The 258,564-nt window shown below is 39.9% G+C and overlaps 4 protein-coding genes and 2 long non-coding RNA genes across 14 annotated transcripts; 5 read left to right on the top strand and 1 right to left on the bottom strand.

The window, feature by feature from the left end:
- Positions 1-12,365: 12,365 nt before the first annotated feature.
- On the top strand, positions 12,366-38,545 carry man1b1b (mannosidase, alpha, class 1B, member 1b). Of its 5 annotated transcripts, none has more exons than XM_031300904.2 (14): positions 12,366-12,420; positions 13,572-13,692; positions 15,323-15,422; positions 17,093-17,193; positions 21,350-21,480; positions 21,566-21,675; positions 21,950-22,129; positions 23,170-23,318; positions 26,458-26,646; positions 27,793-27,983; positions 33,719-33,839; positions 35,242-35,436; positions 35,771-35,902; positions 36,523-38,545. In XM_031300904.2, exons 2-14 carry the CDS (start codon positions 13,588-13,590, stop codon positions 36,724-36,726), a joined length of 1,908 nt encoding a protein of 635 aa, XP_031156764.1. In that variant the 5' UTR covers positions 12,366-12,420; positions 13,572-13,587; the 3' UTR covers positions 36,727-38,545. The 5 variants fall into 5 exon arrangements, with proteins under 5 accessions (XP_031156764.1, XP_035852362.1, XP_031156766.1 ...); XM_031300906.2 differs by having other exon boundaries at positions 12,382-12,702; positions 13,570-13,692; positions 17,102-17,193; XM_031300905.2 differs by having other exon boundaries at positions 12,382-12,702; positions 13,570-13,692; positions 21,953-22,129.
- A 302-nt stretch (positions 38,546-38,847) lies between these two features.
- Positions 38,848-56,641, bottom strand: dpp7 (dipeptidyl-peptidase 7). Its single transcript, XM_031300914.2, has 14 exons — positions 56,464-56,641; positions 56,037-56,163; positions 55,814-55,953; positions 54,871-55,034; positions 53,619-53,754; positions 53,384-53,465; positions 47,212-47,378; positions 46,129-46,189; positions 45,270-45,388; positions 43,961-44,117; positions 43,043-43,107; positions 42,888-42,958; positions 42,650-42,775; positions 38,848-39,065 (listed from the first exon to the last, which is right to left on the bottom strand). Exons 1-13 carry the CDS (start codon positions 56,548-56,550, stop codon positions 42,664-42,666), a joined length of 1,488 nt encoding a protein of 495 aa, XP_031156774.1. The 5' UTR covers positions 56,551-56,641; the 3' UTR covers positions 38,848-39,065; positions 42,650-42,663.
- On the top strand, positions 43,927-47,670 carry LOC116050682. The gene is made up of 3 exons (XR_004105132.1): positions 43,927-43,937; positions 45,753-45,755; positions 47,567-47,670. It is a non-coding gene; the product is annotated as an uncharacterized LOC116050682 (long non-coding RNA).
- Positions 56,642-59,505: 2,864 nt separating the features above from the next.
- On the top strand, positions 59,506-81,575 carry LOC116050668 (NADPH oxidase activator 1-like). 3 transcript variants are annotated; one of them, XM_035996432.1, is made up of 17 exons: positions 59,536-59,716; positions 60,006-60,045; positions 60,722-60,896; positions 62,037-62,119; positions 63,808-63,916; positions 65,732-65,866; positions 67,058-67,165; positions 67,319-67,378; positions 67,464-67,501; positions 67,622-67,760; positions 68,753-68,821; positions 69,415-69,502; positions 75,331-75,437; positions 77,381-77,541; positions 78,047-78,155; positions 81,129-81,252; positions 81,414-81,575. In XM_035996432.1, the coding sequence occupies exons 3-17, from the start codon at positions 60,723-60,725 to the stop codon at positions 81,518-81,520; spliced, it is 1,611 nt and encodes a 536-aa protein (XP_035852325.1). In that variant the 5' UTR covers positions 59,536-59,716; positions 60,006-60,045; position 60,722; the 3' UTR covers positions 81,521-81,575. The 3 variants fall into 3 exon arrangements, with proteins under 3 accessions (XP_031156773.1, XP_031156772.1, XP_035852325.1); XM_031300913.2 differs by lacking the exon at positions 60,006-60,045 and having other exon boundaries at positions 59,506-59,716; positions 75,346-75,437; XM_031300912.2 differs by lacking the exon at positions 60,006-60,045 and having other exon boundaries at positions 59,506-59,716.
- Positions 81,576-88,169: 6,594 nt separating this feature from the next.
- On the top strand, positions 88,170-89,029 carry LOC116050679. Its single transcript, XR_004105129.2, has 3 exons — positions 88,170-88,339; positions 88,502-88,581; positions 88,979-89,029. It is a non-coding gene; the product is annotated as an uncharacterized LOC116050679 (long non-coding RNA).
- A 20,981-nt stretch (positions 89,030-110,010) lies between these two features.
- Positions 110,011-257,985, top strand: LOC116050660 (whirlin-like). Of its 3 annotated transcripts, none has more exons than XM_035996324.1 (12): positions 110,011-111,271; positions 175,669-175,845; positions 208,787-208,912; positions 224,361-224,635; positions 229,605-229,641; positions 231,155-231,340; positions 235,372-235,563; positions 240,131-240,205; positions 241,274-241,952; positions 243,288-243,460; positions 244,074-244,202; positions 253,437-257,985. In XM_035996324.1, exons 1-12 carry the CDS (start codon positions 110,570-110,572, stop codon positions 253,611-253,613), a joined length of 2,928 nt encoding a protein of 975 aa, XP_035852217.1. In that variant the 5' UTR covers positions 110,011-110,569; the 3' UTR covers positions 253,614-257,985. The 3 variants fall into 3 exon arrangements, with proteins under 3 accessions (XP_035852217.1, XP_031156758.1, XP_035852220.1); XM_031300898.2 differs by having other exon boundaries at positions 235,372-235,593; XM_035996327.1 differs by lacking the exons at positions 244,074-244,202; positions 253,437-257,985 and having other exon boundaries at positions 235,372-235,593; positions 243,288-243,703.
- Positions 257,986-258,564: the final 579 nt, after the last annotated feature.

Here is a 258,564-nt window from a genome sequence, read left to right as displayed (position 1 = left end):
TGGCTGTGAGTTTTTGTTTATTTTCTCGTTCTGTTTTGTTCTCCACGGTTAGTTTCTCTGTTGGTCCTGCCTCTCTCTGTGTTTCCTCTGTTTTCTCCCCCCTCCCCTCCGGTCTACTGCTGCCAGCTGACGACGCGCACCTGTTTGCCATCCCATCATCACCTCTCCTGCCGTACACACCTGCATTGGTCATCTACAATCAAGCTCAGTATATGAACCCCGGACCAACTCACCATTTTCGCTTGATCGTTGTCTCGGCCACCCTCGTGACTTTCGCTCTAAGCGCCAGAGGAAGATTCTGTACTTACCTTTTCTCAGCTTGTTGTTGTTGCCTGTACCTTACCCCTTCTTTGTGTTTGTTTCTCCGCAGTCATCTTCCACCTTCACGCTGTCTCCAGTCAGCTGGCTCTACCATCCAGTCCCCCCCTCACGGCTCCCTGCTTCGTTCCACCTCCAACCTCGCTTCCAGCTCCAGCTCCTCGGCTCCCTCCTCCAACCTCGCTTCCAGCTCCTCGGCTCCCTGGATTCCAGTGCCTTTCCCTGGGCTTCCTCGGCCCCGGTTTCCCTACGCTCTCCTGTGTTCCCTCGCCATCCTACCCTGACTATCATCCCTCGCCATCCTACCTCTGCCCTCTTGCCCTAGCTCCTGTCCCTGATGGACGCCTCCCCACCTCATTCCCTTTGAATTATTTAAATAAAACTTTGTTTTTGTGAAGCCTTTTATTTGGGTCCGTTGTCTCCATCATAACAACAAGGTGTGTGTGTGTGTGTGTGTGTGTGTGTGTGTGTGTGTGTGTGTGTGTGTGTGTGTGTGTGTGTGAATACCATGGATATAGTGCCAGGCATGCCAAACATTTAAATATGCACTTCAATATTCAATGGAAAACACAGCGCTTTCAAGCCAGAGAGTGGCGTTCACTTTGCGGCGAAAACAAAATACTTTCACCCAGGAAACTCTTGTTCGTTCCTCGGAAATGTCTTAATCCAAACCACGTTCTGATAAATCTTTTCCCCACCGGGGATAAAAATAATTCAGCAGAGGCAGGGATATGTTAAGCAGAAAGGGGGAAATCCCACACATCTCCTCCTGGCAAATCACACCCTGTACATATATTTAAATTCTTAATAGAGGGCAGGTTGGCACCAGGGATTTATTCTGCAGTCTTGACTGTCTGTTCCTGCCCTGTTTGGTGGCTGATCAAGAGAGAGAACTGGGTTATTGCAGTATAGAACTGGAACAGCAGCTCCTGAGGCAGTCTGAACTAGCTGAGCTGGCGCTGATAATAGAGTCTATGTTGGACCTCCAGGGAGATTGTGGATCCCAGAAACCTAAAGGCTTCTGTAGTATATGACCATTCTATAACTTTCTATAAACTTTGCTTAAAGGTTTGTTATAAGGGAGTCCTATGAACTTTACTCTACACTTACTGAGAACATCTGGAAAATGTTAAGCAGAGCGGAGGTCCCCCCAAGACAGAAGAGACCTTTTTTGGAGTTGTGCCAGATAACAGGCATTGATTGGCTAAGTTCTGTGTCGAACCATGTATTCACACATATCACGCCCTATGATGATACCATGCATAGGATATATACGTTGCTCACACAAAGGAAAGGCAGAACGACTTTTGGAAGAATTTGAGTTGGTCGTTCTCCAAGCTTTCTGCAGGAGTTTGTTAAATTGATGCTGAATCTTTGCTTGTAATAAACCTTTTTATAATCAAGATCAGTGTCGGCGGATTCCTCTTCATACAGCATCACAGCATTACTATTTAAGACACCACAATTTTGGCGACGAGGATGGGATCGGTTGCATCTCCCAGGTCATCGTTTCATCATGGGCACTGAGGACTGACCTGACTGGTCGACTATGAGGTGAGCTTTCTCACTATTTGGGCGCTGGTCAGTTCATGTGTGGCTCTGTGTGTGCGTTGAGGGATTGCACCGTGTCGAATCTGTGTGTATTTTGTGTAGTGATTGCTGTGTGATGGGGTTCCGTTTTAAATTATTTGTGTTAAAATCAACGCAGACAGAGGGAAGTGTGAGTTAACATATGAGAAATAAGAAGAAAACAAAGCAAATGCTTTAAGCAAGCTAGAGAAACAGAGAAAAAGGAATATGAGACAAATGAAGCAAAGGCTTAAGGAAGTTAGAGAAACAGAGGAAAGGAAATTCAAATGAAGAAATAGAGAAAAGGGAGAAAAAAGTAAGGAATTAAGGAATATTCACATAGACGATGTGAAAAGATTTTAAGGAATAGGCAAATTGGATTAAAAAAAACAAAAAAAAAAAACAGTTGATAACCCTGGCCAGGGCAATTCGGCTTAAACAACATAAAGAAAGAAAAAGGAAACAAGAGAAAATAAAAACAAGAAGTAATAAGGAGAAGAAAAAGGAAATAAGAGAAAATAAAAGAATACAGAAAAGAACAGGAACAATAAAGAGAAACCAACAAAAACAAAGAATAAAGGATAACGCCGTTAATCTGACATAAAAAGCCCTTTGAAAAAAGGCGATCACAGGATGGGCCGTAGTCTTGAACTTTTATTAGGTGAAAAGTTTGAGCCAGTTCTGAGAACTGAGGTGTAGACTAACAGTTCAATGGTAAGTTTACCAATCGATGCATTGTTGACGAATAATGTTCGAAACAGACTCCATTGGGCTTCTATACCTAGGTAGCAAAATAACAAAAAAAAACAAAAGACAAAAAAAAACAATACGGCGGAAAGCAGACTCTTTTTAGGAATTACATGCATGAATGATGTCGACTTTTGTGTGTATGAGAGAGAGTGTGTGAACAGCGGTGTGTGTGTGTGTGTGTGTGTGTGTGTGTGAACAGTGGTGTTTCTGCTGTGTGTGATAGGCTGTGCATGCGTGATAAGGATATCCTATATTAGATATATATGAAATATTCTGTTCAATATGGCTAAAACTATGAGTCTCTTTTTGAAGAGAACGTTTTCAAAAGTGTTAAAATGTATGAGCCTTCTTTGGGAGGACTTTTGTTTAATAATCTTATGAGTCTTCTTCGAAGAAGAACGTTTTCAAAAACATATAAAAACTTATGAGCCCCTTTATAGGTCAATAGGTCTGTCTGTTGAGAGAATTTGTAGGAATCATTAAGTTTTCTCTGATTTCTTTGAGATTGTTTAAACTGCTTTATGATAGCATATTGCTATTTGCATTATCTGCTGCTTTGAAACTACTAAGATTAAGAAATTCTGTGTTAAAGTACGCTGAGTGATTCTTAGTTATTTTTTTTGGTTGAGTGTGAGCCTAGGTTCCTTAACTCCAGTGGAGTTCCTCTCACTGTGGAATCACACTGTTGACTGATCTGCGCATGTCTAGGAATGCTAGGAATTCAAGTCTTCACAGAAAGTTTAAGCCACTCCTTACCTGCACTAAAGGGCAGAGATGGAGCGGCTAAAGGAGAAAGGGGGGTTCAGTGTAGCTTAGTAAAACATTAAAGTGGCTGTTGCTTGACTATGAAACTATGCGATTAAGATCCATTAAATTATAAATGAGAGTTATGTTGATAAAAAAAAAGCGAGAGAAAATGTCATAAACACCTAGAGAAATGGCATTAGAATTTGAAATGTCCTTCTAATTAGGAAGCCTTAATTATGCTTGCTTCTGAAGCATGAAAAGAAAAATTGGGAGAAAGATTTGAGGATAAAAGTAGGATAAATAAGGCTCAGGCCTGAAAGAAAAAGGAAAAAAGAGAGATTAATAGCTGGCATAGGTGATTTGCTGGAACTCAAATCAGTGATTGATCTCCCTGGATTAAGAAAAGTCCAGCCTCTATACCTCTATTGAAAGTAAGAGATGAGAGGACTGATTGATGGGCTTCAGGATTGTCACCTTTGCCATTTTAAAATGTTGGATCACTTGTTTTGAGTGGCGAGGCATCTAAAATGATTTTACTTTGAATAAAACAATTCAAAATTTGATTTTTGTTTTTGATTTTGCTAAAGTTCCCTACTGTTACGTGTGGTTATGTCATTGCACCAAGGAAATGAGTGACATTTGTGAAGGTGGAAAACAGAATGAATGAATCTGATTCCTGTGAAGAAACAGCGAGTCAATTCAATCCTAATCAAACAGTTAGAGTTAATAATGGGTAACTATTGTTACAAAAGATGGTCAGGAAAGCTGAGAGAAGAAGTGTATGCTGTAGAAAGGGAAAAGAAAGTTTTATGGGATAATGGAAAAAAGGCATGACTTTAAGAGAAAGTTAAGTGTACAATAAGGTACTAAGGTGGTTAAAGACAGAAAGAGAGTGTTGAGAAAGTGACAGAAAGACAAAGAAAGAGATAAATGTACTTTTGAATTAGGATACTGGAGTTCATACTAATATTGTTGTTACAGAGACAACTGTAGCATTGGGGTTACAATCTACAGGAGGGTAAATGTTTTGATGAAAATAGTAAAAACTGCTATATCACAAGCACCAAAACCTAGGGAAAAGAGATAAATTATGTAATTTTCAGGAATGACTAGTGGTAATTTCCAAGACAAATTGCTTTTGGATATTACTGCAATCTGACATATCATAAAAAATGAATTAGGATTTGTGAGAACAAACATATTTTTCTACATTGTTACTTTGATACTTTAAGTACATATTCTATGATACTTTTCTTACTTAGGTAATATTTTTGTAGCAACATTTTGAATCAATGATGTCATACGTTAGGATTAAAAGTATAAGTAATGCTTCTTGGAGGTGTTGTGTTTTGTGTTTATTCAGTGTGCCTCGATGGATGTCAGAGCAGACCTGTCTTACTCCTCTACAAGCTGATTTGGTAGTCAACTTTGGTCCCATCCCCCACCACTTGCACCAGAAACTGCATCTGGAGCTGGAGCAGCAGAGAAGGAGGGGCGACAGATTTACAACTGTCCATGATTAAGTGACTGAATTGGACACCCAGATGGCTCTCAGGGCATGACCAGAGACTGACATTAAAGAAGTAACGTCACACATGCCTACAAAGTACTTTGGTGAAACATTCACAGATAACTAATAATTGAGAAGCTGAAACAACCATAAAGATGAATCCAAGCTCCAAAAGTAAGAAGAAAATGAAACATCTGGAAACTAAGGACAGACTGAGGTTTAGCAAGACAAAGGATGATGATGATGATGATGATGATCAGAGTGATTCAGAAGAGTGTGATGAAAGTGAAGATGGAGACAGTAATGAAGATTTGGAGAGCAGAGGAGCTACAGGACTTCATCCTGCAGCGATTAGCATAGAAGAGATTGAAAGAGACATGGAGCAATTGGAAGAGCACTTGGAGAAGCTGAAGATACAGAGGGAGAAATTGCTGAAAAAAGGGTCCCCAAAAGTGAAAGAACAGGACCGAGAAACTCTTAGAAAACTCAATCAAATGCAGCTGGTGGAGAATAAGAAGGACAAGAAGCAGGTTTTGGTTGTGCAGAATCAATGCCCACCAAATCAACATTCGCCGCCACAACTTCAGCCGAGCCACGTCCAACCGCAGTTGCTCCAACCACCATTTGTGGTTCCAGTTGTTTTATATCCACAGCCAGTTTTTGGACAGATACAGAACTGGAGAGGAAGAGGACGAGGAAGCTTAGGCAGAGGAAGAGGAAGAAGATTTGATTCATACTCTATGCAATCACCACAAGCGAGTTTTAATTGTGGACAGGATGGACACTTTGCCCGTGAGTGTAATAGACCAGGAAGAAACTCCAGAGGAAATTACAGAGGAGGATACAGAGGCCAGTCAAGGTCATTTGGAGGACCGATGAACCCTTATAGGAGTCTGGAACCAGGATTCTAGAGATGCCCAGAAGATCTGAAAGGGGGGTGTCAGCTGGTGTCATCAGGACCAGAAAGAGATCCAACAATTGAGGACAAGGACAGTCACAAGTTGGTACAGATCTGCACAGATGAGCGTTGACATCAGCAGACTGACCAGAGAAAGAGGGAGGAGTGAGAGAGATTGGATTTGCTCTGACGCATCGACGCATCGACACACTGACGCATCGACGCATCGACGCATCAACGCATCGACGCATTGACGCACCAACACATAAAAAGGAGGTAATGCACCGACAAACACACAATTTGAAAATACAATTACTCTAAAGAAGTAATTATTTTTACTTTTAAAATAGAGTTACTCCTATGTGAATACACCTATGTGAAGGGTTAAGACATCTAAATTAAGCAAATTGGTATGGAAAACCTTATATTTTGTTAGTATCTGGTGAAATCTATTTTGTTAAAGTTGTAATGATTTTCCTGTGACAGCTTCTAACAAGACTAGTGACAAATATGCTACTTTGGTTGCTGTGTCAGGAAATGTTAAAAGAACATTTCACTGTTTTATTTTTGTGCTCTAATGACATTTAGTTTACAACTTTTGAAGATGTTTCTATTGTTTGAGTGTTGCCCAGATAATTTATGGGGAAGTAATCTCATGTATGAATTTGAATTGTTACAAACAGCAGATTAAGAGTGCTGTTCTCAGAATTTGATTAAAAGTAAGCTTAGAACAATTGTGTTACTATAAGTAAAATAGGGATGCATAGAGAATGCATAAAAACATTAGCAGTGATAATGTGAGAAAGGATAAGACAACTCCCAATCATAGATATAGTCTACTCAAATTAAAAGTTGTTTGCATTGGTTAATTTGTTGTTTATAGTGTACCAGTCATTTGTTCATGACTTCTCTCTAAGATTTGCGAATGGAAATCAGTTATTATAGCCCAATGATGGACCAGCATCTTTTGTTATTGATACAGAGGTTTAGAAATCTGATTTGAATTTCACTATTCTGCATGAGTTGCAGTGGTGTTACTTAAGGCTGTAGAGTTAAAGGGTAAAAACCAAATAATAATAACTTACAAAAACTCCAGAGTGAAGCTCTGTAGTTTATTGAATTTTGATAAGTGATTACAATTTAATGGAGAGGAACGATTGTACTGCATATTACATTAGCAACTAGACATGGTTTGTCTTGTGTTCAGGATGAAAATGTAAAGATGTTAAATGTGAAGAGTTTAGGATAATTTTCATAGTTTAAGATGGCTACACTGATGTGTTGAGATGTTAAAGTATCAGTCTAAATTTTGATGAATGCTTGCATTGGACAATTGAGAATTCAGTATTGACTAACACATGCATGGTTATAACTTTACAATGTGGCAAAGTGGCTGCATTCCTTTATGCTAGTATATTGCTGTGTCATGTTACCTTTCGGCCTTTGTCTAATTTAAACAGGAATGTCACATAGATGAGGTTGACAGAGTTGGACATAAGGAGATTTATTACACCCACCATCTGGTAACCAAACAGTGAAGAGAGACTTTTGTGTGGTACTTTGTAGAAAGCAAGTAATTACATGCTATAAAATGATTGGCTCTTAAAATAAGTTTGGTCTTCTCTAATCCCCAATTGACTACACCAAGACGTGTTAAAAAGGGATGTTTATGATTTGTTTGATTTAATTTGTTGAAGGTGTGATTGATGCATCAGGATAAGAGTTATTTTTTAGAAATGATAACTTTTGTTGCTGACTATCAATGGTCGGCGAAGAGGGAATTAGACATTTTGTTTAAAATGAGGGTTTGGTTTAATTTTTTAGTTTTTTACTGTATGTTTTTTTTTCACATTTCTTTGGATTTTGTTATTAATCAAAGGGGGGAAATGGAAATGGAATGTGATTCATATTATCATATATTATTTTTGATATTATTAATTTCTTATTCTTATTTGATGTTTTTAATTTTCATGTGTTGTTTTGCAAACGATACTGGTCAGTGTTTTCTTTTCTTCCAGAGCATATGGGGTAATGTGCAGAGGGAGATACAGATACAAATATGGACAATATGAAGGAACTAGGAGACTTCTGAACCAGGATGGTGTGGATCTGTTCAGATTTCACCACATCAACATTGCTGAGAAGCTGCAATGTAGTGGACTACATTCCTGTGTTTGTCTGATATATATATACATGTTTGCAGAGTAATACATACTTTGTATAATATTCTTGCATCAATTGTTTGAAGAATGATGTTTTTGTCATGAAGTGAATATATGGAGACCTCAGATGTTTTTCTTTTTTGTTGACGCTTAGGGAAATGGGGTCTAGGCAAGAAATAGGAGTCTTTTTTCAGATCCGAAGGGTCGACCTGCCTGAATTTGGACATTGTTTTGATTTTATTTCATTTTCTGAGGTTTTCACATGTATTTGCTTAAACCATAATTCTACATAAACTGATAAAGATTTAGTTTCTAATTGATCTGGAGTACCAAGGTGGTCGCCTAGGCAGAGGGACCGTGAGAGTTTTCCTATCTTGATTGATTGATGGTTACTTGAAAAGACAGCTGCCAGATGGGTTTTTCGCTCTCACACTCCAACGATTTCATTTTGTTACATTCTATAAATTTGTTTACACTCCGAAAGTTATATTATAAGGAACATGTTATAATGAGAAATGTTATTCCTACTCTTCTTGTTTTTCGAGACTTTATTAAGTCTCGAAGGGGGGAAATATGTAGTATATGACCATTCTATAACTTTCTATAAACTTTGCTTAAAGGTTTGTTATAAGGGAGTCCTATGAACTTTACTCTACACTTACTGAGAACATCTGGAAAATGTTAAGTAGAGCGGAGGTCCCCCCAAGACAGAAGAGACCTTTTTTGGAGTTGTGCCAGATAACAGGCATTGATTGGCTAAGTTCTGTGTCGAACCATGTATTCACACATATCACGCCCTATGATGATACCATGCATAGGATATATACGTTGCTCACACAAAGGAAAGGCAGAACGACTTTTGGAAGAATTTGAGTTGGTCGTTCTCCAAGCTTTCTGCAGGAGTTTGTTAAATTGATGCTGAATCTTTGCTTGTAATAAACCTTTTTATAATCAAGATCAGTGTCGGCGGATTCCTCTTCATACAGCATCACAGCATTACTATTTAAGACACCACACTTCCACAGCAGACAAAGTGCTGCTGAGTATGGTGATGGGGGGCAGTATTGAGAGGCTCCTCCTGAAGTCCACTGTCATTTCCATGGTTTGAGTGTGTTCAGCTCCAGGTTGTTATGACTTGTTGTGTCGTCTGCAAACTTCAGGAGTTTAACAGACGGGTCTCCTGAGGTGCATTTGTTGTTGTAGAGGGGGACGAGCAGTGGGGAGAGCATACATCCTTGGGGATGTCAGTACTGATTGTCTGGGTGCTGGATGGGATTTCCCACAACCTCACCTGCTGACTCCTCAAGTTTGTGATCCACTGGCTGGCACAGTGAGCTGGGTAAGTTCGTAGCGGAGGACTTCTGGGATGATGTTGTTGAATGCCAAGCTGAAGTCCACAAACAGGCGTATGTCCCTGGGGGAGTTGAGGTATTGCAGGATGCAGTACAGTCTCTTATTAACTGCATCATTCACTGACCTGTATGCCTGGTCGACAAACTGCAGGGTGTCCAGCAGGGGTCCTGCGATGTCCTTCACGTGGGCCAACACCAGTCTCTCAAAGGATTTCATGACCACAGACATTAGGGAGACAGGCCTGTAGTCATTACATTTTAATTAATAAAGGCTTATCTTATTTTATCTTATAAATTAGGTTAGAGAGAGTGTCTTCAACCTAAAAGGTCAAAGGTTACAAACACATACATCTAAATAAAATCACTCTTGTGAAATCTTAATATTGACAAGATAAACAAAAAAAAAAGAAGATTAACGTGACTAAAATGTTGCTTGATTCCACAATGTTGATATGCAACAAAGTTAATGTCTCCAACTTATTTCTGGATTGATTAGTATCTTAAAGGTGTACAGCATTAGTACTGCACTTCCAAAATTAAATTAAATTAAATTGCTGCTTGTAGTTTCTTCAATTTAGAATCAGAATCAGATTTAGAAAAAGATGTATTGCTAGGAAGTAGCATTTACTAGCACTTATCTAATAATTTATTATGTCATTTCATCCATGCATATTGTATATCACTCTTTATTTTGCAATTAATATCTCAGGAGCTCATGCATATGTCAGACAAGCCCAACTACATCCTGGTCCAGACTCTCTTGGACTCCCTTCAGAGAGAGCGTCACTGGCTCATATAGCCACCAGATGGCAGCAAACAACACCCAGCTACTACATGTCTGGAGCTGTGGCTCACTCACCCCAACTCCACTAATGGTAACACACTGACACTGGATCATTGACTGATGTTCTGAATAATTACAAGCATAAAGTATTTTAAGGGAATAATGTAAACTGTTGCTCCTCTTTAATTAATCATATACCATCATTATCAATTATCTGTAGTGAGGCAAAGGAGTATGTTAACAACATGTTTGTTGTTTGTACTGTGTTGTAATTTTGTAAATACATTTGAAAATTCATCTTCCTCAGGGATGTATTACATTGACCATAACCAGGGTAGCCCAGCTGATGCTTTTCAAGTTTACTGTGACTTCACAGCAGAGCCAAAGACCTGTCTGTCTCCACTCCAACCTCAGGTATCAACAACACACACTACAATATCTACTACTGTAGCATTTAAAACATGATCATTTGGAGATCACATGCAACTGTAAGATGTAAGCAGGGTTGGGTTAGATTACTTTGAAATGTAATCCATTACTGACTACAAATTACATGGCAACTTTTGTAATCAGTAATGTAATCAGTTGGATTACCCAAAACATGTAATGTAATCTGATTACTTTAGGATTACTCTTAGATCACAGTAAGTTAGACTACTACCGCAGAACACTGCTGTATTAACGTTACCTATGCTAACTAACAAGTCGAGTGATGTTACAATGAATCCGAGGATAACGTTAAGAGAAACATTAAAAAAATCCAAAATAACATTATGAGCGGTCGACATAACGTTTAGCCTAACCATCGCTACCATGATCAATACTGATGTGGCAAATGCAAATTTAACCTTCACTAAATGGTGAAATAACTGAAACCATTAGTTTATCATCATTGGACCACCTGATAGCTAGCAATGTTTGAACGATGCCGAGCATGTTCCTGTAATGTTAATGTTAATGTTCAACTTACCTGCAAGTGTTTTTGAAGTAGTTGTTAGCGCCGTTGACAATACTTGCACTTTTGGTTTGCACAACTTGCACACAACATACACATTATTATTTTCCACTGTCTTTAAATCGAAGTTGTGGCGATATTGCCAACTAGTAAACGCATTTTTCCCAACTGAAACGGGTCTGTCTTTCGAGGTCGATGGCTCCTCCATCTTGAGTTTTGATTTGAACCTTTTTCTTGTCAAGAAATTGGATGATAGTGACATCTAGTGGACAAACGAATGAACTGCTTGTCAAATTAAAACAGGCTATCATAAAAAAGTTGCATTGATTACATGATATGTAATCTAATCAGGTAATCCTCAACAATGTAACTGTAATCTGATTACACATTTTTTTATTGTAATCTGGGTTGATTATAGTTACTTGATTTTTGTAATCCGATTACATAATCCAGATTACATGTAATTCAATACTACCCAACCCTGGGCTGTAAATCAAAAACATGGGATTGAGGTTAGGATCATCTAAGTAAGTCTGAAACTAGTTGAAATAGCTTTCTGGATAAATGTTGCTACTGTCACTTCCACTGATGCCACACAAGTACTCTGATATTTTGGGAAATACTCTTGTTTGTTTGGTTATAGAAGTACTCATCCTAGCTCAGTAGTAAACTGAGAGCAGGAGAAAACATCAACCTGAGTCATCATGTCTCAAGTCTTGAGTCATTAACTTCCAAGTCCAAGTAGCAAGTCATCGAAACGGTGACTCGAGTAGATTCAAGTCCAAGTCACTAAGTCTCAAGTCCTCATCTCTGCATGCAAGTACATCTACTTCAGCAAATATGCTGAATTGCTTCAAGTGCTACATTTAGAAACAATAAGAGGTAGAGAAAGAGGTTTTGAAACATTATTTTATGTCTGAACAGATGGATTTCCACTCTGCAACAGAAGATGTGTAAAGTTTCTGCTTTAGTTATAGTTGCTAATTTAAATATGTATAAGCCACTATTACTGTGTTTATTGTAAATAACAGTGACATAATTATTAGTAGTCACTGTTTGATAACGAGTTGTTTTAAATATTGATATATTAATTTATTATTTGTCAGAATAGGCCTACTACAAATGACACTATAGCCTAGTGATCCCTCTGTCACAATATGTGAACCTGAAAAATAATTCTGTAATAATTTAACAATCTATGTTATTATATTATTAAAAAAAATATACTGACAGTTTCAGAATCACTTAAAAATAAAGGAGTGTTTTTTTATTAATTTCTTTTGAAACCATTCAGAGATCAAAATACCGGTATACTAGTATAACCTGGTGTTTACGATATTTCGAGGAAGTCACTGAAGGCAGCATGGGTGCACCTGAGAGTCACATTTGTTGTTGACAGTGAGCAACATCACATCCTAAGCTACAAGTGGATACCTTTTTTTTTTTCAATGGTCTGAGTAACAGTTCTAAAACTGCGTGGCTTTCGGTAATAGTATCGGTAAGTGTTTCATACACATAATACAGGAGACGCCCGAGGCTGTTTCATTTACGTCGAGCTAACTGCAGTTTTGACTGCTGTTAACGTTCACGTTACCCTCCTGGTGGTGGATTAGACTGGTTGCACATCTAATTTAACATTAACGCTGGATACTTTACAGTTATATATTTAAATGTTTCTGGATGCCCATTATATCCTCTGCAAAACACGTTGTTTTAGTTATAAGAATGTTTCTTCTATAACGTTACTTAAAAAGCGCTCCATGTGCCGGTTGTGTTAGGCCTCAAACCATGCCTCGGTCCAAAGTTAGGCTGTGAATCCGCCAAAGCGTTACTTCGAGCCAGTGACGCGTAGACAAAGCAGCCTCTACGGCGGGGCTAACGTTAAACCGGTGTTTCCGCCTCGTTTGTGAAATGTAAAATAACGTTAGTATGCAATTACAATTAATTACTTTGTATGTAACGTTAACACCAGCAGCAAGAGTTATATCGACTGGATATGCAATGTTTACTGATAATCAGTTTACATTTGGCTAGGTTAACACTAATATCAATTAAATTAGCCTGTTGATTAACACTTGGCATTGTGTCGTTGCATTTGCATATAGGTTGACAGCTAACGTTAACGTTATAGCTAGCTGTGTTAACCACCAACAATTATGCTTAACGTTCCATTTTCCCTGAAATGAAACGGAACGAGCATTAGTTATATTGCTCAGAATTAGATGTGCTGCGAATTTAGGTTACAGCAACTAATGTCAGCGTGAAAACCTAAGTAAGGCTTTCTCTGCAAAGCCAAATCTGTGTAAAGTGATTTAAAGTGGGGCGAAGTCTCCTCTTATTATCTAAAAATATTGTGTTAATTTGTAATCTTATCACAACTACACATACATGTATCAGTCAGTGTCACATGCAAGCTGCATCTTGTTTTCCTAGCTTGCCACCTGGCTCACCACACCTGCCATCTCTATCCAGCTAAGTTACTCTCCTCTCACTCAAACCCCTTTTCAATGTCTCTTTCTTCCTCCAGCACTGAGTTACAGACATGCACCCCCCATCTCGACAGGACTATATCTCTATAAACTTTGCTGGACAAGGAAGTGGAAGTTACAATAACAGCAAGCAGTGGAGGAGGCAGTCCTGCTGGAGGGTGAGTGAGTAGCATGTTCTGCATCCTAGGATCACATTTCTTGGACCCTAGTTTTTAGGGTAGATGCTAGAATGTAGTTACCCAAACCCAAACCCTGTCCTTTAACCTTACCCTAACCCTTCTTAGTTAGCTAGCTGCTAACTTTAGTGTTGACGTTTGAGCAGTAGGCTGTGTTGTTTCGTTAGGTAGCCAGGGTCATAAGAAATGTAGTCTATATTCCAAGACGTTCAACTTCCGGGATTGCTCCGGAAATTCCATCGGATTTCACTCTTTTCGGCCGAATGTCCGTTACCTTCCTCTTTCTTTGTGTTGGAATTTTAAACTCTGGTCAATTTATGAGGTTGCCCCCGTGTCAGCATGTTGTTGTAACAACATGCTGTTGGATGCTGTCTTCCTCTCCTACTTCAATGCCTAACAAATCTATCTCTCTTTCTCCCTGACCCCGTCATTCACTGGTTGAATCCTGAAAATATTGTAAACAAATTAATAACATAACTAATTACAATGGTCGGACCGTTCAGCTCTGTTTCAGGCGGATACCTCCGGTTCAGGCTGGTCCTTATCCTCAACATGTGCCTTTTTCAGTCGCGGAAAATACTTTTCAATAGGCTACTTATCTGGCTTGAAGCGGCAAACATTCAGTGTAAGAGTAAAAAAATGACATAACATTATTTATAATACATTTATTTGATTCACAGCTGCTACATAGTGTTTTGACCTCGACAACCCAACTGCATTTTACCGCAAACTTCCGACTAGTTAACTTTGTAAAGCAGGCACAATCGCTTGTTTGCTAAGAGTCGGGTCGGGACTCCATACACTGACAACATTGTATTCAGAATATAAAATATTTTTATAGCACTTTTTAATGTGTGATTGTGTAAAGGTGTTCACGCGATAGATACCAACCTCTCGTGAACTTGTGAATTTCGCCAGCCGTCTTCTCTCCTTTATGTCTGCACGGTGTGTGTGTGTGTGTGTGTGTGTGTGACGCAAGTGACAGAGAGACGGAGGAGAGCAGGGAAAAGAAATGCAGCTGAACGTGTTTTAAATGGCGCTTACAAAAGAAAGAAAAGAATAACGAAATGCAATGTGCGGCGGCTGGTGTTGGTCTATGTGTGGGAAACACTGCGCTCCCTGTCTCCTCCACCCTCTATGAGCGTCATATGTGCACCGATTTTCCTCAAAAGTACTAGGGGAATCGCCAATCCTGCTTTTGATTTCGATGGAATCAAAAGCTCATTTTGATCGATTTAAAATCGAAATCGTGATACCTCTAGTTACTGTCATTGTTGAAAGGTGACATGAGACACAATGCGTTATGTTATAACCCAGTCCCAGTATTATACACTGCATCAGCAGAGCATACTAAGCTGTCCCTGACTTTACTGGGGTGTAAGGTCTCTTATTAGAAAGCACAAAGGAATTCAGTTCTTAGTTGTACCCCACTTGATCAGTATACCACCACAGCGCTAATTGGATTGTTTTCCTATTCAATTTGAAAGATGGGACCTGTATGTTGCTTGTTTGGTCCAGAAAAAGTTAGCACATTTTAAACAATAGAAATTCTCAAGGAACTGGATAGAAGTTAGCATTATTATCCATCTTCCTCTCATCTGTGTGCCTGCAGAAATGGAAGCAACTGTCCAGGCTGCAGCGGAGCCTTATCCTCGTCCTCCTGTTTATTTGTGGAATTGCTTCCTATCCTGCTGTTACTGAACAACTCAGAGGTAAGGCTTTTATACATTAACATCTTCAATGATATCCCATGAGCCTGAGCCACTGGCATGCTGTTCTATTAAGGACCCGGTTCCAAATTTCTCAAAACCCGAAAATCAATAAGGTCCGAGCTTATCGATACTGCTATCGAGACTAGTGGATCATAGAACATTATGTCTAAAAATAGATATGTGCGTGAATCGGAAAAATTATTCACGAGCATGGTGTGTGCGTAACGACCATAGGTAAAGACTAGCCTCCCCACCGCAAATCATTCAAAACATAGTCGGACTGGCTACGGAGAGCACTGCTCTGTTGGCCGCTTAATCAGATCGTTAACCCTATAAGCCCGAGCTTGTTGTATACGACAAAAAATGGCATAGTTTTTGCAATAAATCCAAACTGTTACATCTAAGAATGATACACTTTATGCCCATAATTTATGAATTTTCCTTCGTTTATCTCCGCTAGCTTTTATGCTATACGGCATTTTTCTTTATCCATGCTCTGGGAGACCATTCTGACCAATCAAAAGCTTGTTTAGGTCTTGTCAACCAATGGAAGGCTGGTCCGTTATTGCAGATAAGAAAGAGTTGTAGTTGGGCTGACATATGCGAAGAGGAATCACCCGAGGGCAGAATAGTTACAAATGACCATAAGTTGTCAAAAATACTTTAGGGCTCAGAGGGTTAAAAAAAAAACAGCAACAGAGACAGAAGAAATGAAACACTCACAGATTTTGCAATAAAAGCAATAATAGTTCTGTTAAGATTAAGAATTCGTCATCTCGTCTTTCCACCAAATATTAGAAAAGTATCAATAATGGTATCGATAAAGTCTTGGATCGTTAAGCAATCTCAAAAATAGTATCAATATCAAAAAAATTAACTATCCCCATCCCTAGTCAGAGCCTTCTAGTAGCTGGAGTTGTTTAATGTAAACTAGGCTTGTACCGATTGGCTATCGGGTATCGACAATTGCAGGGATGATGTGTGATTGGTTTTCCTACGCCAATATTAAAGCAATTTTAGCTAAGTTACTATCAAAACTAAGATGTTATAAAAAAACATCTAGAATCTGCGCCCTACTGTTTCCGGTGGAGCGGCAATACAGCTCGCCGAGCCCTGTTATTAAGCACGAGTGACAAGTGAATTTTAATTCCTTGATGCCTGATGGGCTACGTTTCTTTTGGACAGTCACCCAGCCTCCCTGGCTTCCTGGCTGCTGCCACGGGACGGGAGCTAACGTTAACAATTGAGTTTCCCTGGTGCAGAGCTTTGCCTCGACCATGGCAAATAAACTACAGTTGTCACATGTACAATTATCACTATAGTAGGCAGAGGAATAGCTAAACATTTGACACGCTGATCAACAGAGAGCCAAAGAGTGAGAGAGAGAAGCCATCGCTAACTGCTAAACTAAAGTAGCCAACAGTACTGAATAGCATGCAAACAACTGTGGGTTTAGCGTGGGTTTAGTGCTTGAGTGAACTAATGTCAACAGTGTTTTCTTTGTCAAAGGTGAAGTTAAGACAAACATAGTCATTTATTAGTTTGACAGGGCTGTTGCGGGGTTGTTACCTGTGACCTTCAGTAATCATAAGGCCAGCCTGCCCCCCTTGAACAATGTTACTGCACTACGGTATGTGTTTCATGCTCAATCTGGTTGTCTGTGTGTTGAGGACTTACAGATGGAGACCCAGAGACAAAAAGTAACAGCGTCTTCCCTCATGTGCTGCCTGAGGCTGTCAAACAGGACCAACCACCACTGCCAACCTCCCAGGTTTTTATATATCTGCTTGTGTTTTTTGAAGGGTAGCACAGCAGTGTTTCCCATACATAGGTTCTACTTGGGCACCCTGCCCAGGTAAATTGACCGGCGATCTAAGAGAGATCTAAATGCATAAGAATGGCAGAAGGCAGTAGCTACTAAAAGAAAAGATCATTAAAAACCTTTAAAGGGGTGATAGAATGCAAAATCGATTTTACCTCGTCATAGTTGAAAAACGACAGTTTGGAGGGTAAATAGGACATACAGTGAGGAAAATAAGTATTTGAACACCCTGCTATTTCGCAAGATCTCCCACTTAGAAATCATGGAGGGGTCTGAAATTGTCATCGTAGGTGCATGTCCACTGTGAGAGACATAATCTAAAAAAAAAAAGTCCACCCCATACAATCAGTAAGAATCCAACTACTAACATGGCCAAGACCAAAGAGCTGTCCAAAGACACTAGAGACAAAATTGTACACCTCCACAAGGCTGGAAAGGGCTACGTGGAAATTGCCAAGCAGCTTGGTGAAAAAAGGTCCACTGTTGGAGCAATCATTAGAAAATGGAAGAAGCTCAACATGACTGTCAATCTCCCTCGGACTGGGGCTCCATGCAAGATCTCACCTCGTGGGGTCTCAATGATCCTAAGAAAGGTGAGAAATCAGCCCAGAACTACACGGGAGGAGCTGGTCAATGACCTGAAAAGAGCTGGGACCACCGTTTCCAAGGTTACTGTTGGTAATACACTAAGACGTCATGGTTTGAAATCATGGCACGGAAGGTTCCCCTGCTTAAACCAGCACATGTCAAGGCCCGTCTTAAGTTCGCCAATGACCATTTGGATGATCCAGAGGAGTCATGGGAGAAAGTCATGTGGTCAGATGAGACCAAAATAGAACTTTTTGGTCATAATTCCACTAACCGTGTTTGGAGGAAGAAGAATGATGAGTACCATCCCAAGAACACCATCCCTACTGTGAAGCATGGGGGTGGTTTCTGCACATGGGACAGGGCGACTGCACTGTATTAAGGAGAGGATGACCGGGGCCATGTATTGCGAGATTTTGGGGAACAACCTCCTTCCCTCAGTTAGAGCATTGAAGATGGGTCGAGGCTGGGTCTTCCAACATGACAATGACCCGAAGCACACAGCCAGGATAACCAAGGAGTGGCTCTGTAAGAAGCATATCAAGGTTCTGGCGTGGCCTAGCCAGTCTCGCAAAATAGCAGGGTGTTCAAATACTTATTTTCCTCACTGTACATAGAACCTCAAAATCCCATTGACATCTCTTTCCTCTGCAAATCTCACAATTTGAAACTGCTGCTGAAAACGGGCAACTCCTACCTTATTTGGCTCTAGTCTCTAGTCTTTGTCACGCCCCAACATTTACATAGGCTAGACCACTGACCTGAGGTCAGCTTAGTCTTCTGAATCTAGGTCACGCAGAGCTCAGAATTATTATACATTGTTCGTCTGCTATTTAATTACTAAATTCACTTCTGAGACTTTTTTATGCGAGAAATCAACTATGTAGAGGTCAAATATGTGCCGTTTTACGAAAATTAATGACTAATTGCAAATTTTGTCCGACTGTGTGTCGGAGTTCAGCAGGAGCTCAGCAGGCTAAGGTGACAGCGGCCGGTGCTGCCTCGCCGCCCGGCGTGTCATCCTTCACAGACCCCGGCCCGCTATGAGCTAGATGGATCTCCGTCACGGCCGGCAGCCCAGGCTCCATACCCGCGCAAAGTCACCGTTTCTGGGTTACTGGACTACCAAATGCCGAGTCCCTGACGGAGCTCCAGGGCCTGCAGCTCTCTGCTCTCTCTCCCCTCTTCCTGCTAAATGGCTGGTGTGTGTGAGTGAGAGTGCGGTCAGCGAGCTTGTTACGCCCGCAATCTCTTACCACAGGTTCCAGTTAATCTTATAATGGATATGTGTGTTGAGTTATTTAAACAAACGATCGGGGAAATAAATGCCTCTTGTCTGCGAGTGAGCTGGATGGAGCTCTTATCAATGAGGGCTAGCTTGCCTCCTCCTAATGAGACATCTGAAATTCACAAAAATGCATTAAAATGAAATCGGACAAAGTGTTAGCTAAGCTTTGTAAGACCTTAGGGTAGCTGTGATATACATGCCGTGACGAAATTCAAAGTGTAAATATACTATAGTTATGCCGAAAGTGTAGCTAGCTAGCTAACCACGATCTTTACACATAGGATTGAAGGGACACTAGCAGCTAACGAAACCCCTCACATTCACAAAAATGCATTAAATTGAATTCGGACACAAGTGTTTGCTTTGTAAGACCTTAGGATAGCTGTTATATAAGTGGCGTGATGAAATTCAAACTGTAAATATACTATAGTTATGCCGGCAGCCGGCCAGCTCCGCGGAGCCCTGAGCCCTGGTAGTCCAGTAACCCAGAAACGGTGACTTTGCCCTAGGTATGGAGCCAAGTGGGCTGCCGCTGTCTCGTCAGACTGTGTGGAGCTCATGAATTCCGACACGTCTTGCCAAATTTGCAATTAGCCATCAATTTTCGTAAAACGGCACATATTTGAGCTTTATATAGTTGATTTCTCGCATAAAAAAGTCTCAGAAGTGAATTTAGTAACGAAACATTGCAGTGTCTGAAATATGAGACCTGCTGTCTCGTCTCCAATGTATGTGTATGTGGTTCGCTCAACCAATCAGCGCGCAGCTTATCTAAATATTCATGAGCATACCATATTTGGAAGAAAAGCTTGCGTTCCAAATAGGACCAAAACACAGGGCCCATAAAATAGCAACTGGGACATTTTCAGCCAAATCAGTGTTAAATACCCTATTAGGAGACCTTAAGGAACAGTGTGAAATACCCTATATAATCATTCTATCATCCCTTTAAAGGAACACGCCGACTTATTGGGAATTTAGCTTATTCACCGTAACCCCAAGAGTTAGATAAGTCCATACATACCCTTTTCATCTCCGTGCATGCTGTAACGCTGTCTGACGGCCCCAGCGGCAGCAGCCCATCACAGAAAATGCAGGTGAATGGTTCCAGCAATCCTACTGCTCCAAATTGTGACAAAGGTGACAAAATAATGCCAACATGTTCCTATTTACATGTTGTGATTTGTAGAGTCACAGCGTGTACAAAAAACAACGTAACATGAGACACAGCCATCTTCTAATCGTAAACAAACCGGGAACTATATTCTCAGACAGGTTTGCTGCAAAACAAATCACTCCGCCCAACTAGCAGAAGTAGCAGAGCTTCGCCTTCTGAGAATATAGTTTTTTTTTTTGTACACCCTGTGACTCTACAAATCACAACATGTAAATAGGAACATGTTGCCGTTATTTTGTCACTTATTCGGAGCAGTAGGATTGCTGGAACCATTTACCTGCATGTTCTGTGCTGGCCTGCTGCCGCTGGAGCCGTCAGACAGCGTTACAGCACGCACGGAGATGAGAAGGGTATGTATGGACTTGTCTAACTCTTGGGGTTATGGTGAATAAGCTAAAGTCGGCGTGTTCCTTTAAACGTGCAGATACAGTGCTGTGAAAGGCTTTAAAACCAGACTGGAACAACTCAAGAATGCAATGTGTGCCTCTGTCACCCAACCTCTCCTGTAATAAACGGATTGCTTAACAATATAAAATTACAGTACAGACTTGTAGGAGAAAGTCATGTGCTCTAAAATTCTAAAAAACATATCTACAATGAGCTGAAAAGCTCAATATTGTCAGTACTATGCATGTATTGGAGGCGTAGTCCACGTTGAAAGATGTACTGAGAATTATACAATATGGTCATATATTATGCAAACTCAGTTCATCTACCTTTTTAAAAAGTACACTATCTCACTTAGTAGTATCTCACCATGCAGATAGTTTTAATTTTGACAGCATAACTTTAATTTTTAAGGTCATCTCTCGAATGTATTCACACCACAATTAGTCTGCCATAGTAGCAAATAATTTACAAACCAAAGGGTGTTTCACTGATAAAACATCCTTTTAAAATAGACATAGCTGTAGTATCAGCAGATTAGGCATGTGTGTTTAACATTTATTTATTGTAATACGGATCAATCCGCTTTTCTTTCTTAACAACTTGCTTACATAAAGTGAAGATTTAAATGGTTAAAAGTTGTTTATGTCGCCCATTTGTCACAGAGGAAATTATCTAATAAGAGAGGACCGCCCGTCCTTCAGAATCGTCTTCAGAAGAAGGAAAACGCTTCAAATACAGTGGTTGAGGACAAGGCATCTGACAGCAAGAAAGAAGGGGAGGAGGGAGTCATCAGGTAAGATTTGGAGTGTGATCACAACTAAAGTTAGTTTTGTTTACATTTTTAATTTTTAATTTCTAAATTCTTTGGTGACTTTCAGCTGGCGTGGGGCAGTGATCGACACTGATCAGGCCACAGAAAGCACCAAGGATGGGGAAAATAAGGAGGGTTCACCTGCCAACCAAAAAGTCCAATTATCAGTCAAGTCAGGTATCTGCAATTTACCATGTTCTGTGTTAATTATGAATAAGTAGTTTTTCATTGTGCATGTTTAACCAAATAAAAGCAATTACGTCACAGATTTAAGGAGGCATGACTGTTTAAGTGTAACCATGAAATTTGTGCGACCATGAAATCTTATATCGACTTTAGAAAATGATTATTACCCAAATATTGGTGGAACATTTCAGTCACTTGTTTCTAAATCACTCGTAGACTTAGATGGAATATTAACTGGGCATCTTGTGTGTATTGTGTGTTCCATTAGCTATCTGGCGGGAGGCGGTGCAGGAAGCTTTCAGACATGCATGGAAGGGTTATAAAGACTTTGCTTGGGGCCACGATGAACTCAGGCCTCTTTCCAAGTCCTACAGCGAGTGGTTTGGCCTGGGTTTGACACTTATCGATGCCCTGGATACCATGTGGATCCTGGGTCTTAAAGAAGGTAGACTGACCTTCCTGCCTTCTTTGAACTTTTACCTCTTGACTAGGTCATTGCTGTAAAAAAAAGTTTTTTCAGATAAACCAGCCAATAATCTTTTGAGTATCAAATACTCAACTCCTGTATACTTGAAAGGTTGAAAAATTAGGAGCTTGCAGAACATGGCAGCCGTAGTACATGGGTTTCTCCACAACAGAACTAAATTAATTTCTCCTGTAGCACAATATCCCATCTTGGCTCCAAAGTTTAGTCAGAAGTAGCATATTTAGTAATTTATTATTATTGAAATTAGGATTGTGACAATAATTAAACAGGGATAGAACAACATTTAATCATAATGACTGGGTTTGAATTTAATCTTATCCAATAAATCCACAATCTTCACCAATTTGAAAACACATGCGCAGCATTTAGAAACTACACTGCAAATAGAGAAAACACTACGACATTTCACAAAACACAACAGCAAAAGAGAAAACAAAGCAGCATTTGGTGAAATTCAAATCGGGAAAGGTAGGGACATATTGGACAATGATTCAATATACTGTCTGTCAGTCTGCGACAAACAGAAGCATTTCTTCCTTTGGATTTACGGCGGACTGGACGCATTGCGACACATTTGTAGCTCTCACAGGTGGGGATGATAAGATAAAATAAAACTTGCATTTATCCCAAGGAAAATTGCAAGAAAAAAGCAGAATGTGTGTGTGTAGTTTTCAGGCAATTCAATGAAGGTAAACGGTGAACGGTGCCTATAGATAAACTGTGATGTCAGCAGTAACTCAAGAATATTACATTAATGTTTTGTTCATTATTATTTTGTTTGATTTTAATGCTTGCTCTTGGTTTAGCTCACCCTCTACCCGGGCAGGTGGTAGGTTCCCATCAGGTGAGGGTGAGATGGTAAAATGACATTCAGTGGAGAAGGGGGAGGAAGAAGGTAGCAGCTTTCATTAGTTTTGTGTTCTTTTTGTTACTACTATTATGATTTGACACAAAATAAAATTGTATTTAATTTGTTCTGAAAAATTGTTTTGTTTCAGAATTTGAAGAAGCAAAAACATGGGTGGCCGCAGAGCTTACCTTCAACAAGAATGTAGATGTCAACCTATTTGAAAGCACCATCCGCATCCTGGGAGGCCTTCTGAGTACCTACCATTTGACTGGAGACACCCTGTTCCTAGACAAAGCTGTGAGCCAACACACGGGCACTCCTTTCAAAACTGCACAGGGTTTTCCTGGTAACGCTTTATATTAGGGTTCTTGTAATAGGCGTTTTTAGGCGTACTTAGGTAATAAGGGCCTTATACCTTATATCCTTAGAAGATGCTTATTAACAATATTATGTGTTAATAAGACTATTCAATTTTATTTTCATTTTTACTTACAGTGTAAGTAAGTTATCTCGGGACACTTTACAGATAGAGTAGGTGCAGGCCACACTATATTTTATAGAGACCCAACAATTCGCTCAGGCACAAACTTCCTTTTACCAGGCAGAAACCTTGAGCAGAACCTGGCTCTAGGTGGGCACAGCAACTAACTATGAGCTTTTTTGAGAAAAAAAAAAAAAAAGAGTTTTTTAAGCTTACTCTTAAATGTGGAAATGGTTTCTGCCTCATGAACTGAAACTGGGAGCTGGTTCCACAGGAAAGGAGCCTCCGATTCTACTTTTGGAGATTCCAGGAACCACAAGTATCTCGGATTCCAATTAATAATGCATTTCTAATAAGTGCTTATACTAAATGCTTGCTCTTGGCGGAATTACTGGAATTGTTGGGTCTTTGTAAATTATAGTGTGGTCTATCTGTAAAGTGTCCTGAGATAACTCTTGTTATGATTTGATACTATAAATAAAATTGAATTGAATTATACTAACACTATACGTGTTTATGATGCTATTATTAACATTTATATAGTCTTAACACGTAATAATGTGCATCTTATAAGGACTTATATGGCCTGTATTACCTATTATCTAACACTTATTACAAGGACCTCAATATATAACCATTGTTTTTCCTACCTATCTTATTCAAAGGCCAGCAGCCTTTGTATTATTGATCGCCGCCTTGGTTTTAAATTCCGATACAAGGGTTTTTTTTTTTACACCAATCATTTTGTGACTTTTATCAGCAACTGCTTTTATGCGCTTATACAAAGCATGCACACGTTACGCGTGTAAGTAAGCAATGACTCTCCATTATTTCTGAGGCAAAGAAATGTGTGCTTGTAATAAAAGCTATGTTAGTTTAAGTTCCTGAAATAAATATGACTGGACATCGAACCTCAATATGCTTGTGCATTAGGACAAGGGTTTTAATAACATTTATCATCCTGGTGTTCAGCAAATGTGGGTCCTCATCTTATTAGGGCTGCTCCCTCTTAGTCGATTAGTCGACTAATTGGTCGTTTTGGTCTTAGTCAACTAAGATTTCTTTAGTCGATTAGTCATGTTTTATGCTTTTTTCATGCTGAATGACTTATTTCCAAGAAACGTACGAGCACATCTCTGGTAAACGCAAGAATTAAAGTGGTGCTTTTGCATGACTCTTTGTGGAGAAACTCAGATTTACAGATCTGTCGATTAAATCAACTAATCGATTAGTCGATACAATTGAATGAGTGTTAGTCGACTAAGAATTTCTTCAATCGAGCACAGCCCTACATCTTATACACAACTCTTTCTCTGTTGCTGTTGTAGCTGACGGGGAACCCGCAGGCGGGTCTTCCAGCTCCTGCATTTCACTTCTCCCCATAGTGCGACTGACTCGCACGTCAATCAGCTTGTTGTGCTAACCTTAGCATATGTTGCTAACGGCTTAACTTTACAGCTTAAAGTTTTCGTGCAGAACTCAAGCATGTGAACTTTAGTTCTGCAGTACATGCATCTACATCTACATGCCATGTATTTTACATGCGCCTGCGTGCACCAGACCGTGATCCCTGTACCGTGAGAGTTCAGTACGAATACACAAACCGTTACTGCCCTACTAAAAAATAATGATATATATTTGTATAAATAAATATAAACAGGGTTTTCACAGGGTCTTAAAAAGTCTAAAACATTTCAAAATCACAATTTTAGGCATTAAAATGTCTTAAATTCGCTGAAGCATTGTGTTCTAGGTCTTAAATAATATCAAACGGTTCTTAATTTTCCTACGTCCATGTAACGCTACCTTTAATTGTCATTCTAACGCTTAGAATGTTTGTTTGTTTTATTCCGTGGTGTTCTAGTTCTTTCTTTTGTAGTCCAAATATAATTTGCTGTATTACGACTACAATTGAGACCTTCATTAAATATTTGATTTATAGTATCAAATCATAACAAGAGTTATCTCAAGACACTTTACAGATAGAGTAGGTCTAGACCACACACTATAATTTACAAAGAATTCCAGTAATATCCCCAAGAGCAAGCATTTAGTGGCGAGGAAAAACTCCCTTTTAGGGAGAAACCTCAGACATACCCAGGCTCTTGGTGGGCGGTGTCTGACGGTGCCGGTTGGGGGTATGATGAACAGTGCAAATTATAGTCACAATAAAGATAATGGAACTAAGACTAGAAATAGTAGTTGTAACCCTGCAGGGCACTGCAGGGCATAGCAGGACGTAGCAGAGCATAGCAGGATGTAGCAGCCGCGTAGCAGGGCATAGCAGGACGCCGAGCAGGACCACGGCTACAGCTGCAACCATGATTTTGGTGCCACCCTAATCAAAGGAAAACTGTGGAGCGAGAAAATATAACGGCTCCGGGGAATAAGCTCCCCAGAGCTAAGTTAGTAACAAGCATTACTGGGACATGAATGCACACAGATGGAAAGAGAGAGGAGCTCAGTGTGTCAAAGGAAGTCCCCTGGCAGTCTAAAACTATAACAGCATAACTAAGAGCTGGTCCAAGGCAAACCTGAGCCAGCACTATAAGGGCTGGTAGATGAATCTGACAACTATCATGCAACTTATTTTGCAGCCAATCAGCTTTTGTGTAATAGGAGTTTCTTTCAGATGGTACCATAGGCTATGGGAAAGTGCAGGTTTAGGGATACTTGGCTTGGAAAAAACTGAATTTAGGGCTTGGTTTAAGTCAGCTACTAACGATGTATTTGAAGCCTACTGCTTTTATGAAAATTTCCTTTTCTTTTTTTGATGTCGTGGTATAGGTCTTAAATTATATTCATAATGGTCTTAAAAAGTCTTAAATTTGACTTGGTGAAACCTGCAGAAACCCTGATATAATAAGTTATGTAGAAATACTTTAATTTCATTTGTGATTTTTATTGCCTTTCAGCTGCAAATGTCTGCATGTAATCTGCATTATTTCTCTGCAGAAAGATATTGGCTCCAGGCTGATGCCAGCCTTCAACACCCCGTCCAAGATCCCCTACTCTGATGTGAACATTGGGAAAGGCACAGCCCACCCCCCTCGTTGGACTTCAGATAGCACTGTGGCTGAAGTTACAAGCATCCAGCTGGAGTTTAGAGAGCTCAGCCGCCTCACCCAGGAACCACAGTACCAGGTAACTGACCAAGAGATACAGCATGCTGATCCAGGGTCTGCCCAGAAAGATTGGCACTTAGGCTCAGCTTTTCATTTATTATATTGCTTGATGTCATTATCGCACTTCTAAACAGCACTGGCAGATACCACTTCCCATCGGCAATGTGTTGTTTTAAAACTGGTGTGGAGTATAAACTTGGCAGTTCCTGAAGATTTTATTGCAAAGATGTTAGAAAGGATGCATCGGGAGTCCATCCCAATTTGTATCCGGTGCACACTTTTGTAATCGGTGCACAATCAATGCAAAATAAAATAAAATAATAAAAATAAAAATATAAAACAATTGGTTAATTGTATTTAGCCCACCCTCAGCCCAAGTATGTTTTCTGGTGGTTTTTAGGCTGGGGTCATATTATACAACAGGGCTTCTCCCAGGAGTATATAATGTATTATTTTGTGTTTATTGTTGACCAAATTAGTTTTGAACAAAATGTGCACTGAAGCACAATTAGCTAAACTAGTCAAAACATGCCTATTTGGAATGGGCTGATTGTTTGGCCTTCTGTATTGCATTGAAAATGTGTGGCGCATTATGAACACAAAATTTGACAGCGGAGACCCCGGACTGTTTAGCAACTGAAGTCAAGCAAGAATGGGAAAGAATTCCACCTACAAAGCTTCAACAATTAGTGTCCTCAGTTCTCAAACACTTATTGAGTGTTGTTACAAGGAAAGGTGATGTAATACAGTGGTAAACATGCCCCTGTCCCAGCTTTTTTGGAACGTGTTGTAGGCATCAAATTTAAAATGAGTGAATATTTGCAAAAAAAACATGCAAACAAAAAAAAAATAAAGTTTATCGGTTTGAACATTAAATATCTTGTCTTTGTAGTGTATTCAATTGAATATTGGTTGAAAACGATTTGCAAATCATTGTATTCTGTTTTTATTTACGTTTTACACAACGTCCCAACTTCATTGGATTTGGGGTTTGTATTTTGCAGACAAATAATTTGTTAAATCTGTGGCTAGGGTAGTGTGGGTCGGACATAAAAAAATAAATAAAAAAAAATGTTTTGGAATTTTTTACTATCAAGGTATTTTGATTCACAAAACAAAAATCCCCACAGCTTAACTCAACTGACCTCTGACCTTGGCTTTCCAGGCTGCGGTGGCTGAGGTTATGAAACAAGTCCACAAACTGGACGGCAAGCTGGATGGTCTCGTGCCCATGTTTATCAACACAAACAATGGACAGTTCACCCATCAAGGCATCTACACACTGGGAGCCAGAGCAGACAGCTACTATGAATACCTGCTGAAGCAGTGGATCCAGGGAGGCAAGAAGGAGAACGAGTGAGTCAGACTAAAGATACCCAGTATTTATTTCCACATGAATGAATGTGACCATATGAAGTGTTTTACTTTTAAGAGCCAAACCAGTGCTTTTGTACAATCACAAAAAACATTACTGACAACCTTTTACCAATTCATGCAAGCATAGCTGTCAATTTTATGCCTCCGTGCTGGCGATAGCTTTGGCCGGAGGCATTATGTTTTTGGTTGTCCATCCGTCCCATCCTTGTGAACGTGATATCTCAGGACCCCCTGGAGGGATTTTTTTTCTAATTTGGCAACGTCCCCTTGGACTCAAGGATGAACTGATTACATTTTGACGGTCAAAGGTCATGGTCACTGTAACCTCACGTCTTTCCCATTCTCATGAACACAATATCTCAAGAATGGCTTGAGGAAATGTGTTATATTGTGTAAATTTGGCACAAACGTCCACTTGGACTTAAGGGTGGACTGATTAGATGAAGTGATTTTATTCTTTGACCTTTACATTGTGCAATCAACATTTGCTTCATAATGATAAGTTAAAGCAAACATGTCTATTCCCACAAAAAACAGCCCTTTCTGAACTTTCTTAAACAGGGTGGCGATGTGAGATGACCATGTCAGGTTCTCTGTCAGCAGTGTGTGTTCTGCCACCTTTTTATCTGAAATCGGCAATCAGCTCCTTGGTTTTGCTCACGTTGAGCAGTAGGTCGTTCTCTATGCACTATTCTGCTGATTGTAAATTTCCTCCCCATATGAATTCTCGTTGTTGTTTGTAATATGGCTGATGGTGTAGTCCGCAGACTTCACAACTGAGTCTTTTCCATGTCTGGAATTGCAGTCGTGGGTGTTTAGCGGGAATAGGAGTGGCCTAAGAGCACACAGCCCTGGGGGGTGTGGCTGTCAAAAATCCAGTTGCAGAGTGTTGTACTCAAGCCCAGTCTTAAAGTTGCCTATAGTTTCATGGGGGAGATTGTATCAATGCTAAACTGAAGTCAACAAACAACATTCTGATGTAGCTGTTGTTATTTTTAAGATGTGTGGCGCTGAGTCGAGGGCAAGGGAAAACCCTACTAGATATATTTATTTAAAATTAACCTATATTGGACTTTATATTCAAAAACACTATATATCAGCCAGTATCATATGTAGAGTGTTTAGAGAGAGAAGTGTTTAGGCCATTCTGTACATAATTTGCCTACGTCAGCTGTCCGTAGGACTGAAGAAAGATTAATAAACTAGGACAACAATCCCCTCCAGACACTGCACCGCTTGAGGGCATAGGCTTAGATTAAGCAGCTTTGAATTTCTTAATTATCCGTTGGAAGTGTGTTTTTGTGTAATGCCTTGGTTTTGAGCTACATTAGTTGGCATTTTGAATTAAAATGGCAGTCAATAGAGTTGATAATCTACAGAGTTTTCCTCAGATCCAGATTCTAGTTGCTGACCTGGGGGTCATAATAAATAACGATGACATAAAATAAATACATTAAAAAAGTGTGCTGTTCTGGCTTTGATGCAGCTGCCTCTGATCCGCCCCTGATTAATGGTTCAGTGTTGAATCTAATGTTGTAGGTACACACAGATACGGACCCGACACTATAGACTGATGTGCACTTCCCCAGAAATGTAACTTAACTGTACAACTGGGATTAGTCCGCTTGGCCGTGAACAACATGAAATCGAGGAGAGGGTTAACTTTTCCTGCTATAGCTTTTTCACCACGGTCAGGTGAGGCACTTTGGGCCTTTCTCAAATTCCAAATTTGTACTGCCTCAAATCCTCGATCCTCTTGCTTGTGAACGGGAAATCATTCTCAGTAGAACCCTGCATTTCAGCCCGGGGCTCGACTTATTTATGTCCCTGGGGCTGGGCTTCAGGCCAATTTTCACATCAGAGGTTACTGGGTAAGAGGATTAGGGCCAGACTTTTGACTTTTTTCTGAGAATTCTGACTTTATGTGAATCTGACTTTATTCTCAGAATTCTGAGATTAAAGTCAGAATTCTGACTTTATTCTTGCGGGAACTCAACAACGTACAAAGAAAAGTGGGAGAGAGAACTGGGGATTGAGTTTGACGGAGGAAGAATGGTACAATATGTGCAAGGTACAGCATTCAACCACTAGTTCAAGGGTATGGAGGGAGTTTGGGTGGAAGAATATTATTAGATATTTCATAACCCCAAAGATAAGGAAGGTTCGCCCCGGAACAGACTAGGTGTTGGAGGCAATGTGGACATATAGGGACGCACATATTTTGGAAGTACCAAAAGATGAAAGGTTATTGGGAAGAAGTATGGGGAGTAAGTATAAAGGAGATATTAGGTTATGGGGTGCCTAAGACCGGCTCAATGTTATATCTGGGGAATCTGGCACAGGGAAACTCACAGGGTGAGGACAGGTACCTGATCAAGGTACTGCTGGCAGCCAACAAGAAACTATACAAATGAACAATGGCTAGGTGTAGTAGAAGAAATATATGACATGGAGAGATTTACCTGGAGGGGACATTTGAGATAAGGTGGGTAAAATGGGTTGAGTATAAAAGAAAGCTGAACAATACCATAAGTTAGGAGATTTATAATCAGATGTTGCATCACAAATACGGGAGGAAGCTCACATGTCACTTTGTTGATTTTATTTTTAATACCAAGTTGTTTACTTTAGTATATTATTGTTCTTTTGTTTGTTAAGTTTGTTAATGGTTTCATTTTATTATATATACCCATATATGTGTGACTTTTTTTTGCAACATGCTGGCTTTGTATAAAGCTTTTTCTTAAGGGTCTTCATCTCAATTGTTATATGCATGTGTGCAGCTTGAACGTGTACAACATTTTCAATAAAAACTTAAGTTACAAAAAAAAAGGAGAGGAATCGGGGATGCACAAAATGGGAATTGGGAAAGGGCATTTGTATCTCCGTTCCCCCTGGAGTGTTTGAGCCTTGTGTGCTCCATTATCGTGTAGAATAAGTGCAATAATTAATTATTTCAAATTAATTCATACCCAAAATATATATTCAACTAGTAACTCAAAATCATGCATCATAAGCACATACATTTGTACCACAGATGGAGAGTGATGGTATTTAATTTTAGTTATTAGAGAAAATTAGTTTATTTTAAATAACAGCATTTGAACTTTATTTCGCACGCCACCCTCATTTTAGAAAAACAGGGAAAACTTAAATTAATCAATTGAGCCTCATAATTTTAGTGCTGCGAAAGATGTTCTCCTGTGTACAGTGACTAGATGATTTAATACACACAAACCATGAAACTGAATTATTTATAAATGAGGATGTATTGAACTAGCAACTACAAACCAAACTACTAAACAAATGAATAAATGATGGCTAAGGAATAATCAATGAATAAGTTCTGTGGCGACCCCAGCCTCTCTGCCACTAGGTGTTCCTGTGTTTGTTTGCTGGGGTGTCTTGTAGCACATGTAGCTATGGAATCAAACAGACTTACACATTTGGCACAGTGACAGAAGTGCCAAGCAATTGCTCCAATCAGCGTGTTAAGGCAATACCCCGATTTCTCAAGCGCCATGTACACCTAACCCCGGTTAAAATCTGAGTTTTCATAATCCGGTTAACAGACCTAGAGAACTCCTTCAGTAACCGGGGTATTCCTGTATGTACACCTTAACCAGGGTATGATCGGTTTAAGTGACTTCTCACATTTGTTACACTACACCCAAATTTTATACTCCGCATTCAGCAGGGTCTCCTAGTTCTCATGCTTTCAGGCGTTACGGTCTCTGAGCTCAGACTGATCTCACTAAGTGGCATATGTATGCCAATTCGTATGCCATTTTTGCGTGTTATCAAGACGCATAATCGTTTTTTAGCGCGTTTCTCAACGCCGTTTGGCCTCCATTGAGCTACATTACATGTGAATTATCGCCGTAGCGAGTAGTACGAAAGGACGGAGGCTGGTTGGGGTGGTGGATGGGTAAAACACAGGACTTTCACCCGGGAGAGCCGGGATCGCGTCTTATCAACGTTTTTTTTTTTTTTTATAAATAAAGCCTTCCCCACTGTTCTTTTCCTAAACCCAAACGTTTGTTTTCCTAAGCGTGTGATGTTAGTCGCCGTCCTGTTTTTGTGTGTTACTAAAGCATTTCCCAATGTTCTTTCCCTAAACTTTTTTTTTTACACGCGTGACGTTGTTCTCGCGATAGCACGGCATGTTCTCGCGATAAGATAACACAGACACCAAGTGGTATGTATGTTTACATCCGCTGTATACAGCGTAGACATTCACATGGATAGCTCAATATGCATACAGATAACACGCCATTTGGCTTTAGGAAAGTGGCGTGTATGTTTACGCAAAGTCATGATGCCATGTTACTGAGCTAGAATCAGAAGCTTAAAGGCTCTGACACACCAACCCGACAGCCGACCGTCGGCAGAAAAGACAGTCGGACTGATCAGTCGGCTCCCGTCTCTCAAAAAAGTGCCTCGGAACACACCGAAGCGACGCCGACTTGAGCATACATTCTGCGCGTGTGCGAGACGTAATCGTCTCCATAACAGCAGGCGGCGCTAATCTGTGTTGTCGCCCAAAAAATGAAAACCAGAAATGACGGAACATCTCTCTAGACCTAGTAAACACAGAGCACGCTGTCGTCAGTCATTGTTTTTATCAGAGTGTGTTGATAGTAGTCAAGAAGGATCGTTGTTGTCATTACTCGCTGAACGGAAGAAAATACGATTGCTAGTAATAAGAAGATACTGGCGTTGTCAGCTCTCAGGCTTCTTCTTGTGGAAGCTAGTCAAGGGCTAGCACTCCACCAATCAGATTGGTCATTGAGTCCGACTGGCCACTGGCCAATTCAACAAGTCAAATCGGCCAAAATGGATGCCGACAGCTCCACTGACTGACGACGGCATGGAACACACTGAACAGACTCGAGTCACCGACCTCGCCAGACTGTCCGACAGCCGATAATTGGGTTGGTGTGTCAGAGTCTTAAGAGGTGCGCCTCCGCATAACCTCTGTGGAATTCACTCGGAGCCAGGAGTCATTTAGGATTTACTATCACCATGGCAACCTTTAATTGCAATTGCATTTTGTACCCAATGTCAATACCTAAGGAGTAAATCTCATCAGCGTCAGGCAGCCAATAAGCATGCAGCATGCTTCTACAAAGATCTAATAATGTTTGTGATTGGCTGTCTAACGTTACACGTCGTAGAGACACGCAGGAAAACTCTACGTTACACAGAGACGAGACGGGGCTCACCTAGAAGAAGCTGAAAAAATAAGATATATGCCGTAATATGTGTTGTGTGTTGTCATTTATTTTTGTTTCATAAAATTGGTATAGAAAAAAAGTATAGTTTAGGAATCGGTATCAAAGTCACGGTATTGGTATCGATACAGCTATCGAACATTTTTGAACGATACCCAACCCTACTTATTCATGCTATCAGCTAGAAACTCCTTATATTTCACTTTCATAACAATCTTTCACATCTTTTATACGTTAGGGTATTATTCAACTTTCAAAGCCAGCAATTCAGTTTAGCATCAGTTTTAAAATCCAGTATTAACGCAGCATTTTCTTCAGAAATTGCCCTCTCTTGTTGATATCATGCTCATGTTCAATGAGTTGGATTTCTTCACTCATCGAGCTGTACTCCTATCGGCACTGTGTGTTTGACTCATTTCCCAAATCATTGTTATACAAAGAATGTTCCTGAAGTGTCATTTGGTATCTGTGTGTTTTTAGGCTCTTGGAGGACTATCTGCAGGCAATAGAGGGTGTAAAGAATAACCTGTTGCAGAAGTCTTCACCTAATGGCCTCACCTTTGTTGGAGAGCTCTCACATGGACAGTTCAGCCCTAAAATGGTCAGTAATATTTAAATAAAGCTACTAGGACAACATTCCAAGTGGATAGTTTATTGCCACACAACAGACGTTTCGGGCAGCGCCCTTCCTGAGCGTGTGCACAGGCAATTACAATACTCCACACACAGGTGGGTTAATTTATACAACCGAGTAAATCATCCACAACTAGCACTTCAATCGTCAATTGTGCGTTGAGCCGACGTGTGTGTGTGTGTGGGGAGTGTGTTGTAGAGAGAGAGAGAAGTGAGAGCGTGACGGCGATTATGTTCGGAGCGAGTAGCGACTCTAGACTCATAGTGAAAGAAACAAAGTGTCTCCCCTGTGCTTTCTGACCACGGTGGGAAATCCGTAGCAGGAAAAGTTAACTCTCTCCTTGATTTCATGTTGTTTATGGAGAAGGAGAACCAGGAAATGAGTTGGGGGGGGAAATGCAACTCTACCAAGCCCTGATGTGCGTCGCCGCGACGTGTAGTTAAATTTTTCATTTCATTTCCATGTTCCCTCCTGTTGACCAACCTGTCCGAAGCGCTCGCTGTCAATGGCTGATCCAATGCCTGCATTTTGTAGTTTAATTTGGAAACAAGGTTGTCCATCCTAGACGTTCCAAAAATGTTTCAAGGGCATCCAAAAGGCATACAAAGTCTATAAACAGCAGTCAAATAAGACTTTCCCCGTCACCCCCTCTCATTTCATTCACAAAACTAAGCTACTGAACAGATGATATCCCTATTGCTACAGCCAGCAACACCGCGTGACCCAATTACCATAAGTGACTATATCTGGCTCCTACAGCCTGTATAGCTTTCACACTGCATAAGAACCGTCGCATCGGAATTCAATATAAAATCCATTTACCGATTAATACAACCATCTTCATCACCACATAAGCACAGACAATCCAGGCCACACACACACACACACACACACACACTCACATGGCTACACACACAGCTAGCACATACACACATCATCCTCGGATTGTGGTCTTTATGTGTGGTTTCTCCATTCTAGTTTTCTGGAATGTCTCAAGTGTAACTTGACATTTGAAACAAAAAAGGCACTTCTGAAAACATGTTTTCATTTTTGGGGATTTTGTGCCTAAACAGAAAGAAAATAATGATCAATTTCAAAATGGTATAACAACAAAACATCAACACTTTTGAGCTTAGTGTATGTGATTTCATTTAAGTGTTGATTGCTAATGTCCATGTTGTCATTAATCTAAGAGATGAAGATGACTAATAACTAATATCAACTAGGAAGCTGCAGAGATGAAACTGTATTCAAGTTAATCATAAAGTTAATCATCATTAATTTATAAACTAATAATTCAGGTCGGTATAGAGGACCGGAATGTATCTGTTAATACAGCTGTCTGTTAATGTACTCTGGGTTTTTTCAGGACCATCTAGTGTGTTTTCTGCCGGGCACGCTCGCTCTTGGTGCATACAACGGCCTGCCTGCTGATCACATGGATCTGGCCAAACAGCTGATGGAGACCTGCTACCAGATGTACATTCAGATGGAGACAGGCCTCAGTCCAGAGATTGTCCACTTCAACATGCATCAGGGCAGCACCCGAGACATTGAAGTAAAGGTAGGTACAGTCCGGTTCTTATTATGCTGCGAAAATGTGCAAAAAACAAATCTTGTACCTACAAACTAATTTTGTGTAAGATGTGTAATTCTGGATCAGGGCATTGTCTAAATGCCTGGGAAAGAAAGTAAATGTGACCCAAACTTCCCACTGGTCACACAAATAATTGTGTGAGGATGTTAGGGTAAATGTTCTACAGTAAATCAAACGAAGAATGTGACCGTAAACAATTGGGCAAAGGTTTAGGAAGAGTCTTAATTAAGCATTCTGTTTTAAATCAGATGTGGCTCATTATTTACAGTTTGGTTCACCTTTGTATGCACTTTGATGATAGCTTGCAGACAGGCACAACCTCCTACGACCAGAGACGGTGGAGAGTCTCTTCTACCTGTACAGGTTCACCAAGGACCAAAAGTACCGGGAGTGGGGCTGGAGGATTCTCCAAAACTTCAACAAGTACACCAAGGTCAGTAAAATGAAGGCCACTGATCTGTCCAAATCAAATGATGTAAGTATTAGGTGGCCCTCTGTAGAACAAAATCATATCAGCTGCCTGGGGACCACTCACATGATAAGGGTTGGTAATACCTGTTAATTTATATTACACAGCCACATTCAGCATACACACCATGGAAAATATATTAAATAGCATAAGTAAGGACAATTGTATATGGAAAATTGGAAGGAAACTAGTATGTAGCCAATCACACACCTACTAATTAAGCCTTCTTAAAAACCTTGTTTACATCGATAATCTGGTCAAAAGAAAAAACGGTTAAAAAATGTAAGAACTAATTATCTCCAATGTACTTCCTCACAAATATCCCTCCCTCTTAAAGAATGTGTAAGTTATATTTGTAATTGTTTTTAACTGCTCTTTAACGTTTTATTATTTTTTATTTATTTTAGTTTATTCCAATCATTTCAACTGTGGTTGTTCTCATTTACATCTTAAGTGTCAGTAAACGACTACATTTTGTCAACACTGATGGTAATTAGGGTTTAGTAAATAACCCCTTTTTATGTTCTAAAATACAGTGAATAGATTGTGTGAATGTGGACAAATCTCTGTGTCTTTCCTCTCAGGTTTCCTCCGGTGGCTACACCTCCATCAATAACGTGCGTGACCCGGACTACCCAAGCCCCCGAGACAAGATGGAGAGCTTCTTCTTGGGAGAGACCCTGAAATATCTGTACCTCCTCTTCTCAGACGATCCCAACCTCATCAGCCTAGACCAGTATGTCTTCAACACTGAAGCTCATCCACTGCCTATATGGCCCTCAAACTGAATGACACACACAGGAATTCAAATGGTAGATGCAAAACTGCATTTATAAACACAAACATCTCAGGGTTGGTCAAACACCAAGATAATTCCTACGTCTTTTGTCTCTGAATGTTGTCGAAACAACAACCCTGAACACAGACCACAAATGGAAAAAAAGATTCCTTTTTACAGATTGAATCAATGGTTTGCTATGTGCTTATATATGCTAATTTATTCTGGAGAAGCAGTGGAAGGTTTCTGCCCTCCTGACCACCCATCAGCATTAAAGACAAACCCGATTGTGACTTGAATCAAAGGTGTCTTAATCACATGTTACCAGGATGGGAAGAAGTGTCGGGCTGGACTGATACAGGTGTTTGGGAGCTGATACTGATATTTTCAGTTTCAGACTGCTCATGGCTTATATTTTGCCAACAGTTGTGCACATTCTATTTCTAACAAAAATGATCATTTTATGTCAAAGAAAAAATCCCCAAAACATTTTGTCTTTTTTTAATCCTTGCATTACATCCTTATTAAAGTGGAAACAGTTTTTTAAGCCATTATGAAACAAAGCCTGTATCTGGCGGGGGCTGATGTCTTACCGAACAGCGCTGGGAGCGACAGCAGGCTGGTTGCTTTTGTAGCATAACGTTCCCTGACAGCAGCCACCAGCTGTCTGAACTGAAGCCACTCCCTGCCTACTGCACCTACAACTGTTGCAGCTACACGAGAAGCTCAACTCCTCATCACACTGTGTGTAATATAGTCATTAAGTGCTCTGGCTAGAACAATCCTCAGATGTCCGCCATCCTTTGCTTGAAAACAGGAAATAAAGCCAAACCTCCTGACAGGGCTTGAGCTTGCCCTCGGCCCATGTATTTGCTGTCCCATGCTGTATTCATGCCATACAGGAAATCTGACTTGAGAAAATTGACTATATCATGATAAATAGATTTGGTCCATATCGCCTTCTCCTTATTATTTCTGCTTTGCTCCTGTCTTTCTCGTTGCATTGCTTTAATTGAAAACTTGAAAATATGTGATTAATAAACTCTGACAATCCTACAGAAAACTGAAGTCTGGCATATATGGTCTTTAAACCTTCAGAATGTTCCTGTTTATTTCCATGACATGAATGCAGCATCACTATCTACTCAGTACCGACTTTGGTCCGATTCCAGTTGTTGCCAAGCAGCAGATTTATTTATGAACTGTGGAGCTTTTGTTGTATGTTAACAGCAATGGGTTCTTGGCATCAATGTTAAAACAATTGTGCTGAGCAGCTGCACTTTTCACTGATTTTCCATTTCTTTCTTTCTTTGTCATTATCCTTGTTAAGGTGATGTTTGTGTGAGAGAAATGTTGAGATTTAAAATATGAATGTAGCATACTATATTCATTTGTAGTGTATATTGAAAGGTATAATTGCAGCTATGTTAATACAGTAGCTCTCCTTGTGCATCTTTGTAGTAGCAGCTTCTGATAAGCTTGCAGTCATTCCTGTAAATATTACTAGTTTACATCATAACTCTACTTGCATTTGTTGATTTCAAGAACTTTATGAATTTGTAATTGAGACCAAACTCCTTTTGTATATTCTGTGTAATTTTTCTTTAGTGTTGTATGGTTTCCTTGGTGTTTCACATGTGCCTTCAATGTTGCTTCATACAACATTTAAAAGACAACTGTTAAACTGGCTGTAAATGTCCATTTCTATACATTCAAGCTATTTCTTACATGTACATACTTTGCTGGTCTGCTACAGTATATGATCATTGTGATCACTGCGGATATGACTATTTTTTACAATGAAACAATAAAATAAGGATTTATATTTTTCCAGCAGTCCTTCAAAGCAATCATTAGGTTTAGATAATGCTAATCTCTACCAGTGTGTGTATTTAAATCCTGCCTGCAAGGGCTCTGTGTGACCTCTTCCTGGATGTATTTCAGCATAATTCCTGAGCCAAAGATATGCTGAAAATATAATCAACCCTGGTGGTTGATATTGTTTGGGTTTGTAACGATGAAAAGCCATTTCTCCAAAGCCACCGCTGTCGAGGAAAAACTGACAAAGGAGATATTTTTAGTGCAGAATGCTTTTAATAGAAGGCTACACACATCACAATACAGACATGTCATCTAGATTTTTTTTTTTATTTATTTGAAACATACAAAATTGTCACATGGTGCATAATAAACGCTGGATCGCCTTTAATTTTGTAAAAATGTAGAAATTAAAGAGATTTTATTGAACAAACTGAATATTTGTGTTTATCATTGACTCATGAAACAAAGCAGGTCTGCCGTGATGTAGTCATGGGCGTTACATCTGGTTTACGTGTTGTTTTTCATGTCCTGGAATAGAAACACACAGAACACCGCAAGATCACACCTGACATCTGTCATATTGTGAATTAATGTAATTTAGCTTTTTACTATCCCCCTCAAATAATACTCCAGTCACATGCGGCTCCTGCATTGATCTGTATCCCTTTTATCCAAATCATCAAAACACAGTGGAAGCAATAATAAACTATATTTGGATTGACTGCATGGATTTTCTAACCAAAGGCCTGGAGGTGTTGGTTTCTGGGGCCCTTTTACACAACAATGATGATGATTTGACATGGTCTTGTGTCCATTTCGACTCATATATCTGACCCAAATCCACATTATAGTAATACTGAAAGCATACACTGTAGAGTTAAAATCAAGAAAATTAAGCAGCAACAATTGACAATTGAATGATTGTTTAGGTATTTTTTCTAAGCCAAAATGTCAAGTTCTGTTGGTTCCAGTTTGTCAACTGTGAATAGATACTGGTTAGTCTTTCATGATTGTAATAAAAATATTGGATTTTGCTGTGACAAAATTGTTATGAATATTGTTCTGTTATCTGTCAAACTGCAACTTTGTAATGCTATTGCCTATTTAGCATTTGGAAACATGATGAAGAGCAGGCAAAATGTCCCTAATTCTTTTAAGATTTTCCTGGAGCTGTCTCACCACTGTCCATGATCAGTTTTGATTTCCCTCAGCTGTGAGCAGTATGGAGCTAAAAGAGTCTCAAAGATAAATGCACACACTACATTCACATATGCACACACAGGATTCATACATGCACACACATGATTCATAAATACACACACAGGATACACAAATGCACACAAAATTCACAAATACACACAAAATTTAAAAAGCACAGAAGATTCACAAATGCATACAAAATTCAGAAATGCACACAACATTCAGAAATGCAAACAACATTTACAAATGCACACAAGATTCAGAAATGCACAGGACAAGATTCAGAAATGTTTTTCTGATGCACACACAAATATATCTTGATTTACAAACTGCTTGCGGTCTGTGAACTTCACTGCATTTGTGTGTGAATTTTGAGACTGCCCTGACTTGGCTCGACACACAAATGCCTTTTTTTAAACAGGGAATGTTCTGCAACCAATCAGATATCTCCCTTGTTTTAGCCAATCACAAGAACGCACCCCACATGGGGGATTGTTTACTTATAAGCCAATCACATGAACGCGTTCATGCATTTGTGAATCTTCTGTGCTTTTTAAATTTTGTGTGTATTTGTGAATTTTGTGCGCATTTGTGTATCCTTGTGTGTGTATTTATGAATCATGTGTGTGCATGTATGAATCCTGTGTGTGCATATGTGAATGTAGTGTGTGCATTTATCTTTATTGAAACTCTTTTAGCTCCATAGAGCAGCTCCTCCATTCATGCTGTGCTTTGAATTAACATTAATTCCACTCAATTCTGGTTCTTTTCCAGGGTGAACACACTATATATTTTATAGCCACTTAGTATGCATAATGGAATTGAGACAGGGAGGTGGACTCACTGACTCCAATATTTTCTATACAACTTTGAAGTGAACTTGAATTTTGCTACAGTGGTCTTAGAAATGACAAGTTTGTTCAAATAGAAATGGAAATAATGTACCCATCAAAATAAACGGTCAAACGAGAGTGAAGCACACTACATTTCTGGGGGTACATATTGATGAATTCTTAAACTTTAAGACTCATATTGATGCACTGATGAAAAAATTGTCTAAATAATGTTGGCTTATTTTTCACGTTGAGGTTTTCTTCCATTTCAAGCACTTTTAACCTTATACAAGACTTTATGGGAGCTACATCTAAATTATTGCAATATCATTTGGTCCAATACTTTTCCCAGTTATCTTGTGAATTACAGTTATTACAGATGAAAGTTATACGTGCTATATCATGGTCAAATGTAAATGCTCCCACTGACCCTCTTTTCCACAGCTACAGTCTTCTGAAGCTTGCTGAATGTAATATATTTTCCAATGCCTGTATAATGTATAATGTTGTAAATATGCAACCTCATTCCAATCTACTCTCCCTCACATACATATAGAACAAGCAAAAAGCATCGCATTAATGGTAAAAAACGGAAACTTAAATGCACAAGCTTCAGTGTGGTGTGCAGAGTGCCACAGGTTTGGAATGAGGTTGAATACACTATAAAAGTGTCTTTGTGTGATTTCTGTTTGTTTGCTTTGTTTTCCTCGAGACCGGAGAGCTTGGGGGGTGGGAGAGGCTTTTTGTTCTCGTTCAATTTGTGTTTATCTGTTATGTGCACCATTTGCTATTACCGGTCACACGTGTAATTTGTTTTGTATGTCTGAAGGTGCCAATCAGTGTTAGGTGTAACACCAGTAACGGAACTACTTTTTTCGGGTAAAAAGTAGTGTAACGCGCTACTACCGTTTATATACTGTCTATGGCTACTACTGAAATTTTGGTAACGAAACATAGTTCCTTTTTCAATTCGGCGCAACATTACTTTTCCCAGGGACAGATTTGACAGCGACACTGCCTTGTCAGCTGCGCGCTCACAAGCTCCACACGAGACGTGACAGAGGCTGGTAGCAGAGTAATCATGGCAAGCGAGAAGCAGCCAAAGCTAACTTTTGAGAGTGTTTTAAGCTTTGTGGCTTTTTGCTGGATGGCGCTCTGAGCCAGGCAGACACAAAGCTGACAACCTCACAGATGGATGCGGTGGATACACGCAGCGGACCGCTGTCAACTTGTGTCGGTTGTACGGACACGCAAGGATTTCCAGAAAAGAGGCTTCATGTGTCTACGACAATGCACGGACCATCGTGGCTGCGTGACCGGTACAAGTCGATACAGACGTTACATAATATACACCAACACCGTGTAACGCCGATGACCTGCTGATGTGCATTCAACCCACGCTGGACTCATTCATAATGAATCAGCCGTCACTCTGTGAGTAGAGAATCCAGTCTGCAGTGTAGTTCAGACACTTCACTGATAAACCATAGATTGGCTTTACGGTCAAAGACAGTTTTTGTATAATTAACTTCAGTCTCTGCCAGAGACGCCTGCTTTTAAAAAAAGTAAAAAGTTACTTTCCATAGGGGGTAACTAAGTAAAGTAACGGATTACTTTTTTAAGAAGTAACGTGTAACAAGCAAACACTACTTTTTAAAAGTAACTTTCCCAACACTGGTGCCAATAAAAAAAATGTATCACAAAAAAAAGAAAGACTTAGACTGATATCTAGTGTCTAGTGTTTTGGGACCACTTAGGTAGGGTTAGGGTAGTTATGGTTTCTCTTTTCTTTTTCTTTTTGTGTAGGTTGTAAATGTTATTGTATAATATATGTTTACTTTTTTATCCAAACAATATGATTGTATTTATAATGTGTATTATTTGCGAGTGTCTGGGCCCCTTTACACAAGCTTTAAATAGCTTACCAGGGTGTCTCATTTCACATATCTGCATTATGTCTTATGATTGTATTTGTCTTTTAACTTTTGTGAATAAATTTAAACTTATTAACCTTATTGAACCTTATAGTTATTTAAAAGGAAATAACTGTTTTTTCATAATTCCAGTCCTGACACATACTCTGAACCTGTGCTTTAAAGTGACTGTTGTAATTTGGTCCGCTCCATCTTCACCCACTGTGCGATGAGGTCTGCTTCTGTCTTCCTGGCACTGATTACTGATACTGGATCAGCATCATTAGATCCTCTGCATAAAACAACAACAGATAAATGTCAGATAGATTTAGCTCTGAGTTAAAAAAAAGAAAAAGAAAAAAAAAGTCAAGGATGCCTATCCAGGTGCCAACCGCTTGCTGTACCTCAGATCCAGATGATGGGCTCCTCCAGCAATGTTGACAGCTATCAATGATGAGCTCAAGGACTTGCGCACCTAAAAAGCAGAGAGCTGATTGACTCAGACTGAACAATGACTTCACAGTTCGCTGAAGTGTGCTCACTTGGATTAATCTCTTACCCCTCCGTTGGCCCATGGGTCCAGATCTCCATTGGAGAAAATGATGTTGCTGGCTGTGGAGAGGGCTGAACACAAGGGGAGGGCCCATTAGAAACAATAACACTGGTGGAGACATATGGAATTACTCAGGAACTAAGTTTCATTCCAAAATTGGAAATCCATTCCAATCCAATCCAAACAAAAAGCATTTATGGCACCTGTCTGTCACTGCCCTTATACAAGGTATAAGTCACTCTCTCTGTCCACCGAGACAAAAATCCAGGAATTGTCTGACCAAAACTAACCCCAAGTGCTTTCATGACCTAAAACGTTTTTTTATTGGTTTATGTTTTCTAATGGGCTGAATGGTTCAGTTTCCACTGCACTTAAAGTCCCCTCCAGACATGTTGTTACAGTAAGATGATACAAATACTCTCGCTTGGAATAATTTCTTTTAGTTATTTTTTCCACAAAAAAAGGTTAATTACCTTGTTAAAAATTCTTTAAACTATGCTTCTCCCTCATTGAAAAAGCCAGAAAAAAATAATTATGTTAATTTAAAAGTTCAACTGCCACAATTCACCACCGTCTGAGCAACACAAGTTGTTGATGGTAATGCAAGTGGTTGATTCTACTCATTTGTTCTTTATCTGAAAATAAAAATCAACAAAACATCTGAGCAATATGATGAGTAATGTACAGTGACACAGGCCACATAATGGCCGCATTAACCAGGCTGAGCTCTGATAAACTGCCACGTTTGCAATCTCAACAGGGACTTGGGCACTGTAGCAGTTACATGAAATACTTAACATGAAAATACCATAAGTGGGGGTATTGGGACGGATCCAATGTATCACTTACACTTTCTAGATTACACCTCTAGATACTATGATATATCAGGACAGTCTGGTGCGTCTATTAGTATTCATTGCTCACCGTCACCCCAGAACTGGGTTTTGAGCCAGTCTGGTCGTGGAACCACAGCCCAGCGTTTGAAGCAGTAAAGCTTGCGGTCTGTCTCAGTGAAGGCCATGGGAGGAAACATGTCTGTCACATTGTTGCTCTCGTAGCACAGATTAATCTCGGTGCACGCCTGCAACCAGAAGCAGGTGAAGTGTTAGTATGATAAACAGTTTGAAGTTTAAACACCATAGATGAATCGGATATTTAATTTGTCCTAATGCAATTCTGACCATCAAAAATGGAAATACAAATAATCTGTATTACTGTAACTTTTTTTTTTAAACATACTGACACTTCATATACATATCACAACTCAGAGTGTACTGTTATGATATCAGTCTAGGTGTTTTAGGTAAGGTTAGCCTTTTGACAGGGTCAGTACTGACACGTCATATGAGCGGGCGTGGTTGTTGATCTGATTTAACCCAGCCCAACTGCAGGGTGTGTGGGATTCATTCAGGAAGAAAAAAAGGAGAAGCTGGAGGTTTCAAGCGGCAAGTCACACAAGAGCTGCAAACCACACGCTGGGAGAAAGACACTATTTGAAACTACTATTTTCCCCACAACACAACTTTTCGTAAATACACCTTTTAAAACCTGAACTACAACACGGGGAGCAGACTCGCCGTCGGGAGCGATCTCGTCACCGAAGCCAGCAGCCATCTTTCGTCTGCGAATTGAAGCTGCGGCTGGGTGAGTCAGTTTAACACAGCACAACAATAAAAACGTTTATGCCAAAAATAACGCCAAATATCCATTGCGTTTCCCCAAGATTCGGCGCATTGTTTTCTTTAGTCTACCAGTTACAAACACAACAACACGCTAGTGTGCTGACGGTGTCGGTGTTGAACCAGACAATATTCAGTTAAAACAGATAAGTGATGCTGTTTTGCCCTAATTGTTCTCTGTGAAGTTTGATGTGTGATGTAAATGTAGTATTTTATGTGGCACTCCACATAAAATACAACATTTACATCACACATCAAACTTGGCAATGCGCCAAAGTCTATTTAAAAAAAAATTATAATTTTAAATGCTACATTGCTTGTAAGTAATAGGCTAACCAGCTATAAAATCGATGAATTTTCTTTGTGCTGTGCAGTGGATCTAATTCATGTCGATGTTCATAAAGAGTGGTTCATTAGGGAAAAAGTAACTGATAACTACTTAAAGAAACTTTAACGCGTTAAAAATTGACAATAGAATTTGGTGTGGTGGCTTTTTGATCAGGTTGCATACACATTCTAAATGTTGTGCTGTGTGTTGGTGGCTGTTGGAGTACCTGATAGTCCCAGGCCAGGCTGTCGAAACCCAGTCCACAGCCGGTGGGATCAGCACACTCCAAATACAGACTGTACAGGTCAAAACAGGTCAGCAACCCGGTAGAGTTGTAAAAAATCCCTGCAGGATAGGATTGTGTACCATCAACTACTGACAGGAGTTACAGACTTCAATCAAGGTTATTTGAATTTCATAATGGGAAAGTTTCTTATGCGTTTATCATACTGTACAATATCAAGTTTAAAGCTAAATAAAAGCCTTTTTCGATTCAGTTCCATTAATAATTGTTGATTTATTATTTATTATAATATTATCATTACATGTTATTTTCTTTTTAGGTTCAAAGAGATTCTGGATCCTTCTCCAGGAGGAATTCTGTGATATCATGGGGAGCTAACAGACAGACCAACTCAAACTCCATGTTTCACAATCACCAGTCCACCAGAGAGAAACCAGGACAACAGAGCACACTAGTTTCAAACAGAACGTACAAACTTCTGGCTGTGAGCTTGTGAACACTAATACAGGACATATTTTTTGGAACGATTGCTAGTGATTGAATACTCTCAGAACAATAGACATTTGCAAGTGTATTGTTAAATAAAGATATGAAGCTGACCACTGCCCTCTAGTCTCTGCTGACATGAAATATATCTGATTGCCAACAGAAGAGCTTACTTCCAAACTCTACCCTAGTATCTAAAATACATACAATCAAGTCTGAAACAAAGTGGCATGGTTTTAGATTTCAGTTACCCACTATTAGAAAGATGAACAATTCTTTATCATTTTGTGCTAATAGCCATTTTGTAAGAGCTACATTCTAAGCTGCTTTGAGACACAGTGTATATTTCTTTTACCTGCAGTGTTCCTGAGGTTGGAGAGCAGGTCAGATCCACTCAGCATGGTTTCACAAGCCACCTGAAAAAAAGTAGCTTCAGCCTTTATCTGGAAAAGATCTCACCTGACTCATGTCATGCTTGTCATACTTGCTAATTTATTTTCATGTGACATGTCAATATTTATATTAATGTTACAGATATTTATATTATCGGGAGAAAAAAAAGAAACTATATTGGACACTATAAAATATAGACTAAGTAAGTGGCCCTGAGTCTGACTAAAACATACTAGGATTTTAAAGACAGAAACAATATCAATATTTGAGAGTTTCAAAAAGTCTGACATTGATATATTAGTGCTCTCTGGACAAGCTTTGTAATGGTGACACGGTTTCTTCACAAATATAATTTTTTGTTACTTATCAACCAGCATACACCTCACGAATACTGATATATATTTGCAATACGCTCATCAATATTGTTGGGAACCGGAGGGTCACTGGTTCAAGTCCCCCTACGGACCAAAGTACGGAGTGTGGACTGGTAGCTGGAGAGATGCCTGGGCACTGCCAAGGTGCTCTTGAGCAAGACACCGAACCCGCTCAGGGCGCCTGTCCAGCAGTCGCAGCCCACTCACTCTGACGTCTCTCCATTTGTGCATGTATAGGACCTGAAAACGTGTGTGTATTTCAGGCCTGTGTGTAGTGTCTAACAACAGAGTTTAAATTGTAATTTCAATAAAAATCATTAAATATTATACTTTTTTTTTTGTGGCCAGGTTGGCTCAGTTGGTAGAGCAGGCGCACATATATTTAGAGGTTTATGCCTCGACGCAGAGGTCCAGGGTTCGACTCCGACCTGTGACAATTTCCTGCATGTCTTCCCCCTCTCTCTCCCCTTTCTCACCTGTCCTGTCCATTAAAGGCGGAAAAGCCCCAAAAAACTATCTTTAAAAAAAAAAAAAAAAAAAAATATATATATATTTATTATACATTTTAAACAGTAGTTGTTAACAGCTGGTTTTGTTTGCGTATTATACAACTTGTTGTATATGTTTCTCACACATAGGTGGCATTTTACTGACTACTGATTTGCAGTTACCTTGACAGGGTTTGCGGGCATACTACCCATGAAGTGAGTGCTGTAGGGGTAATCCAGCATGGCCATCATAGTGAAGGCGTTCCTCAGCAGGCCGTTCAGATGGTGGATGTCCTGAGCAGATGATGGAGGCTTACAAAGGGAGAATTCTGACTGGATGCGTCTGTAATCTGGTAACAACAACAACAGTAGTGGATTTAGATTCCTTATTCAGAGTTACAACATCTCCATAATAACGTTCCATTATTTTCCTTAAAGGAACACCCCACCGTTTTTTGAAATAGGGTTATTCACCGTCTCCCCTAGATGTAGATAGGTGGGCAAACGTATTTTTGTCTTAGTGCATGCATTGCCTTAGTCTGGCAGCGCCGCCGCTAGCTTAGTTTAGCGTAGTGAATGGAATCGTTTGTTGCCAGTTAGCATGTTGTGAGTAAAAGTGAGCCAACAACAACAAAAAACAACCTAATTACTTTTTGTGGCCTGCGTATTCACGAGTACAAATAGCAATGCAGATTAAGACTAGACGATTTCCTAGGCAGATATTGACTTGGGACTATATTGGGTGGAAGTACAGCTGAAGCACTGCTACTTGGGCGCAGAGATATCACTCTCCTCCAGACAACTCCCAATTGTAATAATCATCTATTTTTGCCTGCTAAAATTTACCCTTGATTTGCATCCTTGGACAGGGGTGGCCTCCGATATTTAAAAGATATGTATATGTATATGTATATATATATATATATATATATATATATATATATATATATATATATATATATATATATATGTTTGCTAGCTTTGAACAATTTGCACAACCTTTAATTTGAATAGCTCAGATTTTCTTAGATACTTTCAGTTACAATCTTCCCAATTTCCTCAAATCCCACCTACTAACATCTAATTCTTGAGGCTAAAACTCTATCCAGGGGCTACATTTCCTATTTCTATAATCTTCTCTCTCCCTCTACTGACTCTATGGTTAACAAACTGAGGGCTGGCTGGTAGGAGGAATTGCAGATTGTTCTGTCAGATGACTTTTGGGGAAAAGCTTTGCAAGTAGTGAATTCTTCCTCCAGCTGTGTTAGGCTTAGTCTCATACAATTTCAAGTATTACATAAGATTCACTATAGCAAAGCCAGGCTTGCCAAGATCTATCCGGCCGGCTCGGCTGTTAATTTCATCAGACGAGACGAGACTAAATATGTTCGTCAACAACCTTTTTTTCCATGACTAAGACGAGACGATGACGAGACTGCACAAATGTCCAAAAACGCTGACTAAGACTAAATTAACATGCATTATTATTGACAAAAAAAAGATGAGACTAAAATGTTTTGCATAAAATAAAAACTAAGATAAAATCTCTCTTAATTTTCGTCTACAATCGTCTCTACTTTTTCATCATGAGATAGAATGTCCTGCTGTTACTAGGGTTGGGTAGGGTCGGTGCCTTAACGACTGTTATCTACCGGACCAAATAGCAACGCGGATTTCGGTGCCACTTAAATGCCTGCGCTTCTCTCTGGTGCTCCTAAACGGACGTTAGAGGCAACCGAAACATCGCCGCATGTTACGCTAGTATGAATAAAGTGTATTGTTTTGCATGTAAGCTTTTTGGTGGAGCTAGAGTTGTTGACACACGCTTTGTGGTGGGGTACAATAACAGTGTCTTTCAAAAACGCTGCAGCAACAAGAAACCAGTGGTTATCACATAATGCTTATCTGTTGTGGAAAGAATTAGCATCCCGCTTACGCCTTGGTAAAACTATTGACAGAACATTGCAAAGAGCCATAGATGCTGAAAAGGCTCACTGGAGATGTGTGTTAATGAGAGTGATCGACTGCATACTCTTCCTTGCAGAAAGGAACTTGTCACTGAAGGGGAAGAATAGCACAATATGATGTCACACTAGCAGAGCATCTTAGAAAGGTGGCCTCTAAAGAAACCACAGGATATCTTTCCTGGTGCACTCAAAATTAATTTTTAGATTCAATTTCAGAATGTGTACTTGGTCAAATCTGTGCCCAGGTCAAAGCCTCCAAGTACTTTGCAGTGGAGTTGGATTGCACACCTGACATTTCAAAGCAGGAGCAGGCCTCAGTAATAATCCGGTATGTTCATACAGATGACAACAAGAATGCCACCATCAATGAGTCTTTTGTTGGCTTCACAGTCGTGAAGGACACAACTGGTAAGGGCCTCACAGAAACACTGACTGGGGTGCTGGATAACCTGGGGTTGGAGTTGGCTAACTGTAGGGGGCAGAGCTATGACAATGGCTCAAATATAAGGGGTATACACAAGGGTGTGCAAGCACTGGTGCAGCAGAAGCGTCCAGAGGAACTATTTATCCCCTGCTGTAGCCACTGTCTGTGTCGAACCTTTTTTGGCACTCTCCAAAGACTGTACACCATTTTTCGGCTTCGGTGAAGAGGTGGGATATTCTGAAAGAATTTGTGGACATTACACTGAAGCCTCTGAGTGATACCAGGTGGGAAGCAAACATAGACTGTCAAAGCTGTACATTTCCAGTTAGGGGGGATTCTTGATGCTTTGGAAACGCTTGAGGAAGTGGAAAAAGATGGCAAAACTGTCTCAGAGACAAAGTCGCTCTCTGGCGAGCTTGTCAGCATATAGTTCCTCATGTGTCTCTTAGTTTGGTATGATCTATTGTCAGATATCTCGAAGGACACTGCCATTAGCATGATAGATTCTCTTAAAGAATTCTTGCTTAAGTATAGAGTGGAGGGCTTTCAACAATCCCTTGACATTGCACACCGAATAGCCATTGAGATGGATGCTTCCCCTGAGTTTAGAGAGAGACGTTTCAGAAAGCAAAAGAGATTTCATTCTGATGATTCCAGCACTGGCCATTATGAACAGGAACCCGAGACCCATTTTAGGTGCATGATTTTCAATGTAATTGTTGACACAGTAATTCAGGAGTTGTCTGACAGATTTTGCAATCTTCAGCTTGTGTCCGAAAAGTTTAAGTTCATCTTTAAAATGGAACACATGATAAAAGCTGAGCTGGATGAATCAGTGACAAGATATGCCCTGGCTACCAATGATGTTTCAAGGGATATCATTCAGGAAATGTACCCAGCGAGCCGTCTACTTTAATAAATTAAATTTCCTCCTACAGGAGAACCTTGATTTGGTTTTTCAGTAGCCCTGAGAGTTTTCCTGACAAGGTCTATGACAGTTGCCTCTGCGGAGAGATCGTTCAGCAAGCTAAAGCTGATAAAGACATACCTTCGTTCCAACATGAGTAATAATCGCTCAACCCAATTAGCAGTAATTTCAATTGAAAACAGTGTGGCACGAACTATTTCATTTGATGCAATACTAGATAAATGGGCAAGTGCAAAGGCACACCATGTTACAATTTAGTAGGAACTAAAGAGCACTCTAGAATCTTTGATAGCAACATTGTTACATAAGCTACATTATAGTTAACAGAGAGGATCTTTGTTTCTAGGCTTACTTTTGCATTTTAAGGCATTATGTTGCATTGGTTATAATGATAATGTTAATGTTTGTCAATTTGTAACTGTTTATTATTTGTTAACATTGTTAATAAATATATACATATATACATACATATATATATATATATATACTTTGTGTTTTCTATACTTTGTCAAAATTGACCCGGTCTGTTTTGCCAGTTTATAAAGCAACCTATTACCACTAGTTGTACACTACATTTTTTGAATATATGGTCAGAAAAACGCATTTATATAAAATTATACCTAATTTCTGATTTAAAAAAAGCTGAAATTATGATCTGTTTTGCCTATTTATAATGCAGTATAAGTATAGTAATAAGTATAGTATAGGTATATAAGTATAAATTATCACCCAATTCTCTTTGACACCTTCTAGAAAACTTCATTCCAACTCATTACCACTAGTTTTACACTTTTCTTTGGAATTTACGGTGAATAAACTTCATTTACATGAAATAATACCTAATTTGGGGGTAAAATAAGCATAAATTATCAATTATTTTCATTATAGTTAAGATCAGATGAACCATTGTTTATGGATAATCACTGACTGGTATATGTTAGTGATTTGTCAGGATACTGTTTTGAAACCATTTTATTATTTTTAATGGCTGCAAATAATCACACCTGTTGTCTTCCTGGGTCAAAAGTGACCTGGGGGCTATTGCACAAAACCAGGATAAGGGATTAAGCCAGGATATTCCAGTTATCCTGGATGAATTTAGCCTTGACTTGGTTGCACAAAAGCAGAGGCACCTAAGTTACCATGGAGATATATTCTGTGCAGCTAGCCTGGTACGGACCAGGCTAACAGCCAGGATTTATTAATCCTGGAGCCTTTTCTGTTCACTCAGCAGTGGTTTTACCTTATTGTTATCAGCCTGCATTAAAATACAACAGGTGCTTATTGCTGTTCATTTAAGTACTGTTATTATTTAAAGTTGTGACCATTATTTTTATAATTATTCATGTGACAGTCATTGTTACTGTTATATTGCTGTATGCAGACTGCTGTTCATATTGTTGTTAGAAGTTTGATGAATATATTACAACAGTTTTTGAGATAATTAGAAAAGGCTGATACAGTTGCAAATTTGTTTTAAATTAAGTCAGTGATGAAGGACAATATATAAAGTGCTATACACGTGTTTGTGGTTCTAACAATAGCAGACTGGTCAGGGACAAATACACCTTTAATTATTTTAGTTGATTTATTTCTTTTAGTATTCTTTAACAAAGGACCATGTATGTTCCTCTTCCATGTGCATTTAATTTGGCATTCTTAGCACACAAAGTGTGTTCTCTCCAGTGAACTGGGATTGAACAATTATTATAGATTTTTATAACTGTAAAATCCTCTCTAATTATAGTCTTAGTTCACTGGACCAGTAACTATATAGTTGAGGCTACTGTACATACTGGACATTCATGTAACAACAGGGAGAGGACACCTCAATGGTTTTTGACCTTATATTTTGCTGGGGAAAAATAACAGATGACAGCGGCCGTGTTTCTTTTTTTACAAATAATGTGTTTCACGTTGTCATAATTCCATATGAAGCTGCTGCTCACTCTGTATAAAGAATACACAATGCGTATTCTCCATTTTAGCATCAGTAAATCTGTGATCGACCTTGTGGTCTGTTAAGGAAAGCCGCGAATGCGCATCTATCCAAATTACTTCAGCCTGGCTCGATCTAGTTGCTCCTCCTCAGCCTGGCTTGGCCTTCGTGCAACGCACCAAGCCAGGCTGCACAGATTAGACTAGGTCAAGCCTTGCTTTATCGGTTATCCTGGATTTATAAATTCTACTTTTGTGCAATACCCCCCTGGTCTGCTTTGCTTGTTTATAAAGCATAGACAATTATAATTTATCACTCAATTCTGTGTTACCACTTTGATCCAACTTCATTCCAACTCATCACAACTAGTTTTACACTTATTTTTTCCCTTCATGGTCAACAGACCTCCCTTACATGAAATTATACCTGATTTCTGAATAAAATGAGGATCATCAATCATTAGTTGTTTTGGATTAATGGCTGGTATGTGACAATTATTAGCCAGGATATCCCCAGGTCAAAATAAACTGATGCAATTGTATTCACAAACAACGGAGAGCTAACAAAAAGGACAAAACTAATTTACGGAAAATTGTCTTGTCCCCATGTAGGAAAAGACACATCAATGGTGTTATAACCAGAAGTTTAGAAAGCTGTAGTTTGAAATTGTGTCTGTATGTTTGTATGTGTGTGTTTGTGTGTGTGTGTGTGTGTGTGTGTGTGTGTGTGTGTGTGTGTGTGTGTGTGTGTGTGTGTGTGTGTGTGTGTGTGTGTGAAAACGGGTCAAATTTGACCTGAAGACAACACAAGGGATATCAGGGCTCGACATTAACTTTTAAAAGTGGTTGAGGCATGAGGTTTTGGTTGCCAAAGCCAACCAAATGGTTGCCATCATTAATGGCCTGTTTATTGCAGGGTGCACGATCGTCAGATTAATTTTCTGTCTCTTTTGAAGATTCCAGAGTAGGCCTAAAGTTACTGGTATTTAGCCTCCCATGCCAGCACGAAGCTTTTTCTTTGGGGTTGAGCTTCAAAATTGTTGCTGCATACCCCTCTGACACTGGGTAGTTGCGCCCCTGATTATCACACAGATTTACCTTGATGTTCGGCTAATTCTTTCAGCTGACGGAATGCTCCCCTCACAGCATCTCTGCATTCAGGGCCAATGCTCTCAAAATCCTTTGAAAGAGTAACAGAAGGTCATTATCTAAGCTGCACAAGTGTGTGTAAATCCACACATTATTTTCTATTGGGATTCCAAAACAAACTAAATTAATCAAATATTTTGGAACCTTTGGGTGACAACAAAAAAGGGGGCATCCATGTACTTACAGCTGTAACATCTCTGAAAAACTGCCTGGAGTCTCCCAGCCCAGCAGTGGACAGTATGGGGGCGCTGGCAGCCAGCGCTCCAGCCACAATGTTTGGATACTTGAGTCTCATGTAGACCGACAGCATTCCACCATAACTGCAAGAAGAGATGAGACAGACGAACAGTTAGACAAGAGGAGCAAACACTTGTGTCATGTCTAAAATGAATTTAGTAATAACTGGGTTAGTGCCAATTTGTCCAAATATACTCGGATATCTGAAAGAAAAGGGAAACTTGTCATTGAGCCATATTCATTCATAAAAGTAAAAGCACAAGTACAAAAAGGCTCAGATCACCCTCTTAACCTGACACTGCAGCTCTTGTAGATCTGGCATCTGATTTCCAAACACAGTTCAACCTGGATATACAGGTATTTGTGGGATTATTAGATTATTATTATTATGAGTATATAAAAGTTTTCAGAACAGAAGTTTGGTTGGAAGGATGTTCTTGCAAAACTATGTAGATCACTGGTGGCCTGTTAAACTATGATGGGTGTGAAAATGATGTTTGATTTTCTGACATTTTATCAACCAAATGATTAATTGAGGAAATGATCAGCAGATTCATCAATAAGGAAAATGATAATTAGTTGCACCTCTAGTAGAAACTATATTCAGATAATAATTATCTGCCCAAACGACAAAGGTAGTCTCTATTAAGCATGGTCAAATAAGGTCTATCACCCTTTGGGTCCATTACAAATGTACACCAGTTGTCAGATTATTAGGTACAGCTATTGTAGGTAAAACACTTTCACTTTTTTAAGAGGGCAATAAAAACAAAACATTTATTCAGAAAAACAAGGTACAACCAAACAATTTTTAAATTAACAACAAATTGTAAAAGTCTAGAAAAGGTAAAACTTGTAAAACGTTTGTTGTTGTTGTTGTTGTTGTTGTTGTAATTGTTGTTGTTGTTGTTGTACATCCTCTCCTTAAAATTAATTTGTGCACCATGGCCAAAAAAAGATTTGAGGGAAAGTAATACATTGATATCGTTTGGTTGTGTGTAAAATTTCATGCCAATTGCAAAATTATAGATTTTCAAGGGCACACAAAAAGAAAGTCACATATTAAAGCTTCAACTAAACAACCAGTGTCAGACAGATCACTTCTATAAGGAATGAAAATGTCTGAGGAGTTAACTAGTGACAACAAGTCACACAAGTGGATGACATTTAAAACAGTGTTGGTCAGGTGGATCCTATACCTGCCACCAAACACGATGACAGGACAGTCTGTGGCTGCCAGCTGCTGTTTCAGCTCAGTGATCATGACAGCATAGTCAGCGAGGGCTTGCTCCACTGTCAGCAGGCCGATCTGAGGGATGTTGAAGGAGTCTTTGTCAAACGGCAGAGATTTGCCATAATACCTCTATAAACAGGGAGAAGAGGACAAAGGTGTTTAAGCTTATAAGACATTCAAAACAAATTAAGACAGTGTTAAAACTGCAGTATAGCCCAGCTCCAATGTAGGAAATCATGCACCCTTATTGAGGAAGTGATACAAACTCTTTCATTGTAATCAGTATTATGCAACACTGTTAGGGGCACTTAAACTACTTTCTGGCTTCTAGTCATGTACCTGCATATTTCATCATCCAGTATTGTATTTCTGATTGAACAGTTAGGTGACTAACTGCCCCTTCTATGTTGGTAATTATCTAAGAGAGAACATGCAGTACAAAGAAACCTGCCAAACAAATAAGTATGCATGTAAACGATAAGTCGAGCCAAGCCAATAATGCATGTATTATAATATACTAACAAGTATTGTGTGTGTGTGTGTGTGTGTGTGTGTGTGTGTGTGTGTGTTTCAAAGCCTGATATATCTTCTTCCTCTGTGCCACAGAGCTCCATTGTTGTCCAAAAACTAAGCACATCGATGAGCTACACTGTTGCACTGGGTGACATGTTCTTTCATTACTATGAACCCACACACTGTAGTTTATTTTGACTCAATCCCACATACACTGTCATGCTACCACCCACGAATACTATTTTATGTAGAATATACTAATTTATGTAGAGCTGTGTATCATGATGTTTTTCAGTATTAGTTCTGATACAATACTCAAGTTTTGTAGTAAGACCAACTTGCTTTTGTAGTAAGACCAACTAGCAACTCATGCTTTTTAAGCATGCTTTTCTTACATGTTCAGCAAATATGACCAAGGCACTGTGCTGAGCAGCTAACTCTGTGATGAATCCAGAGTTGGATGCAAACTCCCAGATGTTTCCCTCATTGCCAGTGTAGAAGAAAATAGGACCATAGCCTTTCTTCCAGTACTTATCTAAAAGGAGAGGAGACAGAACACAATGAGCCAACTGCTCATATAGGCATATTTGCTGCATTTAAATAAGATATTGGTTTCACCTGTGATCAGGTAACGCTGATTGAATGTGCCGTTCCCCATGGTGTTAAAGTTGAAGTGGTCCTGAGTCTGGCTGAAGTACTTCTCTGTGAACTGGGGTTCTGTCTTGAATCCATGATGTTTTATTGACTATGAAAATGAATAACGTTACAGCGCATATATTATACTGAATTAATCTCTTACTACCGCAGTGCCTGTTCAAAACACGCCTGTTTGGAACATGCCAATTGCTTGGCCTGTGGTAAGCAATACCATATACGTTTGTAACTTGTATGCTGAATATTCGAAGTTTGTTAAGGTTCTAAGTCATTTTCAGTCAGGCCGAGAATGACGAATAAGCACGAGACTTTTGAATGGAGTTTTTTCCAAAGCGGAACTGAGGTTTCAGAAAAACTAACAAACAACAAACATTGAAAACTAAAACGTTACCTGGAAAGAACTGTAGGGCATGCCATGCAGCACCTCAACAGAAAACAGGGTCGCCGTTACAGTGAAAAGTGCTAATATCTTACTCATATTCCAAGAATAACGTTGCAAATACTGTACAGATGACTACCAACGCGCCTGCGCGTATCGCATGTGTCACATGACACACTTACATTATGCTCTATGCTGCGTTTAAGTGCGTCTCGTAAGATCTAAAATTATTTTTAGTTTTCTAAGCAGGTGAAATAATATCAGAAAAGAGAACACGAGGAAAGCAAAACGTATGTAATTGATACAAATAAAAAAGGAAACAACTAAAGGTGAAAATACAAAAATGCTAGAATACCATTTACTGAGAATGCCACACAAACACACTCTAATGTAGCCTACCTTTTACAAACTACCATTTACTATATCAAAACGTTGTGGTCTAGACACAAATTTTGATTTATGCAGTGTTTTTGAATTTATGTTGCCTAAAATAAGAGAAATATGCCCCCTCTGAAGAACGTGTAATCTTGTAGAACATGATTTGATATTAGCAGTAGAGGAGCTACAGTACATTTACTGATTTTTTTTAATTTCTATTTTTAATTTAGAGGTGATTGTGCTTCATTCATGCACTTTTATTTCATGCTACTTATAACAATTTAACTACATTTCATAGGCAAACACTGGATCCCTTACTTAACTATAATTTGGCCTAACTGACAGCTCTGGATAAGACAAGATAGAACTTAATTCATCCTGAAGAATGTTTATGTGCCCAAAGTGCCAAACATATAATTCGCTTACATGCTTAGAATACATTACAACTAAAAGTCAAACAAATTAAATATAGGGAGATGACCAGTACAAATGTACAAATGTGGGGTACCAGTTGTAATGTTCCAAATTAGTACAATCATAGTAATATACAACATTGAAAAATTAAAAAGAAAACAGAATTAACTATATGAAGCGTTAACCATCAAACTGCATTTAGAAAAAGGTGAGGAAAACAATAGGATAATAAAAATAGGAATGGAAACAGTGGATTGACTTTAAGGCACTGTATATGATAGTAGTGCATAACAATCAATCAATTCTAGTTACTTGACTAGTTCAAATGTTATATAAAAATGCAAAACACCCTATAATATATGACATTATAAAATAAAACCCAATATTTATTAATACAGTATTTCTCAAAGAGTGGTCCGGTCTGCGAGCGACCCCTGGTGGTCTGTGTAGATTTGGTAAAATATGTTTTTAATTAAAACTCATTGTAAATTCAAACATTATTATTTGAAGCGGCTGGTTTTCTGTGTGGTCAGACTTCAGCAATGTAGCTAAACAGTTTGCAACACTGCCTGCAATTTACTTTACAAATGATCAGTGTGACATTTGAAGGAAATACGGTGTTATTTCGAACACTGAGTCACACAAAGGAGCAATAAAGTTTACAGTTACTGTCAACTGACAAGATGGATCGATTGCTTCCCTGATGTCTTAGCATAATGTCTTCCCAGGGGCGGAGCCAGATGTTGTAAACATTCGGGGCTCAGCCCAAAGCTAAGGGGGCCCGGGGACATGCTCCCCAGGGGAGTTTTTTTCCTTCCATTTACGGCAGGTATATGCACTATTTTTCAAGTAATTTATTAATAGAATGCGTTAAAATCTGTACACCAATTACAGTAGTTGCCGAGGAAAAACTGCATGGAAGTGTGTAAACATAAACGGACTGTATTTTTATTGCGTTTTCCTAGTCCTAAGGACTACTCAAAGCGCTTCAACATAGTACAAAAACCATTCACCTTTCACACACATTCATACACTATGGCTGAGGATGCCATACAGGGTACCACCTGCTTATCAGATAAACATTCACACTCCAATGGCGCAGCATCGGGAGAAATTTGGGGTTCAGTGTCTTGCCCAAGGACACATTGACACCTAACTACAGGGCCAGGGATTGAACCACCAGCCTTTGGATTGGTAGGCAACCACTCTACCAAGTGAGCCAAAGCTGTGTGTGTGAGTGGAGACTTGTGTGTACTCATTTTCATACAGATATCTGGAGGTCAGCGGTCAAGAGACCCCTTTGCAAATGGCCATGCCAGTTTTTCCCTTGCCAAAATTTGCCTAACTTTGGAGCGTTATTTAGTTTCATATTATATCAAAATGATGATTTTTTTTTTCATTAGGTAAGTGGTCCTTGGACTGAAAAAGTTTGAGAAACACTGTATTAAATGAAATTATAAAATACGATACAATCGATAGAATTACCACAGTATGTAAAATAGTGGAAATTAGCTCCATCCTGACCAGATGCAATATTAAAATTATTTATTATTTTATTATTATGTTATCATCTAATATAGTAAAATAAAACGTTGACAGGTTATATTTAGCATAAATAATAATTTAAAGTAATCAACAGTATTTAACATTTTTGAATGCAGGTTTTTACTTGTATGGGAGAAGGAGTATAAGGAGTATTTTCTACAGTCAGGCTGTAATGCCCCACCCACCACAGACAAACCTGTATACTGTGCACATTTACAACAAAATAACCTGTGCAGCAGGTTGGCCCAGTTGAGCATTGGAAATAACAACTAATTTCCTTGTTTCTAAACTTATAACCTATAACCACACCTAACCAACAACCATATGTTTCATTTTATGTTTGAAGAGCTGTGATTTCAGGAAAGCACCGTCATTTTTCTTTTGACTTCCTTCTCTAAAACATTACTTGTAAGGGGAGGTCAAAGGTCACTCAGAATATACTTTATTCAAAACATCTCAGTAATTCTATGATGGAAACCCAAAAGAGTAACTACAGCTTCCTGCAGGGTGTTAGCAAAATAAGTAGACCTGGTACAGAAACCTTAACCTCTTTTGTTACTACACAGATAATAAAGGATTTCACAGTCATTGAGTTTCTGAAATACAGTCCCTGTAGGTCAAATAATGCAAGATAAATATGCTAAAATACTATTTATTTTTACCGTTTAATTCAATCCTGTGTGACTCATGTGTGTTGTAATTGTCATGAGTACGTGCCACACCAACAGGTGAATTCCAGAGCCTGTGTGCCTCTGTGGCTCCTATCAGGGAAATGTGGATGGAGGACTTCCTGGTTGCAGCAGGGTGTAGACTAGGCTTGTTTTACTCACTCTTACTTCCCCGTTGGCAGAGTGTGGAATGCAGCAGGCATCGAGGTAGAGCTGGACACTGACTGAACTCTCACTGGCCTCTCATTTAGCAGCAAAAGGTAAGCAGTCTGAATGTAAAGGATTTTAAAGTTTCTCTGATAGAAAATGTAGCTTGTATTAGGATTCTAAAGGTACAAGGAAGTATTCAAATAAAATTGTGAACAATTTTAATGAATAACATCAGTGCACTTTCTCCGTAGGTTTTCTCTTTTATACTTTTTAATATTTATTAATTTGTTATTTATATGAGATAGTTAACAGGTAAGGTGTGGGGTTGTGTGTGTATTCATGTTTGACCCAGCCTACATATCTTTTACTCTACCTTTTTCCACTTAGCTGTAAATTCAGACAAATTCAGTAATCCACTGGGCTTATAACTATCAATATTCTAAGAATTATAGTTCATTTTGTGTAAAGTCCTTCATGTTGGCTTATCCAATTACTATTTTATCTAATCTAATATATTTATTACGTAATAAAATAATAGGAACGTGCTTTAAATTTTAATAGAAAGAAAACTAAACAGGAGCAGTAAAGAAATCCACAAAAACATACAGTGATAATGCAGAACTAAGATGCATGGAAAATGATAGTGGTGTAACATCCTATCAAATCCCACTCAAATGAAATGTATTCGAACAATACATATTGCTTCAACAGACGTAATATTTATCCCGATCAGATATTTTTGTGCTGTCACTCTAATACATGTGTCAGAGGGTGTGTTCACCTCTGTTTCTGTATTACATTTATCTAGGATCTACACCAACTTCAAAGACCTTTGGAGCTCTCTTTAATTCATGTCATGTGATAGAAAGAGAAAAAAGAAATGTGATAATAGCTTTTATTTAATAAAAAAAAAAGTAGTAGTAAAGGTAAAAGTAGTAGAACAAGGTTATAAGTTTATCCTTTACTTAAATCCAAAATGTCATCACTAATTTTACAGACAGAGACACGAAACTCATTTCATCTTCCACCATTTTTTCCACCAACTCTCAAAAAAGCGAAAGCAAAGACAAACCTCCTCTGTTGTATATTTACGTCTGTTGTATTTTGCCTTCCAGAATGCTTTACACTGAGTTACTTCGGTTGTGGGATGAGGCGGTGCAGGCGGTGGATGCCAAGGACTGGCATGGAGCTCTGTCCAAACTCGAGGAGATCAGTGAACCCACATCTCGCATTTTGTTTAATGCTGCCTCAGCTCACCTGGTTCTGGGACAGCTGGCCCTGGCCTTGAAGGTCTGTGTGTTGTGTTGTGTTGATAATGAAGAGGTTGGTAGGGGGGGATCCTGACATTTCTGTCAATACTTTGAAGTGATTCAAACTCTCAGACATCACTACTTTGCTATTTAATTATAATTCCCATTACAACCCATAACGTTTGTGGTACATATAAAGGTTTATATAAGCAACTAATGTTTTTTTTATATTTAATAAATCATTTTCATATGCTTTATAGATCAGTTATAAGCCAAGAACAACAACGCCAACATCACACTTGCTATAGCTCTTTAGTTTATCAGGAAGACCACTTCAATTGACTATTTAAGTTTTTCTGGAAAACAAAAGCAGAGACTCTAGAGTGACATACATTCATAAAAACATTATTAAAGCTATAGTGCGTAGTTTCTGTCGCCCCCATGAGGAATACTTAGTAATGACAACAAAACTGTCAGCGCGTCCACATGATACAAGCCTTACGTGATCGCGCACGCGCTCCCAACCCTCCTCCAAGCAGTTGCTTGTAGCCAAGGAGGACACGGAGGATTAAAAAAACATGATGGACTCTACAGAAGAGGTTATTATCTTCATTCGAGCTTCTGCGCGGGAAAGTCACCAGGACACAATCTTCTGAACATCGCCATACTGAGAAATACAGAGAGAGTTGTGTGGAGCCGATAGTCTTAATTAGCTTTGTAGCAACTCATTTGGCAATGGCTTGAATGTAAGTTAACGGACGTTCATTACTATCAGAAGTTACGCGCTTAAGCTTTAAGATTTGCAGCTGCAGACTGGATTATTGTAAGAGGAGATGTTTTTTAGAAGACAAGAATTAACCAAAACCCAAGTTTTACAACGCCCCATCATTATATATTTGGGATGTATGGGACTTAACAGCCTATACGGCCATGTTTGTCTGTGATGAACTCGTCTGCCATTAGTGACGTTGTTAGAGGGATCATCTTATAACTGGAATGTCAAAATTCAAGCAGCAGCTGACTCTTGATATTAAACCTCTATGTGCTATCTTTACCCTTATCAATACGTTAGAATATTACTGCTAGATATTTACACTGTCTGATTGTAAAAAAGGAAGCGTGTTGTAATACTTGTGTGTGTCCAATCTCAACTTTGTATACCCCCCTCTGTAATGTCCAGGCTTTAGACCTCGCCATTGCCAAGGATGCACGTCTTGCTGTTGGCTTCTTCCAGAGAGCAGCAGTGATGATGCAGATTGACAGGTAGGGGGCAGCACGCTGTTCTAAATACTGATTTATAATCTACACTACATTAAAGTCTTTTGAAACTACTATGGCACTATGACCGTAGTGCTTGTGCACGCACACGCTTTTTTTACGTGAACATGTGCCAGCCCAGGTCAGACATAGAGACAGACAGATTAGACACAATTTTGCCAACAGCACACGTAGGCCTACTGCTCACAACATAATGGGGTATCTCAGTTAATATTCATGAATTTTCTTGGTATGTAGCCTACATATCCAAGAAATAATAGGCTATTAAAAGACATTGAGTGAGTTTCGTGTGGGACCAACTTTATTTTTCAGAATTAAAGCATTCTTTTGGAAAATGCACCCACTGATCTTGTGAAAAACGTTGTGAAAAGGTATTTTTCGTTGCATGAATTATTTGGAACTGCTGCCACAGGCTTGAACTAAAGTTATGGTAACACTTTACGGTAAGGGTACATGAATTATGAATTCATGCATGAATTAATTTATTATCTATTTATTTGACATTAAGTGTTTCTGCTTCATTGAGGCTATTGTAAGGAAAAAGATTAATGTGGTTTAATGTACCTAAACAACGATCAGTGATCACCAAATTTCTCTCTCATATTGCTCCTCATAACCACTGAAAACTGTCAAAAAATCTAACCCAAAGTCCAATTATAATGGACGTTATCAGACATTAAGCGTTTCTGCTTCATTGAGGCTATTGTAAGGAAAAAGCTTAACGTGGTTTAATGTACCTAAACAACGATCAATGATCACCAAATTTCTCTTGAGGAGCAATATGAGAGAGAAATTTGGTAATCATTGATCGTTGTTTAGGTATATTAAACCACGTTAAGCTTTTTCACGTTTTAGAATGTCCCCATTTCCACCCAGCGCTCATCCGCTGACTTTCCAGTGGACCTGGAGGGACTAGTTAAAATAAGACAGAGGCATTGCAACAAAGTTTACAAATACAGCCTACATTGTAACGCTGGCTGCACAGATTATGCAGACGCAGACCGCTACGATTGACTGACACACACATTGTTAAAAAAAATCATACGCTGGACGCTTTATTAGTCTTTCTACATGGGTTTAGTTAATGACCGGGCTATAATAAGACCACGTTGGCTATGTAATTGCTGACAACCGGGACAATTTCATAGTGGTTGTAAACCGGGACATTTTAGCGTCCCGACAGGCTTTTGTCGGAACTCGGGACACGCAACTCAGAATCGGGACTGTCCCGGTCAAACCAAGACGTCTGGTCACCCTACTCGTACCTGCACTGTAAATGTGAAGCTACAGCCAGAAGCTGCTGAGCTTAGCTTAGTTTAGCATAAAGACTGGAAACAGGGGGAAACGGCTAGCCTTGCTCTGTCCAAAGTTGACAAGATCTGCACCTCTAAAGCTCACATTTGGCATGTAATATGGGTGGTTATGTGCTGGACAATTTTTTGCAGTCACTTCCTGGAGACTTTTCTTCCCTGTTAGGTTGCCAGGCAGCGGAGAACAAATTACTGTACATGGCAGAAAAAGTCTGTGCCATAACAACACTGTAACACCACAACATTTGTGAATTTTATTTTAGAGTTTTTGTAGATTTTGCATTTTAATCTTGAAAATCAACTGTTTTTCATCCATTAGCCTACTGTGCATCTGTGTCTGTTTTTGTGTTGCTGTGTCTTCAGGTTGGAGGAGGCTCTGTCAGACTGTATCTGGGCACAGAAGCATATGAGAGGAAACATGGTCATTGACTACAGACAGCTGGGACTACGATTCAAACTCTACAGCTGGCAGGTCTGACATTCAGCCTCATACACACGGACACACTGCACTACACACCTACATTCACACAGCGGAACGGCAGCCTTCAGCATGCTTCCTCTGACACATTACAATGGAAAAAAAGCCAAAAAAAACAATCCCATGAGGTCTGTCAGTACTGAGGAATGAAAACTGAACTGCTTTGTCATCATCTCCATTGCACCTCCATTGTTTAGTTCAAACAGTACACCTGGAAGCTAACAAAGCCTCATTGAGAAGAAAATGTTACATAACATCACACATTTCTGACAGTACAGATAAGACATGCTGTAGTTGCCCACAGACAATGCACCTGGGCTTGTTAACTATGGCTTAGTCTAGCTAACATTACAGCCAGGGTTTAAAGCTAATGTGACCATATATACATACATACATTTTACGCACAGACAGCTTCAAGGTCCAATGAAATGGACACTTAAACATACAACAAAAAAATCCTACTTCCTGTAAAAAGCTGCATCTTTAGTGGTGACCTCGTACTGGGTGTAAATCAGTGGGTGTCAATAAAAGGTACAACCAATAAAGTCATCAAAAACGTTTCATAAAGTGTGTTTAGACTGAAGAGAATTGGAAAGTTGTAACTGCACACAATTAGATGCTTTTCACCCTAGGTGCCACAAAGTACGACAAACACATGTAGACAGGAGTTGACCCAAGACTTTTTTACTCCAATTCATGAACGCACAGACAAAAAGATAAAGTTGAGCAACTAGAGGAAAATAAGACAAAGAACTGGAGTACCCGGTGAATTTAGGATTCTGTCAAGACTCTGAGCTGTCATATAAACACTCACACAGTCTACATTGCTAGCTAGATAGCTAACAGCTAATGTCTGTTTTGTAGGAATACATTTGTATGAATATCACAAGGTGGAATTTAACGTTTAGCTCAAACATTCCTGAACAATCCTGCCTTTCTGCTTCCTATTGAATCAAATTGCCTGTTTCTACATAACTGATTCAATTGAATTAATCAAATGTTAACAAGGTATTGATACCATTTCATGGGATCTTTAAATAATTATGGTTAAAAAAAACAAAAAACACGAAATAACACAATTTTAATGCGTCTTGAACTTAAACCTACTAAAATATGAAATATTGGTGTTTTCCATATCATTTGAATGATCAGCTAAGAGGCTGATACATTTTGAAAATAAATAATAAAAATACAGACTCTTAGTTGTTGAAATGTCTCCATCAGTGACAGAAGCAGCAATTGTTTTGCTGTCATCACAGGGAACCAATTCCACAGAACAATATATTAGTAATTATAGCACAAATTAACAATTGAACAAACTGAACTGGAGCATCTAAATTTATACATAAAGGACCCAAGCATCACCAAGGTAGTTTGACAACTTAAAAAAGGATAAATAATGCAGCATGCTACAGTTCTCAACAATTGTTTTGTCAAATTCTCTCCGGCTATATAAATCACTGCTCCAACAGTAGCATCGAATGCACTGACATATCACCCTGATGACTACTTGAATAATAATGCTGCTTTTTAGCCTTTGTAGCAGAAAAGGAGTTTGCTGATAGCTCCATCCTCCAGTGTCTTAAAACTTCAGTGCATGGGGAGTTTTTTTTACCAAATTCAGAAAGTAAGTTTGGAAAGACAGACATGTTATTTAAGTGTATATTAATTCATTGGTAAAGCCCCCCATATTGTGGTAAATTATGATGTAAAATCTCTGTAAGTGGGTTTTCACACAACAGTAAAGACAACAGCAGTATTACTGTAACAGGAAGGAACTGAAATGTATAATTGTGATGTGTCGCCCAGGTATTATATAATGCAGCAGCTGTGTACTGTCGGATGGGCCTGTGGGAGCAGGCCAAGGAGGTCCTGCTGACAGCCTCCCAGGAGAGAGGAGGAAGTCGAGGGGGAAACATAGAGGTGGCTTTGGACAGCGTCCTGGTGAGTGTCACAACTTTCAGAACAGACCTGAAAAAGACACGAGTTAGACTTTGGTGACAAATTTCCAAAGTCAACTGCCCCTGCACTGTTTTTATTATTTTGTTTGTTGTTTGCATTTCTGCCATTGTCATACTTAATGTACCTAGTAAGACAAAAAAAATGAAAGTTGTGTCTTTACTCTTTTCTTTAAGACACAATTAAATTGAAACTTTAACTTCCTGTGACAAGAATAACAAGTGAAAGATAACAGTGAACTGTGCTCCATTTGGTCATGCTGGTGTGCATTTACCAGGTAGGTAGCAGCAAGGGCAGCGAAAGCAATTTATCTTGAGGGCAGGTTTTTCATGCAGTAGGTAGGTATGATGCTGTACAGTTATTGAACAACAAAAGTAAATCTAAGGAAGGGCACAATTATAAAAATGTTAAAACACTGTCTTTCTACGCCACCATCACTTTTGCCAAACTTTAATTTCATCTAAAACTGACCAAACTCCAACCTGTGAAGCTTGTGTAATGAAATCCCACCTTTCTGTCCCCTCTGAGAGCAATCAGCTTTCCTCTTCTAAAGAAGCTTTTTTTCTTAGTATTTTTTTTACTTTTTATTTAATCAGGTTAAGTGTCACTGAGATATTCCTGCAGTTTTCCAGGAACGCCCTAAATACACTCACTCAGTGAAGCGCTCGATGGTGTTTTAAGCCCCCAACATCGACTTTAAGGCAGAGCTGCGACCATCAACTTCAAGGCATCTAACCCTAACCTTAATCACTCTAACCTTTAGGCCACCACTGCCGACTTAAGAATGATATCTCACTGTGTTTAGTTCCACTCAAAAAAAACGTTTTTCAACATAAATGACATTATCATAGGAAGTAGTGGGGCCATTTCATTGTGTCTTAAAGTGATAGGTTTAGGTCACAGTTTTGTAGATATTCATGGCTATGGTTATTCTAAAAAATGGTTTAACAACAATTTCACAAAACACATACAGAGTGTTTAGGTCAGAGCTTACTCCAAAAGCCCAGAGCTGAAAATTAAATTCATTTTTCCTCTAATTGCTTTTCTTAAATATTCTGACTTAAAATAATGATTTTAGAATTCTAAAAAAGACACTTGGGAAACACAGTACAGATGTACACACAATATCGTCATTTGTATTACAAAAAGAACACTTTACTCTGACTTCAATAACAGAGGGAAGAGGTACTGGCTCCTCTCCTGGTGCCTGAGGATGTGGTGTTTCGTCCCAGGAAACAGGATGTGGAGCAGTTGCAGCAAAGAGACTTCCTGGGCAAATCAAAGGTAGAGTGTCCCCATGGCAAATGTTGTGTTATGGGTGTATGGTAAGATGCTTGAATTACTCCATCTTGCTCTTGTTTACTTTTATACTACTAATGAGAGGAAAAACCAAAGCAAAATGTTGCAGAACAGTAATGTATAATGCTCTGCTTGCAGGTGATTACCTCCATGATTCCCAATGATGATTTTGGAGGCTTTGAACCTCTGAGGCTGCAGGTACGAATGACCACAGTGTCATTATGAATAAAGATAGTGTTGTCAGTCACTCCCTTTGCTAACTACCACTCTGTCTTCACCACAGAAACCTGGTTTCTATGAGCCTAAGGTGGATGGAGCTCAGTGAGTATTATCACCATACATACAGAAATATTATTAACCTGAGCTGTTGAACTACACATTATAGTATAGTAATATTGCTTGTAGATGTGTGACTGATTTTGTCTTTTCACCACCTGTAAGGGACTCTCGATACATGCGCATGCGGATCCCTTACATGGCTCAGGGCCCGGGACAGCTGACTGTGCCGGGAGGGGCCACAGTGTTTTTATTTGGCGAGGAGGACAGGGATGGGATGGCAACTGTCATCTATGATGGACAGGTGAGTAGAGAGAGAATGTATGAATCTATAATGAGACAAAGATGCAGTGTAAATCTTATAGACTGATTTTTAAGAGTTGTGTTGTGATGTTTTCAATGTCCTGAGAAAAATCATTGTTTTACTGTCCTATGTAAGGCTGATTATTTTTTTTAAGTTTATTTACATAGTCGATTAAACTGTTGATTATTTTCTCGAGTTTAGTTTTAGATTAGTTGTTTGATCTATAAAATGTCAGAAAATGGTGAAAAATGTCAATCAGTGTTTTCCAAAGCCCAAGATGACGTCCTCACATGTCTTGTTTTGTCCACAACTCAAAGATATTCAGTTTACTCAATTCAATTTAATTAAAATACTTTTACTACTACTAATTTAAAAGCATGAGGAGTAGAGTTACTGTCACAGAGGAGTGAAGAAACTTGAAAATATTCACATTTAAGAAGCTGGAATCAGAGAATTTAAACTTTTTTTCATTAAAACAATTACCCAAACTGTAATCGATTACCAAAATAGTTGGCGATTAATTTTAGTAATAATTTAACTACATGATTAATGTTTGCAGCTCTACTCTTATGGAGCTTTAACAAATAAAACTTAGATACAATAACATATAAAGTTAGAAGTTTTAAGTTTTTTATTTTTTGGCCACACATCATTTACATCTTATGACCTTTTAAAATGTTGCCCACAGTTGCCTATGCACTGTACAGATACGTAGCAACATTAGCATTCATTTGGAGTCATGTTTGTGTTCACCTGATACATTTGAGTCCAATATTCATGAAGGCATTTACAGTTTTGTAGGTCATCAAAAACACCTTAGTCTGATCTGACATGGATAGCTAAAATTGGTGTAATATGGTAAGTGGTCAACAAATGAATGCAGAAAATGGAGTAGATCATTTCTACCAACGTGGTTGGTGACAAAGCTGTATTTCACTGTAATTTAGTCTCTTTTATATTTTAGTATCTGATTTTAGTCCTTTATTTTTCAGAGAGGACTTCTGCCAATATCCCTGCTTGAACCTGCAGATGTCAAGATGTTCAAAGGCAAAAAGGAGAATGTAATGTATTGTAATGCAATAATATACTTTATGATGCTTTTCTTTTTTTGGGGATTATTTTTGGGCATTTTTAGGCCTTTATTTGACAGGACAGCTAAATACATGAAAGGGGAGAGAGAGGGGGGAATGACATTCAGCAAAGGGACGTAGGTCGGAGTCGAACCCGGGCTCACTGCGTTGAGGAGTAAACCTCTGTATATAGGCGCCCGCTCTACCAACTGAGATATCTGGGCGCCCCACACTTTATGATGCTTTGCCTAATATATTTCAGGCTCATCTTGAAAGGAAACAGACTGGGCTTCAGTTTAGAGCTTTAATGACGGCACTTCACAGATTTCTCAAAATTAGACTCATGCTGAGCAGAGCTTTCTCGGCTTCACCCCAGAGACCAGGCAGCAAAATGTTGTGTCATGGAAAATACATAACAATTTCAAATGCTACAGTTAAGCCTATCAGCCGGAACAGTTACAAGATTATTGTGCTCTTCTCATCAAAAGATGCAAGTTTCCTGCTGGGAAGATATTCTATGTTTTTCTAACCATTAGAAAAATGATGCTGTTTCTCTGACTTTCCTTTCTTGTCTTCTGCCACAGAGAGTTCCCAGTGGGATCCCTCTCCCACCAGGACTCAAGCCACCCACTCGCCCAGATGCTCAGCATAGCCCTGCAGCTCCTCCTCGAGGTAAAACATTGATCATAGTCCTCCTGGTCCTTCTACTCTACTTGCTCTAAAATCCTCCTGCCTCAAAATAGGAAGACCTTATTTCCTCTTATCTGCTCCAGGATCATTCCAGAGTCAGAGCAATATTTTTTATGTGTACTTTCTGGCACTGTGATCTATCTTGACTAGATATTTGCCTGTGGTTTTTGAAGTACAGTGCTGATAATAATAATAATAATAATAATAATAATAATAATAATAATAATAATAGTTATTATAATAATAAAAATTTGCTCCACTAGCAGCAGGGTACAAAGAACCAACACTTTGTTTCCGAGCAAGACATCTTGACTCATTTAGCGGCTGGCTCTCTGCTTCGTAACATTACTACGCCACTGCTTGTTTGTACGTTACTACCAAATTTGTGGCAAGTCGGTTTATACGGTTAGTCTGTGAAAAGTGGCTGGCACTATGACCAAATGACCATACATATCAGTCTATGCATCAGACTGTATAAGTAAAGGCAAAACATATGGATCAGCCTCTGGTGGCTGGCTGCAGTATAGGTCAAAAACAAGCTGTGATTGACTCAGGTTTGGTCAGACGGGACTTTGATACTGTGTCTCCAGCCATTCCACCACCTGATTAATACTGCGCAGATTCTGGCTCAAAAATTCCAAGATGGCGGCGTCCGTATCCGGCATATTTTTGCTTCACCTTTGTACAGTGGGATGAAGTGGAGATGCGTTCATCTTTTTTATGGTCTATGATTCTGCTGCGTTGATATGAATGGGAATGGCCTTTCTATCCATTTTATTTCTATGGTAAAACTGACCAGCTTTGCACTGACTAAAATACTCTCTAGGTCAGTGGTTCCAAAGTAGGTGCTGTGGCACTAGGGTGGTACAAGATGTGTTCAGTTCCTTTTTTTAACTTATATTTTTAATTTAGTTTCACCACACAAAAAGCAAGGTGACATATTGTAATGTTTCCAAACAAGGCATAAATGTTAGGTTAACTGGCAACTCAAAAATTGCCCGTAGGTGTGAATGTGAGCATCAGTGCATCTCTATGATTGACTAACGATCTGTTCAGAGTGGACCCTGGTATCCGCTCCAGCCCACCACAACCCGGATAAGCGGTTATAGATAATGGATGGATGGATGGATGGATAAATAGATAGATGAATGGATGGATGGATGGATTGATGGAATTACCGTTATTAAGAACCTGTAACTGTCAGAGCAGTTGGAAAGATGTGTCACTGCTTAGAACTGCAATGAAAGAAATCACTATGAAGGGGTGCAACGCTTTAAAGGGACAGTTCATCCCCACATCAAAAATACATATTTTTCCACTTACCTGTAGTGCTGTTTATAAATCTAGATGGTTTTGGTGTGAGTTTCCCAGTGTTGGAGATATTGGCCATGGACATGTTTGCCTTCTCTCCAATATAATGGAAATGTCTCTTTCCAGAAATGGGCCACGTTCAGCCCCGACAAAACGAGCAACATGTTTTTTTAAACTGAAAAGGGGTGCGTTGAACACCCCGTTGTGTGCGCATGCGCTCTGCCTTTTTATCACCACGAGTTTACAGACACATCTCTGCTGATTGTGTATCACCTGAGACACACCCAATAAACGAGAGAAAGCATAACTCAAAGCCTGTTGCACAATGTTTCACACTTGTTGTTCAACCAGGAAATCATAGACTTAACATGCCCCTGGCTAATCAAGATAATTCACAGGTTGTGATCAGTTTTATAAAGGAACTATTTTCTTTCTACGAAACTACACCCACCAACCGTATCACCGGCTGGTGCTTGTGAGCGCGAGATATATAGTATAATTTTTATCATAGTGTTTTTTTTTCTCAGTGTGGAGGTGTGGGGAGAGAGAGAGTGTGGGAGGAGGTGGTGGCTCAGGTGAGCAGGCAGGGAGAGCATGATTAGACAACTCGCTACAGCTGTGACAATCAGTCCCTCCCTGCCTGCTCACCTGAGCCACCACCTCCTCCCACACTCTCTCTCTTCCCACACCTCCACACTCAGATACAGTCATCTCACACTGTGTTGAAGGCTGAGATGTATTTCTTTAAGATCTGATAAATCTTTCCATCATGGCAGTTGTTTTTAAAAAGGATCCATCCGTCCATCCACCCATTAGCACGCAAAGTAGCAACAGTTTCAATGCACTGACTGTATAATTCAATTCAATTTTATTTATAGTATCAAATCATAACAAGTTACAAGAGTTATCTCAAGACACAGATAGAGTAGGTCTAGACCACACTATAATTGATAAAGACCCAACAATTCCAATAATTCCCCCAAGAGCAAGCATTTAGTGCAACAGTGGCTCTTGGTGGGCGGTGTCTGACGATGCCGGTTGGGGGTACGATGAACAGTGGCAATTATAGTAACAATAAAGATATTGGAACTATGACTAGAAATAGCAGTGTTAGTAGTTCATGGCGTAGCAGGTCACTGCAGGGTGTAGCAGGGCACTGCAGGGCGTAGCAGGGCACTGCAGGGCGCTGGAGGGCGCAGCAGGGCATTGCAGGGCGTAGCAGGGCACTGCAGGGCGTACCAGGGTATAGCAGAGCGTCGAGCAAGACCAAGGTGCCACCCTTATCCAAGGAAAACTGCGGTGCGAGAAAACATAAGGACTCCGGGGAATAAGCTCTCCAGAGCTAAGTTAGTAACAAGCATTTCTGGGACATGAATGCACACAGATGGAAAGAGAGAGGAGAGAGGAGAACAGTGTGTTAAAGGAAGTCCCCCGGCAGTCTAAAACTATAACAGCATAACTAAGAGCTGGTCCAAGGCAAACCTGAGCCAGCACTATAAGGGTTGGTAGATGAATCTGACGACTATGAAGAGAAGCAGAGAAGTGAACGCTGCAACTCCTCACTCCCTAACTATACATAAGCTTTATCAAAGAGAGTTTTAAGTTTAGTCTTAAATGTGGTGACGGTGTCTGCCTCCCAAACCCAGAGTGGGAGCTGGTTCCACAGGAGAGGAGCCTGATAAGTAAAGGCTCTGGCTCCCATTCTACTTTTCTAGCAACCACAAGTAACTCTGCATTCTAGGAGCACAGTGCTCTAGTGGGACAATAAGGTACTATGAGCTCTTTAAGATATGATGGTGCCTGACCATTAAGAGCTTTGTAGGTCAGGAGAAGGATTTTAAATTAAATCCTGGATTTTACAGGAAGCCAATGCAGAGAAGCTAATACAGGAGAAATATGATCTATTTTCTTAGTTCTCTTTAGCACACGCGCTGCAGAATTCTGGATCAGCTGGAGAGTCTTAAGGGACTTAGGGCAACCTGATAGTAAGGAATTACAATAGTCCAGCCTTGAAGTAACAAATGCATGGACTAGTTTTTCAGCATAGTTTTGAGACAGGATGTGCCTAATTTTGGCAATGTTACGCAGGTGAAAAAAGGCTGTTCTTGAGATTTATTTTAAGTGGGCCTTAAAGGATATATCCTGATCAAAAATAACTCAGAGATTTCTGACAGTAGGGCTTGAGTAGTGTTGCTTTCGTCAACAAAAATGATGACTAAATATCGTCGTCAACGAACCTTTATCACGTGATGAAAATGAGACGAGACGCAACGTAAATGCTGGTGCATGTGACGATGACTATAATTAAATGTACAATGCAATATTGTCGACAAATAAAAATGAGACTAAATGTTGTTTACAAAATAAAAACTTTTATTTTTATTGTCTTTTAGTCTCTTTTTAGTAATGCAATTCGACTAAATGTCATCAGTTTTCATCGACTAAAATAGTCATGGATAATTCTGACAAAAATAAGACTAAAATGTTCAGACTTTTAGTCAACTGAAACTTGACTAGACTAAAAAGAGTATGAACGTGACTAAAACTAATAAAAACTAAAATGACAGCTTGACACAAAGACTAGACTAAAACTAAAATTAAAACAGGCCGCCAAAAACAACACTAGGCTTGAGGCAACAGCAATGCCATCCAGAGTAGGATTATAGAAGGATTATAGGCCCATCGCCCTCACCTCTTTTTTAGTTAAATCACTTGAGCGGATCATTAAAACACACATTAACTCCTGTAGACATGCCCTTGACCCTCTACAATTTGCCTACAGATTGGGGAGGGGGATGGACGATGCCATTGTAGTGCTTTTAAATTATCTGTATACACACCTGGAGGGTTGTAAAACACATGCTTTTATTTGCAGACTTTTCATCAGCATTCAATACAACCCACCCACAAATTTTAGCAAACAGACTTAGAGACAACTTCCAGCTAAACTCAACACAAATTAAATGGATCTTGGACTTCCTGAGTTGGCGGCCACAAAGAGTAAGGGTTGGGGAACACACTATCTGGGGTCCACTTCACTTCAAATGGGACACCACAAGGTAGTGTCTTGTCACCACTGCTATATATATTGTACACTGACTGTTGTCGCAGTATTTACCCTGGACGTCATATCATTAAATTTGCAGATGATACTGCTGTGATTAGTTTACTGGAGCGAGATGAAACTGAACATGGTCCAGTGATGCAGGAATTTGCTGACTGGTGTGAAGCCTCCCAGTTGCATTTGAATATGTCCAAGACCAAAGAGCTGGTCTTTGATTTTAGACGTGGGGCTCCCTCACCCACTCCGACTCTGATAAGAGGAGAGGAGATAGAGATGGTGACGGAGTACAAATATCTCGGTCTTATCATTGACCATAATTTATCCTGGGATCAGTTTGCTGATGCTGTTTTTAAAAAGGGCCAACGACGCTTGTATTTTCTTAGGAAACTTAATTATTTTAATGTTGATTCAAAATTCTGACTATTTTTTACAAATCCTTTATCGAGAGTATTCTCTCCTATTGTATTGTATGCTGGTATGGACATTAAAAAATCACCCAGAGGAATAAATTGGGGAAGATTGTTAAAACCTGTGGAAAAAATCATTGGTAAGCAACAGGAAGACCTGTACCAACTATATCTGACCAGATTGGCACAGAAGGCAGACAAGGTTTGCATGGATACAACCCATCCACTTTCAGTGGAGTTCAAGCCGCTCCCTTCTGGTCGTAGATATAGATACCCTAAAGTCAGAACCAACCGAGCAAAATACTCATTCATTCCCATGGCAATAACCCAATATAATAAGACGTGGGGAGGGGTATGACTGGAGGAGGAATATAGGTGAAGTAATGTTCAGTAATTTCATTTATTTATGACATTAGGCCTTTTAGGGAAGTGCAACATACTCCTTTTTATTATATTCTATTTATTCAAGTGTGTTTGTACTGTATGTGTTAGATAAATAGTGCTGTAGATGTCTTGTTCAATGTTTGTGTTGTGGTTATGTGTTAATATGCCTGTACTGTACAACAAATTGCCTCTCAGGGACATTAAAGTTTTTTAAGTCTAAGTATATCTTTAGATAAAGAGGTTCGGAGGTGTTTAGGGCCCAGCACAATTACCTCAGTTTTGTCTGAGTTTAACATCAGGAAATTGTAGATCATGCAGGTTTTTATGCCCTTAATGCATAGGCGAGTATTGTTTGAAGACAACCTTAAAATAATGTGAACCTATCCTTTAAGCACTGCTCCGTTTAAAGCTGCTGGGGGTTTAATGGAAACTGCAGCTTCTAGACATTAGAAAAACAGGTGTGTTTGTTGACATTTATTATCATTAAATGAATGTCAGAATGAACAAAAAATACAACTACTAAGTGTTTCCCCCTTAAAATTATATATGCATGGAGGAACAGACTACCTTTCTACCTGTTTAACCTTGCATTAGACTTGTTTTGTGTGTGCTCAGACTGTACCTGTACTGTGTTTTCCCTGCAGTACATTTTACCTCAGACACTCCACCTCCATCCTACGCTACTGCCACCCACGCACCGCTGGCAGCCTCAGAGCCTCCCAAGGACCCAGCCAACGCAGTCAGCGACCAGGTAATATCTCCCTCTGAAAAGCCAGATTCATCCGTGGAAGCTGAAACTTTGAACGCTTATGACACACGTACACGCACGCACGCACGCACGCACGCACGCACGCACGCACGCACGCACACACACACACACACACACACACACACACACACACACACACACACACACACACACACACACACTCTCTCTCTCTCTCAAAACACATACACTCTTTACTCACCCTTTTCTTTCTACCTGATCTAAATATAGAAGGATTGTGTGGACTTGTGAAGACATTTCTTTGTAAGGTTGAACTTAGCAGCGGGAATGCTGATGTGTCCCGATTAAGTCACTATGACGCTCAGGGGAGGCAGAGAGCCTAGTAAGCGTCTGGATATAAATATTCATTTCTGTTTCTGCATGCCACAATGACCTGAAGAGATGAATTATTATGTGAAATAACAAAATGACTCCCTGTTCCACACTTGCCATGAAATAGTCTTGCATTGCCAAAATCTCCACAGCGCTTTGGAGTAAAGTCTGCCTCCACCACAAATACATTATAGGATAGGAGAAAAAACGCTCTGGCTTTTGAGAGGATTTTGAGAACGGCAATACACGGGGAGCAGACCTCTTATGCCACAAGCAGAAAGCCATGCTTTATCCTGGAAATGTACTTTTGTTGATCCAGACAAGCCATGACATTACAGTTTCTCTCTGTCAAGGTTACTCATAACATTTGAGTTTAAATTGATGAGGATGATGCTTTTTCATATCTTCCAGCTCAGAATGAGTGAACCATGGCAACCTGCTGCGTCTTGAAGTACAACAGCTACAGACGCCTCATTTGATAACTTTAATTAATTAGTTTAATCACGTACAACACATATACACATGTAATTAGTCTCAGTGACATTAATGCAGAAGCTTAATGAAGTTTCATAGTGCTGTAACATTGACATAACATAACATTGTCATTCATACTACTTACTTAAAATGTCAGCATGAGACCAAAATTGAATCATCGATTTGGTTTTGTTTTCATTTATCCTGGTCTATATCCTGATTAGAATATATATGTTTTTATTTCCGATGGCCGATATCAATTTTTTGATTACTACATTAAGATTTCTATATTTGTGTTTAAGAAAAATATATAGGTATCAATATATTTCGTAGATATTTGTTATAATTTAATTTACACACACTTTCAGCACTACTACTGGCACTACAATTCCTATTATTTCTAGTGTTACAAGTACAGTACATTGGCATTTTAGGGGCAGGACTAATGTTAGTACTATTAATACTAATACTAGTCCAAGTATTACAATCAACCAATCAATCAATCAAATTACTCAAACAATTATTTTGTCACATGAGTTCATATAAAATACAATTTTAATGAAATGTTAAAAGAAAACCTGTAATGGGCCAGTACTCCCCATTACTGAGTACCGGCACTTCTGAATTTTGTCCACATGAGTACTCTTATTTGTAATTGTTATCAGTATTATTAATAGGTTAATATTTATACCAAAATAAGCTATATATCATGATTTATTGAAAAAAGAAAATGCAATTCTATGTAAAATCAGACATTCACCATGCCAATATAGGCAATATGTAATGATCCTTTGTTTCATAACTACATTTTCAGACACTACAACGATTTTACTGTGAGGTTGGTAGTGAAATAAGTCTCCTTAGATCGAATAGTCAACTATAGGGGATTAGCCAAGATATACGTATGAATATAAAAATATAAGACACATATAATGATCATGTCATGCAACTGCTGAATTAGGATACTGGCACCATTTTGGACCAATTCAGCCACTGATAAAAACAACCACTTCATAATAACCATTTAAAAAAGTATTCACACTGATTGGACCAGATCAATATTTATTAATAAAAGCTGTATTTACGTGATCTTTTAATGTATTTATGCTCCTTGTTCACAGCATGATGGTGTAGTTCAGGGAGCAGAGGCGGGCTCCGTGGTGGTGAAGGTCCACTACACGTACACTTTGGCGCTGTCTGTCCCTCTAGACACACCGTACCATGAAGTGAAGGAACGCATCGCACAGAAATTGGGCCAGCCGGCGTCTCAGCTGCGCCTCAGGTAACCAAAGGCCTGCCAGCCCACCTCTGTCTCCTTGGATTTCAACAAGTGACGCTTCATTTCTAAAAAGTATGCTTTTCTTTGTCCACTCCACCCTGTGGGTCCAATATGTGTTGCGGCTAAGAAAACCTAACATGATACATAGGACACTGAGGCTGCAGCAGACATGAAAGGAGTCCTTGAAAGCAGCAATAAACAGCAGAATATGATTGAGACAGCATCATCATGGGATACAAATAAGTTACAGAAACCTTACATGACATCTAAGGATCAATAAGAACGGGACCAGTTCATTTGTTTAGCTGTTGAAATAAAAATAGGAGCTTATAACAACAAATAGCATGCATCAGAGCCCTGCTTTGATGCTTGTAATCATCTTTGTCATCCTAGAATAAAGTTGTTTTTCTATCCTCTATCTACCCATGTTTGGCCCTATGATGCCCTCAATTTCCCATCTATTCCCCTTCTACCACTCCCCCTCACCACTCCTGCTCTTTCTCATCAGACATAAGCAGCATGGTTCCCGGGTGCTGATACCTCTGGGTGGGGAGGTGGAGCCAGGCCGCACCGTGCAAGAGGTGGCTGAGGCTGGCAGAGCCACCCTGTGGTGCCAGGTGAGGATTTAAATTCACAACTACACATGCATCAGGGCTTGAAATCAGACATCAGTTGCAGGGTTGCAGGGGTGTGTCCGGGGGTCGCAGCTCTCCCCTGCCAGATTTTCCACCTACCATTATTAAAGCAGCACCAATCACAGTTTTTATAGTGGATCAAAGATGGGATATCCTGTTGTCCAAGGTGTTAAGGTGCTGACCATAAACTGCATCGTCCACCTTTTTTCAATGAAAAACTTCACTAAAAACCCACTGTACACTACCTGCCCAGCACCACAACAGCAGATAGACAAAACCAGAGAGCCAAACAAGTAAGAACATGTATCCCAATGAAAAAAAGTAGTACTTGAAGTTAAGAACATTGCACTGGCCACTCTCCACTGAGCCCCCATTAGGGTTTGGATATTGTTTTTTGTTTTTTCCGATACCGGTACTTAAATCCATCCATCCATCCATTGACATCCGCTTATCCGGGGTCGGGTCGTGGGGGCAGCAGCTCCAGCAGGGGGCCCCAAACTTTCCAGAGCCACATTTACGAGCTCTGACTGGGGGATCCTGAGGTGTTCCCAGGCCAGGTAGGAGATATAATCCCTCCACCTAGTCCTGGGTCTTCCAAGAGGCCTTCGCACAGCTGGACGTGCCTGGAACACCTCCCTAGGAAGCCGTCCAGGGGGCATCTTTACCAGATGTCCAAACCACCTCAACTGGCTCCTTTCGTCCACTGCTAAAATGATACTTTTAAAACGGTGAGAGCACAAACCGACATTTGGTGACGACAGTCAGTGACCTTAAAGAAGGCTCATCTTATAACAATAACTTATTTCAGCAGTCAATTGATGTTAAACAACAAAAAGAATTACCACTAGATGGCAGAAGAGTACTTTACAACAACATTGAATGCACCATGAGCTTACAAGTAGGGATGCACTGATACCAATGCCAGTATCGGGTATCGGTCCGATGCCGTGCGCATACTCGTACTCATACTTTCATAAAATGACTCTGATACTAACACACCCCGATACCACCTTATAGCAACGTGATATTAACTTCTCCGTCGAGCAGGTAGGCGGCGGAAGAAGAGCAATGCCAGCTGTTTGGAGATTTTTGGCTGTAAAAATAACAGTGGCCAAAGCAAGGTATCATATCTGGGTATCTTATTCCCTCCCCAGGTAAAATACCTAGTTAAAGGTAATTTGGATCCATTATTGAATAAAATCTCTTGTGATGTTAATAGATGGGTGACGCTCAATCTCTCAATAGCAGGGAAGGTCAATGTTATGAAAATGGTTTGTGTTCCCAATCTGAATTACCATATCCAATCTCTTCCTCCAGAGGTTCCTCTGTCATAATGTAAATAATGTGACTGGATAAGAAAGACATTTATATGAAATGGTAAAAACAACTGCTCCATTTTAATAAAGGGAGAATAGAGGAGGTTTGGGTCTACCAAAAATGTTGTATTACTTCTATGCTTTTAACTTAAGGCATCTGGCCCACTGGTCACTTCCTCCTGAGAGAGCCACACCCTGGTATTGTATTTCTTGCCCCATTATCGCACTTACAAAGCCTGTCTGTCAAACTGTATTGTGTGGAAAATACGCATCCGATAATTTCTTACTTAAAAGTCATTTGGACCAAAAGTGGCCTGACTGTTTGAACTGGATCCATATCTAAATACCTCTTCAAGTATTTGGCGAAACCCAAAGTTATGTGTTGAGAGATATCCCTTTTTTTGGAGGAATTAGTTGGAAAAGGGAATTGTTACACTGGGTGATCTGTTACTCGTGGCATATTGAAATCCTTTGAGGATGTGGTACAGCAAATTGGAATTCCAATTCAATTTCTCAGATATTTGCAACTTCGTCATCTTTGAGTGGGGATTTTTGGATCCAGTTCTTCAGCCCCGAAGGCACCAGAATGTTTAGATAAGGTGTTGTTGAAATATGGAAAAGGTCATGAGGCTTCTGGGTATTATTCTCTGCTTATGCTGAACCTGGGGGATGGACAGCCCTCAAGAAGACATGGGAAAGGGATCTGAGTATTACACTGGATGATGAGGAGTGGGACAGAATTTGTAGGAATATTAAAACTATGTCACGCGATGTGAGGGTGCGCCTCATCCAGTTCAAGATTATGCATCAGTTCTATCCGACTCCCTCCAGATTGTTAAGACTTGGATTGTAAGACACACCAAATTGTTTGAAAAGTAAGACAGAGGACAGCCAATCACTTCATGTCTATGGTCCTGTGATAAGGTCCAGGAATTGTGGACTGGGATACATGATAATCTATCGGTTTACAGAGACCCAGGTTCCATTTAGCCCAAGATTATTTGTTCTAGGAGATGGATCAACCCTAAACCGGAATAGATAAGCACATAAGAAGTTGAGTCCAAACTAGTTTAATGACAGCCAGACATATTCTTTTAAGAGGATGGAGGAATGAAGGGGTGCCTTCAATTCAAGAGTGGGCCTGTGAGATGGCTAGTGTGGCGGCGTTTGAAAAGATGTCATATAAACGGTTTGCCAGATTGGATGTCTACAAAGAAAATTGTGAAAAGTACTTGAGCTTTCTGGGGGGCTCCTAAGAAGCTTTGTGCTGGGGAGAGATGTGTATGATGGGCTTATGGTGTTGTCTTTATACATATGTTTATTTGGTTAACAGTTGTCTGTCTATTTTGTTATTATTTTGTTTTATGGTTTTATGTATATTGTGGTTATTGTGTCATCTTTTCTTGTTTTTTGTCTGGGTGTGTGTGTGTGTGTGTGTGTGTGTGTGTGTGTGTGTGTGTGTGTGTGTGTGGGGTATTTTTCATGCCGTCCCTTAGAGATGGGAGAGTTCCACGTTGCTTTCACCAAACCCGTTGTCCTGCCTGAAGTCACATTATGTATTTAATCATTCCTCTAGGTAATCATCTAATGTACAGCTTTGCTAATAAAGATTTCTCCTCATTGTGCTATTTTACTTCAGACAGAAGATCCCCTGGCCAACCGTCCTATCCTCTACCAGATGGTGGCGCTGTATGACTACAATGCTCAGGGCACAGAGGACCTGGAGTTCAGCGAAGGCGATACTATCGACATCCTGGGTGAAGGTGAGGCTCTGCAGGTCAACCTCATCTGAATTGTAGATGAATTATAAAGTCTTTTGTTTTTGTCAGGCACTTTAATTTGAAATGTTCTTAAAGACCTTTATACTCTGTTTAGATGTGAGTCTCACTGCCTCTTTATGTTTCTCTTTCACACTTTCTTATAGTTAATGAGGAGTGGCTAGAGGGACACTGTGCAGGAAACATAGGAATCTTCCCCAGCTGCTTTGCCTACAGCGAGAACGCTAACATCACCCAGAGCCCCGAGTTATAAAAGCAGATGTGTTACTGTGCAGTCATCTCTAATAAAATAATCTGGTGGCACTTCACAGCCTTAGAATAACCAAATAACACCCTTATAGGGGCATACAGTTGACTTAGTATAGACTTTTTCATGCTTTAAAAATGTTTCTTTCTCATATGGTATCACTATATTATTTATATAATGTAATAAATGTATAACAATATTGTATCACTGTAAAATTCCTGTTATAACCTATAATATTCAAATGAGGGTTTATACGAACCTACTTTAACTTCATGACATTTTTATCGAAAATGGTATCAGCATTCTGCTCTTGTAATATTTCTACAGGGTTATAATGATCTAAGTTCATTTTAAAAAAAAAATTAAGCTATTGTAGAAGTGCCAAAAACTTCCTTGAATAGTCACTTGAGTCTGGCTCCAAAAGCGAGTCAATCCCCATGTTAAAATGCCCAACTTTACAGCAAAAATAAATATGTTTACATCCTGGTACAAAAAATGTTTTTGGTCTCAATATTTAATTTCCCTGTTCATGAACAGTAGTATAAAACAAGGATTAAAGCTTTGAGTGACAGGTGGCTGCCATCACAGGAGGCAAACATTGACTAGACTTCGGCCCACCTCAGCCTGACAAATAATGTCTGAACAAGGTTTCAGGTTTGCCGTTACATATCTGTTTGTGACTAATAAACAGAACAAGTTTATAGATTATGGACTTATATTGGTATGGAGAGAAAAAACACCGACCATGTGGCCACTTTTCATGTCATCACCACACGAAGCAGCTAAATGATTATTTTTCCACAGTGACAGCTGTAATAGCAGTCCAAGACACATTGATGTATTAACCATTTCTTATTAGTCACTCAGAGTGACTCCGGCATGACGCTTAATGTGTAATGCAGGCAGTGTATGCACATTAGTTCCGCCCCAAGCTATTCAGAACATTCTGTAGGAGACATAACATTTATGCACATACAACTGTACAATAACTGTACTGAAATTACACACCACATAAATGAAACCTAATGTGTAGACCACAAAACATGTTAATGAACTGCTGGCAGTTACAGTTTAGTTTCAGTTTAACTGGACAAGGTGTGAATGACTTAAAGTTACAGTGGAACGCCCTCAATCTTCTAATTTGTCAACATGACGGACGGCCTTCTAATTTTTCCATCATTGTCAAAAAAGTTCAGTCAATGACGGAAAATATTCAGTAAACGCGACCAAACTGTTAGGTGACATCTCACTGTAATGTACTCCACCTTTTGGCAGTATTTTTTTAAAGATTATTTTTTTGGGCATTGTAGGCCTTTATTTCCACAGGACAGATGAAGACATGAAAGAGGAGAGAGAAGGGGAATGACACGCAGCAAAGGGACGCAGGCCGGAGTCGAACCCGCGGCTGCTGCGTTGAGGAGTAAACCTCTATATATGTGCGCCTGCTCTACCAACTGAACTAACCCGGCCACCCTTTTGGCAATATTTGATCCTTACAGAAGCAATCGCAAAAAAAACTAGAACTGCAAGCAGTTATGACTGTGTCCAAGCCACCGATGCCAGTCGCTCCCGGCGCTCCGGGGAGTGTGCAAAAGCGGAAATCAAAGCTTGACGGTGGGGAGGCAAACATCAGTAAATATTGAGAGGTGTGAGCCGCAAGGTCTGCGGTACTAGCCTGACAAGCCAGACTCACATCAAGATGTTGGGTCTGGGAACTCACCATTGGCAGGGCTCAATCCGAGGGGTGGGATAAACGGTTGTCTTTCAAATTTCCTCTGCACTCATAGGCAACCAGAGCAACGCTAGTTGATAGATTAAACTTTTGCCATATCCGGTCGGCAAAACTCCAAACACACCTTACTTTTTTAAGAATGACTTCAGTTCTTAACTCCAAGTCTTCCAGTGTCGCGGCTAAAGCCGATTCGAAAGACTGCTGTTCGCCAGTAGCAGCAGCCATCTTCTTTGTTTTCAAGTAGCAGGGAATTCACGCTGAACCGTGGCATCTCTGCCATCCTTATGTTAAGCCGGCCCACCGACTCTATACACAATGTGATTGGCCTGACCAGAATTTGGTTTTTCCAGCTCACAAGCGGAGAGTTGCTAGACTGACCCTGGCTGCAAATCACAATTGCTAGATTTCTGGGCTACTGCAGTACATTGCCGTTGCAAATGTACCGGTTTAAAAGTTCTCCTCCATGCATATACAGACTACCTTCACCAATACAAAAACGCCCTAAACACTGCCTGGTCCTACTACCACTCACAGCTCATACACTCCAACAACGGCTCCAACAACCTCAAGACTCTCTTCTCTACAATAAACAAACTTCTTAACCCCTCTGACAACATTTCTACAACCCTCACAGTGGACAAATGCAACTCTTTTCTCACACTTTTTCAATCCAAAATCAACACCATTTACAACAACTTGACCACCTCCCCTGCTCCTTCAACCACCACACCTACCTACCCCCCTCCACCCTCTCAGTCACTTTTTGATTTCTCTCTACTGTCCCCTGTGGAGCTTTCTCATTTCACCACAGGTATGAACAGCTGATCCCATCCCATCAGCTTTCATTAAGACCTGTCTACCATCCATTGCCCCGCTCATCACTACATATATATTGATTTAACACACACAGCAATAAAAGCTAAGCCAATCTCCTGTCGTTATCAGTTTTCATATGTATTAGGAGTCAAATAGTGAAAAAATAAACATTGTACCTTATACAGTGGACAAAATATCAAAATCTTTTCAAAACAAGTCCAGACGCTTTTGTCCTCATGACATTCACTTATGCCAATACTGTAAATAATAATGTCATATTTATTGATATCACACACACACAGCAATGCCACACAACCATTTGTCTTGTCTAAAACAGTTCTATATATTTGGAGTCATCCAGTGCAAAAATAAACATATGGAACATTATAACTCATGTAGAAAGGACAAACTATTTACATTTCTTACATAGAGTGTTATCAATCTTGGATGTAACAGTATGGATTATTTGCACAAAGACCCCGAAAACCTCTGGACTTCTAGGCTGGATACAAAACCTTCTGTAAGGGCTAGGAAGACATCAAAAACATCAGCAGAAAGGGGCCAGTGTTTGCTTTTAGCTCCAAAAGACCGTACGTTTCTACTAGTTATAATTATAAAGTTATTAAGTTTTGAATCAGAAGGGCCGTTTGGCATCGTATACAACGCGCACGACCTCAGAAGGGGTAAAAAGGCCCAAACTGGTCTATGTTGACTAATGGCCGATCTTTACCAAATGTGGTACAGAGCCTCAGAGCGCCATGCCGAACAAGCGTCACAAGTTTTGTGTTGATAGCATTTACTGTGGCAGAGAATTGCAATTGCAAATTTCCCATTTAAATGCATTGAGTTATTGGCCAAAACAAATAAACATTGATTATAGCGCCCCCTTATGGCCGTTCTTTGCCAAATTTGGTACAGAGCATCGTAGTGGGATGTTGAACAAAGATCTTAAGTTCTTTGCTGATAACATTTAATTTGGCTGAGATATGATATGATACCCAGTAAGCACACATACGTCGGCACGACGTATGCAATTGATCGCTTCGTCTGCAATTGATCGCGGGTCATAAAGAAGAATAATGAAGCATCGTTTACTGAGCGTCTGGAGGTCTTATTTTGATCGCAATCTATACAGCGCAGCAACGTATTAACTATGTCGGTACGATGTATTAAAAGTTCCTCAGTTGTTCACGTGTCATTTGGAAGCATCGTTTAATGAGCGTCTGGACATCTTTACTACACACACTGTTGATGTGATGGACAGTGAATCTGAATTCTGCCCAGCAACTTTTAATGTGTTAGTGTGCTATTTTCTATAATAATCTGAACTTGTGTAAATTATCTTTGAGTAGCCATATGTCTTCACATAGTAGACAATGGCAAAATAAATCAGAATGTTTTTTTGGTGAAGTGTCCCTTTGAATCATTTTTAATCATGTTAATGAGGAGTAGGCCTATGTAATAATTTATATTTATATTCACAAACAGTAGCCTATTGAAGAATTTAATTTTCAAACCCTTTATCCTATTTATATTAGACTGAAACAGACAAATAATTGTTAACGCTTTAAGTTGTGTTCTATTGAAAGGATCTAGCTACATGCTAACGAGAGCTCGACTCGGCGGAAGCATAAATACTTCAGCACGGAAGGATACATGAGTAAATCGACAGTGATCCAACTGTCAGTCTCCGTCAGTGTCGATCAAAGTCGGGAGGATGGCGCTTGGACATTTAGCAACAGAGGATTTAATCACGGGCTTACTTCGTTTTGGAATAAAGGTCACTGAAGAGGAGCAAAGTAAATTCAAAGGTAAATTATTATTTTTTTTTTATTTTATTATTAATCTGTGTTTGTGGTGTTAATATTCAAAGTTGGAAGTTAACTTTACCGTTAGCACTAGCCAAGTTCATACTCTGTCAACATTAGCTAGCTACACTCGACATTGATGATTGCCATTATTAACGTTAACAGGTTAGTTAGTTAAAACATTAGCAGTATTATGTCCCATATTGCCATTCTACATGTTACGACATGGTACTTAGCTAGCTAACGGTACTGAGCTACAGTTGACCATCGAGCTAGCTAGCTAACATTAATGTTAGCTATAAAACTATTGCGTCAGAGGAGAAAAAAGCGTTTTTGCCGCCGAAAAGTCTTTTCTTCTGACTTACGTTAACGCTAGCTATAAAACGTTAGCTGGACTGCGTCAGAGGAGAACGATAAAAAGCGTCTTTGCCGCCTAAAAGTCTTTTGTTCTGAAATATATGTTAATGGTAAAGCAAAGCCATTTGGGCGGAATGTGACTATCGGTAGCCAGTGAGGGTTTGAAATGATAATTTATTCTTTATTTTGTCGTCAAACTGTCTTAGAACCTTTTCGTAAAACCATGTAATGTTAACGTTAATTAACCTACAAAGACTAACGTCAAGTTACAACACCAGTCACGTTAACGTTAACTGACAGAACCGACCAACGGTTAACCTCCCTTTCGAGTAGCTAGCTAAGCTTAACATTTAATGTTAGCTAGCTAGCTGCTGTTTTCAAAATAACCCGATTATTATCATTAATAAAAAAAGTAAGATAGGCCTAACGTTACGTTATATTAATATAGTGTGTGTGTGTGTGTGTGTGTGTGTGTGAGAGAGAGAGAGAGAGAGAGACACTTTTCCAGCGTCTCTAATGAGGTACGCCTAAATACTTTTTTTTTTAAAGATTATTTTTTGGGCATTTTAGGCCTTTAATAGACAGGACAGCTGAAGACATGAAAGGGAATGACATGCAGCAAAGGGCCGCACGTCGGAGTCAAACCCACGGCCGCTGCGTCGAGGAGTAAACCTCTATATATATGGGCGCCCGCTTTACCAACTGAGCTATCTGGGCACCCTACTTTGTGTTTTTATATGGATATTAGGTCCGGACCAAACGGAGGATGATAGAGAAGCGTGATTGCATAATGTGCCTTTTAAATGTGTAACGTTACATTATGCTGTTACCACAGTGGTGGTTAACATTGCTGTTTTTCTTTTCTGTATTGTACGTTAGATAATGAAGTTGACGGAGAAGCAGTGGACTATGGATTGACTGAGAGGATGGTTTCATACCTCTTTGAAGGATCGTTTAAGAAGCAAGCCAAATTCAACCGATTTGTACAGCAGTGGAAAGAAACCGTGACACTAACTGTTGAGCCTGTCCCAGTACATTCAGAGATGGCTACAGTGGAATCAAGGTACCGGTAACAGTAATGTTATGTGATTGTTATAACATTAGGCCCAAGTAGAACCATGGAAAATAACTCTATAATCTCATAGACATATAAATAATATAAAATGTAAAGGTTACTACTGAAGAAGTTTTTATCTGGATCTGAATTCACCTGGCTCCGGTAGTTTATGTAGTGTAACATTATGCATTAGGGTGTACACACTGTAATGCATAATCTTGCACAGTCTTTGTAGTCCAAACGCAGGGGTAGAATGTAACTAAGTACATTTACTCCAGTACTGTACTTCAGTCTAAATGTTGAGGTACTTGTACTTTACTTGAGTCTTTTCTTTTCATTCCACTTTCTACTTTTTACTCCACTACATTTATCTGTTACAGCTTTAGTTACTAGTTACTTTAGTTACTCCACTACATTCATCTGTTACAGCTTTAGTTACTAGTTACTTTAATTACTCCACTACATTCATCTGTTACAGCTTTAGTTACTAGTTACTTTACACATTAAGATTACTGCTCACAGAACACATGTAGTTTATAAAATCTGATGTTTGATTCTAAAGTAAACTGAGATGATTAGTCCATTAAACACACAACTGGTTGGATCCTTTACACTTTCTAACATGTTTTAATGTTTAACTACATTATCTTGATAATACTTACAGACTTTTGCTTAAGTAACATTTACACTGCAGGACTTTTACTGTAACAGTATTGTTACGGTATGGTTAATTTGCCATACATTTTAAGACTATTGTTTTATTGTAAGAGTCCATGCAGGGTTTGTCTACATGTTTTATTTCCCTATATTTGTGTTGGAGTTCATATTAAATTACTAAAGGCTCTCTTTGAAATTTAATTTTAAAATCCTATGATAATGTTGTGACATGTTTCCTGTTTGTTGTTTGTGCTGTGTTGCAGAATGAATATCTGCCGAAGATTTTAAGATGGCTTTAAGATCCTAGTACCCACAGTGCTTAGACTGACTCAAAGGAAATCTCCCCTTGCACATCTGGCTTTGGAGGAAAGAGGCTGCCCTCACCGAAGATGTCCCTGGTAAGTGACTCACTGATCAGCCGTGGTCACCCCTAGTGTTGTGGAGCCATTTAAGCTTAATTTCTTTTCTATTTGTCTTCAGACAAGATAAGGCCTAACCAACCAAAATACACTGTACATTCACCTAATACACTTTCTTTTATTTTTTTACTTATTTTTCAGGGATTGATTTCAGAGCTGCAATCCTGCTGTTGCCGATCCTGTTCAGGGAGAAAAATGACATTCTCATCATACTTGGAGAGGTGTGTAATTTGCGTATACTTATTTTTTGTTTACATTACTTCACGCAGAGACTGGGAGAATTATATGCATCCCTTGGATGTCTTATTTCATAATACAAAGTTTCTAGCTGTCAATACTGGGCCTTGGTGTGGACATGGGGGAACGCAAAGCTAAATATGGGGAAAAAAAATGCATGCACAGTAAGAAAGATCTCTGATTTCACAAAAAATGTTGTAGTCTTTTGATAGGCCATTAAATGATGGTTAAGGTTTTTACTTACCGGAGATGTTTTTGTGGGTGTGTGTATATTGTGTATATACATGTGTATATATGTATTTGAACAGTTGTTTTTTATGAATGTTTGTGGTAGATTTCTGCAATTTAACTGATTGAATACTACTTTATGATCTCTTGCAGGATCAGCCTGGTTGTAGCGCTATCCTATTGCATGCAGAGGGAGTTTGAAAGACAACCGTTTATCCCGCCCCTCGGATTGAGCCCTGTCAATGGAGAGTTCCCAGACCCAGCATCTTGATGTGGGTCTGGGCAAGCCTCCAGGAAGAGCGCCGAGTCTAAAAGCCACCATGGGCTTAGCGGATAACGGTGGTACTGCACCCCATGGCCCAGAAAGACTTTTCACGTAGACTTTACATGGCAAAAGAAACGTCTATATTTCAGCGGATAATTTGTTTCGGGGTATATCAACTTACCAGCCCGAACACTGAAAGGGTCCTTGGTTAAAACGTTACATTTTTAACATTTTTAACATTCACTAGAAGCGAATCCAGAATTATTAAATTTTTTAAATATATATATTCCACTAAATTAAACCAGTCTCTTATTCACTTGCTGTGCAGAAACCATTCTATACTATATTTACCTCTATAGAAAACTGAGAAGACTAGATAAAACAAAATAAATGGTATGATAATAATTCGAATCCAACGATTTTATTACAGCAGCAGTAATGAGGAACCCGGTCCTCCAGGCGCCGACGGAAGCGGAGGCCGAGAAGGCCATCAAAGAGTTTCTCCGGCTGGCACCTAATCGCCACCACCGCCGGCCAAGATAATTCTTTATTTTAATGTTTAATGTTTTAATATTTGTTAATGTTTTTTTTTATGTTTATTGATTAATTATATAGTTCAAAATAAATGTTTGTTCAGCAAAAAGTGAGAAGTTTACTGGTCTTGTTTATACCAGCGATCCTACAGAGTGATTTAAGATGTTTTCAAGTAATTAGGTTAATAATTGTTTGTCATCTTCTAATCTAGACTATGATTTCTACAGATTAGACTGGTATTATTGGACTGTAGCTATAGTTTATTATAAAGTAGTAGTAGTTATAGCAGTAAAATGTTAATTAGGCCCCCTATCTAAAATCTTCTCGGTGTACTAAGGTAAGTAATTTGTAATTTATTTTATCAACATTTAAAGAGTAAAGGTATGTTAGGATGACATATACGGTATATAGCGCCTGACATCTGCAGACGGTATAAATGATATCTGGTGGATGTAGAGCCTGACATCTGTACTGTATAACAGGAAGATGACCACATCTGTAAGATGTATAGCAGATGTTAGAACGATGTATATAAGCCTGCATCTCTACGATGTATTGCATACGTTAGAACGACGTATGTAAGCCTACATCTCTACGATGTATTGCATACGTTAGAACGACGTATATAAGCCTACATCTCTACGATGTATTGCATACGTTAGAACGACGTATATAAGCCTACATCTCTACGATGTATGGCATACGTTAGAACGATGTATATTGCCTGCATCTCTACGACGTATGGCATACGTTAGAACGATGTATATATGTATACGTCGCGGAGAGAGCGGCTATATGCCGCTGAAACGTAGCGCAGCGACGTTGCGGGGACGTCGTGCCAGTGAGCAAACTACCATAATACTACGTATCCCTGATGCATTTTGATTACAACGCCATTTGTTTGGTCGTCAAATGCGCATACTTTAATGTAGCAAAATTCTTTGAATAAATTTTGGTCAGAGCCATCTGGAGATACTAGAGATATAAACTTTTTGTATTTGTAGCGCCCCCTAGTGTCCAATTTTCGTAAAATGTGTAGGGCACCTCCAGAGGTTCATGGCAAACAAGAATCTAAAGTTTCGCGTTGGTAGCATTTATTTTGGCCGAGATATGGCAAAGTTTTTCATAGTTAGCTACACAAATTTCTTTGTGCGTAATATGCGCAATTTTTATCCTACAAAAATTCTTTTAATAACTTTTTGTCAGGTCGGTCTGGAGATGCTACATGCCAAGTTTCGTGCAGATCGGTCGCACGGTCTAGGAGGAGCTGGAAAAAGTAGGTTTTAGATAAATCGCGATTTTTCACGCATAAAAGTCTAAGCGGAAATGGGCGTGGCCTATATCAGGAGGATATGTGTATTTTTAATGTGTGATGTACGTTTTGGGAGTTATAGGGCCAAACGTGTATCTCTGCTATAGCGCCAACTAGCGGTGGAAGTTTTTTTTGTCTGAGGTACTTGCGAAGTTTTGGACCAGTCCTGAAAATGGCACCCCCCCCCCACCATGTACAATAATCCTTAGAAAAAACAATAGGGTTCCACAGCCCTGCTGTGCGAACGGCGTAGCTTTGCTACCGCCAGTTCTTCCAGACTCAGACTTGCACCCCTAATAAATAGCAAACAGTGTTGGGAGTAACGCGTTACAAAAGTAACGCAATTACAGTAATGTATTCCTTTTTGTTGTAACGCAGTAATATAACGCATCACTCATTACATTTTGGTAATATTATACTCGTTACAATCTCAGTAACACGAGTTACAACGCATTTTAACGCAACATTTAGTGGTGCATTGGTTTTTTTAAGAATTCACCAACACCACGACACATTTCTTCACAGGAAAAAAAAAAAAGCCGTATTATTTTCCTGTCGCTGTATTCGATGGTTGAGATGACTGCAGAGACAAATACATTTGCGAGATGGATATTATTTTCAGGAGTTATTACGCTACGTTGAAGTGAGCTGTCCTGTTTCTGTTCCCGTGGTCAGAGCCAGAACCAGAGACGGTACGGACAGCATGTATGTCCCAACAGGCGACGGTACGTCAGCGGCTGACAGATATAAACATGTCGGGAATTAATGTTGAGGCTTGCTACACGTAAATATCATTGCATTTTATCAGCCGTAGAGAGTAACTATGCCTGTAGTGGAATGGCTTCGAATGACGACCAAAAACGCTTGTCTTTTACTGTGACCATTTACTGTTCAATATGTTGCAGTTTTACAAACAAGAAAGTGAACAACTTGAGCCTGATGGACATGTTGCTTCTCAGTAAGCTAGCAAGAGTAGGCTACACAACAGACAACTTCCGTGTAGCCTACTTCAAAATAAAAGCACTTCCTGTGACGGTTCGCAGTAAAACTAAATTACTGTTAAATAAGGTTGTGTAGGCTACCTTTTCACAAATCAGCTGTAAATCAAGTACTGTAAATAATGTTAATAGTGAGTTTTAATCACACTATAATTGAACATTTCCTTTAGAGTGTTTTAACCTAAACAACATGAATTTCTTATTGAAGTGCTATAAACAAACATTTTACAACAATGCCATACTTTTGAGTATTTTCATTTTCTCCTACTTGCCTATTATATGTTTTACTTATCTATTTTGTATAGCTTTAGTTACTTTGCATATTTATATTAATTATACAAAATATGAATAATCTATGATGTATTAAAGTGGATAAAGACGAGACTTTATTGATCTGGTGGTGAAATTCACAAGCTAGCTGCCAAATCAAACTTCCCCTGTTATTTTGGTGAAAGTAACTCAAAAGTAATGCAAAAGTAGTGTAACGCATTACAATTCAGAGACAGTAATATTGTAATATAACTAATTACTCTCAAATGACAGTAACTAGTAATCTATAATGTATTACATTTTGGAAGTAACTTGCCCAACACTGATAGCAAATGGTATTTCTGCTTGCTCTGCAAACAGCAAACAACGCTGCTTTAAAAACTGCTTAGATTAAATGGCGGAAAGCTGCAAGCTCAAATGGCCTCATTCTCAATCAGACATTAAAGCACTTTCCTAATGACGTTTTTGTGTGGATAGCAAGCTTTTAAAAAATAATCACCAGTGAAGATAGACAACTTTTAACATTGAAACATGGTATTCAATTTGTCCTCTGTAGTGGGGATAGTGCCTTGAAGAATACTTTGAGAGGAAAGTTTGCTGATCCGGCGGGGAGTCAGGGCGGTCCGGGATCAGACCCTCGGCGCTGGGCTTTGTGCTGGCTGATTTCGAGTTGCTACAGTCACTAACTGAAGGTCCCTCTCTCACAGCAATGAAGGATTTCTCCCTGGCTCCGTGATTGGATGATGACATGTTAATCTGAGCATCCTCAATGGCTATTCAAGAGGAAGCATTAAATGTGGGCCAAAAGTACTCGTACTCATAGGCTTTTTATGGACTCGTGTAATGATGTGTCTCTGTCTATGGAGTAATGGTGGATGTGTCCCCTTAGTGAATTTGTATTTCCTATGATGCCATAGGAATGGCCCGCCTTACTCTGCCTCTGCTAGTACTCGTTGCCTTCGTTGGTTGAATTGGTCAGGTTAAATAGAAAGTTTTAAGTTTTGAGTAGTTCATTTAAACGAATGAAATGCTATTAAGCCTATTTTTCTTTTTTTTAAACTCACTTTCAAACTATATGTTTCAGCTGCATTACAATCCTCCTCACTCAGAAATATTAACATATAATCTTCAATATTATAGGAATCATGTTCCATCAGTACAACCAATCACATCATGTGTGCAGAGTGTTGCAGTGTTATAAACACAAAAAGGACATGCAGAGGTTTTATTCTCTGACGGTCTGTTATTTCTTTATAGCAGATCATTGCTATATGTACAGCAGACTGTTGACAATAGTGCTTCCACTGCCTAGCTAATTGCTGCAGCTCTGCATGCGCACTACGCAGGTCAGGCTTTCGTAAGACATTGGTGCTCACACGGAGCTCATACTACCCAGTCCTGGCAGTGTGCAGTGCAGCGCAGCAGATACTTCCAATCAGCCAGCAAGACATGAATAGAAAGGGATGGGGTCCTCCATCATCCTGAAGGGGTTCTCTTCGCATTGTTGACTGGCTCGCTCTACATTATCCCTTACATATTTTGTTTTTTAAAGATTATTTTTTGGGCATTTTAGGCCTTTATCTCGACAGGACAACTGAAGACATGAAAGGGGAGAGAGAGGGGTAAGGACATGCAGCAAAGGACTACCCAGGCGCCTGATCCCTTACATATTTGATCAGATATACTTCAAGTTTCTGTTATGAAGAAATAAAGAATTCACTTTAGACTGACTAACGTTAATGCTGTGAAATAAAAAAAACTCTCCAAGAGACTCTCTAGTCTCTCCAACCTCATTTCAGCTAATGCTAGTAAGGGTTTGACAGTTAAACGATTTACACACAAGTTAATGTAACGGACAGAAATAACAACAATACAGATCCATCATAAAACAGAGAGAAAAAAGACGGAATGTATTTCCGTCCGTACATTTGTTTTTAAAGTCAACAAAAAGGACAAAAATCTGGATTAGGCTAATGCTAATGAGCTGAAATTAGTTCTGACTCTGACAGACCTGGGGTATAAAATGCATAATGCCTTGAAACATAAAAAGAGCCAACTAATCAATAAAAACAAATTGCCAACTATTTTAAATTGTTTTGATTAGTTGTAACGTTAGCCCTATTGCTAAATTATGGCACATTATATTATAACACAGCTACTCAATAATCTGTTATTACCATTCATCAGTTGCACAGCTGAATAAAATGAATGTAAGGTTGAACACTACCAACCTACTAAGTCTTGCGAGTTTCATTCACTACAAACATAACCAGACACAAATATCTCATATTTTGGTTTTAACCAAGTTCTGCAGTTGCTTCACTTCCTGTCGAGTCAACGAGTGGGAAATACGGACAGCACCACTCTGCCATTGCAACCCACTTTGTGGTCGGAGGTTCTATTAATCCTGAATTTTAAGGATTAATAGAACCTCAGGATTTCAGGATTAATCAACCATGCTGTCAATAGGATTCAAGCATTCTGCTGCCACCTAATGTTTATAGTTATTAAAACAAAATCTATTTGTTCAGATATTTTTTTACACATTCAAACATTTGAATTAATTTGATCAATTCGTTTTTACTCATTCACACATTTGAATGTATTCATAGAAAATGTTTTCACACATTCAGATATGATGGTACACAGCTACAATATGTTTGACCCTATTTTGTTTCCATACATTTCTGGCCTTAGTTCTTTGCTCTTTTTTATAATACTAAAGACTACAAAATCAAATTGGCACTTAGACTGAAGTATAGTCTTACACCTTGTCAATACAGCATGCATTCAAATACATTTCACATCCTCCTAACTGTGTGTCTGGGTAGTGGACTAAAGATAGCAGTCCAAGTCTCTGTATACAATATTAAGCATAGTTGGACGTGAGGCCTTGACTCCCTCAGAACCGTGGGAAGTTCACCAGCTTGGGCATTAATTGCTAGCAAGGGAAATGTCAGGTGCTTTTAGCTGTCGTCACGAATGGTAGATGTAAAAAAGAACTGCAAGGTGGGGGGAGCCGCTGAGAGCTACATATAAATGACCTATGAAACAGAGGCCTGTAATTGCTGCACTACTCTTCCAACGCATATAATCAACACCCACCTTCCCCTGCCACAGCTGCTGGAAGCAAGGATGAATACAGTGGGAGTTATATCTGCTTTACATACAGAGTGAAAGCAGTCAGTCATAAAATGACTGTTCACTGTATAGAGAGACAACACCGGGTGCTTTATATAATATTACATTTTCTTTTGTTAATATTTTCTCAGGGGAGCTAATGGTGTGCAGTATTTGAGTCACTGCAAAACATGCACACTATCTGTGAGGAGACCTCCCATCAGCCCTAGGAGCTGGACGTGGAAGGACAAGGGGGAAAGGATGAGGGATTCTCTGAAGTGATGGGAGAAGAAGCCACTGTGGCAGGTCTGGTGGATTGTGGTGAGGTTGACCACCACAGCACCTCTCCTCCCTCCTGCACCTCTCTACTTTGCTGCAGCTGGCACCCTCAAGCACCTCCCCAGGTTTCAGTCCCTCTTCAACCTCCTGCACCTCTCAAGCATAGACTGTAAAAATAGAAGCCATAGCATCCGTGACATCACCCACTGGTTTGTGGACTGCTGTTTTGAAGCCTTGGTGCCTCGCCATTTTGTTTTTTTGCAACCGGATGTGATGATTTTTTAACGAGAGGGTGGAGCTCGGGAGGATGACGCAGCCAAGCCAGTGTTATTTATGGTTGTAATACTGCTGCACTGACAAGCAGCGGGTGTCTCTCCCTTTAACTTTATTGATATTGTCCCCATGGGGCAATTTATGGCGCAGCAAGGTATACATGCAAGACAATTAGACATACAGCACAACAAAAAACAACAAAGGAAGGAGATCCACATGAAGTGGGGCACTGAATAATAAACACATGTAATACAACCTAAACTTTTCATTTCAGATCACCAAAACAGCAATCCGATTTCACTTCTGGAGTGAGGAGCACTAAGAGGTGTGTCCTGGGCTTGAAGGGCTCCCCAGCCAACACAGTCTCACTCCCTACTTGTCAAATGTCTGATGCATGGTCAAGGACCCCTGGCATTAAGTTCTAACGAAAGAGGTGTACCTTTTGCGCTGTTTTTCAACGTGGGGGTCCGTCAGATACATTCATGTTAATCACTCACCGTTGGATATAGACGAAAGAAAAAACACGGCCCCTTAACTCGAAATCTGTGGCATTATTGGTATTTTTAGCCCAATAACCGCTGTTTTAATCAACATTTAGTCACAAGATCTTATCATGGTTTATATGTATTTCTTTTAACGTTATTATTTCGGTCTATTTCGGCCAGGGAAGCTGGATTGCTTTGTTGTTTATTGATATTTTTAAAACTATAACGCTATATCTATCAACATTTATTTAGATGTTATCATGGTATTTTTCTTTATTTTAATAATATTATTTCGGTCTTCTTATCGGTGAAATATTACAGTATGCTGTAAAACAGAACACTAGGATATGAGCCGAGCTGAGCGCATTCAAAGCCGATATCCCACAGTGCAATGCGGGCATTCATTCAGAGAATCAGACAGCGATCAGCGGGTCTTTAACGACAGTAGCGCTTCAATGTACATATATATATATATATATAATCAGTGGTTTTGTCACGAGCAACAACAAGTTGCTCAGCTTTGTTCAAGTAAGTTATGCACCGTAGTAACATTTTAAAAAGTCAGCTGAAGACTCCGGAAGTGACGTGGATTTAAACAGTGAAGATAACAATAATAATAGAATACAGTTTCATGTATTTGTCTCATGTACTGTTTGCTCGGTTGGCCGGCGGGCTGTGGCAATCTGAAATGAAATGAAGCCTATTCACGGCAGACAGCAGAAACCACAGGAGTCGAACATGTCCTCCCACCCACCCAGAAGAACTACAAGTACACTAGCTTTGTAACAGGTTCTGTGGCGTGTCTCTTATGGGAGGTGTAGTTTTAAAGTGTATTGGTATATTTCTCAAAGTAGAAGTTGGCAGTGTAGAATTTTAATGTGAAATAGCTTTTTTTTTGTGATCAATTTTTTATTGAAAAATGTACAAAATATATATAATCACATCATATACACAGTGTATTCCTTTCTTTTCCTACCCAGCAATGTAACAGAAATAAAGTCCTTTGTACATCCTTAGGAAAGCAACAGTATTAGAACTCCTATAACACCCCACACCCCCCCACCCCAAGGCGACTCCCTATAACCCCCCCCACCCAGGATCTCTCCCCTAATAAAAATATAACAGAAAGATCAAGGTCGGCCATGCTGCACCCTTTCTTTAACTAACTTGTATGCTGCCTCCCATGCCTGCAGAGTCTAATAGCTGGCCCCGTGCATACGGGCAATGGACCACTCCATCAGCACAATTTCAAGAAATGAATTGGCCCAGTGCTGCCAAGCCAAGGAATGTGGCGGCACTCACCTAAGGGCCAGCATCTACTTGGCTGCTGTGAGACCCATAGAATACGTTTATGCTGCAGGGACAGATTTAAAAAAGAGTCGTCATTAAGCAGAAGTAAGGCTGGGGAGACTGGGATCCTGATCTTAAGAATGTCACTTAAAGTGAGAGATATTTCCTTCCAGAATCTAACCACGCCGGGGCACTCCCAATAAACATGCAAGAAAGACCCCTGGACATTAAGTAGGCAGAGATCACAGTTTGGAGACGTGGTGAGCTTCATAGAATAACGCCTTCTGGGGGTGAGGTACATATACACAACATAACGACCACACTGAAAGTTAAGTATTGACATTCTGTTGAAAATATCACAGATTCATGCCCCCCAGGTATTGATCCTAATGGCACTTTACAAGTGAATGAATCTGAAAATGTTTTCTGCAGGGTAACATGTAGTACTAGTACTATTCCAGTTATAATCAACAATAGACCATACAAAGTGTTGAATCCCCTAAGTAATAAGAAGTTGACTGCAAACATAGTCAATTTAGCATCCAGTTCACGTCAGCCACAACCTGCCCCAAAAAACGAGACAGTGTCTGTAACTCGACTCAGATCAGTTAAATCACAGGTAACCAAAAGAGGGGCAATACTTAACAACCTAATTGGAATTACAACTACCACTGCAATGATAGAACAGGATAGGAAAATTAGATGCGGTCTACTAAATATCAGATCTCTGTCTTCTAAAGCAATACTAGTAAACAAATTGATATCCGATAATCAAATTGATCTATTCTGTCTAACTGAAACATGGCTGGGCCATGAAGATTATGTCAGTCTAAATGAAGCCACTCCTCCCACTCATATTAATACTCAAATTCCTAGAGGCTCAGGCCGAGGAGGGGGAGTTGCAGCCATATTTGATTCAAACCTGTTAATTAATCCTAAACCTAAACTAAATTATAACTCTTTTGAAAATCTCGTTCTTAATCTTCAGCATCCAACATGGAAAACAGTACAGCCTATTATATTTGTTGTTGTCTACCGAGCACCAGGTCCATATTCAGAATTTTTATCGGAATTCTCAGAGTTTTTATCATGTGTAGTCCTAAAATCAGACAAAGTACTTATTGTAGGTGATTTTATTATCCATGTGGACGTTGACAGCAATAGCCTTAGTACTGCTTTCAACTCACTACTAGATTCAATTGGTTTCAGTCAGAGTGTGCATGAGGCCACGCACTGTTTTAACCACACCCTTGACCTTGTGCTGGCATATGGCATCAAAATTGAAGACGTAATAGTATTCCCGCAAAATCCTTTATTATCAGACCACTTCTTAATAACTTTTTCGAATTCTTACTACCCGACTATACGAAATTAGATAAAAGCTTCTACACTAGAAGCCTATCTGACAGTGCTATAGCTAAATTTAAGGAAGTTATTCCAACAGCACTAAACTCATTACCGTGCCGTAATATAACAGAGGATCTTTATGTAAACTTTAGTCCCTCTCAAATTGATAATTTCGTAGACGGTGCTACGGCCTGCCTACGGACTACTTTAGACTCTGTTGCTCCCCTTAAAAAGAAGACAATGAAGCAAAGGAAACTAGCACCTTAGTATAACTCCCAAACTGGTAAATTAAAGCAAATCTCGTGCAAACTTGAAAGTAAATGGCGTTCCACCAAACTGGAAGAATCTCGTTTAGACTGGCAAGACAGTCTGAAAACCTATAGGAAGACCCTAAGAAAGGCCAGATCAGACTATTATTCATCACTAATAGAAGAAAATAAGAACAACCCAAGGTTTCTTTTCAGCACTGTAGCCAGGCTGACAGATAGCCACAGCTCTATTGAGCCATCTATTCCTCTAGCTCTGAGTAGTGATGACTTCATGAGTTTCTTTAACGATAAAATTATAACAATTAGAGATACTATTCATCACCTCTTGCCCTCAACCTCTAATGGGTCACCTTTAACTGACAGACTGCTAGAAAGACTAGACTAGACATATGCTTAGATTGCTTTTATCCTATAAATCCTCAACAATTAATGCTAAAGGTCTCTTCAGCAAAGCCATCTACCTGTCTCTTGGACCCCATCCCAATGAGGCTACTTAAAGAAGCGTTACCCGTGGTTAACACTTCATTGCTAGATATGATAAATATGTCTTTATTGACAGGTTATGTACCGCAGTCATTTAAAGTAGCTGTGATAAAACCTCTACTGAAAAAACCCACCCTCGATTCTGAGGTCTTAGCCAACTATAGACCTATATCTAACCTTCCCTTTCTCTCCAAGATCCTTGAGAAAGTAGTCGCTAATCAGTTATGTGATTTTCTACATAGCAATAGTTTATTTGAGGACTTTCAGTCAGGATTTAGAAAGCATCATAGCACAGAGACGGCACTGGTGAAAATTACTAACGACCTTCTAAGTGCTTCAGACAAAGGACTTGTCTCCGTACTTGTCTTATTAGATCTTAGTGCTGCATTCGATACTATTGACCATACCACCCTCTTACAGAGACTGGAACATTTAGTTGGCATTAAAGGAATCGCACTAAGCTGGTTTAAGTCCTACTTCTCTGATCGATTGCAATTTGTTAATGTTAACAATAAACCCTCCAATTACGCTAAAATTAACCATGGCGTTCCTCAAGGCTCAGTGCTTGGACCAATTCTATTCTCCTTATATATGCTTCCTCTAGGCAATATTATTAGGAAACACTCAATTAACTTTCACTGTTATGCGGATGACACCCAATTATATCTGTCAATCAAGCCAGACGAAACCAGCCAGTTAGCTAAACTTCAAGCATGCATTAAAGATATAAAATCATGGATGGCCTACAATTTCCTGATGTTAAACTCAAACAAAACCAAAGTTATTGTGCTGGGCCCGAAACACCTACGAACCTCATTATCCGAAGACATAATTACTCTGGGTGGCATTGCCCTGGCCTCCAGTACTACTGTCAGAAATCTAGGAGTTATTTTTGATCAGGATTTATCCTTCAATGCCCATCTAAAACAAACCTCTATAACAGCCTTTTTTCACCTTCGTAACATTGCTAAAATTAGGAACATCCTGTCTCAAAACGATGCTGAAAAACTAGTCCATGCATTCGTTACTTCCAGGCTGGACTACTGTAATTCCTTATTATCAGGATGCTCAAATAAGTCCCTTAGGACTCTCCAGCTGATCTAGAATGCTGCAGCACGTGTTCTGACAAGAACTAAGAGAAGAGATCATATTTCTCCTGTATTAGCTTCTCTCCATTGGCTTCCTGTAAAATCCAGGATTGAATTTAAAATCCTTCTTCTGACCTATAAAGCTCTAAATGGTCAAGCTCCTTCATATCTTGAGGACCTCTTAGTATCTTATTGTCCCACTAGAGCACTACGCTCCCAGAATGCAGAGTTACTTGTGGTTCCTAGAGTCTCTAAAAATAGAATGGGAGGCAGAGCCTTCAGCTATCAGGCTCCTCTCCTGTGGAACCAGCTCCCAATCTGGGTTCGGGGGGCAGACACCGTCGCTACATTTAAGACTAAACTGAAAACTCTCCTCTTTGATAAAGCTTATAGTTAGGGAGTGAGGAGTTGCAGTGAACGCCTAGACCGGCGGGGCAGGGTGTATAGCTGCAGACACAGCACCCCTGCTTTTCTCTGTTTCTCTTTACAGTCATCAGATTTACCTATCGTATAATCAATAATATAGTGCCTCTCCTAGTTATGCTATTATAATTCTAGACTGCCGAGGAAGTTCTTATGACACGCTCTTTTCTTTTGTTTCCATTCATGCACATCCTGTCCCAGAAGTGCTTGTTACTAACCTAGCTCTGGGGAGTTTACTCCCCGGAGTCCTTATGTTTCTTCTTCGTCCAGAACATCGCCTCGGATTAGGGTGACACCAAGACCTGGGTCTTGGGTGCAGCTGTGGCTATGGACCTGCTACACCCTGCTACGCTCTGCGATTCCCTGCAATTTCCAGCTACATCCTGCTGCGTCCACCCATGCTCTGCTGTGCCACGCTACATCCCGTACCGTCATAACCCCAACCGTCAGACACCGCCCACCAAGAGTCTGGGTCTGCCGAGGTTTCTTCCTAAAAGGGAGTTTTTCCTCGCCACTGTCGCAATAGCCACTGCTAATGCTTGCTCTTGGGGGAACTATTGGAATTGTTGGGGCTTTGTAAATTATAGAGTGTGGTCTAGACCTACTCTATCTGTAAAGTGTCTCAAGATAAATCTTATGATTTGATACTATAAATAAAATTGAATTGAATTGAATTGAATTACATCCTATGAACATAATTATAGTGTATTAATTGATGGTTGGGGTTTTTGGATGTACTACTAAGATTTTCCCACACTGTGTTCCAGCAGATCTCTCTATCATGTACTTCATTTAAATCTCTATTCCAGATACCCTATACTGATAGGGGTTTATAGGGTCCAGAAATGAATTTGTAAAGTTTAGAAATCATCCCCCGTGTAGGTCCTACTGAAGCAAGTAACTTGCGTAGGGAATGTGTAGGGAGAGCTGTTCCCCATGGGACATCGTATGCCCTCATAGCTGATCTTAACTGCATACAAAAGAAAAAAGATTAACCTGGAAGATCAAATTCAGCTTAGGTCATTAAAAGCTCGTAAACCATGGGCACCATACAAATCTTTTAATACATTCACTCCCCTATTCTTCCAATGTGGAAATGAAAAGGGCACGTTACCAGTGAGTAATGAGAAGTTATTAAAAAGTGGTGTGTGATTATGCCATTTATAATCTGTGCGACATGCTTCATTACAGCACGGTAAGATGTGAGCAGAAATGATATAACAGGGCCTAGTCGTAATTTGGCTTTTTTCAATGGTATATTAGCATACATCAGGTCTTGCAACCTGTGAGGTAATACAATATTCTCCTCAATTGGTCTCCAAGAAGCGGAGGAACTAGGGATGAACCATATAGATAGAGGGCGTAGCACATAGGACCAGAAGTAGATTTTAAAATCTGGCAGAGCTAGCCCCCCTAGTGTCTTGTCTCGCTGGAGAGTCGTGAGTTTTTCCTTTCCATATGAATTTAGAAACTAATGACTGAAGCTTATCCCAATATCCCAAAGGGAGAGCAAGAGGGATCATGGAAGAGAAAAAATGAACACGAGGAAGTATATTCATTTTAACTATTGCTATTCGGGCTTGAAGTGAATTAGGAAGATTCGACCAGCGCTCAAAGTCCTTCTCTATCTGACTGTATATACCTTGAAAGTTTTTTATTGCAATGGACGATGTGGAGGGAAAAATTTCAACTCCAAGATATCTAAAGCTTTTAACTACTGGTATATGGGGGGGCAGGGTAACTTGAAGCGCAGCTGAACTTAAATACATCAGCGCTGACTTTGTCCAGTTAATTTTGTACCCTGAGAGTGAGCTGAATGTATCAAAAGAGGAGAGCAAATGTGGGATCGAAGAACCAGCACTGCCTACATAGAGAAGGATGTCATCAGCGTACAAGGATATACGATGCTCCGTGTTACAAAAAGGTGATGGATGTCTTATTTTCTGCACCAGTGGCTCGAGGGAAAGAGCAAAAAGTAAGGGTGAAAAGGGGCAACTCTGGCGAGTGCCCCTTGATATTGGGAACTGGACAGAACAGACTTGGCCTGTGCAAACCATTGCTGAAAAATGCATACCTAGCCCAAATTTGTCCAACGTTGTCCAGAGATATTCCCATTCTAATCGGTCAAATGCTTTTTCAGCGTCCAGCGATAGAATCAAGCAAGGAGGATCAATACTGCTAGCTGCATGAATAATATGTAACAGGTGACGCACATTATCAGCTGCTAGGCGAGTTCTAATAAAACCAGTTTGGTCGTTGTGTATAAGTTTGGTAAGATGTATCTCCAACCGGGTTGCAAGCACTTTAGCATATAGTTTAACATCCCCATTCAGGAGAGAGAGAGGTCTGTAATTATCACATTTAGTTAAATCTTTATTTGGTTTGGGCAAGACTGTAATTATAGCTGTGTTAGTGCTATAATTAAATGCACCCTTATCAATGGCTGTATTAATCATGTCCAATAGTGGTTTGCCCAGTACATCCCAGAAAGTAAGGTATAGCTCAGGTGGAATTCCATCCCACCCAGGGGATTTGCCCTTTTTTATATTAACAAGAGCCTTCCTCAATTCTTCTAGAAATGGGGGTATTAAGTCGCTCTGACTCGTTGTCAGACAAAGAAATTAGATTAAGATCCTGAAAAAAATCTGCACACGCCTCCGTATCAAGGGAAATTTCAGATTTGTAAAGAGACGAATAGAAAGATTTAAATTCAGTATTGATATCAAGTGGGTTGCTCAGGGTGCGAAGAGGTGTTTAAATGGCTGTAATGTGTGAATATTTTTCATGATTTTTCAATCTTAGAGCTAAAAGGTAACTTGGTCTTTTTTATATTAACAAGAGCCTTCCTCAATTCTTCTATAGAAATGGGGGTATTAAGTCGCTCTGACTCGTTGTCAGACAAAGAAATTAGATTAAGATCCTGAAAAAAATCTGCACACGCCTCCGTATCAAGGGAAATTTCAGATTTGTAAAGAGACGAATAGAAAGATTTAAATTCAGTATTGATATCAAGTGGGTTGCTCAGGATGCGAAGAGGTGTTTAAATGGCTGTAATGTGTGAATATTTTTCATGATTTTTCAATCTTAGAGCTAAAAGGTGACTTGGTCTGGCGCCATTGAAATAATATGTTCTTCTGGTTCTGTGCATTAAGAACTCCGCCCTACGTCTTAACAAAGAGTTCAACTCGCTTCTTGTCACAGCTATTCTTCCTTGTAATGCCTCAGAAAATGTGGCTTGTTGTTGCGCCTCTAGCTGGTTGAGAGTATTCTCCAGTTCAGTTATCTTAGTTAGTCTACCCTTATTAAGGTGGGATGACAATGAAATTGAGGAGTCCCTAATACAACCCTTTATAGCGTCCCATAAAAATCTAGAGTCATTTACTGAGCCTGCATTAACATCCATAAAAGTATTTAACTTTTCTTTGAGAAAAGTACAGAAATCTCCATTTGTGAGAAGTGAGACATTAAACCACCAGCGTGGAGCTCTAAGAGGTGTACCCAGGAGTGTGAAGCATGCTGCGACAATGCTATGATCTGATAACGAACAAGGTTTGATGACAACATCATGTATTTCAGAAAGGGAAGTAGCTGAAGTTAATAAATAATCTATTCTAGAGAAACTCTGATGTCTTGCTGAATAAAAAGTATATTGTTTAGGTGTGGGGTGGATAGCGCGGTAAAGGTCTGTTAAACTAAATACTGACAGAAAGTTCAGAAAATCTTTTGATGCTTGTAGCTGTATGGCCATGGAGCGCTGAGCAGATTTGTCTAATATCACATTTACATTACAGTTCATGTCTGCACCAAGGATGAGCGAGAAGTCCTGAAGGTGCAATAAGGCTTCTGTTAAGCTGGGAAAGAACTCTGGTTCATATTGGGGTGGGGCATAAACTGAAATAAAAGCAAATTTGCGTCCAGATATAATAGTCTTAATATAAGAAATCCTACCATCCTCACTACCAAATTGTTCAAGTATAGTTACTGAGAGGTTACGTCTCAGTACTACTAGTGCCCCCCTAGTTTTCGTGTCTAGTGATGCTGAGGCGGCCACATAATAGTGCTTGTTGGAAAATCGGCGGACATCTATAGTTCTTAAGTGGGACTCCTGTATAAAAACAACATCCACATGTTGTCTGCGTAACAGGCTGTACGCTTAATTTGACCATTCAACCCATTTACATTCCAGCTGATTACATTCATACTATTCATGATAACTAATAGGGGCTAGTATTGTGACAAGATGCAGGGTGGAGAAACAACCTACTGTGCAGCTGACCGACCAAAAAGTGAAATTAAAGCGCTGAGAGAGGTCATAGGTGAAAATAGCTTATTACCATATTTGACAGTGCTTACAGTGGGTAAACTTTGGAGACCATATCTACATGACAGTTGACGTCCAGAGCTTTCTATAACAGCTGGTCTTATGTGTGTAGCACCTTCTGTTGCTAAATGACAAGCCTTCAAAAATGTTCTGGGTTCAAGGTTCAGAGGTCAATATTTCAAAGCAGGAGTAATGTATCCTCTTCAGACTGACATATGTTACTGTCGAGGTTGAGACCTTTCCAACGATGTGTTTGCTATAGTCCTACGACAATGTTTTAATTTTTACATATCATGGAGACTTTGCAGGCGATTTTACTTTAGGACTATTTGCCTTGAGTTCAAATGCTTCACACATAACACTTTTATCATAAAGCTGACATATACTTACAATAAAAAACAACATAAACAAAGTGATATGTAGTCAGACTGAAGCACATCACACAGCCACAATCTATTGCTCATCTTTTACAAGCAACCCACACACAACCCTATATGCATGAAGCTATTGCAAAACCCCTGCAGCCTAAAGCAACATTATTTAAAGTTTTAATTGAGGTAGGTCCGAATAGGCCTATAGTTTAGAAATGTTTACATTGGGGTACCCTATATCTTCTGCCAGAGGATAAGAGCTCATCTGGCATGGAGAATAAAGATCAGACCATATTCTCTGTGCTTGCCTGGACAGACTGGTTTCTATTCCTCTCCACAACCTTCATGACAGTCACCTGACAAGCACGCTTTAAATGAGATGTTTTTAGATATCGTCATGCTTTCTGACATATGAATATGCTCTGTAATGCAGCCTTATATAACATAAACCCTCTGATTCACTGTGAGTCTGCTCTAAATGATAACACACACTTTCAACACAGGCCTTCCAGCCAAAGGTGTTGTCCATATGAACACCAAGGTGCTTATAGGAGCAGAGCCGATTACTTGGTTCATCATTTATGACCTCTGATATCCTCTGACCCATGTCACGACCTTTTCCTCAGTTTGTGAAATGGTTGAATGAGATTGTTGGCATGGCACCACTGCACACAGGTCTCTGTTTCAGCAGAATAGGCAAAAGTACTTGTGTCTGTGTGCAGTAGGCTGAGGTAGAACTGTGCCAAAAATGCCAAAACACATGTTGTATATGTACACATACCCATACAAAGCTATATACATCTTACTCTGTGAACAAAAACCTCAGCAACAATCTACTTATCCTTTTATTTTCCTGAAAATGCTTCCTAAAACTGGTCCCTTCTTAGTTTTGAAAAGGTAATCTCTCAGTAAAGGCTACAAAGGTTAGGATGGCTACAAGCTGTAACCACGGTGATTGATATGAGGATCATCTTCTGAATATAATAATTAATATGTTAGGCCTACCATAAATTGATATTTCAAAAAAGGCATTTATTTAAAACAACTAATAATGCAGTGTGATTTTAAATCTTACTAAGTCCCACACATAAATATGCTCATGTTTTTTTTCCCTTTAGTCTTTGCTATTAACAGTCATCAACTGCAAAATTAGAAAATTGCGTTTTTAAATAATGATGCATGGAAAATAAAATAAAAAATGCTTCTCTTTGTAAATAGTTTATTTTTTGTTTTTCACAACAGTACAAGTCAAAACAAATGCAAATTAGTCAAACAAGCCATTAGGGTGTATTTCTAAACACTCAACTGTAGGTTGCTTATATAGCATATATAAGGCAAATCAAAGTGCTTAGCATAAAACACTATTTTTTCATTATTGGTATTTTTATTGTGTAAATTCTCACGTACAATGCGCAACATTCTTTCACAGATGAGGAGCGGTAATTACTACGTCACTTCCGCTGATTTTTTTAAACGTTATTACGGTGCATACCTTACTGGAACAAAGCTGAGCAACGTGTTGTTGCTGGTGACAAAACCACTGATTAAATATATACATTGAAGCGATGTTGTCGTTAAAGACCCGCTGATCACTGTCCAATTCTCTGAATGAATGCCCGCGTTGAATTGTGGGATATCGGCTTTGAATGTGCTCAGCTCGGCTCATATCCTAGTGTTCTGTTTTACAGCATACTGTAATATTTCACCGGCAATAAGACCGAAATAATATTATTAAAATAAAGAAATGAATACCATGATAACATCTAAATAAATGTTGATAGATGTAGCATTATAGTTTTAAAAATATCAATAAACAACAAAGCAATCCAGCTTCCCTGGCCGAAATAGACCGAAATAATAACATTAAAAGAAATACATATAAACCATGATAAGATCTAGTGAATAAATTTTGATTAAAACAGCGGTTATTGGGCTAAAAATACCATTAATGACACAGATTTCGAGTTAAGGGGCCATATTTTTTCTTTCGTCTATATCCGATGGTGAGGGATTAACATCTGACGGACCCCCGCGTTGGAAAAACAACGCAAAAGGTACACCTCTTTTGTTAGAACTTAACGCCAGGGGTCCTTGACCATGCGTCAGACATTTGACAAGTAGGGAGTGAGACTGTGTTGCCCCAGCACAGTGGCCCAACTGCTGCCATCTTACAGAGACTATATTTGTCAGGAGTTGGCTCTTCTGCTCAAAGATGTACGGCACCCTGAGGCGCGGCCAGTGGCAGTGGAGCCTCTATTGCCACATCACACAACTTCTTGTGCTTATACATCACCATCAGCTGCATTCATACCAAATGCCACCCATACAGCATGAACCAGTTTCAGGGAAACTCCAGCCACATCCATCCAGCCTCCAGATCCAACTAGGTTTAAGACCAGGATCCAGGCTTAGGCCCATAGCTGCACAGCAGACTTGGCAAATGGACTTGGTAACCGAGTCCAGTTGCCCTTTAAATTTAACCTTCTATGACCTGAATGACTGAGAATCTTTTTTGTATGTCCATGATATTTCTACATTATGACTTAAAGCTCATGAACACACCGGGTGTGGTAAACATTTCCATGGTAACAGTGAGCTCCACCAATCAGAGATGTTGCTGTTACACTTAGGCCTGTGGGTAGTGTAGAACTTCATCATGAATACGTGAAGAAAACATGTTTTTCTTAAAACAAGGCTGATATTATACAGATGTCTGGTTTCTACAGGGGCATAAATCTTTGTTTCACAATCTCGTAGCTTGTGGTAAGTTTACCTTGCATGGTTTAGACATTATGGCTAACGATCAAAATCCTTATGGAGAAAATGAATGGGATTTTTACTTCCGGAACCACACTGTAAAGCTCTAATGGCCTTGAGTGTCATTCTAGTTTCTGTTTCAATATTCACTTAAAGATTTATGCTGTATCTCCTTTTAATGCAATATGTAGTCAAGTCACAGTTTTACCTTTAAACTGATGTATGCACTTACTTGTCTTGTATTAGCTCTGCTTAACCTGCCATTTATGTTGAATGAGTCTGTATTTTTGGAAAACTCCGGATACTCTTCATAGCTGACCATGGGTGGGAGGTAAGGGATGATGAAGCGGTGGGTGAAGAGTTAGTGAGTTATGTTAAAATGTGAATTTTCTCCCATAGTACACATTTATTCACAAAAAAACATTTTTTTAAATCACTGAAGTCAGGAGCAAATGAAAAACAATAGATGGCAGCAGGGTCACTTTACGGGACCGTGTTGCCTGGGACTCTCATTATGCCAAGTGGCCAGACAGAAGGAGCTTGTTACTGTCATGAGGAGGAAGACAACTCTGGGCTCCTATAAATAGCGGTTTAAAAATAGCCTTAGGTTCTAGTTATGACAAGGAGTCTCAGGGAGGCATTTAATGCAGCTTGATCAGCTTAAAGGCTGACAAGCAGACATCTACTGTCATCTGAATCCTAGGACGTAATTTCCACTGGGGACTTGTCCCCCCATGTTTCAAAATCCCGTTTGTGTCCCCCCCACTTTCTAATTCGTTTGATATTATTTTATTATACATCTCGGTGATCAGCCCCTATTTTAAACATTAAACAGAACATTAAAGAGAGTAAGACACCTTTTACGCAGTTTAGTTCTATTCTTTCTGGAAGAATTTGTCATTGTGATAAACTGAATAATTTCCTGGATTTTATATCACCATAGTCCCTATAAATGTATGTAGAAATGCAGGAAATGTGATTCAAACCAAAGTTACACCGTTGAACCAACCGACACATTTTAAAGATGAACCCAAAGCAATACATTCATATGCTTTTAAGTTGTCCAGTAGGGATTCACCTGCTTTTGTCCAAGAATTTTTTTAATGGAATTTGTAATTTAAACTCCTGCTATTCCTGTTTTTACTCAACAATGCATGACATTGGATTGCCAAAAATAATCATTTAAATAAGGATGAGTAATGTTGTCAGTTTCTAAGCAACACACACACACACACACACACACACACACACACACACACACACACACACACACACACACACACCTACGTCATTTCCTATACACAGAGGTTCTGAGAGCATCCAAAATCAGCGCTCCCTGCCAGTTGCGCACAGATCAGGCTCCGTCCTAGAAACCCGAAGGACTATAGAGTTTGTTCTGTGGACAGAATAAAAATGGAGAAGGTCATATACATTTTTAAAATTTGCAAGGACAAAGGGAGCCTTCCAAGGATTTGTATCTGCTGGCTTTCACATATTACAACGGGCACTATTTGAATCGCTGAAGCTCGTCCCGGTGAAGGCAGCGGTAAAGATTTTGTTGTACGTGGAATGAAAAGACAAAAGGACAAAAAGAACATATGATTTATTCAGTGCAAGACGAATGTGAGCTTTGTCTGGGACAATGGGTTGTTTCTAGCTGACACACCGTGTGCAGCGCACATCAGCGCCGTTACGCGCGTATAGATCACCGGTCACCTGTTGAAGTTGCCTGATGAGCAGTGAGCTATTTAACGTTTTGCTTTTTGTCGTTTGAGGATCGACTTAAACATCGCTTTAACATATAATTGGTCCGTTCTACCGGCTCTGTATGATGCACTGATTCCCCGTTATGTTGTAGGATGAGCGCTGATCTGGAGCGCGTTTCGCTCAACACATCGGTGAACTCGGGCGGCCGTGCGCTTTCGGCAAACGTCCGGAGGCTCCACAACACTCTCAACCTGCTGCTCAGCGATCTGGAGAGAGAGCAGTTCGTCCACTGTCTCAATGTGTACCACGCCAAGCGCAATGTCTTCGACCTGGTCCAAACTCTCAAAGTGATTCTCAACACGTCCGGCAAACGACAGCTGCTGCCCATGCTTCGCCTGGTCATTCCGAGGTCCGACCAGCTGCTGTTCGACCAGTACACGTCCGAGGGACTTTACCTGAAGACAGAGCTGCTCCCCAGCAACGGCAGCGCGGAAGTCTTTGGAGACGAGGGCGACTCAACTCTGCAGGAATATGTCAGTTCCATCCATGAGCAGCCCCTAACCTCCGGCTGTCCGGACGGTTTCAACGCCGCCGCGGAGCTCTCGGCTTCCATGGCCCCGCAGTTTTTCGAGGGTCCCTTTGGAGAAGTGCGCAAAGTCACCCTGACGCGCTCCAGGAGCCACGAGGGTCTAGGCTTCAGCATCCGCGGGGGATCGGAGCACGGCGTGGGGATCTACGTGTCCCTAGTGGAGCCGGGCTCGTCGGCCGAGAGGGAAGGACTGAGGGTTGGGGACCAGATAGTGACCGTGAACGACATGATGTTTGACAATGTCACTCACGTAGAAGCGGTGAAGGTAGGATATTATGCAGTGCGCGTGCGTCAGTTTGAGTGGTCATCTCATAATTAGGCTACAACCTCAGGTTAATCTCCATGAGAAAGACTGTGTGTGTTTGTTCATGTGTGTAGGCTATATTTTTGCAGACTGTCCGTGTGTGTGTGTGTGTGTGTGTGTGTGTGTGTGTGTGTGTATGTGTGTGTGTGTGTGTGTGTGTGTGTGTGTGTGTCAGAGAGAACATGCATTAAGCACTGGGCCATGCAGTGCTGTTCTAAAAAACAGTAAATTTCATGTAACAGTTTGGGGGAAGGGGGTGGACAATAAACATCAAATTTTTCAAGAGCCATTTTTGAAGGGGAAACAATAATACAGCCAAAATTGTACTTGTATGGCAAATGCATACATAGAGGAAAGCCTTACTATTAGTGTAGCATGGAGACCGTGTCATTATCCTTCTTCTCAAAGTTTTTCAGATTCAATGAATAAGCTGACTAAATTGACTTAAAAAATCTTCTTCAAAACCATTTATTAATTGCAGTGTTTTTGAAGTTGTCTACAATCAAGCTAGCCTGGCTCCGCCCTCCTACGTACTTACGCTCAATTTTCATTTCCCTTCAGTACTACGTGTGGGTTTGCGGTATAGGGTTTTCTCCAGCCAAATTTTTGGCGGTCCAATCAGCGAACAGACAGAGTGGCTAAGAACGCTGACGTTGAGGCCGTGCGCTAGAGTTGTAGTTTCGTAATGGCGGCGGAGAAAGATGCGAGCGAAGCCATTCGGTCCGTTGTGGCAACGCTGCCGAATATCCAGAAGTTAAAGCCCAAGCAAGAACAGTCTTTGCTGAGTTTCGTTGGTGGCCATGATGTTGTGGCCCTCCTCCCCACGGGGTTCGAGAAAAGTTTGATTTTCCAGCTCGCTCCGTTAGTGGTGAAAGAGTGGCTAAGGCGAGTGGCTAGTGATGCTAAGCTGACGTCACGACCAAACGTTAGCGATTGGTTATGGCAGATCCAGAGTGGCTCTGGGCAGATCCAATAGTTTTAAACTTCAACAGAGTACCCGCCTTCAAGGAAATTAACACTCTCTCTGTACAAATGAAATGTACGAGAGTCTGGTAGGACCAGGCTACAATCAAGCCACCAAAATACAAAGAAATGTGAACTTAACTTTAAACATAATGACTATAATTTTATCAGGCCAACAACACAAAGCGATAGTTGATTAAAAATTTGTTAGGTTCATAGGTCATATTATAATTAGTGCTGTCAAACGATTCAAATACTTAATCGCGATTAATCGCATTAATGTCATAGTTAACTCGCAATTAATCGCAATTAATCGCACATTTTTATCTATTCTAAATGTCCCTAGATTTCTTTTTGTCCAATTATTTTTTTTTCATTTTAATGCTCTTATCAACATGGAAAAGTAGATCGGCTTGCTTTGTGCTTTTGTCGCCTGGCTTTGACGAGGGGGTGGAGAATTTGCATCAGCTGTGTGCTTGGCCGTCAAGTGGTATTTCAACACCGGAACTAAACAGACCTGAATTAGCACAACTTTTATGCATTTGTTTCACATCTACTGCAGTCAGATTCACTGTGTTCACTCGGGAGGAATCACTTCACATGGGTAGGCACTTGTAATGACATCTCAAACATTTTAAAACTTTCCCGGTTTCAGCCTCCTGGGTGCAAACTGTAGCAGGAGGATAACATGGTGTAGGCAACACCGATTGTTTTCGTTTTTCCCGCTACTGACAGCACTCCAAATTTACAAACAACAGAGCTATGTATTGAAATTACCGGAATACTCCTTTAATCAATACAGATTAATCTAGGTATTTGTTCTAGAAGGTGTGAAAACTCTTCAGTTGCCTCTCCGTCAGCCCTGCAAAATGTATGCTGAACTGTCTATTTCACAAATATTAGCTGTTTTGTATTAGCATCCCTGTAGTCATACATAGATGTATCATTAAGTAGGCTATAGGAAAATCACATTCTTTTATTTTCCACGGGATTTTAAATATAGCATGTGTGTATACACACACTGTAAAAGTTGACTCAAAGTCTACTTAGGGACCGTTCGGTATTCATGGAATGGACCACCGGAGGAAAATAGGGGAGGGTCATGTCTTTTTATATTTTGCTGAGGGGAGGGTCATCCAACATTTTTTAGTCTGGGTGGGGGGGGTCACCCAACTTTTTTAGTCATGAAAACAGCAAAATTTCAAAGTGGCTTGTTTGGTGCATATTTATCCATGTAGCTCTCAGTCTTGGCCCTCTAGCAGATGGTCTGACCGCATACACGGAGTTTGCTGGGGGGGGGGCAGGAGGAGCACTGCCCCCCTTGTGGCTCAAACGGGTAATTGCATTGTTTAAAATATTAGTGGAATAATTACATCTGGCATGACCAGATATTAAAAAAATATCTTAAATAACACAAAACAACTAAATGGTGATAGGTAATACACCTGATTTCATATACTGCTTTGGTAAAAAAAATTATTACCTGGCTGACGATGGGAGCAGCAGGACGCAAAAAAACTAAAATTACTGTTGCACTAGTCTGGACATCTTGCCGTGCCAACCTTGCAATAAAGGTTTCCTAAATGCCATGTATATAAATGTGATGTCAGCTTACTAATTGATTGCGGGTTTTGTGTAGATTTGGACTTTTATACGTTTATTTCACTTTGTTTAAACGGCGAAGTGGAGAGGCCTCGTATGTGACGCTCATATCGGCCTTGCTGGATACATCGTATCATTTACCTTTTTGTGGATCTCCTGATCGCTGTGGATTACTTTTTTTTGTGTCATTGGATTACGGCAAAATGCGGATCTTTTTTTCTCAACGTGTCTTAACGTTTTATGGTGTGACTGCGCTTGGTTTCTGCGTTTGGAGATGCATCTCAACAGACTGTAGGTCCAACACTGATTGTTCACGGTTACATTTTAGTTGAATTTAAGCGTCTGTCTATTGTGTTCCAAAACAGCCGTGCCGCGATTGGATTTCATGAGGGCGAATTGTTAAATTGTTAAAAACTTATGTGTTTTGGAATATAATGTTCAGCTTCGGCAGCTTTACCTATGTGCTAAAATATACAATGACGATAGTGACAAGTCCATTGCAACCAGTGTTGAATTGGTTATATCCCAGCGTCCTTTGCTGAATGGTCTCAATGTTTTATTGTTTTATTTCATATGAATACTAGTTTACTAGAGGAGTAACTTAGTATTTGAAGTGTGCATTTAGTTTCCATGCTTATTGTGTTTCCACAACTATGTTAGTAAGTAAATCTACTGAAATGGCCACCACACCATAACAGAGGAGTGTGATGTGTAAGATGAGAATGCAGAGGTTAACTCCTGTACATCATGGCTGTAAAACTCAAATGGTATCTGTACTTCTTTGCAAAGTGCAAACTTGCACGCGAGGGGAGGGTCATTCCTTTTTTTCAAATCGTTTTGGAGGGTCATAGGAAAATTATTACTGACGAGGGGAGGGGCACGTCTTTTTAGGTTAGAGGCCACAAAACTCCTCCGGTGGCCCCTTAATTAAATAACGAACAGTCCCTTATGGAGAACAGGCAGAGCGGTTATTCTTGGCTCTTTTCGCCACCATCAGCGGACTACACTCATACTGCTGTTCTTTTAGGGATTGATTGAATCACTCTGCTCTGCCACCTTCAAAGCTGCCTGTGAAAACCCAGTGTCAGACCTTTGACTCTCTTTGTCTCTCCCTCACTTCATTTCTTTGTCTCTCTCTTCCAGCTTTCTCTCTTTCCCTAGTTAGAGTTGTGAATTCTTTTTAGAAACTCTGACAGAATATTAAACCAGGAGACTCTCCACTGAGGAATGTGTATCAATAAAATTTGCCTCGCCACATGAAACTTAAAAAGGAAATAGATATTTGTGGGGCATTTCAGTGATGTTTGCTCTACAGTCTGCCTATATATTTCTGTATGAAATTTGGAGTCTAGGAGCAGAGGCTCTCTGTGTGCTGTGTCACCAGCTAAAGATGAATAGTAAATAATGACTTAAGTAAAACTGTATGAAGAAGAAGTACTGGGGGTAATGCAGATGCACTTCATATAGACAGGGATAATTCAAACTAGTGCAAGAAAACATGTTTATGTTTTTAGTTCACCAATTTTTATTTACATCTATTCATACTTTTATATGAATATTGAATGAATAAATTGTTTTTTTACGTTTGCATTTAGCCATCTCTCCTTTGTGAGATGGGGCAGAATAGAGGTTAAGACTTAGATAACAGTACTAAATTGGACGTCTTTACTGTAAATTAGTTAGGGAAGGTGTGTTGTTAGTTCTAACAGCTGGTGTCACCTTAGGGGTCAGAAAAGGGTTTGTTTGTTTGTTTTGCTGTCACTCAAAGTCAAATGATTGTTCACTTTTCTCACCTGACTATTTGGTCAACATTTTTTCTGCACTATTTTACCTGTCTGTTGTTTAACTGCCATTGCACAGCTTATCACTCACAGAAGCAGTTTGAACAGGGACCTTAACTTTGTCAGCTAGAATGTCAAGGGTCTGAACCACCCGGTTAAGAGGAATAAAGCCCCTAGTACATCTAAAAGACTTGTGGGCAGGAATTGCCTTTCTTCAGGAAACCCACCTTTGAAGGCCAGACTATTCCCGTTTGAGATGTGGGTGGGTGGGCTAGCCTTTTCATTCTACTTTCCAGGCTAAGGCGATGGGCGTTGTCATATTGATTGATAAGAATGTAACTTTTACCCCCCTCTGACTTCATAGCAGACCCAAATGGACACTACATTCTAGTCGCGGGCCAACTTTACAACACAACGTCATGCTAGCAAATATATAAGCTCCTAACTTCGATGATGCCCAGTTTTTCCATCGACTTATCAAATTACTTCCAGATCTAACTTCATACCTGCTTATGATGGGAAGAGATTTTAGTCTTTGTTTAGACCCTGGGATGGACAGCTCATCAGCCAGACTTGGCTACATACAATCTTTCCTCTCAGAATTTAGCATTACTAATACTGTATATGGCGTTTCCAAAAAGTAGGGAGTACTCCTTTTTTGTCATGTACACCACAGCATAATTGACTATTTTTTCACAGACAATAAATTGACCCCCCTCCATTTGATCATGCGAATACCAAATCATAGTAATATCTGACCGCATTGCGCTTGTATTGAAAATTATTTTACCTGAAGCAAGAGCTACTAGAAGAAACTGGAGGTTCAACTCCCTTTTATAAGCTGATGAAAAGTTTGGGAAATTGCTGTCATAACAAATTCTCTTATTTTTGGAAATTAATATGACCCCAGATGTTTATTAGACTGTGTTAGACTGTTTATTAATTGAAGGAACTGGTGGGATTATATTTAACTGGAATGATACCGTATATGATTGCATGGGACTAATAAATATATGTATTGTTTGATTAAATACTATATATATAGTACTACAGTATAATCTCTATATTCTGTGCCAGACTGATGCCATATTTTGTTTGAACATAATATTTCACAGCAGTGTGCTGTTTGTCTAACCTTGGCCACTGTTTGAATTTATTTTTAAACAATGACTGCATTTTACTTGTGTGTGGAGAAACAACATTACATAATCACAACCAAATGACTCCACTAGCACATCAGGCCCTCAACAAGCTCCAAAAATAGCAACTCTTTTTTAGATTGCTCCATGCCGGATGGAGGAGGAAGTATTTCAATAGGTGAAGTTATCCTTTGCTGTCAGTTTGATAAGGCCATCATGATGTGACCGCTTGTTATTAGAACAAACCTTGTTCACTACTTGGCTCCCTTAGCTGTTTTTCCTATAAAAACTGCTAGATACTGCTGTTGTCAAGTGTCCTTGAATACAGCTCTCCATTTTTCAAAGCCCATATTCTAGATAACAGGCATCAGTGTGTGGGCAAGCCGATGGGAATCAGCTCCCTGACGTGGAGGAGCAGCCTGACACATACTGTAGCTACAGCAGATCAGAAAGCAGAACAGCTGTCACAATATTGTGTATGTTTGTGTGTGTGTGTGTGTGAGAGAGAGAGCGAGAGAGAGAGAGAGAGAGAGAGAGAGAGAGGGAGAGAGAGAGAGAGAGAGAGAGAGAGAGAGAGAGAAAATGATTAATTCATACGTCAATATATTTTTCCAAATTGTTTTTGTCAAGATTACTTTTGCACAGAAAGCTAATTTTTTTTTTCAGAACAAGGTTGATTTTTCTCAGCATCACATTGTGTTGTTTACTTGTGAGGATCATAATACAACAACAGGAGGATGTATAGACAGCAACCTGTACTACTTTCAACTTGACAAAGACAGCGTTTTTCAGTTCTTACCTTTCATAATAAAAGCCCTAGACATATGCTACAGTCTAGTCCATGGCAACACTGCATAACTGTGTACCAGTTTACCAGCGAGTATTTCGCTAAAAGAAAACCAAATAGGGGGAGCTAATTCCTGTCACTTTACTTTGCAGGCAAGGAAACAAGAAAGGACATATTTGTTGGTCTGGAGGAGAGACTGGAGGAGATGCCGGTAACTGATAGATGTACATGTTAAGGAAAGTAGCTGGCACGGGAGATTTGAGGTGACAGTCAATTTAACTCAATATACTTCCTACACACACACACACACACACACACACACATAAACTCAAAGTTAATATGTTTAAAGTCAGACAGTGGGTTAGCTGCCAGATCTTGAGTTACTCTTCATACTGTTCGCTTCTCTAGTGCTGCTGTACATCGTCTGCTTCTCTATCAAGCCCCCAGGAACACCGCCAGGCTTTGATGCAAACATGGGCATAGTGCCAACGGTGGAATTGCCTAATAGTCATTATGTTTTAAAAGTTGTAACATGCGCACAAAATAGGGTGGCCAACTTTGTCACTATGAAACAAATGACAAAAGGTGGCCTGCCGCAGCAGTGCGGGTATGGTTTTGTGTGTTGTTTTAAGCCATTTGTCATAATGATATGCTAGCTAATCTCTTAATTAAATATTAATAGGCCTACATAACTCTCATGCCTTGGCAACTTAAGGTAGGTTTAATAATAGTTTAATTTGTACATTTCTGTGGAAGCATGTTGAGTCAAGTCATTCTCACCTCCATGGCCAACTAAAAATTCCCTGCAACATAAAATACAAAAGGCTTTCGTTGAGTCAACGCTGATGGGCTTAACCCACTTCTTTTTTTACTTCCCATTGTTTATTGCAGTCTTTTCTTTTTTTTAGGTTTATCCATATTTGCGGTTTAATCCATATTTCCACATGCCAAATCGACTGAACAGCGTTACATATTGCCGTAATTTTCCTTTTTTGCGAAGGTATTTGCCGTATTTACCTAAATATACTGATGCGTGTGTGGAGGGGGCTGTAATTTGATGATGACAGGTGTCGGTGATTATTCTCAAGAGTCGTGATCAGCACTGCTGCTGTTGCTGTTTGTCAGTCAGTGGTTACACCAGCGTAGCTGGCAATAAACAAGACAAGGGAGGTCACATATGGGACAAATACATTAGGCCCAATATAAGGGACGTCCCGGCGAATACGGGACAGTTGGCAACCCTAGCACATACTGTAATGAACGCAAGGAGCTCCACGGGACTCAGCGCTGCTGAGCCGCCCTGCACTGCAGGCTCAGATGACAGGTTCTCTTGAGTTCCTGTAGCTGTAGTTCCAGACCATCCCCACGCTGCGGAGTGGAGGAGGCTAGTCTGGCTAGTCCAAATAGCCTTCTGGGTTGGGAGAAAAACATGCTCTGGTTTATTGGCATTTCTTTAAACCAATCACAATCGTCATGAGTGGCTAAGCTCTGCATGGAGCCGTTGTAAAATAGTGTGCGAGAGAAAACTCAGATTGGACAGATAGTCAAAATAGCTGTCTCAATTTACCAGTCAACCATAGTCCTCATAAATCCTCTGGAGTTTAAAATTCCAACACAAAGAAAGCGAAAGGAAACGGACATCGGCAAAAATGCATCATGCATCCTGCGGAATTTCCTGCGGCACCGGAGCAATCCCGGAAGTGTAACATCAAGGATATATTCTACTGTAGTTGTAATACTGGATATAATGGCTGTTATTCATCATTTGAGGGCTGTATGCTGTAAAGCCTGTAACATGGATGTAACATCTCTTTTCCCAAACTGCCGGCTATCGGCTAGTAACTAGCGGTAGCTAGTAGCACGACATAATGATTACTTCTCCTTGGTTCGCTTATTACATCCATGGGTTTATTTTAATACGCATTTAAACGACGAGGGACAACGAAAACCCAATGTTTGATGTTAGTGAATATATAGTAATTCATCTGACATAATCCCTCCTAAACAGCTGCTGCAGCTAATTTGGATGTATTGCGGCTAGTAGGCTACCAAACTCGAGCCAGCAAGCTTGTGAACATGTGGTGTTGCTACGACAACGCAAATTGTTGTTCTGTGAATCGAGCCTAACTGGAAGACGGCAAGCCCCCAGGAAGAGTGCCATGTCTTAAACTTTAAGACTTAAAGCCACCATGGGCTTAGCGGATAAGGGTGGAACTGCACCCCATGGCCCAGAAAGACTTTTCACACAGACTTTGCATGGCGAAAGAAAGTTCTATATTTCAGCAGATAATTTTTTTGGGGGTACATCAACTTACCAGCCTGAACACTTAAAGGGTTCTTGTTTAAAACGTCACGTTTTTAACATTTTTAACATTCACTAGTAGCCAAATCCAGAGTTATTAAACTATTATGATGGACGCGAGCAGACCCGCGGGACTGTGCCCGCCCGCTCACATGACTGTTTTCCCAAGGTCCTGTAGCTGTAATAATGGATATAGCTAATGGTTGTAATTCACCATGTGTTCTATTAATTCGTCCATGGTATTATCTTATGATACATCCGAGGGATGTATGTATACTGTAAAGCCTGTAACGTGGATGTAACGTCATCAGCGTTTCCCAAACTGGCGGGTCTATCGGCTAGATGCTGCATCAGCGGTAGCTATGGATGTATTAAGAGAACGGTAACACTATACATAGCTATATGCCTACATAACGTTACTACAGACATAGTGATTACATCGCCTTGGTTCTCTCTTATGATACATCCGAGGGCTGTATGCTGTAAAGCTTGTAACGTGGATGAGCTCTGTTCACGAAACTGCAGGCTAACCTTAGTAGCTAGCGCTAGCTAGTATCTAGCTAGCACGACATAATGATTAAATCTCCTTGGTTGTCTAAATACATCCAACGTTTATTTAGATAAGCATGTAAACGATCAGGAACAATGAAAACACGTTTAACATTAGTGAATATTTTAGACAATGAAAACGGCGAGTTCATGAGTTCACATACTTGTAAGAATCACGAGAGAGAAGCTCATGAACGAGCATGTTGCTACTGGTTGCTACGACAACACAAACAAACTGTTGCTGGTGCACATGTCCATCATGACGTCATGGGCCAGTCAACACGGAAGATCTGAGCTCCATAATTGCTTTATGGGCTTTTGAGCACTCTTATTGGAATGTACGGGGCTTCCCGCCGAACACTGTATCCAGTTCTCTTAATACATCCATGGGAGGCGGGGGGTTAAAGGAATTGCTAATGCATATGTCCATTATGATGTCATGTAGCTGTCTTTACAGTTAAATTTAGCCGACAAAAGGTGACTGTCATGCGTGAATAAAACTTTAATGGATAAACTCGTCCGTGAATAGATACATTTTAATCTGCAATGGTTGTAACAATGTAAACTACAACTCCCACAATCCCATCAACTTTATTGTCAATTCTGCAATATGTGCCGGACATACAGCAATTGAAAATACGTTTCTCTCCGACCCACGGTGCAATAAGGACACGTACAACAACTATAATATAAAAAAGATAAGAAATATATACAAATAAGACAAAGAAAGATAAGTTATATATACAATTAAAAAGATAAGTAATATGTCCAGGGTTCTTGGGGGCAGAGGGGAGGGTAGGGGGAGGGAGAGAAGGGAGGTTGTTGAGCTTCTGACAGCCTGGGGAATGAAGCTGTTTGCCAGTCTGGTGGAATGCTGGATGCTCCGGTACCTTCTCCCAGATGGCAGGAGGCTGAAGAGGCTGTTTCAGGGGTGGCCGAGGTCACCCACAATGCTGGTTGCTTTGCGGGTGAGGCGGGTTTGGTAAATGTCCAGGAGTGAGGGGAGTGGGACACTAATGATCCGCCCAGCAGCCTTCACTTACGGCAGTGTCTTACGGTTGGAGGCGGTGCAGCTCCCGTACCACACAGTGATGCAGCTGGACAGGATGCTCTCAATGGTGCCCCTGTAGAAGGAACACATGATGGGTGGGGGGGGTCCCGCTTTCTTCAGTTTGCAGAGGAATGTGATATGATGTCATCATCTATCATAATCTGTGTTTAGATCCACATTATTTTGATTGAGAGATCCCTAGAGGCAGAAAATATTTTACTTTTAATAGGAAAAACAAAAACAACCTGAAACTATTCAAATTTGATTAAATGAAAAAGGTTGGGTTATTAAATAAAAAGTGTATAGACAAGTTCAATTAACCTCATCGTGAAAGTCATCATACCACAACAATGAAATTGAGTTTTGTGCCTGTACATTACCTCTGACTGAAATAGTGGAGTCAGCTCACATGTAGGCATCTTCCTTCTTTGTTATGTTATTGCACGGCTGATTGGTTGATTGATGGTAGTACACCTTGCAGTCCGTCTGACAGACACAGAACCCGGTTTGAAACTCTCTGGATGAGACAAAGTTTAGGGAAGCTGCTCTTATTCCCCCTAGTGTCAGCCCCTCCCCTTTTAACACCAATCTAACACAGGACATTGCTTTCTCCCCTGCTCATCTGCCTCAAAGCTGCCTCTCCTCCTTCACGCCTGTGGACGACCTTCTAGTGACCAAGTTGGTCACCAAAGCAAAGGTTTCCACATGTTCTCTGGACCCAATGCCTACAGACCTGGTCAAAGCATGTCTGCCTGTCCTGTGTCCCATCATGGTGGATGTCATCAATTGCTCCTTGGAATCTGGCGTACTACCCACCCAGACCACACTCATCAAAATCACAAATGATCTACTCACCACCAGGGGCGTTTCTAGGACTTGAGTAGATTTGGGTCAGCCTGTGTTACAGTTTGGGACATTTCTGTTACCCGTTTGTTCATTTTTGTTGTCTGTATTGTTCATTTGTGTATGTCCTGTTGTTGTATATTTTATTCTGTATAGTTATGCCCCTGTTTTGTAGGTTTCCTGTTCTTGTGTTTATTCTGAATTGTGTATGTTTTGTTATTCCTGTGCTCTCTGTCCTCCCTTGTGTTTAGTGTTGTGTCAAGTTTCTGTGTTTATTTGATGTCATGTTTTCTGTCTGTTCCTGTTTCCTGTTTTATTTTGATAGTCTGTTTTCTGTCTTGTCATGTTTAGTTTTACTCTCTGTGTTTCCCGCCCTTGTCTGATTGTCCTGCCACGCCCTGATGTGTGTCACCTGTTGTCTCACCTGTTCTTGGTTTGCTTGTTTCCTAGTGTATTTAGCCTCTGTGTTTCCCGTTGTCCTTTGTCAGAGTGTTTTGTGTCTTCGCCCGGTCAGTCTGTGTCCTCGTGCCGTGAGTTTCTGTTCCTCATACTTCTTAGAATACTTAGAACATTATCTTGGTAAGTAGTAAATGTAGCAGTACAAATATTTACAAATGACGAATATCCAACAAATATACTCAGTAACTACTTTACAAAAAAAAAAACATGAGGTGAAACATATGAGAAACATACCTCACTTAAAGGTGCAATATGTATAATACTGACAGCTAGTGTTTAAAATAGTTAGGGACCGTTCGGTATTTATGGACTGGACCACCGGAGGAAAATAGGGCAGGGTCATGTCTTTTTATTCTTTGTTGAGGGGAGGGTCACCCAACATTTTTTAGTCTAGTGTGTGTTTGCTGTTTTCATGAATACAAAAGTTGGGTGACCCCCCCGGTCACCCAACTTTTGTATTCATGAAAACAGCAAAATTTCAAAGTGGCTTGTTTGGTGCATATTTTTTCATGTAGCTCTTAGTCTTGGCCCTACTTCGCTACCAGATGGGTCTGACCCATGACTTTGCTGTAGTGCTCCCCCTGCCCCAGTGGCTGAAATGGGTAATTGCATTGTTTAAAAAATGAGTGGAATAATTACATCTGGCATGACCAGATATTTTATAAATATCTTAAATAACACAAAACAACTAAATGGTGGTAGGTAATACATCAGATTTCATATACTGCTTTAGTAAAAAAAATATATCCTGGCTGACGATGGGAGCAGCAGGATGCAAAAAACGAAAATTACTGTTGCACTAGTCTGGACATCTTGCCGTGGCAACCTTGCAATAAAGGTTTCCTAAATACCATGTATATCAATGTGATGTCAGTTTACTAATTGATTGCGGGTTTTGTGTAGATTTGGACTTTTATACGTTTATTCCACTTTGTTTAAGCGGCGAAGTGGAGAGGCCTCGTTCACCTGTTTGGAGCTGGCTGGTGAATGTGACGCTCCTATAGGCCTTGCTGAATACACCGTGACCCTTTTTGTGGATCTACGGATTGCTGTGGATTACTTTTTTTTTCCGTGTCATTGGATTACGGCAAAATACGGTTTTGCCGGTTCTTTTTTCGTCGAATACTGATTGTTCACTGTTACATTTTAGTTGAATTTAAGTGTTGGGGCATTCCGCCACCATCTGTCATTCCAAGACAGCCGTGCCGTGATTGGATTTCATGAGGGCGAATTGTTAAATTGTTACAATGTAATTTAAAATCTGCTTTAAAAATAAACATCTATGTTTTGGAATATAATGTTAAGCTTCAGCAGCTTTACCTATATGCTAAAATATACAATGACTGAGGAAGCCTAGTGACGAGTCCATAGCAACCAGTGTTGAATTTGTTATTTCCCAGTGTCCTTTGCTGAATGGTCTCAATGTTTTATTGTTTTATTTCATGTGAATACTAGTTTGCTAGAGGAGTAACTTAGTATTTGAAGTAATGCAGTAATGCAGGAAGTGTGCATTTAGTTTCCATGCTTATTGTGTTTCCACAAAAATGTTAGTGAGTAAATCTACTGAAATGGCCACCACACCATAAGAGGAGTGTGATGTGCAAGATGAGAATGCAGAGGTTAACTCATGTATGTCATGGCTGTAAAAAAGCACATAAGGGGAGGGTCATGCCTCTTTTTCAAATCATTTTGGAGGGTCATAGAAAAATTATTACTGGCGAGGGGAGGGTCAAGTCTTTTTAGCCTAAAGGTCCCAAAACTCCTCCGGTGGCCCCTTACTAAATAATGAACATTAAAAATACTGGAGAGAGTTGTCTCCTCCTACCCAGACTTGAAGTTCACAGAGGTTGCCAGGCTGAGACCACAGCATCCACATGTTGCTAGACGCTTGTCTCACATAGCCAGGCATTACTTCACAGCACAGCGAAGTAGCTAACGTTAGATGCTGGCTATATTGACAGTCATAAAAGCCCCTGCTCACGCGGAGCTCTGTACCCAACTGACGGGCACACTTTTTTCGGCTTAGAATTACAGTAGGAACTGCTAAAAACACAACACCCTCGCCGTCCTCTCCACCCGACGGACAGACACACTTCCTTGGCTTAGAAATTACGGTGAGAACCGCTAAAAAATAACACTACCTTGCCATCCTCTCCACCAGACTGAACACACTTTATTGGCTTAGAATTATAGCAACAATCGCTAAACAGTGCAACTTCAAACTCACGGTCCTCTCTTTCCGATTATAGCCCCCCTCTCTTTGCTTAAAATAACTCACCGTTGTTCTATCTATCTATCTATCTATCTATCTATCTATCTATCTGTCTATCTATCTGTAACTTAACTATACCAACAGTTTTGATTTTGCTGCCCGTATACATTACATTTGGCACCTATGTCTACCTTCATTTCAACTGGGGTCATTTACTTGCACAGTGACAAAAGCTTCATCCTTTTGCTCCATTTGGGCACCAGTTGAATCAACAGTCATTTGCAGTCCTATTCCATCGACATAGAATGTTTCATCAGCACTGCTGTCGGCTTGGTCAGGTTCTACCTGGTGAACACTTCTGCTAGGTCTCTGCCTGTTGTAGGTCTGCTGTGTGGATCTGCAGCACTTTTTAAAATGATTCAACTTGTTGCTGGCAACACTTAAGCTGGGCATTTGTCTCTCTTAGCTGCATGTCTACCCCCACAGTTGTTGCAGTTGGCAATATACTGCGTCCCAGTTTTCTACTCTTTCATTTTTATCTCAGGCATTTGTTTCCTCATGAACCCTATGAGTGAACTTGGAGTGTCTTCTCTGTGAAGTTTGTTTGTCTGAATGACTGAGCACCTCCATGCCTTCACAGGTGCTCCAAATCAGTGACAATTACTGATCAAGTGACAAGCAGCCGGTTTGCTGCTGCTGGTGCACTCTGGGAAGTGTAGTTCTTTGAGACTCATTCCTGAGATTCAGCTCAACAGTGTGCCTTTTCAGCATCTATGGCTCTTTGCAATGTTCTGTCAATAGTTTTACCAAAGCGTAAGCGGGATGCTAATTCTTTCCACAACAGATAAGCATTATGTGATAACCACTGGTTTCATGGTGCTGCAGCCTTTTTGAAAGACACTGCCAGTTATTGTACCCCACCACAAAGTGTGTGTCAACAACTCTAGCTCCACCAGAAAGCTTACATGCAAAACAATACACTTTATTCGTACTTTTGGAGTACAGTAACCAATCCTGCTGCAGTTTTTCTCCATTGGACATTGAACAAAAACAGTATGCTTTGGAAAAACACCTTCTACTCTTGTCTGATCTTGGATACGGCCCATCAGGACATTTCTGTGGGCCATTCTCAACCATACGCTGCCTAAAGGAGTCCCCAATCTGGTGTGGTGGTGGCCAGTCAGATGGATCTTCTGAGTAAGGCCTTGTCTCAGCCCTCTACTCTTCACCTCTCTGTTCCACATTCTCTTCCACCTCATCTTCACCCCTATGTTCCACATACTCTTCCACTTCATCTTCACCTCTCTGTTCCACATTCTCCTCAAATTCCTCCTCAGTGGTGAATGGCTTGCCATCTCTTCAAACCATACTGGACATTTAGTTTTGTGTTTTGTGTGATCTAATAGAACTCCTACCTGATGTCATCACTGGTCTCATCTCTACTTGATGCCATCGCCGACCTCATGTCTGTTTCATTCACTCCTTGCCTGTGTTCTTCTCCACTAAGACATATTGTCAAACAAATATGTAATAGATTTTCCATATTAGTTTTTCCATATTAATAATATTAAGAAATTAATCTGTTGGTATCAAGTGGCTCCCCCTACACTTCCACCTAATGTTAGACCTACCTGTTGCCTTCCCCTGTCTTTCCTGATCCACCATCTTCACACCTGAATGAAATGAACTCACTGTTAAATATAGCAGCCAACATTCAATTCTGAAATCAGCCTAGTGATGGCATCAGATAAGACAACTATTATGCAGTAAGGTTGTGCTTTCATTCACATTTGGATTTTAAAAAGTACAAATATGGAGAGCCCCTTAGCACAGACCTTTAAAGAGAGAGAGAAATGTGACCCTGTAATTACAGCTTCCATGTCACCCAACAGATGTAACTATAGCCTGTATGTCTGACAGCACAGCTAACATAAACAGCTAATGGTAAAACAAAATCTATTAATGATTCCATGGTAAACCAGAGTTATTGCATAAGTTATGTTTTCCAGCTTCTTGTCATTTATTGTGCATGCTACCTTATTTTTACCAGTTATTTTACCTTAATAAAATTAAGATATGTCATGCATGGGATTGGTACCATAGGGTTTAACCAAAATCTACATGTAGCTATCAGCAACATTGGTTTGCATTAAACTAGCTGTAAACCCCACTTTAGCTGCTAGTGTTAGCAAACACTAGCTAGTCTGAGAACAGTCTGTTAACATGAATATTTGTAAGCCTCCAAGTTTGGTAGCAAATCTATGCATGATTCCATTGTAAACCAGAGTTATTGCATTAGTTATGTTTTCCAGATTCTTGTCATTTATTGTACATGCTACCTTATATTTTCCAGTTTTCAGCTCAGCAACCTCGGTTTTGCATATTCTAAACTAGCCGTAAACCCCCATTTGGCTGCTACATTCCCAGTGCAAGCCTCCAAGCACAGATGTCACACCTTAAATCCTACCTGTTGCCTTTCACCATCCACTTATTTAACTGCTGTTGCATCCCTTGACATGGCATCTCCTTTTCCCCTCTTTCTTTTTCTATTTTTAGCCCCCGACAGCTTTTTTGCTGTATCCACCTTTTTCCATAGACGACAACTCACTACTCGTACCTGCTCGCTCAGCGCTCACGGCGCCCCCGCTCCCTCTTCTGTCAAAGTTCTATGATGGAATCTTATGAGATAAGGCACCTACTCTAGCCTGTTAGTCCTCTAAAATGTTATATAACATTGAGGAAATGCAGAAATGATTTAGAAACGCATAACAGCAGCTACATATGCAACAATAGAAAATACCAAAAAAATCATTTAAATTTTTTTTTTAATTATTTTTTACCATCACTTTGGCGCCCCCATGGTGCTGCGCCGCATATAGCGCATACCCACTTTTTGCGCCACTAGTTACAGCAGTTCAGTTTTGTGGCCATTACCTGGTTCTCAAGCTAGCAACAATAATGTTACACTAACGTTAAAATGTAAACCACTAGACTGGGCATGTGACTCAGAGTGTAGAGAGGGTCAGCCCTAGGGTGACCAGACGTCCCGGTTTGACCGGGACGTCTGGTCCCCATTCTGAGTTGCGTGTCCCAAGTCCCGACAAAAGCCTGTCGGGACGCTAAAATGTTCCGGTTTACACCAACCACTATGAAATTGTCGTGGTTGTCAGCGATTACATAGCCGACATGGTCTCATTATAGCCCAATCATTAACTAAACCCATGTAGAAAGACTAATAAAACATCCAGCGTATGATTTTAACTGTGTGTGTGTGTGTGTGTGTGTGTGTGTCAGTCAATCGTAGCGGTCTGCATAATCTGTGTAGCCAGTGTTACAATGTATATTTGTAAACATTGTCGCAATGCCTCTTCTTATCTATCTCGTTTTAACCAGTCCCTCCAGGTCTGCTGGAAAGTCAGCAGACGAGCGCTGGGTGGAAATGTTCGCATTTGAAAAGCAGGGAGATTCTGTTCAAAAATGTAGGTCTCCTTTGTCAGTTCACCATGTGTCTACTGGGCACAAATGCTCCCGTTGAGCAGATCTTTTTGCTCGTGAACAACACATGGACTGACGAGAGGAACCGTATGACCATTCCCACCTTAAAGATGCTACTTGTCACATGGGCCAATTTTGCTGACACCTGTGCGCAATTTCACAGTAGGCTTTCAGCCAACAAATTGATTCTTGAGCAAATTCACTCCTCTAACAAATATACAGAATTCATGTTTCCAATAGGGAAGCTATCTGCTCTATCAAATGAGATTAAAGGTTCAATCCCAGCCTCCCCCGGCCACACGTCAAAAGTGTCCTTGAGCAAGACAAGAACCCCAAGTTGCTCCCTAGGCACTGTATGTGTCCACTCTCCTAATGCTTACGATGGGTTAAATGCAGAGATTGAATTTCACTACATTGTACTGTACGTGACAAATAAAAGTTTCTTCTTCAGTCAACTGTAGCTAGCTTAAAGGTACAATATGTAACATGTATGCATTAAAATGTCTAAAAACGACCTTACTTACTAGGGCTGAACGATATTGTGTTTTAGCATTGACATCGCGATGTGTGCATGCGCGATAGTCACATCGCCAGAACATGCGATGTGAAGAAGGGTAGCACTATGGGTTGCACACAGTTTACATAAGTTTGTGGTATGGTTTGTTGCTGGGGTGACATGCATGCTCCGCATTCCTGCAGTGATTTGTTCGCTGTGATTGATTCGCTGTGCCGCTGCTCACAGCCAACATTCTCTGGCAGTCCTGTATAAATGAGCGACGAAGAGGATACGTCGCAAAAAAAGGATGGTTTCGTACCAAAAAGAAAGTGAAAATCAGCTATTTGGGCTACAAAAAGGAGGATATTAACCAAAAACAGGTACTTTGTCTGGAGTGTTATAAACTTGTGGCCACAAAACAAGGAAACACCACTGATCACTTAAATCGGCACCACAAAGCTCTTTACGACGAATACAAAGTCAAATCTGGATGTCAACCAAAACAAAAAACTATTTGCGGTGCCTTTGCCAGTGTGACACCTTACCAGAAAGGCGCTACGACAGAAAGAAATAACAGATGCAATAATGTTTCATATCGCTAAAGATATGTTGCCATTACACACCGTCGCCAAAGAGGAATTTAAGAAAATGATCCGAACGCTTGACAAGCAGTATGTTATACCATCCCGCACATATTTTTCCCAAGTTGCGATAAAAGAAATGTATGAAAAATGCAACTCCAAGAGGCAGAGCTGTCACAAGTGGAATACTATGCAGCTACAACAGACTTGTGGTCCAGCAGGACAACGGAGCCCTACATAAGTCTGACAGTCCATTTCCTCACAGAGGACTTCGAAATAAAAAATTTTCCCGGAGAGTCATAAGCCGAGAATATCGCAGAGGCCCTGAGAGAAGCGATGACCACTTGGGGCTTAGATTCTGGGAGATTTTCTGCTGCTGCACAATGGCCATCGAACGTCCTTGCCGTCCCAGAGATTCCCCTAGCAATCCCCACCCACACCCGTCTCTCAGCCTCCTTGAGTAACGCTACAACAAACCCCGCCCACCCCGGTGTAGAAAACATCCAAAAGGTGACATTGATATGTAAAATATATTGTAATAATGTGGTTTTAGCTGCTGGCTGATGATAGCTTGTTGGCTCACTAGCTAACTGGTCAGCTACCAATACAAATCAAATCAAGAAAAATGTAATTATGTTGGGGTAACTGCAGCTATTTTATTAGAATGACATGAATAAACATTACTCCCCCAAGTGTATTCACGTATAACGTGAATACACTTGAATGGGTAAACTTGGGGGCGACCTCTAGCTCACCTAGTAAGAGCGTTTGCCCCATGTTGGCTGACTCCTTTGCAGCGGCGCAGGGTTCAAATCCGACCTGCTGCCCTTTGCTGCGTGTCATCCCCCATCTCTCTCCCCCTTTCATGTCCACTTTCAAATAAAGGGAAAAGACCCAAAAAAAGAAAAAAAAAAAATGGGTGAACTTGTCCGTGAACAGATGTAATCGACGATGGTGTTTAACAATAAAAACCCCAATTCCCATAATTCCATGCAATGTCCCAACGTCATCAAAAGTCCGTGTTTACCATCCATTGTTTTGATTGAGAGACCCCTAGCGGCAGAAAGTTACATATTGTATATTTAATGTAGCCCTTGATGGATTTCACACACAAGGCTGTTGTGTTGCCTCTTTTGCTTCCGGAATGCTGACATGCTATGTGAAATCACACACTGGGGTGGAATTACACCGCCTTTGCTTGGTTCTGTGTAAAAACTATACCAGATACACATATAACCATATTGTCATTTCAAACCGTAACTTCTACATGTCCTGGTTGTGAATACCACTTGAACACATATACATTTCCAGTAAGTCTGATATACATAACATTAATGCAGCATTAGAAAAATATGGTTAAAAATGGGCTGTTTTTTCCTCCAGGTTATTGTGAAACAAAGATACTCATTTGGACTATTTTGGACCATAGGTTCATCTCTGGACTAAGCAGGGTAAAAAATGTCAATGACTTCAGCGTAAGCGATGCTTAGAGGCTGAAGTAGCGATTTAGTGACACTGAAAGGCCCTTAGAGAGGCCCCTGCAAACAAGTGACCAGCATTGACAACTGCACTGCCCTATTGTCCCATACATCACCTCACCTCCAGCTTAAAAATAAACTCATCCACCACCTTTAACATAGCAACAATTCCCTCCCTCTCTGTCTTCATCCACCCACCCGTCCATCCCCACGCATTACCCGCTGAGAGCTCCTCAACCACCTACTCCATCTCAGCTCGAGCACCGTGGGGATGCATATATAGCCCAAATCGCACTTGTGTGTCACTCGTCTCTGCCAGTTACGGTGCTGATCTTTGCCTCTCTCTAGCTCTGGATGACTCTGAGCCTGCAGAAATGTTGGGCCCAGAATAGAAAGCAGCTATGTCTGCCTTAACCTCTAATTCACTGTTATGATACAACACTGAATAAAGTCAATGGACCCGCCTGCGGAGAATTTCTTTGTCATACAGCATTTTCTCTCTGTCATTTGTTAGTGAAGCTCTAGTTGCAGACTACCATCACTCAAGTGTATCTGGGTCGTCTTTTTATTGGAGTCTGTTGAATAGCCTGATACTTTTTTATCAGGGCAATCAGGGCTGTAATTGGGAAAAGGAGACTTTTTATTGCCGGGCAGGGGCGCCGTATAGGGGGGAAAAGTTAGGACAATTCCAAGGGCCCATGACTGACAGGGGCCCCAAACAATAGGTAAGAACTAATATAAAATTATTAAACCATCATCATTCAGTATATATATTTCAAATATAATAATACAATTAATGATTGTAAAAGTTAAATATCCCCATTGACCAAAAAGTAAACATCCATATTGACCGACCACCCCCCTGTATCTGCACGAAATGGTTTGGTCCTGCCTTAGCGCACTCAGACCAAGCCCCCAGGAAGAGCGCCGAGTCTAAAAGCCACCATGGGCTTAGCGGATAACGGTGGTACTGCACCCCATGGCCCAGAAAGACTTTTCACATAGACTTTGCATGGCAAAAGAAACGTCTATATTTGTATTACATTTGTATAACATTGTATTTGTATGTAAGGGCACCCCTTATAAATTTGTTTGTGCATTTTGCCACCTTAAAATCCCGGTCCTCTATAAACAGAAGGCACGCGTGGTACTACTGCGTCATACTGCAACATGCCTTTAACCAAATTCACCATTGCCTGTGGAATTGCTTTAATGACTACTGAATATTGTTTTTGGGTACACTTCACATAAAATTTACTAATGAGTGACGGTGTTTAGTTGCAGTCAGTAGATGCGCCAGAACTACAGTGACCACAATGTTGCCAAGTAATGTTAAATCAAAGTCTGGTTTTCAAAAAAGGAAAGAGAGAAAAGAGAGCGAGGAAAGACAAAGGAAAGGGTGTCAAACTGTAACCCAGTTTTTCACCAAGAAAGGTGGGTAGCCTATAGTCTGTGAGTGGTATTAACCTGTTGGCTTAATGTCCATAGTGAAATAAGCTAGCTAGCTACAGACTAGTGTTAGCCTACATTTAATCACCATTTAATCAGTGCAGGGAAACGTTTAGCAAGATATTCATATTAAATCATTGTCCCTGCCCCTTTTAGCAGACTTAACAACAGATGAGTCAGCAGCACCCCAGTCTCCCCCTAACTGTGCCCCTCCCTGTCCCAGTGAAGAAGGTGAGCAACATTGTGTTCAATGACATGACAGTTAGCATCATTGCAGGGAGTCTGTGGGGATTTCTCTGTCTCTCTTGCTCTTTTTATCATTACAAAAAAGAAAATGAAATATTTATTAATGACAGAAATTCAAACACATTAATAACAATTATTTTCTCACATAATGATCATTATGAAATAAAATAAAAAAAACAACCTACTGTCTGTACTGGATGCTGGACAATTGGAAACAGTGAGTAGCTTACCTGAGCCTGCATGTAAGATACAGACAATATTAACTGTATTGAACTACAACAAGCAAGACAGTTGCAAGCCTTTAATTAGAGTTATGTAAAGCTTTTGATTGGACAGTTAGGTCCTAGAGATGTGGTGACAACAGCTGCGCAGAGGGGGCCCAATTAGATTTTTTGTCATGGGGCCCAAAATTCCTGGCGGCACCCCTGATGCCGGGTGTGTCCTTTAATGCCGTGTTTTGCTTTACATGTGCTGGTGGGAAACCACATTTAATTGGTGGTTCGAGGTCCCCGTCTTTTGGAGGACACATGGCCTTTGAATGAGCTGAAGTAAACACTTTGTGTTGCTACTTGTGGACTTGTAATAATGAATGGGTCAGCGCATAATTAGTGCCATAATGTTCTTCTGTTAATTGCTGTGTTGGCCGCTGCATTGTAAAATTGCTTAAGTGGTTAAGTGCTTAAGCAGGTATATAATAGTTCCATGAGGGTCCTCGCCACTATGAAAACAACCACTGCAGTGATGTTGGTAGGTATGCATCCTGCGTCTCTGACACATTAAAATTAGGGCTGTCAGCATAAACGCGTTATAACTGTGTTCATCACGTTAATTGCGTGCACCAAAGATTCTTTATTTTACACCGTCACTTGTGCTGTTACCAAATAATCTTTGCTACGAAGAATCGCTACGCTCTAGAATCTTTGGCTGCTACTATTTTGACCCTTTGAGGCACCTTTACTTGTTGTCAACCTGCCACAGACACTTCCTACCTCCTGCTGCAGCCATGGAGATAGACAACACAGTTCTAAATGGCGCGATTTACTTTAAAAAACTCCCAGACGGCTCCGTCGACAAGTCAAAAACAATATGCATCTCGTGTGAAATGGAACTAAAATATCACCGAAGAACTTCAAGTTTAAATATTTTGTTAAGTTGTGTACTTATACTATCCCAACTGTTTCCAACTATTTTCAAACCCAAAGAAATCTGTAATTTTATTTCTGACATGTTTCTGGCACTAGGCTAACCCACAAATAAGTTCACCAGTAATGTTAGCTGTATATATAGCCAACTAATCTAATGCTAATTTAGCCAGCTAGCACACCCCGGTCTGTCTGCTTCACTCCCCCTACGCTAATAGACTTGGGATGACTGAGAGCAGACAACAGCCCCGGGACATATAGGTAACAGCACTTATCTCCAGCGCTGAGTGCTGGATGCTAACGGCAGTTTAAAGTGCCCATATTATGAAAAAAATCACTTTTTCTGGGATTTGGGCTGTTATGTTGTGTCTCTGGTACTTCCACACGCATACAAACTTTGAAAAAAAAAAACATCCATGCTGTTTTGAGTGAGATACGGGTTTCTGAATGTGTCCTGCCTTCAGTCTCTGGGTGAGCTGTTCAAAATCTGCACGGCTTTCTACGTCACTAGCTGAAACGAGGGTGCTAGGGTGCTAACCTTTAGCTTGTTCTCAATGGCAAAACTACGGTGGCCCTGAAGTGCATATCACAACAGCAAATAGGAAAACACTTCAACAAATTATAAAACACAACGGCAAATAGGGAAACAAAACAGCAAATAGGAAAACACTTCAACAAATCATAAAACGCAACGGCAAATCGGAAAACACAACGGCAAATCGGAAAACACAACGGCAAATAGGAAAACACGACAGCAAATAGGAAAACACTTCAACAAATCATAAAACACAACGGCAAATAGGAAAACACGACAGCAAATAGGAAAACACTTCAACAAATCATAAAACACAACAGCATTAACTGACGGACCCTCCTGATTGGACAGACGCACTGTCTGTCTTTTAACAGGAAGGAGAGATGAAAAAACACGGAAAAGCGCCTCTGTCTATGCTTTTAACAGACGGACTAGCCGTTTCTCATTTCAAAACACTGGACGAAATGGATGTGGAACTGTGAACTGTGCTGTTCAATTTTTTTGTTAAGATGGAGAAGGTGAATCAGCATCAGTCTGCTTGCAGGAGGAGAATATTCTGTCAGGAACATTGCCCGAAACGTGCGAAGGTAGGTAACGTTACCGACACTGATAGGCTTTAATTTAAGCAATAGTCGTTTTCTCTTATTTATCCCATGTCAATAAATTAAAAACTCATGGGAGTTCATGTTTGTAGTAGTCATAACACTTACCTGTAAGGAGAATTGCATTAATTAATCTCAATTACATTAAGTTTACAGTAGCTAACTGTTTACATTATCTTGTAGTTTACTGCATGTATGTAACATTAGCTCATTGTCCAGTAGCTTCTAGCTTTCAGACAAATGCAGTGCAAAATATGATCAGCAACTACAAGGTAAACGCTACCAGCTGATGAGCTACCACAGGCAATATGATATGCAGTAAACTGCAAGTGAGAAAGGTTAAATAGTACTGTAAACACACAAGCTACAAGGCTACAACCAAAATATGAAAAGTCATAACAACAAAATAAGGTTTTATCAAAATACTTAACACAATTCACAAAACCACACACCCAAACTGCAAAATACCTCATATATCCTGCAAAATGAAGCACTGCAACCAAAACTGCATATAGCATTATCAAAATCAAACTTTTGCACCAAATGGCACACACTTCATTCATATTACCAGATTTTTGTCTAACCAACTACACACTGTTGGGCATAATGAAAAGCACTCTCATCTTTAGTATGCTTTGCCATAATACTAAAATAGCTCAAATTGTAGAAAATTCTTCAGATTGTTCACATGCACAGAAGTATTTGCAGATACACACACATGCTGTTGAAACATTTCTTTTTTTTTTACTTTTTCACCAAACAAGTCAGTGCAGCATATGCACAGTAGATATATTTACATTGGACTGAACATAAATATGCTCACAAAAAACAGTAAAAAATGGTGCTCACCTCTGGTCTTTTCATAGTGCTTACTTCCTGATTGAAGTGGTAACCATTAACCATTGAGGTGTTTGGCCAGGTGGCATGTATATTGGCCAATTAGCTCATGTAGTGTCTTTTTGAAAGGCAGTGTTTTGAAATGGCAAACATGTGACTTTATGTCAGATTGTTGTGTCTTATGCAGAGAACCGTGTTCAGTGCATTTAAAAAGTGCCATTTTGAACTGCAAAATGTGTGTAAAGCAGAAAATGTGTTTAGACTTTTGTAGACTTGAGAAGACGTTTTGCTCTCTGTGTCAGTTTAAATAATTGTGCTATGCATGTCATTTTAGTGTGTTAGCAATTGGAAAAAACTGTAATACCATGATGAAGAAACTACACCACTACACAGTTACATGAAGTACCTTCATGTTACAGTATGCTTAAATATACTTTTCTAAATATACAATTCTAATCTTATCAGTACAGGTTGGATAACTACTGGCCTAACCTAAAGCTTTCTCCTTCTGTGTGCAGTCTGGAAGAAACACCATCATCGGCAGCTGTGTCTGACTGCCCTTCATGTTGAATATACTTGTGTACAGTATATAGTAATGTTTGAATAAATGTTATAATACAGATACACGTTTTGTTAATGTCTTTTTAGAGCTTGTATACCTAACGAGTTATTAAAACAGGTAGCATCTGAATATAATTATTCAGTTAGAAGTTTCCTGTGTCCAGGTCATAATTTGATGGAAAAATAAACATTGAAAAACAGTTTATATTATATACATACCCAAAAACTTAAAGACACAGACAAACCAGTTAATTTCCACACTTTCACTTTCACACTGTATGTCAGAACAGATAACCTCATGTTCTAAACTTAACATATAGGCTAAAGTCAAAGTGAACAGCTGTTCATATTGTAAATTGAACACAAATATATCCCGTGGATTTTGTTCCATTGCTACTGAGAAACAGCTGATTGAAGTTACAGTTTTTCACGATCGCTATGACACTTTTTTCAATACTTTTAACAACTTTCCTAAACTCTTAACACAGTTAGCACAATATCCGTCTGTGTAGGCTATACAATTAACACATTTCTTGTTGCTTTGACACAAAATGCATACAGTTAACACAAATTTAAAATGCTTGAACTTCTTTTACACACAAGCTCCACCAAAACCAAAACAATGGATCTTTACTGACAAATTTACAAATGCTTTCACACTGTATGTCAGAACAGATAACATCATGTTCTAAACCTAACGTATAGGCCATCCATAGGATCATATTGTAAATTGAAACACAAATATATCCCCTGCATTTTATATATGCATTTATTGAGAAACAGCTGATTGAAGTTATGCAAATAGATCAATCACAGCTGATTCCCTTCTAGGAAACACACTCAGGTGTTGAGGTTATTTCAATCGCATGAGCATGTGGTAGTACATACAGTAAAACAGCACCTATTTGAACAAAAATACTGTAGATGAACACAGAAAATAAGAAAAATGCCTTCACGAGGAAGAGGAAGAGGAGTACCAGGACAATTCTGTCTCTGTCTCTTTTTTTTTCATAAACCGTACATTCTATAAAGCTACTCTGAGATGGGTCATTCATTTTTTGTATTGAATCTCTGCAGCAAAAGAAAGAAATCGGTGGCTGGGTTGGATCAGTGGGTAGAGCAGGCGCACATATACTTGCAGGTTTATACCTCGACGCAGAGGTCCAGGGTTCAAATCTAACTTGTGATGATTTACTGCATGTCTCTCCCACCCCCCCCCACCCCCCCTCTCTCCCCTTTCTCAACTAGCTGTCCTGTCAAATAAAGGCGGAAAACCCCAAAAAATAATCTTTAAAGAAAATTTACTAAACCCAACAAAAAAAAAATGTAGAGAGGCTTCAACAGAAACTGCAGTGCAAAACACAATATATAATCAATACAATCACTTTTGTCTGTTGTATAAGGGCAGACCTGACTGAAACATAAAATAATGCAGTTTCTGTAATTCCATGGGATGTTAGTGTTTTGTATGACATTGTGCTATGATTGACTAAATGTTCCTGTTGGAAGAGAACATGTGTTAGTGTTTTGGAAGAATTATTTGATTTTGAGACATGATTGCATTGTTTTGGTGGACATAGTGTATTGTGTTAGTGAATTATTGTATTTTGAAAATTAGTGTTAGAGTTTAGTTTACAATGTGTGATTTTGAGCATGAAATTAACAGTTTTGTCAATTGTGTGTTGTAGGTGTGTTGGTGCGTGGTGAGTTTAGGAAAGTTGTTAAAAGTATTGAAAAAATTGTTATAGCGATCCGAAAAAACTGTAATGCATTTATTTTTTGAATGGCAATTTCTAATATTGCAAATAATCTATTCAACATCTCTCGTTGGCCTCTGTCTCCCTGCTTGTCTTTTGCTTTCCCTCTCCTCCTCATCTCTCCCTTCTGGTGATGCTAGTGCAGCCTCCGGTTATTCCTTAGTCTCCTGTTAAAAGACAGCAAACACAAGAAAAAGATATTTACCGTTATGAATGCTATAACGGAACGTTATACTTGTTACATGGGAAACTACTCATACATTTTAGCTTTAATTTAACGTTGCTAGTGAAGTTAACAAGGTGCAGCTTTACCTCCCATCCTGCAGCTACAACTGATAAACACATCAATTTCTAAATCTCTTTTAACATTATGCATATACAGTTACGGCTTATAAAAAGAGATGAAAATGCCACCGGACATTAAACTTTACGAACACAAATGGCATAAAAGACAGCAACCCAGCTAACTAACAGCCTAATGTTAAATGAGAGGTTCAGTTAGCTTAACGTTAGCTCAGGGTGTATCTACCTAATTATAATAGCAATTTGTACGCGTTAAGCTTTACATTGATGTAACACATTAACAGTGATAACAAATGTACGGCAAACACTAAATATACTTAGTTTAAATGATAATTGTGCCATCAGTGATGCCTCTCCAACTCCCGCTTAGGTCCGCCATTGTTTTGTTTTTTTAACAAGCCGGCAAAGCCGCGCACATAGGATTGTGGGTGATTTGGGAGCGCGAGACAGTGCGTCTGTCCAATCAGGAGGGTCCGTCCTTAGATAGGCCCAACCTTTTCCGGTAGAAGTTAATGCCGTTGTGTTTCATGATTTGTTGAAGTGTTTTCCTATTTGCCGTTTTGTTTTATAATTTGTTGAAGTGTTTTCCTATTTGCCATTTTGTTTTCCTATTTGCCATTGTATTTTTCTATTTGCTGTCATGTTTTCCTATTTGCCGTTGTGTTTTATGATTTGTTGAAGTGTTTTTATATTTGCTGTCGTGTTTTCCTATTTGCCGTTGTGTTTTATGATTTGTTGAAGTGTTTTCATATTTGCTGTCGTGTTTTCCTATTTGCCGTTTTGCTTTCCTATTTATATTTGCCGTTGTGTTTTATGATTTGCCGTTGTGTTTTCCTATTTGCCGTTGTGTTTTATGATTTGTTGTTGCGTTTTTCTAATTGCTGTTGTGATTTGCACTTCAGGGCCACCGTACAAAACACTGCTACAACACATACGAATTCACCCTAATCTACAAAATAAATTGTATAGAACTACTTACATGTCCCTGTTCTGCAGGTATTCCACGCAAAATTGGAAGTGCGCCCTCATTTAGAAGAAGTCTCCCGGCTAGCAATTGTGAGCTTACTTAGCTACTGCGCATGTGCAACTGCCAACAAAGAAGTTACAGAAGTTGAGAGGTCTCACTCTGTAGCTAAAACAGAGACCTGACACAGGGTGAAAAGTGGATCTGCAGCAATGGGCAGTACAACAAAAATATGGTGTTTTTTGAAAATTAAACCATGTAAACCTATTCTGATACAATCTCAAATTACAATTATGAACCTGAAAATGAGCATAATATGGCCACTTTAATGAACTCGGGAAACAGACCAAATCAGAACCCAGGCACCCGAGTCAGAACAGCGGCCATCCGTAACGATACGTTTCCGTTAGTAATCGGTTTTCGTGCCAAAAATCTCCTCCCTGCCGAAATTCTCCCCCCTTCGCGTTTAGCTGTCATTACAGTTACATTTACCCAACAAAAGGTGGGTTAGGGACCAAAACGACTAGTTAAGATTACAAAAAAGTGAAAGGGGAGATAATTCTGGGCAGCTGAGAGATCTTCTGCACAACATCGGCCATTGGACATCCTCGCCATCCCCACCAACACCCGTCTCTCAGCGTCGTTGAGTAACGTTACAACAAACCTTTTGCTTCGGTGTTGAAAACATCCGAAAGGTGACATTGACATGTGAAATATATTTCGATAGTGGTTTTAGCTGCTGGCTAATGTTAACTTGCTTGCTCACTTACTGGTCAGCTATCAATACAAATCGAACCAAGAAAAACGTAATTATGTTGGAGAAACTGTAGCTATTTTATTAGAATGACATGAATAAACGTTGCTAAACGTAACGTGAATAAAACATGAATGGGTAAACTCGTCCGTAAACAGATGCTTTCTAATCGGCGATGGTGTATAACAATAAAAACTACAACTCCCATAATTCTACGCAACTTCACAACGTCATCAAAAGTCCGTGTTTACCATTAATTATTTTGATTGAGAGACCCCTAGCAGCAGAAAATTACATATTGTACATTTAAATAATATTCTCGCAGTTGTGGTCTTAAATTGTATTATTATTTATTTATTTATTATTAGTATTCCTTGTCTGTCCCACTGCTATATCTGGCATTTTCTAGTTGTCGATCTCCGTAAAGATGCCAGTTATCACTGCTTGGCTTGCATGCGAAGGATGACAGGAGTCTGTGATCTTGACTAGTATGATTGCACCTTCTGCTGTTCAAACAAAAACATACAATTTTCAAGGATAAGGAGACAAGGAGAGATAGTAGAACACAGCTATAAAAGTGAAATAACAATCATGTAATATCGTAGTAGATTACGTCAGTCCCACGACAGTATTGCAACATTTATCATGATATCGCGACATTCAATATATTGTTACATCCCTAGTCTCCTGTGTTTCTTTGTTTTGTAACATTGGGGGTATCATTGGAAGGAAAGTCTTAAATGTACAGTGTGATAAAACTTCCAAAACCAGCAGCTTCTCACACTTAACAAATCTACTACACTATTGTATGTTAAAGATGTGGAAGGAGTTGGCTACACATATGACCAATTAACAATAGACTACTCCTCCTGAGTAAAGACATTTTTGTTTCCAATAAGAAACAGGCATGCCTGTGCAGGAGGTAGAGGTCTTCACAGGTCCAAATATTTGTGCCTGAACCCAAAAGATCCGGAACTGAACCCATCTATTATTTAAAAGCTGTGACCCGGACCTGTGCAGAACAGAAAAATGGAACCCTCTTGGAACCCTACCTGGCCCAGTTAATTTAAAAGTTGTTCAAAACAAAACTTTCTGTCTTACTTAATGCAACGTTAGCAGCCTTCTCCCCTGTGCCTGGCAATCCTCCTCGCAAAGAAAGTTAGTATATACATCCAGGTTTACTGTTATTCCTCTCTTGCTGATTGAAACAGCATTGTAAATCCTGTAGTTTTTTCAGCTTAAAAGTCCTCTTGCTGTCACGGTGACGGTTCATGACAAACACGTCTAGTTTAGAATCAGCTTTGCAGTTTTGTTGCATTTAGCATAATAAAGATAACTTAGACTAATTTGCTGCCTGACCTGTACTCTCTGACCCTTCACCTCCTGAGCAGGGGCACTTAGTCACGGAAGTCATTTGGTACCACATTGTGGACACAGATGCACTTTAAACACACACACACACACACACACACACACACCACTTCTATCATTCTATCTATCATCAAGTTGTCTGATCTCCATTATTACACATGATGTTAAACAGACCCGGGACTTGCAGTAATAAAACAAGACTCGACCTGGACCCATTTGACGGTATAAACCGTGGATCCGAACCCGTCCAGGGTCGGGATGGACTACACATGATGTTCGTCAATTTAAAAAGATAATTTTGCAAGTCAAGTTAGTTGCAGTTTGTCATAAAACTGTTTAAGTATAAGACTGTGAAAATACGTAATTAGAAAGATTACTAGACCGAAAGTCGCATACGTGACGTCTTACTGAAGCTACGATGCCTTCGTTTTGTACCGGGATGTGACGTTACTGAAACGAGCATTCTTTGCTTCCCGGGCCGGCTGATAAAAAGACGCTGAATAAAACACACCAGGTAACATAATGTTACATGTTAGTGGAACATAGCTAAGTTAGCTAGCTAGTGAGCAAGTTTAGCACCAAGCAAGGTGACATATTGTGAAAGACGAGAGATGTAGTTAGCTGAGCGGTTTTCACACAAAACTTTCTTTAGTTGCAAAATTATCCTTTAAATTGACGGACATCATATGTGATATTCATAGCTTAATTCAAATGGGATCAAAAGATGAATAGTCTGTCCCCATTCACTAACGTACATATTTCTTCTGAAATAAGGGGCACGTTCAATCTCAAAACGCTGTGCGTCATTTTGCTACGGTAACAGGAAAGGCACAGAATTTAGCCACTTGCTTCCCACATAGACTGTACTAAAATCCGCTGTAGCCACTATTACAAAAACATATTTACAAGTTATTTTTAGTTTAGTATTCTCCTCAACCACAAAAATTATACAAACAAGAAGCACAACAGAGCCAGAATTACCATAAACAGTCTATCAAAACAAGCAAAAGGTTGTATAATAAAAACCAGGCAAGAAGTATACTAAAACAAAGGCTAAAAATAATAGGAAAAGGCACTCGCTAAAATATGCACATAGGAGAAGAATTTAGCCACTTATTTCCCTCAACCCACTATAGCTGTAGCTCTCTTACCAAAACATTCACAGGCTATTTCAATTTAGTATTTTCCTCCAAAACAGAAGATAAAACTATGGGCTTTGGCGACATGTCGCCTGCGTAGTCACGTGCATCTGCGGGATCTACTATGCTCCTCATGTGAAGGACAACGCTCCTTTGACCGAACGCCAGGCGATCAATGTGTGGTAACCATGGGGATTCTGTGTACTACTGTATCCCTGCTGTACAACTGAATGACATTAGCTGACTGTGGTATCATATATTCCTAATCACAGGTCGATTTATACCAAATGGTGGAAATCCTAGTTTTTCCTAACCACGGACTGTTATTGTTGATAGCTAAAGTTAGCTAAATTAGCATAGTCATAATTACGGACGTTACCCGATAAATCCAGTCTTGTGCCAGTGCTCTGACAAGCAAAAGCCCCGCTGTTTATGTTCTGATTTTTATATTTTAGGGAACTCACAAAAGCAAGAGTCTGTCTGTCGTTCATTGATTTGCACTGCGCATCGCAAGTGTAGGGAAAAGTTCAACACAATTCAACTCTTGCAGCAGGTGCCCGCTTGTCGCGTTGCCTGTCAAACTGCCCCTACACAGCGACGCCATATATTTCTACGGAGACCAGTGAAGTCACTTTTCCGTTGATGGCTGAGCGTGCTGCGCAGCCTCAAACTGAGCTTGACGACGTAGATGTGACATGAGCAACCTGTCTGAAAGTTGTCTGGTAGCTGTGCCAAGAGAAATCTCAATCATTCCCAATCTTGCAGAGACGGAGAGCGTAGGTATATGTAAGGAGATAACATTAGTAATTAAACTTAAACAGCTAATGTAAGTTGAAACTGCCTGCGAGCTTCTCCTGACTATACAGTAATTTCTCTAATGTGCGACAGAAAGTTGCGTGGTTTTGACACGTCGTTAGCCGGTTTTTACAAAAACGTCTGCTACGGGGCCATAACGTGAGATACAAGGTAATGGAGCCTTTTATACATTGTCGTGTTTCTTTAGAAATAAACAATGGACAAATAGAGTCTTTAAACGCTTCAGATGTAAAGTTATTCGCTGTGAAAGTGACGCCAAAATGAATGGGAGTCAATGGGATGCTAACGGGAGGTGATGGCTTGTTAGCCTAGAATCTCCTCATTGGAGGTACGCTTTCCAGATGCACGCTTACCCCCTTGTGGGCAACACAAGTAGCTACGGCGTCGTGACCCTTTCGGAGTTCTGCGTCGGGATTGAACGTGTTTCTTTGCATCACAGTGCATTTCACCGCCAGAACGCTAGGGGGTGTGTGGTTTCCGGAGGGTCAATCGCGAAACTCTTTGTTTACTTGTGCGTTGGCGAGGGAGAAAGTGAGAGAGTGAGTGACGGCAATTGTCTTCGGAGCAAGTTGTGACTCTAGAGGCATAGTAAGAGAAACAATGTGTCTCCCCTGTGCTTTCTGACCACGGTGGGAAATCTGTAGCAGGAAAAGTTAACCCTTTCCTTGATTTCATGTTGTTTATGGAGAAGGAGAACCAGGAAATGAGTCGGGGGAAATGCAACACTACCCACGGCCGAGCGATGCGCGTGGCCGCGACGTGTAGTTACATTTTTCGAGAGGTGCACGTCAGGCTACGCCGTAGCGTAGACGCAGAGGGGTCTGCGGGGGTATGCCGTTGATTCTACGCACGACCATAAAACGGCCTTTATCATTAGGACATTGTAAACTCTCTGCCCCAAGCGGACTTTGGCGCTGGACCTCACAAGTCAATCTTAACTGACGCAGGAGCAGCACACGGAGAAATCGGTCTCGAACCCGGAAGACCCTGCAGAGTAGAAGAGAAAGATTTGCTACCAGTATTTATATCCGGGGAACTGATCTGTGCACTCGCTGCATTGGCCGATTGTGTGGGCAGGACAAGGGGCAAATTAACCTGCCGGTTATACTTGCTTGACTAAACCTAACTGTTAGTTAAACTAATCACGTGACAAACATACATTCTGACAAACAGCAGAAAAAAGTATGTCCACGTCATGTTAGTGACAATAATTTAAAGTGGTTAAATTAGCATGTGTTTAAATTATGTATATGATTTGTGTTAATGAGTAATTTGCATTTCAGTGTTCTTGCTCATTTTAAGAAACTTACAAGTACATGGTGCCAGAGTATGAGCAGGTGGAAAGTGTCATTCATCTTCCATACCCAGATGATCAAAACTGGCTTTGTGGTTTTCAAAGCTGAAACCTTCAAAACACTTTGCTAACCTTCTTTGCAACTGAGTCCATTTATATTTGTAACCTGTTTTCTGTTGGGCTGCTTAGACAGATGTGTGAACAGTCAGAGAAGTATACTGTATGTGGCTACTACAGATTCTTCTATATTTCACACCCTGCAATGAGACGATAAAGCCAACAGTTAAACTATAATTACTTCCTTTTAGAGACTGATCACCTGTCACAGCGGCTTTGCACCATCATTCTTCTCTTCGAACAGAACCAACCCAGCTGTCACACAAAATGGTGAACTTTTTCATGTCCCATTTAAAAGCTGCTGTGCCACCGTAATTATGACATATCTGGGAGAGCTGTGGGATGAGGATCATCCATCACACATATAGTCAGGGCAGGAATGTATACCAGGCCCAGTTTCCAGCAGGAGGAGTACTACAATATCCTACAGAATAGCACCTAAATATCCTTCATGTACATGTAGGAAGTAGCGTTGCTTTGCTGAAATGTTGTGCCATCATCAACATGCCATCCAAAAATGAACAAATATGAGGTTTCTGAGCAATGCAGTTGGGACAAAGGTACATACATACAGTACATACGGGACTGTTCATTATTTAATTAAGGGGCCACCGGGGGAGTTTTGTGGCCTCTAACCTAAAAAGATATGACCCTCCCCTCGTCACTAATGATTTTCCTATGACCCAACAAAACGATTTGAAAAAAAGGAATGACCCTCCCCTCGCGTGCAAGTTTGCACTTAACAAAGAAGTGCAGATACCATTTGATTTTTACAGCCATGATGTACAGGAGTTAACCTCTGCATTCTCATCTTACACATCCCACTCCTCTGTTATGGTGTGGTGGCCATTTCAGTAGATTTACTCACTAACATAGTTGTGGAAACACAATAAGCATGGAAACTAAATGCACACTTCATGCATTACTGCATTACTTCAAATACTAAGTTACTCCTCTAGTAAACTAATATTCATGTGAAATAAAACAATAAAATATTGAGACCATTCAGCAAAGGACGCTGGGATATAACCAATTCAACACTGGTTGCTATGGACTTGTCACTATTGTCATTGTATATTTTAGCACATAGGTAAAGCTGCCGAAGCTGAACATTGTATTCCAAAACACATAGGTTTATTTTTAAAGTTTTTAAGTTACATTGTAACAATTTAACAATTCGCCCTTATGAAATCCAATCGCGGCACGGCTGTTTTGGAACGCAATAGACAGACGCTTAAATTCAACTAAAATGTAACAGTGAACAATCAGTGTTGGACCTACAGTCTGTTGAGATGCCTATCCAAACGCAGAAACCAAGCGCAGTCACACCATAAAACGTTAAGACACGTTGAGAAAAAAGATCCACATTTTGCCGTAATCCAATGACAAAAAAAAAGTAATCCACAGCGATCAGGAGAGCCACAAAAAGGTAAATGATACGATGTATCCAGCAAGGCCAATACAAGCGTCACATTCACCAGCCAGCTCCAAACAGATGAACGAGGCCTCGCCACTTCGCCGTTTAAACAAAGTGGAATAAACGTATAAAGTCCAAATCTACACAAAACCCGCAATCAATTACTAAGCTGACATCACATTTATATACATGGCATTTAGGAAACCTTTATTGCAAGGTTGGTACGGCAAGATGTCCAGACTAGTGCAACAGTAACTTTCGTTTTTTGCGTCCTGCTGCTCCCATCGTCAGCCAGGTAATATTTTTTTTTTACCAAAGAAGTATATGAAATCAGATGTATTACCAATCACCATTTAGTTGTTTTGTGTTATTTAAGATATTTATTTAATATCTGGTCATGCCAGATGTAATTATTCCACTAATTTTTTAAACAATGCAATTACCCGTTTGAGCCACCAGGGGGGCATCCTCCTGCCCCCCCAGCAAACTCTGTGTATGCGGTCAGACCCATCTGCTACGAGGCCGAGACTGAGAGCTACATGTATAAATAAGCACCAAACAAGCCACTTTGAAATTTTGCTCTTTTCATGAATAAAAAAGTTGGGTGACCCCCCCACCCAGACTAAAAAATGTTGGATGACCCTCCCCTCAGAAAAATATAAAAAGACATGACCCTCCCCTATTTTCCTCCGGTGGTCCATTCCATAAATACCGAACGGTCCCTAATTATACTTTGGTAAAGTGTAAAGTGTAGGCTACTCAATGGAAAACTTTTTTTTTTGGTAGTTCTGGCCATCTGCTCGATCAGTAACATTATACTCAACCAAGTACATTAAAGGTCCAATATGTAATAAATGTAAAATAAATCAAAAAATGACCCCAATGCATCATCAGATATTAGGGAAACATGCCTAGTTGAAATTCTATCTTTTCTGACAACAATGCTAATGCCAGTATTTTCTCCTTATGAAATTTCCGTTCCATGACGGAATTTCTGTTTTTGTTTTGGTCTGTGTGTTGTTATCAACTGCCCAGTTTGACAGCCAGGCCGGGTTGCCAGATATACTTGTAAAACCATAAACCCAGCGCGCTACAGCTGTAACATTAGTACAGCCATTTTATGTCATTTCAACATTCGTGTACTCACATTGAATTATATAGCTAGAGTACCTGAGTTGGTTACTTGGAAAAACAATTGAGAGTAAAGCCAGTAAAGTGATCCCAACTGGTCCTGGCTAACGCCTCCATGCTAACCCTGCTAACTGCTAATGTTACCGGAGGACCAGGCAAGTGGGCCACGGCTGTTTACAACGTGTAGCCTGTTCAGCAGCCGTAGCCGACAAGGGTGGGTTATTTTAAGCCAAGAGAGGGGGGCTGTAAATTGGGAAGAGAGGACCATTAGTTTGCAGTGGGTTTAGCGATTATATATAGCCGTAATTCTAAGCCGGTAGTGTTATTTTTAGCAGTTCCTACCATAATTCTAAGCCTAGGAAGTGTGTCTGTCTGTCGGGTGGAGAGGACAGTGAGGATGTTGTGTTTTTAGCGGTTCCTACCGTAATCCTAAGCCGAAAAATCTGTCAATATAGCCAGCATCTAATGTTAGCTATTCCGCTGTGCTGTGAAGTAATGTCTGGCTATGTGAGACAAGCGTCTAGCAACATTGTTGTGGAGGCTGCGGTCTCAGCCTGGCAACCTCCGTGAACTTTGAGTCTGGGGAGGAGGGGGCTGGGGAGACGACTCTCTCCAGTATTTTGAATTTGTACTGCAGTAACAATTTTAAACATCACCGGTCTTTATTATATTGCACACACAGCGACGTCACTAAAATTAGGTCCAACAGGGCAAGAAACAGGAGCAGTCACAATCAGACAGGTTAGAAAACAAATTAACAGTTATCTAAATTATCCTAAACTTTTTAGTTGGAGTTCTGGGACGTGGAGGCATATAGTCAAGGGAGAAGCCCATAGAGAGTCCAGGAAAGCATCGGAACAAAATATTTCAGCAACATTTTGCTCCTGCTCCTACTCTCATGGATAGCTCCTTCTCACGCTCTCCGTCTCTGCAAGATTCGGAATGATTCAGATTTCTCTTGGCGCAGCTACCAGAAGACTTACAAATTTCAGACAGGTTGTTCACGTCACATCTACGTCGTCAAGCTCAGTTTGACGCTGTGCAGCAGCTGCGCAGTACTCTCAGCCATCACCAGAAAAGTACTTCTAATTGACTTCACTGGTCTCCGTCGAAGTCTACGGCGTCGCTGTGTCCATTTCTTTCACTGTCTATAATGTTTACATAAGACAGTCCAGAGCAGTCTTTCTCAAATGGGGTACGTGTACCCCTGGGGGTCCCTGGAGTACTGCAGGGGGTACTTGAAATTTTTTCAAAATGCTAATTTAAAAATATGTCATGCATAATTCCTAAAATAATCATACTATAATAATGAATGAATTAAGTGATGGATTCTAAACATTTTAAGTGTAGCATATAAATGTAATGTTTTCAGTTACAAGGTTATTGTTTAGTAAATCTATCATTGCATCATAGTATTCGGGGCACAGGGAAAGTAAAAACATATCGCTATTTATACCACTAAAAAGCCTCAAAATATCACCAAACTTCAACGGTAGCATAATGAGGGTCCCTAAATGTTAACCGAAGCATTGAGAACATTGTAAGTGTACAGACACTTTATTGAACGAAGAGCTGCGGGAGCTCCGTGAAAGGGCTACGAGAGAGAGAGCTACCGGTAGTCAATGCCGCAACACAGCCTCGTACTTCGGGAAACTGGTGGTGTACCTGCGGACATTGTGAAGCTATGGCCACCGAACAGGAGTGTCTGTGCTGCACGGAGTGGGACCTGTTGCGTCACACCCAAGAGATGCAGTGTTTTGTACAGTCTGAAGATTTCCCCTCTCTGATAAACAGGGCTGTACTTGAAACTTTTTTCCATGTCCCGAAAATAAATTGGAGACGGCGACCAAGACCAGAGGGACCAGATGGACAGTTATCCACTGAGTAAGTACATTAGACAAGTTATGCAGAGTGCGATTATTTCAGATATATTGAGCAAATTGCTTTTGATTTTAGTTTGCATCGCCAGCTGTAAGTCATAACTGGTTTTCAAGACGGCGGCGGCATGTAAACATGAACGTGAGTGTCTTTATAATCTATCTTTTCAATAAACTGTCTGTACACTTACAAAGTTCTCAATGCTTCGGTTAACATTTAGGGACCCTCATTATGCTACCGTTGAAGTGTGGAGATATTTTGAGCCTTTTTAGTGGTATAAATTGATTTGTTTTTACTTTCCCTGTGCCCCGAATACTAGCGTTGTAAGCTAATCAGCCGTCCACGCTAGGGTCATTCAAGCTAAAAATGACAGAGAGCGACAGAGTGGGTACACATCTGTTCATTTTGTGCCGGAATTGTCCTTTAACTCGCCAGAGTGTGAAACTTAATGTCCTGACAATTGAGTTATAGGTATTGTAATTTTCACATTTTGTAGTGTATACCTGTATTAATCTAACTAACTAATCTAACTAATATTTTGAACTCAAATTTGACCTTTGACCCTTTTTCGGAAGTTACTGTATTCTGCCTTAGCATTGCCCACAAAATGACAATCGGTCATACCAAGGCAAAAGACCTTAACTTCTATTTTATAGCACAATGTTATGATAACAATGATAACTTTCACTTAAAATGTAAGCAATATTAACCCTATTGGACTCACTATGATAAAAATGGCTTCACATTTATTAGGCCTGCACGATATTGGAAAAAACTTAGATTGCGATATTCTTTTTCCCTGCGATATATATTGCGATATGAAAAAAAGACTAATTTTTACAAGAGGACATTAATAGCCCTATTTAGAAATACTAAATCATTCTCAACTACTGGGGTGATTTTGTAGGGGAGTGCATCTACAAAGAAAATAAAAATGAAAAAGGAAATTTTCTTATGTGAACCAGTCTTTGTTGAACTTTAATGCTTTACAAAAACCAAAGCAAGTAAGCGCTGTGATTACTCTTCTGAAGTGATTTTGGAGAGGGAAATTAGGAAGAAATACACTGGTTGACTGTCATGACACCATTCATATAATATCAATCCAGGCTAAAGTGAATGATATTAATAATGCATGCATGTTGCTTCCTCTAAATTTCAGGTTGTGGTCGACTAGCGGGGCCTGCTTTGGTTGTTTGATAAACTGATTAAAATTGATCATGATTGTGGGTTTGCTGTGCATGCAGAGGCTGCATGTCACACTCTTGCAACAAACTGTGTATCCAAGAGCACTTAAATCAGTGTAAATTACGTTATATCAGAAACAGACTGCTGTTGTAGATTAGAGTTACGTTTCCAGCGTCGCAGCTCCGAACCATAACGTTAGTTGGGACAGACGCCTTGTTTCTTTAGGCTAACTATGTTAGCTTTAGCCTGGCTGGTAGCAGCTTTCTGCGGTGAAAAATGGCCGGGATATGTCGTGATTACGTTGCATTAATCAGGTGATCTAGTTTGTCTTTGCAGCGAACATAAAACACTGACTACTGTAGCTTCACTAACCATGGAAAAGCATGTGCATCACTGTGTCAGCGGCAGCTGCCGCTTACGGTACTTTTCTACACACGGGAGCATAGACATATATAGAGTAGACGCCGCATCGACTGCTACTGCCTACTGGCGCTGACGAGCCGTAGGGCTGCCATCTTGGACCGGTCACCCACTCCATTCAGTGTAATCTGTTTGGCAAGTGCAATGAGTTCATCATACCTCACTGAATACCTGATTTTCATGCAGGTTTTTTTACTGCAAAGGTCATACACGTAGCTATGATACATGACACATGGTTCGGCGTATCTTAATATTCATAGTGGGCTTAACAGTAATAGAAAATTATATATGATATAAAGTGACCAGACATCTGAGATCAAAACGGGGAACATAATTCCTGAAAAGGAAGAAAGACAGGGACATTTCCAGTTTGACTGTCTGATTGAAAAACCTAATGTGTCTTCCAAAACAAAACGGGGACAGAGGTATATTTTTCTGTATTTAGCCAGGGACAGGCCACCAAAAACGGGGACTGTCCCCTGAAATGATATGTGATGTAGGCTATGATAGGTATTTTGCAAATCACACACTATAAATATGATAAAAAAGCAGAAACAGATAGTGGCAGTAAAGTCAGATATTTTAATAAATTTAAGAAACAATATATGATTATATTAGAGTTCACTTGAAGCTTTTATTTGTCTCTGTCACACACACACACACACACACACACGCACGCACGCGCGCGCACGCACGCACGCACGCACGCACGCGCGCGCGCACACACACACACACACACACTAAAACCCCTGAAAGAGGACTGTTTTGCAGAGCTTCTTTCTCGTGCTCCCTTTCTGCAGTTCGAGAGAGGTGAGTTTGGCAATGTGGTGCAGCCTTATTTTGAGAAACACAGACACAACCAATGACAACAAGTCAAAATGATGATTGTCGATGCTAAACTGTGTCTCCTCAATGTGTTCCCCAAGCTGAAAAACATCCTCCGTTCCAATCTCCTCCTGGACGATGTGTGTGACTGTCGACACCTTAGGAGCTTGTATTGTTGAAGCTCGGCGGATCACCCTCTGTAGCTCTCAGCACCTTATAATAATAAAAATACATTATATTTATATAGCGCTTTACACAGTGCTCAAAGACTCTTTACAGAACAGGAAAATAAGAACAAAGCAACCTTAATTTACAAAGATTAAAAGATTAAAAAAAAAAAACAAGATAATAAAATCAAACCTTCACTGTGCCTTGTGATGGAATCACTAGGCCGCCGTTGTTTTTCAGGGCTAGAAGGTGGTAGCTCTTGTGTCAAATGAAGATGGTACAGCATCTCTGACCAAGCTTGCACGGCACACATCACAGGACAGCTTTCGTAGAATCTGCCGGACTACAAACCTTGCTATGTAGATCAGAGCATTTTCCACCAGACCACCAAACCGAGTGGGGAGATGAGTGTGGTCACACACAAGGGTGTGATGTTGGCGAATGGAGATGGGTGCTCTTCAGCAGTTTCAGGAGAGGACATCTCCACAGCAGACAGGGACACAGTGTTATCTTGGGCTGCCACATTGCCTGTCTCACCAGGTGAGACACCACACCGAACCATCAGACGGCGGAAGATGGCCTGGAACTGGCGTGCCGATGGATTGTTATTCCAGCCGCCTTTTATGGAAAACAGGCACACAATACATACATTAGTCACAAGACATAACATAGATATTCATTAGGTATATTTTCAGAATGTATTGTAATTAAAAGAACACCAACCCTACCTGACACTCTGATTGAATTAAATAGGAGCTCGATGTGATCCTGGCTGAATCTGTAGGTGAGCACATAACACTGAACTTGGAGCAGTTCAGGAACCTGCAGTACCTGCAAAAGAAAAAAAGTTTGATTACTCTGATCATGGCCAAACAAGACACCCCATGTGATTTTGTTCATTCAAAGCAGTAAAGTGAATTTTCCATCACATCCATTGGTAATGGAGTGTCGGACTATCTGACCTGTCCTATCGAAATCACCCTGGTTAAAATGGTGACAGCAAAGCACTGAACAGTGTAGTGGGATAGATGACATAGAAGCTAGACTGTCAACTTTTTTTGTCCATGACATCCAAGGTTCGAATCCCAGCTAGATCTTTAGCGCATTGTTTCGTTTTATTTTTTTCCGTTCATACAGTATGTATGTTGTATTTGTGTGGATAATGCTTAAACGGACATGTATTACACATAAACTGGTGATGTTTTCAGCGATATCCATTATTTTGTCTCACTGGCAAACACTTCGTGAAAATGTGAGCCTCTGGCACTCGAGGGGCGGAGGCAGAGCAGAACGCAGGGCAGGGCCTTGTTGAATATTCACTGATTTCATGCAAATATCACCAGTTAACATGATCACCAGCTAAACTGGCACACCGGCCGGTGCAGTAAACATAGCCTAGCTAGCTGGCTACGATTTCAGTACAGTAATATCAAAGATCCTTGCTCCTTCTCAATGCTCTGGTAATATTCTATTCACAAAATACAAACAACAGTACAGTAATGTTAAATCTTACTTGTGAAAAGTAATCCCCCGAGCCCTGTTTTCGATGGTCCGCCGATTTGAGCAGGAATATGCTGCACAGTGCTCTGGCATCTTGTTGCTTCTGTTGCTACGCAACTAGGAGTATGACCTCTCCACGATGGCGGCCGCATTTCTTCCGCCCAGCAGCCAATGTGGCGTCTGTCGGTACACGATCCGTTCTGCCTGCGCGATCCGTTCTGCACATGCGCAAAATGTTCGCGCATGCGCGGTTGTACGAGGATTTACGACACTGCACGATCTGTTCCACGCTTCCGGTCAACAGCCAAGCTAACGTTAGTTTAGCTAACAGCTAATTCGGCTAACCGCTAGCTGACAGCTAGATTCGGTCTAAAATAACGTCAACTCAACTGCCGTTAGCCTCCACAGGCAAGCTAACGTTAGTTTAGCTAACAGCTAATTTGGCTAACTGCTAGCTGAGACAGCATGTAATAACTTTAAAAGACCCTCAAAATAAAACTTGAAAATAAACGTTGACATATATAACAAACACCTAACATATATAACAGCTGTTACGCCAGTTCTACTTTACTTGTGCTCATTTAAAATACAATCACTCAATACTTGTCTTTATTGTTATTACTGTGAAGTCTTAATTTAGCTGTAGCCTGCTTTTCCCATTACGTTTGAGTTAACGTTATTTTAGACTGAATGTAGCTGTCAGCTAGCGGTTAGCCGAATTAGCTGTTAGCTAAACTAACGTTAGCTTCCCGGTGGAGGCTAGCCATAGGCTAGCGTGGAACAGATCGTGCAGGTCGTATGGATACGTAAAACAGTATTGTCTTGCGCATGTGCAGAACGGATCGTGCAGGCAGAACGGATCGTGTACCGACAGCGTCTACTCTATATATGTCTATGCACGGGAGAGCCTCACTTCCCGTAACAACCCCACCCCCCGTCGGACTAACGTTACGTCACATGACCACCTGTCTTAAAGGGGAAGGGTCGGCCGCTAACAATCATGGAAAAGGAGAATGGTGAAAGTTTACTTTTTTATCAAGCAGCAAAGAAGTTGTAGCGTCAACATCGCAACGTCCTGCGATGTGACTTTCGCGCATGCGCACATCGCGATGTAGCCGATGAAACAAAATATCGTGCAGCCCTAACATTTATCAACATCATATGAAAATTATATATCAATACGTTTTTTTCTGTATTTCATACTCATACTATATGAGTATGATTGATTCACACTCTCTCTGACAGACGTCAGAATTAAGAATGTATTTTGATGTTTTAATGCATATAAAGCATGTTCTCCTGTTTGGATATGAGGCACTAATTTAGACTCATTGGCTTGTTTATTTGGATAACCAGTACCCTAGAACAGCAAAGATATTTCAGAATCATCCTATTGTAGCATCTTAATGTTGAAAGCCAGTCTGCTGAAAACATAGTAGGAATTAATATTTCTTGGGATTTTACTTGCAGTATTTGCATTATTATCATATATTTATGAAAAGTATGAATAAACATTGTATTGATACATTTCCCTGGATAGAATGGAAACCAAATGCAGATGATGATAAAACAAAGTTCTCCCACACAAATTAGGTAAGATTAGGATGTGATTGGTTGCCTATATTTGGTCATTTTATATGACTGCAATTTAAAGTAAAGGAGTCTGCTATTTAATTAATTTATTAAATTGGATAATGGAAATGAAAGAATGGTTAGAGGTGAATGGAAATGGGGTGTGTGTGTGTGTGTGTGTGTGTGTGTGTGTGTGTGTGTGTGTGTTTAAAGATCAGAGCTGTGTGAGTCTGCACAAGGGCATGAGGCCTGATTGTTCCCCTCTATTCTTCATCCTCATAGTCATTTCGCACAATTAGTGACCTCCAGAAAAAGCTCCTGGTAGCTGGCATCAGGGGAACAAGATTCTGCAAAATCCCCTTCTTCTTGACCTCCTCAACACCCAGGTCCTGAGATCTCAAAGTAAAGGGTATGCAGGTGTTGAACTTCTTTTGCAGGAAGTCCACCTCCATGAACTCTTCTGCCCTATGAGATGTCTTGACCCACATGGACCTTGACCCACGTCGCAGTTGGATCACTTTCAGGTCCGGCAGTCTGGACATTTTCTTCAGCTTTGCCATGGAATGGCAATTCACCCAGTCCCTGATGGCCTCGTTTTTGAAGCCACCTGTTCTTGTTTTGGGCACTGCAGTTGTCAACCAGTAGATGATATGTTTGCAGTCCCTCTCTTTTTCTAGTGCCACCACATATGTAGATGTGATCTCCTTTGCACTCCGCCCTGCAACTCCTTAGTGCCAGACAACAGAGATGTTTTTCTTTTTGTTGGTTTTTCCTCCCACTGATGCAAATGTCTCGTGGTAAACACAGATGCGCCTGGTGAAGAGTGCAGATTTCACACCAGGCATTCTAGGAAGCATTATAACTTTCTGCAGGTCTACACTTCTGACTGACGTACTATCGGGCCAGTCTTGATCTGCATCGGCATGGTAGTGTAGCCTGGTTTCAACAGCTTCAGCCTTATATTTTTTCCACTTGTCACACTGCGGACAGTTTTCCGGGGCTTCCTTCTGGTGCTTTTCCTTTGTGTGCTGGTCCTGCAGCAAACAGCTTTTGCACTCCTCCTCTCCGAATGTGGCAAAACTAATGTTCTTAGACCTTACTGTTTTTTGATAGGTGTCATATGCACTGGTGGCCTTTCTTCAAGTAGTCAGCAAACATCAGCGTGCATGCTCCCTCCTGTAGTGGCTGACGGTTGGATTGCAAGACTCGATATGAGCATACAAGGGTTCCAGGTCAAGCTTGTTTGCAGGCTCATGTCTCCCTCTCTGGTCAGCATTAGGGTTGGGTACCGAAACCTACGCAACCGGTAGGAATCGGACCGGATTAGAACGCAAATTTTGGTTCCTCATTTCGGTTCTGTTTAACGTGTCGACTGAAATATTTTCCCTCTGTCGCTCCGAAACGGACGTAAAAATATCACACTTTCTCTGTAGTAAAAGCATATTAACCATTCCCTGCACGTGATCGCACCTTTCTTTGATGTCATTTTTCAGTTTTTCAAGAATCAGTTTAGAAATCGGAATCGTTTTAAAAGTACCGGTTTGGCATTGGAATCTTAAAAATCCAAATGATACCCAACCCTAGTCAGCAGGTGGGGCTACACTGCAAAAAAGAGGTGTCTAAAAACAAGATAAAAACACTAAATCTGAGGGAAAAGGTACTCAAAACAAGTGAAATTATCTGTCCATGCAGCAAGATAATTTCACTTGTCAAGATTTCTTTAATTAAGATTGTTAAATCTAGAAATAAGCATGTCTACAAAGGTATTTGGAAGGCTTAAAATAAGCTGAAAATGCTGGTTTTAAAATCAGATTACATAAAATTTTAACTTTTTAACAGCCTCAAAATAAGTGAAATATACTAAATATAAGCAATTACATATTTTGTTTTCTTACTTTTAGCAAATTAAGCTGAAGATTAGTAAAAAATATATATTAAATTTAGAAAAAAAATACTCAGTATTAGTGAAGAATGACTAAGCTCTGTCTTAATGCAAGCTGGTATATCTTGAAACAAGGCTTACTTCATCTTAAAACTAAACCTTAAAACCTAAAGCCTGTCCTTATTTTTAGAATATACATCTTAATGGTACAGAAATCACAACCAGAATGGCTTGTAAGAGCTGTCAACATTTATTTAACACTTACATCATCAGCAGTGAGTCAGGGTTGCTATGCATTTTTACAATCAATCAATCTTTACAATAAAGACATTTGAATATCTTTTTTTCACAATCCACAAAAGAGCAAAAACTAATTCTCAGCCCTCTCAGTTATGTATCAGCATTTTTCAATGAACGTATCCTTTGAAATACAGGCCTCGATGAGGTAAACTACTTACTACTGGAACCCCTGTGAGTAATTTAAGCAAATAACTAAGTGACACTGTAATAAGCTTGTGGAATACACAAAACTATTGTAGGCACAGCTAACAATAACAAGAACAACTGACATGACAAAATACTGCTTGACATTCAGCTACTTCTCAATGAAAGATTTCCAATCAGCCATTGCTTTCTTGTATGTACTAGTGGCATCTTGATCGTGGATTGTGTCACCAATTACCTCTGTTTGAATAACACAGAGGAGCATTGCAACACATTTGGATATGTTAAGTGCAAAGTGTAGTAGTATGCCATTAACACCAACATCCCGTCTGAGAAATCTTCCTGCGGGAGGGTAGTCACAGGTACGTGACCCACAGCCACGATGGTGGTTGGTCCATCAGAAAGCATAACTGGGGAGGAGAGAGGATGCTTCTCCAGGTACAGGCCAGGGTCTTCGCCTGACTGGAACAGAATTAAAAAGAACAATGTGTAGAGTTTGAGAAGACATAAAAATGTATTGAAAGTCTATGTTCATTATAAAAATCATTTTTAGATTAAATGATCAGGTTGCAACCAATGACTTGAGCACTTTTGCTGCACGTGATGCTAGTTAACACTAGACTACACACAACAGCAGCTAACATTAGCCTACCGCTAGCTAGTAGCTGGATTAAACACGGTTACAATGCTGACAGCTAACGCTAAACGGTGTAAAGTGTGACTGTATTTCACTGTAGAGGATTCCGACACCGGGATGTAACAATGTGCAGCTGCCATTGTCGGAAAAACACAGACGGTGCATTCAATGAAACTGGTAACCTACAGCCTCGTGGTGCATTCAAAGTTGTTGTTAAAGGCCCTTTTCCCATCTGGTGGATGTTTTTCTCATTCAACAGCAATTTACTAGTGAAATAAGTTATTGTTATAGTTATTACATTATTCAGACCATATGGCCTAGCAATAAACAAGCCGTTCTTTAATGTTGCCGACTGTTGTTTAGTATCCTTCTTTTTTTTCTTTTTTTTTTTTAACTCTTAAAAAGGCACCGTTAAGGCACCAGGCAAAAATTATGTATGCGATTAATTTAGATTAATTAATCACAGAGTATGTAATTATTTAGATTCATTTTTTTAATCAATTGACAGCCCTACTTAAAACACAACTTGTAGTTTTTTATAACTTTTTTGTTTTAAACTGTTTAACTGATTTTCTTGGTTAACGGTTAATCATTAACATTCCTACTCCATTCTATTAATTGTCCCATTAAACCATGTCAGTAAGTGAGCATGCACAATTCCAGAGCCCTGGAATGGCTCACCTAAATGAAATGCAACCATCATTGATGTTACTAATTGTACCTATGCTTTTCCTGCTTTGACAAGTCAAACTGTCTGAAAAGGCTCTATTGGCCCACCACTGTTCACACCCTTTTCTTGGCAAAAATTATACAGTATATTATGAACAAATGTAAAAAAGTGCCTTGCATGAAATTTGTGTACATAAATCTTTCCATGCTTTTGTCCCTTTCACTTTCTGTTTAAATGGTGTTTGTTGGACTGCAGTATCTTTAGGCTGGAGCCACTGAGTGTGCCAACAGTCTACTTAATGTACTGGAACAGAGATCTGCTGGGATTGCATTGTTTCTCCCTGTGGATGGAAGAGGCTTGATGACTGAGTGCAGGGATTGCATAAGAGGCCTGGTAGAGTCAGCGCCAGCAGCTCTTCAGCTGAGTCAGATAACATTCACGGTCAGAACCACTGTGAAATCCATTGGCTCAATTGCTTAGCAATTGATTTCCAAAATGCCAAATAATTGATTGTTGTTGAACAATTGAAGTCTGGCATGTAGCGAAAACCAGTTTCTTGACAAGCCTTAGAGGTTATTATGAAATAATGAAAAATGTACGTAATGATGGCAGCAGAAGTGAGTGTGGTTCTTTCTCTTGAGTCTGGTATGCGATTAAGGGTCGAGCATAATGCCTTCATTTTTTTTAATCATATTAATCGCATGCCGCCATTTATTCATTTATTTTCACTTCACTCGGCTTTGCGTCGTGCCTAACAGGCTACTATTTTGCCGTACTTCCTCGTAACACATCCTGCTGCTGCAGGAATAGCAACGCCGATTTCGGTGCCTCATTCTGGTGCCTCATTCTGGTGCCTCATTCTGGTGCCTCATTCTGGTGCCACTGATATGCCTGCACTTTTCTCTGATGCTCTGAAACAGATGTTACAGGCAACAGAAACATTGCTGCACATGACGCTAGTTAACACTACACCCGACAGCAGCTAACATTAGCCTACCGCTCGGAAAAACACAGGCGGTGCGTTCAATGAAACTGGTAATTTACATTCTCGTGGTGCATTCAAAGTTGTTGTTAAATTCAAATGTGTGACTAGATTAAATATATAATAAACAAATACAAATCTTAAAATCAAGTTCATAAAGTCACTTTCTTTGCATTCATTTGATTCCCAATCAAGATGCACTGGTAAGAATGGCTTTCCATTGTTAATATGTACTTAAAAACTGTTCTGAAATGCAAAATAATAGAATTTTAATCATGTGATAAAACATGCGATTAATCGCGATTAACTATAGAAATTCAACAATTAATCGCGATTAAGAAAATTTAATCGTTTGACAGCCCTAGTAAAAAGCCTTGCTGCACCATTCTGACAGCCTGGAGCTGAATAACTGCCTGATGGTTAAGGGGAGTAAATAAGCCTTTGCAGTAATCAAGATCAAAGGACATAAAAGCAAATATGAATCTCCTGGTGTCAAACAGAGTCAGGAACAATCTCATTTCAACAGTATGTTTAAATTTGAGAACACAGGACTTAATTAAAATCATATTTCTTCAGCCAATTTATTCTCTCCTGGCAGCTGACCAGTATGACTCACTAGGGACTGTGAGCATCTAAGTAGAAACACAGTCATCTGTTGCTCACTGAGCAGCTTCACTGTGCTCAAGGGCCCCTCAGCAGTGGTGGTTTAAGGAGCTGGAAGGTTTTACTCATTTACTTTCCCCATCCACATTTCCCAGCTGCTTCGTTACAAATGTAGAATGAGAAATCTACCTTTGCTCTCAGACAGTTTTTCCCCCATTTGCAAGTGACCCCTATGCAGCCAAAGTAGAATGCAATATTTGGCCAGGCAATCATTCCCTTGTTCATTAATTTTACATAAATATAAAGAGTATACTTTTTTGCAAATGCTACAATTTTGTCAAAGAAAGACGTAATTTGCCAACTCTACTTTAAAAAGGACATTCAATTTAAATGTTGTCTTATTGATTATTTATAAGTACGTGTCACATTTTTACAAGATGAATATTTCAATTTAAATCAAATCGTTTCTGTTTGTTAGACTGCATCTCCTTCAATATCAGTTTAAAGTATCAGACAAAACCTGTTTTGCGTTAATATACAGCTTGTTTTATTGAAAAGGCTGGCAGGGTGAATTATACCCTGTCAAAGCCTGCACTTATGTCAGCCTTGGGCTCAGCCAACAATGTAGCAAGCCAATTTATCATGTCTGTGTAGGGGCGAGTGCATGGCAGGTTATTGTAGCTGGAGTGTGGTTATGAACGGTGCGTAACCTCACACCTTACAAGGACACAAATGATGGATCTGTTAAAAGACTGCTGGTTGCTAAAAGAGTACTTGGACGATCAATGGGTCCTCAGTGTCGTGTTCAGGGGTGGCATGGGAGGCCTTAAAGGCTGTGATCAGGGGGCACATTATACAACATGCTTTCTTTCATAAGAGGAATAGTGCTAAAGCACTGTTAGAACTAGAAAGTCAAATTAAACATGCTGAAACAGAGATTAAACAAAGAATGTTGCAGGATGGCCTGAGAAACCTGACTCATTAAAATACCAATATAATAATATTCTATCCCAGGAAGTTGAATTCAATTTATTCACGTCAAGACAAAATTATTTTAAATGGGGAGACAAAGCAGGAAAATTACTCGCTAGATGTGTAAAAATAGGGGAAGCAGTTATATATGTATATATAGTTATATATGCAGTTAGATCCAATTCTGAAGAAGTTTTTTACAGCAACTGTAGATATTAACAATATTTGTAAAGATTTTTATACTGATCTTTACAGGTCATTATCTACCTCTACTGATGAAGAAATGTCTTCCTTCATAGATCCATTAGGGCTTCCCAAACTGACAGAAGAGCAAAAGAACTCCTTGATGCAGATTAAATTGAAGGTTAGGCCTCATGGCCACAGTAGAACTTTTTAAGAGTTTTGCAACTGAACTGGCTCCATTTCTGTTAGAGGTATATAAAAAGGCACTGGAGAAGGGCACTCTGCCACCAACATTTAGGCAGGCTTTGATAACCTTGGTTCCTAAAAAAGGTAAAGACCCAGGAAAACGCCCATTTCCCTAATGCAGTTAGACAGTAAGATTATTTCAAAATTGTTGGCAAATAGATTAAATAAGGTTTTACTTCTTTAATTCATCCTGATCAGGTGGGGTTTATTCACGGGCGTCACTCGTCAGATAATATCAGGCATCTTATTAATATTGCATGGTCTGTAAATGATAGACAATCCTCAATAGCTGCTATTTCTCTTGATGCCGAAAAGGCGTTTGATATGGTTGATTGGGGCTATCCGTTAAAAAATATTAAGCTGTATTAGCCTTCCAATCAGGTACATTTCAGTGGCCAAAGCAAGGTATCGTATATTCGGGTATCTTATTCCCTCCCCAGTTAAAAGACCTAATTAAAGTTAATTTCGATCCATTATTTAATAAAATCTCTTGTGATGTTAATAGATGGGCAACTCTTAATCTCTCAATAGCAGGGAAGGTCAATGTTAAAAAAATGGTTTGTGTTCCTGTTACACCACTCAGACCGCGACATGGTAGTAGTGTATAAAAGTTCAGTTTAACACCCCGAAGCTCAATGCCAGGCCAATACAAAACGTCAAATAAACTGGACGGGTCCCGGTGACCCGAAGGACAACACAAGGGTTATATCACCATCAGAAATTTGGTCTTAATCAGTAAAGTATTAACATTCAAGGATCACAGTCATTAACTAAACACAGCAATGTTTTTCGTTTTCCTTTTTTCCTCACTTCGCTAATCTCAGTCTTTTTTCTCAGATGACACACTTAATGGACAGTTATTACTCAGTTCACAAACGAGTTCTATTGTGTCCACATTTTATTTTAACAGTCCATGTTCAACCTACAAACAGTCCTTCAGTAGCCTCCCATGAAAACAAGTGGGGGATAACCCAGCTGTGGTCCAAACATCTGTGGAGGTGGCCAAGGCATACAGTATTGTCCATATCCTGGGGCCAGTGCATTGACATACAGTGGGTTAATGTGAAGCCCCACTACACGATGCGTTGGATGACCTAATGAGTCATACGTCAGTGTTTCTCTGGGTCGTCTTTCCCTCTGTGAACGACGTGGTTGCATGTCAGTAAGTACTGACTCCTGGTTGCCAGGACAGTCTGCAGCTGGAATTGTCTGTGGCTCCTCTTCTGTGTCAACTCTAGTAATGTCATTTTTGGTAGTGTCATTGTCCACAAGCACTGGGGCTGGAGTCTCAACCCTGACCTCCTCTGTTTCAGCCTCAGTTTCAGGCTGAATTATTTCAGGAGCATTTTTAGGTTGGTGGTGATGGTGCCTCAGTCTATTAGCCCACTAGTATTCATCCTCACTTGAGCTCTCTGAGTCCTCTGATGTATCTTTTGTTTTGTTCTCCTTGTGTCTCAGTTTTTTTTTACAACTTTGCTCACATAGTCACTCCAATTTCCCTTTTTCTCCTCATCCAAGGTCCGCAGCATAGATAACAATGTACGATTAAATCTTTCCCTTGTGGGTTGTAGGGAGTTGTTTTAGAGTTTGCAATGCCCATGTATTTTTGCAGTTGTCCGAATAAATGGTTCTCAAACTCTCTGCCTTGATGATGGTGTATTTTAGCAGGGAAACCATATTTCAGGGAAAAATCGTTAAAAATCGTATCTGCTGCCGTTTTGCCTGATTTGTTACGGGTTGGGTACGCTTAGGCAAACTTGGTAAAGTTGTCAATAATTACCAAAATATATTCATACCCTCCCCTGCTTTTTTCAAGGTGAAGATAGTCAATACAGATGATCTCAAATGGTGCTGTAGCTGGTATATGGCACATGGGAGCTCGGGTATGGACTGCAGGTTTCTTTTCATAGTTACATTTACACACTTTTGCAATAAAAAACTCAATGTCCTTCTGCATCCCAGGCAAATAAAACCTCTGTCTAGCCAGGTGCAAGACCCGTTCCATCCCCAGGTGACCCATTTCACAGTGAAGATATTTGTACACCAACTCTTTGTACAGGGAGCACAATTTGACTACATGTTGCCATTTTGCGTTTTCACAAACCCTCTTGAGAAACATACAGTCTTTTCCACTCATGTAACAATTGTTTACCTTTCACCTTGTCTGGTTTCTCTCCAGACTTTTTCAGCTGGATTACATAGGAAATGGCAGTGTCTTGCAGCTGCGCCTTCAGTAGCTCTTGCTATGTTATCTTTATGTTTGACTGGGTATCGGCAGCTACGTCTTATACATGTGGGCTGCAGGTCATGGCTGAGATCCAGTCCACATTATGCTCTTTCTGATTTTCAACTGCATTGAATATTGCACCTAGCACCTCGGGGCCACGCTGCTCTGTGCATTCACACATTAAAGCATCCATACTCAATGTGCCTGGGAAAAGGAAGTCCGCGTCCGTGTTCACTTTCCCCGGACGGTACTTTAATGTTAAGTTAAAGTCAACCAGCTCGGACACCCAGCGATGTCCTGTTGCGTTTAGTTTGGCTGTGCTCAGGACATAAGTAACAGGGTTATTATCGCTGTATACAGTTACAGAGGGAGCATAAAACAAATACTCTCTAAACCTGTCTGTAATCGCCCACTTGAGTGCCATTTTCTGCTGGCGTCAATGTCCATGAGCCATAGCCTATGACTCTCAGTTTGCCTTCATGTCTCTGAAAAAGGACTGCTCAATTATGTATTATGTGTAAACAAACAAAAATACTTTGAAAAGGGGTATTTCCAGGTGCTACATTCCCAAGCTGAACTACCTTATCCAATCTCTTCCTCTGGAGGTCCCACTGTCATATTTAAAATGGTTTGACAGGATAACAAATACATTTATATGGAATGGTAAAAAAACCCTGCTATATTTTAATAAATTACAAAGACCGATTGATAGAGGAGGTTTGAGTCTACCAAAGATGTTGTATTACTACTATGCTTTTAACTTAAGGCATCTGGCCCACTGGTCACTTCCTCTTGAGAGAGCCCCTCCCTGGTATTGTATTGAGCAATCTGTTGTTGCCCCCATTATCGCACAGAATTTGTAGGAATATTAAAACTGTCACGCGATGTGAGGGTGTGCATCATTCAGTTCAGGATTATACATCACTTCTATTGGACTTCTTCCAGATTGTTTAGAATTGGTCTGAAAGACACACCAAATTATTGGAAATGTAAGACAGAGGATGGCCAATTACTTCATGTCCTATGGTCTTGTGATAAGGTCTAGGAATTTTGGACCGGGATACATGATAACCTATGTCGAATCGCAGGGACCCAGGTTCCATTCACCCCAAGAGTACTTGTTCTAGGACAGTGGTTCCCAACCTGGGGTCCGGGGACCCTTCAGGGGGGCGGCAAAGATCACAGGGGGGGCGCAAGTCTTTATCTGGTTTGAGGTTGAGGTAAAAAAAATATATTTGCACATGTGATACACACATTATGATAATACACTAGAATATATAATGTATACAAAAGTCTGTAGAAAAACTATATATTTTTGTTCTCGCTTAAAAATGTAGGCAGGCTACTTAGTAGGCCAAATCTCCGGGACCTCTTAACCTGGGACCCTTGCTGTCATCAGGTCAGCTGCTAGCTGCTATCATCCTCGTTTTTCCTGCCGCCACGGCATCACTATTTTATGAATGAAACATGGCGGAGAAATGTAAAAGTGCTGATAACTCCTCTGTATCAAAAAAGAAAGTAAGGCTCTATCTCAAGAGTTACCTCAACTTCGGTTTCGGAGGGGGCTCAGCTTTTCTTAGACATAAGTAGGGGGGGCGCCAAGGAAAAAAGGTTGGGAACCACTGTTCTAGGAGATAGGTCAATCCTAAGCAGGATGTATAAGCACATAAGAAGTTGGGTCCAGACTAGGTTAATGATAGCCAGACAAATTATTTTAAGAGGATCGAAGAATGAAGGGGTGCCTTCAATCCAGGAGTGGGCTTGTGAGATGGCTAGGGTGGGGGCATTTGAAAAAATTTCTATACTAGAAAATGGGAAAAGTACCTGAACTTTCTAGAGGCTCCTAATAGCAGGAACACACTGCACGCTGAAGCGCCGCGAATAGCCGTGAAGCGTAGATTCGTGCCTGATCACGCGTCTGGCTGTTCATCCCAGACGCACAGCGATCCTTCTCTCCACTTTTCAAAAAGTCTCTCTCTCTCTCTCTCTCTCTCTCTCTCCCAGTGTGTGTGTGTGTGTGTGTGTGTGTGTGTAACAGCGAGACACAGCGGCCGAGACACTGTGGCCTTCCTGTCCTGGGCTTTACACATTGGCTCGCAGCTCGTGGAAGAAATAGAGGAGACGGCGAAACAATCGCTGTAGCGCGCGGGCCGGCTGCTCCGCACCTGATCGCAGCCGGTGTGGCCAGACAGATTGAATAACATGGGCGCCGAAATGAAAATAGCTCCGCTTCCCGGCAATTTGCAGCGCTAGTAGCTATATGGTATGTACGATGTGCTAATTTTCATATTGTACGTTTTTTTCAATGAATATACAAGAAATCAACACACTTCAACGTTTTATATAAACAGGAAATAATACAATATGTGCAAACTTTAGAATGCCAATTCTAGTTTAGTCTCTATAAAGAAGATATCTGCAAATAAAATGTCAGACCACATTATGACGGAGCTGGCTTCACATCTGGTTTTAGCTCCACAGGTGCCAGGTAGACTTTCATCTTCTGCCAGTGACAGCAGCGCATCATACAGGGGGTCTGAGCGCATCAACCCGACTTGCCCATAATTTACTACCAAGTTAAGAGTGTGGGCACTGCAAGGCCATAAAATGCCCTTGGATTCATTCTCGCACTCTTTTTTGCACACCACTGTTTGTCTTTCATATTTGACCCACTCTGTGTTTGCCTTTCATATTCACCCATTGTCGTTACCTTGACAACTCGTGTCCATAATGTCAATATCCAGCTCCCTTAATTTTTTAATAAGAAGCTCAGTCATCCCGGCACCTGTACAGTCAGCTATTTCTGTGAATTCCAAGAAATGCTCTCTGATCTCCACACTTGGCTGTGTTGTAATGGAACATAAATCACTGTCATCTGTTCGGTTCTACTCACATCCGTAGTACCATCCAAAATTATGGAGGAGTATTTAGCTGACTTAAGCATTGTGAGGATTTTCTGCTGAATCTGTGATGCTAGCATAGCTATGATTTCATTTTGGATGTCTTTGCTTAAATAGTGAACATGTTTCTTTTAAAGTGATTCTCCTAATTTTCAGCCATAACGCTGTCAAAAAGGCTGATCATCTCCATTAGTTTGATCTATCTGTGCTACCTCGGAATGCTAGGTTTTGCATAGCCATGACTCTGATAAGATTGATAGACCGCTGTAACACATCTTACCAGTGCTTTGTCTCAGTAGTCAGTTTTCATTGATTTTGTGCATTTATCGTGTTTTGCGAGGCCAATCTTTTATCCAAGTCTTTCCATTTGTGAAAACTTCCATATGACCAGACAATGTTTCATGGGAGCTGAGGATGCTTGACATGTTTTTAACACTGCTTTTTGCCAAAGCTGACTTTCTCTCACTTTCACAAAAAAGCCACAGAAGCCAAACGTTACATCTTTGCTTACGGAATAAACAAGCCAGGGCCTTTCTAGTCTATCTCCATTTGTTTAATCAATTGCAATCAATTCCATTGACCTGATATGGTCCGCTCTCTGTCAACATGTCTATTAGTTCTTGCTTGATTGTTGTTGGCCATTTGCTGGGATTTTTCATATCCTCCTCACCTTGTCGGTGTACAGGTACAGTAGTAGCGATGCTATATGTTCAGTGGCCTCAATGTCACTCCCGGTAGCGCTTGTGGCTCCGATGGTCTCTGGTGGTAGGGGAGGCGCATCGTCATCGCTAGTCGGGCAGCTAGCATTGGCGGTAGTGCTGCTTACGCCTATTTCCGGGGCTCTGGAAGGGCCAGCAGCATCCTCCTATTTAATCCCACTGGGTCCGGGATCAATATATTTAAAAAAAATAATTATTTTGTTTTTAGAGCGCTTGCTCCAATGCTATTTTTCTTTTTTTGTACTCACAAGCACACAGTTTGGGTCACTTAGACATAGTTGTACAGTGTAGCCTACTGTACAGTCAGTGTTCCGACCTCTGACCTTGTGAGAATGTAAGGTGGGGGATGTGGGAGCCCACATTTAAGCCCACATTTTCCCCCTTTCCAAAGTGCCGCTCTAGGCCATTGCCTAGTCTGCCTGTATACGCACAGGCGGGCGCTGGGTTTAACCCACAATATCCTTGAGCTTTGGGAAATGGTCAGGCCTGTAAAAACTAAAGATTACATAAACAATGATCTATTGTTTTTTTTTTTAAGGAATTTACCATCCCTGTCTCAACAATTAGAGTGAACTGCTTAACATGATGCAAGGTTATGTTTAGGGGGCTGGATTTTGAGTTATGTGTGTTATTAAAAGTGGCAATGTGATTTTAAGAGAACCCAGAAGTCCAGTTTCATTTGGGCTCTATATATGGACATACTTTTAACAATCATTTTAATTTCAGGGTTGCTGGAAAGACATGTGGCTGTTGGTTTGAAGTCTTATCTGGGGTTTCAGGGTCAGTAATCAGGGAAATGGTAATGCACATCTCTAGCATTCTGGCTGAGAGACTATTAATAAATCACATTAAAATACTAAATGACGGCTGTAGAATCCAGACGTCTTTTAAATCTGGCCGGGACTATGTGAGTAATCCAAGATTATTTTCTTGGTCTCTGGGACAATGAAACTCCTATGGAAGACAGTTGCAGAGAGAAATCTAAAACCAGGGTGGCACATTGCCATGATGTCTACAAGGACCATGCTGCAAACCTTACCCCTGCTACAGCTGCCACTTTAGCCATGTTTCATGTTGTAGAGTCCCTACGCGAGTCAGTGAGTATGTTTACACACACACAAATATTCCACCATTATTCAGAATATGACAATATTTCGAATTTGATACAGGTCATGTAATCAGCAGAGGTGGAAAGTAACGAAATACATTTACTCACGTTACTGTATTGAGTACTTTTGTTGTGTATTTTGTATTTTACAAGTAGTTTTTAAAATCGGTAATTTAAAATGTACTTGTTTACGTTTTGAGTGAAGTATTGTATTTCGTTACATTACAAATCCCATACGTTACTGAGTTATTGTTAATTTTGTGAAAGTTTTTGTCAAAAACTAATATATCTTAACATGAATCCAACATATTATTAGCACATATAAATCAGCCTATTTGTGAAAAAACATTGATGATAGGCTTACTGGCCTATAGGTAAGGTAGTCACCAAGGTAGCCATCCACAGATACAGCTAATCCTAAGGATTCACTGTGCCACAGGTTTAACATTAAAACATGATTTATAAAATCAATATGCAATATGCAACTTAATTTGATACAATATATGTAGTAGGGGATCCCTGCACTGTGTCTCATAGTTAAGGGGTCCTTGGCTTAAAACACGTTGAAGACCCCTGCTCTATTGTTAATAAAGTAAAAAGAAAAAAAAATTTGGCGACAATGCTGAGGGCAGATGCTTCGCAGCACAGCGGTCTAGCAGCTGAGCAGACAGAGAGCATAGAGGGCGACTCGGCAGTCCACTAACTTGTTGCTCTCTCTAATATAACCAATATAAATTGCTGTGTTTAGGCTAAAAATGTGCATGCAGGCTGAAATTCAACCGTGCGGTTTTGTCGGGATTAAGCTATAAGCAGAAGGAAACTCCGCTAGCTGCTAGCCTAATGTGCAATGGTAAACACTGCAGCGTTAATGTTAAAGTGTCCACCTCCACCTCAGCTCAATGGACTCATCCTAAGTATTAGGAGCAGTGGACAGCTATACATACAGCATCCGAGGAGCAACTTAGGGTTCAGTGTCTTGCTCAGGGACATTTTGATATGTGGCCGGATGACCGGGATTGATCCGCCAACCTTGTGGTTGTGGGCAACCATTTTATCTCTGGGCCACAAGTCTGTGGAAGCATGTGTTGGTAAGTATTTGTGCATTGGTACTTCAAACGAAGTTTTCATGACTAATAGCAAATTGTCAATTAGCAAAACAACATGTTTTGTGGCATTGCTAATTTTTGTCTAGCACTAGCAACCCGTAGGAAAACGTATGTAGGACACTGGCTAAATCCTCCCACCCTTTTTTACAGTTTTTTTAAGTACATTTTAAATGAACTACTTATTACTTTTACTTGAGTAATTTTTCAGATAGGTAATTTCACTTGTACTTGAGTAATATTTCATCAAAGTATTGGTACTTTTACTTGAGTACAATATTTTAGTACTTTTTCCACCTCTGGTAATCAGCATATTGCGGTTGGATATTCCGATAAGGCCATTTTCCAAATATAGCATTTTCCGATTAAGACGTGGGATATTCCGGTATTATTCAGGTATTCTTTTGACATGTATACAGCGCATTCGGAATATGCATCTCAATCAGGGTTTTTACCACAGGCTTATGGTCAGCTCTGTGCGCAGGGTGGCCGTGGGTCCTTAAAAAGTCTTAAATCACTTTTCCTAAAAATAAGGCCTTAAAAAGTATTAAATTGTTTTAAATTCAGATTCGATGGGTCTTAAATATTTTTGTGTCATGTCACAGCGAAAATGCAGGCCATCTGTTCTGCCAGGTCTAATATTTTTTTCCGGTAGGCTATGCGCTGAGTTGTCTATGGTTAGGTCAGAGCGTAGCCTACTGCGCAGCTTTTGATGACGTAAAGCATCGGCAATACAGGTAACACAGCAATGGTTGATAGCCACTCAACTTAGAAACATGGGGAAATGCAAGTTCAATTACAAATGGCTTGAAAAGAACGAGTATTCTTGGTTAAAGGACAATTCCGAAAGACAGTAGCTCCCAAGACGGCGGCCGCCTGTATACGAGAACGCGACTGTCTTTATAATCTATCTTTTTAATAAACTGTCTGTACACTTACAATGTTCTCAATGCTTTGGTTAACATTTAGGGAACCTCATTATGCTATCATTGAAGTGTGGTGATATTTTGAGCCTTTTTAATGGTATAATAAGCAATTTGTTTTTACTTTCCCTGTGCCCAGGCGCTATTTTTGACCAGGGGTGCTGAATAACAAAATAATGCATGTCTGACGATTTCTCCCCCCAGGAAATGTGTCCGATTTTGACAGCTAAATACGTCATTTTAGTGTATGGGTGAGAGTGAGAAGTTTTAGAAAAGTCCTGGGCAGCCACAAATTCCACTGTTCACTTGCCACTCCGACTCCACTGCGCGCACCCTAACACCACAGAAGCGCACTTTACGTCATTAGCCTTTTTCAGTATAGCTAAGGTAAATTACTTTTCTGATCGTCAAAACCACACCAGAGATGTTTGTCTTGAAAATATGTATGCTAATAATCAGGCTGCAATGACCTCGCCAACAATTTCTGAATAGCCTAACTTGTGCCTTCTCCACAGCAAATGTGATCCTAACCACGTCACAGCGGTTTCTGTTACACAAAACATATGCAATGAAAACAATCATACTTACAGGCATTGCCCTCACAGGGAACGGAATTATCTTTAAAGCAACTTATTCTTTTTGCAGAATAACCAAAGTTTCTAAAAAGAGGAATACAAAAATCATCTTTAGGAAATTGATCTTAATGCCTTAATTAAAAAAATGAGGAAAAATCCCATCTTTAAGGACACCAATTTTCTTTGTGAATGAATAATGTATCGTAAATAAATAAATGTTCTTCCTTAAAATACAGGGGGCATAAGTAAGTACCCCCCTATGTTAAATTCCCATAGAGGCAGGCCGATTTTTATTATTATAAAATTATTATTATTATTATAGTATATAGTCTATATTATATATAGTCTCGTAAATAAGAGGCTTTTATTTCACCGTTGACGGATCGTTTGTTTAAATATCACAACACCTGTCCATTAGAGTCCGGATCGGGCCGAATTTGTCTGTCCGAGTCCGGCCCGCATCCGAGAGAGCCGTGACCGAAACCGGCCCGTGCCCGACAGGCATTAAGAAATTTGTGTCCGAGCCCGACACAGTTAAAATCTCATTTTTTTCTCATACTAATGACAAAGACATGTACGTTTGTTTGTGTGGAAAGCCTGCTTTTATTAAGCAACTGTAGGAAGGCGTTCGGAAACGTCAACAGATGAGCGCATCAGCGCACACGGGGCAACAAGCGCACGTTAATAAGCTGTTTAATTTAAAATGTTCAACGTGCTAACCTTTCCTGATTGCTTTGTTTCCGACCGTGGTCAGAAAACCAGGGGAGAGTCGTTACCTCCAGGGCCGAAGTTATAAAATGAATAACGTTGAGGTTAAAATCCCATTTCTGGTGAGCAAATGAATGAACTTGGCTTTCAGTCTGGGGTTTATCTCGGACACCGCACACACCGTGTACAAAACATAAACTTATTCCACCAACTCTGCTCGGTCGCATCTACACGTCTGCTTCCTCTTTCTCTATCTCTCTTCTGCACACTTTACACACGCACTGAGCTCTCTTAAAGGAGTTGCAGCACCATTTTACAACAAATGCCATATCGTGCTGATGTGACCGAGACTGACCCGAACCCGACCCTCATTTCTAAATATCTGTCCGAACCCGGCCCGGCCCGGCCCAGCCCGTCGGGTACCGTCAGGACCCGTCGGGACCCGTCGGGCTCAGGCCGGGTATCCATGCCTTAATGTCCATCATAAGATTAACGGGAACCTGTGGTTAAGGCTTGACAAGCTGGCCGGCCGTCACACACACACACACACACACACACACACACACACACACACACAGTCCCAGCGCAGCAGGCAGAGGCGAGGGAGAGAGATACCCGTTTCTCTTCGGGAGACTTGTTTAAATTATGACATAGGCTATATACATTAGATTTAGTGTTTAGTTCATACTTTTTTGGGTGTTTAGAAGTGGACTGTTCCTATAACTACGTTCCTGTAACTACTTGGTTGGAAAGAGGCTATGGACAAGTTTATTTCCTGAAATATGGCTCGTTTTCCGTTTGAACACATTGTCATCAATATTAACAAGGTTTAAAATGACCCATTTTTCAAATTTGGATATCGTTTCAAAATCGGAAATCAAATGAACGAAAAAGTACATTTACAGCCCAATTATAGTAACTACATGAAAACTTCAGTGTTGTTGCATGAAATGTCGTTTGAGTGTAACCTATAATCAGTTTCTATCATCTAATTATGACATATCTGTCACTTTCAAATGCAAAAGCCAAACGTTAAATCGAAACGGAAAAGTTTAATTTTAAAATGTCAATGTCAAATGTAAAATGTAAAATTCAAAAGATAAAATGTCAAATTGAAAATTGAAAATTATAAAGTGAAAAGGCTAAAACAAAATTATTTCTTTTTTTCTATTTGAGATTTTAATTTAAGTATTTCCATTTAAGCTTTTCCATTTCACATTTTGAGTTTCATATTTGATTTTTCTCTCAATCAATAAAAGATTTCAAGATTTCAGTTTAAGCATTTATATTTAAGCTTTGCATTTTAAATTTGACTTTTTACATTGCACTTTACATTTTCAAATTATCATTTTACATTTCAACTTTGCTTTTTCAGTTTCCTTTTTCTTTTTTAAATTTAATTATGGCATGATTTTTCCTAGTAGCGTAGTAAAATAATACTATTTTTTATTTGATCTTGCTTCGTTTTCTCTTTGGACTTTCAATTTGGATTATGAATAAATATTTCCTCCATACATTTGTAATTATGTTCTACGAGACACTGAAACAGACAACCAAAAGCAAACAACTGGACTTGCATGTGCGTTATTGGTTAAATGACCACGTCCAGTCAAGATTCTATGGAGCACAGTTCATGGGCCATGCAACTGCCCAGGACCTACTTCAGCATTTCAAAGTAAGTCTGCCATAAATATATTTATTAACTAACCTCTTATATATGTTAGTCTATCATTTAGTTAAGCTTTACTGATTTGTCAAGTGAATAACAACTATGGATAGGGCACTACACATTAATTAGACAAATTAAAATGGAAAATTAATTAAAAACAGCCAAATTGAGTTTTAGAATGGTAGTAGAGTCTGACCAATATGTCTAAATAGTATACAGTATGGCTATAGGGATGGCTCACGTTGCTTAATTTGTGAAATAGTATTCATTCTTTTTTTATCCTATCCAGTCTGACATTAATCTGAAGTGGTGGTGTCAGAAATGAGATGTGCTGACTGTTGTATGGCTAATGTCTGCATGTTTTGTTTTCTAGGAGAGTGTGCAGCACTTCCTTTTTTTGAAAGGATGTTGAGGGAAAAAAATGATTCATACAGTATAAAAATGATTGTTTTCCAAGTGTATTCACAAAAGCTCAGGAGTAGACTTGAACACAAAAAATCGGTCACATAGAGACATGAGAACACACACACACACACACACACACACACACACACACACACACGCACACGCACACACACACTTATTCCCACACACCTCCGCAAAACACTCTTACACACTCTGCTGTCTACTCTCTGTCCATGATGAGTCCTCCACAAACTGCAACCCATCCATCTGGGTTTCTCTCTCTCTCTCTCTCTCTCTCTGTCACACACATACATACACACACAAATTAAATTATGTAAATGTATTTGCATTTTAAAAGCAGCTGGAATTGTCATTTATTTATGTTATTTTATTTATTTTTTGTTCAAAAGGAAAAGTATTTTTTATATTTACTTTTTTTTAATAAGCATTTGTTCATGGGACCTAAATGTTCTGAATATATTGTAATAATAAATATAATTTAGGACAGCAATGACATTTTTGTGTTATCCTTTTGCATTACACACATTTAGTCAATGTTCTTAAACTGAAATGATTATTGTCATTTTACCATACTGTTTATTTTGAACAGACATCAGTGTGTTTACTTGGAAAAAATAATGTATATTTCCTTTTGATTTGTATTTCCATCGTACGTATGGTCTTAAATTTCATTTTAAGACCATATTAAGTGGTCTTAAATTTAATTGTTTATACCTGTAGACACCCTGTGTGTGTTACTATGGTTGCTAAATCAACCAGCCAACAGTTTGCAAGGCTGCAAACCTGATAAGTAGAAGAAACACAGCTACTTTTAAACATTATCAAAGACTTGGATATCAACAGGTTTTTGGATATGCGCACACATCGCTACGCTGACCTTTTCAAGAAGCTGGATGAAGGAATGAAAGAGGGACGCTGTGTTTGCACGGTCCAACAAGTCCACCACCACTGGTTAACTTTGAAAAAAACGCATTTTGCACAGCTACATGTAAACGGGAATATTAGTGGAATATTCACTTTCATTAGCCATGTAAACAGCCTAGTCATCTTTTTTCGGAATAAGGGCAAGAACCGTAATATTATGTGCATGTAAACGTAGTCAGTGTGCCCTATTGTGATCACTCATTGCACGTTCCTATGGACCAGCAACATGGCATCATGACTTTGCGTAAACATACACTACTCGCTACAGCAATAATTCACATGTAATATAGGTCAACGGAGGCCAAACGGTGTTGATAAACATGCTAAAAATGGCATACGAATTGGCATGTCATACATAAGCCACTTTGTGAGATCAGTCTGGGACCAGAGTGTCAGAAAACAGCCTAAAACAGGAATGAAATGAATTAAAAGGGACAATAAAAGAAACATGGACAGAAAATGGCATAAAAGCAAGCAGCTTTGATGAAAACTGCCATATTTCAGCACTAAAAATAGTGCAAAGATACATCCGCCAGACCCTATTTTTGAGCAACATTGTTCGGAAACATTTGGAAGACAGTAACAAGTGTATCATTTATCTCTGTTGGATTGGACAGATTTAAAAGGGGAAAACAAAAAGCCTCTGAAATTGTGGGACACAAAACAGCATTCTCTTTACTAATGAAACCCCCCGTGTGTAGCACTTTCACAAATGTACCCTCTTCTCGTGATGCAGGTACTAAAGGGATGCAAACAGCTGGCTATTTCAGTGTGTTCTATGGGTCGGATCCCCGGAGGCTACATTACCAACCACGTGTACAGTTGGGTGGATCCTCAGGGCCGGAGTGTCTCCCCGCCACCCGACAGCCAAGAGGCCAACCAGAAGCAAGGACGTGGCATGGAGGAGAGGACGGTAAGTAATTTGCGTGCATGGGTGTGTGTGTGTGTGTGTGTGTGTGTGTGTGTGTGTGCTTGTGGTACAAGTGAAAAAAGGTCCAGTTGATAAGGCAGTTGTAGATGCATTGTGCAGTGCAGACTTTAAAAGGAAGTACAGATACTGTTGCAGGATTTGGAAATGGCATCTATCATACTCAAAACAATTTACTATCCAGGATGATAGTTTTTGTGATTGTCCCCCCCGCTCATGTCTGACAGCAGTCAGTTCAGGACTGGAATAGTGTTCCTGCAGGTCATCGTGACCTTTGGTGTTGTGACATTTTGGAAGACAGACTCATCCTACAACAAAGTCAACAACCACAGGCCTGTCTGGCTGCTCCCCAAGAGAAGATTTATTCACACTGAATCATCTGAAAAATGCACCTGTTGCAATGCTTTCTGAATTGCTAAATCACCATTTGCCATCACACATTGATCTCTTTGTTAGAAAAATGCTTGCTAAAAATAAGCCACCTTACAACACAACAGAAAAATACCTGTATAGTCAATTTCCTATTCATGTTATAAATGTGACAGAACTTCAAGTCAGTGTTGTCTTTTCTATATTTAACTAAGACAATCATCTTTCTCTTACATTAACCAAGTGCTTTATGTGTCTAAACATATAGGCTAATACATAAGTAAATAAAAAATGTTAATTATGCTTTGGTCGCTATGAGTGCCATGTTTTGCAAATTTTTGTGCAAACCTTTTGCAACTTGGCAAATATAGTAATTAAAAATTGTTCCTTATTATGTAGATGAAAAATGGAATTCAATCAGCATTACATTTCTTCCCAAATGTATTGGCTGTTGCAAATAAGTAGTATTATATATAAAGTAATATCTAGGAGACAGTTTTGCAGTCAGTCAACTCAATTCTTCCAGACTTCAACAGGGAGAAAGGGCTGATTCTCCTAGCCTTTTTCTTGCAGTGCCTGGTATAAATATCCTTTAGGGAGGGTAGAACATGCCTATTGTATGTTCAGCCGAACGAACCACTCTTTGCAGGGCCATGCGTTCCTTTCCTGTTTCCATACCAGGCAGTGATGTTCCCCGTCAGGACGGTCTTAATGATGCAGGAGTAGAAATTCCTCAGTATTTGTGGGAATACCTGGAATTTCCTCAGGTGTCTGAATTGAAACAGTCTCTGCCTTGACTTTCTCAGACTCTCAGATAGTAATATGTTGTTGGATTTAGGCAACCAAAGCAAATTGTTGATAAAATTATCCTGTCCTGTGCTTCCAAGTCAGTGTTGTCTTTTTTACATTTAACTAAGAAAACCATCTTTCCCTTATCTTAACCACGTGCTTTGAGTGTCCAAACATATAGGCTAATAAAAAATGTTAATCATGCTTTGGTTGCTATGAGGATATTGCATTGCAAAGAGCAGATATTGTAGGGAAAACAAATACATGTTACCGTGTTTTGCAAATCTGTTAATTATTAACAGTATTTGTGGGGAATACCTGGAATTTCCTCAGGTATCTGAGATGAAACAGTCTGCCTTACCTTTCTCACCACAGAATCAGGAGGCAGGGCCCAGGTCAGACCCTCTGTGATGTGGACACCAAGGTACTTGGCTGTCCACCAAGGACCCGTTGATATTACCCATTTAAATGCTTCTTCCCAAAGTCCACTATCACCTTCTTAGCCTTGCCGACATTAATGAGTAGGTTATTGTCCTGACACCAGCAGTCAGGTCCTTTCCATTGTTATCCATGTACATCATGGGGCTCAAAACACAGCCCTGGGGTGCTCCGGTGTTAAGGATGAGCGTGTAAGACGTGTGTCCGCCCATCCTCACCACCTGGCGTCTGCCTGTCAGGAAGTCAAGGACCCACGTTCACAGTGAGGTGGGTCACACTTTATTTTACGGTACATTAATATGACGTAATAAGACATACTTTGACCAAAAATAGAGTAGAAATAATGTGGTCTTATAAAGGTATACTCTAGTTAGACAACATACACCTAACATATGCTGTAAGTAGTACATTAAAAGAAAGCTATTATATAGCATTTTCAGGTTCATACTTGTATTGCAAACATGTTTACATGCTTTAACCCTTTATAGGGCACTTACTGAAATACTTGGAAATTCAAAATTTCAACCCTAGAATGTTATTGGAGGATACTGACTTTTTTTTAAGATTTTTTTTGTGGCATTTTAAGGCCTTTATTTCTGACAGGACAGCTTTAGACATGAAAGGGGAGAGGGGGGAATGACATGCAGGAAAGGGCCGCAGGTCAGAACCGAACCTGCTGCCGCTGCGTCGAGGACAGAGCCACTGTATGTGGACGCACGCTATACCAGGTGAGCAACCCAGGCGCCCATATTACATGACTTTTAAACATTTGTGACTTTTTGTAAAAAGAAATAATATTTTAATGTTGCAAAACAAGGTCAATGAAGTAAACATATATGGTTCCTCGCCCATCTAGGGTAATGTTTTTTCCCAAAAAGTGAGATATATATATATATATTATGGCATGCCGTTTAGGAAATTATTATACATATGTGAAGTTTGAATATATTGAATGAATCTTATTCTGAATATATTGAATGAACCTTGAATATATTGAATTATAGTCTGAATATATTGAATGAATGTCTGAATATATTGAATTAAAGTCTGAATATATTGAATGAACCTCGAATATATTGAATGAACCTTGAATATATTGAATGAACCTCGAATATATTGAATGAACCTTGAATATATTGAATGAAAGTCTGAATATATTGAATGAACGTCGTGAAAGGCGTGTTGACATTAGCCTGATGAAAGGGACCTGCCTGACCAAAGAGGTTCCTTTCATTCGGTCTTCCACGATGAAAAAGTGAATAAGCTTCTTAATTGGGAGAACGGTACTGGATATGGTTACCGTTACCAGTGTTTTGGCCCGTACATGCATTTGCCAGTGTGTTAATAATCTCTTCATTGCTCAAAATTGCTGACACTAGATTTCTTGCTGATTCGCTCATAGTGTCACACTTCGGTTAGGATTAATCACAACGAAAACACTGACAATGACGTCAGATTCCATTTCAACTTTCATTCAATATATTCAGACTTTCATTTAATATATTCAAGGTTCATTCAATATATTCCGACTTTCATTCAATATATTCTGACTTTTATTCAATATATTCAAGGTTCATTCAATATATTCAGACTTTCATTCAATATATTCTAGGTTCATTGAATATATTCAGACTTTCATTGAATATATTCAGACTTTTATTCAATATATTCAAGGTTCATTTAATATATTCAGACTTTCATTCAATATATTCAGAATAAGATTCATTCAATATATTCAAACTTTGCATATGTATAATACTTTCCTAAACGGCATGCCATAATTATGTATATATATAAAAAGTATAAGAAAAACACGTATAAACTTAGAAGTTAATAACTTAAACATATTTATTTAGGATTTGTTTTTATTAATATGTAAGAACATTGTTTCTTTTATTTAGGAACATTTCTTTTGTTTCAAAGTCCATAAAAACCTAAAAATGAACATTTAAAATGATAATTTAGTAACATTTCTTCTTTTACTTTTTCTTTTAAAATTATTTTTTATTACATATGTCAAAATCCAGTCACTTAGACAAGTCCTCCATGGTCCAGCATTGAGGCACAGGTGGACCTTGCATACCCTGTAAATCACGTTTGACCTCAAAATATTCCCCTTCCTGCTGCAGTACATGCAGGTCTGGCGGGTGGAGTTTACAGGGGCATGGAAAAGGGACATGTCAAACCGCACATGAACATCTGGGGTGTGGCTTTGGGATATCAGCAGAGGTGCTGATCCAGCCTGGAGATGCTGAGCTCCTCAGGGGGTGAGATGTGACTGGCCTCTGGCTGCTGGCATCCCTGAACACCTCGATCCTGAAGTGAATCAAGTGAATATGCAAACATCCTCATGTACCACCTCTTGGATTTCATGGGGCTGTGGTAGAGGTGGACCAGCATGTCGCTCTTGTCAATGCCCCCCATGTTGGCAGTGTAGCTCTTGATGACAGGAGGGCAGCTCACTTGATCCTTTGTTTTGGTGTCACTGCAGTAACGGTACACTGACGACATGAGCTCCGCCCCTATATCTGTTGACAGAAGAGTGACGATCTTATTGTCCTTCCATTTGAGGGCCAAGATCCCATCGTCACTGGTGATGTAGTCGTACCTACCACAAGGGACAGCCTTGTTCGTCATTTCCTTGATGGACTTGAGTGGAGGCTTGCCTATTCTGTTGTCTAGGGCTGTCCCTGTGTACCTGCAGTTCTTATCCTTTAGGTATCGCACTCCAGGCTGGTAAAGAAGTTGTCCGCAAAGATGGGTGGTGGAGAAAGACATGGTGGACGGAGACTATCTGGCTGGTGACACACATGGCTGTTTATTCAGGCGTCATGGGGACACCGTGGGCCTCCAGCGTAGTCTTCCCTTGATATAGCACCATGTCATGGATGAAGTCATCCTCAGAAGCTCTGGAAGACAGCTTGAATCCCCGTTTGTCCATCTTGCTCTTGATGTACTGCCTCAGGTAGCCAGCTGTCTTGCCTTTGTGAGCTACCATTACCTCAACCACAAACTGCTTAGGGGTCTGTGGCTCACTCCTGAAGACAGTATTGAGGTACAGTGGCCGGATTTTGAATAATCTGTCGATGGTGCCAGGGATTTGACTATTGTCATTGAAGTGGACAAGCCTTTTCATCAGCCTGAACCTCTTAGATGAAATGAGGTTTGCGACTTGATGGACCCTTGTCTCCATTGCCCAGTAGTTATCCACAGCCGGCAGATCAGCAATCCCCATGTACATCAGGATAGCCACAAATTTCATGAGCTCATCTTCGGTGGTGGTAAACGTGGTGTTGACGTACTTTTGGGTCACATACAGGTTGGTGTGATATGTTATATGCTGGACCTGGGGGCTGAAAAACCTGCTGAAGTACTGGAATGGCGTATCAATGAAGTCAGAGGGAGAGTGCTGGTACTCTCCCAGTGAAAAAGTGGGATTTTCATCCCCGTAAATCTCCCTAATTTTCGGCAGTTAACGACAATTTACAGGCTGTGCCACATATTGTCGGAAACGAACCATGACCTATGTGGAGAGCTCCCGCAGAGGTGCTAATGGCTCTAATAAGCATATGAATAGCAGCGAAACCGCGCCTGTCCAGAGAATGTCTGGCCTGGCTTGCATTTCCTCACTCAGTATTGGCTGAAGCCACTACTTTTAAAAGCAGATCACTGCCAACCAATCATATATATATATATATATATATATATATATATATATATATATATATATATATATATATATATATATATATATATATATATATATATGCTATTATGTTGTATATTCATGTCATTGTTATGCTATGGACTACACTATATTACCATCAAGGACATGAATTTATTGAGGAAAGGAAAATTTGCCAGGAACATGATGTTTATTCAAAAAAAGAGCTTTATTAGCACACAACAAACACAGCCTACACAACAAATAGTAAACTGGTAAAAAAGGTAACTTGCAGCATTCTGTCTTAATTCGGTCCGTTTTGCAGACGTCTGTTGCCCTGTACTTCTGCTGGCTGCGAAAAGGACGCACAATCCATCCAGCACACTCTGTCTCGCTTCCAGCAGCTGTAAAAACAATCAATAAAAACAATCAGTACTGCGCGATGCACTGCGTATGGACACAACACATCTATGAATGCACCTGAAAAATAGTCACATTGACCGAAACGGATCTAATCTTACCCTCTTTCTTCTCGCTGGACTCCAAGCTGAACTCTTCACAGCTTCCGCCTGCGATGCAAGATCTGGTCGTTTCTACCTGAAGCTCCTGCTTACTGTCTCGTAATTACAGGCAGCTCTGCTAACTAACATCGGCAGTCAAACAAACATCAATGATCCAATGTCGTTTTGATAATCTACACATTTTTCTTGCAGTAACCTTTCTACAATAAGCCGTGGTAAAAATTACTATAATCTGTTCAAGGAGTTGATAAGCAGACAGATTAGCTAGCTAGTTGATAAGTTGTCTACTTCCACTTTATAAACAGATAACCATAGCAGCTAACGTTGACGTTATGTAGCTGCTTTAGAGATGTTTAACGTTAGCTACATAACGTTAGCATATATCTTGTGTAGAATCAAGGACTGGCAGAGCAGAGGGAAGTGTCAGGGAGCAGAGACATTTATTTAGACAAGTATTTAGATGAAGTCAGCTAGTTTGACCATGGAGATGGGATATGCTCGCTTAGCTTCACCGCAGTCGTGTGTGTCAGTGGCGGGTAAGAGATCGAGGGGTGTGGCGATGACATCATCGATACGCAAGTATGCAGTTTCGCCGTCCAAACGAAGCCAAAAGGGAGCCGTTTTCAAATTTTTTCACCTGGGACCATGTTTAAAAAAAGTATGTTTTCAGGCAGTGCGTTTACAGGATTCGTTTGGACGACGGGCCCAAATGATGCTAAACATGGAGATGTTTGCACCAAAAAGCGTCTCCGTGTGGATGGCCCCTTGGTGTAGTCATGGACTCAGACATGAATTTCAATAGCCACATTAAGACATTACAAAGTCAGCCTATTATCACCATAACAATATTTCAAGGGTTAAAGGACTTATGTCTCATGCTTGTGCATGCTTTTATCTTCAGTGGACTCGACTACTGTAACGGTGTCTTTACAGGTCTCCCTAAAAAACTCAATCAGACAGCTGCAGCTGATTCAAAACGCTGCTCCTCGAGTCCTCACTAAGCTAAGAAAGTGGATCACATCACTCCAGTTATGAAGTCTTTGCACTGGCTTCCTGTCCCTCAAAAAATTGATTTCAAAATACTTCTGTTGGTTTATTAAGCACTAAACTGTTTGGGGCCAAAATACATTTCTGATCTGCTGCTACCTTATGAACCACCCAAACCTCTCAGGTTGTCTGGGACACATCTGCTTTCTGTCCCCAGAGTAAGAACTAAACAGGGGGAAGCAGCGTTCAGTTTTTATGCACCACATAGCTGGAACAAACTCCCAGAAAACTGCAGGTCCTCCGCAACTCAGTTCTTTTAAATCAAGGATGAAGCATTTCTTTTTGATGCTGCCTTTCTTTCAATAATTGTTAATTTCTTAAACTGCATTGTGTCAGGCGGGGCAAACAGGGAAGTCAGGATGCAGGATTCAGGATTCAGACACGCAGTAACAGTCAAACAAAGTATTTATTGTACACACGGTACAAAACAAAACAGGCAACAGTCTCCAAAAAACACTGGCAAGCAGAACAAAAAGGTAAATCAGAAACACAAACTCACTGGGAAAAAGGCTGGAATGCTAAACTCAAAGGGATAAGACGAACTGGCAGAGAACAAAGAGCGAGGGAGTGAACACTGCATGAAAAGTGGGATTTTTGTCAGTAAGCGGCACTGTAGATTGTCGTGGAAGTTCAGGTTTACGACTGCACACGGCAATTTACAGGCAACACAGAAAACTGCCGTGAATTGTAGAAAATTGACGTGGGCCTTGCTTGGCAGTTGTCCCCCCATGACTCCCCTCCCCCTAATTCTAGGGGAGGCTTTAATATAAATGAAAATGCTGTGAGCTATACAAATGCAAATCAGGGTAGCAGCAGGGGGAGTTTTACCCCAGGTGACATATTTCTAAAAGGTATAAGGTATAGGTATAAATAGGTATAAATAGATAAGGCTCAGTATAGCCTAATTATAGACTCTTACATTTTTTAGCTTGAATTGATTTATTTAATGAAAGTATGCTAGATTAATTACTGTGTATGACATTAGCAATGGCCAATGTTATGTAAAAAAGAAAAACAAAACAATTATTTTTCATCAGGCTTTGCCACAAAAGGTAAAATGTGCATTCCATGCAAACAACATCATAGTCTCCTAGAGCTCAACCACTGTGCATAGTGGCATGACTACAGTGACCTTTTTTTTTGGTCTTGCTTAAATGCACAGTGGATGTGTTAACCACACATCTCCCAGCAATGCGCTCAACAGGCAGAAATTATGCTGGGTATGACGTGTCTGTTCCCTGCAAGCTACAAACTTCTATTGGCTTTCCATAAAAATGTCAGGAAACTTGCGCAATAACAGGTAGTTTTCCTTAGCCGTGCTAGCAGGCCCGCCCGGCAGCATCCTTGCTTCTGCTTCCTCCCCGCCTTCCTCGCCTGCCGCGGCCGACAACAATCCAACTAGCGCCCGCTGGTCTGGTGGATGTCCTCCGGAGGACAGGTCATGCCTTCGTGGCGAAAGATTGTAGAAATTTCCCCCTCAAAAATAGGTAATTGAGCACTGTAGTGGTTATGACCATATCAGTGACTATGTAACTATATGGAAACGGGCCAAATGATGCCTGTGCCTTGTACAGTGTTACAGAAGGCTAGCTGTCTCACGCTGAAGTCCCCTGGGAATTCAGTTGTAGCAGGAAAAGGTAAACAGTATGGCGTTATATATGTGTCACATTCCTGAGCGAGTAATTGTATGTTTTGAGCACAGAGAACTATATTTTGCAAGCGCATTACATTGCATTTTGAACAGAAATGTACACTCGCAAAAAATAATTCAGTTTGAGTAAACAAAAACCTATTTCGTGCACAATAAATGTATTTGCATGTCTCCCTCGCTCTCAACCTCTTCTCTCTACGCGCTCAACTCTAGACACGCTCGCTCAGATTTTCACAGCGTTACAAGTGTGCCACAAAACCAACCAATCGCAGAATCAAAAGGTCAATTCTGATTGGCTGTTCATCTCCAATTAGATCGCAAGTAGCAGGAAAGACATCTACAGGGAAACAGTCTTTGACGCAACACCTGCCGTGATGCCCCAGCAAGGGTATCTCTGCTGTAGCCAGTGGGTACTTGGAAAGATTGTGGAGCAGCTTAACTAATTAAAATAATTGAATTATGATTGATTTAAAACAATATATCAGCTAAAACAGCTCAACACATGTTTAAACATATAGCGAAGTAATCAATGGTAGAAATAAACAGCTAAAAGTGGCCTACTGACTTAACGAACAGTTGAAATGATTAGCTAAAAGTAATGGATGAATTTTGAAACATTAACCACACTTCAAGTAAAAGGCCTAGCTAGCTAGTAGAATTTCTGACCAAACCAACCTAAATGTTTACAGTTCAATTGCATAAAATGTAAGAATATTCACTTTAATATGATAAATAGTGTGAATACATTGGGAATTGATAGGGCGGGGTATGTGAGTTTATATGACAGGGCTGTGGGGGAACCTCAGACCAGAAGGGTTGGAAAGCACTGATCTACAGTATTTTATATTATTGACCGACCGGTATATTACAGACATGCCTTAATAGTTGTGTTAATCACAATACCGTTGTTTGAATTACATATCTCCGTGTGTGACTAACGTCATCCTTCACAAGCAATCTAACATTAGCCCAGCATGGATAAAGTCCAGCTATGCATCCAACGTATTCATCCGAACACACCTAAAATGTCACAATCCAGCCACTTGTAAGAAGTTTGTAATACTGGTTACATAGTTATCGTGTTTTATTAACCTTAATTCTGTTTGCCAAGGCTATATATATTTTATTGGCTTGCAAAGTAGCTATCCGATGCTAACGCTAACGTTAGCTAGCTAATTTATGTCAAAAAGCAGTAGCTAACTAATGTTACTGCCAAGATATGGTTTCATTGTAAGACAGCGTAAACACATGACAACACTTGACGAGTCTTACAACACCTCTCTGGTCTCTAGTGAAATCATATCTTGGCAGTAGTTAGCTAACGTTTCTGCTTTTTGAGATAAATTAGCGTTAGCAACGGATAGCTCCTTCGCAAGCTAATATAGCAACATAATTCAGGTTAATAAAATACGGTAATGTAACCAAAGTATTAAAAACTACTTAGCTACATGTGGCTATAGTGTGACAGGTCTACTGCTGTTCAGTCTCGCATTGCGAGACCTAGCTAACTTAGCTAGTTACAGTGCTGCGAGGCCTGTTCAGATGACATGTCGGCTGCAGTCTCTTATATACAGTCTATGGCTGCAGTGTGTGAGCTAGCTAGATTGCTTGTGAAGGATGAGTCAAACTAACGCTAAACACGCAAGGAGATATAAGTCAAAGAAAACAACGGCATTATAGTACACACAAATATTAAGACATTTCTGTGATATAAGTCAATAATACAAAATACTGACCGAAATGTGTTTTAATCCAGTAACATTAGTCGAACAGCTCCACTGTAGTCAGTATTTGCTGTACCAACAGGTGTAAACTGAAAAAGACTGTTCCTCCTAGATTTTTGTTTCCTGCTACTTGCGATCTAATTGGAGATGAACAGCCAATCAGAATTGACCTTTTGATTCTGAGATTGGTTGGTTTTGTGGCACACTTGTAACGCTGTGAAAATCTGAGCGAGCGTGTCTAGAGTTGAGCGCGTAGAGAGAAGAGGTTGAGAGCGAGGGAGACATGACCGGAGCGCAGCAGCGTCTACCTGCGAGCAGAGAAAGACATGCAAATACATTTATTGTGCACGAAATAGGTTTTTGTTTACTCAAACTGAATTGTTTTTTGCGAGTGTACATTTCTGTTCAAAATGCAATGTAATGCGCTTGCAAAATATAGTTCTCTGTGCTCAAAACATACAATTACTCGCTCAGGAATGTGACACATATATAACGCCATAAAACAGCAGTGTGCAGATCGGAGCGTAGTGTGTGAAGAGTGAAGAGTGGGTGTTCACAAGGGAACTGGGAAGAAGCTTGGAGCAACGTAGCTAACTATGGAGCTAGAGCTAGCCTTCAGTAACGTTATTACTGTACAAGCAACAGGCATCATTTGGCCCGTTTCCATGTAGTTACATAGTCACTGATATGATCATAACCACTACAGTGCTCAATTACCTATTTTTGAGGGGGAAATAAACTAAAAATTTTCGCCGCAAAGGCATGACCTGTCCTCCAGAGGACATCCACCAGACCAGCGGGTGCTAGTTGGATTGTTGTCGGCTGCGGCAGGCGAGGAAGGCGGGGAGGAAGCAGAAGCAAGGATGCCGCCGGGCGGGCCTGCTAGCACGGCTAAGGAAACTACCACATAGATCGCCACTGCCAAGACTCCTACTCACCAACGCCAGATTGTTCACACACACAATGGATATATGCTACAAATACACACAGAACTGCTGCTTGTTGATTATCACCGAAGCCGGTCTTAACACACTCAGTCATCCCCGACGGCAGCTAGCAGCTAACTGGGTAGGTGAATTTAAACAATGTCTGAGTTGAAAACGCATCTTGTTGTCATGTAAGGGACCTGTTTCACAGACATTTTAATTGTATTTTGTGTCTGTTAAGAGGCACAAAGGCACTCTTTATGGTATGCCCCCCAAACTGCCGTTTTAGCTCACTGGGAGCTCTGGGCATCAGCTGCAGCAACTCCAGTTTGCTAGGATCGATTTGGCTCGTTTTTGTTGCTATCGACAGTACTAACATAGTTATAGCGATCAAGATTAATGTAAAAATTGGGCGGAGTTCTCCTTTAAAGGTAGTTTATATAGGGTGACCAGGGCATCCGGGGGGAGGGTTTATAAATTCATGAAAATGTCCGGTTTTCACTGTTTTTCATGGGACAATTAACAGTGCTGGGAAGGATACTTTCAAAACGTATTCCATTACAGAATACAGAATACATGACCAAAAATGTAATTTGTAACAGTCCGTTACATTACTCAATCTGAGTAACGTATTCTGAATACTTGGATTACTTCCACATTGAATTGCATTTTATAAGTATAGGAATGCGGCCATCAAATCCTGCTTACTAAACAGGCTGATTCTGTTGTGTTCTTCTGTTCCAACTGGCTGAATGTGTATCTAAACAAGCAGATAGATTGTTGTATTTGTAGTCCCGAACTGCATACCACAAACATCTAACCGCAGTCTAAGCTACCACAAGCTAATTTAAGCTAACGTTAGCTAGCATGTCAAACGGGGCTAGTCATTCATCATTCAGTCTTTCATGTCAACTAAGCAGGTAGCTACCTGATACAACTATAAAATAGCAAGGTGACCAGTAAAACTACAGCAGACGACTACCCCTGGTTAATTAAAAGAAAAAACTTACTTTAAGATGCTTCTTCAGGTTGGAGGTTGAGTAATTTGGACGCTGAAAGGAAGATGGTTGCTGGCAAGCACAGTTATATTTCGTTCTCCCTTCTCTTTCTTTAATGTGAAATGCCGTTTGAATTTCCAAGATAGAAACGCATTCCTGCCCTGGCTCTGTTGTGCCGGTTCCGACTCCATTGTGACTGATCATGCAAATAGCTAATTTTTTCGTTTTCATATTGGGGCTTCTGGGAAATGCATGGAGTTGCCTTAATTTATTTAGAGAGTGAATAAACTCATGAAACAGAGAAGTATCGTCATGTAATCCATTGATTTCAACAATGTAACTGTATTCTACAGTTTTTTACAATCACTTTGCTACTAATTTCAGAACCTCAATGTCATTTTTCAAAACTCTAGACACAAAACTCAAAACGGTCATCACTTGTAACACAGGCTATCCAGTGTTCAAAACATTGCATTGTGCATTCATATCTTAAATAAATATTGCACAATCATTGGTTCAAAAAACTAATTTATTGTGAAATACCATTGAAACGTTACTTTAGATCACCCACACACAAGCTACCGATAGTTTCACTGCGTTATTGTTCGTACAATCATTAAATATTGTAGTACAAAATAGGTGATACATGTTTCATCATGGTACTACATATAAATATATCCCTGTAAAAGTACTGCAGTAGTAGAGAGAATACTACAGACCAATGTGGTACGAGTATATATATATATATATATATATATATATTTATTTATTTACTGTATTTAACCTTTATTTACAGTATCCAGGTAAGTCAATTGAGAACAAATTCTCATTTGCAATGACGACCTGTCACATTCACACAGTTCCACATTCATACCTGGAAGCTGCCCAGTACAACCCCAGTCTGATCTGCTGGCGACTGAGCAGTATATAGTTATATATACAGTATATATATATATACAGTACTTTATATATAAAGTATATATAAATTATATATCTCAATCATCAGTAACAAGTTGGCAGAATTGGACAATTCCAAGGGCCTGCATGCATAGAGTGCAGTACTGTCAATACAGTAAATAGTCTTAAACGTGGTCCATGGGAGCATAGAAACAGTGTCTGATACAGTAAACAGTAGTACATTACAGTAAAGAATGATGATGAAATATTACATCCACAGATCATGTAGTCTAATTGGTTCATGCTCCACACTATTTGGTGACAATGGATCTCGTTATCTTGAAACTTTCATGATCTAAACATGGAATATTGTTTGTCTGTTTCCATACAACTATACATTTAGAGTACTGCAACAGTTACTTATCATTTTGAGTAGTTGTATCGATTGATAGTTAGATCATTGTAATGGAATGAATAGACAATCATCTGAAATGTAATGTGTTATTGCCTTTTGAAATAGTAGTACTTTGATGTTAAAGGTTCAATATGTAATACTGACAGCTAGTGTTTAAAATAGTTACTGCAGTACAAATTCAAAATACTGGAGAGAGTCGTCTCCTCCCGCCCCCTCCTCCCCAGACTCGAAGTTCACGGTGGTTGCCAGGCTGATACTGGAGCATCCACAACAATGTTGCTAGACGCTTGTCTCACATAGCCAGACATCACTCCACAGCACAGCGGAGTAGCTAACGTTAGATGCTGGCTATATTGACAGTCATAAAAGCCCGTGTTCACGTGGAGCTCTGTACCCAACTGACAGACACACTTTTTCGGCTTAGAATTACCGTAGGAACTGCTAAAAATCCCACAACCTCGCCATCCTCTCCACACGCCAGACAGACACACTTCCTCAGCTTAGAATTACGATAGGAACTGCTAAAAATCCCACTACCTTGCCGTCCTTTTCCACCCGACTGAACACACTTTATTGGCTTAGAATTACGGCAACAATCGCTAAACACACTGCAAACTCAAGGTCCTCTCTTTCCGATTTACAGCCCCCCTCTCTTGGCTTCAAATAACTCACCGTTGTCGGCTACAGCCGCTTACACGTTGTAAACAGCCGTGGCTGCTTGCCTGGTCCTGGTAACGTTAGCAGTTAGCAGGGTTAGCATGGCGGCGTTAGCCAGGACCAGTCAGGATCACTTCACTGGCTGTGTCTCAATTGTTTTTGCGAGTAACCAACTCGGGTACTCTAGCTATATAATTCAATGTGAGTAGCTACACAAATGTTGAAATGACATAAAATGCCCGTCCCTAGTAGCTGTGATAAATTAGCCTGAAGCTAATGCTTACCTGTTCAGGAGAAAATTAGCCAACTCTGCGTCCTTTTGGGCTCTAAGCTGTCTCCATCTTTCAAATACATCTCCAATATTTACCCAGACGGGTTTGTTACGTCTATGGTCACGCAACTATTAGAAACATGCCGTTTTTTTTGTCAGGTAAAATCAATCTCCGTTGATCCTGTTCGTTTGTTTGCTGTTTTTATGGCTGTACTAACCTCACAGCTGTAGCGTGCTGGGTTTATGTTTTTACAGGTATATCTGGCAACCCGGCCTGGCTGACAAACTGGGCAGTTGATAACAACAAACAGGCCAAAACACAAACAGAAATTCCGTCACGGAACGGAAATTTCAAAAGGAGAAAATACTGGCATTAGCATTGTTGTCAGAAAAGATAGTATTTCAACTTAGCATGTTTCCTTAATATCTGATGACGCATTGGGGTCATTTTTGGATTTATTACAGTAAATATATTACATATTGGACCTTTAAGTTGTGTCTTATTAAACAAGTGATCTTTGTTAAATAAACAAATGATCTTTGATTTATATGTATTGTATCCAAGCAATTGAAAAAAAGTGTTAGTTTTGAAAAATGTGCATTTTGATCATTGGTTGTGAGTTTTGTGTCTAGAGTTTTGAAAAATGACGTCAAGGTTCTGAAATTAGTACCAAAGTGATTGTAAAAAACTGTAAATACCAACTATTTAAATTGTAACTGTAACGGAATACAGTTACTCATAATTTGTATTCTGAATACGTAACGCCGGTACATGTATTCCGTTACTCCCCAACACTGACCATTAAAGGCTGATAGAATGCAAAACCGATTTTACCTTGTCATAGTTGAATAACAGTTTGGTGGGTAAATAGGACACAACCTCAAAATCCCATTGACACCGCTTTCCTCTGCAAATCTCACAATTTGAACCTGCCTCTGAAAACGGGCAAATTTCAACGAAGCTCATAGTTGACGTCACCTATGTGGCTGTACCTTATTTGGCTCTGGTCTCTATCTTTGTCACGCCCCAACATTTACATAGGCTACACCACTGATCTGAGATCAGGTAGTCTTCTGAATAGGTTGCGCAGATCTCAGAAATTGTATATATTGTTCATCTGCTAATTTATCACTAAATTCACTTATGAGACTTTTTTATGAGAGAAATCAATTATGTAGAGGTCAAATATGGGCCGTTGTACGAAAATGTATGGCTAATTGCAAATTTTGTCCGACTGTGTGTCGAATTCAGCGGCTGGTGCTGCCTGGGTTGCTGCCTCGCTGCCCGGCCTGTCCTCCTTCACAGACCCCGGCCCGCTGTGAGCTAGATGGAGCTCCGTCACAGCCGGCAGCCCGCGGTGCTCCATTTCTGGGTTACTGGACTACCAAATGCCGCTGCCCTGACAGAGCTCCAGGGCCTGCAGTAGCTGCTCTGCCTACCCCTCTTCCTGCTAAATGGCCGGTGTGTGTGAGAGCGCGGTCAGCAAGTCTTTGTAAGACCTTAGGGTTATGGGGTGCCGAATGTAAAAGTTCGGTTACAATTTTTTTAGCTGATAAATTTTCAACATTTAGCTCACTTTCCTCACATTTAGCGCATTTTCCTCACATTTGAGACAGAAATTATATATATATATTATATCTAAATGTTAAATGTTAAATCTAAATGTTATATCTAAATCTAAATGTTAAATCTAAATCTAAATGTTATATCTAAATCTTAATGTTAAATTTATATCTAAATGTTATATCTAAATCTAAATGTTAAATCTAAATCTAAATGTTAAATCTAAATGTTAAATTTATATCTAAATGTTAAATGTTAAATCTAAATGTTATATCTAAATCTAAATGTTAAATTTACATCTAAATGTCATATCTAAATCTAAATGTTAAATTTATATCTAAATGTTAAATCTAAATATATCTAAATCTAAATCTTAAATATATATCTAAATATTATATCTAAATCTAAATCTTAAATATATATCTAAATGTTAAATCTAAATGTTATATCTAAATGTGTCGCCAAGTGTAAAGCTAAATATTTAGAAAATATTCAAATCCCCAAGGAAACCACGCCCACTGCAGTGGCTTCAAATCGTGCTGCACCGCCCCCCACCCCCTCCCCCGCTCCCACCCCACACTAATCACAAGTAGCAGGAAACACATCTACAGGGAAACAGTCTTTGACACAACACCTGCCGTGATGCCCCAGCAAGGGGTATCTCTGCTGTAGCCAGTGGGTACTTGGAAAGATTGTGGAGCAGCTTAACTAATCAAAATAACAATTGAATTATGATTGATTTAAAACAATATATCAGCTAAAACAGCTCAACACATGTTAAAACATATAGCGAAGTAATCAATGGTAGAAAAAAATTGCTAAAAGTGGCCTACTGACTTAGCTAACAGTTGAAATGATTAGCTAAAAGTAATGGATGACTTTTGAAACATGCACACTTCAAGTAAAAGGTCTAGTTAGTAGAATTTCTGACCAAACCAACCTAAATGTTTACAGTTCAATTGCATGAAAATGTAAGAATATTCACTTTAATATGATAATAGTGTGAACACATTGGGAATTGATAGGGCGGGGTATGTGAGTTTATATGACAGGGCTGTGGGGGAACCTCAGACCAGAAGGGTTGGAAAGCACTGATCTACACAGTATTTTATATTATTGACTGACCGGTATATTACAGACATGCCTTAATAGTTGTGTTAATCACAATACTGTTGTTTGAATTACATATCTCCGTGTGTGACTAACATCATCCTTCCCAAGCAATCTAACATTAGCCCAGCATGGATAAAGTCCAGCTATGCATCCAACATATTCATCCGAACGCAACTAAAATGTCATAATCCAGCCACTTGTAAAAGGTTTGTAATACTGGTTACATAGCTAGTTATCGTGTTTTATTAACCTTAATTCTGTTTGCCAAGGCTATATTTTATTGGCTTGCAAAGTAGCTATCCGTTGCTAACGTTAGCTAGCTAATTTATGTCAAAAAGCAGTAGCTAACTAATGTTACTGCCAAGATATGGTTTCATTGTAAGACAGTGTAAACACATGACAACACTTGACGAGTCTTACAACACCTCTCTGGTCTCTAGTGAAATCATATCTTGGCAGTAGTTAGCTAACGTTTCTGCTTTTTGAGATAAATTAGCGTTAGCAACGGATAGCTCCTTCGCAAGCTAATATAGCAACATAATTCAGGTTAATAAAATACGGTAATGTAACCAAAGTATTGAAAACTACTTACATGTGGCTATAGTGTGACAGGCCTACTGCTGTTCAGTCTCGCATTGCGAGACCTAGCTAACTTAGCTAGTTACAGTGCTGCGAGGCCTGTTCAGATGACATGTCGGCTGCAGTGTGTGAGCTAGATTGCTTGTGAAGGATGAGTCAAACTAATGTTAAACACACAAGGAGATATGAGTCAAACAAAACAACGGCATTATAGTACACACAAATATTAAGACATTTCTGTGATATAAGTCAATAATACAAAATACTGACCGAAATGTGTTTTAATCCGGTAACATTAGTCGAACAGCTCCACTGTAATCACTATTTACTGTACCAACAGGTGTTGACTGAAAATTGCGGTGCAGCGCGATTTGAAGCCACTGCAGTGGCCGTGGTTTCTTTGGGGATTTGAATATTTTCTAAATATTTAGCTTTACACTTGGCGACACATTTAGATATAACATTTAGATTCAACATTTAACATTTAGATATATATTTAAGCTTTAGATTTAGATATAATATTTAGATATATATTTAAGATTTAGATTTAGATATAACATTTAGATATAAATTTAACATTTAGATTTAGATATAACATTTAGATTTAACATTTAACATTTAGATATAAATTTAACATTTAGATTTAGATATAACATTTAGATATAAATTTAACATTCAGATTTAGATATAACATTTAGATTTAACATTTAACATTTAGATATATATTTAACATTTAGATTTAGATTTAACATTTAGATTTAGATTTAACATTTAGATATAAATTTAACATTTAGATATAACATTTAGATTTAGATATAACATTCGAGGAAAATGCGCTAAATGTGAGGAAAGTGAGCTAAATGTTGAAAATTTATCAGCTAAAAAATTGTAACCGAACTTTTACATTCGGCACCCCATATAGGGTAGCTGTGATATACATGCCGTGACGAAATTCAGAGTGTAAATATACTATAGTTATGCCGAAAGTGTAGCGGCGATCGTTTCCCATAGGATTGAATGGGACACATAGCCTAGCTAGCAGCTCCTCCTAACGAGACCCCTAAAATTCACAAAAATGCCTTAAATTGAAATCGGACAAAAATGTTAGCTTTGTAAGGCCTTAGGGTAGCTGTGATATACATGTGGTGCCGAAATTCAAACTGTAAATATACGATAGTTATGCCGGCAGCTGGCAGCCGGCCAGCTCCCCAGACCTCCGCAGAGCCCCAAGCCCCGGTAGTCCAGTAACCCAGAAACGGTGACTTTCACTGGGTATGGAGCCCAGCAGGCTGCCGCTTTCTCGTCAGACTGTGTGGAGCTCCTGAAGTCCGACACGTCTTACCAAATTTGCAATTAGCCATCAATTTTCGTAAAACGGCCCATATTTGAGCTTTATATAGTTGATTTCTCGCATAAAAAAGTCTCAGAAGTGAATTTAATAACGAAATAGCAGACAATGTATAACAGACATATGTGCAACATACTGCAGTGTCTGAAATATGAGACCTGCTGTCTCGTCTCCAATGTATGTGTATGTGGTTCGCTCAACCAATCAGTGCACAACTCATCTAAATATTCATGAGCATACCATATTTGGAAGAAAAGCTCTTGTTCCAAATAGGGCGATATTCACAGGGTAATTAAGGGCCCATAGAATAGCAATTGGGCCATTTTCAGCCCAACCAATGTTACATACCCTATTAGGAGACCTTAAGGAACAGTGTGAAATACCCTATATAATCATTCTATCACCCCTTTAAGCGTGTACTTAAATTGACTGGCGCTTTGCACACAATTCTACGGTCCTTTGTTGCGTGACGTAATTCCCGAGAGGCTGCCTTGTGGGCTGCTCTGCGCACATACACAGGGAGCAGAGCAGACAGCGGAGCAGCACTGCACACAAAATGCCAAAGCGTAACCCGAAATTTCCACCAACTGCGGAACGGCTGCGGATCCACTCCGGAGCGGCGGAGTCAATAGGTTTCCATTAAAGTCAATGTGTGTATTTTCACTGACTGCGGAACAGCTGTGTTCCGACTCTGTCCCAGCTCCGGCGATCCACAGCCCTCCGGAGCAGATATGCAGAACTTCTATTTTTGCCCTGATGCCGGAGAGCTCCGCAGCAATTCAGCACAGGGCAGATTGTGCGGGACAGAAAGTCGAGCACAGAATAAAAAAAATAAAAATAAAACATCCAGTTAATTTTCAAAATAAAATAAACCGTGCTCACGGCGGATCATATTTCCCTACACCACACCTTGATAGAATCACAATAATCTCCACAAAAAAGGGAGATCAGCAGGTCAGCATAGAGTTGTTTCCCCTCTACTCCTCTGGATGGAAACAAACTGTTGTTGGTTTTGTGGTTCTGTTTATATAAACTACATCCTGGTATATTGCGCGATCATACGCAAAATCATCGGAAGGTGCGATGGCATTTCATACTGTGAAACATCGCTAAAAGGTTTAGTAGTGCTCGCACTAAGACCAAAGCCATTGTCAATGGTGTTATAGCGCCCCACTCTGTTGAAGTCACTCATGAAGCACTCAAAGAAATCCAGTACTGTGGCGTTTCTATAGACGGGAGTAACCACGGAGCAGTGAAAATATTCCCAATCATAATCCAGTATTTTAACTGGAAGAAGGGTGGTGTGCAAACAAAATTTATTGAGGTTGAAGACACACCTAATGAGACAGCAGAAACCATCGCAAAATATCTCACTGAAACACTGGCAAAAAACAATTTGTCTGAAAAATGTATTGCATTTACTGGCAAGGAATCCGACGTGATGAAGCAGGAAAGAATGTGTTTGCAAATTTGAAGAGGTTGCTGCAGAACAAGACTCTGATCGGCATGGGTTGCCCAGCACACATATTGAATAATTGTGCTCATCATGGGGCAGACACAATAGATGTTAACAATGAGAATATCTTGTTCAAAATCTACCAGTACTTCCACATTTACACAGTGCGCACTGAGAGCCTGAAGGAGTACTGTGATTTTGTTGAGATTGATTACAGAAGGATGCTCTCTCACAGCAAGACAAGGTGCTGTCATTGTTCCCAAGCATTGAGAGGATGATACAGATGTTTCCAGCTTTAAAGGCATATTTTCTGTCTCAGAAAAAGCCAACCATAGTACTCAAGAAGTTTTTGAAAACGACTTCGCTGAGATCTACCTCTGGCAAATGCACTCACTCATGTCTGTGTCCCACACCCACATTCAAGAAATAGAACAAGAGACCATGTCCATTATGGAGGTGAAGAAAATAATGAACAATATCCACACCATTCTTCTTCAACGCAAGAGCAACAACTTCATGTCCCTTAAAGTTAAGGGACTACTGGCACAAAAGCGCGAAGATGGACTTGGTAAGGGCTGTGACCAGTTCTGTGCTGATGCGCAAGGCCTGGAGTATCTGGATGACTCCCATGGAAGAGTTCTCAACATTCATGTGGATGGATCTGAGTGAGCCACCAAACTGGAATGATGTGGAGGCCTGCATCAATTACCTTGGAGAGAAGGGGGTGGCAGTTGATGAAGTCAAGTGTTTTGACCAGGTCACCAATCTGAAGAAATTTACAGAAAGGTGCAACAGGCAACAGAACTCAGAGAGTTCAGTGGCCTGCAGGTGCATCAGAAGTGGACCAAATATTTTGAGAAGGCAAAAAGCATTGCATGTTACTCAGAGCTACTGAAGATTGATTTGTCTTTGCACTTCCCTCTCACAATGCAAATGTTGAGAGGGTTTTCTCACTGATGCAGAGCCAGTGGACCACGGAGAGGAACCAGCTGTCTGTTTAGTCACTGAAGGGGATTCTATTAGTGCAATACAATTTCAAAGACACTTATTGCAAAGACTTTTATGCTTATTTGTTGAGCAACCGAAAACTGCTGGGAAAGATCAGCTCTACAGCAAAATATGGATGGGAGGACAAGGAGGATGAAGAAGAAAAGCAGGATGAAGAAGACAACTAAAGATTGAAGTATAGATCATTTTTGTTTGTTAAGTTAGTATCTTTGTGAGACTGTTTTATTATTTATCTTATTACATTGAAAAGGTAGTAAGAGATATGTTGTTGAAGCTGGATATTTAGGGTTAGTTAGGGTTATTTTTATTTGAAAATAGAGCTATTATTTTGTTACAGGTTGTTAGAGATTTTATTTTATTTTATTACAGAAGTTATTTTTGTACCATTGAGGCATAATAAAGCATGTTCATTAACCTCTGAGAAGAATTTGTGCCTCGAGGCCGGGCCGAGTGTCCTCTTTTTTGGAAATCAAAATATGGTCACCCTACTTTATATAAATACGGTTCAACATTATTCATGCAGAGCTCTACCCATGAACTGGATCCAAAAAACTGGATCAATCCAACAGAGATAGATTTCAGTTTATATTGGTCGTCATAATTACAGCAACAATTAAACACTGTCCTTGGGTCTACTCTTCTCACAAGTTCAATGGTCGACTGAGGCAGACCAGAGTTCCTCTAAGTGGCTGTAACAAGGGTGGAATTGCCTCATTGCTAGACCGTTTTCTGTAGAAAGGGGAACTCTAGGACACATCCAAACATCCTACAGCAGCTCCATGGCTAAAACTGCTGCATAAGCATCTCCATGCAGCCAACGCTAGTACCTCTGAACAAAGCTCTGCTGATTTGAGTGGGGCTCATTTGATGGGTGATCCATCCAAAAGCTCAGGAGCAGATTTACGCCTGCTGTATTAAATGTTGGTACAGCAGGGGAGCAAGAGGAACTGCTTATATTTGCATATTTAGATGAGCTTGGATGACCTGGAGGAGAGCTTTGTAAAGGATGATGAGTGGTTTCTGGGCAGAGGCCTGAGAAGCTGTAACTACAGAGGCAAAATTGCCTGCAGCATATAGTAGGGAGGCATGATTTGTTGGCTCCTTATTTGGAGAACATATACATTTTTGTCAGTTAATGTGCCAAATATATGCAAGTTAATCTACAATATGCCAGCTGTCTGTTTTATGAATCATGTCTATTGGAACCAGGACAGTTTTCTGCTAATTTCACTAGCGTGGCTTCATGCACAGGCTGGCGTAGACTGCAGCCTTTGAGCCCCATGTGTGCAAGTGCCCGGATTGGCCAGTTTATTTTTAAATGTGTCTGAAATGTGTCTGATGGCTGCATCGGGGAGTGTTTTGTCAAGTTCTGCCAATTCAGAATCATTCGGGAGAGTCACTTTGTTCTTGTCTGTTCTTGGTGTTTTACAAGCAGTGTTTGGAATAACGCCGTTTAAAAGAACGGCGTTAGGTAACGACGTTATTTTTTCAGTAACGGGGTAATCTAACTAATTACTTTTCCCGTCGTTACAACGCCGTTAACGTTACTGGACGTTAAATGCGGTGCGTTACTATGCATTGATTGAATAAACTGTGTAATCCGAACGCACCCCTGGCTCACAGCTAGTGAGGAGGTGGGTTAATAACGAGGTAAGCGATTATGATTGGCTAAGTCAGAGTCATGTTTCATAGTAGCCAATCCGAGCCAGTGTTTTTACACACATGCCAGCACACGCGCCACACACACATACGACAGCTAAACAGAGATTCGAAGAAGCAGTAGAGATGGCGAGTCAGGAGCAATCCGATAAAAGTTGGCATTTTCAAGGTGGAGCTATAAGCACTACTTCAAATTCATTGTGGTCAAAGGCAAGAACGTGCATGTAATGTGTACATTATGTCCAGGAGCGAAGACTTTGTCGACATCTGTTGTAAGCAACTCTAATTTAATGAAGCATCTCACAACGACCCACGCATCTACAAAGCTAGTGGCCAAAAACACCGATACCTCCACCACAGATGATAGCTCGCCATCCACTAGCAAAGAAAGACTCGGAGCAAAGTCCTCCCAGCAGCAAAAGCTAGATCTTTCTGCCTCACAACAAAAAAACTGCTCAAAAAAATACAAATTCTTTGACATATAGCAACTTTTTTTTTTAACAGTAACGCAAATGGTTACTTTCCCTGGTAACGAGTTACTTTTATTATAGAGTAATTCAGTTACTAACTCAGTTACTTTTTGGAACAAGTAGTGAGTAACTCTAACTAATTACTTTTTTAAAGTAACGTTCCCAACACTGTTTACAAGACATGGTCATTGCTATCAATAACTTTAGAGGCCATATGATAATGCAATCAACATGTCCGGTATTTACAGTGGCCTGCAAGCACGCATTAAAACAGATTCACTTTTTGGTTGATTGGGTATCGTGCGCACACACTTAATTTAGTGGGGCATAACATTGTTAACTGCTGTCAAATTTTTTTTGTACAGTCCCTTTTTATTTTTTCTTCTAAATACACATCCAGTAGGCAGTAGACAGTTACAGGAGGTTGAGTATGGGATTATTTTTGTGACTTTAATTCCAAACAAAACTTCTCAAGTATCAAACAAAAATCACTAACTCAAGCAAAAAAATTGTCACCTCAAAGGTAAAACTTAAAACTTGCAAACAAAACATTTGTGTAGTTGCAAACTATTGAGGGTGGTGCAGGAATATCACACACAACTCCTGGACGCCTGGGATCATCTGGTCTCCTGAGCTCACTGATGGCCCACCGCTCCAGTCTGGACGACAGCCTTTTCTGCAGGACAACTCTTTGGAGGGCTGGGATGTGGCTGTAGTCTTTCACCTTCTTGACTTCTTATTGTAAAGCTTGAAGTACCTTATTAGATGATAAAAAGTGTTTGAATTTAGCTCAATAATAAAAAAAAATAATTAAAATGAATAAAGCCTTTGCACTCTAGGAACATTTTTCTAGCTTCCATAATCACTACTGGAACACTTATTTCTGGAATATTATTGATCACACTTTCTAGATTCCTACCTCCGTGTTGACTACATGTGTAAAGTACAATATGGCTTCATGTTGAACTTACTCAAATGATCCATCTACTTTTCCCTGGGTAATCTGCCAAGGTGGTCCAGGGCAGCCAGCAGGACCCGAGCTTCATCAGCCATGCACATCACTAAAAAACAATAATGATCACTAAGCAAAGTATTTGTCAAGGGCCTGGTGTGTTAGTTACAGTACATAGTTTGGACAGTAGTTACAATATGCATTAATTCTAAATATTGTTGAAATTTACAGCGTTAAAATATACAAAAATATGTCCGTTATCTGCCATCTTGCAGCAGTGCAATAAAAGAAGAAACAGTGTGTACAGATGGAACATTATCTAATGTATGTGTCAACCTCTAGGTAGAATACGTTATATTCACAGCTAACAACAACAAACGTCTAGTAACCATGCTTGCAACGTAGATCACAGACAATATATATATGATCGATACTTACACTTTATTAATCTTGTAGGAAACGCTGTTTAGAGTTGTTGAGTGTGTCCTCCAGACTCAGTCTCTAACACATTTTTAAACTGAGTATGACCTGCTGAAGTGAAACAGAAACAAAAGCTCCTACAGAAGAGACAAAAAGCAAACAAAGCAAAAGAATCTTATTGCCAAGGCATGACACAGTGAGAATACAAGATTCCGACACCTGGACCAAGAAAGCCACTGTTCTGGAGGAAGTAAGTCCAAAATCCTACACAGTCAGAACAGAGGAGGGTCAAATCCTGAGAAGAAATCGAAGGAGTTTGCTGAAAACAAAAGAGACACTGCAAGAACAGACAAATGAAAATTCAGAGGAAGATCCAGCCTGCACCGCATCAGCTGAACCACCACCTGTGCTAGACAGCAGCGGAACAACTGAACAGACTGACTTACCTGCACTGAGAAGATTCACACGCACTGTCAAGGCACCAGACAGGCTGAATCTTTAAAGACAATGGACAATCGTATCCTTTTGTTAAAAAAGAAAAGAAAAAAAAACAGAAATCTGAATCTTTAAAGACAATGAACAATGGACAATAAACTGTATCCTTATGTTAAAAAAGAAAAGAAAAAAAAAGAGAAATCTGAATTCAAACATGGACAGTTATGCATTTCCATGGAAGTAATGTGAAGAAAAATGTATATTCATGATGTATGTTCATGTTTGTACTTCAAAGGCTGTAGGACAGTTTAAAGAAATATTGTGGTTTGTGAATATGGTAGCATACATTTAAAGAAAGGGGGATGTAGTGATAAGTGGATGTCACCCCCAACCACTAGGTAGCTGTAGTGTTGACATAGCTACCTGATCATGATATAAGTATGCCAGTAGTGCATTAGAGGAAGTGATTGAAGCCATGCTACTGAATGTGTATGCTGACAACGTCAATCAATAAATACCTTTATATTCAATCGTGTTACTTACGAGACTCAATTGAATATAAAGGTATTTATTGATTGACGTTGTCAGCATACTTCCTCTAATCCTTGCTCCTCATGAGCTCTTTCCATCTTGGAAAAGCCACTCCAATTTTAACTTTGGTCTTGTTGCTTTGCCTGTCGCGTTGTCGTTTTAATTCTCTTTTTCGCTTCCTTGGCGACTTCGTTACATGTCCTCAAGAATAGGTGTGATCCTCCATCTTCAACAGGCTTTCAAATCTGCCGGCAGTCGCGAGTAATCTCCCCGTGGCATTCGTCACGGTCAGTGGTGGAATGTAACAAAGTACAAATACTTCGTTACTGTACTTAAGTACATTTTTCACGTATCTGTACTTTACTTAAGTAGAATCAATAGTGCATACTTTTGACTTGTACATATGCAGTGATAAACATGTCCAGTCTGTTTAGGTACATTAAACCACGTTAAGCCTTTTCCTTACAAGAGCCTCAATAAAGCAGAAACGCTAAATCTCAGATAACGTCCATAATAATTGGACTTTGGGTTAGATTTTTTGACAGTTTTCAGTGGCAATATAAGAGAGAAATTTGGTGATCACTGATCGTTGTTTAGGTACATTAAACCACGTTAAGCTTTTTCACGTAAGCGTTTTACAATGTTGGAAATGTTCGCGCATTTCAAAAGCAGGGAGATTCCGTTCAAAAATGTATGTCTCCTTTGTCAGTTCGCCATGTGTCTACCGGGCACAAATGTTGAGCGGATCTTTTCGGTCATGAACAACACATGGACTGACGAGAGGAACCGCATGACCATTCCCACCTTAAAGGTGCTACTCGTCACACAGGCCAATTTTGCTGACACCTGTGCGCAATTTCACAGTAGACTTTCAGCCAAAATATTGATTCTTGAGCAAATTCACCCCTCTAACAAATATACGGAATGGATTTTTCCAATAGGGAAGCTATCTGCTCTATCAAATGAGATTACATTTGTATTTGTTGTTGTTTGTTGTGTGTGTTGTTGGTTAGAATAACACTGGTAACACTTTACGGTAAGGGTACATGAATTATCATGAATGAATTAATTGATGTAGGCTATGTATTATTATGCATTATGTAATTAATGATTTATGTGTTACTGCATTCCTTTATATCCCATGAATCATCAGGAATTGACATGTTCATAGTCTGTCATTCGTGACCTCATACATGAACAACCCAACTAAAGCATTAAGTACGTGGGCACATCATTATGAATTATGATTTATTAAGCATGATCGTGATTTATAATCAGAATTTGTGCAGTGATGACATTTTTTTGCAGAAAAATAAATCATGATCATGCTTAATAAATCATAATTCATAATGATGTGCACACATACTTAATGCTTTAGTTGATGTGTTGTTCATGCATGAGGTCATGAATGAGAGGCTATGAACTCATGTCAATTCATGATGATTCATAAGATATAAAGGAATGAAGTAATGCACAAATCATGAATTAATTCATGCATGAATTCATAATTCATGTACCCTTATCGTAAAGTGTTACCATAACTTTAGTTCAAGCCTGTGGCTGTTACGTATTCAGGAAACAGTGGACCCAAATGTAGAGAGATCAGGCAGTCAGGCAGGAGAAGATTGACTAGGATTTATTGTGCAAGAACAAAAACCACAGCAACAAAAGGAGTCCTGAAGCAGCAGGCAAAAAACATCCAAGGAAGAGGAAAAACCAGAACGGGGGAATCCAGGGGGGCACAACTGAGGACAGGCACGAGGAAAAACAAACTGGGCGGGCAAGGAAACAAGACAGACTAGCAGGGACAGGACGCAAACAGATATAAAACGATCTGACAAGAGACAAAGGGAACACAGAGGTTAAATACATGAGGTAATGAACAAATGAGGGACAGGTGATACAACAGGTGAAACACATCAGGGCGGGGCAGAACAATCAACAAAGGCGGGAACACAAAAAGTAAAACTAGACATGACAAGACAGAAAACAGACTATCAAAATAAAACAGGAAACAGAAATATACACAGAGAACAGAACAGTCAAAACAGGGTAAACAGAAACTACACAATGAACAGGGAAATAAGTAAATATACAAATATACACATTAGAAATATACAAAACAAGATACATACAGAAATCTATAAACAAGGCAAAAGAAATATCCAAACAGGTAACAAATACAGAATAAATATACAAACACAGGGAACATACAGAAATCAATAATACAGAATATGAAATATTCTGAAACCTAACAGAAATGTCCAAAACCACAACAGTGGCAGCAGTTCCAAATAATTTGTTTAGTCCCATGCAATGAAAAATACCTTTTCACAAAGTTTTTCACAAGTTCAGTGGGTGCATTTTCCAAAAGAATGCTTTAATTCAGAAAAATAAAGTTGGTCCCACACGAAACTCACTCACTGTCTTTTAATATTATTTCTTAGATATGTAGGCTACATACCAAGAAATGTCATGAATATTAACTGAGATACCCTATTATGTTGTGAGCAGTAGGCCTACGTGTGCTGTTGGCAAAATTGTGTCTAATCTGTCTGTCTCTATGTCTGACCTGGGCTGGAACATGTTCACGTTAAAAAGCGTGTGCGTGCACGAGCACTACGGTCACACGCAAAGTGTCCCGGTTTTAGTTCTGGGAAATCTGGTCACCCTGTTGTTTGTAACTGTAAGGCTACCAACGTTTAACTGACTTTAGCAGTTTAGATAACACACTTGACTGTCCTGCGGTTCACAGTCGCCTCGTTTAAGGACTTACACTGCTGCAGCGGTGCACTGCCATGAACTGCAGCGACGCAGTGTTGCCAACTCTTTTCCAATGAAAATTGCTAGCCCTAGCTCTAAAAGTCACTAAAAGTAGCTAAATGACATCATGTGCTCATTTGCATATTTGTGATGTCATTATGCAATAATTTGCGTATTTGTGACACTATTATGCAATAATTTGCATAACATTTAATGGTTGTGTCAGATGCATCAAGTCAGAGATCAAGACCAAGATAGAATCAATAAAAATATTTAAGCAAATAATCACAAACTCACTACAGTAACTTATAATTACCTAATTACCTAAGTAAGGTATATTTGAAGTTTAAAAAAAGAAATCTACAAAAGGGAGGCAAAAAGATCGATAGCACAACATTCTCAAAAAAAGGCTGGCTTGGTTCAGTCACCAAGGACTGGATACCCCGGGCCAGGCCAGGCCAGCTCAGCTTCTCCCGTCCCGCTGTCTGACTGCCTGCCTGCGGCAGAGAAGGCAGACAGGCCCCCGGCCCCAATGACCCGTCACCCCACCTCTTGTAACTGCCTGTGCAGTAGGGCTGTTGGAACAAATTACGAAAGTCGAATATAATTTGAATAGTTAAAAAAAAATTATTCAAATGCTGAAATTACTATTCGATTGTGATTTTTTTTTTATAAATATGTTGGCTAACGTTAGTTAATCTCCCTCTTCTTGCCTTGGCCTACCTGCATGTGAAAACGAAATGCTTTTGTCATGTTACGTCTGATGAACAATCAGTTAGCGGGAGTGAGAAACACAAGGCATTGTGAGGTCTTAAGACCACGGAGCAAACACACCGAGTAACGTTAGTACCAGGTTAGTACAGGGGGGAGTGAAATCGGAAGAAGGATGGGAAATAGTTTTAACATGACTTTAAAATCTAAAACCTAGTTAGCCAGTTCTTGTTTCATATCTGCGTCGCGAGTTATATAGGAGCTTAGCTGGGAGCTTCATGGAAACTAAAGTTTATGTTAACATTAGCTGCCCTACAGCTGTCAGAGTTAGCTTCGACTTCATATACACTCACCTACACAAGATTATTAGGAACACCTGTTAAATTTTTTGTTAATGCAATTATCTAATCAACCAATCACTTGGAAGCTGCTTCAATGCATTTAGGGGTGTTATCCAGGTCTAGACAATCTCCTGAACTCCAAACTGAATGTCAGAATGGGAAAGAAAGGTGATCTAAGCAACTTTGAGCGTGGCATGGTTGTTGGTGCCAGACGGGCTGGTTTGAGTATTTTCCAATCTGCTCAGTTACTGGGATTTTCATGCACAACCATTTCTAGAGATTACAAAGAATGGTCTGAAAAAGGAAAAACATCCAGTATGCGGCAGTCCTGTGGGCGAAAACGCCTTGTTGATGCTAGAGGTCAGAGGAGAATGGGCCGACTAATTCCAGCTGATAGAAGATCAACTTTGACTCAAATAACCACTCGTTACAACCGAGGTACGCAGCCAAGCATTTCTGAAGCCACAACACACACAACCTTGAGGCGGATGGGCTACACCAGCAGAAGACCCCACCGGGTACCACTCATCTCCACTAAAAATAGGAAAATGAGGCTACAATTTGCACAAGCTCACCAAAATTGGTTTAAGGTAAAATTAAGGCAGTTCTGAAGGCGAAAGGGGGTCAAACACACTATTAGTAGGGTGTTCCTAATAATCTTCAAGGTGAGTGTACCATTACCTTCTAATATCTGTATTCTCAGTAAGGTGACAATCTTCAAGAAACAGGTTGCTTATAAATCACTAAAATAGTAGTGACAGCTAGAGTGTGGATCGGGCCGCATTTTTCTGTCCGAGCCGGGCCCGCGTCTGACAGAGCAGTAACCGAGCCCGGCCCGAGCCCGACAGGCATTAAGATATTTATGTCCAAGCCTGACCCGAGCCCGACACAGTTCAAATCAAATTTTTTTCTCATACTAATGACACATGTACGTTTGTTTGTGTGGAAAGCCTGCTTTTATTAAGCAACTGTAGGGCAACAAACGCACGTTAATAAGCTGTTTAATTTAAAATGTTCAATGCCTTTTCGCGCTGATGTGACCGAGCCCGACCCGAACCCGAACATCATTTCTAAATATCTGTCCGAAGGGGCTCGGTTCGGGTATCCATCCTCTAGTGCAGTGGTTCCCAACCTTTTTTCCTTGGCGCCCCCCCTACTTATGTCTAAGAAAAGCTGAGCCCCCCCTCCGAAACCGAAGTTGAGGTAACGTTCCCTTACTTTCTTTTTTGATACAGAGATGTTATCAGCACTTTTACGTTTCTCCGCCATGTTTCGTTCATAAAATAGTGATGCCGTGGCGGCAGGAAAAACGAGGATGATAGCAGCTAGCAGCTGACTTGATGACAGCAGGGTCACAGGTTAAGAGGTCCCGGAGGTTTGGCCTACTAAGTAGCCTGCCTACAAGTTTAAGCGAGAACAAAAATATATAGTTTTTATACAGACTTTTGTATACATTATATATTTATCATAATTTGTTTAACATGTGCAAATATTTTTTTTTACCTCAACCTCAAACCAGATAAAGACTTGCGCCCCCCCTGTGATCTTTGCCGCCCTCCTTAGGGGTCCCCGGACCCCAGGTTGGGAAGCACTGCTCTAGTGGCAGCACCGTTTGGCTTAGTTATCAACGCCGTTAGCATCGTAGCTAACTTAGTTTATGACAAATCATTTCAGCTGTGCTTTCTAACATGTCATTGTGCTAACCGAGCACCTTTTGCCTTAAAGGGATATTTCACCACTGGAAAGATAAATATGTATTTAAATTGGGTCATTTATTTAGTAGAAATGTGAAATAATTTTAGAAGTTGGTGCCTTCTAGACCGAGAAAAGCCAGAAAATTTATTTTTGGCTCATGTGGCTGAAAGACAACAACTCCCAGAATGCATTTGCTTCGCTTCCCTACAAGGCCACTCCCAAGCCACGCCTACCGGTTACAGAGGGCAGTCAAGTGGGTTTTATTGTCATTTCAACCATATACACTGTATATTGTGAAACGAAACAACGTTTCACCGTGGCTCAAGTGGTGTTACACATTTAAAATATATCAAAACGACAAATATAAGAACTTTCTTGAGATTGATTTTCCGAAATTAACGCGTTATTTTGACAGCCTTAATATATATTAAGGCTGTCAAAATAACGCGTTAATTTCGATTAATTAATCTGAGAAAAAAAAACGCAGATTCCGGAGCCATTCTAGCCACCAGGGTGACAAGAATGTGCTGCCTGGATCATTGATTGGAACATTTACTTGTAAAAATCTTCTTCCTGAATAGGGTTGGCTACCGAAATCTGGTGCCACTGATATGTCTGCGCTTCTCTCGGATGCTCTGAAACAGAGGATACAGGCAACACAAACACCGCTGCATGTGACGCTAGTTAACACTTTACTCGACAGCAGCTAACGTTAGCCTACCGGTAGCTAGTAGCTGGATTAAAAACGGTTAAAATGCTGACAGCTAATGCTAAACGTTGTAAAGTTTGACTGTGTTTTACTGTAGAGGATTCCAACACATGTAACAATCTGCAACTGCCGTTGTCGGAAAAACAACACAGACGGTGCGTTCAATGAAACTGGTAAACTACAGCCTCGTGGTGTATTCAAAGTTATTGTTAAATGTCCTTTTCCCATCTGGTGGTTGTTTTTGTCGTTCAACAGCAATTTATTAGTGAAATAAGTTATTGTTATTGTTATACATTATTAAATCATTTCATTTTGACCATATGGCCTAGAGAAGCCTTCTTTAATGTCGCCGACTGTTGTTTAGTACCCTTCTTGTTTTTTCTTGTTTTTTTTACTTTCTTAAAAAGTATCGGTCCAGGCACCGTTAATTATGTATGCGATTCATTTCGATTAATTAATCACAGAGTATGTAATTAATTAGATAAATAAATTTTAATCGATTGACAGCCCTAATATATATATATATATATATATATATATATAAAACAGACGTGCATACTGTACACAGCAATGCCTGTAAAATCTTTGACATGCAGGAGCAAACACAGTAATAGTGACACCAAACTGCATTGATTGTTACTGGCACATCCTGCTGCATCTTTCCTCCTATTTGACTCAAGTCCACTCAGAGACACCAAAATATGACCCCTGTAAGTGTCTTAACAGCATGTTCCATGTTTTTACACTCAATAGTTTGGTTTATTGACAACACTAAAGAGATCTGTATGTCATGTCTCCCCTATAGGTAATCCTGAATATGGACGATGGTCGCTCTCTAGGCCTAATGATCAGAGGTGGAGCTGAATATGGACTAGGGATCTACATCACTGGAGTAGACCCTGGATCTGCTGCAGATGCTGGTGCACTAAAGGTACCCCAACTAAATGTGTATTAATATAATTGCTATATTACACCACAAAACCTTTGCCACATGTCCAATCTAATAATAATTCTTCACTTTTCAGTTTTGGAATCAGCACCGTTACTGATCAGACTTGAACCCAAATTAGAGTTCAGAATCATTGGCCAAGTGGCGAACACATACATTAAGTTTTGAGTTGCTAAAACAACAGCTAAAAACAAGGACTACAAAAATGAACAAAGATTAGTAAAAATAACCATAAAAGGTGTATAAAAAAAAGTTCTCCACTTGCCCATACTGAGCGTCTTTTTCCTCCAAGCTCGGCTCCTCTACCAGAGGCCTGGGAGCCCAAGGGTTCTAAACAGTACCTTAGCTGTTCCTAGGACTTTACTCTTCTGGACAGATATCTCAGATGTTCCTGGAATTTGTTGGAGCCATTGTTCCAGTTTGGGGGTTACAGACCTGACTGTTCCTATTACCACTGGAACACCTGTTGCCTTCACTTTCCACATCTCTTCTAGCTCCTCTCTGAGCCCTTGGTATTTTCCAAGCTTCTTGCGTTCCTTCTTCTTGATTTTGCTGTTGCCTGTGATTTCTACATCTATCCCAACTGCCTTTTTCTGCTGTTTGTTGGACTCAAACCCAACCAGACCCAGTAACAATAAGGATAATAGAAATATGACTAGAAATAATAGTAGTGCAGGGCGTTGAGCAGGACCACGGCAGCAGCTGCAAACACCATTTAGATGCCACTCTAATCTAAGGAAATCTGCGAGGCGAGAAAGCATTAGGACTCTGGGGAAGAAGCTCTAAGAATTAAGTTAGTAACAAGCATTAATGGGACATTAATGCACACAGATAAAAAGAGAGAGCTCAGTGTGTCAAAGGAAGTCCCCCAGCAGTCTAAAACTATAACAGCATAACTAAGAGCTGGTCCAAGGCAAACCTGAGCCTACAAAGGGTTAGTAGATGAATCTGATATCAATGAAGATGAAGAGAAGCAGAGTTAAGGACGGGTGCTGTGTCTGCAGAAATTTGACCTCTTTTCTTAGTTCTTGTCAGTACACGTGCTGCAGCATTCTGGGTCAATTGAAGAGTCTTAAGGGACTTGTTTGAGCAACCCGATAATAAGGAATTACAATAGTCCAGCCTCGAAGTAACAAATATATGGACTAGTTTTTCTGCATCGTTTTGAGACAGGTTGTGCCTGTCTCAAAAAAAGGCGGTTCTTGAGATTTGTTTTATGTGGGCATTAAAGGATATATCCTGATCAAAAATAATTCAGAGATTTCTGGCAGTAGTGCTGGAGGCCTGGGCAATGCCATCCAGAGTAGTTATATCTTTAGATAATGAGCTCTGGAGGTGTTTAGGGCCAAGTACAATAACTTCATTTTGTCTGAGTTTTACATCAGGAAATTGTAGGTCATCCAGGATTGTATGTCCTTAATTCAATTCAATTCAATTTCAATTCAATTTTATTTATAGTATCAAATCATAACAAGAGTTATCTCGAGACACTTTACAGATAGAGTAGGTCTAGACCACACTCTATAAAGCCCCAACAATTCCAATAGTTCCCCCAAGAGCAAACATTAGCAGTGGCTATTGCGACAGTGGCGAGGAAAAACTCCCTTTTAGGAAGAAACCTCGGCAGACCCAGACTCTTGGTGGGCGGTGTCTGACGGTTGGGGTTATGCCGGTACAGGATGTAGCGTGGCACAGCAGAGCATGGGTGGACGCGGTGGACGCAGCAGGACGTAGCCGGGCATTGCAGGGAATCGCAGAGCGTAGCAGGGTGTAGCAGGTCCATAGCCACAGCTGCACCCAAGACCCAGGTCTTGGTGTCGCCCTAATCCGAGGCGATGTTCTGGGCGAAGAAGAAACATAAGGACTCTGGGGAGAGCTAGGTGAGTAACAAGCACTTCTGAGACAGGATGTGCATAAAAGGAAACAAAAGAAAAGAGCGTGTCATAAGAAGGAACTTCCTCGGCAGTCTAGAATTATAACAGCATAACTAGGAGAGGCACTATATTATTGATTATACGATAGGTAAATCTGATGACTGTAAAGAGAAACAGAGAAAAGCAGGGGTGCTGTGTCTGCAGCTATACACCCTGCCCCGCCGGTCTAGGCGTTCACTGCAACTCCTCACTCCCTAACTATAAGCTTTATCAAAGAGGAGAGTTTTCAGTTTAGTCTTAAATGTAGCGACGGTGTCTGCCCCCCGAACCCAGATTGGGAGCTGGTTCCACAGGAGAGGAGCCTGATAGCTGAAGGCTCTGCCTCCCATTCTACTTTTAGAGACTCTAGGAACCACAAGTAACTCTGCATTCTGGGAGCGTAGTGCTCTAGTGGGACAATAAGATACTAAGAGGTCCTCAAGATATGAAGGAGCTTGACCATTTAGAGCTTTATAGGTCAGAAGAAGGATTTTAAATTCAATCCTGGATTTTACAGGAAGCCAATGGAGTGAAGCTAATACAGGAGAAATATGATCTCTTTTCTTAGTTCTTGTCAGAACACGCGCTGCAGCATTCTGGATCAGCTGGAGAGTCCTAACGGACTTATTTGAGCATCCTGATAATAAGGAATTACAGTAGTCCAGCCTGGAAGTAACGAATGCATGGACTAGTTTTTCTGCATCGTTTTGAGATAGGATGTTCCTAATTTTAGCAATGTTACGAAGGTGAAAAAAGGCTGTTCTAGAGGTGTGTTTTAGATGGGCGTTAAAGGATATGTGCTTGATGCATGCTTGAAGTTAAACTAACTTGATTTTAACAAGTAAACGTTAATTTTCAAGTTGTCAAAACAAAACTTTTTGTCTTACCTAATGTAACGTTAGAAGCCTTCCTCTATTGTTAATGTAAAGGTTTAGTAACCACAATTTGATCCTTTAGGTCAGGGAGAGAAAATGCCTCCCTTAAAATCAAGCCCTTTCACAAATTGTTGAGTTAAGAAGGACACCCTATAAACTTTGCGAAACGCTGTCTGCAATAAATTCAACATTATTTGTGCCTTTTTGTAAATTTGGCAAACATAATACATTAAGTTATTTCTTTTTTTGTGTAAAAAATCATTGTCAATTTGTCCTGGCCTGTACCACTGCTGCACTTTTCTTTTTTTTCATGCATTCTGTTAAATAACTCAACTTTCATGGACAGAATAGATCGGTATTATAAGTAACTACAGACATGTCTCCTTCAGCTGTTTCACTACTTCCTTCTATATAAAAACTACAATTTGTACCCTAGCAGGGTTTTTCAAAACACTTTAGCATAATATCAGAGGTGTAGGTCTGGAATGGCTTACATCAAAAATAGGAGTCAGTATGTACAAGTGGGCAATGTCATGTCCAAGCTAGCTAACACCACATGCGGTGTGCCACAGGGTTCGATAGTTGGACCAAAATTATTCATTATGTACATAAATGATATTTGTAAAGTGTTCAATATGTTGAAATATGTCATTTTCGCAGATGATACCAACATTTTTTGTTCAGACAACTGTTTACAAAGGCTAATGGAGAAGGTGACAGTAGAACTACGTAAATTGAAACTGGTTTCATGTAAACAAGTTATCTTTAAATTTGAAAAAAAAAACGAAGTTTATGATTTAACAGCTCAGGTAAGCTTAAAGGTCCAATATGTAATAAATTTACTGTAATAAATCCAAAAATGACCCCAATGCGTCATCAGATATTAAGGAAACATGCGAAGTTGAAATACTATCTTTTCTGACAACAATGCTAATGCCAGTATTTTCTCCTTTTGAAATTTTTGAAAAATTGACGTAACAAACCCGTCTGGGTAAATATTGGAGATGTATTTGAAAGATGGAGACAGCTTAGAGCCCAAAAGGACACAGAGTTGGCTAATTTCCTCCTGAACAGGTAAGCATTAGCTTCAGGCTAATTTATCACAGCTACTAGGGATGGGCATTTTATGTCATTTCAACATTTGTGTAGCTACTCACATTGAATTATATAGCTAGAGTACCCGAGTTGGTTACTCGCAAAAACAATTGAGACACAGCCAGTGAACGCTAACGCCGCCATGCTAACCCTGCTAACTGCTAACGTTACCAGGACCAGGCAAGCAGCCACGGCTGTTTACAACGTGTAAGCGGCTGTAGCCGACAACGGTGAGTTATTTGAAGCCAAGAGAGGGGGGCTGTAAATCGGAAAGAGAGGACCTTGAGTTTGCAGTGTGTTTAGTGATTGTTGCCGTAATTCTAAGCCAATAAAGTGTGTTCAGTCGGGTGGAAAAGGACAGCAAGGTAGTGGTATTTTTAATACCGTAATTCTAAGCTGAGGAAGTGTGTCTGTCTGGCGTGTGGAGAGGATGGCGAGGTTGTGGGATTTTTAGCAGTTCCTACGGTAATTCTAAGCCGAAAAAGTGTGTCTGTCAGTTGGGTACAGAGCTCCACGTGAGCATGGGCTTTTATCACTGTCAAAATAGCCAGCATCTAACGTTAGCTACTCCACTGTGCTGTGGAGTGATGTCTGGCTATGTGAGACAAGCGTCTAGCAACATTGTTGTGGATGCTCGGTATCAGCCTGGCAACCAACGTGAACTTCGAGTCTGGGGAGGAGGGGGCGGGGGAGACGACTCTCTCCAATATTTTGAATTTGTACTGCAGTAACTATTTTAAACACTAGCTGTCAGTATTACATATTGCACCTTTAAGGATAGAAACTGTTGAGTTAGAGAGAGTATATTAAAATACCTTTTTAGGGGTAATAATAGACCACAAATAATAGACCACAAATTCAGTTGGAAACCACAAGTAAAACATGTAAGATCCAAAATTTCCAGAAGCACTGGGTTGTGCTGATCTATTAACACTCTCTACAGCACGCTGATTCTACCTTATTTAACGTACTGTGTTGAGATCTGGGGTAATGCCTGCAAAACCACTCTACAGACAGTGTGCACAGTTCAGAAAAGAGCAATACGAATTGTGAATAATGTTGGCTTCAATGATCATACTAATTCATTATTTCTTAAGTCAAAAACACTGAAATTCATGGACCTGGTGAACCAGAAAACTGCGTTAGTTCTGTATAAAGCTTGAAATAACCTACTTCCTCCCAACATACAAACCATGGAGAAGTTTCTCAATGTTTGTGACAAAGATGGAAACGAACTGGACTTTGTTCGTTGTGACAAATGTGCAAAAATACTAGTCTACAACGAACACAAATCCGGCACCTCTGGGTTGAGGCGACACACCTGCTCTGTTCTCCCCTGTCAAAGTGTGTCACACACACACACACACACACACACACACACACACACACGCACACACACACACACACACACACACACACACACACACACACAGAGACATACAGAGATGTAGCAGGAAAGGTTAACCCTCTCCTTGATTTCATGTTGTTTATAGAGAAGGAGAAACCGGAAATTTGTAGGGGGAAATACAACGCTTACCAATCCACGGCCAAGCAGACCAATTACAGTTGTTGTGGTCTAGGGTATAGCGTAGGGTACGGCGTAGGACCATAAATTGGGCTTGAGGGTTAAAGGTTATCAAGATTGACTATTAGGTAAATTAAATGCCAAAGCCCTTTAAATAGGAAACCATGATGATAATACATGTTCCAATCAGGAAATAAAAAAGAAAACTAGATACAGTACATAAATACAACAATGTAAATGTTCAAATGCGAGATATCTACTCCAGGCGCAGATGGCCACTTTATGCCTGCACAAGCTGGCCCAGTGTACTGAGGAAGGCTGATTGCAAGTTTAGTTAGTCCTCCCTCTTCAAGGCCATTTCTAGCTCCCCCGCTCTTGCCACATCGTCCAAGGCCATCTAAAAAATGCCGCTCATGTTTTGTCCAGTTCAACCCCTGATGCAGCTCCTGCTGTACCCAGTTCAGCCCCTGCTGCTCTAAATCTGCCACCTGCATCTCCCTCAGGACAGTCAGATGCTACTGTTCCCATTTCCTCTTGCCTGGACAGCAATGGAAAAAGAAAACAAAGGTACAAATGGGAGGTAGTAAACCAAAGTTTATCAATTCTTTTTGTAGTTTTAATGAATTTAACACATTTAGTAATGCAACTAGTCAGTATTTTTGAATGCTGCAAACTATATCTACTTTTCAAGTAGTGGAAATTGGAGTGGAAATGAAATGTAGAAAAACACTTTAATTTTTTTTATTTACTATCTAAAAGGCCAGCAGCAATGTAATGTACATTTGATTGTGGCATAACACCCTGAAACATATAACATAACACACTTTGGGATGGTCCTTTAAATCTTAGTCATGGATTAAATGAGTTGTTGATGTAAAGATTTATGGCCCTGTGTCAGCTGTCATTGCTAACATCTGCTACCTGATTCTGATGAACCTGTTAGCATTCTTGCCACCTGCTTCCTATTAGATTGCTAAAACCGTCTGTCAGGCAGTTGAATTCACTGCCATGACAGGTCTACAAAAAATGCTTTATTAGCCATGCTAAATATCTGCTGTGTGCTTTCAGTTCAGCTTTCTGCCTCAACAAGCAGGCCACTCTAACTCGGTGCTATTTTTAAACCTGCCTGAGGCAAGAAGAACAGAAGATAGTGTTTCCTACCTGTAAACAATATGGCTAAAACCTCAATATGGCTTTCATGATCACACTGTGTCCTACTTGGGAGAAAAAATATGATTTCATTCCTTACTAGTCCAAACCAAATTGGGACACCTGGAAAAAATAGCATTGCACAGAAAGAAAGAAGATTAAAAAGCAGAGCTTTGAAAAGCATTCTACAAATTTCAAACTTGTCCCTTGAAAGATGCAGTGTGACATTTCACAGATTCTTTGACAGAGAGATGAAGAGGTACTTTTTTACCATGGAGAATTGACTGGTAATGTTGCAGAATCTCAGCTTTTGACATCTTATGAAAGAAAATGTAAAAGCAGGAAAGAGGGAGCAAGCAGGGATGGTGAAAGAAAGGAGGCACATAGTATATAAAAAGAAATATAGTGGGTGGTTTCTCTTCACCACTCCAGGTCTCAGATATGTGTCCATTCACTGGTAGTCTGCAGTCCATTCATTGTTTGTGGAAGGGAGTTGCTGTCCTATAATGTAAAAAATAATGTCCTGTACTGTTAAACTTAGTTTTTCTCAATCGCTTCGGCACATTTACTGAAACAAACTTACAATTGTCAAAACTTTAAGTACAATCCTCACACCACGTGGTACATTCAGCACATCACTCTATGTGACCTGCAAAAGGTGATTACTCAATCAAAATAATTAACTCCTGGTTCAAATGTAAATAAATCTATCAATGAATAAGTCATTGCCATCAAAACAAAATGTTCCTTTGTCATTGCTTGGACCAAGACAGTCAAAATGCAAAGACATCTTGTCAAATGACACACTGAGTGCACTCTGAAAGGGTGATAGTTACCCTCTGTAATATTGCCCAACATTGTGTATTTAGGCAGCTGAATAGTATTGATGTCAGCCATGGCACACACTATACTTTCTCATTGTATGTACACACCAGCCAACCACAAATACATTAAGAAAGCTTGTACAGAAAACAAGAGTAAAATTATCAGGAACTGTTGTACAAGATGTGCAAGAAAAAAGAAAATATGCGGCAAATGTATCAACCTCAAGGGTCATCCAATCTCTCCTCTCTGTCTGGCCACAACATTTTATCGACATCACACCTGATATCCTCCCTTGCAGTGCAACAAGGGAAAAGCTTTTGGCATGATGCAGCCACCCCCTACAACAATCTGCTGTGATATCCTTACCTGTCACCTGCTTGCATTTGGTTGCTCTTAATTGTGAGGAAATTGTATTGTTCCACATATAGCTTACATCTGTTCATCTGAAAATGATGTAAGCTATGTATCTAATATACAGTAGGCTATATGTGACAGATTATTGTGATTGTTGGTTCCTCAGTTTAGCATGCAGGGATTTACACAATGAACATATAATTGAGAATAATATGATTCAATAGCAAATGAATGCAAACTATTTTGATCTGCAAGGCTTACTCAATGCATTTTGTGCCAAAGTAACTATAAATGACTTTAGTCATGTGAACAACTGACCTAATCAAGGGCGTAGGAACCGGGGGGGACGGGTGGGACGTGTCCCCTCCAATATTGGAGACAGTCGCATTTGTCCCACCCAAAAATTATACAGCGGAGGAGAAAAATATTTGATTTTGAAATCTTTAACTCGCATGCTTTTATTTTGAAAGCGCAACAGAGCGTCTTGTCACCGGCCCGCCCCCTCAACTGCTCAGACTGTTTGGGAAGCGGGGGTCTGAAGCTGGTGACAGGTCGTCAGAGGTTAAGATTAAAAGACAGCAGCAGCTCAGTTTAAGTGATTTCTTTCTCATTGGGAAGAAAAGAAAGAAAGGAAATGTGAGTTGGTAATAATTTTGTCCAGGAGGATAATTATATTTGCTGTCTAACGTTAGACTTGTTGATGTTAAGCTGATGTGATTCAACATCCAACTAGTACACTCTTGCTAGGTAAACGTTGTTACAATTAACGTTACTAGCCAACGTTGGCTGGCGAAAATATGAGGGACTTTCCAGTAATGTAATGGACAAAAGCGATTTGACACTAAAAACAGTATTTAAGATGATTGTAAAAGAACATGATTTTTCTATTAACTTAACCCATGTAACTTGAAAACGAGCAACGTTACACATCTCCCACATCTAGAAAGGAGTTTGTCTGTCTGTGTGTTTTTCGCTTGTTCATGACATTCCCATCAGTATTTTTCTATACCTTATCCATTTCCACTGCTTTCATATTAGAGATCAGATGAAGTTCAGCTGGAAACTAACAGTGGTGACACTGGTGAGGGTGATGTAGGGAGAGCCAGCACTGCAGCGCTGCAGGTAGGTGGTATATATTTGTGGCTGCAAATGACAGGAGGAAAACACATTTTGGCTCTTTTGCCTAGGCCAGTGTTTTTCAACCTTTTGTGTGCCACGGCACATGTTTGACACTGAAAAAAATCACAGCACGCAAATTATTGAATGCAGGACTGTACAGTGCTATCCAACTTTTATTTGTGACAGAAAACTACATAGGAATTGATATTTATCAGTTCATTACATCCATTCTAATGTCTTTCGTTTACCTTTACCTTCGCACACCAGTTAATTAGTGGAAATGTGGAAGGATATCACACTCGAGAGTAAAAATAAGTTGGTTTATATGTTAAAATTCTTGATGCTGTTTTTGCCTTTCACCTTAACCTTTGCATGTGTCTGTGTCTGTTCATTGAGGCATAAGATACAACTAAGAAAAGAAAATTTATTCAGAAAATTTGAATTCTAATGTTGATCAATATATGTTATTTATTAATCTACAAAACTGGATGATTAGGCCTGCAATTAAATAATTGATTTGATATTTATCAGTTAATTACTGCCATTCAAAATGTGTTTTCCTTTATCTTTACAAATGTATCTTTTTAGTAAAATAAAGTATGTTGGTGAATGTTTTGCAGTGTAGTTAATTTATGACATATTTCTGTTCAAACCATTAACGGATCTGTCAGGTTTCCGATATGTGTCCCCCCCAATGTTAAACTCATTCCTACGCCCCTGGACCTAATAGTCTAAATAGTCATATAGTTTGATGAAGTTTCATTCGACGATTATGCCAAAGTGATTGAGAAAAACTGTAATATAAAGACTAGACCTCTCTCTCTCTCCCTCTGCATTGTGGTTAGTCCCTCCACTTCCCCACCGCAGGGAGACAACCTGGTTAGCCATCTCCCAGTGTCGGCTGTTGTCCCTGCGGGGAGTGAAGCAGAGGGGCCGCAGGCTCTGTGCTGCTGCTGGCTGATTCAGGCAAACACTGTGTTGTTGTATTATCATAGCAACGGTTTGTATTTCCGGTTTCCCTGTTAAATGACGAATAGATTACTTCCTCCTGCTGGCACGGAGAGTTATTTCCCCTCATGCAGGTGCAGAACTACGTGGTAGTTGGCAGTGTTGTGTGTAATACGTTACAAAGTAGTGTAAAAAAACGTAGTTCCTTTTTCAATTCGCCGCAACGTTACTTTTCCCAGGGACAGATTTGACAGCGACACTGCCTTCTCAGCTGCGCGCTCACAAGATCCACACGGTACGTGACAGAGGCTGGTAGCAGAGCAATGCTGCAGCCAGCGCTAACTTTTGAAAGCGTTTTAAGCTTTGTGGCTTTTTGCTGGACGGCGCTCTGATGGAGAGCTACGTGACACATGCCACTACATCGCTGAGGACTGGCGGTTAAATCGGCCGTCCTACAAACAAAGCATGCCAGGCAGACACAAAGCTGACAACCTCACAGATGGATGTGGTGGAGATGGGCTCATACATAGGCTACACGCAGCAGACCCCTGTGGATTTCCAGAAAAGAGGTTGCTTGTCTCTACGACAATGCACGGACCATCGTGGCTGCGCGACCGGTACAAGTCGATACAGACATTACATACACTAACACCGTGTAACGCCGATGTGCATTCAACCCGCGCTGGACTCGTTCATTATGAATCAGCCGGAACTCTGTGAGTAGAGAATCCAGTCTGCAGTGTAGTTCAGACACTTCACTGATAAACCATAGATTGGCTTTATGGTCAAAGATAGTTTTTGTATAATTAACTTCAGTCTCTGCCAGAGACGCCTGCTTTTAAAAGTAATGTAAAAGTAACGAGTAACGAAAAAAGTTACTTTCCATAGGGGGTAGCCTAACTAAGTAAAGTAACGGATTACTTTTTTAAGAAGTAACGAGTAACGAGTAAACACTACTTTTTAAAAGTAACTTCCCCAACACTGGTAGTTGGCGGCCATCCGCTGAAGTCTTTGCAGTGTGTTCAAGTGCAACTTTTTGGCCAAGACAAAGGCACTGTGAGGAGACAGGCGACGCCAGAGTCGCCACTAGTTTTTTGCCGTCTGCTTGATGTGTCAACACCTTAGACATTACATACTTTATATCATATTTAATATATCAATACAGTGTAGAGACTTACTTTTGGGGTTTATAAGCAGAAGAAATGCACCATTTTAACTTCTAACAATTGTAGACCATCCAGAAGTCTTTGTCTTTGTAAAATAAATAAATAATTATGAATCAAAAAATCAACTCACAAATCTCTGCTTTGCTTCACGATCTTTGAACCCAGCATCTCGCCATGTTTTTAGCTGTGTGGCTAACAGCTTTAGCTTTACATCAAGTGGTTTGGTGCCTTCCTCCACAGCGCTGCGAAGGGGGTCTGGCTAGTCCACACAGCATTCTAAGATGGGAGAAAAACGTGCTCTGGTTTATTGGCATTTCTTTAAACCAATCACAATCGTCTTGGGCGGTGCTAAGCGCCAGACAGAGCAACAGTGCCTTTGCAAAATAGCCTCAGGAAGTAACTTGTTTTGGTGGACCATGTATGTGTACAAAGGTTGTTTTAGTCGTGCAACAGAAAACTGAGATTCAACAGATAGTCTAGCTAGCTGTCTTGATTTACTCTGCAGAGATCTGAGGAGCAGTTAACCATAGTCCTCATAAATCGACCGGAGTTTCAAATGCCAACACAAAGAAAGCGGAAGGTGACGGACATCTGGCTGAAAAGAGGAACATCCGGCGGAATTTTTGGCGGCACCTGAACCATCCCTGAAAGAAAAAGTTGTTGATATAGACTAGTACCTTTTGTAGCCCTTCCAGAAGCTTAGTAATCCGAACCTGGAAGACAGTGACTTTTCGGAGACTTTGCACACTTTGCATGAATAATTACAGTGAGATAAATGAAAGGAAGTTTAGTCAGCCAACAGAAAACAGTAGTAGATAACTTTATTATCCCCGTGGTGCAGTTGGGTTTGCGGCACAGTCGCAAGGCACTTCATGACAAGACATCAGACATATGATTCAAACAAATAATCCCTACATCAGACACCAACAGACATAACATGAAGAACATCAGTGCCGATCCTGACCTCCCTGGGGCCCTAAGCAAAATTCTGCTAAGGGGCCCTCTACCTGACCCGTGATGCCGTGAGCTATGTAAACCATTTGCCATTGCCACACAGTTACACCTGACACTTCAGTGCTCCCAATACAATCCTCCCTCCTTTAAACAAAACAGTCAAAGAATAAAGTACAATATATATATATATATATATATTTATATATATATTTTATATTTTTTTTATACATTTTCAAATATAAAATACTATTTATACTATGGCTTGGCTCTTGTAATATTTAAATAGTGAACTAGTGATGCAGATATCAATAATCCCTGTGAGTGATATCAAGAATTAACTTTTGTACAAGTGAACATGTAATTCCTGATATCAAAAATAGACATTGGTAGGTAAAAATTAACTAAGGGGCCCTACTAGTAAAAATAATCAAGAATTCACATTGCAAATATTAAAAAATTTGAATTCTTGATATCAAAAATGCATAAACTGTGAATGAATAAAAGCTAAAATGGCTTGCCATAGCATGTTAAAGTTTTTTATTTATTTATTATTATGCATGTTGAAGCAATTCTTGATTTATGGTTATTATTTACTGAGGGATGTGCATCCATATTGACCAGTATGTCCAGCTAATCAACATTTTAAATTCAATATAGCCTATAAATCAATGTCAAATTGTCAATACATTGCTTTCCATCTTGCATAATTAGTGCAGTTGTTTAGAGTTTTTAACTACACATTGTCTGAGACTAGATAATCAGTGTCTTAAAAGTATGTATAATGTGTACTTTGATGAGGAGAGCGTATAGGGCGGATCGGCTCTGAAGAACATACATCACACACTACAATACACTATATACCCTTGGGTATGACCAGGCCTGTTGGACATCTAGCTTATTTTGACTGATTTAAGACTTTTATGGCTTGTGGTACAAAAGAGAATTTGGATCTGTTCTTGGTCAGAAGGGGTTAGCAGAAACGACACCTAGATGGCAGTAGTTTAAAATGAGATGCCAGGGTGTGTGTACAGTCAAATACAATGTTATTGGCCTTTCTCACCAGTCTGTCTTTGTAAATGTGTTCAAAGCTCAGTTGTAACTGTTTTTATGATTTTCTTTTTCTGTGACTCAGTGGCATTTCCAAACCAGCAGATAATACAGCAAGTTAAAACACATTCAATAAAAGCACTGCAGTATAAAACATTTGGAGCATTTAGTTATTGACATTAAAAACAAGCAGTTTCTTTAAAAAGTACATTCTTTGGTGGTGGATGTTGTCATCGCATCAGACAGAGATGAGCTCACTCTGACCTGCTGGACTCTACTGGTAAGAAAGTCCATGATCCAATAAATAATACCTGTATTAAGACAGAACTCACTGGCTAAAATGTCTGCAAGAATCTTAGGTTGCATGGTGTTAAAAGCAGATGAATAGTCCACAAATAGAATCTTAGCATGAGTCTTTGGTTGCTCAAGTGAGTGTGCAAAAGGTGCATTAATGTCAAAATTGCATCATCCACCCCCCTGGAGGCTTGATAAGCGAATTGCAGGGGGTCCATAAGATGGTGGGTTTGGAATACAATGTACCTCTTTACCAGACGCTCCAGGCACTTCATGACCAGTGATGTCAGCGCTATTGGTCGGAAGAAAATGTCAGTGAACACAGGGGCTAACTGTTCTGCACAGTGCTTAAGGATATTACCACAGATTTTGTCAGGGCCAGGGCTTTTCCATGGATTACAGCGACTAAAAAGGTGAAAGACATCCGATTGTCTGATGTTTAGGATAGATGCAGGGGGTGGAGGGGACAGCACGATGCCAGCCCCAGCATCGCTGCCGCTCTCAAAGCAACAGAAGAAGTTGTTTAGCTGGTTTGCCCTTTCCAGTCCCTCACCTCCAGGCAGGATGAGAGAAGGTTTCCCTTTGCCCTTGTGTGGGACATTGGTCATGGTCTTGATCCCCTGCCATGCCTCACGGGAGTTGCCTGATACCAGGGTTGCCTCAATCTTCTGTCTGTAACTGTACTTATCCAGCTGTATTTGTCTTTTAATCTGTCTCTGTATGTCCCTTTTGGCTGTGTCATCCTGATTCCAGTATGTTTTTTTCTTTTCAATTACGGTATTTGATGCTTTAATTTATTGGAGATCCAGGGCTTGTCGTTTGGAAAGACTTAAGTGGTTTTTATGGGTATGACTGTGTCTACACAGAAATTGATGTAGTCAGATATTGTTTCTAACTGTTCATTTATATCAGGACATTTAAAAGTGTCCCAGTTTGTGCAATCAAAACAACCCTAATACATAATACTGTCATTATTCCATACTTTAACTGAGCGTTCTTGGGGCTTCTCCCTCTGCAGGAGCCTCTGATATATAGGCCGGAGGTAAACCACATTGTGGTCAGATGCCCCTAGTGGTGGGAGCAATGATAAAGAGTAGGCGTCTTTGACAGTTCCATAACATAGGTCTAAAAACGTATTTTTCCTGGAGGGACAGTCCACATACTGATAATATGTGGATGAGTAGACAGACCCCGCCTCCACGGGTCTTCCTAGTGATTGTAAGGTCCCGGTCAGTCTTGAACACATAGAAGCCGAGGGGTCCCACCTCGTTGGACATGATGTTATTGTCCAACCATATCTCTGTGTTAGCCATGACACAGGCGCTCCGGTACTCGTGCAGGTGGCGGATATTTGCAGTTAGCTCATCGGTTTTCGCTTTTAGGGACTGGGTGTTGATGAGCAGCATGACGGGCAGATAAAGTTAGTTTTTCAGTCTTCGCCGAGTACTCCCTTTTGATTCTTGTTTGTGCTTTGTCCGGGTAGTCCATTTCTTTGGGTAGGTCCTTAGATAGTTTGGTATGGAGTTTACTATGGCTGCATGATCCGTAGATAAACGATTGTGTATCAGTAGGAGGAATTCTCTGCTATATTGGATTTCACCCGCCACGCCAGTTACATGGTCATGATAGAGTCCATGGGCGAGACAGTGTTTTAAAATCACTATAAGCAGTCCAATTGTACACCAATAAGCCAAGTCCATGGTTGCTTTTAGTGCAGTGCGGGATTAGGTGCATCCATACATACAAATAATATAACACTCACGGTAATGAACAAATAAACAAGTACCAGACGCGAGAGGCAGCAGGGTAGCCACAGTGCAGCACCCCGGAAGTAGTATTCTCTCTAGCAGGGTGGGCCTTGTATTCAGTGTGTGTGTATTGGAAAATGAACACAGACAGGCCAGAATGAAGCCTGGAGGCTGAAATGAGTGTGATTCAAGACCCAAGACGAGTCAAACTCAAGACGGTCACTGACCTGTAAATGGGCATAGCATCTTTTGGGTGTGATCCAGTCTTCTGGCGATGTTCTGTAATTTCTTAAAGGAAGGTACAGTAAAGAGGACATCTAAAGTTTTTCATATAAGGTGTCTGTGTCTGTCTACAGTTGGTTTACATAAGGACGACGAGCTTGTAGTGATTATTTTTAATTAAAATGGTCTGTTGCAGGTGGGTGACCAGATCCTGGAATTGAACGGTCAGAGTTTTGTTACCATCTCCCACGATGAGGCAGTTCACATCCTCAAAACAGGACGGCACCTGCGGATGAAGGTGAGGGATGTGGGTCGTCTGCCTCATGCACGCACAGTGGTGGATGAAACCAAATGGATCTGCAGTCAGGCCATAGCTGAGACCAATGCTACAGCTAACACAAGTTCTTTCACCGACCCCACTGTCAATGCTGGCATCCACGTTAGTGCCAGTGCCAGTATCTGCAGTACAAGGTGAGTACATTATACTGAGTTACAATGAGTATTTGCAATGAAAATCAGGAATACAATTAAGTTCTATTTGTGGGGGGGGGGGTTCAGGGTCAGGTCAGGGCTTTTCCCCCATTCAGTCTTCTTCCAACCCTGCTGCAGAGGGTCTGGGTGGAGGATGTGAGATTGATCCTGGTGGCGCCAAACGTTGGGACCTTCTGAGTTAGGCTCAGGGGTCCCTGTTCCATCCCTTTCATTGGGGACTCAAGCTCTGGGCCTGGCCCCTGATAGGGCCAGCCTGTTAGGCATGGGGCTCACGCAATCGGTGGTTGCGACCATGCAGAGCGCTCGGGCACCATCGACTTGAGCGGCTCACGCATTTCGCTGGGACATCTTTGTTGCATGGTGTAGGGCCAATCATGTTGATGCGCTGTCCTGCTCAGCCCCGGAGATGCTCCGATATCTACAAGGCTTGCTTGACGCAGGCAAGTCAACGTCAACCCTTGGAGGCGTGGTAGCAGCAATCAAGGCCGCTCACTTTGCTGGTAATAGGTTGGCTGCGGAGGACTGCAGCCTCGTTGCGCAGTTCCGCAAGGGTGTTACACCACATGGCAGGAGGTTGGCCCTCCCCTCATAGTACCTGGTGCTGGCTGCTCTGCGGGAAGAGCCCTTTGAGCCCACGGAGTCAGCGCACTTCAAGTGGTTGTCACTCAAGGTCGCTTTTCTGGTGGCAATAACATCGGCTTAACGGTTGAAAGAGCTACAGACTCTCATGGTACATGAGAGTTGCTGTCAATTTCTGCTGGACGGCGCAGGAGTGATCTTGCGTTCCGAACCCAGCATTTCTGCCTAAGGTGATTTTGGATTTTCACCTGAACCAATCAGTGGCGTTGCCATCCTTCTGCCCTCCTCGAGAAGGTGGTGAGCTGGAGCTTGCCGATTCAGGGCTATGTCCGATGGTGCTCCAATCCCAGTAGGGGTGAGGGCACACTCTACGGGGTATGGTGATTTCTTGGGCCTTGTGGCAGGGTGCCGGCGTCTCAGAGGTTTGTGCAGCTGCTACGTGGTCATGCCTGTCTAAATTCACTATGTTATATTGCTTAAATGTGGCTGCTAGCCCCTCCTTTGGGGAACAGGTGCTAAGTGCCGCTCCGCAGTAGCTGACATGTCGCTGTGCTAAGTGAGGTCATTGGCCCGGCCAGGGAGATGTTGGTATCCTTGTCAGTTGGCCCTGCAAAAGGCAGGCCTTCTGAGCGGCCTCCATCCTTTCACGCCTTACTTTGCGTCTTGCAGGGTTTGCCATGCTGAAGGCTGCGTCTGGTGTCTAGGCATTGGGGTGTGATAGGATGGGTTTGTATATTTGTATATAGCATTAAAAAAAAAAGTCACAGGGTTCTTCTTTTTGTTTGATGCACTGTTTTTATCACTCACCAGGCGGGGACGTCTCATTCGATTACCAGGGTCTAGTATCCCGGGGAGCGTGGGGGAGCATTGTGCTCCGTCTCCTTTGTCTTCTCACGGGGTGTCTTACACTGTCCCCCGTGCCATATGTACGGGGGACATATGTACATATTCCATATGAATATGTAACTCTGTGGAGAGATAGTCTCGATACGATAGAGAACGTTCAGTTACAAGATAACCTTGGTTCTCTGAGTGAAGAGACTATCTCCAGGGCAAGGCCGCTCGGATACCGTTCCAGTCAATGCAAATCAGTGAACCCATGCACACCTGGGCCTTTTATGCCCAAGCATGGGCCACGTAGTGGTGTGTCTTAAAGTGATATCCACGTCAACTGCCCCAGTGGGTCAGTCCCCCCGTACATATGGAATATGCAACTCTGTGGAGAGTCTCTTCACTCAACGAACGATGTGCTGAATGTACCACGTGGTTTGAGGAGTGTACGTAAAGTATTGAAAATTGTAAGTTTGTTTCAGTAAATGTGCCAAAGCGATTGAGGAAAAACTGTAAATAAAGATGGTATAGGGAGCACATAAATTCAGCATTTTGATTACTTTCTTTTTTAGTATTAATAGTTTATACACTACCGGTCAAAAGTTTGGGGTCACTTAGAAATTTCCATTCCACTCCATTATAGACAGAATACCAGCTGAGATCAGTTGCATTGTTTTTTTAACCAGGGCAGCAGTTTTCAGATTATGTGCTTACATAATTGTAAAAGGGTTCTCCAATGTTTTCTCAGTAAGCCTTTAAAATGATATCAGATTAGTAAACAGAATGTGCCTTTGGAACATTGGATGAATGGTTGCTGATAATGGGCAATGTAGATATTGCATTAAAGATCAGCCACCTCTTTCTACAACAGTCGAGAACCCTTTTGCAATTATATAAGCACATAATGTGCTGCCCTGATTAAAAAAAACAATGTAACTGATCTCACCTGGTATTCTGTCTGTGATGGAGTGGAATGGAAATTTCTAAGTGACCCCAAACTTTTGACCGGTAGTGTATATATTGTTTGGTTTCATTTTCAAACACAATGAATAATGGTTTTGGATTAGAGTACTACATTTATGAATATGCCATTCAACTAACATAATAGTAAGGTTGGTAATATAATATTGGTTTGTTTGAGCAGAAGTGTAATTGGTGAAACCAAACATATGTTTAAAACAAAAGGAGAATCTGGTTCAATGAATCGAGTGGTCATAGTACATATGTCTTTCCATAAATTGTTTGAGCAAGAACAGTTCCAAAATTAATGAAAAATGTCTTCAGGGTATATACCACAAAAAGAACAACTGACATCCACATCTTTTTTTAAATATTTGAGGGATAGTTTCTATGTATAATCTTAGCAGAACATTAAATGAAGCCGTTTCATCTGAGGCCGTTTACCCTGAGACCAGATGCCTTTTCGCCTGATGCCTGAGGCCGTTTATCCTAGACCCAATGCCTTTTCGCCAGACTCCTGAGACTCAAGGCTGTTTTTCTGGAGATCTGACGTCTGATCCTCTAATGTCTACGACCTGATTCTGGCGGCTGAGGAGGTCTTAATATGGAACCCGTAGGTGAGGGCCTGTGTGCTTGTTTGTTGTGAGGTGAATCAGTAGCGCATCGCTATTCTACTTGGTAGTTGTAGTCTATCGTGCGACGGCAAGACGGCACCTGAATGTGTGCACCAGATGTGTTTATAAAAATGCAGTGCAGTGACGATAAAGACATTTCCTACACCAGACGTATTGAACGCTTACTTGCTGCACATTCAACCCACGGTAAATCAGTTCATATGAGTCAGTAAATCCACCCTTTAAAGCTTATATTTAAAAACAAATCATGACCTCGTACTTTGGAATAGAGACATCATTGTAGATGATATCTGAGCTGTGCTTCTTTGTTTCCCCATGTGGTTTACAGATCTGGGATGAATACTATTTTTTTCTACTGACAAGCAACTGTTTTTATTTTAATCAGACCAGCCTGAAGGTCCATTGAAACATTTTAGAGCATGTATTTTAATTCCACAGTTATTCTGGTTCTTAAATGAATCAATCAATTTGGAATCTGTGGAGAAGCGAAACAAAATCATTGGGGATTGATTGATTCATTCAGTTCGTTTAAAACCAAATCAGTAACAACAGAAACATTGCCATATGGTAGTCCTGTGAACAAAATCTCATCTATTGGTCCATCACTGGGGGGTCCATTAAAAACCTTTCTCGCCAGTGGAGGATTGTATTTGACAGCAAAGCAATGTGTTGAGACCCCCCTCTCTCACTCTCACTCATCCATCTGTTTTCGAGCCCTGAGAGATGGCCCTCATTTGACTCACGTTGCCTCGATCCTGCCTCAGGTTGGGCTTGAACGTGATGTTGTTGTGTTTTAAAGGTGTAATACGTAGTAGGTATCTGATGGTACGTGTCCACATAGGCGTTTTTTGACAGCAGGGATCACCCCGCTTTCCAGCATTTGACGCTTGATGGGTGTGCCACTAGCAGTTTTTTTTTTTTTTGCCACTAGATTTTCAGGATTTTTCGAGAGGTGGCAAGTTAAGCTGGAAGCCCCTGATTTGCATAAAGTTACCTGGACCCCAACTTTATGCAAATGAGGAGCCAACAATTTAACGTCTTGCTTCTGGAAAGTCACTGCTACCAGACGCAACCAGAATGCATTGCTCAGCTGCTCACATAGACAATGAATGGGAAGCGTGGAAATGACCATTGCCATTGGAGATGTCCCATTACAGTATGTGAGGTGTTTGGTGTTTTAAGCCCCCAGCGTTGTCTTCCAGGCAGCGCTGCATGGAAGGCATTAGGGTTAGGCAAGGGTTATGGTTAAGGGTTAGGGTTAGGTGCCGTGAAGTCGACGGTCACAGCGCTGCCACGCTGACGGTGGGGGCTTAAAACACCATCGAGCAGTATGTGAACACACAGAGTTCAAAGTTGGGCCCTCATCCCCAGCTTAACAAGCCAGAGAGAGAGAGCAGCAGTGGTCGAGCGGGCTAAGGAGTGAATGAAGAGAGGGAGCACCAAACAACACAGTAAATCAGGAGGAACAAAACATTACTTTCTGATTGTTTCACGCTGGTTACGTTCTAAAGCACAAATAAACACACCCACACATCCATGGGAAGGTGCCACATTTCCTGATTTTGTGCGAATGTAGAGCTTCATCCACGCTGTGGACCTTGTGCAGGCCGTTGGCTGGGGGTTACACACCCATGTGGGCCCCAAAGGCTCCATAAATGTCCCACACAGAAAAAGAAAAGAGAAAATACAGGCAGAGGGCAGGGTCTCTGCAGATAAAGAAACCGCTTCTAGTGGGTCATAATAAGTGCTGATTGAGAGGGATTCATTTTGTGTTAGTCTGTACATTGTTTTTTTAGTAAAATAATAATACTTAAAAAAGAATTGGTGAGGCATTTATGTTGATGCTTTTACTTTTATATGTTACTCTCAATTCAACTTGTTTTGTAGAATGAATATAATTTGTTTCTTAAGTATGCTAGACATTGTTTTCTTCTTTGTTGCAGACCATCTTCAGCCAAAGCTACACCTATGTTAGGGAAGGTAAGACTGGCAGGCATGCATGACTGCCTTCTGAATACATATTATCTCTTTAAACTGTATGTATGGCATTGACATGACTGACAGTGTCTGTGGAATTTTACCTGCTATGACGTGATGTAAAAGTTTTATTTTTTATTTAATTCACATACCATTAAAAAACACGTATTATTTGGCAGTGGACACGTTGGAAAGTGTAAATTAAAAGGTTTGTGTCAATATTTTTGCCTTGCCTGTATGATGAAAACTCGTAAAGCCATTAAATGAAAAATACATGAATTAAATAAATGTATTATAATCCTGCTGAGCTCCACTGGCCGAGCTCTCAACCCCAGAGGGTTAATTGATCTCCATTGATACTGTAAACAGCTGAGCTATATGCTAATATGTGTAGAAAACCAACCATCAAAGGCTCTGCTATAATTAAGCAGCTATTCTTAAGAGATAGGTCCAATTTTTGTGCCCCAGGTAGTTGAGGTCTAAAGTGCTTTGTAGTTTGAGATCGGATGGGTGGCCATGATGATTTAATGCATGTCCAACAAGCATTTTAACAACCGCTGGGTAACCATTAATGAAGGACAGTGTATAAATGATGCTGCTCTGAAAGCTGAATGGGTTCGGGGGGACAAGACGTAGTATTCAAGGCTTGTATTATAGTGACTGAAATGGGGATAGTTATCACAAAGCAGCTTGTTAGTGAGGGCAGTCTGCTGTATATTAATTAGAGCCCCTACTCTGGGGATCTGATTGGTTAGAACATGACTGCTGACACGCCATAATTTAGAAGACATCTGAGAGTTGCACAAATTTCTCTCTCTCTCTCTCTCTCTCCTCTCTCTCTCTTTATTCTTTCCAATGAAACATTGATAATACATGTATCTACAAACTGAGATGTTGATGAAAATATCCTGAAAAATGTTCACTGTCAACCATGACCTTAAGTACAGAGAATAGCTTTTGGCCTTTTGCAGTCTCATTTATTATTGCATGTCAAGGTAAACTTGATCTTCATCATCACAGAGCTGTTCAACATTGAATCAAGTCTTAACATTGAAGCATATCATGCAGAGGCTTTTAAACATTCCATTTCTACCATCTTATGAACTGTTTATTTGTTTTGCCATATTTACAGCTAAAACTTTTGTGGGAGGGAAAATCTTTCCCAACAGCTTTCCCCCTTGCAGAGTCCTATTTATTCCATACAAACGTTTTCACAGTGAGAAAAGCTGTTTTTATAAATTGAGCTGCTTAAAAAAATATGATGGAGTCTAAAAGGCAAACAAGTTCTGACTGACTTGCCCTGCAGCTTTGAAGTGGTGCATTTCCCCTTAGCTCACAGCCATGTGCATAGGATGAGAAGAAGGGGGATGAAAGTTCTGCACACGTCTGAAGACATTCTATTTGCATTCTTCTGGGGTTGTAGAGTTATATAACTTTTATTTTCCTATCTGTGTGGCCCTCATTCATTTTCTCTCTTGATTTTTCTTTTAATCTTTCGACCTATCTGTCCATCCAGTCAGCAGTATACAGAGGTGTGGGCCCACCAGGTGCTCAGGTGTCTCTGGATCAGCAGGCCTATATGCTGCTGACGGAGCCAGAGAGGCAGACCATGGCCTACTACCTGCAGGAATACCAGGAGGGACACATAGGAGTGGAGCCACTGGCCATGGCTCTGTTTGAGCTCTTTAACACACATGCAAAGGTACAGTGCCGCAGCCTGCAGCATTGGCAGGGTGACTCTACACGTCTGTGTGGGGTCTAAAAGGGAGCTACAGGTTTTGAGCTTGTTAAATCATGTTAAGAAAGTATATTGAGAAAATAAAGGTTGAATGTATCAGAATGTGTGAATAAATAGCCTGACAAGACTAAATGATTATGTTGTCTCAACAACTCAGATGTCAGGAACCAGGCTAGGGAATTTGATATATACAAGTTTTGGAACCACTTTCTAATAAGGCACCCTTTATAAATGGTTTAAAAGCTGTAATGAATCACTTTATTAATGATTAATACACATCAGTTAAAAAGCCATTAATTGAGATCAGAATATTGAATTGACTTTTGTTAAATTTTCACTTAGAGAAAAAAACACCAGGTCAATGCAAAGTCAATTTGCATTGACTTAGCTGAACACACTCACTCATCCCAGACGGCAGCTAGCAGCTAACAGGGTATGTGAGTTTCAACAATGGCTAAGTTGCTAAACGCATCTTGTTGTCATGTAAGGGCCCTGTTCATGTTGCACAGACATTTTAATAGCATTTTGAGTCTGTTAAGAGGCACAAAGGCACTCTTTAGCTTATGCCCCCATAACTGCCGTTTTAGCTAACGGGAGCTCTGGGCATTAGCTACAGCAGCTCCATGTTGCTAGCACCAATTCGGCTCATGGTTTTTGCTATAGACAGTTCTCAAAACAGTATAGCGATCAAGATTAACGTAAAAATTGCCCGGAGTTCTCCTTTAATATCGATAATTATAGATCTAATCCCCTATGTTCATTAACTGGTGTCCTGCAAGGCTCTATTGTGGGCCCATTCCTGTTCAGCATGTATATTATTGATCTACCTTCTGTGTGTGCAAAATGTGATATTTTAGTGTATGCTGATGATACAGTTATTTTTACTGTTACAAGGCTAAGCTAACCTGGGCTCATGTAAAAAAGAAACACAGCTACTAAAGGCTAACCTAGCGCGTAACAATAATGGTTTTGTCTCCTCCCTGCGTGACGCATTAAACGTGAGAATGAGACCTGTGTTTGTCTGGATGAGTGTATACTTTTCCTTCCTAAGAGGGGTTGTGCTGTGTTAGACTGACTCACCCAGCTGCTGTTTCAATTCACGCCTGCTAGCTTTTGGTGTCTTCCTGGTCAAGACGACCTCCGCTCTGGGTTGGCTTTTCAGTGTCCCTCGTTGACTTCTCTGCGAGCCTGTGTGGAAGCGTGTGGTATGCAGCTGTCAGCCTGCCGCGTGTGGATCCTTCCTGAAATCTCTTGAAGAATCTCCTCTCACCGATTCTCCACACACCTGTAGCTTGCTGGGTTAAATCAGACTCCACAAACACACACCCCTCATGTTTCATGTCAGCACTGGCCCTGTCCATTAGCTAACCATGCCAACGTCTCTAAAGACCCTAGACTGATATCATTGCATTACTTACGGTAAAATTGCAGAAGAGGTTGCAACCAAGCTAACTGATATTATGCTGAAGGTCACATCCTGGCTTAACCAATTTTGGTTGCAATTGAATGTGTTGAAATGTTTTTCTCCAAAGGCCACAGTGTAGATGCAGAGCAAGATATTCTCATCTCGGAGAGAGACTACAAGTTGTTTCAGAATACATATAAACTTAGCACAAAATATAAGGAAATTTGTGTTTGGTAGATTATTTCTCTGTGGTAACAATGCTTTTTGGCAGTGAATCTTATACCGTTGGAAAGTCTGTTTAGTTCCCTTTCAAATGGTTCCCCATTTGTAAGGAACATGCATTTGTGGGCTAAGCAGCAGCGCTGAGTATGTGGGTTGCGCCCATGAAAAAATTGCCAAATCTTCCCTGCCAATGCCAAACAGCTTATTCTGCAATTGACTCATTTGGTGTTTGGTGGATTGGATGATTGAAGTTTGAAGAAACAAGACGTATTGGCAATTTAACAATTTATTCATTTTACAAACCGGAGCCTCAGTAGAGTGTGGAAGAACCATACACAGCCACAACAGCCTGGCATCTCCTCCTCATGCTGGTCACCAGCCTGGTCACACACTGCTGTGGGATGGCATCCCATTCTTCAACCAGCATTTGTCACAAGTCAGCCAACATGGTTGTGTTGGTCACTCTGGCATGAACAGCACGCCCAAGCTGATCCCACAAGTGTTCAATGGGGTTGAGATCAGGACTGCAGGCACGCCATTCCATCCTCTCCACTCCCACATTCTGGAGGTAGTCTCTGATAAACCCTCTGATAAAGTTCGGTCCCAGACTGTGGAGATATGGGATTGCCACTGGTTGCAGAATCTCATCTCTATATCTCTCTGCATTGAGATTGCCTCCAATGATGACAAGCCTCGTTTTTCCAGTGAGGGAGATGCCGCCCCACACCATCACACTGCCTCCACCAAAAGGTGTTACTCTATCGGTGCAGCAATCAGCATAGCATTCTCTGCGTCTTCTCCACACTTTGACCCTATGATCGAAATGCCGTAGGCAGAATCTGGACTCATCACTGTACATCACGTTCCTCCACATGTTCAGGTTCCAATGCCGACACCAGCGCAAACGGGTCTGACGGTGAAGGGCAATGGCAGAGAAGATTTGGCAAATTTTTCATGGGTGCAACCCACATACTCAGCGCTGCTGCTCATCCCACAAATACAATTACAAATGGGGCATCATTTGAAAGGGAACTAAACAGGCTTTCCAACGATATAAGATTTATTGCCAAAAACCATTGTTACCACAGAGAAATAATCTACCAAACACAAATTTCCTTACTTTTTGTGCTAAATTTATTTTTTTTTTGTGATAAACTTTTTATTAGCACCTTCAGACATACAAAACAAATTCCACAATGTGATATATAATATAATGTGGTAATATCAGATGGTGCACAGAACAGAGAAACACAAATTGAACAAGAACAAAAACCCTCTTAACCCTTAACGTAATAATGAATCGCAATTAATCGCACATTTTTCTCTATTCTAAATGTCCCTTGATTTCTTTTTGTCCCATTATTTTTTTCTCATTTTAATGCTCTCATCAACATGATACAACGATACTTTTAAAACGGTGCCTGAACCGGAAAAAAAAAAAATATATATATACACATGAAACACACACACATGAAAGTCCGAACCAAGGTCCGGACCAAGGTTCATATTTTTGTTACATTGTATACATTTGATCCAGTAAGTTTTGGTTTCACACTGCAGTTATGCAAGCGCACTAAAGATCTATACGTGACAAAACTACGTCCTGCCGTCATCACATACGTGAGCTGCGTCTCCAGATGCTTATAATTGATTGGTTTGTTGACGGGCTTCCCCGTCCTCTCGTCTCCTCTCTCTGTGTCGGAGTTTTTTCAGCTGACTGCTGCTCTCCCCTACTGCCGCAAGACACTGGAACTTTCTGGAGAATTTATTCAGAGTCAAACGGAAACCTACACTGTACATTTACTACCACTTAACAAATAAACTGCTGATGTATTCTCTGCTCTGATAGCCGACAGCTGTCTGCTCTGAGCGCATTCACCGTCACTCTCACTCTCTCATGTAGCCTACACACTAAGCACCAAGCTATTCCTTAAAGGAGCTTCCCCGGTCCGGTCTTGTAACACAAGGAGAGCCTGCCAGAGCTTCTTCTATTTGGTCCGAAAGTCCGAACCATCCAAAAAATGCTTTCACACTGTAAACGAACCGGACCATGGTTCAGTTTGGTCCGGACCGAGACCACCTCTTTTGGTCGGACCAAAATTTGGTCTTTTGATCCAGACCGTGGTCCGGGGGAGGTTTCACACCTCTAATTTTGGTTCGGATCAAACTGAAAAGTCCGAAAGTCCGGACCAAATGAGGTATGTGTGAAAACGCCCTAAGACTAACCTTACTCTTTGCAAATTACATTGTGTGGGCTTTGTCAACCTAAGGTACAATGTGTAGGATTTGAATAATTTGAAAAATGCTGTCTACTCTTTCCCTGATGCATGCTTCTATCTCTTTTGTTTTCTATTTTCCTTTCTTTCAGTTGTCCATGTTGTCTGAGGTGAGGAGTCTGGTGGCTCCCCAGGACCTGGAGTTGTATGACGGGCTGGTGTTGCACTGTGAAAGGGAGGCCCACCAGGCCTGGCATGGAGGCCTGGGAGTGCTGCATCCACAGAGCCACGGCAACCACATAGCCCCTGTGATCCATGATGCAGGACACACCGTACCTGCTACAGTACATCCCTTATTTACTATACCTAAAAAGGTGACATCCATTGTAATATTTTGTGGTTGTTTCACTTTACCACTTTAATGCAACCTTATTTAAAGATGTGTAATAACTATGTTATAGAAGAGCAATATAATAGCTGACAGGGCAACTTTCAAGCTGAAATTTTTAAACTTTGTCAATGTTATTTTGCATTAATGACCACCTGGTTGCACCTTCTTCTTACATGACTGCTGCTTACCAAATCATCTGACGAAAAAAAAAATACTGATGTCAAATGATTTAGTGAAAACAGCTGAAAAACTATTGTTCATTTGAAACATACCTCATTGAATACATAATCACAATTTAACAAAGATGTTGTAACAAACAAATGAGGCCTCTCTCAATCTGTGTTCCAATTTAAAATCCACATTAAGTCCAAATGCTCTGCCTGTTTTATCGAGGATACTTTGGGAGTTCACTTTTATGTTTGGGGTAGACAAGTATCCCAGCATGCGTTTTGCGACTACCAGTGATATATTTTCATATCCTACAACAGTGTCACCAGATAAAATGTTGATAGGTTTCCAGGCAAGAAATTAACTGGCTACTTGAAAATTTACGCAGATGTTTCAGAGGAACTGCTATGTGAGCCTGGCTGTTTATCTCGGCATCGAGCCAAGAACATTGACTGGCCAAGTCAACGTTTAATTTTAACTTCCTGTTGGGAACATTCTTCTCTCGGCGAGCCCTCTGTTAATTTACCAGTGGTGTATGTCTGTTGTTTACAAAGAGTTTTAAACTTAAGATATAATAACTTTTGGAAGATAAATGTTGGTCTCATAAGATAAAATCAGAACCATTGCATGGGCTGTGCAAAGTGTGTGACCGCACAGGGCCTTGCGCCTCTAGGACCTCACGCCTGCAGTCCTGCAGTTCTTTTTTTTTAATATATATATATATTTTTTAAAATGATGTACAAGGTGAGATACATTAGAAATATTGCTAAAATAGCAACAATCTGTATCGGTATTATAGTACCTACCTGATGGAAATCATACTCCATCTGTGGTGATGTGTGTTCATGTTGTGACGCTCTGAACCATCCAGACATTTTCTGAGGTAAAGCTTTCTGTTTGCAAAGCTGTCATTTAACTGTGATTGGCAAAGCTGTTTCAGAGCTATGATACCAGTGATGTGACTTGCTGAGAGCATATTTAATAATCACCACATCTGCTGATCTATATTTACTTTCACCCAGCCATTTTGCATTTCAATCTCCCTCAGTCTCAGCCTCCTGGCATCAGTCTTTGACACAGAGCAGCTCGTCTTTGTGGCAGGTCACCGACTATGTAGTATTAATGTTTCACTGTGGCCCACATCAATCCACAGAGACCTCATTGTGTCAGGGTATAGTCTGCACATCCTCCGGCAGTCTGGCCCCTAGAAGACCCATCCACTGCAACTTAACCTGACAACACTGTTTGGTTTTAGCTTGAACAAAGTGTGGATTACTTCCCTCTGCGTTATGATTTTGACCCGCTCACTGACCAATCTCTGTGCCTGCAGGTGCTTTTGGTGCATTTGTCATGTCATGCTTAGTTGTTTTGTGGTGCTATTAAAAGCTTGCTGGTGATGGTGTTTGCTGCAGCACACCATATTTATGTGTAATTGCCTGTGCTGACACACTCCTCATTATCGTGGTTGGGAAATTACAACCCCTGATCAAAAACTAACTGCATTTAATTGAAAGTCACGTTGTTACTCAGTGAAAAACAGTTAAGATTTACTGTAGCAACATTATGTTATGACACACCATTGTCAAAGATTGATAGTATATATATATATATATATATATATATATATATACACACTACCGGTCAAAAGTTTGGGGTCACTTAGAAATTTCCACTCCATTACAGACAGAATACCAGGTGAGATCAGTTGCATTGTTTTTTTTTAATCAGGGCAGCACATTATGTGCTTACATAATTGCAAAAGGGTTCTCGACTGTTGTAGAAAGAGGTGGCTGATCTTTAATGCAACATCTACATTGCCCATTATCAGCAACCATTCATCCAATGTTCCAAAGGCACATTCTGTTTACTAATCTGATATCCTTTTAAAAGGCTTACTGAGAAAAGGCTTACTGAGTGACCCTTTTACAATTATGTAAGCACATAATGTAATCTGAAAACTGCTGCCCTGGTTAAAAAAACAATGCAACTGATCTCACCTGGTATTCTGTCTATAATGGAGTGGAATGGAAATTTCTAAGTGACCCCAAACTTTTGACCGGTAGTTTATATATATATATATATATATATTAATTATCTTGCAGCATATGTTGCATATATATATATATATATATATATTAATTATCTTGCAGCATATGTTGCATATATATATAGAGCTGTCAATCGATTAAAAAATGTAATCTAATTAATTACATACTCTGTGATTAATTAATCGAAATTAATCGCATACATAATTAACGGTGCCTGAAGAAAAGAAAAAAAAAGGGTACTAAACAACGGTGACATTAAAGAACGGCTTGTTTATTGCTAAGGCCATATGGTCAAAATTAAATGATTTAATAATAATATATAACAATAATATTAACTTATTTCACTAGTAAATTGCTGTTGAACGACAAAAACAACCACCAGATGGGAAATGGACATTTACAATAACTTCAAATGCACCACGAGGCTGTAGTTTACCAGTGTCATTGAACGCACCGTCTGTGTTGTTTCTCCGACGGCAGCTGCAGATTGTTACACCCCGGTGTTAAATCCTCAGCAAAACACAGTCAAACTTTACACTGTTTAGCGCTAGCTGTCAGCATTTTAACCCTGTTTAATCCAGCTACTAGCTAGCGGTAGGCTAATGTTAGCTGCTGTCGAGTATAGTGTTAACTAGCGTCACGTGCAGCGGTGTTTGTGTTGCCTGTATCGTCTTCAGAGCATCAGAGAGAAGCGCAGACCTATCAGTGGCACCAGATTTCGGTAGCCAGGGTTGGCAGGAAGAAGATTTTTACAAGTAAATGTTCCAATTAATGATCCAGGCAGAACATTCTTGTCTCCCTCCTTCATTTTATTTATTTTATGGAATAGATTAATCTGCGTTATTTTTTTTAACGTGTTATTTTTTCTCAGATTAAATTAAGATGGTTTGATTTGCATTGATATGGATCTTATCTCAGTTAGCTATTAGGATAACTGAAATAAAACCATGCCAATCTCTAGGTATGGTGAAGGGTATGTGATGATGTGGGGCTATTTTAATTCCAAAGGCCAAGGGAACTTTATCAGGATGCATAGTATCCTGGATCCATGAAATAACTGGCCTTTAAAAATAAAAATCTGCCTTCCTCTATGGGAATTTAACATAGGGGTATGTATAATTATGGCCCCTGTATTTTAAGGAAGAACATTTATTTATTTACAATACATTATTCATTCACAAAACAAATTGGTGACCTTAAAAGGTCGGATTTTTCCTAATTTTTTTAATTAAGGCATTAAGATCAATTTCCGAAAGATGATTTTTTTATTCCTTTTTTTAGTCAACTTTAGCATGGGTATGAATACTTATGAGCAGCACTGTATGTATGTATGTATATATATATATATATATATATATATATATATATATCCAACTCATTCAGAATTCTGCAGCAAGGATTATAACATGCTTCAAATCCACTAGCCATGTAACACCATTGTGTTACATGGCTGGTGGATTTATGTAACTGCACTGGCTTCCAGTTGCCTACAGAATACGTTTCAAAGTCCTACTCCTGGCATATAAGGCCCTGCACAATTATACCCCCACCTACCTCACTGACCTCCTGGAAGTTACACCCCTGCCCGCTCACTGAGATCCTCCTCAGCAGGCCTACTGCATGTCCCTAGTGTGAACCTCAGCACCCTGGGAGAGAGGGCTTTTAGCTACACCGCCCCCAAGCTGTGGAATTCACTGCCAGACCACATCAGACACTGTGACTCAATTACTGACTTTAAAAACAGACTTAAAACATATCTCTTCAAAATGGCTTATGGACTGACTGACTTTGATTTTTTATTTTTATTTTTATAAGATGACTATAATTTTAACGATGTTTGATGATTGTTTGTTTGTGACCTTGGGTGTCATGAAAGAAAATGAAAAATAAAATATATTATTATTATTATTATTATTATTATTATTTTATATAGTAATTTAGAATTGATCTCTATTTATTTTATTCTATATGTATTTGTATTTTATTTCCTGACACATTCTTATAGTCATTTTTATAACACTCCCATAACACATGAATGAAGTTAAATTATAGTATTTCTCATATTGCTGCAGGACCATGTGGACCCCCTTAAAGGACTCCATGCCCCCAAATGATTCAGCTGTTACAGAAAAAAAAGTTTCTCAACACTTTGTTCTAGCTGTCTTTTTCTTGCACTCATTATTTTGCCCTGTGGGGCAAATCCCACCCACTTGCCATCTGCATTAAGTAGGTTAAAGTAAACCATATTAAGTTATTACATATTTAGCCCTGCAGTACTACAATTTTTCATTCTGTTTCTTTCAGACTGACGGCTCTGTTGGTGGCTGGATCCAAAAAGACCAGGAGGAGAACACTAATGCCTTACATAAAATTGCACTGGTATGTGTCATTCTTTGTTTCATCTGTCATAAAGAAGAAGCAAATGCACATAACTGTGCTGTCTGTGAATGGGGTTCCATGTTTGTCCATCTTTACCACCCAATACCTCAGGCATCCGATTTAGTTTAAAAATCTAAATATAATGCATTACACATCAGTGTTACCATATTTCTAGAGGACAGGCTAGATTAACATAACAAGACTAGAAGCCCCACAAGGAGTTCTATTGAAGCTGTAATGTTCATTTCATCCCACAACAACAAAGTGTCTGATTATTAATTATACTGTACTGGGGCTAAAATCTGAAACTTGCCTGAGGATGATGCTAAGAAAGGCCATCAAGTCATTAAAATCAGGAAATAATTTCCTAAACATAGATGTGCTCTGCTTTCATGGCAATTGTATAGATAACCTTTATTTAAATAGAAGGTCACATTGGGATTAAAACCTTTTTTACAAGTGAAACCTAGCTAAGACAGGGTAAAATACCATCATCCAACACAAAACACGACAACATCAGATCACAACAGCAACAATAGGTACGACAAAACAAATATATTACATAATACAGTGCATTAACAAGGCAGCAAATATTTAGTCATGTATTAGTTAATTGAAGCAACTGCAGCTAGCAGTGACCACTTCCATTATTATAAGTTTAAAATATTTTAAAGAGATAAGGATCTCAAGTTTGATCTTAGCTTGCAGATCATTCCAACAACAAGGACCGTAGTAGAACAGGGTTGTTTTTGCCAGCATCTGTACTGATTGAAGGCACTTTAAACTCTAGTCGTTTGTGCGACCTGAGATTATGACATCTTTGCAAAAATATAAACTTTTGGCTTAGGTAAGTAGGGAATTTGCCTGAGATGATCTTATACTGTAGACTAAAATGTACCAGTGTTGTAACATATGCAAAGCGAAGGATGATCATCGTACCATGCTGTATAAGGTGCAATGATGGGTCGTGAAGCTAGAATTAGTGACATACCTCAGGGTTGAGTAATACAGGGGGTCAAGTTTTCATGTGAGATTCAATGAATACTGTTGCCTTCTTTTTATTGACAGAACGGAATGCAGGCTTCAGGTGAATCTCCTTCATTCTGCAGGCCTGCCCCTCTCAAAGGTCAAAGCAGGCTGTCCAGAGAGAAAGAGCTCAGCTGGAAGCCTTCAGCCCGGCGCATGCAGCCTGGCTCCAGCCTGCTCTTCACAGGACCCACTCGGCTGCTTCAGGACTGCCTCCACAAGTCGCTTAAATCCCTCCCCACCACCCACCACTCCCCAGCAGCCTCTGCTCACCACACCGCTGGTGCCAGCCACCACACTTCTCTCAATGCACTCCATCACACCTGCCAGAGTTCATTTCAACTCTCTGACTCTGAACACCACAACCACCCCAACTTTGCTCATCACATTCACCACCACACCTGCCCAGGCTTCCTGCACCGCCAGGACTCCTCCAGCTCTGCTAAGCTAGATGCATCTGTCAAGCTCGCTTGCAGATCGAGCTCCTATGAGAAATCCTCATACTTGTCAAAGTCTGTGCCCTCCTCCAAAGCAGCATCTCCCATGCCATCCCCTCATCCATCACCCCATTCCTCGCCATGTCCCTCCCCCTGCCCCTCTCTCATCACAACTGTTGCTCCACCATATAGTCCTGTTCGGCCCTGCTCACCTGCCTTCCCCCAGAAAGTCATCATAACAGACATGAATCGGCTGTCTGCAGATTCCAGACCACAGCAAAGAGGTATACAAGTCTGCGTGAGTGTGTCTGTGTGTGTGGCTCCCTGTGTAGAAATACATCTCATGTATGCTTCAATGTAAAAGGGCAAAATTATAATTTGTTACCAATACCCACAACAACATTGCCTATGGGACTATACTAAGTAACTGGCTGCTGTGAATTCTCAAATAAAATCCCATATTCAAAGTCTCAAATAATAATCGTTTTTCGTGGCCAGCACAAAATATTACAATATTAAAGTATAGACCCTAATAAATGGCAGTAAGTGTAAAAAGACACACAAAAAAACAGTTTTGCACATCTCCTATCATTGCCTAAACTTTTGAAGAGGTTTGTGTTGAGAACCATGTCTCCCCATTGGTGCAATCAGTAAGACACCTTCTCTGAAGGTCCAATGTTTGAACCCCAGGTGGCCAAGTCCTACCTACCAACAATGTGGCAATTCATGCATGCGTAATGTTTTCAAATGCTCAGTGAGGTCAATTTGCGTCAATCGATCAATCAATGTATTCTTTGTATGTATTTGTGATAGACTTCCTGAAATACTGCAGAGGAGTATGAAGATTGTCTGGAGGTGACACTTCTTTGAATGTGCACTGAGGTTTCAAAAAGTTTTTTTCTCCAAAAAAATTGTTTTCTTCCTTGGGCAGTTGTTTTTTGCTGACCCGGGGTTGGATTCACGAATAACCAGATCCACTTGACTCATCATTCTCCATGTTATAATCAGGGTCATCTGAGCCATCTTTACATTCCTCAAACTCATCTCCATTGATGATTGCATTGAACACTGTATCACTTCTTGTTATCCATCAGTTTACGTGTCTATTTTAAGGTTAAAAACACCATGTGACATACAGTGTATATATACATATATTGACCTAATGTGTAAAATATCAGTTATATCAATTTGTTCAACAAATGTGGTCAGAACAGGTTAAATGTAATATAGGACATGTTATGTAAGCATTAGAATCTTGCCTTAAATTAGTTAGTTCTGCCACAAATTAGAAAATTGTCATGGAAACACAAATTCACTAACTGTCACATGACCGCTCCCAGGATGATCTGTTGGTGTCACTTAGGGATGTCATGAGTTACAATCAAGGATAAAGCTGAATGAGGAACTTTCCAGAACATTTAAAGGGTGTGTGACACCTGTGTGACCGTGGGTTCTTATGGATATTTGACATATAAGGCCTGTCTCTAAAATGAGCCTGTCTCAAAAAAAGGTTCTCTCTACAGCTGACGTACATGAAGTCCACTATCTGAGAACAGACAATACCTCTGTAGCTGTATGTATTGACTGTTTGTATACTAACATTATACTGTCTCATCCAGGGGCCACCCTGTCCCAGCTTTCAGACAGTGGCCAGACTCTGAGTGAGGACAGTGGGGTGGATATAGCCGAAGCAGGAGGTCTCAGTAAAGACGGCAGCCCTCGACCCAGCAAGAACCAGCAGGGCCAGTTGGAACAGCCAGGGGCCCATGCACCTCCTCCGGGGACCAGACAAGTGAGGGAAAATCAACTACATCAAATCAAGACACAATGTCAAGAATTTGACAATAGTTTTAATCTATTTCTTTCATTATCAAATTGTAATAAGAGATGAAGTTTTTAATAAAGCAGGGTTTGGTCTTGTTATTTAGAGACCTAAGATGTCCTGTTAGCCACCAAAGCACGGAGTAAAACCTGTATTGTCTTACGTATGGAAATAAATAAATTGAAATTTATCAAATAAATTAAACTGGAAAAAAAGAAAATTGTGAAAAATAATTTAGTGTGTACTCTAAGGCTTTCATGATGTTGCATGATGTTGTTGTTCATAGGGAAGGTGACAGAAGTAGTTGTGTTAGGAATGAAGTTCAAACCCTGCCTACTTTCACACCTCGACACACCTGACCAATAGTTGCGTAAAGTGGGCTTGCTTGTCCGATTGTCGGTTACGAAAAGTTACAAAATTTGTTGGAGGTAACACTCCAATTCCGAGATCAGAATTTTGCCAAAAGGTGACAAGTTTGCAGTGTGATCTACATCTACAAAATTTCACAATGCTGACAATATAAGATTCAACCTTGCTTTCAATTGCTCTTACTTCTGACCCCTCTCATTTTGTGTCCCAGCAGAATGGCTCACCGGTCCCAGTGCCCACTCCTAACTTGATACGAGTGGTGAAAAATGCCAACACCCTTGGTATTGCTATAGAGGGAGGAGCCAACACACGCCAACCTTTGCCACGCATAGTCACCATTCAGGTGAGATAGCGATACAATAGGGTTTGGCTGATCTATGTATTCAAGCCATTGTTTTGTGCCAATGTTCATAGTCTGGTCTTTAACACTAGACCTGCCAGAGCCGACGCCATTGGGTGTTGCTCCGTCATATTTATTGCAATGTTTCCCTCCTACCCTGACTTTTACCTATTCTTCACATGCCTATATTGTCATAATAATAGAATAACGTTGAGAAAATCAATAACGTTGGTACTCTCCTCCGCAGCCAAATTGTAGCATTTGATAGCCGTACAGTGCATTGAGACAGTGAATTGTATGCCAATATCTACTCACATTCATTTATAATCACTTATAATAACACTAAGGTATGTAGGCCCACAGTATTCATCCTGTCATGTGTAAAATATTAGAAATGAAAGCGAAACTAATCACACTTTCTGTTTCTATACTATAAAAATTGTATCCTGACACGGGAGTCCCGTGTGTGCGCTATACGCTATAATAATGTCAGGGATGTTATTTATGTGACTCATTTGAACAAAAGACTAACGTTTCTAAATTATATACATTTTGTTGATGTGGATGTGCTCAATCAGATGGCAGGTTGTGTTGAACTGAAAGACGCATTTGCACACGGGAGAGATGGAGAGACAAATATAAATGCTGAGGGGATTTATTGTAGTTCTTTCGTTAAACAAAATAATAATAGTCATAATGTAATTATTTGCATCATGATCATAGTTGCCATTTCGTTTACTTATTAGAAATGCTGAAATGTATTAAAATGTTTTAGTATTTGTTTCCAGCCATTTACTGTATGTTTATTTTTATTTTTTCTTTAGTTTTATGTACTGAACTGAAGCACACACAGCGCAAATTACCGACTATTACTGCATTGGGTGGCAGCGTGAAAATAATTTTTCTATTTCACGCAACTTCACAACATCATCAAAAGTCTGTGTTTATTGAGAGACCCCTAGTGGCAGAAAATTACATATTGTATGTTTAAAATGAAAATTATGCAAAGAAAATTATTAAAAGAATTAACTCAGGTGCATTAACATTTTCTTTTCTGCTTTAATAGAAAATATGTCTTCATTCTGCATTTGTACAGACATCAAGTCCTCCTTTTGATATTTCTCTCTGACACCTTTCACAATCTGTTAAATCCAACAAGGTACAAAGAAAGAAAAGCGGTACATTTCCATAACAGTAGTTATGGAAATGTGACTATTCAAATGTTAACACACAAAACATATTGATCCAAAATATTTCTTAATGTAGAAACATGAACATAACATTTCCTAACACTCCATAAGGCATTTGAACTATGTACATTTTTTAGTTTTTGAGATATGCTCATTTTTTTAAACAGGGTGTAAAGGCATTTTGATAGTTTAATCTGCAATAGAATGGTGTCACCGAACATCATGTAACGTGATGACATCATCACCAGAGTACAATGTAATGACGCCAAAGACACAACCTTAGCTTTCTTCTGCAAAGAGAATGAATGCTCTAGCTGTTATAGTTTTTATTTTAGATTGATTTCAACAGGATCATGTAAACAATAACCTTCCACGGCAGCTGGTGTGAGGTCCGTAGGTCCTCGAAGGGTTAAGAGCTGACCAATCTTTCTTTTCCCGTCATGCACTTGAAATATGTTACATATGTCAAGTAGCATAACCAGACATGTATAGTACTAGAGACCCAGACTTGAGTAAAAGTACAAGTGCTCTATCAAAAAAGTGACTTGAGTAGAAGTTGAAGTGCTCTTTAAACACCACACTTAAGTGGAAGTACTAAAGTATTCAACATTTTTTGTACTTAAGTATTGCAAGTAGTTTATTTTAAAATGTACTACTCAAGTACTGAAAGTAAGAGTAACAGTACAAGTATTGTGTTATGCAGTTATTATAGAAAACAGTCAAAAGTTTGAATATCATATTGTTTATATTATTTCAAATGTTTATCCTAAAGGACACTCACAATTTATTTGGCTGTAGCAGCAGTACAAGGTCAGGAATGTACAAGAGCAGTATGATAGCCAGCTAGTTAACGTTAACGTAAGTGAACACCGCAGCATGTCATGAACCGCGGGTTGCTAGTTAGCAAGCACTTACTGACAGCTCAAGCTGGTGTGCCATTTGTGTATTATATTTGTAACTTACCTTGATATGTTTCTTCAAATTTGACGGAGAATTTTTGAAGGCCATTATTTCGCAATCTTTCGGGAGGCAGAGTAGGCACTTCATTCTGTATGAATTGTCTTTCACTCCGACAAATGAAAACATGGACTCTAAGTAGGGCCAGGGGTGGTCTCCTTCCTCACCCTCACCGCCACGATCACTCGAAGTTGAAGGTGTTGAAGGTGGTGTTTCTGGTTCTTCCATCTCGAAACAAACTAACAAAGCTCAAGTGTTCTCAATGCAGGCAGGCGGCAGAGCGAAAGGCAGAACAGGAGCAAGTGCGGTCTTATAAGAAGCTTGATCGCTTGATTCGGTCAATGATGAGCCAGCTTCATCAAACCTGGTGACAGAGCCATCTACCGCTCTGGCAGTGATAATGTGGGTTTGGAATGATTCGTAACATTTTTCTAATTGTAACGAGTAACGATGCAGCACATAAAAAATGTATCGGAGTAAAAGTATTAAACTCATCCAAAACTGAAGTAAAAGTGGAAGTAGGAGAAAAAAAGAATACTCCAGTAGAGTACAGATACAGCCTTTTAGTACTTAAGTACAGTAGTTAAGTAGTTCTACTTCATTACTATACATCTCTGAGCATAACTGAACTGTTGTAACTAAACTGAACACTGATGTTGCCTATTGGGGTGCCTGAAACCCTTTAATGTGTCTGGGCTGTACAAGAAGGAAGCTGATTATTGTGAGTTAAGCCTTCTGGGCCACTAGGAGCTGCTGCAGTGAAGCGGCTTTGAGTTAATGCTTTGCTCACAGGCATATTAGTGATGGTTGTAGAAGCAGCTAAAAGTATGTCTGATTCATTACCCTACTCAGAGTTTCTTGGCAGAATTAAAATTAATTATTATTGGCCTGTATGCCCTGCAGTGATGTTTTCAGCTGCTGTTTTGTAATTGAATGTCATAGAAAATGAACATGTTTAGCGCTGAGCTTTTAATTTAATTTTGGCAGTTGTTCCATTTGTCCTGAGTGGAGGAAGGATCAATGAATGGATGGATGGATTAACCCTGTGGCTTTGGTAGGCTCCCTAGTAGAAGAAGAGCAAATGATCATGTAACGCTGTATGCGCGCACACACACACACACACACAGACACACAGACACACAAACACAGACTTCATCAGCTAGTAGTCTGTCTGCCAGGTAGTCAGGTAGTGTGTAAGTATATTATATAATATATATTTATAATATAATAATATAATTATAAATATAATTACTTTTTCACTGGTTAATGAGTGCGTAATTTACAGGGCAGCTAAACCAAAACAATGAGCTCCTGATTTTACCACCTGGGGTCCGTTTCAGGAAGGAGGTTTAACAAACTCTGAGTGTAACCCTGATGTCTGAGTTGATTTACCCTGAGATGGGAAACTCTGAGTTTTCGGTTTCAGAACAGCTGATACGAGTTGGTTCACGCGCGTGTACCACCACAATAAAAAGGCAGCATGAATGGAGCCATGATACTACGATTCACCATGGTAACAACCACAAACAAACGGGTCGGCGGAAATACTCATGCGCACAAACAACGAGTTTGAACATGTAGGCTATTCGTTAAAAAAGCAAGACAGCGGTTGCTGCTGCAACAGAGAGAGAATTGGTGTGGGAGAAAATTGCTGCTTGAGTCAATGATAAGCATTAACAGTGTATTAATTTCACATTTAATCACAGTTAACTTATAATGGTGAGAACTGGAATTGTATTACACCTATAATTTCATTTGGGTGCAATCATGCGGGCGAAAAAGTATGATACTCCTATATCCCATTCTGAGGCTGCAGCACCATGATCATTAACAGAACTATAATTTATAATCATTTATTTCTTTTGAATGGCTCTCACTGGTTTGTGTCCAGGGAACAACTACAAAAAACATTTAAAAAAACGTTTCAGAGCGAGTCACACTTTTCTGACGGCTACAGTGGCTTTACTATTACAGTATGATCCGCATCACCAATAAAGTAAACTGCCGTTTGCAAAAAACGTAATGCGACACAAAGAATCTGCTGGGTTGTTAAAGCATGTCCACGATGGTTGATGTTAGTGATATGAGTACGGATAAGGTATAGCCTATCTACATATCTGATGGACTGTGAAAAAATGTGGAAATGAAAATACATTTAGTCGGGACTCAATATCATCTCCTGACATAAACTATCTGTGAAATAATACAGCTTTTTCATCAACGGGATTGTCGACAAAAGGACATGACATGTTTGAGAAAAAAACGTTTTATAATCTGCCTAACAATAAGTTTTATTTAAGTTTTTATTCATGCAGATAACAAACTGTATTAAAATGTGCCTGATAACAGACTGAATGAATGAATGAGGAAATGAGAGAGAAGAAACCCTGAGTTTCTTGAAGAAAACCTGCTCCCGACCAGGTTAGATTCACAGACTCAGTTACCATAGTAACTGACTCTGATGTGAAGTTACCTCTCTTTCTGAAACGGAAAACCCAGAGTTTCCCTCATCTCAGGGTTAACAAACTCAGAGTTTTCACTAAGCCTGCTTTCTGAAACGGACCCCAGGACAGGACAATTGCATTGGGAAAAAACAAGGGTGAGATGTCTGTTTCATGATTAACCTGTGGTGCTCAGACATGGAGATCATTTCTTTGGGCTGTTCTCCTAACCTAGAGTACCTTATGATCGAATGCCATCCTTATTATATAAGCTACAAGCTGAAAATGGCAAGTTTAGAAGAGAATTAGCTTGGTTCTTTCAGGGAATGATTGTAAAAATTTACAAAGAATATGTTTACAGCATTTACTTTGCTATGGACAAAATACACACAGCGATACACTGGTAAGAGCAAATTATGTTTAACCACGTATCCAGCAGCTATTTATATAGCTCACGTTACTGTATTGTGTGAACAGTTAACTTAAAAGACAAAAGATAAAGATAGAGTTCCACCAAAACAAATTCCTTCTCAAGACCATTTTACAGATCCACCGTCTTTGCGACCGCAGATTAGAGCCGCCCAAGACAAAAGTGATTGGTTTAAAGAAATGCAAACAACCCAGACCATTTTATTCACCTATGTGTGGTGTAGCCAGACCTTACTACACAGTGCTGTGAAGTAAGGTCCAGTAATGCAAGACTATCTCCCGAGTGACTTTACATCGGTCATTCTCACAGCGGCGTACATTCCACCACACGCCAACACCCACCTAGCCTTGGATGAGCTGTACGGAGTTATCGTCAGGACAGAGACCTCACAGCCAGAGGCTGCTTTTATTGTGGCCAGGGATTTTACCAACGCAAACCTGAGAAAAGTCCTGCCGAGATATCACCAACACATCAGCTGTTCTACACGCGGTGGTAAGAATCTCAACCATGTTTACACTCCTTTTCAGGAACGATATAAGGCTGTCCCTAGTTCCCCCTCCGGCAAATCAAATCACGTCTCAGTTCTGCTGAACATAAATGATACACACTGATGGTCAACTGAGCGCTGGTCCGAACAATCAGACTCAGACCTACGTCACTGACTCCACCTGCCTACTTACCTGGTTTCTTACTAATTACAACTGTTTACAAGTCATTTATATTTATTAGGGCTAAAATGCAAATTTCAAATGCCACAAATTTTTGTAATGCCTGATTAACGCACGCACATTTTGTGATTTTGTTCCGTAATTCGGGAAATCAGGAAGCTGCAGCAGTAACATTGTGGACAGTGTTACCAACTTGGCAACTTTCTCGCTAGATTGAGTGACTTTTCAGACCCTCTTAGCTACTTATAAATATATTAAAATACAGGGCTGTAGTACTTGAGACATTTTTATGTTGTCTTGGACTTGTCTTGGACTCGTTGGTATTTGGACTCATTGGTATTTGGACTCGGACTTGGCCATTGGTCTATATGCTTTTTTCCTAAAGTAACTTCCTCCTTCAAAACAAAACCACTGATGAAGTGTGCTTGTTCAGAATACAGGCATTAGTTTAATTCAAAATCCATCTAGAACAGGTGTTGACATTGGTCGCATGGTATATGCCTGGCTGCGTCATATACCTCAATCATCAGGCATCAATCAGTTTCATTTTGGCCACAGACAATGTCAGCAAGCACTTTGGGTAGCACTTCAAATTACGGCCCAGCAATAAGATGGTAATAGTGGGGTAACAGTGTGATAATAAAGAGGTAATATATAGGTAATAACATGTAATTACCAAAGTAATAACTGGGTAATACATCACAGTAATAAGATGTAATACTGGGGTAATAAGGTGATAAGAAGGTAACAGATGTAATAACATGTAGTTACCAATGTAATAAGTAGGAAAGGGTTCGATAATAACCATATGTATATCTGGGTAATGGTAATATATAGTTATATTAATATTGTAATAACATGGTAATAATATATGTTGATGTTTTCACAGTATTATAGGCTACTATCAGTGTAATACCTTCCAAATTAGATAAAACTTCTTGGAATTTAAAATTGGTAATTACCATATTGTAATGCTGAAATTCATCCACCCTTTATGTTCCAAACATTTTGCTTTTGTTTCAAGGTAATACTTTACAAATTATATGTTTAATCTTGTGACTTCTTACCTGGAAACACGTCTGGTAGTTTCTGTGTAACAATCAGTGCTGCAAAATGCAAAACTGCCTGTTTCTATTGTATTACATGGTAATATTAGAATAAGAGAGGTGTAGAGATTACCTGGAAATGCTTCTGGTAGTTTCTGTGTAATTTCCATGAATCAGTGCCGCAAAATGCAAAACTGCCTGTTTCTATTGTATTACATGGTAATATTAGAATAACAGAGGTGTAGAGATTACCTGGAAATGCTTCTGGTAGTTTCTTTGTAACAACCATGAATCAGTGCCGCAAAATAAGAAACTGCCTGTTTCTATTGTATTACATGGTCATATTAGAATAACAGAGGTGCAGAGATTACCTGGAAATGCTTCTGGTAGTTTCCAGGTAATCTCTGCACCTCTGTTATTCAATGTTACCATGAAATGTGTCTTGTCCTGCATGCACGTAACCCTGTGCAATCTGACCAGCTGCTAAACACCTTCCACCATCAAGCACTGGAGACTGGGATCGTCGTAACTCGATCGTCGTTTATTTGACTTAGAGTGAAAAGGGTGAAACTGGGAAATGAAACACAATGACAAGTTACTTACATATTGATGAGTCACAAACATTATACAATGATAATTGTAAAAACAATATAACTACACGACACTGTAATGCAGTAGTATATACAGTAGCTAACATGTAAGCTGAAATAAAGGAAATACGTAATGTATTTTTATACAGTGTACATAGTATAACCTACATTGTTTATCTAAATAAACTAAAATATACTTACATGTAGCACAACCCAAGATAACAGTGGCTTAATGAAGCATACTGTCAGTCTAATATAAGCTATCAATCATCATCAAAAATATACATATTGCACATCAAACTTTCTGACAATAATTAACAAAGATATCAGAACAGTATGTCAGCATCTGTTTCACATACAGAGAATGGCATGAAACGTCGAAGATTGAAGCAGATAGTATGGAGAGATGATAACACGTGAGGCTGTCCTGCTCACATTCAACTTCCTGACTAAGTCCCATGGTGCAAAGGTCCTACAGTTCTTAAAGGAACACACACGCATGTGGAACAAACTACTGCCAGCAATGGGAGAAGAAAAACATTTAAGTGAACTAATGTCCTGATGGGGACAGAACAAAATGAAATAGAAACAATTAGTTTTTTTGCAGCACTGATTCATGGTTGTTACACAGAAACTACCAGACGTGTTTCCAGGTAAGAAGTCACAAGATTAAACATATAATTTGTAAAGTATTACCTTGAAACAAAAGGAAAATATTTGGAACATAAAGGGTGGATGAATTTCAGCATTATAATATGGTAATTACCTATTTTAAATTCCAAGAAGTTTTATCTAATTTGGAAGGTATTACGCTGATAGTAGTCTATAATACTGTGAAAACATCAACATATATTACCCCATTATTATCATGTTATTACAATATTAATATAACTATATTACCATTACCCAGATATACATATGGCTATTATCGAACCCTTTCCTACTTATTACATTGGTAATCGCATGTTATTACATCTGTTACCTTCTTATCACCTTATTACCCCAGTATTACATCTTATTACTGTGATGTATTACCCAGTTATTACTTTGGTAATTACATGTTATTACCTATATATCACCTCTTTATTATCACACTGTTACCCCACTATTACCATCTTATTACCGGGCAGTAATTTGAAGTGCTACCGCACTTTGTACTATGGATTCTTCAAGATAAGTGATATGTTCAAGAATGGGAAATCTCAGTGTTTTTAGTGACACCTGTGTTGCTTGTTATTTGTTACATTTTCCATCGGCAGTCCAGAATGTTGTTGTTAGACCAGAATAAAAAGACTCAACATCTAAAATGTGAAGTTGCACTTCAGCTTTATGTGATTTATGTGAAATTGTTATACTTAAAGTAAATAATATGGCCTAATATGATCCTTGAACAAACCTTGAGACAATCCTTCTGTCCATCCTGACTCTTTTTTATCTTACTACACGTCATCTAAATGAATGGAGCGACTGTTAAAAAATGTGTATATCCTTATGTGTGTCTTATTAAACCTTAAGAACATTGTGAACTGAACCCTGCTTCATGTATACATCAATATCAGTATACATATTACTACTGTTTACAATCGGTGACCCTGCTGCACTATTTTATGTCTTAATGTCTATTCCCAGCATTTGGCCTTGTCTGTTCAAGCTTCAAGGACTATCATAGGTTTTAAAAGAAAGATGCTATCTCTGAGCTTCATGGTAGGTAATCATTTTAAAATCACTGGAAGACCTTCACACCTAGCTTGTATCAAGCTGTAGGAAAGGTGCCTTGTACTATAACAAAATATAACATAAGCAAACACACAGGCTTTCCACTGACTCGTTACTAATCTGTCAATGCATGGAGATATCTTTGTAAATATGTCAAATTATTGTTTGCTTTCCCTTCCCCTCATGTCCCTGTTGACAGAAAGGAGGCTCCGCTCATAACTGCGGTCAGCTGAAGGTGGGTCAGATCATCCTGGAGGTCAATGGCATTTCCCTGAGAGGTCGGGAGCACAAAGATGCTGCCAAGATCATAGCCGAGGCCTTTAAGACCAAAGAGAAGGACCACATTGACTTCCTGGTTGTTGATCCAGGACTATAGAATCAGCACTTTATGCGGCTTGGCTGAAGAAGACACTGTTTTACTGTTTTAAAGGAACCGTATCAACTCCACATTGTCCAATAATCATGGCCCTCATTTTCATTTCAGGCAAAGGATTGGTGGAAATATATTTACTCATTGCACTTTACAGAGATTTAGAAAGATTTAGAAAAGGATATAACAATAATATTTGCCAAAACAGTCATTTGCTTGTGTTTCATTAGTTTTCAAAACCTGAATGTTATTGTATGTTTCACCAGGTGGTCTAGATTACTGTAGTACAGATAGTGTGGTTGTCAAACCAAATAATATGCCAAATGTATTGCAGTCAGTAAAGTCAGTCTTCAAGTTGTGCACCTCAAGGTAAATCAACACTTTCTTACTACCAGGCCATCAAAAACTGACGTTTGGTCAGCTGCCTTTGGCAATAGTTACTAATGCAACAAATGTCCCGTAGCGTCTCAGTCAGACACAGGGGGCTTTCAACTAATTTCAATGTAATCCCATCCGCAGCAGTATTTGATGTTCTGGGTACCCCGTTGTGCGTCAGCTTTTGATGCCCTGGGTAGGGGTCTGTACAGTAAAACCAATTAGTTAGAGTTAGGGAAAGATCGTGGGTGGGGTTAAAAATGTGCATTTAAGTGACAGGCAGGACACAAACCCTGGTCGCCTGGGTGAAAGTCCTTGTCTGTTTTTTTACTTTTCTTTATTCAGGGAAGGTTCATTGAGAGGAAGCCGCTCTTTTGCAGAGATGCCCTGATAACATTCACACAGTTCATACCTGGAAGCTGCCCATCCACAGTCTGAGCTCCACTGGAGCGGTTTGGGTTAAGGGCCTGTTATTTCACTTTCCCCACCCAGATTGATCCTGTCGGTCCAGGGATTGAACCGACGACCTCCCGCTCACAAGCTTGCTTCTCTAACCTTTAAGTTAGACTGCACTGTCGGTCTGTGTTGTTTGACCCATCCACCGCCCCAACCTACCTCCTTACATGGATTTTCGGTCTTTCATACTACTTGGTACCGTTGTCGCTCCTCACACTACATCATCTTCCAGAGGCTAAAGGGTGCTTTGTGCGTCAGTATCTGATGCTGAGAGCCACATACCAAGCATCAGTATTTGAAGAGTTGGTAGTGAGTACGAGTTGGTAAAATATTTTCTTTAAAAAAAAATAATCTTTGAACATGAAGTCATACAGGGAAACGACAAACTCGACCAGACATGTTATGAACAAGCGAACAGTTTAGCCAGATTAGCTACTTCTTTGGAGGGTAAAAAAGTGAGCACACCAAAAACAACTTTCATTGACATTTCAGGTGTGTTTACTTTTAGTTTTACCTTTCAAATATATTGTTTACAATTTGTCTAATCCCCTCGCCACTCATGTTTCTTGACCTGTAGCACTTCTTTTGACGTCACAACATTCTGAGATGTCAACAATTAATTTGTTGTTAATGTAATCATAACGGTCAAAAATGATGGATAAAGCCTAAGTTGTAAAAATCACAATTTTTCTTTAAACAAATTTGACCTCAACTGGCAGAGAAAACCAGTCACTTCATAAATAAGACCTCTGGTTGAAGTGTAATCAAAAATGTAAGTGTTCAGTTCAGCAGGTTTGCTTACTAGCTAAGCCAGATGATAAGAGATAAAAGTGTTCCTACTGTAGTAAGTATTAGACTTCATACTGTTAGCTTCCTTCTGTTACTGCTCACTTTTTCATTGAGCTTTGGTCAATTGCTAATTATACATTAGTTTGACTTTGCACATTTGAGGTTTCCTTAAAACTTTCCCTCATGGCCTTTGATGAGTTCATACGGAAGTGTAATTCTGACACCTGACTGACTACTAGTTACAATTTCCAGACATATTAAAACAAACTGTATATCATTCCTATATCTCAACCAGCTTATCATGGCAAAATGACTTAACATTACAGTGTGTCGCTATATTCAGCCTTAATCCAAAACAACTAATGATCTCAACTCATTTTACTCAGAAATTAGGTATAATTTCATGTAAATGAGGTCTGTTGACCATAAATAGAAAAGAATAAGTGTGAAACTAGTTGTGATGAGTTGGAATGAAGTTGGATAAAAGTGGTAACACAGAATTGAGTGATTAATTATAATTGTCTATGCTTTATAAACAAGCAAAGCAGACCAGGTCACTTTTGACCCAGGAAGACAACAGGTGTGATTATTGGCTGCCATTAAAAATAATAAAATGGTTTCAAAACCATATCCTGACAAATCACTAACAGTACCAGTCAGTGATTATCCACAAACATAGATTCATCTGATCTTAACTATAATGAAAATAATTCATTATTTATGCTTATTTTACCCCAAAATTAGGTATTATTTAATGTAAATGAAGTTTATTCACCATAAATTCCAAAAATAAGTGTAAAACTAGTGGTAATGAGGAATGAAGTTGTCTAGAAGGTGTAAAACAGAATTGGGTGATAATTTATACTTTATACTTTAAAAATAGCCAAAGTAGACCAGGGAGGACAACAAGTGTGATTATTGGCTGCCATTAAAAAAATTGAAATGGTTTCAAAACAGTATCCTGACCTAACTTTGACTTATACCAGTCTGTGATAACACATAAACATATGTTCCTGTTGATCTCAACTGTTAGTCAAAATAATTCATAATTTCAGCTTTTTTTAACTCAGAAATTTGGTATAATTTTATATAAATGAGTTTTTTTGACCATATATTAAACAAATAAGTGTAAAATTAGTGGTAATAGGTTGGAAAGAAGTTGGCTAAGAAGATGTAACACAGAATTGGGTGATCATTTATACTTCATGCTTTATAAACTGGCAAAACAGACCGGATCAGTTTTGACCCAGGAGGACAACAAGTGCATGGTTGACAGGAAGAAAACACAAGGGTTAAAAGAGTTTATTAAGAGGATTTACTGAATTGAAGCCATTGATTCTTTAATCGACTACTACTACTAATCAACTAATCACTTTTGGAACTCAAACCTCAAACAAATGTATACATTAGCAGCTCCTTTACATTGATCAAAATGGTGCTTTTCTTTTCAGAGCATATATGTTTAACCCATCACACTTATTTCAATATGCCCATTTTGTAAGATATCTTTAGTGTTTTAGCAAGATTACCATATATTCTTCAATAGTTTTTACACAAAAGTTTCTGGTGTGATAGTTTGTATATAATGTAGATTGAAATGACTCTACATAACTTTTTATAATATAAAATAGTTTACAGCAGAAGATATATATATATATATATATATATATATATATATATATATATATATATATATATATATATAATACTACTTCACAATCACATATTTTGTTTTATGTCTCACCCAAATAGCTTGAAGTGCAGGGTGTGCCATGTTCTATATGAAACCACATCCAAACACCTACAACAACATTGATCTCCACAACACAGTGAAGAAAAATGAAGGTCCTACTGTATGAATGAGCAAATCTTGCACTCTGTGGGATGCTGATGAGTTCTGACACTCAGTAATGAATCAGTGATTTGCTAGTGCACTGTACAGGAAACACTGATCAGATTATCAGAGTATCCTGTCATTATTAACATTCAGTATACAGTGGTTGTAAATCTCTGCTGTAGAAAAGGCCAGAGAGAACAGACAGTGGTATATGTGTTTTTTTCTGGTCTTTTCCCTCAAAAATGTTTGCTTGTTCGATAGGGCTGAGAAATGTTTTAGTAACTGTAACCATGATCCAAAGTAATACAGTAGAGCCAAGTAATCCAAATTAAGACAATAGTAGTAAATGCTTTCAAACGTGTATTTTGGGCAAATAGTTATATTATATTTTTGTAATCTAATGACACAATTCCACTACAGTGAGATAATAGCGATTACTAGAGAAATGTAGGAGTTTAGTGAATAGATATATGTGTAATGCAACACTAAAGTGTCTGGATTCAGGGATGAAGTGTTGGTGAGAATATTGTGCTATTTACATGATGTGTAAATTATACTTTGTTTTTTGTTTTTTTTGTGACTGCCAGCTCTTCAAAAATATATATATTGTACAAAAAAGGCTGCACATAGAGTCATAGAGATGAACTGTATATACAGTAAATGGTGAGAGGTTAGAGAATCTTTGTTAAACACAATTATGTAACCCCTTTGTGGCTGATGTAACTGCTAACATCTCCTGTGTGTTTCCCTTCCTACACCCTATCACAGCTGTCTCACCACAAACATATCCTCCTGAACAAGTCACTTATTCTTGTATTGGTTCTTGCAATCTCCTTTTAAATGGCAAAAAGAGTGAAATACTTTTAAATATCCCCTCAAACAGACTGTCTTGAAGACACAATAAAAACAGTCTGAAGCATACAGGTTGTGTTGCAATGTAAGATTTTTTTTTTACCTTGTTAAAATACTTTAAGGGTGCATAGATTTGCATGACAGCAACATGAAGCAAGAAGAGAGAAGCTTGGATACCAGGTTTGTTAAGGTATGAAAACGCCCCAAAAAAGGAAATAAAGAGCTTGGATTTCTTTGAGACATGGTGCAAAATAGTGTTAAATTCATACTGTACAGCTATTGATGGATCTGATCAGTTGATTCTTTAACATGTTGCACTTTTTGAGCACATTTAAAAAAAATAAGCCTGGTGATATTCTGTATTTTTTCTTATGTGCATACCCAACAATTAATTTATCCTACTAACAAGTTTGGATGTGTATCCAATATATTTTCTCTATCTGAGGGGGCTTTCACACCTACCTCATTAAGTCTGGACTTTCAGGCTTTTCAGTGTGATAGGAACCCAAAATTACAGTTGTGAAACCTCCCCGCACACGGTCCGAAACAAACATCCTAAGTTTGGTCCGACCAAAAGAGGTAGTCTCGGTCTGGATCAAACTGAACCATGGTCATTTTATTCAGCACGTTGCCCATATGGTCTCCCCT

This window comes from Sander lucioperca, chromosome 2 (genome assembly GCF_008315115.2).
Source record: "Sander lucioperca isolate FBNREF2018 chromosome 2, SLUC_FBN_1.2, whole genome shotgun sequence".
In the NCBI taxonomy this organism is placed as follows: Eukaryota; Metazoa; Chordata; class Actinopteri; order Perciformes; family Percidae; genus Sander; species Sander lucioperca.
This window is presented reverse-complemented; position numbering and strand designations above follow the sequence as displayed.

What these genes read in the sequence shown, in the direction of transcription:
- man1b1b (XM_031300904.2), top strand. Translation starts at nt 13,588, where the DNA reads ATGCACCCCCCATCTCGACAGGACTATATCTCTATAAACTTTGCTGGA. An exon ending in CCAATTATCAGTCAAGTCAG is followed by an intron (nt 21,676 to 21,949) that starts GTATCTGCAATT and finishes TGTGTGTTCCAT; the next exon opens with TAGCTATCTGGCGGGAGGCG. An exon ending in CCCAGGAACCACAGTACCAG is followed by an intron (nt 26,647 to 27,792) that starts GTAACTGACCAA and finishes TTGGCTTTCCAG; the next exon opens with GCTGCGGTGGCTGAGGTTAT.
- dpp7 (XM_031300914.2), bottom strand. Translation starts at nt 56,550, where the DNA reads ATGAGTAAGATATTAGCACTTTTCACTGTAACGGCGACCCTGTTTTCT. An exon ending in CAACCTCAGGAACACTGCAG is followed by an intron (nt 45,389 to 46,128) that starts GTAAAAGAAATA and finishes CCTATCCTGCAG; the next exon opens with GGATTTTTTACAACTCTACC. An exon ending in ACCCATGGGCCAACGGAGGG is followed by an intron (nt 42,959 to 43,042) that starts GTAAGAGATTAA and finishes TCTGCTTTTTAG; the next exon opens with GTGCGCAAGTCCTTGAGCTC.
- LOC116050668 (XM_031300912.2), top strand. Translation starts at nt 60,723, where the DNA reads ATGCTTTACACTGAGTTACTTCGGTTGTGGGATGAGGCGGTGCAGGCG. An exon ending in TCAAACTCTACAGCTGGCAG is followed by an intron (nt 63,917 to 65,731) that starts GTCTGACATTCA and finishes TGTGTCGCCCAG; the next exon opens with GTATTATATAATGCAGCAGC. An exon ending in CCTAAGGTGGATGGAGCTCA is followed by an intron (nt 67,502 to 67,621) that starts GTGAGTATTATC and finishes ACCACCTGTAAG; the next exon opens with GGACTCTCGATACATGCGCA.
- LOC116050660 (XM_031300898.2), top strand. Translation starts at nt 110,570, where the DNA reads ATGAGCGCTGATCTGGAGCGCGTTTCGCTCAACACATCGGTGAACTCG. An exon ending in TCTTTAACACACATGCAAAG is followed by an intron (nt 231,341 to 235,371) that starts GTACAGTGCCGC and finishes CCTTTCTTTCAG; the next exon opens with TTGTCCATGTTGTCTGAGGT. An exon ending in TATTTACTATACCTAAAAAG is followed by an intron (nt 235,594 to 240,130) that starts GTGACATCCATT and finishes TGTTTCTTTCAG; the next exon opens with ACTGACGGCTCTGTTGGTGG.